Genomic DNA, 288,358 nt, shown 5'->3' with positions numbered 1-288,358 from the left:
ACAGTAAAAGAGCTAGACTTTTTATAAATAAAATAATTCTCTAAGAAATATTGAAATAATTCAAATTAAAATTTGAGAAATGCTCCATTAAAAATTTCAACATTTATTTTAATATTCGAATTGCATTTATTTATTAAATTACCAGAAATTATTTTCAAATTTTGCCCGATGCCGCCCGATGTAAACACTATCTCTTTTGTTTGAATAACAACAATCAGTAATATTCAGTATTACCGAATCTAACATCTATTCAAAATTATTGATAGTTACACAACAGAATATAAAGTAAGGATGCAAGAAAGAAAAGTGTAAATGGTATTAAGAATTAATGGTAGGTTATTGTAAGTTACGAGTACGAGTATATAATTTTAAAAAGATTATTATAAATTTCTATTGAATAGATTCATTTATCATAAATATTTGCACATACAGACATATCGATTATATTACATATACAAAAGAATATAGAGAAATTTCTGTTGTATTATGGTGACTACACTTAGTGTACACATGGTGAGTATGTGGCGTGAGTAAGTATAAAATAGTTTTCGTTTCCTCTGAGAGTACATTAAATTTTGAATCCTTAAAAGATTTTATAATTTTATACACAGTATACTTGTAGCTTAAGGTTTTTGTTGCAAAAATTTTTATGTATTGAAGCTTAAAATGATTTTTAGACAGAATGCATTTCAATTTGGTGTAAGATTTTTTTTTTTTGAATGAAAATTAATAAAAATAGTTTTCTTCCTTTTTTTCCTCTCATCTTCGAAGAGGAAATGTTTTCTAAATAGATTGATTCATCGGTTCATAATTTAAGACATTTAATTGTGTGCGGCATTTATTAACTAAATAATATAGTTTAGGTTCAGAAAATTGAAAATGTATGAAAAAAGGAGTAATATGAAATAAATGTGTTAAATTAAAGTGAATTAGCAATATAAAAAATGCAATAATATTCGTGTAAAGTTAAGAAGTTGCAATGTTAAGCTACGTGGTTCTACATGGATCGAAGAAGTGTATATTATGTAGGTTCTTGATTTCGTATAAGAATTTTAACTGCTGTTAATTCTGTATACGAAAGCGTGCAACATTTTGGTGATTCAGTAAAATAAGAGATTGTAGAGAATAGAGGATATTTTTGCACAATGCTGCAAAGAAGAATAAGAGCCCACCTAGATAGAATGTATATAAAGAGAAAGCGAAAATTTTTAGAAGCTTTATTAGGAAAGCTAAAGGAAAATTATGGAAGACTTACAGTGACTAACTTGCGGTGCCTCAACGAGACTGTAAGATTAATGTATAATGATTTTATCGGGTGACGCGACGGAAACTGATCATTCGGAGCTACTCATATTAATGGAGTTTTGGAAAAATTGAAATATGTTTAAGGACGACATCCAACACTCGCGACAACCAAGGCTTTTTTTGACTAAGAAAGGATAGATTGAGAACAGAAAATCTATTAAATTGGAGCGGGAAGGATTTTATTATTCTGGTCAGAATTTTCACTGGGCATTCTATATTGGGTAGGATGACTAAGAGACTGGATATTGCATCATCTGATGTTAGTAAGGTTTCGTCAATAGAAAACGTACATGATGTGCTAAACGAATGCCCCCTGGTCATGTGAAAGAGATTAGAATATTTGATATGGTTACAGTTTAAGGATTTTGACGGGTTATGGAGGTTGCCTGTGGAAATCTGCTGGAATTCTTGAAAGATGTTTGGTGGTTTAAGTTGGTGAAAACCTCCTTTTATAATTTAGAATTTTTTAAAAAATTTCAATCGTAAATACTTGAACTCATCTCTTAAATAACAATTGTACAAAAATTGAAGAACTTTAACTTCAAATTTATAACATTAAGTAAAAATTAAAAAACTCTTTTGGGAAACGAACAAATCTGCTAACATTGTACAAATGAACGATGTAGTTTTGTACATTTGCTATTATATTAAAATTTTATGATTATAAGAAAATTTTTTATTATATCGGTTTAAAGTACAAAATATTAAAATTTCTATCTGCAGAAATTTAAGAATTTTTATAATACAAGATAAAAATTGTTATTACAATACACGTGTACCATTTTACCATTGTCAATATACCCAAGACATACAAATAATATTATTTTTGCAATTATGATGTATAACAGTATATTGTATACAAATTTTTATTTCATAATATTATACAGAATGCAAAATAGATTCCCGAAAAAGAACTTCATTTTAATATTTTAAAAATAAGGAATCAAAGTCAAGAGAAAATGTTTCTTTTTTTACCTCTTTTCCCAGAATAAAAGTTAAAAATTTTTAAAACTAACACGACATAAATTTGCATATAAATTCAATAACTTTTTTTGACTAACGTTGATAAATTCAAATTTGTATGTGTGTGTGTTGTATTTGTATACATAAAAAACAAGTCCAGAGTTTTTCCCTAGTTTTGTTTTTATTTTTTTCTTATGTCCTACTGCTGATACTTTTTCTATTGCTTTTTTTGGATTTAAAAAAAAAAAAAATTTTTTTTTTATCCTTTTCTTATTTTTTGAAACTAACTTGAAACAACATATTGACCTGTCCCATAAATTTTGTGATAAAATATATAATATGCAAGAGTTTCTTCACTTTATAATTTAAGTTTAAAAAAAATATATTAAATAATGAAATATACAGTGGCGTCTAAAAATTTCTTGTTCCATCTATTTTAGCTACCCGGGCTTATCGAGCCATTGTCTACTAAAACTTCAAGGATTTATCATTCTGGGCTATGACGTATAACAGCTGGAACTTTCTGTTAAATTTCATGCAGCCAGTTCCAGTGATTTTGAAATATTTAATATCGCAGCTAGGAAAACCAGTGAAGCCATTCCATTAAAATGTTCAGAATATATTTAAAATATAATTGGACACATGTTTACAAAATTTTATATTATTATCAATAACATTTTCATATCTCTATTAATTTGTGAAATATTTGAAATCATCATTTTGAGTTGTATAGTATGTATATATCTTAACCCGCTGTCCGAATTATTTCAATTGCAAAAACAGTCGTTCTTAGCAGAAACGAAACAAATTTATGATTGGTGACGTTTTCTTTCTTCGTTTTTGAATTATCGTGCGATCGTATGGATGGACTGAATTGTCTAAATCAATACAGAATCGCCTTCTCAAACCATAGACTACTCCTTCAAGTGTTGTAACCCCAGTCCATACAAAATAATTTAATATACATACAAATGCATACTTCCCGAAGGCGCTCGGGCTAACTAAATAATTATGATTAATTTTGAGGTATTTAAGATTTTTGTGTCACACATTTTATGCTTTCCCCAAAAATTGTTTTGTTCCACTGTATATACTTGCATTTTGCATATATAATATGTATAACATATTTTATAATTCTAGAGGAAAGAGAATATTTTGTATAACTTATTAAATTTAGATTCTAAAAATTTACTATATACAAATAAAAAGAAAATATAACAGAAAAAAAAATAAAAATATTAAAAAACAAAAAAAAAAAAACAATAATATAAAAAAAAAAATTATTATAAATTATGCAAAATATTTTATGTTTAAATTTTCCCTCTGCAACGATGTATAACACAAGATATAAGTGTATTTTTCAGCATCAATGATTCTTAAATCTCTTATACATTAGCATATACACGTATTGAGAGATCGTAATTTTTTCGGGTTCAAATTTTGAATCTAAAAATTCCAACTTCTTTCCAATATTAAAACATGAAATTTTTTAAAAATTAATTCTACTGAAAACATTCTATAAAAATTTATAAAAATTCTTTAATATTTAATATAAAATTTGGAGAGATTTCAAATGCCTCAGTTAATTTTAATATAATTGAACTGCAATTGTTGATATAAATGTCTTAATTGTGGATATTGAATGATATGAATATTAATATTGGAAACGCATGCGTTTGCTATTCTATTGAAGTTTCTATACGAAATGGTTTTATAACTCAAAAATATAAAAAAGAAAATTTTGAGAAACAGTTTTTATTCTCATGAATATTCTTGAAAAGAAAATGAAACTTCTTTAAAACTGGACTCTTCTGAATGATATTAAGTTATTCCGTAAGTAAGGAATATATTCTTTATAATTTTAAAAGAGGAGAAAAAATTTGTTTTTTATTTTTTTATGAATTTTAAAAGAGAAATTATATTGAGTGTATCTATATCTATAGAGTGTCCAACACTAACATCCAACACATAAAATAATTTACCATTATCGTGAAATATTGAATATCGAATATTAATTTCACCAAAAGTGTACCCATTTTTTGCTACAATCTTGTTATATTGCTGCTCAATGTGCTCTAAACTTAATTCCGATTGTAAATTTGAATTGGCTATGGATACTACTCCGAATTCTATGCCCAAATTAATAGTTTCTGAATGATTTCCAGCGGAAATAAGGCAATTTTAGGCAATTCGAATATAATATCATATTATTATTCCTTAATATGGTAATAATTTATTGGAAGCACATTTTCCTCAAAAATTTTGTATTTTAAATTATTTTATATCGAATATAAGCACAAAAGAAAAACAATTTTATTAAAATTTTCATTCAATTCTATAATTTTCTAAAAATATAGGATGTATATATACAAAAAATTACAAATTTTCAATAATACTCAAAAATGCTTGGCTCAATAATGCTCAATGGCCATTCTCGTTATAATCAGAAAGAGTTAAAGTTTATAAAATAATCCCCAGAAAGTATGTGTTGTTTGAAGCCAAATTTTTTTTATAAAAAACTAACAAAAACTTAAATATAGAAACTTAAACACAAAGAACAGGACGGTGCAATGTCTCCAAACGAAACTCCCGAAACAGGACGTTGCAATGCCTCCAAACAAACAAAAAAAAACCTCATAACATTTTGCCTTTTGGGCCCTCATCCTTCTTGAAAGCCGTATAATTTTCAAATTTCTATTAACAATTTTGCATATATGGAAAGTTCAGCCAACCTTTTATACATATTTTGATTTTACACTCGGATTAACTGGATTTCAAAGCCGACTAATTGCAATTTTAAAGATTTTAGAGACGATTAACAAAACTTTTATTTACTAGATTTTCCTTTATTCGACTAGAATTTTTTGAGTTTTTTAAATCTTTAGAACACTTTGTATGTAAGTTTTAAAATTAAATACAAAGAAAGTACTTATAGTTTACAGTGAAATTTTAAAATTTAGAAAAAAAATATTAAATTTTTCTTCGAAAACTTCTGTTGCATATTTTCCTTTTTTTTATGTTTAGTACAAAGAAGTAATTTGAATATTTTTTTGTAAAACCAAATAATACACTTGTGTAGATAGCCATAACAAGATGCTTTTAAATAAAGCTAAGAAAAAAAATTATTAAAATATTGAAATTTTAAAATTACAGTAAGAAATTTATTAATATTGGTAATGAGTATAGCTCCATTTTCTCCCTTATAACTCTTATACTACCACTCTACATTGGAATCAAGCTTAATTTCAGCTCGATCCTAATAAAAATTGAAATTTTTTCGAAATCATTTTAAATTTTAAATTTAGAATGCAAAGCTATAAAAATATTCAACATTTTTTTTGTGTATTATCCTTGTGAACTTTTTCTGGTTCAAATTCAGATTTATTATTTAATTTAAAGGATGACATACTAAAAATTTCCAATATTTTAAATTTTTATATAGCTAGCTTTGGGAACATATAATTCTAATACAAAATTTTACTATCTTTATTAACTAAAATGTTGTATGTTCCAAACAAAATCCATAAAATTTTTAAGAAATTCATTCTAAAATTTTGTTTTCATAGTTAAAGAGCAAAAAAAAAGAAACAAAAGAATTGCATTACTTTTTTTTTTGTTTTACAAAAATTTTCGTCCTGGAGGTCATATTGTGTGCCATGTTATGTCAAACCAATTTTCTAATATTACAGTTTTTCAGTTTTATATTCATTTCATCCTTTCTTTCTGTCTCTCTTTCTCTCTAATATTTTTTATTACTTTGTTGAATTTAGTACTGAAAAATTCTAAAAATTTCAAGGTAAAATTTTATAAATATTTTCGGATATCTTGTTTTTTCTTTTTAACAAAATATGCACTTTCGATGATCACAAAATTTTTTGTATTTTTTGTTTTTTTTTTGTTCTTACTATTTTGTATTTTGAGCTGAAAATTAAAATGGTTCAAATATAGAGGAAAAATGACTCATGTTACACATAGAAAACACATTTGTTGCTCAAAAATTTTTGAAAAAAAAAATTTTCTAAAAAGAGAACGAATTTGAATCCTTGCTGTTCCAATTTTTCTTATTTTCTTATTTTTATTTGTTTTTTGTGTATTTTTGTAAAGTTAATTGCTAATATACATAAATATACAAAACTACATAAGAGTCAAATTGAAGAGTTATCGAAGTACGTAAAAGGCTATGAATTTTTTAAAATTTTTGTAATATACATACTGTATAACAGTTAGAGTACAATAAGTTTGTATGTGAAAATATAACATTGGTGCCTTAAATATGTACGTATAAAGTCTGTGCAATAATATAACTAGCCCTTGCAAACAATATCCGAGAATTAATATTTAAGTACAAAAGAAAATATTATTATATTTTACAAGAACTGACCTCAAATAATTTTATAAACAAAATTTTAATAGTGGTTAATGAATAATGGGTTTTGAGAAAAAGAGGTGGAATGAAGCTCAACTATTATGCCTCGAAATTTTAATTTGATATCGTAAATTTGTGCTTGAATGAAGAAAGAGTCATTGCATTACGGCATGCAATTAACATTAATTTTATTCAATTTATATTTGAAATTTCGATTGAATTTTAGTTAGATAGTTAGCTAGTTCGGAAAGGGTGGTGGAAACCTCAACGCTTCAATCCATTACTTCCATCTATTCACGGCATACTTCTCTTCGCTAAATTCATTTAAATCTCTTCGTGGAGTACAGGAGATCATCTAGAAGTGACCCTAAGAGCTACTCACTAATCTGATCCCCTTCGACAATAGGGCCTTTATCATTGCACAAATTTGCCTGTCATCAACAATTAGACGACCCTGTTTATCACAAACATCTTGGACTGAAATACACTACTATTGTCCGGTAAACTAACAGACATCTCCAGTTCTTATTTTCTCACAGAATATTCCTGAAAAAATTAGATTTATTTGAGAAAAACTTTTCAGGAACTTATTGTTAGAACTAGCTGTATATTAAATTTTCTCAATAATATTTTATATACAGCTAATTGTAATAAATTGTAAACATTTTAATGAAAAATTATTATTGGCATTTTATTCTGATAAAAAAAGAGTACAAAAAATATAACAAAAATTTTCACAAAAGCAAAATTTAAAATGAAAATGAAAACATGAAAAAAATTTTCGATTTTCCTTTTATCATCATTTCTGTGCATTTTAGTTCTACTTCTAAAAAATAGTTTTAAAGCATTACAAATAAAGATTTTCAAAATCTAGTATCTACGATAAATTGAATTCACTTTCAATTACATTTACATTCCAATATATTATTATTGTCCTTTTCAGCATTCAGTCTTACATTACAACACAAAAACTAAAATTTTCTATATACATATAATATACGTGTGTTTGTAAAATAATATAGATATTCGTAAATTATTTGTTCAATGCTAGTGAAAGATGTTAAATTGAAAAAAAATTAAGCAAAATTAATGTTTCAATTGAATATTTGAAAAATATTTATTTTCAAACATTGATTCAGCGCCGGACCTATCATATATGCAAAATAAGCATTTGTCATCTGAATTGGGGCATCGGAAAGCAGGGCCGCCATTGAAAATTTCATAAAATAACTAAATTTTTTTGAATTTAATCAATAGGCTTTAATTCTATGACTAATCTTGTATTCAGCATAATAAAATTATACGAAAGTGATTTGTTGTGTGTTGTTTATTATATGGAGGCGCAAAATTTGAAAAACCGTGTAGGGCGCCAATAAAAGTGAGAACCGGGCTTGTGTATGTTGTATATACATATATGTACATCAATATATCGTAAATTTATACATAATATTATATGGAAATATTTACATATGTGTATGAATGTTATGTGTAAACAATCATTATCATGTTGGACAAAGAATTTCAAGGATAATAATAATATATATTAAAATATTACTCTTGTTCATGTTCGAAAAATTGTCATTTTTTAAAGTAAAACTATTAAAAATCCAAAAAAAAAAAATTTGAAAATATGAAAAATGAATTTATAATCTTGAAAAAGATTTTGATATTAACCCCTTACGGCGCACTCTTATTATTGTGTTTGTGTATTAGATTTGTTTTTTTAATAATTTAAAAGAGAATTTTTTGTGAAGAAAACGCAAGTCGCCATTTTGTGAATAACTGTACTGTTGTAAGTGAACTTGGGTTTTATTATTGAAATTGTAATAGGTCTGCTTTATGAAATTTCGTTATGGTAGCTTGATTTTCAGAGCACTTTTCAACATAAATATTTTAAAAGTTACAGTTAGTTCTTATTTACCTTAATTTTTTCATCACAAAAATTTGCATATTTTAGTGAATCGGAAATTAACACAGTTTATCCAACTGTAAAAGCTTTACAACTCTTCATTCGATTTCTGATCAGTTTTCCATAACAATAATAAATTCGAACGTTCACTAAATAATTTAAACACTCTTGTAATATAAAATATCTTGGAATTTGGCAAAATACATTGAGAAGTCCACTGAAAGCCGGCATATCTTCTAATTAATTTGCCTGGTTAATGGAAAACTTAAACAATAAGAAGGAACTATTTCTTGTAAGAAAAATTCTTGAAGAAAATTTAAAATCTCAAAACCTAAATTACTCTAATTTGCATTAAAAATCTAATCACTCGGTAATTAATTGGTTAAAAGAGAAGAGAAACAAAACAAATTTCTCATTCTTATTTGATCATTTTAACATTTTAAATGAATTTATAGCACACAATAATTTTAACTCCCTTATACATATGTACGTACATATACAAACATACAAAAAATTTTTGTTTTCAATATTGTTTTGTAAAAAATTTTCGAATTCATTGGGAATAAGTTCAGACATCTGCATCATCATATTATCATTCTTACTTAAAGTTTTCCTCTTGCTTGTCAAGAATACCCATAGAGATTTTTCTGAACAACTTACTTATATAGATTTCAATTTGTATACATGTATAATTTTTTTTTTTTCAATATTTCTTCGTGATATTGAAAATTAAAAAGTTTTCTTTAAAAAAATTTTCTTTTCTAGTTCTAAAAGAAATATTTTTACGATTATTCAATTTTTAAAATGAATAAAGGAATGATGGAGAATGTTTGAGGGGCAAAAGGATTTCTTACTGATTCTGTTTTGGATACCAAGAAATAATAGAACAAGTGTAGAGGATAATTGAAATATGTTGTAAGAAAAATTTCAAAATATTGAAATTCTATAGGGAAAATTTCTTTAACATGGCTAGCATTTTATTTTGTTTTTTTATTTTTTTCTTGTTTTTTGTTTTGTTTTCGCTTTTAAATAGAATTAAGATGAAATGAAAATAGATTTGACTTAAAAATTACATATTAAATGAAATTTATATATTTTAAATACATAATATATTATATAATATAAACAGGATATGAGAAATTTATCTTAAAGGACATAAGAAATGGTTAACGTCTTCAAAAATTCTTATGCACCAAATGAAAGAAGCAACAACATTTACGTTATGGTATAGTGTATGGGAAATGGTAATTTTATGGTATGATTTTAAATATTTAGAGAATTTGTTCTTTTACATTTCTTGGCAATTTGCCAGAGAAAGTAAGAGACAGAGAGAGAAAGAATAATTGAAATATAATAGAAATTTATTGTAAAATTTGTTTAAACAGTTACACTTATTTTAAAGATTTATGAAAGAAAAAAAATAATGACCCAAGATATCGTGCATTTCAATCACAATTTTTACGTAATTTTATTATGATCCGGTTGATATGACTTTATTCGACTCATTTAAAATGCAATGACTGGCTTCTTCAAAAACGATACATAAAAGTAGTGGATTTTTTTTTTATTTATGGAAAGGAAAAATGCTCCTTTACAAATCAATGGTTTTAATTGAACTTAATTACTCATCTCATTTTCGTTAATGTTTCGTTATTATTCGGTAATATTCGTTTGTAAAAATATTTTTTTTTTAATCGACGCTTATATTGTGAAAAAATAAATTATAGATTAGGTAGACGCCGCTATTTTAAAGTACACATAGACCAGATAAACCCATTGTGGTCCTGTTGAATACACGAAATCCTCCACATTAAATCCAGGATGAACTTTTCAGAAATAGTTTAACATTCTTGGTATTTGCATTGACAATGTCTAGAGTGAGAAACAAGACATTTTTCGCTATTTATCATCTAAGACATTTTTCGCTATTTCCTGTCGAAGTCAGACATAAGCAAAATGAAATGGGTAACCTTCTCATCTAAACCGTTTTTTTCTTCTTATGGTTACAGCAGTTCGTACAAAGATCATTCACAAGAATGCCACAATGTTACATTATGATACCCTATCAATACTTCAATATCTTCCCAAAATGAATGTTACTTTAATTTATAGGGTAACATTATTTTAAAGGGCTATTCTACCACACGTTAATTGTTGTATGTCCTGTAATTTTATTCCAAAATTTATTTTATTTTGAGTTATAGCGATTATTATAGGATTGAAGTCCTACTGTTTTTTATAAAATTAAATTTATTATTTTTAATTTTATGTCATTTATTGTCCTTACACAATATTTTTTTCTATTATTTTTTTTTTCTTGAATACAATCTTAACTTATTTATCCTTTACTTTATTGTATTTTTGTCTTGTCATATTCCAATTGTATAGAAATTTTGAAATGTTTTACAAAAATCTAGAATAATTTCTATTTTTTTTGTCTTAAATTAAAAAAATTTTTCTTTTTTTTTTTTTTTAAAAAATAAATTTTATTGAGATTCAAACAAATTACTAGGTCATTCTATAGGCTTTTATATTGAATGTCCTTTTTTGTCACCATATTAAAGGATAATTTAAAAAATAGAACAAACAACAAGAGCAACCAATCTGATTAATGAGTTTTAAGGCTTTAAAACTTTTCTCTTTTACTCTATCCTATAGATGGCATAATAAATTTTTTATTTTTGTCTCCAAGGAAAACAAAAAAAACCAAAACGAAAATATCCTTGAAATATTTTTATTTTGTCTTTTTGTTTTACAAATCAAATTGACCTCGTCTAAAATTTTTATTTTTTTTTTTTGTTTTTGAAATTTTATAACAAAATTTTATACATTATTATTTCTTCATTTAGAAGTTGCCGCGCGCCAGACTAATTACTCAATAATTAACAAAAGGATATAGGGAAAAAAAAAACAAAAAACACAAAAAAAAAATATTAAGCAAAAAAAATTTTTTTTTTTAACTTCAGACATTTTAATTGTAGAAGTTTTGTGTGTGTTCTTTTTTTTCCTAAAATAAAAAAAAAAAAAATAGAAAAATTTTAAAAAGTTTTGTAACCAACACTGAGAAAGAAAAAATAATGATAAAATCATAAAGTTTCTGTGAGGCAAGGATATTTTGCTATTTTTTTTTTACTATTTGGTCTTTTCTTTTTCTACAAATTATTAATCGTTAACTCTATAATTAAAAATAGATTTTGTGACTGGGGAATATTAGTTCGTTTTCGAAACAAAAAATTTTCTTAATATACAATAGAAATTTAATGTAGATTTTGTTTTCATATTAATGGCATTTTGTTTTTATTGTTGGTATTATTAAATTTTTTTATTATTCTTAAAAGATTCTAGCGAACAAGCTTTTCCAAAAATTGTTAACAAACATTCGATATTTATATTTAATAAGCTCATAGCCGTAAGAAAAAAGCAATGTCCAAGAAATTATTGTCGTGAGCTTAGCAAGCACCATGTAAGAGAACAGGGAGTGGATTATTGTTTTCTTCTCCCTCTCATCAAAGAAGCCTCTGTGAAAATCGTTTGCGGAACGATTTATCCTTCTGGAATTTTTACTAGTGAGACAATATTTTGTTAGAACTTATATAATTGGTCATTATGAAAATAGCAGAATTTTATTGCTTAAAAAATAATTCATATTTTATAGCTGACCAAAATAGAATCATTAAATGAGATTTTTTAAAAATATTTTAATCCAAGGCTTAAGCCTTAAATATGCTAAAATATTTAACTTTTTGCAATAACTAATTTCCAAATGTCAAGCATTAGTTAGAGTTCCTATTAGTTCCATTTTTTGTTCCATCTTATTACGATAATACCCTATTGGAAATTTCTTAAAATCAATAAATTATATGAGGAGCAGTTGCAAAGCTCGAAACGCATTTAAAGAATTTCGAATTTAATTTAAAAGTATAAGTTGAAAATATTGTAAATTTATTGACTGTGATTCGAATTTTAATTAATAATAGCATTTAATGATTGACTGCCAAAGAAATTTATTCAATTCAAGAACGTTAATTTGGTTTAATCACCAAGGCCTCTAGATGTTTCGCTTCTTAGGCCTCTGAATTTTTTAAATTGTAACAAGAAAAATAAAATATTTATATTAAATTATGTGATTCAAGTTTTAATAAATTAATTTATCACATCATTAAAAATAATTTTGCATAATTTTAGGGGCAATATTGAATATTATTGTAATCATATTATTTTATATAAGAAAGTTTTTGCTTCATCCGCGACAAAATGTAAAACAAGGAGCTGTACTTGACCAATTTCGATAACATTAAAATAAATGACCTCTTAACTATTAAGTCCCTAAAAGTATGCAATTAAATTATTAAAAATTTTACAAATTCTTCATCTAACTTATAAATTTTTCTATACTATTACGAGTATAACAAATTCCACAATTAAAAAATAAATTTTATTGAAATTTTGTTTCATTTATTTTAACAATAATTACTTTTAATTTTGAATAGCTATAGCCTAGCTACCTAGTCCCTAAATTAATTAAAAGTTGTAAAAATATTTTGTTATAAATTTTTGCGTATATGACAAATTTGTCATATTTATTTATTCTTTTTTTTTGTTTTTCTTGAGAAAAAGTTCCCCTTCTTCATTATATTTTCGACTCTCAATATATCTACATGTTTACATATTTATATATAAATAAAAATAATCCTTTTTTATTAGACCATCCTAATCCTTATGAAAAATTTCGAAAATCATTGATGAAAACACAGAAAAAGGAAAAAAAAACAAAAAAATAATTATTACATGGAAGGGAAAAGTTTTCTTGTTGAAAAAAAAAAAACTTTTTCTTGTTCTTTTTAACTTTTATACCCCCCGTAATTATGAAACGACAAAAATTATCAACACATTATACGCATAGTAGTGTGTATGAATATTTTATTGTGAGAAAATTGGGAAAAAAAAAAACAAGAAAGGGGTGAGAAAAATAGAATGAAATGAAAATTCAAGTCGCGACATAATTATTTTTATATTATTAATGAATAATAATGAAAAAGATTTTGAAAAAATTTATTTGTATGATGACAAGAAGAATTTTGTCATATTAAAATGCTCATACCCACACATTATTATTGTAAAAGAGGAACACAATGAAAAATTAAAGTGGTATAAAGTTCTTATTTAAGTAAAACTTTTAAAATTTTGATTTAATTTTTTGATTTATTAAAACATACAAATTAGAAATTTCCACATTGAATTCTAAATCAATTAACGCGTTACTGAATTTTAGTGGTTTTTAGGAAATTTCAATCGGAATATCGTGAAAATGACAATTGTGGTAAGACTCACTTGAACTAAAATCACAAAATACACATAAACAGGTGAATATACCGAGTATGTTACCGAGTTAGTGATTTTATTACTTAACTTTAAATAATGTATAAATTTAAGCAATAAAATTGAGATTCCATAATTTGATTATTTAGTTTGAAGAGCATTTGAGAAATATTTAATATTTTCTGAATATTAAATTAGCAATTAACCCTTTAAGATCCTTGTCCTTATTTCTGTATTTATATCTTGTTGAAGTTATTGGTTCAATTAATTAAGTCAAGTGGCTTGTGTACTCTGAGTTTGTGTGTTTTTTTCTTTTGTAGTTCGACTTGAAGGGGTTGAGAAGGATTTCAACTACTGAAGCTGTAGATATTCCGATATAATTTGAGAAATGATTTTAATTTTTACTTCCTAAGACTTATAGGATATTTATATTGGCCATGGTTTAGTGTCTTTAGGTTCACAGTGCTCACAAGCCGGTAATTGTGAAAGTGCAACACTTTTTTATTTCATTTGAAGAATTTATCGTGTAATCCTTGACGTAGATCAAAATTTTAAATATTCACTCAGCCGACGCTTATAATTCATGTTTTTCTGAGTTACAAGTTCTTGATTTTGAATATTTGTACCTATATTACATATATGCTATTATTATTATAAATTTTGATTTAATTTCTCTTTTGAATAACAAGCAAAAATTATACAATATTATTATTATTTGCTTACATTTACTTGTAAATATCTAATTATAGATTTTAATATTAAAAAATTTAAATCACACACGTAAGTACTTAGCATATTGTATGCTTTACCTTACTATACCGGTAATATACAATGCACAGTCTATTGTTGTAAGGACGGAAAAATACAAAATTCTCAAAATAACTCCTCGTTTCCTATTTTGTATTTTTAACTCTTTTGTATACTTGAACATCTTATTTTCAAAAATTTATTAATAAACAACGGAAAATGAGAAGAAAAAAAAAACAATTTTCCCCTATTTTATTCTATGAAATAAAAAGTTTTAATGATTTTAAAACTTATTGTTAAAAACAATTGCCAACTTTTAGGTTATAAAATTTTATTTTGTCTTTTATTTTTCATTCTTTTTGCAGGAGTACATAAAAAACAATATTTTTATTTTTATATTTAAATTTTACCATGATTCAAAATAAGTACATTTTACTCGAATTAAGCAAAATACAGAATGTGTGTGTGTATGTGTATGAGAGTGTGGGTGAAAGAGATTTTTAATAAAATATGACTTTATTGTGAGTAAAACAATGTAGAATATTCAAATGTTATAGTAGGTGAATTATTCCAATCGTAATACTACTTATTAATAAGGACACTCCATGTAATTCTAGAAAATGGAAGAGCTTATCACTCTCTTGCAATATTTCGAAGTACTTCAATAATTTTTCCAAAAAAAAAAAAAAATTTATGACTTTTAATGCCTACCACTGCCGACCAAGGAGTTTAGATCGAAATAAAAGTCGGAGTGAAATTCGGAGTTCGAAACGAATTCGGAGTCGGAATCGGAATCGCGGTTCGAATCGGCATCAAAATCGGTGTTGAATGCAGTTTCAAATTTTAAATCAAATTCCAATTCGGATTCATAAAATTTAATATAAAGTGTTGGAATTGCTTGAAAAATTGGATTCGGAGTTGAAGTCCAAATCGGAATCGGAGTTAAATTAGGAAACGAAATTGGAGTTGAAATTCTAATCAAATTCGCTTTCGTAATCAGATTCGGATTCAAATTCGGAGTTTGAAGATGCTTTTCAGAGTTCCAAATGTTGGAGTCGTAAATTCGGAATATTAGTTCTTATATGGAGAAGTCTTTATGAATCGAGTCTGAGCAATTTACTTATATTCCCTAAGTTCATTTGGCGCATAATGCATATATTCTTGGAAAATTCGGAATAAAGAATATTCAATAGATGAATATCCTATAATTGTTTTATTTAAAGTTCAAATAAAAATTTTCATTTTTTACCTTAATGAGTATTTACCTACTCTATAATATTCAACTAAAAAATATTGTAAATTTTTTTTTTTAAAGGATAATAATAAAATAATGTAAAGTTCATATGTATAATTCAAACATGATGATGAAAAGTTTAAAGGAATAAGGAAAAAGTTTTATAAAACATTTTTATGTTCATTATAATTTTAAGGATATGTGAGTATTTAGAATAATAAATTTGTTGTTATTTTATGATTGTAATAACAACAAAAATAATTATAGAGTAAATCAAATTTAATGATGTTAATAATTAGTAAAAAAAAAACAGAAACAAAAAATTGAGTGGAATTAAAAATTATAATGTTTATAAAATGAAAATAATTAGTTTTTGGAGAATAAAAACAATAACAAGAAGAAAATTAGGATTTTTTGTTTTTTACAAATCATAAGTTGTTTTTGGTGTAATTTTAATATTAAGGTTATAAGGAGAGATTTTTTATGCTTAAAACAGAAAAAAGATAAATCAGAACTGACTTTGAATGTAGTAATAGGATAAAGAGGAAATGCTTAATAAAATTAGAAGAAATAATTGCAAAAAGGTAAAAATACGGTGTATAAAGTCGTCGAGAACGGATGGCTTATATTACATTAGATTAAATTATTAGGGATGGACTTGAATGAGCAAGAATGAGAAAGAATGAGCAAAGCTATAGCCTAGAAGGCTTATATAAATTTCGCTTAAAAATACAAGATATGTTCTAGATTTGTGGCTATTATGAAATTATTGATTCGATACACACAGTCAATTTCCTCTCATGGAAATTCTGCACAAGATGTCCGTGGTAATTCAGAAATTATGCATGGGAGCATTAAGTGTGCAGTTCGAAAAATAATTACCACAACTTTTTATCTGCTTAGCCTCAGATTTTAGTCTGTGCTCCACCTTCAGAGTAATTAATTATAAAGGCAGCTGAAAAAATCAAATCTTCTGATTTTTTTGGTTTTTTTACTATGGAGAGACTGGCGCCCGAACAACGGCTCTGAATTATAAATGCTGATAAACAGATCATGTGATTTCATATTTCCGAATGAATTGAAAAAATTTCAAATTTAAATGATTTGTTTTCAAGATAAAAGTAAACTGCATGCTATTCACTAGATTTTATGTTATACTTTTTTAATGAAATTAATGATTGAACTCATGATATTCACTGGTTCCACCATTAAATCTCAATACCTGCACTGTTGCATCTCTTTTACAATTTCTCTATTAATATTCTACTCCCACATCAAAATAATGATTCCAATTTTTTATCGCTGTTAGTTTAAAAAAATAAATTCCACTTTAAAACCACTTCATCTTGTCATTTCATTTAATTTCCCTTTATGTCAATCTAAAAATATGATGTATAATATGAAATTGCATTAACCATATACGAGTAAAATTACAATTTTGCAATCAAATCAAGAACATTCCTTAAATATTTACATTGACTTCAATTATAATTTTGATGGGAATATGTTAAGGACATGTTAAGGATATTTTTGAATATAATGTAGGCAAAGTGCACCACCCTTCTTTAATTTTCTTATTTATTATTAATGGCGACTTCTATTCATACACTTAAAACTCTGAGTGCATATAATTTTTTTTTCTATTTTGCTATAAATAAAGTATGGGGGGAAGCTATAACATAGGAGAAGATGAGAAATAAAAAAAGGCGTGCGACAATATTAAAATTTATTCAAATTGTATCAATCTGAAATCTAGATTTACATGAATGTAAACCTAGTGTTCAGGACGTTATTTTATATAAGTAAAGATTTCGAAGATGGTATTGTAATTTTGTGAGTTCTTTTGTAATGCAACGATTAACAGTTTAGTTTTTGAATAATTTTGACCACGAATAATTATGGAATACTTCTATCTATGATTTCGGAACGGAAAGTATACGGTCAATATTATGTCACATACTATGACAGATATTTAAAGCAGTTCCCGATATTTTCGAAAGCTTTGAGAAGTTTAGCTTGAAAAAGTCTGAACATTATCATTTCTGCTTAAAACATTGACCGTAATTAGGGTATCGAAGTGTGATAGAGTAGCCCATGGAGAAATCTTTCGAAGTTAAGTTAGCCATAGTTATTGCTTGTAGTGAAAACATTGAGTTAAACTACAATCTTAATAGCTTTTTTCCAATTTTTCTTGTAGGATTTCTGTGAACAACTTTTATTTAAATTAATTTCAACTTATTGCTGCCTAAGGATGGAAAAATTTCTCTATTTGTAACATGATGACCTATTAGTATAGAAAATTGTTGTTCTGACCCCGTATTATTGCTGTATTAAATATTATTATAGTGATTCAATTGAACTACTGACATTAATTGCAAACCCCTACCACTAAATGCATAACCCTAGGATGAGACATTAAGTCAATTTTATATTTTCTCTTAATTCTTTTTCATTAAATTTAATTTCCTTAAAATATCATTTTCATTATAATCATCACTGCATTATACCAATGCCAACTCTACCATTCCCACTTTAAAATCACCTTTTATCCAGAAATGATTTTTTTTTTTTTTTGTAACTCTCATATATTCAATTGAAAATTCAAAATTGTTTATGTTATATGCAAATATTATGTAAATATTCAATGTACACAGCCATATATAGCTGATAGCATCTATATATAGATATGATAAAATAGGTGTGTTGAATGAAAAAGGTATTATGCAGTTGATTTTTCCGCAATTTTACCCATGTGAAAAAGCATCCGTTTACATTATACTCGGTACTTCTGTGTACATGTGTATATTCGCGTATATTCAACATATCAATTTTGAATATGTTTGTATCCTTTTTTATATTTTATTAAAAAAATGGGATGACAACAACGTAAATAAAATGTAGATGAATATGCATCAAATATAATATACATAGCATAAGAATTTTTTGCTTCCCTTTGCTATGCAAATCAATTACCTCAATATATACACAACACGAATAGCGAATGCATATTATGTTTAGTATGGTGTATTAAGCAAAGCACATATTTTATGTTTTGAAAATTGACACTTCACTTCAATTTCTGTTGAAATTTTTTTTCTTTCCTGATTTTTTACATAATATTTTTATTTTTCTTCTTTACAGTGTGCACACTATTATGTACATATATTTAAAATTTACATTTCGGTAGTTACATAAACCTATACACTAGAATGTCATATTAACCTTAGGAAACACTATTTATCATTCAAAAATTTTTACAAAAGAAAATATAAAAAAATTTCGGAACAATATGCTCCGGCTTTTGTCACTTAAAGAATGAGGAGAACTTGAATTAGGAATCGTGGTTCTAGATTGGTTTAATAATGCAAGAATTCGGAAAAAAATCATTATTATTTCGCTCTGTCTGCCTGCATATACGCCTCTCCATTCGCTTACTCATTCGTTTACTCATTCTCTTCATTTGTTTACTCATTCACTTCATTCATTTACTCATTGTCTCATTCGCTAAAATTATAATATTTCTACAAAGTAATTACATACCTCCACCTAATTTCCAGTTACCGTTTACTAAAATTGTAAAAATAAAAATTTTAGACAACCTAATCTAATGTAGAAAGATACGCAAGTAAAAGTCAAAAAAAAAAACAAATCATCTTTCTAATTGTAAAAAACACCGCAACTCTTTTGAGTCTCAAATTTTAGCGGTTCGAGCATTTAATTTCAATAATAATTATTAAGTGGAATAAATTTGTCTTATACTACCTTAAGTTACCATCCTTCTCTCGCATTACATCCATTTACATAATTTTTCAAGAGTACTATCTAGAATCTTTTCGTTCGTTTGTCTATTCGGTCGCACAATAATTCAAAAACTAATAAAGCAACCACCACCAAAGTTTTAAAAATTTTTTCTTTTCTGCCAATGACAGCTGCTATTGAAATGAAACCAATTCGAAAAACTGGTTCGGTAAGCTGTTATACAAGTCCAAAAGATTATTTTAAGCACCTCAAGAACTAATAAAGTTCGTTGCATTAAATTTGCTAGTACAATCTCCAATTATAACTGTAATATAATAAGCTTTTGACAAAATCCAGTAGCACAACATTCCTAGTTCCCATTCCTTTCCAGAAAATATAAACTCGAGTTCGCCATAAACTTTTCTTGCTCCAAAATCAAAACTTATTCAATTTGCTTTTACCATTTCTTGAAGCGGCTTTGTAAAATGGGTATCTTAATTATTGGTCCACAAATAAAATATTTTAAGGGTTAAAAATATTTTTTTCATATTTATATACTTACATACTTGTATATATTTTATACATGTTTGATATTATCACATTTTCTCTCATATATTTTTTTCTTTTCTAAATATAATGTCCTTTGAAATGCATAAACGAGTTGAGTGGCTTTTGAGTGGATTTTTTTTCCACATATACACACAATTTTTTTTTTCCACTTATATTCTAGTGTTATTACAAGGAAAGGGAAATGAACGATGTTTAAAGAGATAATGTATGGAATAAATGTAAATTTACATGATATATGTGCATACAAGTAGATAGAATATGTATAAACAGTTATACAATTTGCATAGTATAGCGTTTGTATAGTAAAAGGAGCGTGCATGGAAAAGGTGGTTTAAATTGTTTGTGTAAACTTGTTTATAGGCTGAAATAATTTACTTTAAATTGTATATTTTATAGCGTTAAACAAATTTAAACATACATGGACGTTGTGTATTTTTAGTGCTGTAGAAAAGTAAAATTGAAAGGTATTATTAAAATAGTAATGAAATTTTAATTTTTTTTCTGCATATAGATTTAGGGTACTTTACATTCACTCACATATACTTTTGATAATGGGTCATTGTCCTATCGGCTAACAAGCCAGAGAGAAGAATAAGACGCCCTGCGAACGATCTCTGAAGTAGCTGCTTAGGATTACTTTGCACTGACTCATATAACAGGTCATTGTCTTATAGGTGAACAAGTCAGAAGAATAGGCCGCCCTGCGAATGATCTCTGTAGTAGCTGCTGTGACGAGAAGGAGATGATAGTGGCCCATCTCCTTTGCTCATATCGGGTGTGGTATTTGAGTAAATTTTCTTTTTACGGACTATGGGTCTGGCGAATGTAAATGCTGGTAACCTTAGTCGGTTTCTAAAAAGCTAGTGCTGGTTTTCGTGTGAACGGGGGATTTTTGTGGACGATAGAATATTTTGGGAGAATATAGAATCAAGTTCTCTCAAATTAATACTCTCAATCAAAATCAAATAAAATTCCCAATTTTCCACCCTAATTTTAAAAATTGTAAACACTCCTCATCCTGTCATTCACTTCCTCTTTCATTTTTTCAATTTACAAGTGCATACTTAATATAATATCCATTGAAATATCCTCACTGGTTATATATAAATTATAATGTAATTAAGTACCATCTTTTTCTTCCTCATATACCTTTAACAATATACTTAAATGACTTAATAATTTATTGTCCAGATAATTTAAATCTTTCATATTTAAATTGATTAAGGTAATTTTATAAAATGAGTTTTAATATTAACTTATTACAGAAAGAGAGAGAGAGCAGGTATAGTACTTTAACAAATTCTCGTGTTACGAATGACAAGAAAACAATAAAATAATTTTTTTAAATTAAGAATCCTTGAATCCTAATTAAAAATTATATTAAATAATGATGATGCTAATATTACAATCGAAATATTCATAATCATTTTTGTACAAAATAATTTTTTAACTAATATCCTTATTAATGACATAATAATAGCTATAAATTAAAAATGTCAAAAACATATAAGCAAAATATTGAATTCCAAATACAATAGCAATTGAATGTATGTATGGAGTATATATGTGTGTGTAGCGTAATGATAGGATATCAAGGATAATTTTTTTTTTTCGTAATTTCTAACAACTAATTTATTAAGTAATAATTATTGTCAATTGTTAATTATATATGTAAAGGATAAACGATTATAAATGAATAACCTTTCCTACAATTTATAGAATATTTTTTTCTTTTGTTTTTCTGTTAATGACTTAAAGTGGATTTTTAATTGACATTACATAATAATAATAATTATTATTATAATAATTATAATGAATGGGCTAATAATTAAGAGAGAGAGTGTGAAAAAAAAATGTGAAATTTAAAGAGTATGAGATTTTTTATTATTTTATTGAATGCGAGGAAATTAAGGATAATTTATGAATAATAATTCTAAGGTAATTTTTTGATTGAAAACCATTATGAATAATAATATTTTGAGTTAAGTTGGAAAAGAGTTGCCACTCAAAGTTTCCTCTCAAGAAATATCGCAGTATATAATGTGAACAAAATGAGGGTAATCTGAGAAGTGAGTACTTGCAATTAATTCTTTTAAATATCAAGTGACCGCTCAAATCGTAAATATATTAATAATATTGTAAGAGTACTTGTTATTCGTACTTAAGTTGTTGTGAATTTCATGAAAATTTTGTAAAAAATTAGAGTAGAAGTCTATGTGAAATTAAGTGTGAATAAAATCTTTGTAGTCATAAAAATAATTTGCAATCATACTGAGAAATGAATTGGAAATGAAGTGAATTAATTTTGAAAAATCTTAAATATCTGGAAAAATTATCGAAATTCCTAGAATTTTTGAATTATTTTTAATTGGTATAGAATACTAGAAAAATAAATGAGAATAATTTATAAAGAGAATTGTGAAAATATTTTAGCTATTTTTGTGTATTTATGACAAAAATTTCATGTTCTACATCATCTAGAGCCTTGAAAATCGGCCCTATGTAGTACTTAATCATAAGTAACAGGTTTCTTTATTCATCTTAAAATTATTTTGGATTCAACATTCCAAATAATTTAAAAAATGTGAGTAGTTAGAGTAATTCGTCCAATTTATTGAGGCGAAAAAGAAAATGTTCACACAATTTTAAGTTAGAAAAGTAGGAGCGTTCAAGTTTTTAAGAGATAATGAGTGTGAACTCTTAGCTACACTATAAATTGTGAGTCGCATTTGATAGTCAGATAAAATATTTTTAAATAATTTTGAATTAAAGGCCCCATGAATATTTTAAACAACTTACAATAAGTGAAATGTCAACAAAAAGCTCGGCTCATATCATTACATGAGAGTAACATGTCCCTAAAATTATTTTAAGATGCCTTACCAGCTAATTTTAAGCATTCATCTGTAAAGCCACATTTCAAAGGCTTCCAGTTTTGTCAAAGAAGCCTCTGAAAGTGTTCAAGCTTCTGAACCGTAAAAAAGAATAGAAAATATATCCTACATTTTAATATTCGTAATCTTGAGAGTTGTAAGGGTAAACGATGAGAGTAAAATATGTTTCTTATTTTTACGAAAGCTCTTCTAGAATTAGAAATCATAATTTTATGTTCAAATAATCTTAAGATTCAGTAGAATGCGAAGTATTTTTTACGATTCGTGCACCAATTATTGGGCATTATACACAATTAATTATTCATTCTTGAATTATCAAAGTGAAATTATTTATAGGATTTTAAGGATTTTATGACCTACAATAATAATTACTTAAAAATTGAATTCTCTTAACTCATATATAGTTATTGCAGTTTACTTAAGCAACTTTAATAAAAAAACTTTAATCAAAATTTTTATTTTTACAAAAAATTGAATAAAATTTTTTCAACTTAAAAAGTTAAAATCCTTAAAATAGACTAAAAGAGTATTGAGTTTATCTTTCAAATAAACTAAAGAAGATTTTAAGAGAGAAAAATAACAACTGAACTGAATGTATCCTTTTTGAATTCATCAAAAACGCTTTCTATTTTATAATCAGTGAGTGTGTATGTGAGTGATTCGTGGTATTTTCAGTTACAATTTCAATCAATTATTTTGATATTCTTCGATTTTGTGTTCTACTTTTCATTGACTCTGCAGATGATTCTTAAATATTTCGTTTTAACCGCCTTTACAATTATTGTATTCCTATTCTCTTTCTGTTATACTTACTGTGTTCGATGTTCTTGTTTTTGCATTTCAATTTCCCAAACATTACACTAGCTTTCTTCCGTTTTTAGGTCTCTTTTTTACCATTGATTAAAATCTATATATAATCATTGTAATAACACTGAAGTTTTCATTCACTTGAGAAATAGTAATAAACCGGCATCGAAGAACAACAACAATAACAACAGCTATACAACGGCAATAATATCAGCCTAGATATTAAAAAAAACAAAAAAGGAAAGAAAGAATAAAAAATTGGTAAAAAGATTTCATTTTTTTTTTCTAATCATCATAAAAAAAAAAAATCAGGAAAAAAAAAATACAAAATTCTTCATTTTTAATAAACAAAGGATAACAAAAGTGAAGAATAGGAACATTTTTTCTTGTTGTCTTTTTCGTTTTATCTCATTTGTAGTCAAAGTATTCCCAAGCTTAATATTATAAGGATATTTTGAGATAAATCTCAAGTTCTTGAAATTTTATCCTATGTACTTATTGTGGTCGTCTGACAAGAAGTTAAATGCGAGGCTAGTCAGTTAGTTTGATAGCTAGTTAGAAAACTGCCATCCACTACTAAGAGAATAGAAGGCTCATCGTTATGCACCCATGACAAACTCCTTCTTGCTATAGCCGTCTAAGTCTTCCGTCTTGAATCAATTCGGTAGATCACCCATGTACGTCTCCGAGTGCTCCTCCAGTCCATGGAAAGGATATCAACCAAAAAGGTCTCTTTTCCTCTTCATCAGATAGGTAAACGCGCAAAGCGCGTGTTGTATATCTTCCACCACCCCGACTTCCCGGTAACTTCCCCAAACAACCGAAGTGGTAACGTCCAGTTTCTTTGCCATGTTATGTGATAAGTTTTGTCTCGCCAAAATACTAACTGCATAACTGAGACACAGAGCCCATAGAGCTTTTTTTATTCCACATCATCCAAAAACAAATTTCCTTCCTTTTAGTTTTCTCGTCTATATAACTTCCTCATGAATGGAAGCACCAAACAGTCGTGATGCCTCAGCTCCCAATATTGAAAGTTTTCGGCCCGTTCATGTCTTTTATCGTTACTACATTCCGAGAATCACCATAAGGTAATCCAATGTAAATGCACAAGTACTCGCATAAAATTCAACTACTGTCATTATCAATGTAAGCATTTCTGCTATGGTGTTCTCCTTAAAGATTTCCATATTCATTCCTCCTTTAAATGACGCTGTCTTCAAATCATTTACTATTCATTTTAACTTGCACTTTAACAATTTTAATGTTCTCAAAATAGAATGCTAAAATAGAAAAACATAAATATATTATATCTATCTCATTCACTTTAATTTTTAATACTTTAGAAAAAACAAAATGAAAATGAATTTGATTTTCTTGTTTAATTCAACAAAAGGAGCTCATAATTTTAAAGTAGGATAACCAAAAATGGATCATCTAACTGCGCGATAATCATAAATATTTTTATTCATTAATTTATGTACAAAGTGTTCTCATTTTAGACATCAATATTGTATTAACAAATTTTGAGCTCGAGTGGGCGCTTTGCACTTTTCTGTTTTAATTTCCAACTAAATTTTCTATTTTTTTAGAAAGAAATTCGAAAATTTCGTAAAATATGTTCAAAATATTTAGTTAATTTTTAATGGATTTCATCAGAAACTGTTTTAAGGATTAATTTTTAATCACTTAAAATCGCTCTATCTAAAAAAATCGATTCTCTGGTTTCGTTGTTATTATAAATTTTCATTAGAGCACCCAACACTATTCTTACAGCACGCAACTCTACTCTTAGGTTACATAACACACATTAAAATTTCTGAAAGAGTTTAAACAAGTGATTAGTTTGCTAAGTTGAACAAAAATATTTTTATTGCAGATTTTATTCTACGACCAAAATTTCCTATATTTCAAATAATTCAATTCGCAAAAAAAATTTTGTTCTAAAATTTCTGCCTATTTCCAAAATTCAGTACGTCATTCAACTACTGAAATTACTAAAAACATTGAAGTTGTGACACTTCATATCATCCCACGCTCTATTTAAATTTACATATAAAATATTCTAAAGAAGTTATCAATGTTCAATTCAATAAAGATATTTTGATGGAAAGATGAAAATTATTATCATCATCATCATCATCATCATCATCATCATCATCATCACAGCATCATCAACAATATATCATTATCATTATCACTATCAATAATCATCACTATTCATATCAATGGTATTATTAACGTTGTTTATGTTGTGCAAAAAAGAGCAAGAAGAAAATAAAAAAAAAGAGAAAATTCTAAAGTAATGTGCAAGAAGAACAAGAAGAGAAAAATGTCTAAAAGAGAAAGAATACCACATAGACGTCGTCTATTTTCAAAAATATTGAGTCCTGTCTAAATAATGTCCTGATGCCTACAAATTTTTTTTTTTAATTTTGTTTTCTTGTATAAAAGTCTTATAGATAAAACAAAAGAAAAAATAGAAATGAGAATTTTTTGTCCTTGTTCTTTTTATTCTTTTTCTTCTTGTTTTGTTTTTCTTATGTAATTTTGTGTTTTAATGACATTTTTAGAGCCCAGTGATATCCTTCTGATCCTATTGTTTTCTCACTTATTTTTTTAACTTTTATATTGTAACAGAGGATGGGGGCGGGATGGGTTAGTGTTATCGCAATCGCGTTTTATTTTGAAAAAGGATAAAAATAATTTTTATTATCTATCTCTTTTTTTTTCGCGATATTGTTAACTTTATTTATAAATTTTTTTCATTCTGATTTTACTGCCCTAACAAAACAATATATTCTTGTTCGACTAAAGTGAAATGACTCAATTCAAAAAGAGAGAAGAGAAAAAAAGTCAGAGACGCATAACATGAAATTTATTTTTATTTTTTTCTTTTGCTTTTTCTTTTTACTCAATTTTTACACCAAAAGATAATCGATATGGTAAATAAAATCAAAATGGAGTGGGTGATGTTGAAGAAGGAAAGTGAAATTTGTATAGAGTGAATTTTTTTTTTGGCGTGAGGGAATAAGCATTTAAAATATTTTCGGTTGTTACTTTATTAATGAAGATTAAAAAATTTAAGAGAATTAAGAGAAAAGGACATGATTTCTTATTTAAACGAAAAAAAGGCATTTTAGAATCGTGATATTGTGCTGTTTTGAAAAGAAATACTTAAATTCTTTGTTCTTATCGTACTTACGCGTGGCAGTACTCCAGTCAAATAATATTATTTGTACAGTCCGGAGGAATGGAAATATTCTAAATCCGGATTATTGTATATAAGCTTATAAGGACATTTCAACTAACGTTCAACTCACTGAGGAATATTTGCAGGTATTTGCTTGGAACCATGGTAGTTTAAGTGGGATATGGACGGCTCTCTCCGACAAAACACAAAAACGAATTTGGAATTAATATGAAATTTTTATAATTTCATATTATAGAGCAAGAAGCAAAGATTTATCAAATTTAAATGAAAAAGGCGCGATTTAAAGAACGTTTCCTTTATTAAAATATTAAAAAATTTAAAAAGGAATAAAAATTTTATTTTCTTACATTTTTTCTTTTAGTTTTGATTTTAATATCAGAAAATCACGATATACGTTAGTTTTCTTGTTCTTCAATCTTTTTTTTGAAAATTGTTGAATTTCAATTAAAAATCATGAAATTGTAAATTTTGAAATTTTCGCTTCTTTCAAGAATACATGCAAAGTAGTTCTTACATGCAAGTAGTTTCGTCTAATTTTGAAACAATTTTATTATTAATTTCTGAGTAGCATTCAGTTTTGAATATTTTGGTACCGAGTAGGTTTCACAAAAAAAATTAATTGAACTACAAAGTAAAAAATGGCTGCATAATACATTACAATATAGGATAACTGTCCACTGCACTCCAAGAAAGCGATCAATTTGTCTCCCCATAGAGCAATACTTCTGTTGAATTCAATTATCTTACGGGGTTTGATTGTTGATGAATAGGTCTTTTGCTGTGATTAGATGCAGTCGCCCAGACTCCCTCCTCCTCTTGTGAATTTATACTATAAACTCACAATTTATACTATAATCTTTTAGTTGCGTCTCTCTCCATACCCTACTGTATAAGGTGACCCCTGAATTGATAATTTCTTGTCGTTTTTGTTTTCAGACCTCATTTACTAAAATCATCTTATGAGTTTAATTTGGAATATTGAAAATTCCTCAATTTTCTCGTATAGAAAAAGTGCCTTTTTCAATTCTTCATTTCCAAAGTTTTTGAAATGAAAATTTCGTGACTTTATCCACTTTTTTTTTGATTCAAAAATAATTTGTTCTCTAATAAAATGCAAATATGTTTTTTGTTGTAAAACAAATATTAAAATTGTGTTGCATGATTCAAGAAATGTGTTGCTTTTCATTACATTATGCACTTTAGCATTTCAAATGTAATATTGTAGGTTAGTAAGTATAGTATGCAATGCAGTATTTTAGGCTCACTGTGGTAGGAATATAAAATCGTTGAAATGTTTTTTGATTGAAAACTGAAGCAACATTTTCTTTAGTTACTTCCTATATTAAAACTTTTAGGAAACCACTAATAACGGGTAATGAAATTTGAATATTCAATATTCTTGCCGTGTTTTTGGTGAAATTTTTTTCCATATTTCCTTTTTACCGACCGTATTGTGTAAACAATAGGTAGGTTATGTGATGGCAACAAATTTTGCATATCGAGTTTTCGGTGGGAACGTACTTCTCCATAGTAGGGAAGTGTAAATAAACTATTTTTAGCAACCTGTCGGTCTGTCGGTCTGTCGGTCTGTCGGTCTGTCGGTCTGTCGGTCTGTCCGTCTGTCGGTCTGTGTGTGCACGCGTGTATCTCAAGTTCGGCTGAACCGATTTTGATGAAATTTTATATGTAAGTTTGTTTCCACCATGGCACGGATCGATCAACTTTTGGTACATATCAGGCCTCGGGAACTGCACTTTTTAGCGGGCCTGTTTTACATTTTTGAACATTTTGAAGAAAATATTCAACCAATTTACTTGAAATTTCATACATAAGCTTCGCTCGACCGGCCCCAAAACCTCCTAACTTTTGGAAGAAATCAGGCGTCAGCAACTAGACGTTTACTACGGGCCAAATATACATTTTTGCCTATATAAAGAGAAATAATCAACCGATGTCATTGAAATTTAATATATGAATTCCTCGTATTAAAACAATGAACATATAAATTTTTTGGAAACATCAGGGCTCGAAAACTGATCTGCCAGCCGATTTTACATTTTTCACCATATCTACGGAACTAATTGATGGAATTTCTTGAAATTTGATATTTTAGTTCTGGTTGTTACCGAAACTAACTGGCGAGCATTTCAGGGAATTCGGGTAGCACAAAGCGAAACTCTACTAAGAGCCAAATTTACATTTTTCTAAGTATGCTAACTATAAGCTTACTAGTGTCCTAAAAATTGGAAAGAAGTATTTAACAGACATTTTTATAATATTCTGTAACACTTTCACTTAACTAGGCAATATACAATGCGGTCGGTTATGTGCTGACCACATCAGATTTTTTCTATTAAATTAATGCCTTTTCTATAATTTCTTTTTCAAATGTCATACAAAGTTTATAATTTTTCTTAAACTTTTCCAAGTTTTCTTTGAAAATATTGAAAGTTTGCTTTGAAAATTGCTGTATAACTTGAAAAATTCCTTGTGATGACATGAAATCTTGCGACATGAGACGTAAAAATTTTTGATATTAATTTTAAAATTTTCAGTGAAAATTTGTTTTAAATTTAATTATATTGTAGGAATATAGGCCAGGGTAGAAATGGTGAGGAAATGATAACATTTTATAATATAATTGAATATGACATTGGAAAGTTGTGGTCAGGTAAATGGTAATGAAATATAATAATCGATACTATTTATGATTTCGGTTAGAAAACAATTGAAGTTATTCCTGATTTTATAATATAACAGTTACTTTAAGAAATTTTTATTAAAACTATTTATTTACTTAGTAGAGTTGAGGTAATTCCATTGGTTGCCTTCGTATACGAGAGAATTCCTCATCTAAAACTAAACAAGATAAGAGTAAAATCAACTAATTATTAAACAAAGACTTGAATTTTATAGAAAAATTTCTTTCTATTCGAGAATATCCAAACTTACAGTTAGTTACAATTCCCCGGAATCCTACTGTATCTAGGAATTCAAACAAAGTTTATCTCGAATTGTCTCGCCATCTTGTTAAGAGATAACCCACACTCTAGGATAGTTCTGGATGTAGAGACCTCAGATTTTAATGCCTTTATTACGGCCAGGCTGTCCGTGAAGATATTGAGGTTATCTTCACCTAAGACATCTTAAAAGTTGGTCCAAAGTCTTCGAATTTTTCTGCGTATTTTGAATAAAAAACAAATAATATTTTTAAGCAACTTGGGACAGAAAGTAATAGGGAACGAGAATTTTTAAACAATTTCGTGTCGTATACATTTCACATTGAAACCTAAAGAATCAAACCAAAAGACATAGTAACAGGAAAAGTTAAAAGTAATCTTGTTCCCTAAAAATATCACACTCAAAAAGCGATGTCCTTACAATATTTATAAAATAAGTTGTATAATATTCAAGCATTAACAAATGAAAATTGTAACCACATTCCGTTTTCGTAAGCATTCAAGAGGGTAAGCATTTGCAAAAAAAACAAAATATAAAAAATAAAGAAAAACCTCAAAGGGACATCTTTTTCAGATTTTGTATTGCATTTTATTTTAATTTATTTAAGAGAGAGAGAGAGAGCAAAAAAAAAAGAAATATTAATTTTGTTTTTTCCAAGGGATTTTTCTGCTGTTCTCGTTCCGATTGCATTACAAAATAAAAAAAAAATTTTTACTAGGCTATAAAAGGAAGAAATAATTTTATTTCAAGAAAATAATTGAGTGCAGAATAAGCAGTGTTTGGTAGAATTTTTTTTCCCATTTAGATCTTTTTGAATTTTCATTTAAAATTTTCCTTTTATCTTTGTTGCTGAATGAAGTGTTGTTGCATACATTGCAACCTATAAACTGTTTATATAAAGAAAAGTTAAACGAAATTTTATTGCATTTGTTGTATGGTAGAATTTTGCAGTGCATTTTGAAAGTAAATTGGAGAGCATTCGTACGTTAACCTTCAGTTTGTGGTAAAGTGGTGTTTTCTAACAAAAAATTTCTTAGGAAAACTTAAATCTATTCAATTGATATTGCACTTCTATAATTGCATAATTGGGATAATTTAAGTATTTTTCTAGTATACATTCCCTAATACCAGGAAGTCAACATATAAGATATAAAATTTCGACCATGGACCATAATTATAATGAAAATTGTAATAAATTATTTAAAATTCGAAAACATTGTCTTAACTCAATGAAATATTCCAAAAAATGTGCAATAAATTGTAGAATTTTTAACAAATTAATTCAAAAGTGCTGAATAAATCTTCATTCTCTTGAATAAATTACAGCTCCTGAATCAACTTTTAATTCAAAATCCGGATTCAGAACTCAACTATTGGAGGAAAATGTTGGCAAAATATGTTTTGCCTATGAAATATGGCCGCTTAGTTCAAAAAATTTCAATGATTTGTACTAAAGGAAGCTGAAGTAAAAGATTCACTATCAATTCGATAATTTTTCGAAGATTTAATGGAATCCGGTAAGTATTACAAAACTTTTAGCCCTATCAAAAATATCGGTCTAAAAATATATACATTGAGAAAAACTCAATTGCCGAACTATTCTTTCTATTTACTGCAACATTCTAGAGTTGGTCGGAACAACTATCCTCTATATTTCTGTTTTATATGCATTTTTTTACCTACAATTGGACTATAAAGATACTTTCATTGAAAATACAAAAAAAAATTTTATTTTGTGTTTTTTTTTTTATTTAATTTTTTTTTATATTAAGGACATGACTGGCACTTCTGAGTAATACTATAAAGAAGAACGATTTGCCACCAAAACGCCCAAAGGAGTTAAATTTAATGAAAGAATATTCTATATACATGTATATATATCTGTTTATATGCCTATATGCCACAATATTATATTGTACAAAATTATAAAAGTATACTCTTATGTATGGGCTTTTGCATCCTTATAAACAAAGGTGGAAAACAAAAAGGAGTTAAAATCGAAAAAATGAATTCAAATTGGAAGAAATATAAAAATAAAAACAAAAAAAAATAATAATATTTTTATTGCTGATAATATGACCTGGTCCTACAGACTATCAGAAATTTAAAAAGCATGATAATATTTATAACTTTCGGTTAAAATACCCGGTCGAATATTGAAGTGCCCTTGAGAAAAACTTATTAGTTCTTTTTATAAAATTTTTACAAATTGAAAAGATTTACACTAGAGAACCGATACGCAACCTGAACATGTCTTAATACAGCTTTTTCATTTCCATTCCACGTTATTTAAAAATCATGGAATATTTCTCGGTCCTCAACTACAAGATATTGATTGTACGAAAATGTTGTACTTTTCCCGGATTCGCGCTTACAATTTATCTTGTGTTCGGATATCACAAAAACGAAGTTTTTCTTGGCTGGAATGCACATTTTAGTTAATTCCTACTAATTTCTAACAATTCCTACTTTTTTCCTAATAATTCCTATTTTTCCTAAATAATTCCTATTTGGTCCCCATTTAAAGAGTATAGTTTGTTTCCTAGTGTTCGAATAGTATAATGTTTCGGAGTATAGGATAATATTCGTTACTTTAATACTCGTATTATTTTTGTTGCCATAATGATTTTTAATATTAATTTAATTGCTAATATTTTGGATACAAAATGGTTGTTTGTAGAAAACTTCGATTTGCCAATCTCTGTAAAATGTTATTATTTTATTAACTTTAAGTTTTCTATTCGGAAATCAGAAGTAAAACTCTTTATTTGAATAGACAATATAGTTGATTGATTTCTCATCATTTCTTCAACGATATGTCCTCTTACTTATTGAAACGCAAGTCATATGAGACTTTAATTTCGAAAATCACAATTTAAAATTGTTCATTGAAGACGCTAAATAAGTTTCATTATTTCAGAAAACATTTAACCGGGAGCAGTTTTAACTTCTATTAAAATAATTTCGAATATATTGCCTGAATAAAATAGAATAACGGATAAAACAAAAGAGGGTAAAAAAAGTGGTAAAAAAAAAAACGATTCTATTACTTTTTTTTTGGATTTTAAAAGAGAAAACAAAACAAAGCAAAATAACAATACTTCCACCTAAATATGTCACATGAAAAAGAGTTCACTGTTTGAAAAATTGAAAAAACATAAGTAGAAATACAAAAATAAACAAAAAAAAGAAAAAGTATAAGATAAAAGAAAAAAAAAAGAACGAAAAACGAAACAATAAAATAAAAATTAAAAATTTAACAGTAAAAAACAAAGGAATGGAAATGAAACAAATAAATAAGAAAGCAAAAAAAAAACATAATAAAATGAGACAAAACAAAACAAAAGAAATGTGAAACACCACTAACAGTAAAAATGGTAGAAAAACGGTTTTTTTTTTGTTTCACTTTTCACTTACTTTATTTTGTTTTGTTTGCTTTTTTTTCGTGTTCTTGTTTTCTGTCTTCTTTGCTCCTAAGAGCATGATTCTGATATGGTATATTAAAACTGTTATTTTATTTTTAACGGTAATACTATAATAATGTCAAGAGGAATATAAGAATTCAATAATTAAGGAATTTTTTTATGACTTCACTATTGTTGTAATACTATTTTGTTGCAGAATTCACTATTAAGTCATAAGTTGAACTTTTTTATTGAGAACATGTTGCTGCAATTTTTAAGTCTGTGTTGGTCACTTACGGGCAACAGCAATTATTGTCCAAGGAATATTTATCTTTCTAAATTGTAAACTTATTTTAATTTTTTTTAAATTAAAGTACGGAAATTATTAGTACGGTATCTAGTTTTAACAGCACTCAACTGAGGTATAAGAAAAAAAAAGTCTGGGCGCTTGAGATGTTGAGCTCTTTCCCTTTTTTGCACCTACACTCTATAATGGTTTCCTAGCTTAAAATGCTTTATAACGATTTCGGTCATATCATTTTATATTATGTGCTTATCCAGAAATAGTTATGAGCTTTAGGAATTAGGTAGAATATCAATGAGCGTTATGATTTATAATGAAGCAGTACAAAGTTCTTCTTATATAATGCAAGAAAAAGAATACAAGAAAAAGAACTTTTTGTACTCTTCGCGTTATGCGGAGCTTGGTGTGAAGCTGTTCGATTTTTGAAGAATTGTTAGCTTGGTGTGAAGCTGTTCGAATTTTGAATTATATTCGAAATTTGAGCATGCATATTTCGGGTAGTTTAGATCACTAGAGTGTCAAACAATAACCAGTGCCTTAGCATTACGGCCAATCATCCAGTGTTTTGACATATTAAGATTTTTGTCTTCGAATATCTCATAAAAATTTCCCTGCTCTTATTTCCAGTTTTTAAGAAAAATAATTTTTGAATGGTGATTTTAGGTTCGCGTTACCCTATAGTCAAACCAAACAGCTCCAAAATTTTATTCTCTTTCAAATTTTTTTGTTTTACATTTTTTTTTGTTTTCGTTTTTTACTTACAGGATTTTTGAATGATGTGGTAAAAAATTGAAAGAATAATTTATTTCGCAGAAAATGAATTTTTCATGTTTTTTTTTTCTGTATTTTATGAAGAAAATAATCGGAAGGGTAGAAGAAGTACAGATTTTTATTGTCTATTTAAAAAAAAATTAAAGGGAATTCCCATTATCTGAAATCGGATAAAAATGATGTACACGAGATGAGGGTACCAGAAATCGAAAAAAATCTACAAAAAACAGCAAAACTTCCATGATTGTTCCATTTTTGTAATTTTTTCTTATTTTTTTTTTAAATCTTAAATCTCGCAGATTTAATTAATGAGAAAAATATTATTTTTTGACATTTTTTTGATATATTATTTAAAAATATATATTTGTGTATGTGTGAGCCCTCTCATAAGTAAATTAAACTTAAATTAAAATGCGAGTGTGAGTGCAAAGAAGAGAAGAGAGTAATGGAGTAATGAGATTTTGCGTTAATGAGATTTTTTTTTCGGATTTCATTGAGAACGAAATTTTGTCATTTTTATGCTCATATGAAAATTATAATATGAGAAATTTTAATTTTCGTATTTGAACGGGATTATAACGGGAAAATATAATATTAAGGATAATCGGAGATATTAAAAAAGAAAAAAATAAAATTGCATATATTTTTTTAATTATTTTACATATTTTTTTTCCATTTAATTTACTGCATTGCGATTTTAAATGTGTTGGATATTTGCCCGAAGAATTAAAGTTTTACAATAATAATATTTTAAAAAATAATTATTAAAATGTAAAATTTATAAGACATTTTTTGATTAATAATACAAATGAATTTTTAAAATAAATGTGAATATGGTGGGTAAAATACTTGAAAGATTGGGTTGTAAATTCTATGGAATTATCGGAAATTTTTAAATGGAATTTTGAAAAATTTTTAATAATGACAAAAATTGAATTGAAAGCAAACGTTTTCGACGTTTTTTGGCGTTTAAGCTCTGTACAATATGTAAATCAATGACTAAATCTGATATTTCATCTTATATTTCATAGAATTAATTTCAAATTAAGTTCTTTTAGCCTGAATTCTACTCTGAGTGTTAGATAGTAAAGGTTCGATTTAGAAGCATGTAGTTAAATGATGGTTGGTAGTTGCTCGTTATTCCTAAATGGTATGGTATGGTAAGTTTTCTATTAGAAGTGCCACAAATTCACAAGCAATACCAAAAATTATTCAAAAATTTTTAAAATTTTGTAGGTAATCTTAGGCAATTTTAAACGATTCCGGAAAATTACGATATATCAAAGTCTGCTCTGTAAATTTCTCTGCTTGTACAATATTAATCTAAAATTTTCAATTATTTTTTGAGATTTTTCTCCAATTGTATTCAACTGCGTTGGAGTTCCTCGGGATTTTAAACTTTAGAAATTTGAAATATTAAAACTACATTAGTCACAATTTGGAGCCGTTCTAATAAAACGAATGAAAAATTTTAACTGTTTTTTCAATTCTATTCCAATTCAAGGCACAAAATAAAAAATTATTAAAACTGAATTATTAAAAAATTAATAATAACGCGGTAAAAAAGAGAAAACTAGATTTGTTTGTTATTAGAAGCTTTAAATTTGGCATAAATATTTTAAGAGTTGTAACTTAAAAACCGCAACAATTATTACAAGTATACAACATCAAAAATTCACTTTCGCAATAGTCTCACTTTCGGTTGAACAACAATTAACAAGGAAAATTTTAACAAAGGTGAATGTTGTACGTACGTAAATGTGTATGAAAGAGGTGTAATATAACGGAACCAACAAAATAAAACAAAAACAAGAAAGAAGCAATCAAAAATAACAATAAAACAAACCTGAATATAAGAGAAACTCATGAGAGAAAAACTAATTGTCGGTATTATGCTGGTCATTAACTTTATTTTATAACTACTTTTTTTTTACATATTATTATTGTTTTTTTTTCCTTATTTTGTTGTTCTTCTTGTTATTTTCATTTCATATTAAATTCTCGGTCAATTACTACTTACGGTATGCATTACAAGTTATCGTAGAAATAAAAAAATATGAAAATATGAGCCGCAAATGGCGTTTGTACAATTTTTAAATTAAATTTATATTTAATAGAAATTATTGAATTTTAGAAAAATCCCAATTGTAGAATAGAAGCTCGAATTTATGTCTTCTACTGTGTATGCCTAAGATACAATCTTCTATTGTACATACACAGCTAAGTGTGCCTTCTTAACTCAATGAGTAACGAAACTGAATCATTGGTGTATAGCATCTGTTATAACGGCTATATTCTACTAATAGATGAAAATTGAAAATTTACGATAATGACTTTCATTATTTATCGTAAATTTTCCATTTTATTACCGTAATTTTTGAAGTCAAAAGTTCGAATATTTGCAGACACAAAAAAAATTTTGAGATCACAAAAAAAAAATTCAATTTCGAAAAACTGCCAGGAATATTTTCTTCTTCCAATATTTTTTTGTTGATTATTTTTCTTTTTTATATAATAAATGCTTTTATACTATTATATTAGTATTACATAACGTAGACCATTATTAACATTTTATTAAAACTCACATTGGTTATTTCTGTTTATTTGTGTTATTCGAAAAACTAGAGCTGATTATGCATTTCACGTTATTCTACATGTGTACAAATGTACGTATACATAAAGTGTACGGAAACATGCATACAAATAATATAACAGTATAATAAGTGTTATATATGTAGTATTGAAATGTGTGTGCGAGTCATATAAGATTAGAATGTCCTTTTTTATTTAATTTTTGTTTTTTGTTGTTTTTATAGAATGATAAGGTGAACTTTTTATTTCAGTTAATTTCTTTTTCTCTTATGTTTTTCTTTTTTTTATTTGGTTGTTGTTGTTGTCTTTAGGTTTAATTTTAGCTTTTTGCTTTTTAATTTCGCTCTCGTTTTCTTTTTTTATTTATTTTTTTTTTTTTTGTTTTTTGATAAGAAGCGTTAAGCGTGGAGGACATTAGCATATAAATGAGATTCAAAAACAAGTCATTATGTTAATTTCCGTTTATTTTATTTTCTGTTATACGATTTGTAGTTAAATATTTTTTGCTTGTTTTCGTTTTTTATTGTAATTTGACTTTTTTTTTACCGAGTGTTTCAGATATGAAATTGTATGGATATTCTCAAACTTAATAAGGATATGTGAAAGAGAAGAAGGTGGTCAAAAGGGAACAAGATGTATGTATATAATTCGGTATATTGTTGGAAAATTTGGGTGGAATCATCAGAAACGTAGGTCTGAAGGAAATGCTTGGAGGCAATACACTTGGATTTTAGCGAGAAGGGGGCCATAAGTAATCTTTTAGGTTGCGGTGCATTAATGGCTCAATAATCGATTTACAATCGTCGAAAGAGCAGGAAACTTTTCTGAGTATTACATTTTTGCAATGAAGGGGTTGTGTTCTTTTGAGCTGTACATTTTCTATGAGTTTATATGAACGGAATACTAAGACAATACCTTATTCTTAGTAGGGTGAAACAATAGCTTATCAGGGTTCGCAATACACAGTTACCTCATCATATAATCTACAATAAAGCCTACTCCAAATTTAAGGTTTGGTTCTATTTCCACATAAAATAACTTCTTTGCATATTATTTCTCTAAAATATGATGTTTAAATTGAGAAATGAGGCTATTTATAGTGTTTTGAATTAATAATTTTGTTTAAAATTCGAGCCGTTTACTCTACTTCTGTCTCTTCGACTTTCCTTAAGGATTCGATTCTTTTCGTTGTTCTCCTCAAATATTTTAAATAATTTTTTTGTAATTATTACTTTAACAACATTTATTGTTATAATAGTGTAGGTGTACATTGTACTTGTGCAATTTTTAATTTACTTACGATTATTAATATTTCACATAGATATGTGTGTCACAATTTGGAATAATATAGCTCTTATTATGTATAACAAATAACCATATTTGCATATATACGTACACATATATGTTATATTTTGTATATCAATGTATATAAAGCCACCTGCTGAACCACCCTTTTGATCTTAATGATTTTTGAAAATGTTAATGTGTCGGACCATATATACATATATACAATAATAATATTATTACTTAAATAAAACAACATCAAAACATAATATTAACAAAGAAAAGCAATAACAAAAAGAAAACAAGAAACAAAAACAACAATGACAATGGTTTTAAATACAAAATAAGGATAATAATATTAAAAATAAATTTTAATGAAAGGAATAGGTAATATATGAAAATATTCAAAAATAAAATAAAATAAAAATAAATAAAGGACAATGAAAATTTTCCAGCAAATTATTATTAAAAACAAAAAATTCATAAACTAGGTGGTGCGATATTTGTTGCAGGGCAATTTTACAGATTGAGGTTCAAAGTACAATATTTCAGAAACATTATAGTGGTGTTGTGAGTGGTGAGATTTTTAGAAAGTACATTGAAACGTACATACTAACATACATTTTATTTTTATTTGAAAATCATAACTAGATTATTAATAAAATGTAAGAAAAAAAAAAAACACAAAAAATTAACATAGCAAAAATTTGGATAATTAATGTTTAGGTTTTACTCCTACTTCCCTCAGCTCTCTCTCTTCTTCTTCTCGTTTACCATGGTATCTGTGATTTTGTTGTTCGAATGTTGTTATTTGATTGTAATAGCGACTAGCTATTACAAAAATAATCATAAATTAATATTTAATTTTTCTATTATACAAAAATAGAACGATTTTTATATAAGGATAATAAGGATATTAAAGATTTCCTTTTTCATTTTAAAAATTAAGAATAATAAGAAAATTTTGAGGAAAATTAATTAAAGTATAATAATTTTAGGAAAGCTTAATTAATTGAACTTCAAATGTGAGTACAGGTACAATATGTAGTTTAAGAAATTTTCGCAATTATTCCAAATAATAAGCACTATATTCGGAATTTTGATAAATAGAACCCGATAGTTATACAAATATGTGAACCAAATTAAGACGAAATTATTTCGGTCAATAATTGAGATATCAAAATTTCGATTTGAAATTTTAAAAAAGGGAGAACTAAAATTTGAAAAAAATAGACTTGACTGAAAACTTGGTAAAATGGCGTTTAGTACAAACTAGTTGTGAACCGATAAATTAAATACATATTTTATTACACTTATTGCCCTGTATAATTTTCATGCAACTTTTTTTTTAAAAAAAATTTGGAGTGGAAAAGAACGAATAATTTTCATTAACTAGAACAAATTTAAAATTAAGTTGGGCCAAACCAATGGTTTGTATTGTAGCACTTTTCCATTCAATAAGTGAAAATTCTGCTTTTAAATACAGTCTACGCATAACTATCACACTATTAAAATTATTTTCATTCATATATAAAACTATTTCTAGGATTGCATATATTTAGGATGACGCATATATGCAGTCTTTGAAATAAAGCAAAAATTAATATAAAAAGGGGTTAACATAATTCTCGATTTTAAGGGTTAATTGTGTGAGTTAAGAAAAATAATTATATTTTTTAATTTCATGGAATTTAACGTTAGCTTTTTGCGTTTATAAAAATTTGAAAAAGCTTGCGGTTTCGGAAATATAAGGTGTCAAAAATTCAAATTTTACGAATTTCAAGAGGCGATAACTTGAGAGGGGGTGGAGATGGAAAAAAATCTAAAAGCCCCTAAAATTTCAAAGTTCTACAGTATAGGGGTCTAGAAGAAAAACGAGATAAAAAATTTGAAAAAAAAAGGACTTTAAATAACGGTAAATTTGAACGTCCATTTTGTTTTTCTAAAGTTTAACTATAGTATACCGCGCTAAGGGAAGCAAGCCACTGCCTTTCTGAGTTTGAAAAATTTCAAAAATGCTTATGGTTTCATTGCAACAAATATTTAAAAAAGGTCATTTTTAGGGTTTTTTAAGAGTTAAAATTTAAATTTTTGGAATTGCCCGTCTTAACTGTTTAAAACACTGTTCTTTTTCAAGTCCTAATTTTTCTACGGATTTTTAAGGCTTTTCAATAGTATTTCAAAATTTCCCACACAGAAGAATTGCTATACCAAAAGCATTCTTTGCATTTCAGCAAATTGATTATACCAAAAATTAATTTTGAAAAACGTGCTTGTTAGTCAAGCAATAGAAGGCTTGCTATCTGGGCTTTCTGTGTTCAAGATGAAAACTCTTAAATTATTCACAATTTTTATACTTAAAATAAGAAAATAAGACACTTTTGGAATGCAATTCAAGAGCGTAATATTCCACTTTACTCCTGATTATTTCTATAAGGATTTCATTACCAAAACTGATTTTTTTTCGAAAAATTATAAATAAAATTTATACTGAAATATAAAATCCCGGAATTAGCTATGAAATCTCAATTAATTTTAATATTTTTGATTTATAATTAAATAATTATACACGTAATATTGTGTAGAAGCCAAAACAAGATGATAAGCTTAAATAAGTACGTGAAAGAATATTAAATCCTTTAAAATAATCGTTTCAGTTCAAATCCGGAGGATAAGAGTGGTATAAGAAAGCAAAATTGCTATGTTCCTTTTTTCTGTACCTTTCTCGCTCTTCTTTTTTTACTGATTTTTATTTTGTAATTTTTTTTCCCCGTTAAACTGTGAATATAAATCTTCTAGTTCGTATACCCCTTTTCAACATTTTTTTGTCTTTCTTTTTTTTTATCAAGGCACTTTTCATCTCTGATGAAATGAACAAGAATTCTATGTTGTATGCTGCTATTGCTTTTGCCTGAGCCCTAAGCAAATAAATTACGTGCGTTTCGTTTCACATTTTTCTCATTTGTTTGAATTTTTCTCGTGTTTTTTTTTTCCTTATCTTCCACTTTGTTTTCTTACAAAATTATTTCAATTCCTTCGTGAATTGAGCAGAAAAAAACATTAGTTAAAGAAAAAGTACAAGCAAAAGAAAAAAAAAATTGTGTGAAATGAAAAATGGGAAAACGCCAAAATAACTTTTATTCTCATTTAAGTTGAAAAACGCTTGTTTTCGTTTTTTTTTGTTTCACCATTTGACTTTTTCAAAAGCAAATAAAGGCGTAACGTATTGAAATTTTCGAAATAAGAAAAAAATTCGAGATTTCAATATAAGCGTGAAAAAAAATACTCATATTTATAATAATTTTTTGAATTTCTAAAATATGTACAGGGTTATTTTTGTAGGAATTTTGAAATAAAGATGTTGGATAACGCCGAGATATAAATTAGTTTTAAAGTCTTAATAAATAAGGAAGATTTGAGGAAACCCCGTCACAGTTTTGTTTTAACCCTCGCTTTTAATCCATGAGTGTTACACAAATGCAACCACACCTCCTTCCTAGTATAAGGAAAACCGATCGATAGTCTTATACAATCAAAATGACTTGATCTAATAATAATGATCTTGACTTTTAATTCAGTTTAAAATAACAATAAGGATGGCAGAGCGGAGGCTGAGGTTTCCTGTATCTGCCTGAAAGAGGACGAAACGGTGGAGCATTTATTGTGTAAATGTCACGTTGTGACTCGCCTATGACTGAGATGCTTCGGAAGGGCTTTGTGACTCCATTAATAGTGTCGCTATTTGAAGTGGTTGCTATACTGCAATTTATCGGGGACTAGGTTTAGTGCTAATATAGATAGGGATAGGAATCACAAAAGATTTTCTGGGTTGATGTGAGAAGAGGCTAAGAGCCTCGGTTCCCAACGGCAGAAAAAAGCAAAGAAGAACCCTGTACGTATTAAATTAAAGTAATTTAGTTTCGTTTCGCTGGAAAATTTATTTTCTGTTTTTTACATAATTCATATCCTTGAAATCCTTATGAGACATATAGGCATAACAACAGAAATATTTGTATAAATGGTATGTGGGATAACAAAAAATTTGTTATGAATTTTGTTTACATAAAACAATTCAAATGTTTTTGTGATTTATTATCCTTTTTTTTTTGGTTAGCACCTTTTCCAGATGCGAACATTATACTTAGATAAGGATCAAGTTGAAAACTAGTATAAGAAAAATAATAATAGAAAAAAATTTTTCTTCAAGAAAATTTTTTTTTGCAAATAAGTGAAAAGATAATGGAATTCTGAAGAGAAAAGAAGAGTTTTTCGTTTTGTTATTCTTACCTAAAAGTCAACAACAATAACAGCAGAGCCTAACGATTTTTGAAACCTTTGGGAAATTAGAAATTATATTTTTAGTTATTTATATAAGGAAGTAAGTATAATTTAGAATGCCTACTCATAAAAACAAGAAGAAAAACTATAAAATTTTTGATTATAATTTGGTGAATAGGTGCATGTCTATATTGCCATAATGTATAAAGTTATGGTGTATTAAATTATCCTTAAAATAACACTAAACTTGTTAAAAAATTGAATTATTAATAATAATTGTTTATTTTATTAGTAGGTGTTATAGTTGGTAGGTGCAATATACCCAATATTTTTACATGTAATTGATAATTTGACTGAATAATTGAAAACGTGGTCATGAAATCGTGGAATCAGTCAGAACTGAAATTGAAATCTGAAAATTATAAGAGTTAAAACTACGTTCTATAAAATCTTAACAAATTTGTGAATAACGTCAAATGAATAGGATGAAATTAATCGAAGTTGATAGAAATCAACTTAATGTACAATATTTTGTGGTCTAGACTCTGAATTTTATAGCGCACAACAATTACAGTACATGAAATCACAAATTTTTTGCAATTGTTACGCCGTTGTTAGGTTTTCTGTGCTCAACAAGTACGAGCTGACGGTACTTTTCCGGCTGATGCTGTTCTTCGGGGTCCCTCCGATACGTTGACCCGATCACTATTAAAATATCACAATTTTGTTGTGATTATAAGTTCAATAAATTATTTTGCTGTTGAGAAACTCCAGCAAAAAACTTATGATCCAAAATATTCCATGAAAAATGCTCCGAAATGCTACTAATTTTATTTTATAATGTGCAAAATTTTATCTAGTTCAATGAATATGTTGGAATATTTTGATTTGTCCATATATTTTTCAAAAATCTCAATTTATTCATTGAAAATTTTAATTAATCTCGAAAACAATCTATGTTCAATCTAAAAAAACTAATCAAATCTATGTTATTCATTTACGGATGGCAATACTTTTATGTTATTTTCATGAAAATCGCCAACATATCAAAAAATAGTCAATCAGGTGTAAAAAAGAATTGCTTCTCAAATATTCAAAAAAAAAAGAGTTGTAAATAGAATTTATACACACAACAGGATGCAAGATATATTTATTCAACAATAACAGTGGAAAGGTAAGGCAGTCAAAGATTTCTTCAATGGTTCTATAACTGTGTTTTTTTTTCATTTTGTAATTGTATAATTGGCCGAAGGATTTTGCGTAAATTACGGGATTACGGCATTACGAGATTGTTCATTAAATTTACAAGCTGTGACAGTAATTCAAGTAATAGCAAAAATTTTGCTATTAAATCAATACAATCCTAGTTAGTGATTACATCCCAAATTTAGCAATGTACTTTGATACTTTGAAACAGAAATGATAACTTGCATGGTGTTTGAACATTTGGAACAACAACATTTATTCAAGAAGTGACAAAGTAAATTGATTTGGTCGAACGAGTTATTTCTGTATCATTTATGAAAATATAATGTAACTCTAACAATAACTGTGACTTCGTCTCCAAAGATCATCTATAACTTAGAATTTTTGTATTGGAACAATTGCATAGAATTCTGTACATAATTCTTATAATCTATATTACAAGTCTCATAATTCATCAAATGACAAAAAAATACTGAAGAAATGTCCTCTTTTTTAAGATTTTTAAAAAGTTGTTGTTGCCATTTACCAAATTCCTATAGATTATCGTAGAATTTAAGCTATATATTCAATTATTTTTGTATTTAAATATTTTCATTAAGAAGAATTAAACTAATTGTGCTGTTATGGAAGTCGATTATATTTATTGAATGTACAGTAAAACTTATTAGAAGTGGATCGTAAAGGAAACGCAAGAGTTTTCTTCCAGTTACATGAGACGTATAAAGTTTTTTTACGGCTAAGTAACATTTTACGAAATAGACTGTTTTTTTAAATAACGATAAAAATTTTCAAAATTTTGTAACCTCTACAGCATTCAAACTTTTATCCGTGACTTGACAAACCAAAGGAATGATGGCAACTTTCTTTCAATTTTAAAATATTTTGCCACATATTTTTTTTTAAGAATTATCCTAGTTAATTCATTCATTTGCTCAAACAGAACTAGAATACTTTAAACAAAATAAAAAAAAAAATAAAAATAAATATCAAAAATTGCATACATTTAGGATAAGGCGAAAAAAAAAAATTAGAAGAGGTTTTAACATGATGGTCGAATTCAAGTGTCATATTTAAAGGGGTAAATTTTAGTCGAATTCAAGGAAAGGAGCTTTAACATTATGATCGAATTCAAGGGTCATAACTTTTAGACGGTTGAAAATAGGTTCACAGACGGACGTACGGAAGATCAAGGTAAAACTTATAAGCACTTTTTTTTCAAATTTTCTTTTTGAATATGTACTAAATCGTTTCAAAATCAATTTGGCGTTGCCATGTTCAACGTTAGCAACTCAAAATAAAACATTAAATTTAACGATTTTTCTGTCGGTATTAAACCTGTGCCGGGAACTTTAATTTGCCATTTTTTCGACAATTAATTGGTTTTGGTCTCTCAAAGGGTTCGGCTTTCCCAAATTTTACTGGATTTTAATTTTCAATGTAGAATTTATTTTTCCTGTTTTCCTTATTATTGTGAAAAATGTAAAATTAAAAAACAACAAAAAACGAAGTGAAAATAGTAGGTAGACGTAAAAAAATAATGTAAAAATGTATTGTCAATCAAAATAACACCAAAAAAATGAAAAAAAAAAAAAACGAAAACAGGACAACATAATAAATACAACATCAATCCATAATATATACAAACAATGAAGGAGTGAATAACAAGACTGAAGACATGATAAAGGTATTAAAATGATGTTAAAAAAAAAATGAAAAAATAAATTATTGAAATAACAAAAATGGCCGATCCGATTAATGAAAACATCTGATGTTGTAAATTGTTATGTTCCATCAAGGATATTGAGAACAGTTTTCATTAAATTTTATTGAGTTTTTCTTATTTTTTTTTTTTAATATTTTACTCTACATTTTGTTTCTTTTTAATTATTTTTTTTGTGCTCATGTATAAATGATGTACATTCATGTATATGTGAATGGTATTGTAAAGGATGAAGTTATCGAAAGTTTTTTTTTAATTTTTTCTATCCTACACTTCCTTTAGATCATCAAAAATATTAATTTTGAGGAATGAGAGGATTTATAAGATGCGGAATAAAGTGAATAAAAAAAATTTTTTTTTAATTACTTCGAATTGCATTTTTCATGTAGATTCACCCTATAATAAATATTACAAGTATGTAAAATACATTGTCATAAGTGTCCTACATATTGTACTCACATTGTATAACACAAAAAATAATATTTGCAAAATAATGATAAATTATACATACAAAATGAAAATTTCAAAAACACAAAAAAAATAACAACGTGTTGCAAATTAAAATATGAAATTGTTGAATTGGGATTTATTTAGGTTTCAATCACCTCAAGAAATTTGACTAAACTATTGGACATTCTTGTTAAAAATTTAGCAGACATTTCGAACCATAGAAACACTTATATTTGAATTTGAATTTTGCAATGGAGTTATTTTGCAATTTTTTACTGTAACAGCTTTGCCAAAGTATTTCCATCTGATCCACACAATATACATTTGTTTTTTACAATTGAATATTTAATACAACTAAAACTAAATGGGGGCACTCCTTTCGATATCTTGAGCAAACGTGACTCTTATAGTAGCAGTTTGTATTGCACTGGATATTGGACGGTTATAGTAGAGATTTTTTGAATCCATTATTCTGAGGTTGACAAAAAACAATACGAATTTTTATTACCTCTGTGAGTGCCCATTTATGCAGAGAGCGAAGATAGTTTCTTCAACTGGAGTAAGTATGACTGGATTTAACATTGTTTTTAGCAAAATTATTCGCACCACCATTTCACAACATGTAAATTTTGCTGTAGAAGATCAGAAATAGTGCTCTCAAATCTGCCGCGTATGACAAAGGCCACATCGTCGGCGAAATTCCAGACACGTGCTGCGGAACTCCCGAGAGCAACTTTTAGATCATAAACTACAATAGACCACAGGAGGGGCGAAAGAACTCTACCCTATGGACGCCCTTTTGCAGTGGAGATGAAGATTGTATCGTTAGTAATGGTGGACTTAATAATCCTATCCTCTAGCTGCCGAACTAGAAGGGAATGGATCCAATCCCATCCTTGAGGAGTGTTTCGAATTGACTTCAATCTGTGGATTGGGGCACCCGATACATTTCTTCTGCCAAGCTCCTGGAGACCATGATATCAAACCTAATCTGCATATGGACGAGCATGGATGTCTCATTTGAGACATGCCATCAGTGCAAAGAGTGATGTCAAGGACTTCTTTCCTAATTGCATTTATGAATGTCGGTTTATTGCCCTCATACATAATCATTAACTTATTGCTATATATAAATTCAAGTAGGCACTTAACTCTTTTATTTATATCATTGCTTCCCCAGACGGTGAGGTGGGCATTAGCATCACTTCCTATTATCAGTTGGAAGTTCCTTCTTCCACAAAAGTTCACTAGGTCTTTCAGTTGTTTGTCTGGATGGGCAAATTCTCCCGGGAGGTAGGATGAGCACACAATGAACTCTGTCCAGCCCCCGGAGGACTTCACCTTCACCAACGCAGCTACCTGATCCTTGGAGCAGTAATCTGGAATGGGAAGATATGTTAGTCTTTTACTAAACAAAGTACAAGCCCTAGGCCTGCCCCCAATTGTATTATCATACACTAGCTCACCTGTTAGGCCCTTAACCTGATCGTTCACTATGTAAGGCTCTTGGATATGGGCGATATCCAGGTGATCTTTCATAAATTTATGAACCAGAACGTCCGTGGATGACCTAGCACGCTGTAGATTTATTTGGATGCACCTCACAGCCATATCATTTTCTCCGGCTCTTGTTTATGTGGGCTACGGCCCTTTAGACAAAGGTTTTATATGAGCCTTGCTTCTCATTGCCGAATTTTTAAGCATCCGCCACTAGCCCCTAGCAGCAAATACCGAAGAAATTTTAGTAACTCAGCTGCTATGTATTTTTTCAGGAAGTTTTTATGAGAAAAACTATGTTTATTTGTAAACATAGCAACCTTCATTGTTGCTCCTTCTACGATACATCGATTGGTTGTGCACGAATACAATATGTATATTAGTTTTAGTATGCATATTTAGTTGTTGAGTTAACATTAGGAAGGAGTTAGACAAAAATTAATAAATTTGAAAATTGAAAGCAATTTTCGTATTTTCTTCATTTTGTTTTTTATTTTCCTTTTATTTTTTTTTAAAAGGATTAGAAAATAATTTTACAAATTGAATATTTTTCTACGAAATTTATTGAATATTTTCAATATTTAAAAAGGATAATAACCTTCAACATATCCCCTTCTACCTAAATTTCCTAAAAGTACTAAGCTGTCACTCTAATGTAATTTCCTTTTCATTATTACTCATTCATTTATACGTATGCGTGTATATATGTGTTGAATTGTATGTAATACCAGAAGTATTTAATTTCTTAAAAGTAAACAATTTTTTTTTCTTAAAAAAATTTTCGCAATCAAGTAAAATGCAAAAGTAAAAAAAAAATAGGGTAAATAAAAATTTAATTTTGCTTAAATTTTTCAACCGCACAATTCATCGAAAGGGCTTCTTTCTCAACATTTTCGTCAAACTACTTTATATACGAGCATAACATAGAATTGTAGTGAACAAAATTACACGCATTCAATATCTATTATCAATTTACATATACATACCCAGTAGTCTCCCCATTCAATTACTGTCCTTTGAGAATTCCTTTTAAATTAAAAATTGAACGTATCCTGTCTCTTTTGGTTTCATTTCAATTATGTGTTTGAAAAAAAATTTTGCTTCCTTTCCTATTCAATTTTCTAAAGTCTGGCAAAACCAAAATCCCTATACATAATCTACCTATTTGTATAGTTAAAATATTCGAATAATAAATTGAATACAATATTTGGAGCAGGGATTAGGTAATAGTGTAAAACGATAAAGGTAAAGAAATACCGTAAATATACCAAATTACATATAGGAAGCTTCTATATATTAGAAGTTTTTTGCATATTAATTAGAGAGGATTAGAATTTTTTACATTATTGGAAATTTATTTTATTATTTTCTTATGAAAATCTATTTCGGTTTTGCGAATCGAACATCTTAACCGACAATAACCGATAAATCCAATGATAATATTTTCTTTTAGTAAAAAAATCTAAATCTAGAATTTCAAGTTTTGGGTGTGTAGTGAGTTTCTAAAAGAAAAATAAAGCGGACGAGCCCGAGAATTGAAAGCACAAATACTTTAAAAATTGGACAGAGAAATTCCTCAATAATAAGCATTTCAAGGATTTCAAATTTTTCTGGAAACTAATTAAATGAGCCTGTTAGCTAATGTGCTGAAGAAGATGAGCCTGTTAGCTAGTGTACTGATCTATTTTTCCAATATATTTAAGGGATACCCAGCACTGCATCGACTGTTGACGCCTATCTTGATTGTTTATTATTAGAAATAATAAAAAATTTCGGATATTTTTTTAAAGGTAAAACCTATTAAGGTTCCGAGACTGGTCATTTCCTTATCGGATTGGATCGTGGTGGGAGACATCCATTGCGTGCTTTGCGACTGCCCTGCTTTGATACAGAGAAGAAGACGCTCTTTCCGAGGATATTGGCTTGATGGATTGGAGGAGCTCTGAGAGGCTCCTGTGGGTTAACTGCTGAAATTTGTCAAGGGACTTCAAGGGGGAGGTGTGCTGTGGAGGGATATTTTCTATTGGCTTAACTAACCATTAGTTCAAATTATATTTGACCTAATTTTTTTTTTTTTAAACTTTTTAAAACAATTTGAATCTAATTAAGAAAATTTTAAAAATCTGTGGGTAATTATGGTTTAGAACTTAAGGTGAAAAATATTTAAGATTAAACACACACAAAAAATTCTTAATTTAGAACAAAGAAAATAAAATTGTGTACTTACCAGTTTTTTTTCCTTAAGAGAAAAATTTTCACCACAAAATTGTGGTAAAATTTTTTTTTTTACTTTTTTCTACTTCTTTCTTATTGCAGCATACTGCTTTCAAATTTAAAAAGAAGGAGAAAGTTTATGCTTTTATTCTTTGCCGTTTTTCCCTCTATATTTTCTTTTTGCTTTGAAATCAACCTGGTTTGGCATTCAACTTAGTGGTTTGTGTATATTGTAATGGAATGGTTGTTTTCAATCTGTTTCAATATATTGTAATTGACTTTGACAAGTGGTTTCTTTTTAAATACTTTTCTCAATGTTTAAGAAGGCAAAAACAAAAAAAAAAAGAAAGAGGTTAGCTTAACATAGAGTATATGGTTGTGATGAGTAATAGGGTTAAGAAATACTTTTTATTTATATAAAGTGGGTGTTCTTACAGTGTTAAGTGGTAATTTATCTTTAATTCAATGTAAAAATTATAGTTTAAGGGTATAGAGATAGAAGAGAACAAAATTGTTTATAGAATTTACTATAGTTATGTGTTTTATTTCATTAAGTGGTTGCGTCATTTCTAGGAGAATTTGTAAGGATTCAAATATAAGACAGTTGAGCGCGTATTATATTATTCTGTTCCATTTTAAGTAATTGCTACCGTTTTGATAATATATTTAGTTCAAGTTGTTCACTTAGTATACATTATTGGGAGCAAAAAGCTTTAGAAAAATTATTCATTAGTAAAACATTAAAGGTATTGATGAAATTCGAGTGGAATTAATAATTTTTTGTCATTTTCAAAAGAGCAATGTTGCTTAATGTAATTATGTTTTTGGTTTTAAATTTCAACTTTAAGTGATGAATTTATTAGTACTCGTATAACAGATTTTAAAAAAAATTTCAATAAAAATTGATTTGATTGATTGCATTTTGATAATCGATTGTGTGGCAAGTCGGTCACACAATCGGTTGACTGCGTTTTGATGAGTATTCATTGATTACATTATATAAAATGGAAGTGTACTCATCCTTTATTACAAGGGAATTCATTTCCATTATGATGGCGGTTTCCATTAGAAAAAATCAAGTTTTTACTTGGTAAAAACTCCTGTATTTTCGTTTCATCTCAATTCTATTGCTAATTATTATGAATGAGATAGGTTGTTTTCAGTCCCGGCTATTCTTTCAAATTTACATTCAATTCAATATTTTATTAAGAGAATTCTTTCAATAAGACATTGAATTCAAAATAAAACGAACTGAAATTTTGATCCAGTTTTAATATTATCCTAAAAATATGCAATATATAGTTAAAAATTATGCAATATTTATAGTAATTATGTGATGCTGACCGAATTGAATTTTCATCTTTCTATTATTAATTTTAAATTAAAGAGAAACGAAATCATAATAAACTTACTATATTTATATATAGAGAAATGCTATTAAACGCTAAATTTCTTCTCTGAAATTTCCTATTTCTTGTTTACAAATAAAGTAATTATTAAAATATTCTTGAATAGAACCATTAATTCAATTAGTTGATTTATGAGAAAATTTATCCTTTATAATTTACCGAAAACCTTCAAAATAATAATGTGTTGAAGGAATCAGAGAATTTAATGAAATTTTAATGAATGGTGCTATAAATGAAAATTTTATCGAAATGATTTATTTCTGAATACCATAATTAAATCTCTATTCATATACCCGCAATATTATAGGCACCCTATTTGTAAACTATTTTGTAAATTCTGTAAATTCCTAATTTTTTTTTTTTTTTGGTGAAATTATAATGGTTTCAGAATGCAATTGAAAATTAATTTTGTATAATGGTAACAAAATATCCTTATTTTTTTTTTTTTTCTGTGTATACAGTATTAAAATTATACTTGTTTATTACCGTACATTTCTATTATTAACACTTGAATAAATTTAAGCAAAAAGTTTCCACATTTATTAATATAGCTATAGATTATACATAGGTAACAAAATAATATTATTTGATTTTCATTCTAAATTTTATAACCATCATTCAATTGATTTAGATATTTTTATCAAATTGAAAATTTATTGATTCGAATATTATCCTATATACATGGATTATTTTGTGTGTACAAATCTATTAAACCAAAAACCCGCAATATAATTTCCAATATGAGTTTTTGTTTCAATAAAATGCATAAAATGAAATCGAAAATTTCACATGGTATTTTCATCATGAATAAATATTGAAGCCCATATACAAAAAATAAAAAAATAATCTTTTTACCTCAATTTACCTCACATACCTATGCCTGTTACAAAAAAGCAAGAGGGAAAAAATTAAAAAAAAAAGGTTAAAACTACTTTGATAGTTTTGTTTTTTTTTTTTAGATACCATTGAAATTATAAAAAGGTTAGAATATCATTTAATATAGGCTCCTCTGTCTATTATAAATTCCGTATATAGAGGAATAGATTGGTGTTGTATGGTTTTGTTGTAAAGGTTGATAAAACAATAAAGGAATACGCAAAGATAAAAAAAGGAATTTTTTTTTTGTTTTTGCTTTTGATTGTTTTCTTACACCTGATTAGAGATTAAATGATAATAATAAAATCAGAAACACTTTTCTCATGTGAGAATTCGAAAAATAAATAGATTCCTCTATTTTTTTTTCAAAGTGTTTATACGGGCCTACAGAGAATTTTTGAGGGTATGTATGTGGCCAACAAAGGATATTTTAATTGAATTGTTAATATTACTTTATTTTTGTAATTGATTTGGAATCCTATATAATAAATGTTTGGTGTGTGTGTGTGTATAATATTTGTGGTTAACTTGCCATATTTCAGTCTCTGTTTTTTTTTCGGTTTTTGTTCTTTGATAATATAAAAGTGTCCTTTTTTGTTTACAAATAATCAGAAATGAGAATTTTTTAAAATTTTATTCAAGCAAAATATGTAGGTCACCTCACCCCCTATATGATTTGATATTGGTATTATTTAAGTGATAATTAGAATTGATTTTCTTCAAAGAGAATAATTTATTTCGGAAAAGATTGGTTTATTGTCATTAAGTCAATAATTATTATTGAGAAATTTAAAATATTTAATAAAATCAAAAACAAAATTATTAATTTAAAAAAATTAAATTTAATCCAAATAATTTTAAGAATTTAAACGCTATTTCTACCGGGACCGGTCAAATTATGGCCGAAATTTCAAAAATTATTTATGGAGAATGTTTCGCATAAAGTTGCAAATAATTTCAGGAAAGATTTTTTGATATACATATTTGCAGTAAAAAATCGTATGTGTGGGGTAGCAGATGTACTCGCTGTAGAACTGCAGTCTATAAAAAAATTGATCCCAGATATTTCTTTCATGTATAAATAAATGCTGATGACTCCAGAGTTGTGCGACATAGAGTAACCACTATATTTTAAAATTTTTTTTTTAAAAACTCTAAGTTTCTCTAAAATTTTTATTATTATTTCTTTTTTTGGATGCGCTACAGTAAAACATAAGACTCCTCCATGCAATGTTTTCTTCAGTCTCTAATAGTTCTACCTTATATGTACGAAACTGCAAGCTTTTTCAATTTTATATAAAAATGCAGAAAGCAAATAGTAAATGGCATACAATTAAAAAAAAATCATTATTTATTTTAAATCACTTACTTAATCGCCGAATTCGAACACTACTTTAAGACTTCTTGCAATTTGTTTTTATTTTGCTCATCCTAAATGTATGCAATGATTTGATATACATACGAATAAACTTTTAGTTTCATTCACATAATATAATATAAAGTGTCATATTCATCCCCATTATCTTATCCATATTAAAAATTACTTTATTTAACTTAATTAAAAAGGCCGGAAAATTCTTCATGATGATTTTCCGTATCTATAGGTGTTTAAATAAAAAAAAAAATAAAATTGAAATTTTTTCTCTTGTTTCATATTTTGTTGCTGTTGTTATTTTGTTTGCTTGTTTTATTATTTTTTGTTATGAAAAGTTTTCACTATTCATAAAGTCGTAGCGTAAAAAAAGAATGTAAATAAATTTATTGTATTTAGGTGACACATTTTTTTTTCTTCTCTTATATTCCACGTTACAATTTTTAAAAAATTTCCGTATATACATATATGAATAAATCTATTTTTGTTTATTATAAAATGAAATATTCATATGTAAATTTTGACTGTCCGTCTTTTGTTGTGTTCAAAATATGTTGGTATTGGCAATTATTTAAAATTTAGGAAATTAAAAGATCTAATCATTAATTCGATGGTTTTCCAATATCAACTGCATAAAAAAGGGTTCCTGAAAATTATAGAATTGAAGAGTTATCAAAATGTCTGAGTCAAAATTTTGTAACCGAAGGATGGGGTATGGAGCTGAAATTCGGAAGTAAAAAGTCGGAATAGAAGAAACAGAATCAAAGAGTTGAAGTAGAATAATCAAAGTCGAAGTACCGGAATCAAAGTCAAAGAGTCAGAGCCAAAGAGTCAGAGCCAAAGAGTCGGAATAAAAGAGTCACAGTCGAAGTGCTGGAGTCGATTAGAGTTTGGGTAAAATGATCGGATTCGAGGAATTGGATTAAGTCAACTGTGAATGTAAATATAATAAAATAATGTGATAAAATAATGTGAATATAAATATATATTTTACCATACCATGCTTGAACAATGTACATATTTTTTTTATTGCCGCACTCAAAGCCGCAGGTGAAACTTAACGTAATTAATTACTTGTGTACATTACTCTCAATCAACCACTATGTCTTACCAATTAATTATGCTCATTTTTCTTAAATCGCTTATGACATCATTCTTCCTTTTTAGCCTTGGCCTTCTTACGTGTCGCTTTGTAAGTGGTCTAGCTTCAAAAATTCTTTTGGGACCCCTTGTCAAATCCATGCTGTGCAGATCTTCCATCCATCTCAACCTTTGGGATTTAATATAATTGACTACATCCTTGTTTTAAATTATGTCCATCAACTCCCGATTTGATCGTATTTCATGCTAATTATTTTCATTCAATTTTCATTCGAAAATTGGACCAAAAATTCTTTTTAATATTTTCCTTTCGGATATTAGTAAATTTTTCATATCAGACTGTGTTAATGTCCAAGTTTCAGACTTATAGCGCAATATTGGCTGTAAGATCGTTTTATAAAGCTGGACTTTACATGATCTAGTCAGAATTCTGGGAATGAGATCAAACCATGAAGTGACATCATATCTTTAATAATAATTTTAAATTCAAGAGCTGAAAGAATGAATAAATTCAAAAATTGTGATAATAATGTAAAATTGCATATATTTAGGGGCGGTGTACTACGATTTAGTGTTATATTTCATTAATAATAGTAAAAAGAGAGAAAATTGCTGTTATGGCAATCTGAAAAAAGTTTATTTTAAAAAAAATGTTTGTACAACAGTAATTTTGTTTTATTTTTTTCTACGTTTTTTTTTTATAATATTATTTCTCTTCTATTTTGTTGCTAGCAACATTTCAACAATAAATTTTCTATCTTGCAGCTATGTTTATAATTTTATTTCAGTTTTTTTTTTTTTTTTTTTCTGTTTTTTACTGTGTTATTATTATTTTTGTATTCCTTGTCAGGACATTTTTTATTACTTCGTTTTTTTTTTGTCTTGTTTATAATCATTTATTTTTATTTATGATTCATGTGCAAAAGTTTTTCTTTTTATTTTTGTTATTTCGTTTTTATTTGCTATGCTGTACTCTCTTTGTTTCTTCATCCTCTCTGCTATAATATAAAAATGTTGCCGTTTCTACTATACTGGTACATTTTTTTTGTTATGCATATTTTGTATTCTATTATCGTTATAGCTATGCTATGCTTGAATAGTAGCTATATGTAATTTTTTTTTTGCTGTAGCGTCTTAAAATGAGGTGAAATATGTTTAAAAAATGTTCTGTTTTTTTTTTTTGTTTTTTTATATTGTTTCAGTTTTTTTTTTGGTAATTTATATTTTCAATATGTTAACCATATGATGTCGTTTAACACACTCCCAGTTGATGTTTTTTCGTAACTCCCTCCTGTAATTTCTATGCTGTATAAATTGTCATTGTGTTGTTAGAGGGTTTTTTTTTGTTCGGGAGTTTTCTTGTTTTGATGTTCATTTGTTTTGTTTTTTTTCTTTGTTTGGTTCATAAAATGAACTGTAAAGCCCTTTTAAATTTCAAAATTTCACCTTACTTTCCAAAAATAAAAAAAAAAAAATTGGGAGAAGATAAAAAATCATAATAATATGTTTGAATGAATGTAGTAAACGTGTAAAACTACCTACATACTTTTAGATATGTATATAATGTGTGTAATACAAAATAGTCAGAATGTTCTTCGTTTAAGCAGGATGTTTAAAAATAAACCTTATATTTCATGATTTTTTAAAAAAATTAATCGTTGAATAGTTTTATAACGAAATTATTTAAATATTTATAATTTGTAGAAATGGTTGTAGACACGCAGTTTGACACATTCGTTATCCTTCAAACCATTATATGCACTTTACGAAATGTTTGAATCGCATTTGATGTGAAAACACCGGTTGCTTACATTATTGCTTACACTATGTATTTTTTATAACATAAGTACCCAATAATTGATTATAAGAATTTTTATTGAATAATGATGACAATTAAATAAATCAGTCTTGAAACAGAACTCAAACTAAAAATGTGTTTTAGATACGTATAAAATCATACGTTTCCATTTGCTCTTATAATTTTGATTTCGACGTGATTATATTGGTTGCTTACAGTCGTTTAAAACGTTTTGTATTCAAAGTTCAAAATATTTCATTATCACTGTTGTACGCGCCTCATTCGCGAGCTTATTCGTAAAAATTGCAAATATATTTTACTATGCAATGGAATAATTACTTTGTTCCAGTAAAAGTATTGAAATTATATTGGATGACACTAAAAATATCAGATTTTATTAAAGGTTCTAATTTTAGTAAAGGTGGCACAGCTCACCCCTTTTACTATTCAGAAAATCTCAAAAATTTGGCTAGGAATTGCTGAGGAGTTTTCTTTTTAAAGTTTTCTTCAGAGATTAACCATGAACAAAATGACTGTATTTTAGAAAATTTTGATTAGACACTAATTGCAAGAATATTTCTTATAAATTTTATTAAAATTTTTGGATATTAATTGTATTTTTTTTTAACGAACTGTTTTTTTAGTACATACTTACTAAAATTATAGATTTTAAAGAAGTAAGCATGAGTTAGTCATAAAATATGTTAGAAAAATACCGAACAAAAATCTAGATTTTCTTTAATATTGAAACCTTCAGACTTAATATTAATATTTTTCAACATTCACACTTACCCATATTATGAACATAGTTTGCTACATTATAATATTATATATCTATATATAACAAGTTATATACATATTTATTATATATTCAATGCAATATAATAAAATTTTACTTGCTATTCGATGTAGATGCTTGCGATTATGAGGTCACGTAAAACATAAATTGAGAAGCTGATCCATGCAAGAAAAAGGTACTTAAATATCCTTTTTTTTTTTGCATTTTTTTTTCTAAAACGAAAAATATGAAAACAAAAATAAGAAAAAATAATATTAAGGTATATATATGTGTAAGAAATTTTAACAACATCAAGAATAAAATGATTTTATACCATTGAATGGATTCACATATTATAGGGATTCTTAGAGAAACAGAGTGAGTGTAAGGGAGGAAAGAGTGACAGAGTGAGAGAGAGAAAGGAGTTTAGAAGAAAAATTAGAATAAAATGAATCCGTTTTAAGATTTTAAGGATAAACAACACAACAGTATTTTGATGTTGATGGGTTAATGCTGCTGCAAAAAAAATGGCAATAAATGACAGAGAAACCTGAAAAAATCAAAATAAAAAAAAAAATTTTTTTACAATCCTTAATAGTAAATTTCACATTATAGTCTTTGTAAGTCTAACGATATGAGTATATAGTGTTATTTTTAAACATTATTTTGAATATAAAAAGGTACACATAGAGCTAGAATGTGTAGAACTCTTTGAATTCAAATGGAGAAGAGATGATCTTGAAGAGAATATTTTTTTCTTTTTTTCTCTCTTTTAATGCTCTGACACAATTTTTTTTTATTTCTCATATTATTATGCTGGTATTGTGAAGGTGTAGGGGCAAGAGATTTCTTTAAGAACATTTTATTTTCAAAAAATGTAAAAAAACAAGAAAAGAAAAACAATAAAACTAGAGAGACTTAACATTAAGCACTGATTACAATTTTTATAGCATTAAAACGAGAGAGAACGCAAAAAAAAAAAAAAATTGTCATAACAATTTAAAACTCAAAAACAAAAAAAATGAGAGAAAATAAAAACAAAAGCTTGTTTCTTTTGTCTTTATTGTAAATGTGATTGACGTGTTGTACAAAATATAAAAATAACAAATTAAGGTATTTTAGTAAACCACTGTCATCCTCTCTATTCAACTCTCTCCCTTTCTCTATATCTGTCATTTTACACAAAATGTCTCTTTATACTCATATAATATATTTATTATTATAAAAATATATCATAAAAATTTGATATAAAAGCTATTATAAGATTTGAATAAGAAAAATCTTTTGAAAGAAAATTGCTAACTTGTTTATGTACAAGTATGTTTGGATATGTAAAATGATAATGCAGTTAAATAAGGTTAAAAATTTTGTTTTTACTTTTGTTTTTTTATGATTGATATTATATTAAATGGAATATTTTGTTTGGAACTAGCTTATGAGAATAAACTGATTATAAAATTGATGATCATAATAATTTTTATGGTAAATTCGATTTTGTTTACAAAATTCCATTAATTTAATTCATTAATCATATTTATTTAAGATATTCATAAATTTAGCGGAGTTTACACATTATTATCGGCGAGCTTAACAATGTCTTCTTCTAGTATAGCAATTATTAACAATATTTTTTAATTATTGAATGTAATTATTAACTGAGGCTCATTGCAAATTAATATGAACCGAGAAAGAGGCGAGACTCAAAACTAATAATATTTAAGGTTTGTAATTAAATGAGTCATTATGCTTTTTGAACTGCTGTGCAATTGGAACCCATAAAATACAGTAGTGTTACGAACTGTGAATGAAAACAAAAAATCGAATACAACTTAATTTTATTTTTCAAAATTTACAAAATATGTCGAATTTATAGAGAGCAAAAAATTTTCACTTATTTTATTACAAATGAGTATTTTGTTAGTAAATTCTTAAAAAATTTAAAATAATAATTCTATTAAAGTTTTACCTTTATTAATAAACCAATAAATTATCTAGCTCCGACTCTGTTTTTTTTTTCTCAATAATCATATTTGGAATTTCATTGGAAGGAAGGTATCTATATAAAATTCGTGATAATTTTGGAATTTTCATTTAGAATTTTTGATTACGAGCCCATTTTTATACTTTTACATATATATGTGGTGCTATTGCATTATTTGAAGATTAAAATATCCAGTCAAATATTTTACATTTTCACATTGGAAATATTTTTTTTTTTAAATTCCCTTATAGGTGTATTTTTTCTCAATTTAAATGGGAAAAAAAATTTCAAATGAAAATTAATTGAACTGAAAAAAAGTTGACTTTTTTTTTCAATTTGAAATTCAAAAATATTTTTTTTACGTAAATTTTTTCTAAGTCTTGTTAATGCAGTGCTTTCCAATATAACTGAAGTTATTAGTAATATTTTATTTGAAAATTATTTTAATAAATAAAAGCCTTGAGTGTAAAAATTTATTATTTTCCAAGTAAATAATGGGAGATATCCCTCCACGGAATTACACCCGGTTTGTGTGAGTAATATTTCACCGGACAATATCCAATAAAGAAACCAGTAATAGCAGAAATCCGTTTCCAGTTTATCTCATACAGCGCTGAGTTGAGCTTCTCAAGCAGAGCGCAAAGCCTGCCACTAATGGCAGGCATTTACAGTCCACAGAAAGTGACCGGCCGAATGGAAGGGTGAATATAATGAAATATAAAAGCTTGAGAAACACTGTCCGACTGTATAAAAATTTTAAATTGATTTTCATATATCGTACATACAAGTATATGTTCTTACACACTTACATGCACTTAATATATTGTAAAGGAGTCTAGACATAAGAAATGTTTGAAAAAAAAAAATAATAAAAAATTTTTTCACAAATATTAAATATTCTGACAGAAAAATTAGATTTTAATAAAAATTTTAAATGGAAGTGAAAATCAGAAACAAAAAGAATACAAATTGTAAATTTAAAAAGTTTTATCGAAAAATTTATCAAAAACCTACTTTTGTATTTAACATTTAAATTGAGTACTCACACACACACGTTCACATAAAAAGTCTGCAAAAGTTCTTGTATTTGATTTAAAGTCTCGCTTTATTAATTCAAAATTTTTATTTCAATATTGTGGCACTTTGAAAAGGGTCATGACCTTTTGCTTGAATGCTTTTCTACCTTGTCTTATGTACGTCATGTATAGTTTCTCAAAAAATCGATTTCTATTAAAAATTAATTATGATTTTGCGTCTATATGAGAATTTCACAAATATTTGAAATAATTTTAGTTCAAAAAATATTTTTCTACTACTACATATAATGTTAATTTATAGAATAATTCGCAGTATTGTGGCTGCTGGAAAATATTAATTTACTCACACTGTATTACAATTAACAGTAATAATAATTATTATTAGTAACCTAATGATTCAAATCCCTATAACAATTCGACAATAAAGTCAACTAGAACAATTAAACCAATAATACGTTTCAGGTTCATTTCTATACAATAGAAGTGGTGAATTGTGCAGTATTAAAAATAAAATTTAAATTTTTCGAATTTTAATGAATTAATTATTACGTACCTACATTTGAAAAGTGCATGGTAACCGCATGTAGGTAGCATCATTTTAGGGTTTCCCTATAATATATTTTTGATGAAATTGTAATAGTATAGGGTAGCTACTCTTACTTATATTTTATTAAATTACTTTTTGAATTTTAAAAATTCGATGAAAAATGAATTTCAGTGGTATTGCAATTTTGTAAAGGATTATTGTATAAAATAATGTACGTGGTACAAAATTTTTTAGTCAATTACAATGAATTCTTTGTAAAATATTATATAATTAAATTTTAAACTGAGAATATTTAAAATTTTGAAAAATTTACCTTTAAATACATTTTATTTCAACAGAATAGGATTAGTGTAAAAAAATAATTACCAATTTAATTAAAGTGCTATTAAAGTCACAGATTTTTTTCAACCATAGTTAATTAAATACATTTTAGATGACTAAACTAAAAGAGCATTTTTTAGGAGGTTTAGCCAAAATAGTGACGGCGCGTGCAGATTTTGCCGAAATCACAGTACACTTTTTGAGAGTTTGTAGAATGAAGGAAAATATTGAAGAACTAGGCAATCACTCCGGCAGGGCTGCATTCCGCCTTACCTTTCAAGTTACTTAAATTCTTCAGAAGGGTCGGTTTTAAGCGAGTGTTGTAAAAGTGTGCTCTACACCTAGTAGGGGCGCAATAGATCCTTTATTTTAGTCGCGGTACAATCTACACATTAAGTGATATTATAAAGGCGAACTATGGTATTTTAGAATACAAACTCACTAAAGATTTTTATTTGCGTATATTATAATATTTGAAATTGAAATTCTTGGTTAGTTTACAAAAAAAATTTTTCCAATTTCCTTAAAAATTGAAAAAAAAAGTCATAAAAATTTTTACTGTAATTTTTATCGCTCTTTCAAAACTTTTTCATTATTTTTTTTTTTCTTTCTCTATTCCACGATCTCTTCTTCTCCTAAAATCAAGACAATAATGAATCAGTTTTGTTTTCCTTTTCTAAATTTTTCCATAAACATAAAAAAACAGGAAAAAACGAAGCAGCCAAGTATATTTAATCATTTACAGTGAGTGAAACAAAAATTTAGGAAGAAAAATATACAATTTCTCTTTTAGTTTTTGTTTTCTTCCTATTTTTCTTTTTCTGTTTATTTTATTTGTCAAATTAAATCGTCAAAATGCTTTTTGCATGTTTCTTGTCAACAGTTTTAACGTTATTTTTGTTTTCATTTTCTCAACTAAACAAAAAGTGAAATAACGGTTATTACAATAAACAGTTAGTTTAAAACAAAAACAAGAAAAAGTTTTTCAAAAAAAAAAAAAAATGAAACAAAAATATTTAAAACAAAAGTTGGACAAAAATTAAAATTGTCAACATTTAAAATAACTGTAAAATTGTTGAGAAAATTTGAGAGGACATTTTTTTCCTTTAAATTTCAAATTTCTCGGGAAATTGTTTTACCATTAATAAAATGGTTTATTTTGTAATAATTTCATTGAGTTTATTTTAGAAAATATTTTATTAATATCCGATTTAGAAATTAGAAATGGCTCCTATTGACGCAGTCAAATATTTATAATTAAAAAGTTTATATTCTCTCTGTCTCTCTCTCGTTTATCTTATTTTCAGAATACTTTTATTGAAAACTTGTAGAGCTCATCATGATTGCTTCACTCTAGTCCGAATACAAAGTATTGTTTGCGATTTCTCACTCAAAAAGAGAAGTAGAAGAAAAATAATCAGGTCTGATAATCATTTCATTTTGCAAGTATTACGCTACTCGGATGACGTTTTTTTTTTTTATGTATTTGGCGTAGTGCTTTTTAATACATAACATTTTTTGCACGATCAACCGGCATGATCAATCTACATTACAAGCATGCATGAGCAACATGCATGTGAAACTTGTATGACCGACTTGTAGGACCAGCATGTATGACTAGTTTATAGGACGAACCTGCATGACCAACATGTATGACCAACTTGCATGACCGGCTTGTGTGATAAACACGTATGGCTAGCTTACATGACGAACCTGCATGACCAACTTACATGATCGGCTTGTGAGATCAACATGTATGACCAGCTTACATGACGAACCTGCAATATGTATGACCAACCTGCATGACTAACTTGCATGACCGACTTAGATGACCAATATGTATGACCAACATGGTAATAGGATTAATAGCGTAATATTGCACAAAGGACAAACAGATAGACGTTCTTACCTCCATTGTTATGTGGACAATATGTAGTAGATAAAAGATAGAAGATCTGGAGTGTCTCGCTGGAATTCTCTGAAGACACTTAGATTTTACTGAGATATTTCTAACAATACTCTGTATATTTTCCGACTTTTCATATTTAGCATTATAGGGTTTAAAAGAGGTATAAAACGACAGGTAATTTTAATTCTTCGCTATAATTATTGTTCTCATTGGTATGCTGCCATTTGTAATATAATGACTACGAAATTGAGCAATTTTATGTCACTTAATCTTGTCCTTTATTTTAATAATAAATTTAAGATGAAAATACAAGATCAATATACTGAAATATTATTGCAATTATTTTTCCAGTAACAAAACTATGGAGCACTTATTCTATTATATTAAAATTTGATTATCAAATTACATTTGAGAATAAAGCTATAAATATTTTAGGAATGAATATTTTTAAAAAAATTCAAAATAACTAGAAAATTATTATTTGCCCCGACCAATTTCAATTACAAACAATATTTTGAAAATACTTTAAAACTTCTGAATTTCTTTAAACAACAAAAATTTGGCAAATTATTTCTCAAAGGACATTTTACATGCCTATCACATATTTGTATATATTATTGTAATAATATCCTTATTTATTTTAGTTCTTTACAGTTTTTTTTTTGCGATACAAAAAAATCACTTAAAAAATTACGAACAAAAAGAGCATTGTAATAAAAAGTGAAAGTTAAAATGCTAAACGAATATTGGTTTCAACAATTTAATAAAAAATATAAGAGCATAAAAATGGAACAAAACCAAAAAAAAAATTATAAAGAATTTACAACAAAAAAAGAAATTAGAGTGTGAGTAAACGTAAAAGCGGAAAATGTTTAAAATTTTTCGCGACTTTTTTTTAACTACATACAAACACAACGCCTTTAAGTATTTTCCAATAGTATAAGAAAAAAATAATGAAAAGTTGGAGAAAAAATAAAAAGGAAAAGAAATTTATAATAACAACAACAACAAAAACAGTAATAATGACATAAAAAACTCTTACAAAAGAAAAAATCACTCAAATGAAAATGGAAAGTCAAAATCCAACATCCCTTTTCATTCTAAATTTCTTTTTTTGTTTCATTCTAAAAATATCTTCAGAAATATTGAAAAATTTTTTTGTGTTTCCGGGAATGGGATGTTTTACACTGTTCAACCCGTCATTTTACACTGATCTGATCTCATAGAAGTTAAGAGGCTATACGAAATTCGGTGTGAATGTCGATAAATTAATTAGTTTCAGTCTATTCTTATATGGTAAGAAAATAACAGGGTCCTCCCAAAGAAGGTCGAGAAGTGAAAATCTTAAGACATTTTTTTGAATCGACTCAATCCTATTAATATTAATGTTGTAATGAGGTGATTTGTGAACTTGTGAAGCGTGTTCCAGATGAGGACGAATAAGAGATGAATACAGGGGTTTAAAATTTAAGGATCATTAAACTCCTTAGATCAGCGTTTTATAAAACAAAACATTGAACCCGCTTTGCCAATCGTGCATATAGCTATAGCGATTAGCAAAAGTCAATTTACCATCAAAGTATGCACACAGGTCCCTAAGTGAATCAACTCTTTATCAAGATATTGTTTAGTGTATAATCCAACACTATCGCGTGGCTTAGTCTTAAATAATATATCATTTATTCCAGACTTATTCACATTAATTTTCAAGTTGTTACCAGTACAACACTCGTAAAAACTTTTTAAATAATTTTGAAGAGAAACTGTATCACTTACAGAACTGACCCCTTTGAAAATCTTCAGCATAAATTAATAGATGCAACATCATTTACAGCGATAGTCAATAGCAGTGGTTACTATTGACTACATTGAGAAATTCTACAATTTGTCGAAAACTGCAAGGCCACTGACAAACGAAAGGAACGCCGCCTTTATTTAAATATCACCATTATAACATATAATATAAGTGCAAAAGGATTATTGACAAGAATCAAACAGTGATATGTGCTTTTCGGAAGCAAATACTGATTTTAAATAAAATTTTTAAATTTAATACCAAAGTGAGCTCGTTTATATCGTTTATAAGAAAATTATAAATCAAAAGAAGGCACAAAAATTTGTGCCTTAGACCGTTATTAAGAAACCAGAACTTATTCTTATTTAATTTAAATTTTAAAAGAAAGAACCAAAAATAAAAATATGAGAAGAAAATCTTACTAATTTCCTCTTTTCATTTTAGATGTCTTCATTGTTCTTTAATGCATCAAATATTTTCAACAAAATAAAAGTATAAGAAGAACAAAATTTAAAGTACATTTTTGCCTATACCCAAAAATCCATTTATAGTCACTAACTTTTAAATAAAAGAGAAAAATTCGTTATGGCATAAACATTTTAACTAAAAAGAAGAAGTTAAAAGAAGAACTGAAGTGGGAGGTAGAAGGAAAAGGGGCGATTTAAAAAAAAACAAAAACTAAGTAACAAATATGCTTTGGAATTTTTTGTGAAATTTTTGAAAAAAAAGAAATCACAAAAGGTTATGCTTTAAATAGATTTTTCAATTCTTATATGAAGTTTTTCTTTAATATTTCTAATTTATGAAGAATTTATATAAGAAAGATAGCCCTTTATTGCATTTCAATTAGAAATGGATAAAAAATGAATGTTACAAAGCAAAACTTTGATAATTCTTCGAAAGCTTTTCAGAGTCTTCAGAACTCATTCTGAAAATTTGATTTTCAATAAGCTTAAATAACACTTTCAAGGATCTTAACCAGATCAAGTTTGTTAAATAAGAATTTCTTTATATCACTTTTTGATATATGAGAATTCTGCAACATTTACCATTTTAGACAAATTTGAACGTAATTCCCATAATGATAACGTGCCTGTTTAAAATTTCTAAATCCAAAACCATTGAAGAGAAACAAAATTATTAATGGTCTTAATTTTCCGAATTTTTTCACAATTTCAATGTCACAAAACTCTTATCAAATTCTTCTCACTCTCAAAATTTTTCAATAATTGTCAATTTTAACTGGACAAGACCAATTGGATCACACATCAACTACATTATTGATTAGGAAAGAAATTCGTTCCTTACAAAATATTGAAAATCCTTTTACTATCTAATCAATTTCTTGGAATAAAGAATAACTCTCTTAACTAATACTTAATAAAAAAAGAAAAATTATAAAAACTTGAAATGCAAAATGGAAAATTTTCTTAAATTTTCTTCTTTTCATCATCATTGTATCAAAAATTGCAAAGCGTTTGTACGAATGTAATGTGCCGTTTTTACGATTCAATATAAAAATATATAGAAATGAGTTTCAATATAAAAGAACACTGTATTCTTATAATACCTACATACAAGCACAATATTCACAATTTGTATTACATTCATAACACTTTTACAATACTAACGTTAGCCTTACAAAACAAGAAAACAAAAACATAAAGAAAAACTCAATCATATATCCGAATAAGTCGGATGTACGTAATTTCCTTTAACACGAAGTAAAAAAAATAATATTCCGAAGAGATGATAATAAAGAAAGAGTGAATATACCGACAGAAAGAGAGACAGAGAGAGAGAGAGAGAGAGTGATATTTTATTGAAGAAGAGAGCTATAGAGAGTGAGAATCTGTTGAAATAGAATGAAGAAGAACAAATAATATGAAAAGGGGTGGAAATTTGAAAATGATTTTTATATTTTAAAAATAAAGTACTAAAAAAATAAAAAAAAAATGAGAATAACAAAGAGAATAAGATAAAAAAATATAGGAAATAAGGATAATATAAACCGACAATGACGACATTTATTGGATAGAAAAGCTCAATGAACCTCAAAAATGGGTTTCAATTACAATCAAATTGTGGTTATGGTCTGTTAAATTTTTTTTTTTTTTTTTTGCTATTCTTACTGTTATATTTTTTGTTGTTGTTGTTTTTGCTTCTTTTTTTTTTCTTTACTGTGTCGGTCGATACGAATGACTTTTATCCTAGTTTTGTTCAATTTTTTTTTTATTTTATCCTTTCGTCCTTTTTTATTTGTTTTTATTATTTTTATCTATTTCTAATTTTGGTTTAATTTTATTCTTATAGTCTCTACTTTTACTGTTGTTTTTGTTGTTTTTTGTTTTTTTACAAAATTACCGATAAAAGATTTGAAAACCAAAGCTAACAAAAAAAAATTTTTAAAAAAGTTTCATTTGGAATTTATTTTTTTTTTGTTTTTTGCTTGATTTTTTACAATATTATCCTGAGAATAAGGATAATTTTGAAATTATTTCATTTCTTTTAAATAAATTTTTTTTTTTGGATATTTTATTGTGATAAAATTGGTTTTAGTTCGTTTTTGTTTTATTTTTCTGATTCTGGGAGAAAAGAAGAAGAAGAAAAAAATAATAATATAATAATGTGGTTTTATTAGTGTTAATAACATGGGGGACCAAATGGGTTTATATTTTACTTCATTTCAATTCTCTTTATATAGATTAATTTTGACTGTCACATAGAATTAGATTTTTGCAGCTGATCTAAAAATGAATTTATTTTTAATATAAAGAATTTTTGTTGTGAGTTTTAAAAAAATATTTTAAGACTATTACTGTGAAAGTGAATATTAGTTAATTGTAAAACAAGGGGGGAAGGGACGGGATATATCGGGAATGCCACAAATTATTATGACCTACTTTAGGAAAAAAAATTTTTAGATTTCGAAAACTATAAAGAGAAATCGGATTTTGTTGTGGAAAAGGAAATAATTAGGGAAATAAACTTTTAAATTACAATAGATCTAAATTTGGCAGAAGAGTGTCTGAAACCGTATCTGTTTACAAAACGTCTCAATTATTAGCAATAAGGAAGTTATTTTAATTGCTTTGTACTCTTTGTATAATATTCTGATTAAACTGTACAAAAGACAGTCGGGATCTTTATTTGATTTATTTAAAAACATATCCTTTTAGCTTAAATATACCTATATACGCCAGAAGGGCATAGTAAAGTCATGATTGTAATCGTATATTCTATAAACTTCTTTCATTTCAATAACGATCACTTGACTATTCAAACGCTCTTCATTAATTGCATAGGCCAAATATTAATATTGCATGAAAGATCTAAAACAATCATTATTTAGATGCACAAAATGTAGCTATTACATTGCCTAACAAAATCGTCATCATTATTGATGAGGACGGAAAAGCAAATGGTGAAGAATTAGTAAGCGTTAGAATTTATTAGTATGAGAGAATTAGTATTAGTCAAAAAGAATTTGCGTTCCTAGTATAAATCTCAGTATATAGTTCCCTTACCAATATCAAGACCAAAGTCACTAGAGTTAGAATTGGCGACACAAAGCATTCTTGTCATCGACTTATTCCTCCGTAAGTTCCATAAGTCGTATACTGTGATGACAAACATCGGAAAGCTGTACCGAACCCAATTTTATTCGATAAGAATATATTTTCTTTTATAATATTTTTTACCGACCGTATTGTGTAAACAATAGGTAGGTTATGTGATGGCAACAAATTTTGCATATCGAGTTTTCGGTGGGAACGTACTTCTCCATAGTAGGGAAGTGTAAATAAACTATTTTTAGCAACCTGTCGGTCTGTCGGTCTGTCGGTCTGTCGGTCTGTCGGTCTGTCGGTCTGTCGGTCTGTCCGTCTGTCGGTCTGTGTGTGCACGCGTGTATCTCAAGTTCGGCTGAACCGATTTTGATGAAATTTTATATGTAAGTTTGTTTCCACCATGGCACGGATCGATCAACTTTTGGTATATATCAGGCCTCGGGAACTTCACTTTTTAGCGGGCCTGTTTTACATTTTTGAACATTTTGAAGAAAGTATTCAACCGATTTACTTGAAATTTTATATATAAGCTCAGCTCGACCGTCCGCAAAAATTCGTATGTTTTGGAAGAAATCAGGCATCGGCAACTAGACATTTACTACGGGCCAAACATACACTTTTGTGTATATAAAGAGAAATAACCGATTTCATTGAAATTTAATATATGAATTCCTCATATTAAAGCAATGAACATATAACTTTTTTGGAGAGATCAGGGCTCGAGAACTGATTTGCGGGCCGATTTTACATTTTTCACCATATCCACAGAACAAATTGATGGAATTTCTTGAAATTTGATATTTGAGTTCTGGTTGTTACCCAAACTAACTGGCGAGCATTTCAGGGAATTCGGGTAGCACAAAGCGAAACTCTACTAAGAGCCAAATTTACATTTTTCTAAGTATGTTAACTATAAGCTTACTAATGTCCTAAAAATTGGAAAGAAGTATTTAAAAGACATTTTTATAATATTCTGTGACACTTTCATTTAACTAGACAATACACAATGCGGTCGGTTATGTGCTGACCACATCAGATTTTTTTTTTATTGTATTTCAATTAACATTTCTAGTTTATTAAGGAATTTTCCATTACTCACAATTTAAAAATAATTTGAAAATTTAAAAAAAAAGTTGTTTCTCTCTTCCTTGTTCTTCACTTTTATAATTTTTGCATTTTATTCAAATCTAATGAGATGATTTTCAATATTGATGACATTATTTTTATAAAAAATTTTCTAGTTTATAATATTGCTAGACTACATACTTTGTCCTTCAATTTTTAACTCTCCTTCCCTCGGCAACCCCTCGGCAACAGAAACAAAAAGAAATCAAATGGGGAAAAAGTTTTTACTCTTAAAATATTGAATTTATTTTAATTCTATATAAAAAATCGAAAATTGTCAGGGAAGACAAGGATTAACTCACTTCTTGTTGTGTCTATTTCTTTTCCTATCCATTTCGTCATCATTTCCTATTCGGATAGAATAGCAAAATGAACTTTATTTGTGGTTTTAAACTATTATTAGTAGCCACACTTTAAATGTTATAGAAAAACCATAATACTTAAAATAATGATACGGAATATTATTGTGGCTTTTGGCAAAAAAAAAGAATTTCCAAAATTTAATTTAAAGTGAAAATTTTTCCAAAATTCTTTAAAAATTATAATGAGCATTGAGGAAAAAATTATGGGGTGTTAAAATAAATTTCTTTTCTGGTCTGTTTTTTTTTTTTAGAATTTTTAAAAGTTTATCCTTTTCGAAATTGTAGAAAAATTCTCTTTAATGTGATTTTTTTTTTTACATTAGAGATATTGGTGTGTTTATTTTTGAATCCGTTTAGCAACAAAAAAATTGAATAAAAAATTAAACAATTATGGTAATTTTAAAAGTTTTAAATAAATTTGTTAGATACAAAAAATCAAATTGAATATTGAAAAAATTTGAAATTATTTTGCAACTATAATTAAAAAGAGCAGCACTTATCCCCACCACTAAGTATTATAATAATTGATAGTGGTAATTGAAGCAGCCATTTAAAAAATATACAAATTCCTTCCTTCAATTACTATGATATGGAATCATGGTCATAGCTTTCCTCGATGACATTCCTCTTGTAATATTGTTCTTATGAGTTATTTTTAATTTGTGTAGCTATATCCATGATTTTAGAAAATTATTCGAAATATTGGCCAAGTAGATTCTTTAAAAACTCGATGACCAAGGTCTTATTCTTATTTTAGGTACTAAACTGTTCCCCCTTTTTGACACGCAATGCAATTTTTCAATTACGCACTAGTTTTTACTAAAATCCGAAAAAAAAAGAATAAAACAAATGCAACAGAAAACTTATGCTTTAAATATACAAAATTGAATTTGACAGGTGAACAAAACACCAACGCAATTTTAACAATAAAAAAGTAAAACAGCAAAAAACTATAATAACATATTTATTATAGATGTCAATTTTGCTGACATTTGCACAATTATTACGTCATGTAATCTATTAAAAAATGCATTAAAAATGTTTGAAATTTACATCCTGTCTAATTTAATTCAATTTTAGATTGAATGAATTTTAATTAAACTAACTAGTTTTTCTTCCGCTCTGGCTTTGCTTCCCTGTCCCACCATTATTTTTCAAAAAATGTTAATTGAATTGAAATGATTTTGTTTACCGTTATTATAATATGAAAAAAATGTAATTAGTAAAATTAAAAATTTTTTTTTTTGCATAATTTTTAATAATAGAAAAAGCAATTTATAAAAATAATAAATGAGTTTATAATGTGATTTGGTGGGAAAATTCTTATTGGGAGAGATTTGAGTACATACCTACAAATTTAAAATAAAGGTTTTCTGGAAAATCTGCAACAATTCTGTAAACCAAACTATTAATGGAGTAAAAATTAGTGCTGAATGAATTCAGCAACCACCTATTTGGTTTCTCAAATAAAGAATATCACATCGCAATTAACACCCCTCTGATACTCTTGCGTACTACAAGAGTATCAGCAAAGCAAAGAGAAAGTAATTTTGATACGCAGAGTTGCATGATTTTTGTGGCAGCCTAAAAATATATGAACATTAATCGCCCATTACAGCATCCTTAATATTTTTTAGATATCAAAAATTTTAAAGGCTCCTGCTTGGGCGCCATTCCCTTAATGAAAAATGGCAAACTAAATCTAGTCGAATAAACGATGATATTTGAAAAAAAAATTTCGCCCTTATTTTATTATTTTTCACACTTTCTAAGAATAGCTTATATTATTTTAGAGTATTGTTTACTCATGACATAATCCAAGCTGCTCTTTTATAATCTACCTCATATTGTACTCACATTTGTCATTTTCAAATTAATTTTTAAATGTCATACTAATTTTCCTGTTTACGATAAATAAATTTTATTCGATAGGGACGTATAATCCCGTATATTTTTCCGAATCATTATTTTTCACTGACTTACTACCAAAAATCCTAAATATTTCTTATAATTTCAATTAATTCATTTTAATTGTATGGATTTAATTATTTTTTTAAAATCAATTGCAAAATCCTGTTAACTCTTCCATTATTAAAACAGCAACCTTTTTGCACATTTAATTATATTTATATAGCGTAAATTTTTTAATAATTAAAAATCTCATTTCATAAAATAATTGTAATAACAATTTATAGCTTACCATATACAAATTAATATTATTGCTATATCGCAAAAATATTTAAATAATAAAATATAAAAATTAGGGTCATAAAATTAGAATTCCTTCAGGAAATTTTTAATAATCATCGGATATTATGCATCTGTTTACAGTTTAAAATTTTAAGGATACCTCTATTACCTGTATACATCAATTATTACATTCCGAAAAGTAATAAAAATATTTTAGCATACGACCATGTTGGATATGAAAGACCTATAATATAATATTGGAATTTTCTGTAATTAAAACTATCATTGGAATGTCCTTCAATATAAAATAATTACAATGCATATTACAATATCCTTTAATTTCAACACAAAAAATTTCGATTAATAATTATTTCAATCTATATTAATTTGAATATATAAAAATCTATGCAAACTTTTATACAAATTTAATATAGATTAATACTGGTATAATTGGTTGGTGCTTTATTAAATGGAAACTATCAATAAATTTATCCAATTATTTTATTAAAATGTTGGTTAATTTTTCGAAAATTTTAATTCTTAACGCAATATTTTCCATATTAGCTATTCCCGAATTGAATTTCACATTTTACAAGGGTAACATTCAAATTAAAATATTTTAATTGATTTTTTCGAGTAAGAAATTAATATTGAATTTTTCAAATATATTTTTCGTAAAATAATTTCAATATGTAATTTGACATATTCCTGATTTCCTTATATCACGTTTGACTGAAAAACCAGCTTAAATTTTTCACATCGCTTTTATTATTTTTGGCTTGACTTGTAAAAAAGCAGTCCGAATAAGTGCTAAATTCGAATTTTTTAAGATTACATTAATTATTTGATAAGAGTAGTTTGAAAATTGATTCATTGCCAGTTCAATTACAATATTTGGTTTAGTATCAAAAATTAAAAATCTGAGATTGTTAAAGTATTAAAAGTTCCAAATATTTTACGAATCACCAGTTCATATGCACAGAGTTAATTATAAACTAAAAACTACAGAAAATTTATTTTGAATGCTTGCGTTACAATTATGGTAAATGTTATCAGTGTAATTGTGTAGAAATTTTCTTCTACAAGGTTTTCTAAAGCCGTTGCTCTCTGTTCTCCTATAAATGAATTATTTCTGCTGTTAAAGATTCTTGACAAGTTTATTGAGAGCTCTCGTTTAACGTTAGTTTTTCACTTTTTCAAAAAAAAAATTTTTTAATAATAATTTTAAGAAAATAATCTGTATACTGTGTTGATTATTAGGAGTTATACCCTATACATAGTAATAAAATTTTTTCTTAAAATTAATTTCAAATCCAATATATCCGAAACGCTACAGCACTATTAATTAATAATAATCTTATACATATACTGATTTGAAAATCACCTAAAATAATTTCAATATTATTTTTAATATTAAATTAAATTTAAAATTTTTTTAAATAAAATATATATTTTATTATATATATACCAATATTTCTACCTAAATATTATTAAATTTTCATTATTTATATATATAAATTACATTTTAATGTTTCAAAATTTTCCCATTAATTAATATAATAATATACATATGTATGTATGTGTTATAATAAAATAAATTACGAAATCATTGAACTTTTAAACCCAAAAGTAATGATTAAAATTTCCAAAATTATAATAAAATAAAATTTATTATCATTACAAAATAATGTTATACTATATATATATTATAGTATAACAGTACTATTATACATGCAACAATAAAAATAGATAAAACATTATTAAATCTAAAGAGAGGAAGAGTAATTTACAAACAGAATAAGAAGAGAGAGGATAGTAACAAAGAGAAATTAATTTAGAAAATAGAGAAGGCCCTGTACCTTGTAGTATAACAAATATTAATCCGTTTGTTTGCTATTTTACTTACCCCTATCTATATATTACATTATAAAATTATTAATAATAATTTACATAATATGCATTTAATATTTATTAGGATAATAATTTTGAAATTAGTTCAAAAAACCTTAAATAATCATAATATAACAATATACATAATATGTAGGTATTTTGAACACGCTCATTATAACACTATGCAAAAATTAATACGTGTTACATGTTATTTATACATAATCGGTATATATAGGTATACCTATAAATATTATTATAACAGATTACCTATGTATACATGTAAATATTTATTTAAACTATTTATAGAATATTCTTTATTAGAATGTACCTATATATTTGTATATATTATATAATATATATAATGCGAAAAAAATAAACAAATTCCCACGTGACAAAATTAATAAGAGGACATGCGCATTCTATAATATTTTATGAAATTACAAAAACAAGAAAAAAAAAAAAATTTTTTTTTTTTTTAGAAAGCTATAATTCGTATACTCTATAACCTATGTAATCCTGTAAAATATTATGTATGTGTATTTTTAACAAAAAAATTTTATTTTACCAATTTTATTAATAATAATAAAATGTTATACAAATGTATAATTATGTATGTATATTATGTATTACATAAAAAACAAAAAATTTCTAAAAAAAAAATTTTTATTTTTGCAAAAATTTTAAAAATATTTTTTTTTTTTTTTTTTTTTCGCGCTCATTATGAATTTCATATAAAAAGGTTATTTAATGTTATATTGTACATACGTTCTTAAATTCTAAAAAAAAATTTTTATGTTAAATGTTATATGTAATGTTATTTTCATGTTATAATATGTTATATATAAAGAATTTAATGTTATCTGTTAAAATTATTAAAAATGTAATTGCCAAATTTACTAGAAGTTTAAAAAGGCTTTTAAAAATTTTTGAATTTGATTTCAGAAAAACTTTACATTAACTGTAAAGAAATACTTAAATATTGGTTTTAAATGAATCAGAAAATTGAAATAACATATAACATATTCAGATGAGGAGCGGGAGGGAAGAGATCCGACTGTACCACAACGGGCCTAGTTGGCCCATGTGTACCCTTCGGGGAGCCTCGACAACCTAACCTAACCTATAATATGTTAAAATGTTACAGATAATTTTATTTTTCCAAGTGATAAGGTAAAGTAATTTAATCTACTATATTGGAAATTTTATTACAAATTAATGTGTTCTATTAAAATTGATTTAAAATATTATAATCATTTCTAATTAAGAAACTGAGCAGTAATCTTGTTATACAGAATTGCAATATTAAATAATTCAGAAAATATATGAAAAACACTGCTTGAACGTATATTGAAAAATATTGTATTTCAACCAAAATCATAAAAATAAATTATCAACGTTTTTTTACATTCATTAACCCATTTTCTGTTATCTACAACAAAAAAAAAAAATTGAAACGTAACAGATAAATTGTTAAAATTTATGTAGGTCAAATTTTGATAATAATGTTCATTGAAATAGTATCATTGTTTCTGTCTTAATTAATCTCTCGTACATTTAATGTTATAATTTTCATTCCATTAATCAAATATCTTAGAATTATCACATGGGATATAGAGAAATATAAACTAATACCTATTTTTAAAACTTTAACTAAGAAGTTAGCCCTTAGTTGAGGTCATATTTTGTGAGATTCCAAGACTTTTAATGCAAAAATTTTACTATGCCATGCGAAATCTAAAAAAAAACCTATGTCTAAAATCATTTGAGGATACTCAAAATTCCTCAATAGACAATATCTTTTAAAGGCCACACTTTATACCTTAAATAAATCAAATATGATTAATTACGCTATAATTATACTTTTTATGGAGAATTACTATAAAGAACATTTGTCTCTTTCTCTCTAAAATTTTCAATATACATTTCCTTTCTCAACTAATAATCCTTTGATTAACACTAATAATCAGCAAAATATAATGAAACAATAAGAAAAAAACAAGAAATTTAAGTTTATTGTCCTTTAATATCCTTAAAATTTTATACAATATAGATTAATAATCGAAAATTATTTAAGATTTTTGTTTTTTTTTTGTAAAAATTACGAGAAAAATAAACGTTGCGCCTCCTTTTAATATTTTTCTCGTAATTTTTAATTCTCCAATTCTGTTAATCTTACTGTGAGCTGTTAAATGTCAATTGTTACATTTTTAATTTCAAATACGATAATAATTTTATTAATTTACGATAAAATATTATTTTCTCATTTCTCCTTTTAAAAATTTTTAAAATAAACTCTCTTGTATTTTACTCTCATTATAAATTATAAAGTAATGATAAGAAATATTGTATACAACCATTTTTCAACTAATTGATATAATGTTATAAATTTTCTTATCAATAATTTATTATACCGATTCAAAGCTTTCTCAATTAATAATAGATTATTTCAAGTAACCAAGCATCTTGATTAATCATCATCTACAAAATGTTTAAAAATATTTAAAGTAAAATATAGTTTTATTACTATCGTTGTACAACATTCCAAAATATATAAAATATTATTAACAAGTTGTTGTAACAGTAATCATAACTTTATATCGTAAAATTCAAGTCATTTAAATATTATTTAAAAAAATACATCTGATATATCCTGCATATAGTTAAATGCAATTATTGCACAAAAAAAATCATTATTTGTTCTCTTGTAAAATACATTGAGAGAGAGAGAGAGAGAATATTATTTTCAAATGCACTATTATTATGTATATCAATTTATTATTATCGTAAAAGAGATGCACAATTTTAACATTAAAAATTAATATAAAATATCTTTTTCAAAAATACAACCAAAACCATTACAATAAATTGTTGAACAAGAACTTATGAAATTACGATAAAAAATGTTATCGTAAAAAAAATGCAAAAGCACATAATAGTATAACATCAAAAATTAATATTTGTTTTTCAAAAATATAATAAATTTTTGATGAACAAAGCCTTACGATATTACGATATTAGTGCAAAAATTCATTTACAAATTACAATAATTCAAAAATCCACTCGTAAAATTTTCGGAATATTCTCAAACAAAAAATATTGCAATAAAAAAAAAAAAATGGCAAAAAAAAAACAAAAAAATATTGCTTTTACAAATTGAGGAGAGCGAATAAAAAATTTTTTTTTGTGCTCTCTCATACTCTCTTTGCTTAAATCTTAATTTTTGTTCGTATCGTACACAAAACTTCGTAATTCGCATTTATTTTTTATCAATTTTTGTATACCATAGTAAACAGAATAACAAAAACAAAACAGAAAGTGGAAAAAAAAAACATGTGAAGTACAAAAATAAAAGTAACATTTTTTTTTTTTGTTGCTTTTGTTTTTGTTTTTTTCTTACAATTGTTACTCCTGTTAAAGCACTTTTGGAAACCAAAACGATATTTTTATGGTTTGATAAATTTAAAATATTCGAATATGTTTCAGTTTCGTGGTAAAAAGCGCCGGAAATAGACGTGTATATGAGGGAAAAAAATTTTTTTTTTTAATTTTCGTTTTGAAAAAAAACAAAAATAAAAATAATAATAAAAAAATGTTCTTATTTTTTTTGAATTGAAAAAAAAGTATTAAAGAAAATACGATCTAAAAAAAAATTTTATCCATTTTTGTAAAAAATAAAATGTAGCACATGTTTAAAGAAAACAATTTTTAAAAATAAAAAATATTTAATTTAAATTATTTAAAATTTTTGAAATGAATAATAAAAAAAAAATATGTAAAATTAATTCAGGAGCGCCAACATATCCATTAATCTCGTTCGAATTTAAATAAAATTTTTATGAATACAAAAAATAATTATTAAAAAAAATTAAAAATAATTTTAATAAAATGAGAAAATTAATTAAAAATTAAAATGTGAAAATTTGAATATAAAAAATTAATTTTTTTAATATAAAAAAAAATATTAATTGTAATAAAAAAAAAAATTTTTTTTTTGTTCCGTGTTCTCTTTTAAACCAATCGTGTTTCGTTAATTGCCCGGTTAATAATTAATTAAATAATTTAATAATAATTGTGATTAAAATTAAAAATATTTTACTTAAAAATTGCTCATAAAATTTGAAAAAAAAAATATTTGATGGAAATTTGAAAAGAAAATTAAACATAAAAAAAAATATTACTTAAATTATGATTATAATCTAATATATGAATAAATTATAACAGTTACAGAATATATTGTTATATACATATATACATTCAGCAATATAATAATATCAACTATATTATTTTAATTGCATGATAGAAGAAATTATTTATAGAAAATTCAAATGTAAGGAAAATAATAAGTGAAAATTTTTGTTTCTTTTTTTTAAATATTTTACCATTGTTATTATTTAAATATTATTAAATAACTTGTATAATAATATTTATGTTTTAATATATAACAGTTATAATATTATAATTATGTATAAATTTATTGATTTTAATAATATATATGTATAATATTCTTTTCTATAAGATATGTTAGTATATTAAAAATTATTATGATTTAAAAAAATTATATTTAAATGAAATAATTGTGTTATACTTGAAAAATTTTAGTTTGTATAGGTATACGTTAATATTTAATAGGCCCTTTCGAAATCGGCATGAAATTATTAAGATACTATACGAAAAATTGAAATTATTAATTAACAGGAAAGGATATTTTAATAATTTACGAAAATTAACCGGATTTATTTATTTACATTACTTTCTAGCTATGACTTTAACTTATTTTTCGTACTGAGAAGAAACCATTACCTTGACTCTGTAGCGTATAACATTTTTTCTTAAACAAATTAATTTCATATTTGCAATATAAATATTTATTAAAGATCGCTAACTATAAAGAGAGATAAAAATCTTTAATTTTTTTTTTGGTTCTATACTTTGTCAATAAGCCAAAAAAGTCAACAAGTGATAAATAGATTCGAAGTTATATCGGTTCAATTAAGAACTTGTAATTTTACAAATTGGAATTTAATTTTCATTTTTGAAAATACAATTAAATCTTATTAAATTTATTCCTTTAAACATTAGTGCAATTGCATACAATTCAAAAGATCTTGCAAAAGAAGAATATTTTTTTTGAGTGAACAAAAAATTCCTAGAAATATGCAATTTTTAAATAATATTAATAAGTTCGGATATCACATTGAATTCGAATAGCACAGAAACAATTGAAAGTAAAAAATAATTATTAGAAATACAATTACATTTAGTATAACAGAGTTACTATTACAAACAAAAAAAAAAAAAGAAATTTATTATTAACTCCTAAAATTATGCAATTTTTTTTATAAATATATCAATTGTTATATACATCATAGCTATGGTGTATTTAGATTCTGTTAATATTACGTTATTATAAAATTTTAATCAAAAATCGTAAATTTTAAAATTAGAGATGAAACAGCTACCAGTTAGTCACTAGCACTATTTATACGGAAGTTTGCAATAAGATTCACGAAAAATAAAACATTGCTCGTTATATTTAAGGGCTTCTTCAATTCTATTTATAGAATTCCATAAAAATTGATTAAAATTTTGTTATTTTAAAATTCATTCATTTTTAATTTTATTTTATCCATTTGCATTTTATATAAGTTTTCATTGAATATTTTGCAAAACAAAAACTAGCTACGATTAAAAAATATTCTTATCGTAAGTGAACTACAGCTACTGCTATTTCTGTGTTATATTAGGATTTCCATTTTTTTATAAAATTCAACTTTTTAAAAACTTTAAAGAAAAAAAATTAATTTATATTTTTATATTTAATTTACAAATAAAATATTTCACTCTCATCCACTTAATATTAAATATTAAATATAAAGAATATTTGAAATCAGAAAATGCAGAATTATAAAATGAATTAAATTAGATAGATGGCGTTGTCATAGTACTTTAAAAAATGCATACAAAGATTCAAGTACATATTAATATATGTATAAGAGAAAGATAATAAAACAAAAAATTTTATTTAAAGAGAAATTATTTTATAAGTTGTTCTATCTTTGAATTATTCCTAATGTATAACTAACATATATTATAAATTCTGAATTTTGTATAACAATTTTGTATTACAAAATTTTCATTATAAAATGTACTTAAAATATTATAAATAAATGAAGCATAATATATTTATTTTAAAAGAGAAGAGAGACTAAACATAATTACTATGAAAGCAATAATTCTGAATATTATTTTCGGAATTACTTAATGTTATATTAAAATGTAGTAGGAAATTTTAATTAAGTAATATTCAAAAATTTCGAATTTCATATTCATTAATGTATACTTATATATAATATAAAATTATACAAGAATCTACTTATTCAAAATATATAACAAAATTTAATGCAATCTACTTAACAATATAGTAAAGGGTTGAGAAAGCACAGCGTGAAATTAAAATGAAAGTATAGTAGGAAAATAGAAGGGAAAATATTTGTTTTATTTAATGCTAGATATTATAAGAAAACAATAGGGAATATAATAAATGTGTTAAAATGATTAATTATGCCTAAATTTCTAATAAGGCGCAATAAAATAAATTCCGAAAATTTGTAAAAATTTTTTTTGGAGCAACCAAACTGTTATATTAAAAATATTAAAATTTTAACATTTATTAAAGTATAGTATAAAGATTTGGAAAATGAGATGATTATTTTCAATCTGAAATGTGAAATTCATTCATGAGAAAATATTATCAATAGACATAAGCTCATTAATGTTGTTGTCGTGAGCTCATTAATGGCTCATTATTGCTAAAATTCTTATTCAAGAGAAATGAATTCATTAGTGTTGCTGTCGCTATCATTTTCATTCTTATTTAATTAACTACGAATAACGAGTAAAATATATTTCTCATATAAGTCCCATATTATATTCTATACTAGATATATTATGGTTCATAACCATGATGACATAACAGCATAAGCAGTTTTAAACTTAAAAAATACTGAATTTTTTTTAAAAAAAGAAATTTTGTAAAAAAAAATATTTTTATACACTATAATTATTGTAATGTCTGTATATTATGGTTAGCAAGTGGTCTTCATATATTTATACATGCAAGAGTATATACCTACATATATACCCGTTTATATTATTATAATTTTAAAGTGCACTTTTCAAGGATAATAATAACTAATTATGCATGCTCTTGAACATTATATACACATAGATTTTAAGGATTTTTTTTTTTTTTTTACTTTGTTGAAAATATCTTAAATTATAATGCAGGCGAATTTAATTCTCTTTTCTCTCTACACACATAATATTATAATGTTCTCTGTCTCTTTCTAACTTACAAATAATGCATTTAGGATTAACATTTTATTATGATGTGTACATAATATTTACATACATACTTATATTGTACATTATAATTATAATTACATATTTATATACTTACTTTAAAAGTAGAAAATGTTTTTTTTTTGTGCAGTACGTGCTACATTGTATACCATTTAAATATTATATATATATATATATTCCAGAATGGTATTGGGAGAGAAGAAGGTATTGGGACAGAATAGAGAGAATTTTTTTTTTTTTATAATAGAATAAAGGATTTTCATTCTTTTCCTATTTTTTTTTTTGGATTTTATGCAAAGGATAATGAAAGTAGGTATGCAATATAACAGTGTATTGCATATGATCTAAAAAACTGGTATACATTTGAATGAAAATTTAGATTAAAGGAGGACAAAATAAATATAGAATATAGGAGTTATTGTTGAAGAAAATGGCAAAAAAAAAAAAAAATTATAAAATGTTGGTTTTGAAAAAAAAACGTACACATTTTTTTTTCCTTTCCTTAATTCTTTTTTTACTTAGATGAAATTTCATGGAGTCATCAGAGATTTTTTATTGTGTTTTTGTGCATTTTACTGCTAATAATAATGTAAAAAAATATATTTTTTTTTCTTAGCCATAATATGTGAATATGGAAACATGAAACATAATGAAGTGGGTTGAATTTCATTTTCATATAAACTCCAAGTGGGGTAGAAGAAAAACAAAAAGAAAGGGAATAGAAAAATGTAAAAGAATTTCAAATAGGGAAAATAGGAAAATTATGCAGTTGATAATGAATAATTTCTTCTTTTCTAAAGAGTAAAAGTAATCGTAACTTTTTAAATTAAAAAAGAAAAACAGCAAATAAAATAAAACCTAATCAAAATTTTTAATCGGTCTTATGTTTATAATTAAGAAATTTGTCAAATTAAACAAGTCAATTTTTATTTTTAATGATTTCTGCCTTTTGAAAATCAAAAGTGGAAACAATTAAAATCCCAATTGAATTAATGGAAATTTTTTTTGAAACTTACAAAACGAGACTAGAGGCAGTGAGTTTCTTCTACTGTTTAAGGTGAGGATTAAGAGGAATAATAAGTAAAATTACTGACATGAAATAAATAACAACTATATTATAAGGGGTCCTAGTGATATTTAAATCACATTAGTTTATGAATCTTAAATAGTTCTTTTATTCAAAATTGCAGTAATTGCCTCTCAAATACAGTAGAAGTCTCATAAGCATGCACAGACGATCTCATAAGCATGCGTTTTTCTGTGTAAAACCGTAATTTATTTCAAAGGGCATAATTATCCGGCTTCGCTATAGAGGGTCAAATGTATATAGGTTTTACTGTATTTGATTGATTATAGTAATTCGGAATTTTTGCAGTTTATCTTAAGTAATTTAGTTTTAATTAAATATGCTGCGATTAGAATCGTTATTTCCTAATGGAAACCCTATATTTATGCATAAAATTTTAAAATTTTAATAATTTATATCAACATTTTTAGCATATCATCACAGGAACGTAAAGTAACTACAATACACTGCAAAAAATTTGCATGTAAAACTGCTAAAATAAATAAAATAATCTATATTATTCGATTAAAATATTAAAAAACTAAATTTACCCTCGAAGTGCAAAATCCTGGAAAAATCGATTAATATCAAGTCTGTCATAGTAAGAGTTCTTTAATAAATTAAATACCTTGTCTGAATTAGTTTTTTAATTGCAGCAAATTATTTGTTAGCCTTTTTATAGTGCAGCCGAAATAGAACATTTATATCAAATTATTCGCAACCATATAAGTAATAATTTTAATGATTTGAATGTGGGCAATACAGATGAATTCACGAAATTCGTAAGCTGCCTCATATTTCTATCTGAAAATTTCAAAATTTTGATCCATATTATAATTTTTTGTTTTGTTATCCTTTTTCTAAAACCATTAATGAAAAATTAATTTTCCCTTTCCTTTAAATTCCGACTCTGTCATTGTCATTGAATCTTAACCATATAACATTTTACATTTTTTTTATTTTTGATAGTATCCAAGGGTGGCGTTGACCGATAATGCTGTGAATGAATGAAAAATCTCTTTATAAAATATTTAAAATAAAAATTAACTTGCATATTCAATTTTATCCATGAATATATATACGAGTATATAGTTTGTATGCACTATTATTATATTGTAAGGTTATTTTGTATATAACACTATTATTATTGTGTATATAATGTGGTAAAAGTGTATACAAAAGAAAAAGAACATAGAGAATCGAGTTTTATATTGTAATAGCTTTTTGTATTAAAATATTCAATGGTCATATCCTACTTATATATATATATATATATACATGGTATATATACCAAAGTCATGTCCTAATAAAATATTTAACTCTTTTGTTCGTAAAAGTATAATAAAACTTAAAAATAAATGTAACCATAAATAGTGTCCTGACATGAAAACTATAGGAGATTTTGGTTTTCTCACATTTTTATTCTGTCTTTTCTTTTTTTGAAGGAAAATTTAAAAAAAAAAACCAAAAAAAAAACTTTTAAAAGAAAACTTCTTGGAAAAAAAATTTTTAATGGTTTTCTTGAAGTGGCCATTTAGTTTTTGAACCAAATATTTCAACTGCAAAATTTTTTTTCGGAAAAAAAAACTTGTTCTTCTTTGTTTTTATATTGGAATAATAAAAATTTGGTTTTTAAAGTTGGAATGGGTTCCATTTTAAATTTTATTCGTTGCAGTTATATTAATTTTTGGCAACTTCTGTAATACCCTTACAGATGAGGTGTAAATACTATTAAAATCATACTATCAAAAGCAACATACGGATATCATTATTCTACGCCGTTTCTTGCTATAAGAAATATAAGCATCTCTGACTGATTTTAAGTGGTTTATAGATTGAAAATGTTGATCATTGACATGGATTTAGAAATTAATTTATAGTTTGCTATCATTAGAAGAAAATTTTATTTTCCCTCCTTACCTACTACCAAGTTATCGCCTCAAGAAATTTTTGAAATTAGAATTTTCAGTACCTAATATGTCTGCAAATAGAACCATTTCTAAAATTTTATAAAATCAAAGAAGGTAATGGAAAATGCCATGAAATCAACTATATCATAATTATTTATCTTAAATCACTTACTTAATCATCGAATTCAATAATTATTTTAAGGTTTCTGCGAATTTTATTATTTTGCTTATCCTAAATGTATGCAATAAATTAATTGATTTTTGTTATATGAATAAAATTAATTTAAATATGCCGAAAATGATCTTAGTAGTCGTGTGTTATAGTAATGGTAGATTGTTTAATTGCATTATTTATCCAAGAAAAAGTGCTATTTTACAAACCATTTTCGCTGGGCTAACTCATATTATATGTAATTTATTAATAGTATGATTATTTTAGTTAAATTTACATTTTATATTACCTATACCTACTTAAATTAAATCTATAAATTATATTATAATAGTAATGAATATATTAATATTATATTGATTATTAAAATATATTCAGAAAAATTTTATTTTCAAAATAAGCAAAAATAATGAATTTATTATTCAAGAAGGAATACATATTCGAAAATGTAAGCTAACAAAATTAGAATAATTTGCAAGAAAAAAATATTCTCTTATATTCGTTTAGTATAACACACATGTATTAATAATTTGAAGATCAAATAATATTCTTAAATATTTTCTATTGAATCAAAATAGCATATGGAAGCCCTATAACATATAAGAATTTATAAAAATTTTATTTAAGATTAAGTGGTGTCGTATAATAGTTTTATGATAATATTATTAATATTGTTTTATGCCGATTATAGAATTTTTCCTTGAATAATTCTTGCACATTAATAATGTAAAATTTAAAATAATTTATTTATAAAATTTTATACAAAAATTTTATAAATAAATTTATTTTAAATTAATTTATTAAATTTTTAAAAATTTAATTCTAATAATAATTACCCACAATAAATGGTTAATTATTAATAATTACCCACATAATTTTACCCACATTTGTTATGATCAATGAAAATATAAAACTATTGTTTAAATTTCTTAAAATATAAAACTAAATAATAAATTATGATAAATTTAGATAAATTAAAATTACAAAATTGGAAATAGTGTAGGTTTTATCGTAAAGTCTTTAATATTAATTTATAATGTACGTCTTACTATATTAAGAATAATTTTTAAAATTCTAATTATACAATATAGTTAATAATTTAATATTAATAATTTTTTTATTTTTAAATTGAAAGGTTCAAGAAAAGGATTAATTTATTTTTATGAACAATAAGCTATTAAAAAATTTATTACATAAATCTTATATATTATGTTCAAAATAATTATATTTAAATTATATTTCCTTATAAATTTTAAAATATACTCAATATAATTTTAATGTTTTTATGTAATGCATAATTGTGGTTACAAGAAAATGTCTTCTAAATTGAGTTGGTTCAATTTAAAATTTTATATTGTGATAAATTTCTCAGTGGGAATAATAATAATGGAAATTTTTTCACACGACAGTAGAACAGATTTGTCGGTAATTTCTTCATACCTCTGTAATTTAATTGGTAGAGCATCCGCCTAAAAAACTGTAAGTCACTGGTTCAAGTTCAGTTCGGGGAAATTTTTTTTTTTTAATTTTTCTGTTTTAATTTTTTCTTTTAATTAGATTATTTATGTGTTCTGCAGTTGTATTAAGGAATTTTTATTATTTATTCCTACAATAAATTAATAGTAAAGATAAAACAACTAAATATTGGTTTTGTTAATTTGTATATCAGTTTACTGAAATTTAATCTAAATTCTGCTGAGGTTCATAAAAGATCTGTTAAAAGTATAAGGGTTTCAAATAGTTATGATTTTAAAAATTCAATCCAAATAAGTATTAGACTTAATTAACTGAACAATTAAAAATTATTTTAATTTTTAATTTTTTCTATATACCATTGAAATTTAGCAAAATATGTGGCCCACTCCAACAGAAATTAAATTATATGAAATTATTGTAACCTCTCGATTACTATAATTGATATTAATACTTAGTTAATTAGTTAGTTAGTTAAAAAGAGGACCTGACATCTAGAACGCTACTATCCAGTACTAGAACAAAAGAAGGATGATATGGGTACCATCCACAACACACCTCTCTCCGCATCTTCTACCTCGCATTTGAGCTACACAGAACACATGATGCACGTTCTTTACCACCCCGATGTCTCGCCATCTCCGACAAATATCCGATCAGTAAATGTTCAACTTCCTGATTTATATTGATGCTTACACCAAGTGATTCTCTTGTTTAAAATATTTAGTATTTAAAAGCCAAGTGATTCCAATTATTTTAAAAAATTATTTATACTTATTCCGAAATTGTGAATGAATTTGTTAAGCTTCGATTCTCATAACGCCCATATAACTGAATTGAGCTATATCAAAATTAAAATACTGAATTTTATTGTAAAGAAGGCAAATCTTAATAAAATTTTTAAATTTTCAATAGCAGATTTATTGAGTACGCGTACACTCTTTTAAATTTTAAATTTTCAATATTATTAGTACACAATGTCTATATTATATGGCTGTGAGGCCCATCTGTGTGTACAATTCCCAATTATAATATTATTTTATTGTCCTCATTTTCTTATTTTATTAAAATAAATCAATAAATTTTTAATAAATCTTTAATAAAATAAAAAAATTCAAAAAAATAATAACAATGAATTTTTTCCAGCTTATTTGATTTTTCATTTTATTTACGCGTACATTTTGAATGCAATATGCAATTAAATTTGTATACAAAATCCTTTATGTCGTTCTCCTATTGTTTGTTGTTAATTCCATTGATGAAGAAACGAAAAAAAAAATCCAATTTTATAATTTCCAAACGATTACAATATTATTTTAAATGAACACACAATAGGCATTAATTAGTTTTTTTCTTTTAATTTTTTTTTTATATTGTGCAATAAATAAAATAAAACAATACAAAAATTAATACACGAAAAAAGGACATGAAAAAAAAAACAAGGATTTGTACATGTTTTGACCATTGCAGTGTAGATAATTAAACAAACACTAAGCAAGTCATTTGTTTGGAAAAATTATAATGTTTTTTATTTCTTTTTGTTTTGGTTGAACATAACCAAATTTGTATAGTTAGTAGCCGGGATTAATTCAGAGGAATTTAAACATTACGATCACTAATAGGTGAGGGTGAAATAGCTTGATTTAATTTTACATTTCCTGCGTAAGCGGATGTTATAATAAGGGATTCAGGCAAAGGTTTCGATTTAATACAATAATTTACATGTAATAGATAAATCATTTCATGAAAACATGAAAACTACTATCAAGTACTTGTTTGTATACAGTCCCGGATCTTACTTGTTCGGCGCCTTAAACGATTTTCAAAAACTGCGCCCTGTTCTCCGGCTCTAGTTGACAATGCTTACATTATAAACCACAATATTTTGATAATATTTATTTAGGGATGTCTTTTATCGGTTCTTAGGGTCTTCTTTTTGAAAAAGTGAAACTTTATCCATAGTCATACATACGGTTGAAATATAGGTACATATTTAATATATTCATTTGCAATGACTGCTGATTATACCAGGTGTACGTCTATTTTATTCAGTTTGTATACAACTGAATCCATTCAATTGTAAGCAGCAAGATTATTTACCAGGGTCAAACGTTAATAGCTATAATAGAACAGTAAAAATAAAGTTGATTTGCTATTGCTTATAAAATGTGGTTCGAAACTCGTGTGAAATTCCTCACGTATTGATTTCTTGGAGATTTTTTAGGAAAAAAAAACTCTTTAATCTAGTTAAAATCATAACAGATTTGAATTTTTTGGAATTAGAGCAATATTTTAAAGAAAGTACGACATTATATTCTTAATTTTTTCATATTTCGGTAAGTGTGACTTGAAAATTATACTCTTATAGTAATTTAAAATTGAAGGTTTTAGTTATGACTTAGACCACAATTTTAATTCAATAAAGAAATTTCATTTTATACAAGTAAAATTGAAAGGAATCAAATATTTAAATTCAATTTCAAAATTTAGACTCGAGAAGAACTAGTGTTCTGCAGTAGCAAATTGGAAATTAAAATTAAATTTAATTATAATTACTTCCATATCGTAAACCTCAATATATTTTACAGAATTTCCTCAATTTTTTTTGAAAATTTTTTCATATTTTTACTTCAATTCTTGCTACGCTCATGCAATACCCTAAGTATTTTCATTTGCAAAAATTAATTTTCAATAAAATTGTAAGTATTATTTTTAAAATACTTTCCGTTCTTAAATTATTTTTTTTATTTAAATGTTGTTTTAAATGGTATAAAACTGTTCACGAATTTTTTTCACCGTAAAAAAAAAATAATTTGCAAAGTAAAACAATGAAATTTTAAACGAAAATAAAAAAAAAAAAAATTTCATTTACTCAGTTTTGCCTTTTTCACATAAAGTGTTTCTCGTTTTGGGCCGGGACATTAAACTTTAAAATATAAAACCCTTTTCTTATATAATAAGTTTATAAGGGAAGAGGAAGTTGTACATAATTAATTTTGTTTAAGATCATAAATAAGCTAATTTCCTGCGAGAAAACAACAAATTCGAATAAAACAAAGTATAAAAAAGAACGAAAGAAAAATAAGTGAAAAAAAAAGGATTTTTTGATCCTAAAAGTTTTGTTTTTTTTTTTTTTGTAGTCTTCGTTTTTTTCTTATTATTTTTTTAATTACTGTCTGTCATGCATTACAACTGAAGAATATATGTTTTTTTTTCTATTATCCTTTCTGTTTATTTTCCTTGTTATTCTTTGGTTTGGTTTACTGGACTTGTAATTTCTCTTTTTTAATTTTTGTACAATGAAAAAAAGGATATAAGGCTTTTAAATAATTTTCTTGTTATTTTCAATTTTTGTTGTATAACAATATAAAAAATTATAATTACCTTGAGATTGTGTTTATTATTTTCATTACTTTTAAAATAAAAGTAATTTCAATTTTGAAGAAATTTCAAATAATTTTGCATATTAAAAAAATTAAATGGGTTAAACAATATTATTTTAGTATATACAAGATTTCCGAAACCCAATGGAACTCCAAAAGATGATTGAAGGAAAATTAATTTAAAAAATTTTTTTAAATACTTTGATTTTGCACTATTTAATCTCAAAAACTATTGCTAGAAGGAGAGTTTCATTACCTTTAAAATGAGAATACAAAGTTGGTTTTAACTGTTATACTTCCCGAATTATCAGTGAAAAGGTAAAAATCGGACGGCTATCAGAAATTCCACCCCTGAGACTACATAATTCGAGAAGGAGTATCCCAAAAAAGTAAAATGTAACTTCGCTTTTTTTGTTCATCTAAAATCATTTTGCCTTGATTGCTGAATTCCAATGAATCTCGGGCACCTTGTATAATGAAGAAGCTCTTTTCTTTAATATAGTATAAGAATTTGAATTGAAAACAATATTAATTTCTATAAAAAGAAAATATTGTAGTGCAAGGCTTGTTTGCCTTCCTTGAAATATTGTAGGCAAGAATTATAGACACAAGAGTCACGTTATTAAGATTTTATTGGTCAATAAGTGTTAATATCAGTTTGATTTCTTTCATTCTCAGCATTCTCTATAACTCAACATTTAATTATGAAATTTCATGTAATATTGACAAGACCCAAAAGAATTAAAATATATTAATATTAAATTTACCGTTGATAATTGCTATTCCAATTAATTCAGTAGAAAATAAGATTTTATTCTTTGGCTTAATAAAATTTTCTAAATATTTTCAAATAACAAAAAAATTGCATATTTTCAGGCGAACTAATTTTTTTTTTTTTAAACCGCATTATTGCAAAATTTAGGTTAATTTAGCTTTATGCAGCCCTTTAAAGAATACTGTTATACTCGTTGTGGTATCGGCTGACTTCTCACTTTTCCCCCTTTAATTCAAAACCAAGAATTCTAGTATGAATTCATCAAAATTTTCAAATAGATTTTAAAGAATATTCTTAATTAGCGGAAGTTATTTTGTTGAAATTTTGTTGAATTCTCTATTGCACATCATTATTTTATTTAAATTGAATTTTAAATGCGTCTAGTAGCTGTTGCAAGAAAGAATTGTTGAATTGATTTTAAAATATTTTATAAAATTTTGTCTCTTTTATTATAGTGTAATTTATTTATAGACACTTGTATACTCATAGTATCTCGGTTAATTTTTGTATATCCACAATTTTATCTGAATCTGTTATACCTACATTTATATAATGTCATTATATAAAAAGTTTAAATTTGAACTAATTTTAAACATACAAAAGCAGAAATTGTATTTTTCAAGTGCATAAAATATTTGAAATATTATTGAAAATCTTGTTCAAACAAATGTTCTATGCGGTACACAATAGCACAATATATTAATAAAAACTGTTATAATATTTGTAGACACATAAGTAAATAATTATATAATTTTGTTATATTAATTTTTAAGAGAGAAATAATAATAATTTTATTTAAAATAGAAAAAAATTTATTAATCATAAAAAAAAAAAGAATTATTCAATTTGGTTTTTGTTTTTTGTACCCACAAAGCCTATAATGGTGACAATTTTGATTATATTATCTAAAACATTTATTTAAAATAAAATTTAATTTTAATTAAATAAAAATTGTGCTCATATTTTAAAAGTCATATTTGGAGGCTATTATGTATTTGATTATAGAATTAGAACTGAAAATTATAGGATTAGAACTTACTCCTTTATAGTCTGTTTTTCCGAACAACCCCAGAATAATATTGAAATCCGTAATCTTACTAAGTAATTTGCATCTACTATTATTTGAAACCCCAAAGAATTCACAATATTATACGAAATATTTAGTTTTGATTCCATTGAAAACTAATCACAAATAATTATTTTGAGAGTTGTCATGGTGTCTTTGTGTAAAATTATGCTTCATTATTTTTGTGTTCTATACAATTGGTTGGCATATCGCAAATTTACAACTCTCACAATTAAAAAATGTGTAAAATTTCATTTAATCTGACACTAATTAATAAACGATATCATTTTATTTTTTACACGTTAGGTAGGTGACTGAGGGATAATTACAAAATTAATAGATAAATTTACTACATTTTCGTATTTAGCAATTCACTATTTCAAATATGGCGTTAATAGTATATTAGCATAATATTATATCCCACAGTTTTAAGCCTATAATTATGCAAATTCTAATGGTAACATTAAATTTTCAATAGTTAGATCTCAAAATTTATAAAATATTATTTAAACGAAATTTATATAAATTATTAAATAAGTTATTCCTTATTTATACATTTAATTTTATTATTTAGTATCAACTAAAGTATAAGTATGCATGTATTATTGTAATTTTATTTTTCGAAAATGAATCGAAAATATTATTTAAATTTCAATTGAAAATAAAGCATATTTAATTTATTCATTTTATATTTTGTTTTTTTTTCCATATACAATTACAATTTATATATGCGGGAATGTATGAGGTTACAAAATTGAATATTATGTTTTAAAAATACTAAACTTCAATTAAACTTGAATATTTGGGACAAAAATACACCGGTATAGCTGTGATGTTGAACATAAATCAGGGGTTTTCCCTCAAAAATTATATTTTAATTTTATAAATCTTTTGTAGTATGACGATTTTATTTTAATAATATCATAAACCACTGAATTCAAAATGTTTGATTTCTGATTTTTTTTGATATAATAAAATTTCTTAAACATTATCTGATAAATGAAATATTTTCAATTAAATTTTTTTCCATAAAATATTCAAACTCACCGCCATACCATACATTTTTCGAGTAAGATGTCTTAAAAACCTTAAAACCTAAGCCCATCTGACCAAATTTGGTAAAATTTCAAATTACATGAAAAAAATTTTTCACCTACACCTTGTTCGAATAAATTGGCGTGTTTTGGAGTACCATATCAGAATACAATGTTATTTCGAGTCAAATATTACCCGTCTCAGGATACTCGTATATGAGATATAAGAAAATTTCATATTATTCCGAATTCTACTCGTATTATCCGAATAAAATTTTCTATTGCAATATATTATATACGAGGTGTGAGAGAATTAATTTTAATTGAAAATATTGCTCTCATATTTTTGAAATAAAATTAATTTTTCAAGAACTTTATATAATTGCAATAATTACCAAAAGAAAATTATTTAGCATCATATTAAAATTTCTGGTACATCTTGAATTTGTACGGATAATTCGGATAGGCGATTTGGATTCATAGTTTAACCTATAATTATAATTTTATATTTGTTTTCCTAAAATTTCAATTGATTTTATCAGAATGAAACATTAAATTATTCCACTTACATCACATTTATCTAAATTAATTTAGAATTATTCTAAAATAGTTGCAGAAAATTTTACATCAAATTTTCTACATCAAATTTTATGTAATTTTTTATTTTTTAGTTTAAATAAATTTTATCTTTTAATTTAATATAAGGAAATAAAAAACAAAAAATAACCCCAAAAACATGGTCTATTTTCAGAAATTTATGTATTATGTAATTGGCTTTTATCGCTTAAAACCCCGTCATGTATAGCGAATTATGGGGTTGAATATTTTTTTACCAAAAATACAGTCTTTATAGAGTAATTAAAATTTAAAAAACATAATATTAATTCAATAGCCAAATAAATATTATAATAAAATATTTACATACATACAGAATACTTAATTATATATATATAATATTTACTAAATTCTAATATTATAATATTCGCAATTATATTGTTCATTGTTGCATTAAGTACGAATACAGGATGATGTTCTATATTTTATAAAATATAATATTTATTTATCACCATTATAAAATTATGGTATTTGACATTGAGTTATCATTTAATAAAAAGATAAATAGGTTAAAATTGTATACTCATAATATAAAATGAAAATTTATTATTGATTTTATTTATTATTTAATATTTATATACACCTGTACAAACATATTGAATTTATTTTAATGTAGTTATATAATTTTGTTATATAATTAAATATGTATAACAAAATAATTGAAAATTAAATCGAAATTTTTCGAATATTTTCACTTATTTTCTTAATTGTTTGAAATGATAAATTTTTTAATTTATTCAATTGTTAATTTGAATTATAAGATTTTTTGTTTTAATAACACATTCCTATTGATCCAAATATTTTAGTATTTAAATTAAAATACTTGTATAAAAAATCAAAGTAAATAATAAATTAGAATGTAGTAATAATAAAATAATTAATAAGAAAATTTGGGTATTTAATAACATTGTAAAACTTTCTTTAAAAAAATCTGCAGTCATTTTCTTATCCCTAAAAAGAACAGCGAAATTCACAGGTTTATGGTGTGAATCCGCCCAATACTAAGAAATTTCGAACCAATATTATTCTTCTATATGATGAAAATCATTCAGAATTAGAACAAGGTACAATAAAATACCAACAAAACGAATTGTACGAATACTGGCGCTCAAAAGCTACACAAATTAATTTCAACAGAAAAATTGAGAAATCTCAAATTTTTTTCTTACAAAAATTTTATTGTCAGAAAAAAATTTGAGATTTTAAACGTTAAATTTATCAAAACTTGTACTAGTATTCAACGCTATGAATTAGATCAAAATTTCATAAAAGAGCTTCTCAGACTCATGCTATTTATTTACGGATTAAATTAAAAAAAAATTAATTTTAATTTAAACGTAAATTTAGGTATAATCATAATGGAACTTTAACTGCAAGAATATGTGATTCAAATACAAGAGCTTATTTACAATTGTACAATTATCGATTAAAACACAATTGAGAGTAATTTTGATCTCATACTGATAAAATAAATTCAAAAAATTATTGCATAACAATGAGAGTGTGTAACATAACAACATGTCACACACTCTCATATGGTTTTAACAGAAAGAGTAATGTAACAATCCGGATTACATGGTGAATTAAACTAGGAACCGCTATTTGCCATATTTTATAGACTAAACCCCGGCGACATAGTAATAATTTCATATACAAAATTTTGCTTCTTCTTTAATTCTCCAAATTTTGTTAATTTTTTTTTTTTTAATTTTTCTCTTTTCAAGCAGTTTATCTCATATACTACTCTATTACATTGCTTTTGATCAGCATTCTCTATAGCATCTCGCTTCTCTAATATGAAGAAGTGCATTCCCATCGAAAATTCGACATGCAAAATTTGTTGCTATCACATAACCTCCCTTATTTTGTGAAATACGGTCGATAGTAAGGTAATTTATTTCAAAATTTTAGTATAAAAATCCGAAAAATCCGCGTACCAGCCAGCCAGCTACACATTCTTCAAAAGACTCCACATACTTTAATAAACTCTTACATAAAAACACTATCTTATTCGGTCCTCTCAATATTTTCAATTAAATTATCATAATATTAAAATTAAAATTTTATTTTTTAATTCAAAATAAATTAAAATCGTTGCCTTCGAAAAATATGAATTTTTTAAAAAAAAATTTATTTTATTAATAAACACTTATAATTTATTTAAATTTCATAGTAATTAAAAAACAAATTAACAAAAAAAAATTTTAAGAGAGAAGGAATGAGAAAAAAAAAAGGTTTTTCTTTTTCTTCTCTTTTTTCTGTTATACACAATTAAATTGGAAATTTTTTCAGAAATGAAACATAAAAAACTCTTTGTTTCACTGTTTTGTTTGCACTTTCTTATTAGTTTTTTTTATGATTTTAATTCAAAAATAAATAAAATATGAAGAGAACCTCTTTTCTTAATCAAATTTTTATTTATTTTATTTACTAGATTAAATATTTTTGTTATTTTTCTGTTCTCTTTATTTTTTCTTACCTCTTAAATTTTGTTTTTTTTTTTGTTTAAAAATTAATTAACAATTTTTCAAATTTTTTTGTTCTTCTTTTTATTCTTATTGTATAATTAAAACCATAATAATAATAAAATATCCTTTAATGTCCCTATATCCATTTACAAAACAAAAATAAAAAAACCGACAAAAAAAAAATTTTAATTATTTTCATAATATTAAGAAACGATCGGCATAAAATAAAGAACAAAAATTAAGAGAACAAAAGAATTAAAATTAAAATTCACCTTAACTTTTTAATCATAATTCTTTGTTTTTGTTTTATACTTGCTTGTATAACACTTTTTAAATTTAATATAAAACGGTCGTTTACTACTTTGAATTTCCATTTATTTCATTCACCATATTGGGGCATAATGTTATAAAATTTCAATTACTAGGCAATTAATTTAAAAATTAATTTTTTGAATAAAAATTAATAATGCAAATTAGGTTTTAATCTTATATAGTAGGTTTCGAGTAGTTTAATTTTAAAAACGGCATATGCAGTACAGAATTCACAACCACGAATTCCTGTCGGTTTAAAATTTTGTTCTAACTTCCTAATTTGAATTCTCTTTAAAATTTCTCAAACTCTTAATTTCTTAAATCTCTATATGCTCTCATTAGCGATAATTCACTTAAAACCAGAAGCTTTAAAGTTCTGGAATTTTTTGGAAATTCCAAATTTGAGTAGAAATTATTATAAATTTGAATTATTAAAATTTTTGTTTTCCTTGCTGACTCCACTTGGGAGCATGGGGCTTCTATGAAAGAGTTTCCAACGAACTCGGCTCTGAGCCAATTGTTTCATTTTGGCTAGATGTTTTTCCAATTTTTTCCATTTCTTTCAATGCTGTGCATTTTCATGTGTTTCTTGGACGACCTACTCTTGTTACACCTTTTGGGTTCCATTCTAGCGCTTTTTTCGCCACGAAGTTATTGCTTTTACTCAACGTGTGACCATTCCATATCCATTTTCCTCTTCTGATCTATGTTAGAATGGGTTTTTGTGCTGTTATTGCCCACAGTTCTGGTGCAGAACTCAGATGATACGGAGAAACTTGTCACCATACACCTGTATTTTCTCTACACTCTGTTTTGAAGCTCCAAGTTTCACTGCCATATAGAATTACAGGTTTTACACAAGTGTTGAAGATGTTGATTTTTGTTTTTCTGGATAATTGCTGTAATCTCCGTATCTGTAAATTTTCAAATAATTTTTAAAAATAGATTTTATATAGACTCTTTGTTAGCGGAAATAGTTTTAAAATTTTGGAAATTTTAAAACTATCAAATTTTTAAGATAAGCTTAAAGTAAATATGCTAAAAATTAATGAGAAATAAAATTAATTAATCATTTTTGAGGGAAATTAAATGATGCTAATTGTGATTTGAATTTTTAAGCCATATACGATTAATAAATCCAAGAATTTACAAAAATATTGGGATTAAAGAAAACTGTTTTTATTTTGAGTGTTTTTCCGCTCCCCTACCCCCACTCACCCACACTTACCTAATCTCCCAATAATAAATAAAACAGGTATTTTACTCTCTATTAATCAAATTTACAAATTTTCATAAATGTTACTCAAAATTTTTTTGTTGTCAAAATCAAGACTCTGCTGATCACTGAACATGATTCTCTGATTTTTTTATTTTAAAACGGAAATACTCGTATTTTATTATTTTATTGCATAAAAAGGATATCCAATTTAGTTAGCTCTTAAACACCTCTGAAGAACAAATTGGTTTTCTTGAGAATTACTAGCCTCACTGGTTGAGATATTAGACCTTAATATTAAATTTCAATTTCAATTCAAATTCTATATGACCTTGATAATTGTAATTATTAAATGCATTCATTCAATACAGAATGCTCCCAATACAGTTCCGAAAACTTTTCCAACTAAATTATCAATTGCATAAAATGTGCTTTCCTGGAATACCTTCAATATAATACCAACTTGATTTATTTTATCTTTTAACAAATATTTGAATATTTTAATAAAAAAGACTAAACCAAAAACACTTTAAAAACTTGCACAAAAAAAATAAATAAATAAATAAATAAAAATAAATTTTCTAATAATTTTCTCCTGATAATGATGTATCCTTAATTATTTAAACGTTGTAATGTGTATATAAGAAACACAAGAAAAACATAAACGAAAAAAAAAATTATAGAAAACTCTTTAAACTCTTTGATCCTGACATCATGAACCTATTTAAATTTATTTAATTTCCTTTGTACTCCAAAAAAAATTTTCTCTCCTTTTTTTGTTTTTCTCTGCTTTTTTTTTTTTGGTACATAAAAACTTTTCCTTATTTAATTTTTTTTTTTAATTTTAATTTTATTTTTAACTTTCATAGGTCGTAATTTTCTGTACTTTTCTTTTTTTCCCAATTTTTCTTCATTTTTTTTTGCTGTGTTTTTTGATATTTTAATTTGTAACATAAAATATCCTTTATCGTAATTGTTACTTTGTTATTTTGTTATTTTTTTTTGCTCTCTTACCCATATTTTAGTAATTTTTTGGGGCATTTACAAAGTTAAAGAGTTTGGTTGGTTACAAACAGAGTCAGAGTAAAGCAAGAAAAAAATTTTTTGGTTTTTTAATCGTAGATGTATTAAAAATACAAAAACAGGAAAAAACAAGGACCAAAAGAAGGAAAAATAAGAAAAATTCTGATAAATATATTATTTGTTTTTCCTTGTTACTAAAGGCTAAGACTTATTACAAGACTTATTACGTGAACATAGTCAAATAAAAATATTTATTTAGGATTTTGTGTTTCTTGTCCTGTTTTCATCTTCTTCTTCATTTTGGCAAATCTTTACAAAGGAGAATATTGCCCTTTATATAGAAAATATTACTTTAAGAAATATATTAATAATAATTTTTGTAGGATATTTTTATAATCAAAGCATATTTTTATACTAACGTACTTATACATTAAAAGAATTTTAATCTTTTTGACAAGCAAATGCTCATTTTTTTTTGGTCATCCACTTCTATGTTCTCCTATAATATTCTTAATCCATATTTTTTAGATAATATAAAAGAAATAATAAAATACTTAATAAAAAAATATGGGTTATCCTGGTATAAAAATATTGAATGTCCTGGAAATATAATTTTAAAACGAGGACAAAATATTATTTTTTATAATAAATAAATGAAATTAGGGTGAAAAATAAAAATTATAATAATTAAGAAAAATATTGTCGGTCATTTTTCCTCTATAATTTGTGACCTTATTAAGTAAGATAAAATTTAAAAAAAATGTGTTAGAATGCGAAATATTAAGAGATAAACTCGAAAATATAACAGATCCGACTGGTAATTTTTATATAATTTTTAATGAGTTGATTGAGTGTTCCTTGATTATGATTTTTCATAAGAAATTTGCTTAAAATTTATAAGTTGATATTAGGTGATTGGTAAGAAAAATGGAATGGATTTTTAAAATCGAATTTTTTATTAATTATAGACGATAAATAGAGACAAACAGATGAATAAGTAAAACACACCACACCCGTCTACAAACCAGCATTATTTCGTATATAAATATAGATTCTTGAACAGTTTGTTAATAATTCCATCTGCTTTGCATCTAACTTTTAAATTAATTTCCGATTAATTCACAAAGATTTCTTTTAAAAAATCTTATAGTTTTATTTGAATTAAGAAGAGCCTTATTACCCGCACAGTTTTGTTCTTATCCAGACGGAGGATGAAGTAACTGTCTAGTCTGGCAGTCTTTTTATACAGTAGGGCATATATTTATCGACCGTGTCCATTATGAGCATTCCAATTCAATTTTTTTTTATCCGAACTATAAAATTAGTTCAAATATTTAGTTGAATTTCCTCTTTAACATTTATTACTTTTAGACAGCTTAGTTTTATAACTTGTATTACTACCACACTTAAAACTACAAGTGAAATAAAATTTTGTATACAATTTCTGTTATACAAGAATAAAAATTAATTTATATAAATTTATATATGTGGACTGAACACTTCTATTTTGATATAAGAAAAGTAATAAAATAGAGTTGTTGGGAGTATTTTACATAAAGTGTTATACATTTAAAGTGTTATACGTTAAAATTGTTATACGTCTTAATTGTTATACTTCGTAAATCTTATTTATTAAATGTTATACGTTCAAAGTGTTATACGTTTTAACTGTTATATGTTAAGTGTTATACGTTTAAACTGTTATACGTTTTAACTGTTATATTATTATATTCTAAATAGGAAAATATATAATTTTTGCAATAGTTTAACTCACTACAAAATTTCAACTATCTATAATATTAAAAAAAATTTTAATTGGCAACATTTTTTCATAAAAAAATTTTTATTTTCTGTCCTTAATATTTTTAAAGGTTGTCGATGTCTACTTATAATCCCTATTTATATCAAGTACTTATTATTAAATAAAAAAAAAATGGAAAAAAATATATTGTTGTAATTTTTAATCCTTATATAATTTTCTCTTTTACTTCTTCTTCTACTTCTGCACTTATTTTAGATAAAGACATAGAAAATTAGTTGAAAATTAATAATTAAACGTTAAAGTTAATGGCTTTGAAATTTTTTTTTGTTTTCATTATAAAAATAAAATAAAAATTTTTATACGAGTACTTTTTTTGCTTTACTCTTTTGTTTTTTTTGTTTTCTGATTTCAGTTTAAGATGAAGTAAATAAAAAAAAAAGTCCCTGCATTTTATAATCGTCCTTTTGTTTTTTCTTTTACATTTTTTTTTGTATAGTAATTTATATTTGATGAGTAATTAGGTTGAGATAGGTGGTTATATTGCACTGCACTGTGAGCACAATGAATATATGAGAGAAAAGAGAGAGAGAAAGAGAGGAAGGACGAGAGAGAAAAGAGTAAAAAGTGAAGGAAAAGAAAATTAATTTTTTACTTTTATTAAAGGTAAAAAAAAAAATTCATTTTAGAAAAGTTTACGATAAGTACTAGGAATTTTCTTGTTTTTTTTTTTATTTTTCTACTTTTATTATAAATATTAACTTTTCTTAGCAAATTTCTTATATAATTTAATTTTGCATGAAAATTTAAATATTTTATTTTTTTAGTTGAAAGTTGCAGTTAGTGAACTTCTAATGAAAATAATTTTTTTTTTCTTCTTTGATAATTTTTTTTTATACTTTGATATTATTAAAAAAATTTTTAATTCTTTAAGATTTATGAAAAGTTGAATAAGTAGTTAGAATATAGTTAGAAATTATTATGTAAGTAAATTTTATTAAGTATATTAAAAAAAATTCTGTATAGCGCGTATTTGTTGAAGAAAAAAAATATTCGAGATTTTGCAAAATTAAATATTTTATTATTTTCAAAGAAAAATTTAATTTTATATTTTTGATTTGTATATAGATTAATTTTTATTAGCTCTTTTATAGTTTTATAGTTCCTTATAATTAAATAATTGGATTTTTAAAAGGGTTGCTAATAATTAGTAAATATAGACATGCTATTATTGTGGAAAGCTCTAGGAGCTTAAAATTTGAATATTTTTTATTATTCATAAAATTCAATGAAATACTTGAATTTGGAGAGAATCATAAGAGATTTAATATAATTAATTGGGAGACACTTACACAAAATAATGACTCTACTTAATAACTCTTAAAAAGTTATTTAAATAAAATAATAATTATAGCGATTTCTGGTTATACTAGAAGAAATAAAGCAATGTATAAGGTTTTTGTGTAATTTTTCAAAAATTGTAATCATGCAAAGTGAAAGAACTTTAATAAATGAGAAAGAGAAGTTGAGAGTGCATGTTGAATGAATTGGAAATGCTTTAACAGAACATGAAGAACTCATAAAATGATTGATTTGAGACGGAAATAAGAGCAAGGTTTCATGAGAAAAATATTTTAAATGTGTGACTGCCATTTACATATTTTCTGTAGAGCTTTAAGGTTTTATGTGGCACAGAAATAGTTCGTTCACTAAAAATTTTATACCATTTTATGCCTTTGTTCTAGAACATTCTTGCCGCAGTTAAAGAATAATTATACAAAAATGGTTTTCTTATTATCAATCTTCAAATATCGATCCTTCTTATTAATAGTTATTACTAGTAATTTTGTCATGCTATTATTCTGTGACTTTACTAAAAACACTCATACATCGTAATGACATGACCTTAATGCAAATAATCAGCCTCAAGTAATCTTCTTACTGACTGGCGCCCGAGCAGAAATCATGTTCGATATTATACTTTAAACTTTTCGCTATTTTCTAAAATCTTCCCAGTAAAAGTACTTTTGTGCAGAGAATTTCTGCATAAAAAATTATAAGTGATTGTAAGATGCTTTAAAACTGGCTTCGGTCATGAAACAAAAATTTCAAAAGCGTATACGTAATAGAAAAGTAAAGAGAAAAGGCATTACTTACCCAAATTTTTATAAAATCAACTCACATTGTTATTCACAAATGATTAACTTATTTTTAATACTTGCTTCGAAAGTATTATTTTGTTCTGCTAACCTTGAAATTCCCTCAAAAATCATACGTGAAATTAGCCAATTTAAGTCTTAAAAGTAAAATGAATAAAACTTGTGTATGGAATTTTTATTATTTAAAAAATTTTTTATTGATATTTTACTAGAAATCAGAAAAAAAAAATTTTGTTTTTTCCAATCTCATTTTCAATTTCCTTAGCTTACGTCCTTGTCCATTCAAAAATAATTTTTCTTAGAAATATTATTATGTAAATATGAAAATGTGTTTTTAAAGTTAAAAAATTTTCAATCTTTAAGTAAAAGATTTTGAGAACTTTCTTATTTTCGTTTCTAATATTATTATAATCGGTTTGCCGAAAGGATTTTTGTTTTTCCAGAAAACAATCAGAAAACAAAACCAAAAATGTTACATTTTGATTTCTGGATTACTTTCATATATCAGGAAGGAAAGTCACGTCCGGTTTTTCATGCATACTAAATTTTCTCAAAAAACGAAAAAAAAATCCTAAAAAAACATTCAGAAATTGAACTTTTGTGGTAAAAACACAATTTCTTTTTTGTCCTTCTGCGAACTTTCCCCTATCTCTTTCTATTCTTCTATACTTTCTGTTCTCAAGAGCTATAGGTATGTTTTTTTTTATATTTGATTGTATATGACAAAATTTCCCAAAGGCACATTTGTCACAATAATAAAATTTGTCCAGACTTAAAATATATAAATTTTTTGATAAAAAAAGATCATACATACGAAAATTGTAACAGAGAAAAAAAAAAATGACAACGTAACAATAATACACAAAGGATATTAGACAATAAGAAAAATTTGAAAAAAAAGGACATAAGAATGAACATAGCAGCCAATTTAAGGGTAAAATTGATACAAAAAAGAAATAAGAAAACGAATCAAAGCAAAAGAGAGTGAGAGAGAGAGAAAAGAAAAATTACTTTTAAATAAAGGGAAAATACATAAATGACAGTACAAAAGGATAATGGACAAGAGTGTATACTATATGGTGTACTAAGAATAATCAACAAAAATATTGTAAAAAGAATATTGAGAAATTAAAATTTATAGTATTTATTTTACCGTTCTCCTAATTGCATATAATGAGCCATCGTCCGATTAGCTACCATCCTGGTAAGTTGGATGACCCCATTAACTATCTATTTCTGATTAGATTGCTTTGATCAAGATGGTAAGATTAATAAACAATCTCCTTTTTTTATTCCGATGGGGCACAATACGTTCTCGTTTTCCTACGGATTATGAATCTAACTACAGGAAATTTTTACAATTTTAACTCATTCTTGAAAACCTCGGGCTGCTTCATGTTATGGCGGTGATATGAGAATTTAATAGTATAAAACTAGGTAGATTTTCTTTCAGTGTTCTCTTCGGACGCCATCGGTAATCTGATTTATTTTAAAATACTTAATAATGGGATCCTGTAAAGTATAGTCTTAGATATGGATCTGTCATCTCTCCCTTGGCGGTACATTGGCGGAGTGATAGGAGTTAGAACTGGCCATCGCCTGACTGGCGAATATGCTCCGCTAACAGCTTCTGTATGAGGTGCTGTGACGAGTCGAGGAGGCAATGGCCCATTCTCATAATAACAGGATAATCTGAAAAAAACATTTTCTTCATGATTCACTTATTCAATTGAAAAGAGAACACGTTATTTTGACATTTTCTTACAATATTTTTTAAGAAATCCTGGTATTTTTTGATTTTTCTTGGTATTCCGTGATCTAAACCCACAGTTCTTTAGAAATTCGAAAATTGATCACTAATCAGCACGCAACAAATTTACATTACGAGCAGACAAACTATATTCAAAAATTCTATTTTATTTTATTCAGCACTTTTACTGATTGAAAGAACTTGGAAAATTTTCTAAAAGAAAAGGTCCCACTGACAAAGAAAAGGAAAAAAAAAAATAAATGAAAATTATTATTTTCGTTCCTTTATATACAAAAGTTAACCTAGACATATTGTTGTTATTATTTTCTTTCCCTATATTATTTTTATTTACTGATTTTGTTATTTTTGTTATTTGTTAGATGATTTCATGACTTCCGGCAATTTACAAGTTATCTAAGTCTTGATTTTTATGGTGACTTACCATACTCGTCCTCAACATTTTTGCGTGATATTTTATTCCTTTTTTTTCCATTCTATTTTTTCTTATTATTGTTATCCTTCTTTATATTATATAAGGATACTTTGTTATTCATGTTGTTTTCTAGAGAATCGAGAATGAGAAAAATTCCCTCAACTTAATAAAAATTTCCGCATATTTTTTTTTTTCCTCAAGTTTTTTTCTCTTCTGAAAATTCATTCCAATGTTGTTGCTGTTGTTGCTGTTATTGATGTTGCTTTTGATTTGATGAACAAACGAATAATGTTGATAATAAAGAAGTTTCCATTTTCATGGAATGTTTCATCATGTACGGTTAAATAAACAATAAATATTTAGTTTTTGCTTTTCTTTTTTAAAAATATTGATAGCAAAAATCCTTTAAATTTTTTTTTTAAAATAAAAATAGAAAAATTTTTGTTTCATCCTGCCCTCTTGCTTTATCTGTGTGTCTATGCATCAAATACAATATTGAACCAGATGATAGTTGGGTATGAAACTATGCTGACTTTCTTTTTAGGACGATGGAAAAAAAAATCTAGGAAAAAATAAATAAATTTTTTATGATAGAAATGCAGGTTAATAATTTTTTTAAGACATGAGTATGGCAATTTTGATGTCTAAGTAAAAAAAAAAATTTTTAAATATTTTCTTTTCGTTTCCAAGTTATTTAAATTGAAAATATTTAAAATATTTTTATTTATTTTAGTCTTTAGTGTCCTCTTTTCTAAGAATATGATATTCTAAAAATAATTTATGCTTATGGGAACGTTGGAAACTTTCTACAACAATGTTATTTTTTTTTTGAATAAACTGTGACAGAAAATATTTTTTCATATTTATTTTGCTGGCTTGAGAGATTTACGAATTTCACGAGTTTTACTTAGAGAAATTTACTTATTTAAGAAATTGAATAGGAATTAGATGAAAAACAATGAGAATTTACTGAAAAGGTACTAACACTAGGTCAAAAATTTCTTTAAAATCCAATATCAAAACCCGACCCGTTTCGGCCTTATTGCAGGTATTCACGACTATTGGAACTACGACTTTTAACAATTTGACCTATGGTTATTGATTTGGAACTGCTTTAATTGAATTGAGATTTTCTCATTAACTAATTTCAAAAATTCCAAAATCATCTATTTTTTAAAGGAGTGATCGACCATGACCATGAGATCTTTTGTGATTCGCGATCGATTTACATGAGTATAATTTCAAGGCTCACAATTGCATAGCAGATTCTCTGCTGTCTCATTCCTTTCCAAGTACAGACGGCACAGCTCACTCTCCATCTTGTCAATTCTTTTCAGATTAACCATAGTGAGACAAAATCCAACGAGAATTCCAACCACCACTTCCAAGTCGCTGCACGACCGAACAAGATTAGCTCTCTTCTCTGCTCCCTGGCAGGCATAATTTTGTACAAATTTATTGGAATGCGATCCAATAAATACGGATACGGAGGACTTTCATCTTCTGCACCCCAAAGGCTCATGCCCAACAAATAGAAAAGCTGGTCCTTTGCGAGCCGGCCCATCACCTTAGTATTCTAAAAATTGAATAAAATCTCGCCTCTTCAAGAAACACTTAAATTTATCACTGCATAGTAATTTCAATTGAAAAGAATTTAAGAGTTAACAAAAAAAAATTAAAAGAGGTAAAAATAGATTTAAAGTTTAAAATAAGTCAAAAGTTGATTATAATAATTTTAGTCCTTAATTACAGGATAATTACTGCAGGGATTAAAATTAAGAAATTTTAATAAAACTTTTAGATAAAAAAATTTTTCAACTAAATTACAGTAAAAGAAAGTGCAGAAATTCAATATTTTTTTCAAAGTTAAAAACTTTTTTTTTTAATATAGTATTAAATATCTTTTAAGGGTACAAAAAATAGATTTTGTGGGCAGTGTGAAATTTTAATCAAATTGCTTTTTAATAACTTGATTTTAATATTATGCTTTCTTTTTGCTTTAAGAATGAAGGGCGAAAAATTAAATTGAAATATTGAAGGTTGAATTAAAATTATACGATTTATAGGGGGTAATTTCGTATCTAAATAGAATATTTGATATGAAAAGAATTATATTTTAGGTAGGTTTTTAAAAAAAATAATATAGCTTAAGACTTCATATAATCTGTTTGAGATTATTAATATTGCTTCCAGGAAAATATCAGTTCCAGGAAATTGAAGAAAAAAGGTGAGATTAAATTAATGGTTCTCACTGGACACTGCCTCACAAGGATCCACCTGAAAAGAATGGGCAGTGTGGCGGATGATCGCTGCCGTTTATGCCTGGAGGAGGACGAAACCATGGGGCACTTACTGTGTGAGTGCGAGTCGGTTGCTCGCCTGCAACTGAGGTGCTTCGGTGTGGGGGCTTTGTGACCCCGGGGAGGATCTCGCAAGCTTGATGTGGCTGCCATACTGCGGTTTGTCAGTTGCCTAGGAATAGAGTTAATGTAATGGGAATACTGGGATGGGAATCACAAAAGATCCTATGGGACGACGTGAGTGGAGCCTAGGGGCCTCGGTTCCCGTGGAGAAAAAAAATAAAATTAAAGATTTCTATTAATTAAGATTTGTTCAGATCACCATGCATGAAAAATGCTCACGAAAATGAGGTAATCTTCATAATTAAATAAAACAAGATTAAATGTATAACATAGTTTTCCTTTCTAATTTATAATTATCACAATTTTGATAGAAACTATGTTATTAAATTCAAGATCCTAATTTAAAAATTTTGAAAATACGAACATTTTCTATTCAATAAATTTCAAAAATTGTGTAAATTTCCAATATTGAAAAAATTTATTCTCTTCTATTTTAATCCAAGTAACAGGCAATTGTAGTTGGAATGCGTCGCCTATAAGTTTAAATATTGATGATTATTACGGAGCTTGTATGTAGTCATGGAGAATAATATATGGGGGAACATTAGAATTGCCAAATGGCTCAACCAACTCTATAATTTCTGTTTAAGGTACACATTTTCATTGAAAATAAATTTTCATTCCAAATTGTTTATAAATTTACTTCTATTACTCTGTTTTATTGAATTTTCCAAAAACTTCCTTCGAATTAGAAAATATTTCCCTAATAATTACAGAAAGAGTTGAAAATTTTCCTTCATATTGTTCTTTAAAAATATTAAAATCCTTAATATCAAAATTCAGTGATTATCTCAAACCTTCAGACGAAAAAAATCCATTTAAATTTTCTGTTTTGAAATATTTAAAAACTTTTCTTTAGAATATTATAAAATTTTATTACTTATTTTTTTTTATAAAATATAAAAAAAAAATTACTAGGTAGTAAAAAAATCCTATTTTACATTCAAAATGCATATTTTTCGATTTCGATTTTCCGCTTCTCGTATGAAATTCTGTATGGGCAAGAAAATTTTATTCTTAGCACTTTCTTTATAGAATATTATAGTCCAAGAATTGAAAAAAGGACCATTGTGAATTATTTATAAAATTAATTTTAAATAATTTATCTATCTTGACACTGTAATACAAATAAGAGCTGGTAAATTCTAGTCACAGTTTTACAAACAAACACATTAAATGTAGAGGTACGTAAGGTAAGAAATATTCTTTATCCTCAATATTGAATAAAAACTAAATTTTCTATTGTAACATTTTTAATCACTTAAATCTCAAAAATATTGATTTCACAAATTAAGAAATTTATAAGTGTTGTAGAATAGCTGGCGCCCGAACAGACATAAATCAACTGAAACTGAATACCATTCTGACAAACGGTTGTTCGAAAATTTAATACTCTCTCGAATTTGAAATCTTTCGAAATTCAAAAAAAAATTTTGTATTTCGGGTAACAATTAGATTGAACAAACTTTAACTGGCGCCCGAACGTATGCATATCAACTGAAACGGAATAACCTTCACTGTAACTACATCGTTATCTCTTTCCATCTACATTTTTTCTTTTATTTTAATACCCAATCTAACGTATTTGAGTTCAACATGGTTCAACACTTTAGGTACGTTAAAAAATAAAGCAACTCTTACATAAACAAGTAATTTTTTTCATCCATTTTAAGTTACATAATATTATTACTGTCTGTTATTCCCGTTACTTTTGATGAAACAAAAAAAAGAAAAAAAAAACATTCCCAAATGATTTTCTTTTTCACCGTTACTACTTGCTCTTAACACCTTTTTTTTTTTTCTCGTAAAAAATTTGTATTTTAAATTTTATTTATTTATTTTTTTTTCTGCACTATTTTCGTTTCTATATTCATGTTTTCTAAAAAAAAAAAATATAACAAAATAAAAGTAGGGATGATAAGGTTGTACCAGTCTATTTTTGGATGAAAATTCAGAGTGGTAAAAATTACAGAACAATATTCTAACTATAATCCCTCGTCCGATAACTAGAACTACTTTAATTGTTTCAAATAAATTTAAAATTAAGATTTAAATGAATAAGCTTAGTTTATAGACCTATTCGAATTATAGAATTAGAATATTTGGAGTATAACCAGATGATGATACAAAAATATGATGATTTTCTAAAATATCTGCTTCATATAAACTTAAACTGACGCCCGATGAGGGGGTCTTAACTCTTACTTAAAATTAAATAAAAATTATGACTTTGATTTTGAAGAGCAAACTTTTCTGATAAAGAAAACCACAATAATTATAATTTAATTGAAAATAAGAACAACGTTCCTAGTCGGGCGCCACTTAAATCTTTTGAAAAAATAGAGACTTTGTTTTATAGAGATTCTTTTAAAAGAGGCTCTTCTTGAATTCAGAAACTTGTTGAGCAAATCTTTTATCTGAAAATTTACAATATAACAGTTTTATAATACCATTTAAACAATGTATTTATACAACACTCACACATAAACAAAATCATTACATTAATAATGCAAAACAACTCTAGTGTATTTCTCTTCATTCTCAAAATAGAAAAAGAAAATGTGGTGGCGGAAAATTTTAAAACTGCTACATAAAAAGACGAAACAGATTCGTTTTTTTTTTATATTTTTTTTAAATTTTCCTTCTTCTTCCAACTGTATATGAATAAATAAAAAGTTTAGGTAATTTAAGGACAAAAGGAAAAATGAAGAATCAGACGAAGAATTTTCATATTTTTTCTATTTTTGGTATATTTTAGCATGGTGGAAGAGTGTATTGGTGGGGTTAATATGAATTAAGCTGTTTAAGTTTATTGGGTTCTTAAATTTTTAAAATAAAAGAGAAAATGTTGCAGATGTATCATAGAAAAAAAGTGAAAAATATAGAAGAGTAACAAAAAAAACTAGAAACAAATTGTAAAATAAATTTTAGTTATTTTTGTTATTTTTTTTTTTTTTTTTGAAAAATATATTCTAAAATTCAATTAGAGTACATTTAAAGTACCATTTGTTTTAAGAAAGAAATAAATTAAATTGTATATATAAGTAAAATGAAACCTTGATATTTTCCCATAACTCCAAAATGAATTAAAACTTATTTTTCACGAATGTTGTTAGATTGTTTATAAAAATTTGATGTGGAATATTTTTAAATTTCAGTATTGACCGAATAGCCGCTTAAGCAAAATTTGTTTAAAATTTTAAATATTCTCACTTTTTTTAAAATTTAATGTCCAACGTAACTAATCTGGCCAAGCCCAGAGACAAACACTTACAGTAATAATGAAAAATTAATTTTTCTAACTCATTGTGCATCGTTTCTTTCTTGCTTCGGTAACTACAGCTCGTTGTTTTTAAAGGAAATATCATCCTAGTTGCATTCTCCCCAAACGACTAATGCTCCGTGTAGTCTGTCGTCAGGCATTTATGTTTCATAAACAGCAAAATAGTAGTAATTATCTTTTGTTACTCCTATATAGTACGGAAAAAAAAAAGCTATTCAATTTAAACCAGGAAAAGTTCACTTATTTCATATTTTAATTTTTCATTGATAATTATTTACTGTAGCTTCCACAGGAATAGGAAGAATTAAAATTACGTAATAATATTTATGAAAATTTAATATCATTTAAAATTTAAAATGTCATCCACTAAAAATAATTTTTTGGAAAACTATTTAAATTTTTATTATTGTATAACAAAAACTTTTACGTTATTAAATATTTTGTGTTAAAATATCCTTGAAATAATAAATAAATCTTAGCATTTATATTCTATATAAAATAATTATGTTCTATACAGTTAGGGATTTATTTATGCCTTCCTTAATGTTAACAAATGAATTTCCTTTAATTTCTCAGTTAAAAACAAAACAATTAACTTACAAAATACAAAGTTATTTTCTATAAAATAAAAATATTATATAATTAATAATAATTTTTATTTAAAATAAATGAATTAAAGTATTTAGTGTGTGTGTGTGTGTGTGTGTATAATAAATTGAAACATTAATTTCAAATTAATTTTGTGCAAGTCAGTAAGGATTTATTATCATTATCGTATTTTTTATTTGTTTTTTAAGAATTTTCATAATAATTTTTAAAAATGATGAACCAACTATAGCTGTAAAAGAAGTATTATTAAAATAATAGAATAATTTTTTTGTTTCTCTTTCAACAATATTAATTTGTCAACACACTGAAAATGTCAGGAATAAATTGAATACTTCATTTCTTTTTATTATACGTAGTACGTATTTATTCTTAAGTAGGGTTTCTATATAGTTATATTATATAATTTCTTGTCTTGGAGACTCTTAGTCTTAGAGTCATTCAAAATAACATTTCTATTCTCATATTTTATTCATTTATTTTATATCCTTTATTATATTGTACAGTAAGAATAATAATTTGTAAATTTTTTAAAACTTTATCCTGGCAATTAAATTACAATTTATCATAAAGTAACACAAAATATGAGTAAAGAGAAAAATAATATTTAAAGGAAGGATAATCATAAACTGTTAATAATAGAAAGCAAAATTATAATATTGTTAATATAGAGTACACATAGCATTTACAAATGATATAATGAAAATGAGAAAATCTCAAGGTCTTGGGAACAAATGATGATCACATTTTAAAAAAATTACCTCATAATTTAGAGGAATTCAAAATCTAATTATTATTTTAATAGTATTTAATGCCATTATCACTATTTTAAAAAGAGAACATCATAATTATTTCAAATTGATTAGTTCCATATATTAGAATCGAGATAGACTTTTCAGGTTACAAGAATCCGGGATTTCATTAGGAAATTTTTGGAATTTCCTAATGAAATTCCAAATTTTTCATTAGGAATTCCATTTGATTCGGAATATTCATGTGGTTAAGACCAAATTATATTTATTACTAAATTTAAGATTCGCCTTTAGGGGCAACTAAATTTTCACTCAAAATTTAAAGTTAAGTTTCAGCTAATGTTTTTGTATTTCAGAATTCGGTCACAATATAATTATTACCTGCTCTTAATGTTTTCTTTAAAAAGTTATGGCTTTAACACTATTTAATTAGGTGTACTCTTGCAAATTTATTAATACTATTTTTGTCAATAATATTCCTGCAATTTCTGAAAACTAGCCATTTGAAAAATTTGATTCTAGTATAGTTTTGTGTGAAAATCTAGAAATTTAAGGAAAATTGCTCTTAAAAACTTTCAATTTGTGGGATTTCAAGTTTTTATAGTTATTGTTCATTTTAAGGATAATCAAAAAAAAGGTAAAAAATAAAAACCATTTCCCACCTACCCACTTTACTAATAATTTAACTCAATCCATTCATTAAAAATTATTTACAATAGCTTAACTTTGAAACATAAATTATTTAAAATATTACAGAGAACACAAAAAAAAAAAATTACAAAAATTTTCATACATTTATTTCGATTTTTCTTTTATATTTCATAAATTTTCTTATATGTTTATTTTTTTTTTTTACAGAATAATCGGATTAGCTTACGTCTGTAACACATTATTATGGGTATTATCATAGAAATAGAAAAAGAAGAGCTTCTTGTAACATGTATAACGTATATAGAATAAAAACCATTTGAATGGAGAAATATTTTAAGCTTCAGGTAAATCGTGCGGAAAAATTAATCCTGAAAAATACTGAAAACAAAAAAAAAAAATTAAAACAAAATAATAGTTTTAACTATTTCGAAAATCATATCACACTTTTGAATGTATATGCTCATGTTATAATGGTGACGAATAGTGTAAAGAAAATCCTTACAATATAACTATTATGTAATAACCATAACATGATATTATTTAAGTGTATTAAGTATTATAAATACTGAGACTATCTTTTAAAAAATAAAATTCATATACTCTTTTTGTTTTTTAAATTAAATGAAGAATTAAAGAACTTCACAATATTTTAAATACTTTTTATGACAAGAAAGTAAACTTTATTATTTGCAATAAAATAAATTTTAAGTACCTAGGACAAAAAACAAAAATTTAAAAAAAAAATTTTTATAATCTCTGCAAAAATAAAATAAGTAAAAAATATTTGAAAATTACCAATAATTAAGAGCTTAAAAAACCTACATAATGTCCACATAAAATAAGTGTAATTAAAAATAAACAAAATATAAAAGAAATTATTACATATATACAAACATAAGAAACACTTTACAGAAAATATGAAGGATATTTGGAACAAAATAACAACAATCAAAATAAATGATTTAGAAAACCAAAATTTTTATGAATTAAAAAATAAAATTAAATGTAAATACTTAAGTAGACATTATACAAACTGATTTAAAAAAAGTTAATAAATATAAATTGTAGAAAAGTTATTAATTTAACAAAAAAAAATTCTTAATATCTAAAATTTGCCAGGAGAACAAAATAATTTATAACGATTATATCCCAGTAAAAAAAAATTTTTTTTATGTGAATTAACTTAATAAATGTAAAAATAATTTAAAATAGAAAAATATACCGTGTATAACAGTTAAAATTCTGTATAACAGTTTTATGTATAACAGTTAAAAATTTAACCAGAAAGTTGTGAAAAGTTTATATTGTACGGTATAACAGTTTAACATCTTAATTAAAATAAAAACTAAAAAAAATTAAATCTGTATAACAGTTATGATTTATAAATGGCATATATGTAACTTTAGCTAAAAATTAAAAAAAAACTATTAAGTATTTATAACAATAATCGCTTATTAATAACCAATTGTCGTGTATAATCATTATAAATCAATATAACATTTAAAGTGTATAATAATTTTAATTATCAAATTGTTGAATGCTTAGTAATCATAATATATTTATATTATTTTCTTTAAAACCTAATAAAATGGCAATAAAAAATATTTAATACTTCTTTATATTATTACAATAAAATGTAATATTATTATACCTTTAGAATATTTCATAAAACAACAATAAATAATTAAATTAAACCTGTTATATTAATGTATTTAGCTTCCGCATAATTGTTAGATTTCTTATATTTTCATTTAATTTTTCGTTTTTTATATGTGATTATAAAAATAATAATTTAATAATTAAGAAAATAAATATTATTGGTATTTAATAATATAGCAAAAATGTTTTTGCTAACAACAATTAAATTATTATTAATTCTATTAAATATATTACCACATCGTTTTACAAATAGAAAAGTATTATTTGTAATATATATGGCAACATTAGTTACACATGGTAAGTAAAATATTATTAATATATTTTTTTATTGTATTATAAAAATAATTTTTTTTTTCTACTGCGTAGAGCCGAGTATTTACTTACCCTATCAATGATCGGATAGCCACAAAGCAAATCCTTTGCAAGTGCAAGATGAAGCTCACTCACCATGTCCTCAAAGGCAGTTTTTCATGCTAATTTAAAATTTGTAATTTAAAAGTTGTAAATTAAAGAGCGTTCCATGCAACTTATTCATTCTGTTATTCTACATTTAACCTTAACCCTAAAATGACTACTTTTACTATTTTAAACCTTCAATTAAAGTGTTCCCATTCCAATAATTTGAATTTAATACCCAACACTAAAATAATCCTTTAAAAAGGACAATAAAATTACATTTCAATCCTATTTAGTTCCAACGTGTTCTGAGCATTTAATTTTCTCATTTTTTACTTAACTTAATAAAAAGCACAGTTACGATGTAAAAAAATGTATCACCATTTTCAAATTAACAGTTTCTGATGGCTCATATACAATGATGAAGGTGTTTAAATAGTTGTAGTTATATTGCAGAAGATTTCAATTTTCCAAGTATATACAATGAAGTATTTATGCTAGTTAACATTTTACACTATTTTTTTTGTATAAGTTAACAACCAATACAAACTTCAACACGCATTTCTCAAGTACCCACTTCAAAATGCATTTCTTCTAATTAATCAAATGTAAACATATCCACAATAAATATTTCGAAATAAACAAAATCAACACTATCAGCTTAAAAATAAACGTTTTCCATAAAATAACAAAAATCTTAAATTACAATTACGCAATGCACATTATTTGTTTGCCACATTGTAACAAAATTAATTTCTTTAAATTTTTATAATTGCTGATAAGGCATCACGCGTAAACAAAACGGAAACATAATGCAAGCGAGGTTTTCATTCTTTTTCAAATCAGAAAATATTTGAAATTTTGTAAATCATTATTATTCTGAAAGTCAAACAATAAAGCTGAATTTTTTAAGAAAAAATTTTAAATCTTTTTATTTAAAAATCTAACTAACGGTTCGATTAACTGAGTTAGATTAACTGGCGCCCGAGCTAAAAAGGGTCGGTTGTGTTGAATGAGCGAAGTACGTAGTGTTCTCGCTTAAATAAAAAAAATATAAAAAAATAATAAAAAAAAAAAAGAAAAAAAAAAAAACAAAAACTTTGGTTATAAAACTTTTTTTATAAATTTTAATTTATAAAATTTTCACAAAAAAAAAACAGTTCTTACAAAAAATAATATAAAAACATAAAATCTCAAAACAGTTCATATAAAAATAAAAAAAAATATAAAATTATAACAAACATAAAAAAAAAAACAAAAAAAACTCTAAGATATAAACCAGAAAATTTGGAAGAAAACAAAGGAAATTTGAGCGAGGACCTACAAAACACTTTCCTGTCGACACACGTGGAAGCTTGTTCCAGCTGGCTAAAAAGGAGTAGGAAACGAGGCCCCTTAGTAGCGGACAGTAGCAAAAAGGAGTCACCATCCAGAAAATTGCTTTCTAAAAGGAGAAGTGACAGCCGCCTACTCTGCTGGAATTGAGAACCACAGACCGTTCCCATAATGAATTTTATATTCATTGTACTGTAAGTAAAAAACAAAAAAAAAATAATAAAAAAAAAAAAAAAAAAAAAAGAGAAATTATTATTTTTGGTACCGTGATCAAGCCTTTTTCGTCGATAACCTAAGGTGAGGCTGCCTTAGGCACGGTACACACCAAAAAAATATAAAAAAAAAAAAAAAATATAAAAATAAAAATTTTACAAAAAATAAAATATTATTTAAGAATTGTGTTGTAACTGAAAAAAGTACCCTCATCTGTAAGGCGAAAATAAATATCCGTATATCCGTAAAGGAGAACGGGGTTACAATACATTCACATTTATAAAAAAGAAATTTTTTCTATTACAAAAAATTTTACACAAAATATAAGAGCTCGAGTTAAAAGAAAAAATATATGAAACATCAGCGCTGAAAATAAAAAAAAAAATAATAAAAGAAAAGAAAAGAAAAAAAAATAAAAAAAAATTTTTTTATATGCATGCTATTAAAATATCTTTTTTGCATGCTAAATACTGAATATCTACTAAATAAATTCATAACATAGTACCCACTAACTAACTAATATTTTTTTAATAATATTACTAACACTAAAATATTTGAAAATTTTCTTTCTGAAAATATAAATAAAAAACATCTTTTACAGAAATTTATAAAAATATATTAAAGAAAAAACTTTTTAATTTTTAAATCGAATTCACTATAAAATTTTTTTTTTTTGCACATATAAAAATTATTTCCTACACAGAGGAAAATTATCGTTTTAAAGTTGTTACAAAAAAATAAATTTGGATTTTTTAATTATTGATTGATACCCAACTTTTTAAAACCCAATTAGTGAAAATTATAAGAAAAATAATTTTTATTTCATTTATAAAATATAAAAATACAAAAAAATTATTGTCTACCTTAATTGAATTTTGAATTGCCTCAAATTTTTTGATACCATAAAAAAAATATAAGGAAATTATTTGTTATAAAATCTCTATAATATAGTTACATTGAAGAAAAAAATTTACTTTTGAAATAAAAAATAAATAAAAATTTTCTTAAAACATAAAGAAAGCAAAAATTGATAGATCATACGATTTTGACTTGTATGATTTATCCTCGAAAAGATTGTCTACTTTTGCCCAATTTAACTTGAAAATATTTTACTTTGGAAGTTTTATATCACCCTATTTACGGAAGTACAACTCGCTTACAATGTCTACACCACTTTTAAAACCTTCTGTTTTAGATAACCAGATGGCTGAGGGAAACTGCAGTGAAGATTTACATCAACAACCACAACCCACAATTAGAAATATTACTATCGATACATCTCAACTTAAAAATATTGTTAGGGAATTAATGCAGGCTGAGACAATAAATACCCAACCGCAACCTATATTTACTGAACCAACAGAACGACGTCACGAAATTACTGTAGACACTGACAAAATACCTGATATTGTTAATAGTATTAAGGAATTTTCAGGAAAAAATGGAGAGTTCAGCTCTTGGCGAAAAAGTGTTGAACGCGTACTAAAATTTTATGAACACATAAATAAAACATCCAAGTATTATGGCATCCTTAATGTCATAAGAAACAAAGTTGTAGGTGAAGCTAATATTGCATTGGAATCTTATAATACCCCACTTAATTGGGATAACATAGTGGACTGCCTAAATTTACATTACGCAGACAAACGCGATGTTGGTACTTTAGAGTATCAAATGTCAATGTTGACACAAAAAGGAAATTCGGTTGAAGACTTCCATCGGGAAGTCTATCAACATTTATCACTAATTCTTGATAAAATTTCGTCTATGGGGCTAGGTGACGAAGCTTTAGACGCTATGACAAATTCGTATAGGGGAAAAGCATTAGATACCTTCATTAGGGGACTTCGAGGGGACTTGCCAAGATTATTGAGTATGAGGGAACCCCAAGACCTTCCTCAGGCATTGCATTTGTGCCTTAAGGTAAATAACATTAATAGACCAATTTACAATCATACGGCGCCCAAAAGGCCCCAATATCAAATACGCCAACCTATTTCACCTTCTTTTTCTCCAAGAAAACAAAGTTATAATCACAACCAGGGTTATTTTCAAACTCAAAACTACCAATATCCAAAATCATATAACAATAACAAACAATATCAGAATAAAACACAATACAACCCCCAAACTGTTTTCAAAAGAAATCCCTATACTAATCAACAACATGGACTTTTAACAAGTAATAACACTCAAGGAGTCAATAGGACTCAACATTCCCATGCTGTTCAAAACTATAAGAGGCCACGGTCTCAAAGTGATGGTCAGCCCAACAAAATACAAAGAATATTTAATACTGAAACTACACAACTAAATTCAAAATGCGAATGTAATTGTTCGCTAGTGCGGGAAGAACAAATAAGTGAAACTCCTGTAAATTCAAATAATGACAATCAAAATTTTGAAACTTTTTTAGATTAGACGGTTCTTCGCTACCATACATAGAACATCGGGCGAAGAACGGAAAAATTTTGAAATTTTTAATAGATACCGGGTCTAATAAAAACTACGTTCGGTCCTGCCTTATTAAAAACCCTATTCCAAACAAAACCAAATTTTACGCGAATTCCATAGGAGGAAACATTATAATTTCTCATCATGCTCTATTAAATCTTTTTAACGAACAACTTCCAAAATTGAAATGCTTTATTTTGCCCAAAAAAATGACATTTGACGGTATAATAGGTAACGATAGTCTTAGGGAATTAGATGCTGTTATTGATACAAAGAACAGTTGTCTTTTAATACAATCAAAAATTAGAATTCCATTGAAACAATATATCACAAATTCAGTTAACAATATAAACATAAGAAATTCTCATTTACCCACAACCCAAAAAATAAAACTTGGCAATCTTATCAATAATTGCCCAAACCTTTTTGCAGATCCAAACGAAAAACTGACATACACTACTACTGTAAGAGCAGAAATAAGAACCACAACTAATGATCCCGTATACTCAAAATCCTATCCATATCCAACTTGTTTAAAAGACGAAATTGAAGAACAAATACAGGAACTATTGCGGGATGGCATAATTAGACCTTCACGGTCGCCATATAATTCTCCTGTATGGATAGTTCCAAAAAAAGAAGACGCATCAGGGAAAAAAAAACATAGACTCGTTATAGATTACAGAAAACTTAACGCTATTACAATAGCAGACAAATATCCTATTCCGGAAATCAATGAAGTTCTAGCTAATTTAGGACAAAACAAAATTTTCTCAATAATAGATCTTAAATCTGGTTTCCACCAAATTTTACTTAGGGAAAAAGACATAGAAAAAACTGCTTTTTCCGTTAACAATGGAAAGTACGAATTTACTCGCCTTCCTTTTGGACTTAAAAATGCCCCCTCCATATTTCAACGTACCCTTGATGATATTCTTAGAGAACATATTGGCCGACGGTGTTATGTCTACATAGATGACATAATTATCTTTGGCAAAAGTGAAGATGAACATTTCGAAAATTTACAGGCGATCTTTCAGACTCTAGAAAGGGCTAATATGAAAATACAATTAGACAAAAGTGAGTTCCTTAAAACTGAAATAGAATTTTTAGGCTTCATAGTGTCAGTTGATGGAATTAGGACAAATCCGAAGAAAGTCCAGGCGATTTGTGATCTGCCGCTCCCAAAAAATTTAAAAGAATTACGCTCATTTTTAGGAATGTCTTCGTATTATAGGCGATTTATTATAGATTACGCGAAAATCGCCAAACCCTTGACATCCCTTTTGAGAGGGGAGGAGGGTCGCGTTTCGAAAAGTAAATCAAGGAAAACACCTGTTAATTTAAATGAAGAGGCGATAAAGGCATTCGAAAATTTAAAAAATTCACTTGTTTCGAAAGAAGTATTATTAGCACATCCTAATTTTAGTCAAAAATTTGAACTCACTACAGATGCTTCTGATTACGCCATTGGCGCAGTACTTTCTCAAAATAAGAAACCCATAACATTTCTGTCAAGAACATTGACAAAGACTGAAGAGTCGTACGCGACCAATGAGAAAGAGATGCTCGCAATTGTGTGGGCCTTGAAGTCTTTAAGAAATTTCCTGTACGGATCTAAAAGTGTAACAATATTCACGGATCACCAACCGCTTACTTATGCTCTTAGTAATAAGAGCACAAATAGTAAGATGAAGAGGTGGAAAGGTATTTTAGAAGAATACAATTACGAACTCAAGTATAAGCCTGGAAGCACAAATGTTGTTGCAGATGCGCTGTCAAGACTGGTCCCAGAAACTCAAACTAACACACTTACCACGACAGATCATAGCAACGAGAGTTCCTCGCAAGGTTTGATTCCGTTTATAGAAACTCCTATAAACGTTTTTAGAAATCAGATAATATTAAATACGAGTGATACTAATAGTTACAACTTAACTAACCCTTTTCCCAAATATAACAGACATTCTGTTGAACGTACAGAGCTTTCAGAAACTGACCTTATTGATATACTAAACAATTATCTTAATCCAAATTTGATAAACGGAATAATGACAGGGGAAAGTATAATGGGTAAAATTCAACGTATTTATTCATTACATTTTCAAAGTTATAGAATCAGATTCACTAGAATTATGGCACAGGATATCCCTAACGAATTAGAACAAGACGAAATTATAGCTTCAACCCATCGTCGTGCACATAGGAATGCTGAAGAAAATAAACTTCATATTATTCGGTCTTACTATTTTCCAAAAATGACTACAAAACTTAAAAATTTCGTAAAAAAATGCACTATTTGTAAGGAAAACAAATATGAAAGACATCCGACTAATCCGAAAATACAAAACACACCAATACCCAATTACGCAGGACATACTCTTCATATAGACATATTTTCGACTGAGTCAAAATTAGTATTAACCTCAATCGACAAACTGTCAAAATACGCGCAAGCAAAAATAATTAAAAGTCGATCTATAGAGGACGTTAAAATGGCATTGAGGGACATCCTATATTATTATGGTGTTCCGGAATGGATCGTGATTGATAACGAAAAGTCATTGAATTCGGCATCCATTAAATCAATGGTTGAAGATGAGATGAAAATTAAAATTTTTACAACACCCCCCTATAAAAGTGAGGTTAATGGACAAGTAGAAAGATTACACTCGACTCTGACCGAAATTATGAGATGTCTCAAAGCGGAGGGTACAAATAGAAATTTTGACGAACTTTTACAAAGAGCTGTTAACGAATATAACTACACGTTTCACTCGACAACCAAAAAACAACCACATGAATTATTTTTCGGACGAATTCCCAATTTAAGTCCAGCAGATTTCGAAAGAACTAGATTAAGTAATATTGAAAAACTCAAAAATAAACAGATTAAGGATCTCGAATTTCATAATAAAAACAGAAACCCTCTACAAATTTATATGCCAGGACAAGTAATTTATGTTAAACATAATAAACGGTTAGGATCCAAACTTACACACAGATACATTAAAGAAATTGTTAAAGAAGACAAAAATACTGAAATTTTAACCGAAAGTGGAAAAAGAATTCATAAATCTAATATAAGAAACTAATTTTAGGATATTCCCATGTGCTATCCTAGGAAATGTGGAAATATTGGATTACACAAATTCACAAATAATAGCAATTCAAATGGGACAAGCCAAAATTCAAGAAGGAAGCTTCAGAATAATACATATCACGGAACTTGAGGAATTACAACAAGCAACAGAAGAAATTGATCTTGCAGTAAAAACTTATGTCACCGAAAAACATCCCTTATATCCGTATCTCAGTCATGAAATTTCTCAGTTAAAAGAATATTTGAATGAAATAAAACCCAAACGTGAGAGACGAGCAATAAATTTCTTAGGTACTACTTGGAAATGGCTCGCTGGTACTCCCGACCATGACGACTTTGTTATGATAAAGAAGAAAATTAATAACATTCTAGAGAACAATAATCGACAGACAATAATAAATAATCTTTACAATGATAGGCTAAATCTTTTATCAAATATAAGTAATCAAATTTTAGAAACTATAAAAGACAATAATATCCTTAGTGATCAGGTTGCATTTAAGTTACAATATAAAATAAAAATTCTAAAAGAAGAAATAATTAATATTAAATATGGTATTCATTGGGCTAAATTAGGCATAATAAATTCAATTTTAATCTCAAAAATAGAAATCAAAACTATCTCCAAAATATTAGAATCAGAACAGCTCCCTTTTGCAACAGCAGAAGAAGCTTTAGATTTTTCCAAAGTAAAAATAATTACAAATGGTACTTGCTTACTTTATGTTATAGAAATTCCATTAACAAAAATTGAAACTTATAACAAAATTTTAATCAAACCAATAAAAATTCAAAATGTAATAAATCAATTAGAATTCGAACAAATTTTAACTAATAACAAAGAAATGTATGGTATCGCAAAAGATTGTAATGTAATAAGATCTTTAACAATTTGTAATAAAAACAATATTGTAAATTTAGAAAACTCCGCTTGCATAAAACGTTTATTTGAAAGCAAAAACTCCACTTGTAACATTATCAACAATCAACACATACCAACCATTGAAGAAATTGACCAAGGGATAATATTCTTAAATCAGTATAAAGGTGAAGTTTTCATTAATAACGAAGTACGAAATCTTTCCGGTACTTACCTTATCAAGTTTCATAATACAACAATTTCAATAATGGGTAAAAATTTTACTTCCAAAGAAACCAAATCGATACAAATACTACCTCCTATTCTACAACCAAAATCAATCCAAAAGGATATTTATGAACATTTGTCACTTGAACTCTTAAAAGAAATTCATATAAATAATACCAAACAAATAGAACTTTTAAAACAGGAAAACGAATGGAATCAAACAATCAACTTTTGGTCTATATCAGTAATTATTATCATTCTAACTATCATAATCATCAGTGTATTAGTTAAAAAACGACGTACCATCAAAATCAATAACATCTCTAAAAATGAAACAACTAAACCAGTTGGCAACCCAGAAACTGCAATGCATCCGCAAATCATACTTCGATTACAACCTGAAACATCAAATGAGGACATTTGAATTTGAAGGTGGAGGAGTTAACAACCAATACAAACTTCAACACGCATTTCTCAAGTACCCACTTCAAAATGCATTTCTTCTAATTAATCAAATGTAAACATATCCACAATAAATATTTCGAAATAAACAAAATCAACACTATCAGCTTAAAAATAAACGTTTTCCATAAAATAACAAAAATCTTAAATTACAATTACGCAATGCACATTATTTGTTTGCCACATTGTAACAAAATTAATTTCTTTAAATTTTTATAATTGCTGATAAGGCATCACGCGTAAACAAAACGGAAACATAATGCAAGCGAGGTTTTCATTCTTTTTCAAATCAGAAAATATTTGAAATTTTGTAAATCATTATTATTCTGAAAGTCAAACAATAAAGCTGAATTTTTTAAGAAAAAATTTTAAATCTTTTTATTTAAAAATCTAACTAACGGTTCGATTAACTGAGTTAGATTAACTTATATAACAATATTTATTATGGTTTAACATTATTCAGTGTTGTTATGTATAGCTTTGGCTTGTACATAACTTTTTCCCAATTTTTGTTTTTTATATTTTTTTTTAACGTATTTTACATGAGCACCGTAATACATCAACTTGGTTGAATGAATACTATTGTTGGTCTACAAAAATTTTTGTAAAATATTTTACATATAAATAAAACAAGTTAGTAAATAATTAAAGAACAATTAAGAATTACATTTTATTTTTTAATTATTGAGAGAATTGGGTCTAAGTAATTGGGAAAAAATTTTCGAATAATTTTTCTCTCAGTGAAAGTTTATTTGCTTAATTGATATTGTTATATAAGCAACACTAAAAATTTGTTTATTAATAACGAAAACTTCATTTCCAATTAACATTTCCAAATTCATCTTATCTTCAAATTTACTCATAATCTTACTTTGTTGTTCTAATTTCTCTGAGCTTGAATGTTTTCAGTACAGTGGTTAAACTGCCTGAGCCGATTTTGTTATTGCCTTTTACAAATATACCTTGGCTTTAAGGTCACTATTAGATGAAAATTTAAAAGTATATGAGAAAACATCAATACACTGAGAAAAGCTCAATTGTTTAATGCAATAACACAGTGAATGCAATAACGGTACACTGAGAAAAATTCAATTGTTTAATGCAATAACGCTGTCTGTCTTATCCTCGGTACACTAAGAAAAATTCAATTGTTTAATACAATAACGCAGTCTATCGTAACCTCGGTAAACAGAGAAAAATTCAATTCTTTAATGCAATAACGCAGTCTTTCGCAACCTCGGTATACTGAGATAATTTCAATGAATGTCGTGCTTTTTTTTCAATTTGTTTCATCAAAATATTTTAAATTATCCTGACAGGTACATTCAGAATTCTATTATGTTCCCTGATTATTTCATTTTTTATGTAGGTACAATAAAAATATCAATGTTATTATATTCATTTTAAATAAATAAGAGCTGAACAAAAAAAAAAACCAAAAACTTGAAAAATATGTTAGTTAACCCAATTCCATTAGGAATATTTTTTCATAAATGTGCTGAGAAAAAAAATTAAGTTATATAAAAAAACATTTTTAACAATGGCATCTACACAGTAAAAAAAAAAATTTAAAATTTAACATACTATAAAAATGGAAAAAATAACAAAATGGTTGGCATACAAAAATAAAATAAAATGAAAATAAAAAATTAAACAAACTGAAAATCCTTTTAAAATTTAATTAACTATTCTATAGACTTTATGGTCCAATCAAATACAAACTCAACTGTACACTATAGTATAACAAAAAAAAAAAAAAATTATTCGCGTAAATAAAATGTGCAATTGAGAAGGTAAACAGACCGACAAATACACACACACACACACAATTACATAGGATTATAGTGAAAATATAAAACTGGGAAAAATAAATTGCACTAAAAATTAATGTGAATTGAAAATGTCAAAATAATTCTGTCCGGTTCTTAGATTTACACAACTTTATTCACTTTATTTCGCGAAAAATGTTTTTTTTTTTGTTTTCCTCATTTTATTGTTTTTTGTGTACACGTACAAAATATTGGCAGGTGTGTAGTTCATTTTTATTTTTTTATTTTTTTTTTTCTTTTCATCTTCATTTTTATTATTATTTCTAGATTACCGTGTATGTGTTTGTTAGTGGTATTGTGAATAGAAAATTTATGAATGTAATAATGCAGTTAAACAGAATATACAGGTGAATATTGTTTCATAAAATGAAATGGTGGAATATGGAAAGTGTTAAGGAGAAATTTGAAATTCGTGTTGCAGTTTTTTGAATGGCTGTTTATGCAATATCGTAACTTCAATTATTTACCGCCCTTATCGCGCACATGATTTTTTTCTACATTTTAGTATTTGTGTTATACTTATTTGGCTTCGTTTATAACTCAAAAATCTGAAAAGAGATTTCTGAGCTATAAACGAAGAACCTGAAATAATTTATAAGAAATTCTTAGGAACTTTGAATAGCTCCCTTAAAATTTGAAAGCCCTGTTTAAAGGACACTTTCCAAAGGCGTTCAAAAAATTAAAAAAAGCAGAATCTATTTTTTAAATTATTGCATACATTTAGGGGAAATATTTCAATATTGAGTTGTATTGACAATAATATAACAGTTTTCAAGAAATATCTTATAATTTAATTGAATAACGTGAAATTTCTATTAAACTAGACACCGAATGCATCCAAAAAATTAAAATATATTTTTAATTCAATAAGAGTATATGATAAAAGCGAAACAATAAAAAACCCAAAATATGAAAGAAAAATAAAATTCATGTATAAAAGTTAGTTATAAAACAATTTAAATAAAGATAATTTTGCCTTTACATTTTATAAAATTTGAATAAAACAAGGAAAATAGAAAGGCATAATTATATGTATAAAATATAAAAGAGATAGAGAATTTTGTAATATTTAAATCTTATTTATTTTTGGTCGATCTGGTACTCGTATATATACCAGTATAATCGCATATACATGACGTGTTTGTAGATATGCAGTAGTTGAACAAAATAATTTTTTGAAAAATTGTTTATTTAAAACTTAAAATATAGATTTTTAAATACTCTCTGATAATAATCTGTTGGTGTAAATTTACTAGCATTATTTGCTTATTTAAAACTTTTATTGTATTATGGAAATTTTTGGAAAATGAGGATGTTATGGTATATAACAGTATATGTACCACAATAAATTATCATTATTATTGTGTCTAATAAAGTGTAGAGGAGCAAGGATATTTTTTTATCCCCACTATACGTACTTTATATTATACAAATATTATGCAATTTAAATTGAAAATCAGAATTTTTAAAATTGTGATAATAATTGAATTTTAATGATAAAAAAAATAAAATTTTTTTTTTACAAATACATTATTTTATTTGTAAATAATTATATAAATCACATAATATATAAAAGTCCTAAAAATTAATGAATTAGAAATTTAAATTGGTATAAATTCATTGAAATTGAAATATTTTTGAAAAATAAATAAATTTTACAGGGTGAGTTAGTAACTAGTGATATAACATATAGCATCAATTAGGGCATTAAAAATGAGTAAAATTTATGTTAAGAATTTGGTGTCAAATCTCAGCAATTTGCATTGTACAAGGATTTTAAAGAATTTTCACGAAATTTTTATATTTGCATAAGTTTTCTTTGCTAAATAACTTCCCTTACATAAAAGGCAGAAGCTTCATCTAAACAATTTTTGAAAGGGTTAGTATTGAAAGCAATATATTACTTGATTTTATATTTTATTTACTTTTGGAATACCAAGCATTCGAAATTTGGAAAAAAATCTAGTTTTTTTTTATTTTTCTCGAAACCGATAATTTCTTACGAAATTTTTCGAAACTTTAGGCCGCTTTAAAATTTTTGTTTTTACAGAATTTAGACTGTCTTCTCAAGCTTTAATTTAAGTTAACTGAAATGTTAAAAAATCTTTTATAGTACAGGAGATAGAGAGAAAAAAACCATTAAATAGTTCAAGATTTTAAAGTAAGTCTTAATAAAATGCGTAAGATGTTCCAAAACGACGGAAGCCCTAACTTATGCAATATTTTATGTCACTGATTATTGAATCATCCTGTATACATACCATACATGTTTTAAAATATTTTTTATCGTAATTTTTTTTTTTTTAAATATAAAATATAAGCATAAAATATTAATTTTGATTTAATAGTGTAATGTACGTATAACAGTTATATTTTTACTCTACAATAGTTTTAATTAATTTTGAATAAATATTTTCTTTTAATAAATAAGTAAGATGGAATTCAATCAAAATGATATTGACTGGGGTTTAATGGTAATAAAATGTACTCCGATTGTGGTTAATATTTTTTGTAATTTCTAAAAGAAAAAAAGTACAAAAGCGAGTGTATTTGAAAATAGCATTAGATTATTAGTAATTAATAGTATTATTTGACCAAGTAAAATTCTGACTATTGTTGAATTTGTGGCGCAACTTAATCTGTTTAACAAATTTAATTTTAATTCTGTATTATTGATTCTATGCAGGTAAACAGTGCCAGATACACTGTATATATGCAAAGTATAAGCACATCTTTGCAATGAGCACCGGAGGAGACCACTTTTTGGAAATCTCATAGGGTGCCGAATGAAGCAGAACCGGGACTGCATGCACGAAATGTGCTATTATTCTTACAATTTTAAAAATTTTTTAAGAAAATTTTTTTTGAAATATTATCAATTATACTCATTTTAATCAAATTCTTAATCATAATATTAATTTAATAACAAATAAATTAGGTGAATATTTTTCGAGTACAAGAAAAATTTTCAAATTAAAAATTGAAAAATTCTAAAAGACTTTATAAAAATTCCTCAAATTCTTCCTTACATTTCTTAACAACCATAAGCGTTTCCTTCAAATTCAATATGTGGTAATGACGCATTTTATCGGAAGAAAAAAAAAATAAAAATATAAAAGCAAGAGAACAGGATCAGAAAAAAAAAAACGGATGTAATCGTAAAACTATACATAAAAAAAAAGAAAATATTTTGATTTCAAGGATTCTTAAACCATTAAAATAAAATTTATTTTCTGTTTTTTTTTTTACTCTTTTACTGCTTTTTGATTTTTAAATCTTGAAAAAAATAAAAAAAAAAAAAAAATTTTTTGACTAAATTATTCAAATTTTCATTTTGTAATAATACGATCTTTGAAAATGCAAGGATATACTACCAAATCTAATCTGATTTACATAACAAATTTTATCCTTTAAAAAAAAAATTATCTTCTTTTTTTGGTTTTTTTAAGTTTTCCAGATTACGATAAAATTCTGATCAGAAATTTTATGCTATTTTCCTTTCATTTCTCCTTTTTTTTTTTAATTTTTATTTAAAAATTATGCAATGTAGTTATCCTTTTTTCTGTTTAATTCTGTTTTTTTCCTCTTACTATTATAAAATTTGAATATGAAATCGAATCTTAATAAAAAAAGCAAAAAAATAAGAAATAAATTTAGTTTTTTAGCCATTTTGTTTCTCATTGGTAGCCAATCAAATAAATTCACAAAATAAATGAAAGGAGCGAAAAAACAAAAATCAAGGAGCAAAAAAAAAAAAAAAATATTGACATATTTTATTAATGTGATTTGATCCTTACATTATACAATATTCTTAAACCATTCTCTATTACATTATTATTCTAGTATCCTATTTGTTTTTTTTTGCAAAAATAAACAGGAACTACCTACTCCTTTTAAAATTTCAAAGAAAATAAAAAATTCACCATCCTGTTAAAATTTTTAATATAAGTATGTAGGAAAAGGTTAAGTATATCTTAAGAATTTTAAATAAGGATAATGATTAGCTTCTACTTTGAATATTTTGTTTTCCCCTGTTATATTTGTTTTAAAATCGGAAACAAGCTATTCTTTCGCATGAAATATTATCCTTTGATGTTATGTTCTTCAAAATATTACGTTCATATACAAATTAACATAACATTTAAAATATATATATATATATATATGTACATATAAATAAAATGATATTTCCAATAATATGCAAATAAAATAGGAAGAAAAATTAGAAGCAGAACAGAGGAGAAAAACACAAAAACTATATGGTTAGAGTTATCCTTTTTATCTTTCGGTGGAAATTTATTACTTTGACATGAATTTAAATAAAAAAAAAAATTATTATTATTATTAGAAAATTGGAAAATTCATTAACCATAAAACTGGATAGCAATATAGAATATAAATTGAAATTTTCTTCTCATAGAAAAATTAGAAATTGAACACGTAAATCGTGGTATAATTTAACGCTAATAAGGATAATTTGATAATTTCAAAAAAAGAAAAATATGAAAAAAAGTTGCTGTGATTGATGAAGTTTTTAAAATTAACATTAATGAAAATGATGGTTATAAAGATAAAATGGAATAGGTAACCAGTTCACAGATAATATTGGGAATTCATTGAAAGTTTTGAATCCTTTGATATTCTGGTTACTTTAAATCAGTAATAAATGGTTCAGTTATCAGTGGTTATCTGAATTGAATCAGGCCTTTAAGTAGAATAATTTTTAAATCTTGAATTTTTAAAATTAAAATCGGAAAAGTTTATCTTAAAATTTTACAAATTATGTAGACTGAATCGCTTAAAATAATATAGTATTAACAAGTATAACAGTTTGTCAGCTTAAATATGAAATTTTGGAGTTTTCTTTAGTTCTTAAAAAGTATTTTTAACTATAGTCGCTAATTTGATATTGTTCAAATCTTAAGAGCGTATACATATAATTACGGTATTATATAGTATAATACCGTAATTATTAAAACTGCGGTATTACACTCGTACTCTCTGTAGAATAGTGTTATATACATTTTTTTGTTAAAATTATTATTATTTTGCATGCAATTATTGTAAGTGTTTTGCATTAAAATGTCAGTCAAATTATAAATGAAGAATATTAAGGAACTGAAAAAAAAATTCTGAATTACGTTCTTCGAAATTAATTTTCTTATTTCTTTAATTATGACTTCCTCCATTCATCGTTTAAAAATTTATAGAGAAAATTAATTTAACACTCAAGATTTTTAACTCAAACACTGCCTTTTAGTCATACGAGTATAATTTGTACAATTAAAATCATTTTGGATCAAGTACAAGTTAATCAATTCATCTGTGAACTAGTTACGAATTAAATTGTTCAGCAAGTCAGAGCATTTTTAATTTCATTAAAAATATTTTAAAATCATTTCAAATTAGAATTTAAAAGTACACTTTTAAGACAAACACCTAGAACTCCATGTATAGTTAAAATATTTTTTTTTTGTAGAAAAACTTAAAAAACAAACCATGAAATTCAGAAAATTTAAAATAAATTTTACTGAATCCAAAATCTCACCCATATATTTTATTAGTGTTTCATTTTGCAATTTAATGTAATTTCTGTAATTTAAATTCGAACCGTTTCCCTTTTTATTGGTCATTGGTCAACCATGTATACCTTGTAAAACATAAGTGTGTTTAGATTTTTGTATAATACTTAAGAATAGAATTTTAAAAATTCCTTAAATTCCAAAAACCAATTTTTTGTTTTCTTCCTTTTCTTCCTTACATTAATAATCTGGAAAATCTTTTTTATTTCCTTTTCAATTTCTTTCATTTTTTTTTTAACTAGAAAGCATAATATCCTTTGCTAAACATATGTAGATCTTGTAATATTTTTTTTTTTTGTTTGTACTCGTAACTATGGCATATGTGTATAATAAAATTTTTCTTCTTAATTTTGCTTTTTCTTTTATTTCATCCTTTAAAGTGCCTTTCTATTAAATAAAAATTTTTACTTTTGTAAATTTTAAAAAAAAAAATAAAAGAGTACCGTCATTTAAGCCTATATGTATGCAATACATAACAATTATTTTACATAATAATATAATGTATAATATATGGAATGGCCTCAATGGAAAAATCAAGATATTATAATATCGATAATCGGACCCTTGTAATCTGTTTCCACATACATAATATGCTTATCTTAAAAATAAAAAAAAAAAACCTAATACTCGTAAGAAACAAAGAGAGAAAATATGAAAAACGAGTTTTCTTTTTCGTTTTCCTGTCTTTTTTTTTCTGGAAATAACAAGTGAGTGTACGTTTGGAGAGGAAGAAAAAAGAAATATTAAAGGAAACCCTTTTATTTATATATGTATGTAATCTTGATCTGTGTACAAACCTATACATGGAATTCATAATATTCCGAAGAAAATGTGGAAATGAAATATTGACGCATAGAAGAAAAGTATACGTAATACGGTATAAGGCTAAGAATTTGAAAGGATGTTGCCAATATTTTCTTCTATGTATATATATTCAAGTAGCTACCATGTAGATATTAACTAAATAGTTAGAAAATACATCCTGTTAACGAATCGATTTCGTGCCATTCGAATGACAGGATCTTTTTAAATGAATGTATACTTATAAGGAAATTTGAACAAAATAAAATGTAAAATTTAACCCTATTCGGCATTATTTATGAAAAATTGTTTATGAACTCTTTAAGCCTTAGAAAAATATTTTGTACGTTTTTTTTTTGTAAGATGTGGAACCAAGATGCTTGACAGTCGAAGTCATTTTTTGAAAATTTGAATTTTTTTCGGGAGTCATAATTAAAAACTTGTATTAAGATGACAGTTTAAGCAACTTTTCACATTGCAAGTTATATGTACATATGACAAGAGTAATACAATAATATTGATTCTTGAAAAGCTCAATATGAACTGCCTCTTGCAGACCAATTGCGGCCTAGTAGATTAAAAAAGATTTGTAGATTGGCAGCGCTCACTATCAGACCAGGTTAGTGCAGCCGTATATGATAATAAATTGTAATACCACACGTAATTACAGATTCGCCTAGGCGTCAACTACAGCAATGCTGAGGGTACTACCGTATATCTTCACAAGTGAAATAATCACCTCCTAGCCAATTCTTCACAAAAATGGAGAATATGCTAAGTCGTCGTATATTCATTATGGAAAAATCTTTATAAACTGCCCCAATTTCTGCTCAAGTGATAGCACAGTCTGCAATGTCCAGTGAAAATACCGACCACTAGGCCGTTGAAGATGCTCTTTCAACTTTTTTTTCAGTAGGATTAAGGGGAATTTGGAAATAAATACGAGAGAACAAGAATAATTTTTTAACATTATAAAATTACAGAAAAATGAGAACAGAATTCGGCTACATATTTATCGAGAGCTGCAGTTTATCTTACCTTATTCTTTAAAAGGTGGTTAATTCGGTGGATTATTAAAATTTTAAATAATTTTTTAATAACTAATTCGGCAAAAAATGATTTCAATGAGTGTGTCCTAGAAATTGCTACTTATATGTATACAATTTGAATCCAATATAATAAGATGATTCCAAATTTAATAAATTAAAAGGGTTAAAACTATTTCAAGTGTACATTCAAATGTACATAAAATTTATATTGGTTGAAAAGTAAAAAAAAAGAAAATTATTAATCCTTAAAAGTAAACAAGAAATACAAAAACCCGAACAAGTTAAGGATATTTTTTTTTTTTGCAATTTCAAAGGATACTAGTGTTTATAAATTAAACCATATATAAATTTTATAAATGTATGTAAGTGTGTGTTCATTTTTGGTTGTTTATATACTCTTATATTTTTCTGGTTATTATTATTCTTTCGGTTTCCTTTTGATCAATAATACCTTACATACTATGATAGTGTTATTCCATTTATTTTATAAGAGAAAACAAAAATATATCTTAAAGGTCTATTAGCTCCCATGTTTCTTATACAAATTATAAGAGGAATTTTTTTTTTGCACTCATTCTGTTCGATTTTTATTTTATTATTCAAAAAAAAAAAAGGATTTTAAGTTATTTTTTCCCTTCTTGTGTTGGTTTTGTTTGTTATTATGTTTTCTTTATTAAGGTATCCTTTAAGACTTAAACTTCTTAATAATATTGATCTTTGTTTTATATATACAGGGAACTTGATTTTATAGTTAAGGGAGTTAATATTAATGCTAACAATTCAATATTATATAGACATAGTAATGTTATTATATATAACAGAAAAGCATTCAGCCTGATATTGAATGAAAAATACTTAAGGACTAAATTAAAGGAAATTATTTAAATTACTATGTTTTGCTTCTGATATTCTTCTATACCTTAAATATATACGCATCATTCGTATACAATATTAAACATCTATGTACGTATAATATACTATTTCCTCTCTTGTATTATTTTGTTACTTGAATTATATCCTTTTTATTATATTATAATGTATAAGTGTTTGTGTAACACCAGGATAACTTCTTTATAAATTTTTGTTAATTTTTGTTTTCTTTTTCTGGTTCTTTAATGTTTGTTGTCTTGTATATTCCTTAACGATTTATAACAAACAATTATTAATATTAAGTAAAAAAGGAAGTTAAGGAATTCAACTTTTTCAGTGTTTGGGTTGAAGCGGGGAATGAGTAGGGTATATAGAGTAGAATATAAAATTTAAATAATTTCTTTCAATGAAATCCGATCCATATATATATATATATATATATATATATATATATTATATATATATATATATACCAAATTTTCCATATATACCATAATATACCGAAACCAACTGATGTTTTTATACAACAATTTTTTTTTATATCCTGTGTGTTTATTTTAACGCAATGCCTCTATATTTATAACAAAATGAAAAATAACAAGAGAATAATGTAAAAATATTTAAATTATGTACAAACAACACATCGTATAACAGTTTCGGAAAACAAAAAAAAAAAAAATAAAAAAAAAAACAAAGAACGGAAGCGGAATCAACAGGGCATATAAGGTAAATAAAATATTGAAAAATTACAGTACGAAAATTCAATCATTAAAAAAAAAAAGCAACAGGAGTTGAGGAAGAGAAAACAAGAAAAAAAACAAACACAAAATATAACAAAAAAAAAATTGTTAAAAAGTCAAAAATTTAATGTATAACACTTTATTATAATAATAAGGTTTTGTTAAAATGAATGTCTACTAGTACTACAGTAAATTGCTATAAGGAATAAAGAAGACTTTTAACTAATAAAAACTAAAAATTAAGAGTGTATTTTAAAGTAGCGTTCGTACAATTTTCTTAAATAATCTTTATGTACCATGTGTACCAATAAATTTTCCTAGGAAATTTTCTTCTAAATTTCTGTAACAATAAGTTACGTTCTGGTTCAAGCAATTTCAATTAAATATTTCTGATAGTATGCGTTCATACTATTAGTAAAAACAATAAATTTCATATTTAGGATATAACATAATCATAGAACACATGGTACATGTACCACAAGTGTACCATTGTATCCAGGGTAAATTTTACACGAAATTAAATGATAAAATTGTGTTCTATTAGGAACAATTTAAAAGTTTGAAATGCTAGGGCAATAATAGTTTAAATAAATGGTAAGGTAAGGAACAAATTATTTATACACAGTTCCATAACCTTAACTATTTTAAAAGCTGCGTGTATCACTAAACAAAAAATAGAAAATGAAATAAAAAGTGATTAGAAAATTGGCATGGTTTTACCAATGGGTAATATTTTCTGGAAAAGTAATTGAAAAATTTGTGATAGTTCGAAATTGAAAATTATTTTTTTTATTCTGAAAACAGGATTTTTTTTTAAAACGGAGTAATGCAATAAAGTTTAAGACTAGCAAAAGAAAAATTGAGCTGAAAATTTTTCTGGTATCAAACCATTTAGTATTAGGCCATCTGCAAAATATACTGGCCCCAAAGAATAAACAATAATGACCTGTGTGCACTAACTGGTCAAGAAAAAATTGCAGTAACAAATAGGTGTAAAAAAATGGAGCTGGATTAGACATACCGTAAGGCGGCCACCTGAGTCAGTTGCCAGACAAATACTGGAGGTATAAACCGCGAAGGCGCAGAAACTTTAGGTACCTCAAAAACACATGGCAGAGAACAATACATAAATAAATGGGGGCGTGCCGTCATTAGATGACCAGAATTAAAAGTGATGGCCAAAGAGTGCGGTGCAGCAATGTAACGGCCCTATGCTCCCACGCGGATTAGAAAAGGAATAAGAAAAAAAGCGGTAGTATATTATTCCGATCAGTGAATCAATATAAATTTATAACAAAAAATATCAATTCGAAATTACAATATGCATTACAAAATTTCGAACTTTAATTCTAAAGTACAACCCAATAATTTATTTTTAAAATTCATTTTTCTTAAAATTTTATATTAATCTTAATAATGATGATGATGATGACGATGATATTAGCAACCATGATGATAATGATAACTTTTGGATGATAACGTTAAAGATAAGAATATTTATATACAGTGGTGGAATGAGTACATAATACAGAGAATATTAATATACGCATAACAAACACACATATATGGTTTTCGATTAAATATTTATAATTCAATCAACATTTTTTTTTTCCCATCATTTATTTATTTCGTTTTGTTTTTTTTTCGTTCTACTGATTTTCCCGCTATTGCTGATATACATGAAGTGTACTTTGCACTATGGAATATTGTATAATATGGAAAATTTTTAAGCAGAAAAGCCATTATGAGGGAATATAAGAGAATAACAACAAAACAAATTCATATTTTGTATATTATGAGTATTGGAATGGGAATTGTATAAAAAATTTACAATATGTACATAAGGAGCAATAAATAATTTGGTTTAACAAAAAAAAAAATTTTTTTTTATCCTATATGCATAATAAATACTATATTGGTATATATAAAAAATAAATTATATACCTACTTACATTTATAATATGTAAAATATAATAATGTTATAATGAAACCTTTCTCATATCCTATGAGAATTATGGTACAGCTAATAAGTCATTTTTTTTTGTAATTTTTGCTCTTTTTCTGTTCTCTCTCTTGTCTTTATTGTTGTTTTCTCTCTTTTTGCATTACAATAATAATTCGTTCAATTCATTCATATTATACTTACATACACTTTATAATAATATCATTATAAATGGCGGCTACGATATAATATACGATGCGATACGATATGAGGCGATGCAATGATGAATTTTAAAGGCGTTACAATAATTTTGTGTTCTCTTTTTTTTTTTTTTTGTATTTAATGAATAAAGATAATAATAATGATAATGATTACGATGATGATCATGATGATGAAGATGATGAAAATTTTAATAATGATGACTACTTTGTATGCATTATGAATTTACATTATACAATATAATAAGAATTTATAAATAAAGAGAGAGAGAGAGAGAGAGAGATGAATGAAAGCATTTTAAAAAGGGCATTGTGTATAGATGACTGTGAGTGGTACTGACGGTGGTCCGGGAGGATTTTGAAAATTTTTTAAGAAACGGATATAATTAAGGGAATATTTTTATGGTGTTGAGTTTATCACGTTTTCTATATGATTTTTCTTATTATTTTTCTTTAAAATTTTATTTTTTTTTTTTTCAAAATTAAGTTAAAACAAAAATTTATTCTTTTTTAATAACAATAATTTTTTTTTGGGAAAAAAAGAGAAAAATTTGAAATTACTTGAAATTTATTTAAAAAATTAAAAAACAAAAATTGCATTTGGGAAAAAGAATTCTAAAATTTTCATCATTTGTAATGTGGTTTTTGTTAATTTTTTCATTTATAGGTACACTGTTTATTTCCTTTGAGCCTAAGAAGGTCTGCGTGCTTACATATTATTATTTTTAATTTTAAATCTGAATTATTCTTGTTAGTATTTTTCGTCAATTATTTTTTAAAACCTGCTTTCTTGAGTTTTTTAGCTAATTTTTTAGCTAATAGGAAATACCGTCGGAACACAGTTGGAAGCTCGTATGTCTAGAACGCAGTTGGAAACGCATCTGTCTGGAACATTTGGAAAGACGGCTGTCTGGAACACAGTTTATATGAAACAAACAAAACCGGAAGAAAATTTAAATACGCATCTTTAAAAGGCAATTTGTATACTAGAAATCGTAATAATTTAAAAATTCATGGGTCTTGAGCGAAATTTTTATGAAAAACCTTAATAATATGAAAACTCGTTTGTGTGAGTAGCATTTAGTAACTAGAAATGTGCGAATTAGGAATAAAGTTCATATGTGTAAAACGTTTTTATTATGTAATTGAATTTTCTAAGAAATTGAGATTATTTTAAATTATGAAATTATGCTAGAGCTCAAGATATTCTAATACGTTTTAATATTTTGTTTAAATTCATCCTTTTTCTTCAATTCTTAAACTCTTTTCTTCCGTGAATTCATTTTCAAATCTAATATCTTTTAAATTCTTAAAATTCTAACAAAATGTCAATAACGCTTTTCTAAAAATAAAAACCTTCTAATCCTTTATTTCCAAATGTTTTATCTTATTAAAATGGACCATACATTTTCGGGGAAACGTGCATTTTTCTTTTTTATTAAATATTAAATTTTTTTATATTATAATTTTTAAATAGAAAATTCAAGAAAATTTTATATAAAAACTAAAGCGACAGCCGAAATAAAAGTCTTCTTCCCCCTTTTAATAAAAAAATCAAGAAAAAAAAATGAAAACTGTAAAAAAAATTAGATGCAAGACAACCAGAATTATTATTATTCTAAAAATAAAGGCATCGTCGACCATATAAATTCAAAAAACGAAGGTCGACTCAAGCTACATGTACACACAAATAATATTTTTAAAATGGCGAACATATAAAAGAAAGAAAAGACGACAATTTTTATTTACGCCTTCTTCAAAATTCTTTTCTATATATTAGTTTTGTTTTAGGCGTCTTTTAATTTTTGTTATAAAAATTTTATGTGAATTTTTAGAGAATTAAAGTATTCTGGAATAAATTCATACAATATAAAAGTATTGTAAGTATAAAAGTTTAAGAAATCCTATAGAATTTTTGAATTTCTTCCATCATAACTAAAAATACGCTTATTTTGATATTTTAATTTTAAATTACGAAAAATATTTGAATTTTGAGAAATATTTTCTTTATATTTCTACCTTCTAAACGCAGTTTTCAGTCATATTTTATTGTTTTACTTAAAATCATCAAGGACCTTATTATATAGGGTGTTGAAAGCAATGTTACATGTTAATTTTGTTAAAGATTTTATAAATGCCAGTAAAATTCAAGACAAAATATTGAAGGTAAAAACGATCAAATGAAGCCTGGTAGAAGCCCTCTAACGGAAAATGCTTGAATCTTAGAACTTCAATAGTTTATAATTATAAGCGCCTCTTGAAATTCTTTATTAGGTATATAATGAAATGTAAAATTATATGCAGTGTTTCTCACTTTTAAGTTAATTTTGAATAATAAGAGTTGTATTTAACATGATACGGCAGGCCAGTTCCCTGCCTAGTTAAACCTACAGTGACTCACGAAACTGAGACGCTTCTATTTTTGGTATCATGTAACACGGCCATATCGCTCCGCAGAATGAAGATTATTAAAATTTTCATAATATTTTTGCGCTGGGGCATGCTTAACTGAGGCGACATAATCACAGTCGTTTTAATGTGCAAAACATCATCCGGCCGCCTCTCTTATTGCTTAAAGTTTTTCTCCTAAAAAAAGAACTGTCTCAATTTTAAACACCATGTATATTGTGCATCAGTGTATTCCAAGGATTCTGTCATAAGATCTGTAATTTTTTTGTTTTTAAAATTTTAAAGAAAAGGGCGAAATCCACCTTGACACTTCACTATAAAACACAATAATGAATTAAACATAGAATTTAAAATACAAAAGAATAAAAATTTATAAAAGACTGGTACAAAATGCCAACAAAAATATAATAATAACGGTAAAAAAAGAAAAATTAAAGGAAAAACAAAAATAATAATATAACGGAATTAACCGTCAAAAAGTCAACCAAGCAAAATTCAAGCGAATCCAAAAACACAACAAAAAATAAAAAAACTAAAACAAAACACAATAATAAAATAAGAAAGAAAAAAGCAACCGGAAAACGCAAATAAAATTGGAGGAAAAAAACAATGAAAACAATAATGAAAAGAAATACAAAAGAAAAGGAAAACGTTAAAATAAAAATTATTTTTATCCTTTAACACTAGATTGCGTACATTTCGTTCTATTTTTTGTTTGTTTTTTTGTATTCTTGTATTTTTAAGCTGTCATCTATCCTGCTGTATAGCAACTTTTAAGAAAAAAAAAAACATGACAAAATGTGGAAGAAAAAAAAGAAAGGAAAAATTCGTGGTTGGGCGTTTTTTTTATTGTTATGTTTTAATTTTTCTTCAGTTGCTAAAGAAGAGAATTTCTTCACAAAAAAAAAATTCCATCAAAAGAATTACTGTTCGACAATAAACACTGTTTGGTGATTGTGCCAAGAATTTTATTTTACTAATTGCCATTTCGCCATTTAGTTCTTATTCTACGCAATAATTCGCCGAAATGAATGTTATTATAAAAATTATGATAAATGAGTACACTATCGAACTTGTAATAGTTTTCAATATCTACCCACAATTTCCCAAAAATTACCCACAATTACCCACAATTACCCACAAATACCCCACCTTATAGTGCGGCTTTAATATTGTTTTTAAAAAAAAAAAATAAACTAATAAAGAGTTTCTCACTTTATAAATTTTGTGAACCAAAAAGACTAACAGTGTAAGACTTATGTTTCCATTCACCTCGTCAACGAAGCGATTTTAAATTGAACAAGAAATGTTTCTGAAAGACTTTACTTTTTCTGTGTATCCAAAAAATTTAAGAGTATTTTAAAAATACAGGTTCAAATTTTCGAGGTGAATTCCCAACATACTAGAAAAACGCTAGACGTCTCGTAATAGTATATTCAACAATTTCGGTAACAAAGAGAAAATGGCGCTGTTAAATCGATTAGTTATATAATTTGTTCTTACTTGAAAATTATTAATAGATTTATTATGTGTATGGGGAATTCGTCAACTAACTGAATTCGCTAAGTTTTTTTACTTTTTTTAGCAAAACTTAAAAAAATTCTTCGCTTAATATTTTTTCGAATTCGCAAATAAGCCTGAATCCGAATCGATAATAATATCCGAAAATAATAAATAATATCCGAAACTATCCGAACAGGCAAATTCGTAAAATTTCTTACCGAATTCGCCGCATTATATCAAATTTTCAAATTCGCCAAATTTCTTACCTAATTCGCCAATTTTAGTCTTTAAAATTATTTTGCAAGTTTATTTAATGTATACGACCATGTTATGTGATGATTATATCATAAAATAAACATAAAAATGACGAAAACGTTTTTGGCAAATATAACGGTAACTATTTGTGTACCTAATGGTGGTTCAATACTAATATAAATTAGTCTTGCTAACAAGTTATAAATCAGGCTTTTAGTGTTATAAAATATTAAGATTTTTAAATGGAGAATTTTATTCGATAAGAAAATTGTACGAATTTCTGTTCAAAAGTCTATAAAGATAAGTTAATCAAATTTTATTTCTACATTTTTATATAGTATGCCTCAAATAAAATACTTGGAATATTTAAGAATGCTATAAAGTGCCTATATGTTACATACATGCTGATAGAATTTTTTTGAACATAATTTATATATACTTAAATACACATGCACATAATGTATGTAAATTAAAAAAATGAAATGAAACCATATTCAGTTTATATTACGATATACCAACATAGCCATCTTCTTATATCCCCTTCTTTCTCCTCATCCATTGCAAAAAATAAATATAGGATATAAAAATGTTAAATGTCGACTTTTTTTATTTATCATGGTTACATTTAAATTTGTGAAAATCTACCGTATGCGCACCACACTACTATTTTCCGTTCATAAAAATTCTATCGTTTTTTCGGTATTTTTTTCTTATTTGTTGTTGGTTTTTTATTACCATATGGGGTTATTTTTATGATATAGATATATGATACGGTTACCACCGAATAACAGTGTTATCCAAAATTATGTAGATATATGAAAAGATACAGAGCGAGAGAGAGAGACATAGAGAGAGAGAGGAAATAAAGGCTATAAAAGAAAGCAAGGAAAAAAATTTACATTCCTCACAGAATATTTCAAACAAAATTTAAAGAGGAAAATTATGAAAGAAAGAAAGACGCAGAGAGTATATTGCATTATGAAGGTATGTATTGTATATACCTTCATCTCTATTATTATTATAATGGTATTATGCATATTCTTGTCTTTCAAACATTAAAATATTTATAGAGTTCTCAGAAGGTAGAAAACACAAAAATGTTAAAAAGAGAGAAGAAGACTGTCTAAAATTATAAGAATAATAATTTTATGTGCATATGAGCCAAAAAAATAATAATAAAAAATAAATGAAAAAATGAAATATAAAATTTTGATCTTTAAATCAAATTTTTTAAGGAAAACACAAAAAGGAAGTCAATATATTCAGAGTAAATTAAATTTAATATACTGTAGGCTTTGTGTGCGTTGTAATAAACTCATGTTTCATGGAAAATGAAATGAAAATCTCATTACCTCTTTATGATATAGCTTTTATTTCATATTCCTATTTTTCATAAAATTTAAGGAATTCTAAAAAATTCCTTTGCATTTGTTAAAATTTTTAAATTTATCTATAATTCTGGACCCCATTGCGCCAAATATTTCTTATTTTTTATAATCAATTGATCAAAAATTTTCCAAAATTTCTGTGCCATAGGAGCCCTGGTTCTAATTATTAAGACTGATTATTTAATATTATTAAGACATCCGCAAGATGTTTCCCCGTTCCTATTACTTAGGTTCACCTGAAATAATATTCAATTGCGGAATTTTTTTTATTTTTTACCAATATTCTGACTAAAATTTTTTTGATTTTGCTGTTAGTAGAGCCGCTCTTAAATTTGCTTTTAAATTATTTTTAGATTATAATAATAGTATAGGTGCTTGTGGTGCAAATGATTCCTTATAAGTCTTTTTTATCTGTTATACACTTAGTAATATACTCTAATCCGTTTTAATCTACAATAGCACATAATCAATATTTTCTTTATACCTAAATAAATATAATTTGCTTTCGAACAAACAATATGATTTCAAAGTGAAGTCATGCAGTCAAGCTGCATTAATTGACATGATAAAAAAGATTAAGAAATTTAAAAGATAGCAGAAGGCTTATATCGTTGGTTTTCACAGATCTATCAAAACCGTTTGATATGATAAATCATGGCATTTTGATGAGGAAACAATATATATTATGTTTGGAATCAAAGGCACAAAATATAAAATTTACAAAATAGGACAAAATTTACAAAATTTGATCATATTTTTAGCAGAAAAAGTTGTACCAACATGAGAATTTCTCAAGGTTGCATAATACTAAGTCCTTAATATTAGTGATATTATGGATATATATATTTGTACGGTGATGAAATGTGCATGGTATTCGAATCTAATAATTTAAAACAATTAGAAAATAAAATGAATCGTGTAATTTAGACAAAATTTGATGACTGAGCAAAAGCTCATTATTAACTCAAGAAATACTAAATATGGTTATTGGCTCATTAAAATCAGAATTAAATAATATTTTCATAAATAATTAGATATTGAAACTTATAGTGAAGTTTAAATATCTTTGCTTGTAGATTGATTCTTGTTCGAAATTGGACGTCCACACGAGTAAATTAAGTACAAAACCCATAGTGGCAGCTCGGGTATTCAAGAATGATATCTAAATTTGTTCCGGAAAACGTTAACAAATCAGTGTTTCATTCTCTATTTTATTGTCATATAATTTATAGAATCAGAATTAGAGGTGCATCTAACAAAATTATTTGGACTAAATATTAATATCCTAGTTTTTAGGATTTATAATTCTTTTATAATATTGAATTTTAAAAAATTTAAAGCGTTTAAATTTACTATATACAAAGTATATTGATATACTATATTATACTCGTATTTATATATTCAAATTTATAATCTGATCAAATAAGAATATTTATTTTTATATAATATGAGCATATTTCAATTCATAAATATCCTTACTCACATATTTTTTGTTGTATTATAAATGATCCTTGTAAAAGTATATTAAAAAAATTATTTAATATTAAATTCTGACGGACATCTTCCTTATTATTATAAAATACTACATATTTTATAATAATATGACCATAAATGTGTGTGTGTGTGTTTCCTATTTTACTACTTGAACATATATTCATACACATAATATATATGTGAATATTAACTCGTATATATAATTTTTTTTATAAAAGTTATAATATATTGTTTCATTTTAATATTCTTTTATATTTCATAGAAAAAAAAATATAAGTAAATGATAGTGTGTTCCCGTTTTACAATGAAATATTGTTATATGTGACTTGTATCTTATTGTTATCTATATGTATTATATTACATATTCGAGTATATAAATAAATATTATATAAGAACTATAAAACTATAATAAAACATTCAGGGAAAATAAATGATTGAAATAAAAATTTCCTTAAATTATTTTCATGTAAAAACTATTTATCTTCTCTCATAATATGTAAATGTGTATAAGTATATATGTATAAGAATATGGCATGTACATAATATGTGTATTATGATATAAATGAATCTTCATATGTGATACACTATCATTTATATATATTTAAATTTAATACATATGAAGATAAGTGTATATGTATAACATTTTAACGGGGATATAAATTTCGAAAAAAAAAAATTTGGTGAGAATCAACAAGTAATCGACAGGCGATTTCTAAAATGATATCTCCTATACATAATAATTTCCAAAACCTAATAGCTATTAGCTCTGTTGCAATACAGATATATGATTATAGCTGAAAGTGTTATACGAATTGGCCCATACTGAAAATTTTATTATCTTCTTGAACATTCAACTTCCAACAAAAAGTTTATTGGTTCATTTCAAAATTTTTCAGTGTAGGAAGTCATTATACACTATTAGGACTCGATTTCTTTCATATTTCACTAACTAGTTCGACCGTTCGATTGAAAATTTGATTTAAATTCAAAAAAAAAAAATGTTAATTTTTTCCAAAGAAATAATTATCAAAAACTCACAATTATTGTCTCCAACTAAAATCTCATGGTGTTTGACATACCTCAAGAATTTCAAATGAGCTGCAATGAGTTTCAAATGAATTGCAATATTAATCAATAAGTCCAATTGGAAGACAAACGGATATAGCCTGACACATAGATAAGTCGACAGATCTATCATCTTAATGTAGCCACTTAATCATGTTTCTCTAACATAATCATTGGTAGATTTCCGTCACAAAAAAAAAACGACATGTTATTATTATTGATACGATCACTAGACTTTTCATTACTGTAAAGTGAGTGGCTAAGAAAGTAGAGTTATAAGAAAACTTGTTACGTTTAGTATTTCGGGTTTTCTCGTTTTCTTTTCTTGCTGTTTCTTTTCTTTCCTTATATTATATAAGGATAATAAATTTTATAGTGTCATTTTGTCTGGGTTTATTCAGTATGATTACTATTTAGTTTATTTTTGAGGTTATGTTATATTTATCTTTAAATAACATTTTTAATATTTTTTTCATTTTTCTTATATTTCTGTTATATACATACATATATATATGTACTGGGGAAAATTGAAAATTGGTTATAAAGTATTTTAAAACTAAAATTCTATTATTTTCATGAATATATGCACATACACACAAATTGATATTTAACCACATATACGATTAATTTAAACTGTTATACATACATGTACAGCTATATGTGTACCTATAAAATACCCTTATGTGTATTTTAAGTATACATAAATTTTACGTTGTCTGGCAATAATAATAATAGTTAAAAATTAGACTAAACGAATAAATGAATTTAACGAATACCAGTTTAGAAAATAAGAGAATTCCAAACCAAAAAAAAAAAAAATCAGACAAAATATTTATTTTAATTGGTTGAGAAGAGAGTATAGAAGTGTAAAGGAGGAATATTAAACTTAGACTATTAACCATAAATTATGAACATTAAATGACCCGGAAGTTGTTCCATTTTTATTACTCAAAATTCAACAGAAAAAAATTTTTTTTTTATAATTAAATTATATTTAATATTTCGGCCTTCTTTCAAGTTTTATCTTTTAACATAAAATTTATATTATTTAAGCATACTTACACATAAACATATTAAAATTTCTCTATCAAGTTTAGGTTTCTCCGTCTGTACACACTCTTTTACAATAAATAAGTATAAAGTATATATAAGTATAGGATGGTCTCTTACTCTCTTCTAAATATGTTTGGTATATTCATGTTTAATTATTACTACGCTTAATATTATTATGCTTACGGTAGCAACTACTAGTAAGATATTGTGTCCGCTACCCAATTTAAATGACGACAAATATGAAAACAGCAAAAGAAAGTGTCAAAGAGAAATTATGAAAGATTGAGTAATTTATGTTTTTGCAATTTTTTGTTGACAGACAATCGGCCTTACCTAACGCATATGACAATAATAAGTTCTATTTGTTTTTTTATTAAACAATTTTTATGTATAACAATATTCTGAAATGCAATGATTATCTTTTATATTTTAATCTATTTAAACCTATATAGTTTTAGGTGTTTAAGCTTTAGCTACTACACTACATTTGCAGCTACCCTACGTAGTATTTACTTGGGAGGCTATATTTGCTGTTACTCAATGCTCAAAATTTGGCTCAATTAACAATATTACATTTAAATACGACGTTTTAGCTACAAAACGGCGTTAGATTTAAATTCTAAAAAATAGCAAAAAAATTAAAATGCCAGTTCATTCGGAATGATCGCTTTTATTGCCATGAATCCCCTTTTAATGCAAATATTAGCTGATTACATTAATGATATAAAATAAACACCATTATATAGTAGATATAATCATTGCATCAGTTGAGTAATAGGCTTACTCGAATTATATAAAAAAAAATCTGTTAAAAAAATAACATTTATTATCTATGTCGGACAATATATTAAAGACTATGAAATTATTATGCCTCAAGGATTCAAATTTAACGTAATTCCAATATTAATTTTATTTTCAATTACAAATTTTCTACTTGAATAATAATATAGAAGACAGATTACACTCCAACAATATTGACATGGAACATACACATGTACGAGTATATCAATATTATGCAATTATACAAATTGAAACTGTTATATTATACGAAACACTCTAATATTTTATAAAATAACTGAATGTAAGGTGATTTATACAATATTATATTTGTAATTGATTTGACACGCAATTTAAAAAATCTTCAAGATATTGAAAATATTTCGATAAAACGGATTTAAGAATAAACATTTTAGTTTTTCATTTACATAAAATGTGGTTATATAATTATAACAGTGCGTTTTTAATAATGTGTAAAAAACTTTATTTAAACTAAACTATATCGTAAATATTAACTGTGTAATCATGTTTACTTTATTTGTAATAGAAATTTTGTACCCTACTTATAATATAATTGTAAACAAATGGAGAATTAAATTTAGGTAATAATAATAATTGTGTATATGTATAAGTACGTTCACCTTATCTACATAAGTATAACAGTATGTTGAACTCATACGTAACTCATACATATGTCATAACATATTTGATTAGAATAAGTTAGCATAATAAGTGGCTCATAACCCCATAAAATGAAACCGAATAAATTTGCTTGTTGTCTGTTTGTAATGCTTGTTTATTTAATATTATACGTATAACAGTGATAAGATACAATGTTACGTGCGTATATAAACAATTGCTTGCGTGTATATCACATATATTTCTTTGCTTAATATAGAATTTCAATAGTAATTGAATTATAGCAGAGTATATAGTTAAAAAACGAACGCACAATGACAACAGCAACGCAACATCGCCCATTCTAATATAATCACGTCCGCATAATAGTATAATTCTGCATAGATCTTAAACGAATCAAAGGAATTACATGTATAACTTTAACTTAGGATTGCAAAATTTTTGCAAATGACCTGATATTTTTAATGGTTTGTTTGAAGATTCTTACTTTAACACATTTTGCTTTAACCTCTAAGTTATCAACATGATTAGGCTGCAAAAATACACTTCGAAACTTGGCAGCTTCACGCAAAAACTTATCCTTCCACGTAATTAAATTACGGTGCACGGAATAAAGATGTAACTTCAAAGCAGTACTTTAAATTTTGTTTTATTTTACAATTTTGCATCTCTCCTGCTCATCAAAACATACGCATTGATTGACAACAGTTTTAAAGGGCTGCTTTGCATCATAGTTTTATTTCACTTGGGATAATTGTAAAAATTTTTTGCAGTTATCAGATTTTGCATCCTAATTTTGTTTATATAGCTTAATAGTTTCTTCTTAATCAAAGTCGAATTTTTTCGGCGGTACACATGTTGAATTTTCAATACCGAAAATTTTCTTTTTAAGGCAGATTTTTACTTATTTCCCGCATTTTCACGTATTTATCCTTTCAAATTTCTATTGATTCCCCACTCTTTGTAATGCAGCTTGGTAATATTACCATTTAAATATTCTTTTTTAATAAAATGGTTAAAAATTAATTCAAATTTTAGTAATAATTTCAAAGCTTTTCTCTACTATTTTCGTATTACACATTCTAGTGTGCATAATTCTCATAAATTGCTTTATATATTAACACTGTTGAGTAGTTTAATAAGCAGTTATTTTTGGTTAACATTTTTACTCTCTTATTCCATTTTTCTTTTCTTTTTTGTTTTTTATTTATAAAGGAACAATATTTATTTAGAGTATAGGATTTATGAGACATGCTTCTTCTTTATCATATTATATATGGTACATGTATATTATATAAGTGAAATAAAAAAAATCCTAAGATTATTATACTCACAGACATGTGTAAAAGTATAAGATTGCAAAAGTGACATTGATGAATGATTTTGTATACGAATAAAAAGCATTTTAATAAATAAAATATTACAACATTTGAAATACGAGTATATAAGGGCTACACGTTCCTATATACACGTTCAAATATAATATGTTACCTATATATAACTGTTATACATATTATATTTTCTTAAGAAATTCAACCCTACTCATAATACGTATACGTAAGAAATTTATGTTCTTCTTTAATTTACTGTTATAGAGGAAAAGTAGAAAAAAAAAGGAAAACAACCTTTCCTGCTTTGAAATTGTTTTTGTTTTTTTGTTCGTTTGTCGTAAAATAAACCAAAACTGAAGTTTAAATGATTCAGCTATTATACTGTTTGTTTTTTGTATTTATATCAGGATTTTGCTTCTAAGTTTGAATTTTGTTTTCAAAAGTAGAGTGGCAGAATAGTTAAGGAATAGTTGTGAGGAAGTTGAATACATTTTATAGTATTTGCTACATCAAACATAAGAAACTAAAGAGCAATCAGCCGATATTTAACGAAAGGTAATCAGGTCTGCATTAATTAAACATAAAAACACTCGGAATTTGAATTTGTTGTACCAATGCACGACATACTAAATTCGTTTCCTTCAATCCAGATTTTACGAATTATAATTTTTCTCGAAATTCTTGATAAGTATATTGGGATAAACAAAAATACATATTATCCACACTGATCTTTCTTCAACATCTCCTTTGCATTTGAAACTAAAGTCTTTTTTTTAATAATCATTTAAATAAGACTGAATCAAATTGTGTTTCAATAGATTAACCCATTTCAGAACCGAATCTAATTGAGGATTTCAAGAAAATCAAAGCTATCGCACAAAAAATATTTTTGAGTGGGCAAACATTTTTTACACCCAAATATCAGTTAAAGGTTAATTGCAAAATGTAAAATTTAAAGTAAAAATGTTTAATATCATAGAACAATTGATTAATGCCAAATTCAATTCAAGATTCATTCCACTAATCGAAATATTAAATTTCCATTCCAATATAAAAATTTAAGAACTTCAAGAATAAAGGGAACTTCTCAAAATTGCTCATATACATTATGATCCCAAAATTAATGTAGAATAAGAAGAACAAAGAAAATGGGCAAAAAATTTAATATTCTCATACTAACCCCTGGCACTTTTTAAATTTAAAATTTAAATGATTAGAATTCGAAATATTTTATAATTTTTTTTTTTTTTAGAATAATTTTCAAGGATAACGCGCGTTATAACAATAAAAATTCCTTTATAAATAAATTTATTAAAAATTTCATACAATTGATTGTAAATTTAGATTATGAATTTCACATACGCATATGCGTATATGCTTAGGTAATATTCTAGGATTAAGCCAATATTTTCCAATATTTTTAAACACAATTTTCTGTTTTCCTTCTTGTTCTACGGCTTATACGTTTAAAAGGACGTAAACTAGGATTATATTTCAAAGAATGTTTAACAGAAAGGAGAAAAAAAAGCTATACACTGAGAAAAAAAAATTCCATTATTAATAAAATTTTAAATGAAATAAAAAATAAACTGACTAAGATAAAGAAAATGTAACGAAAGAGTGAAGAGATGAAATGGAGGAATGAAGAAAAAAAACAGTTAAAGTAAGAAATAATTTTTTATATTTTATTATGATAAGGAACATATCAAGGATATTGTAAGGGATATCAAGGATAAATGGTATTTTTTTTTTGCTTTGACTTTATTTATGATGGTTTTTCCCTGTTTTGTTTTTCTTTTCTATATTTTTTTATTAAAATATTTTTATTTATTTTTCCATATTTGCCTTCTAGCTAGCACATATAGATTCAAGGTTAACAAATAATTTCTCGGTAAATATAAAAGAAATAATTTTTTTTTTTGCAATTTAATTTTTTTTTTTTGGAAAATGTATTAAAAAGAAATATTGCGGGAGCCGGATGTCATAGGATAATAGAGAAAGTACAACATTAGAGTGCTAAATTTTAATGTAATTCTTAAAGCAAATTGTTAGAGCTAGGTTTAATTCTAAGCAAGAATTAAAAAAATCGAGTCTTTTAATATTCTTTGTATTTACTTACCTATTTTAAAGTGCAGAAGTTGCATTATTTTACTACTCGAGAACAAAACAATTTTCATGAATTTTTTTGAATTTTGCAGCTCACGTTATAACTCTGTTTTGGAATCTGGAATAAACTGTAACATTCTCTTAACTTGATTCGACTACAATGCGGTATTAACTCTATAATAATATACGATTAGTTGTACTATACGGACGTATTTTTTTGAGCTCTTGAAAATAATAATTTTTTTTTTATATATACTAATAAAGTATTATTGATTTTGAATTGAGCAAATTGGTAAATTCAAATATTCTGCTGGAATTTGCCTATTTTTGCTTGATTGTATCACATAGATTGGCGAGTTTTATAATAAATTTTATTAAAAAATTAATCCTACTTGGTGGTAATAGAAAAAATATTAGGAGCCGTTAAGTATCCTGCTATCTTAATGAACATACTTACTTATAAGATTTTGCAAGTAAATAATGGCTGAATGCCGCCAATGTAAAAATCCTATTAGAGGGGAAAGTGGAATTAGATGCGCGGGCGTTTGCGGCAAAATCTACCACGAAAAAAAGTGTGCTGGACTTGATCAGCATACCATTGGTATATTGGATACGAAGAAAAATATCAAGTTTGTATGCGATGACTGTATTCTTTATATCCACAATGTTGATCTGGTGCTCAAAGATATCCAGGATGCTGTTGTTAAAAATAATCAATATTTGATTCAATACAAAAACGAATTTGAATTTTCATTAAAAACCAATGAAATGGAGATAAAAAATTTATTGGAAGCTATTGAAAGTAGATACATAAGCAGAGTCGAAGAAATGAAAAGATCCCAAGATGTGTGTGAAGCTAGTGTCAGAGAAGTTAAAAATATGCTGAAGCTCACTGATAATTTTAAGACCCAGAGCGAGAAGGTCTGTCAAGAATTACAGGCAAGTAAAAATTTAAATGATGAACTTTTAAATAATTTTAAATCCGTGGTTAATGAAAGTATTCGTAATGTAAACAAAGAAGGAAAAAAAACTTATGCCGACATTATAAAAAAAAAAAAACCGGTAGTTGTCATTAAACCTAAAACGTCACAGACTTCAGAAATAACTAAACAGGTTGTCAAAAAACAAATAAACCCAGTAAACTTGAAAGTTGGTGGTTTAGCTAAAAATAGGGATGGGGCAATATCGATTGTTTGTGATAATGCGGAGATGGCTGAAAAGGTTAAAATTGAAGCGGAAAAAAATTTAAAAGAAAATTATGAAATAATGTTACCAAAAGAGAAAAAACCTAAAATCTTAGTAGTAGGAATGTCAGAAGAGCATAGTAAAGAAAAGTTGATTGAATTTATTAATAAGCAAAATGATATAAAGCATACACAAGATGTTAGGTTTATACGATCGTATAAATCAAATAATAGTTTCAAAGCTATAATAGAGTTTCACGTAGATGATTACAAAAATCTGTTAGATATAGGTAAATTAAGAATTAGTTGGGATAGATGTAGGATCTATGAAAATTTTGATGTAAGGAGATGCTTCAAATGTTTAGCATTCGGCCATAATAAACAAAACTGCAAAATACTAGGAGTTGTTTGTTTGAAATGCGGAGGTGATCACTTAGTGACAAATTGTAAGAGTGATACCTATAAATGTATCAATTGTATAAGGACTAGGCAGAATTTAAAAATTGAAGTAGAGGTAGATCACAAGGTTTTTGATAGAAGTTGTCCTACATTATGTAGGAAAATTGAAGTCGAAAGGAAAAGAATGTTTTTATAGCAATCAAAATATAGAGCTGAAGATATGATAAATGGAGTATACTTGAATATCCAGGGATTAACATCTAACTTCGCTGCGTTAGAAGAGCTGGTGTGCAAATGCAAGTCCGATTTCGTAATTTTAAGTGAGACCCATATAACGGAAGATATGAATGTAGGAAGTATGCAAATAAATCAATTCAAAATTAAAGGCTTCAATGATTTGCATTGTTTTTCTAACTCCAGGCACACAGGTGGTGTTTCAATTTATGTATCAAAGAAAATAAAGGCAGTAGAAATTAAAAAAATAGCAATTAATAATAAACTATGGATTCTAAGCATTAAGCTAATAATAGATAGGAAAAGTTTGAATATACTAGCTTTATATAGATCGAATGTAATGTGTTACAATGACTTTATTGTAGAATTAACAAATTACTTAGAAAATAACATGAACTTTGCTGAAAATTATTGTATTGCGGGTGATTTCAATTTGGATTATTTGTGTAATAGTGCTGCAAAAAGACAAATAGAGCAGCTTCTAAAAGATTATGGGCTAAAACAATTAATAAATGAACCCACTAGAGTAACAAACGTATCGGGTACATTGATAGATTATGTTCTAGTTAATCAGTTCCCAAAGATTGAAGCGAGAATTAATAAGGATCTAAATATCACGGACCATGAAACGATAAGCATCAATGTAATTATTGAATCTAATAAGAAAACCCCAGAGCGTATAACATATGTAAAATATGACAAAGAAATATTTTTAAATGCGTTTAATGAAAATAATATAAATATCACAGCAAACATAGAAGATTTAAATAGTTGTGTTCTAAATTTAGAAAATGCAATCAAACACTCAATCCAAAAATTAACAAAATCTATAACGGTAAGGAATAATAAAGCTGAATGGTTCAATGAGGAATTAAATACCATCAAGTTAAATAAGATTCATTTGAGAAGCAGGCACACTATGCTACAAAGTCATGATAGTTGGAAACAATACACAAAAATTAGAAATGAATATAAAAAAAAATGTCAAGAAGCAAAGAACAAATATATTGAAACTAAAATTGAAAGTAAAGTGGGGAATCCCAAAGAAATGTGGAGAACTATAAAGAAATATGTACTCTTGAAAGATGAATATTATATATCTGAATTAGAAATAAATAATAAAAAAATAAGTAACAGATTAGAAATAGTAAATTCTTTAAATGAATATTTTATAGAGAGTATTAAAAAAATTAATAAACAGATTCCTATGATGAACTACACTGATAATATTACTCCGGTAAATAATTGCTTTACTTTCAAGAAAATTAATATTAATGAATTACTCAATATAATAAAAGTAATGAATAATAAAAATGATTTCAATGGCCTCAATTCCAAAATATTATTAGATTGCAAAGAAGTTTTTCTTCCAATTCTTGTACAAATAATTAACAAATCGTTTGAAGATGGTAAATTTCCTGAAGCTTGGAAAGAGTCTGTGGTGGTACCAGTAAACAAAGTTAAAAACGCTAAAAGTGCGGATAATATGCGACCGATAAATATGATGCCACTCTTTGAAAAAGTTTTGGAGAAAGTTGTGTGTAATCAGTTGGAGAATTTTTTGGAGAGAAATGAAATATTATGTAAAGAACAATCTGGTTTTAGAAAAGCGCACTCTACGGAAACTTCTTTGACTTGGGTCTTGAATGAGTGGAGAAAGGAAACTGATGGTGGAAAAATGATAGTAGCTGTTTTTTTAGACTTGAAAAGGGCTTTTGAAACCATCAGCAGAGAAATATTGATTAGTAAATTAAAGTCGTATGGGATTCGAAACAAAGAATTAAGCTGGTTCTCATCATACCTAAGTAGCAGATCTCAAAGAACGAAGTTAAAAGATGTATACTCTGAGGCTAGATTTCTAGACCTAGGAGTTCCTCAAGGAACTATTTTGGGTGTAGTCTTATTTTTATTATACATAAATGACATACAAAATGTGTTAATTCATTCAAAAGTATGTTTGTTTGCAGACGACACATTGACTTATATTGTTGGGAAAAACGCCGATATAATTGAACAGCAAATAAATTCTGATATGGATAATGTACATAAGTGGCTGTGTAGGAATAAATTAATGCTGAACACCAGTAAAACAAAAGTTATGTGTGTAAATGGTGGAAACAGAAACATTGCGTTTAAAGTGGATAATGTAGAAATAGAATCTGTTCAAAGTATAAAGTACTTAGGAGTTTTTGTTGATAACAAATTGAAGTTCGATGAGCATACAGACTACATTCGTGGGAAAATATCCAAGAAAATTGGTTTCCTGGCGAGGATTAGAAAATCGGTATCTGAAAAATGTGCTGTAATGTTGTACAATAGTCTAATTCTTCCACATATAGACTATTGTTCATCTATTCTATTTATATGTAGTGAAGAAAAGAGGAACAAATTACAAAAACTTCAAAACAGAGCAATGAGAATCATTTTAAAAGTTAACAAGAGAACCAGCATTGCAAGTATGCTTTTAAAACTGAAGTGGATGAATATAAACCAAAGGTTAAATTTTAATGCATTGGTGTTCATTTTTAAAATTAAATATGGTCTACTACCTGAATATTTGCAAAGAAATTTGAACTACGTCGGAGGAAATTACAATTTGCGAAACGTTGGTGATTTCAGACTGCCACTTTACAAAAGAACTAGCTCGCAGAACACATTATTATACAAAGCTACTAAATTATTTAACTCTTTACCAGTACTGATGAAAAATGAAAACAATTTTGCCACATTTAAAAAAAGTATTATTAAATTCTGTTGATTTTTGCATTTCTTAACTTTATGTACTTTCTTTGTATTTCTGTAATTAGTAGATCTCTTATGTATATATTAATTCTATATAGTAATTGAATTTTCAAATTTATTATAAAATTTTGAATTGTTAAATTTTTACAGATAGATAATTTTTATTTACAGTTGATTTGATATAGAATAGTATATTGAATGTACATATAACGAATGTTTTATAAAAAGTTATCATAACTAATAAATAAATCTAAAAAAAAAAAAAAAAAAAAAAAAAAAAAAAACTCTCAATTATTACGCTAAGAGAGTACGAAATAACTGAAAATGCAGTCCCATTTCTTTAGTTCATTCATAATACCTGAGATCATAGTTAAAACGATAAAAATTCCAGCAATTTAGTTTCACAACAATTCAAAACAGAATTTTATTTTACTAGAATTCTACTAGCAATCTAGTTGATTTTAAATTACGTCTCTTTCAGTTCTCTTCTTTCGGTATACAGTATTGTGTTCATAATGACAGTAAGGTAAATGGTGTTGGTAGCTGTATTTAAAAGTAAAAAATTTATTTGAAGGAATTCAATTGAAGAATTTGGGTAACATTATAGACAATCCGATAATAAAGCTGTTTGTAACTAACATACATGTTCGATAGGTAAAATGCAGCATAATATTACGGGAATGGTATTGGAATAGAATCGCATTCCTTTCTTACTATTAACTCTTATTAAAAGCATATAATAGAGAAATTTTCCATATTAAAAATATTTATCAAGATTTGTTTATAATTTATCAATTTGACTTTTCTGAAGACACTAAGCAGATAAGTTTTAATAATATACTAATAATATGTGCGGAACAATGATTCCTAACAATTTATTCTACGTCAAGATTAACTTAATTTATGATAACAGTTCCACTTTATTTATTTTAAAACCAAAATATTTATTTCAATCCTTAAGACACATTGACATTTTTTCAAAATCATTAATTTATTTCCCTTAAATTCTTAGAAAAAATTAAGGTAAACGCTATAAGAAGAAAAAGGATATTTAATAAATTTTTTGCTTTTTTTCATAATTTCTGGACCGAAAAAGGGAAAATTTTATTAATCCGGAAATCAATAAACTATTTTGATCTAAGAATTTTTGTTTTTCTTTTTTTTTCTATTTTTTTCTATCTTGAATTTACCTTTGCATCGTTATACATTTGAAATTTAAGGAAAGTCAAAGAATTCAATTGCTATAATAAAGTTAAAAGGATTTTCGTTTCGATTTTTTTTTTCCCATGATTTTTGTATAAAATCAGCAAAAATTAAATTTATTACGGGTCTTCTTTTCTTTTCGTTTAATATCAATAATAAAGGGTTTAATTTATTTGGTTAATTTATGATCTGAGTAGATTAGAAAAAGGTATAAGCCCTTTTCGATTGGAACAAAAAAATATTAAACCACTAAATTAAAAATATAAAGAAAAAATATTAAGAAATTTTCAATAATTTCTAAATTGACTAAAAAATCTTAAAATTAATCGGGTTCAATTTAAATTGAATTTTGGAATTAAGTAGATGAACTGAGAAGAATATTAAATTAGAATTTGTTTAATTCAATTAAATTTTTAGAAATAGAACCAGTCGGAAAGAAACATTCATAACATTCAATAGACTATTTTAATTCATTCTTATTCAATTGTATTTAAGCGAATATCATTTATATTTTCATTTACATTCCACCAAAATTTGTATATTTTTGTAATACATAACTCATACCGGCTGGATTATCAGCTGGTGCCATATGACCAGCCCGATTAATCCAATGCATTGAAAAATTACCAGCTTCTTTAGTATAACCTTCAATAATACCATTAACACTTATGGCTTTACGTGGTGCATTTAAATAATCATTACGATAATTCCAACGCATTTTATCAATCCAATTAACAGTGCCTGAAGTAGCACATATTAAATCTAATTGACCAGAAAATACACCAACTTGAACATCAGTTGAATTCAAAAGTTTTTCAACTAAAATTATATAAGAATAAAAAAAAGGATATTTTGTGTACGAAAAAATTCACTATACCAATATGATAAACTGGTTTCATAAAATCACCAGATAATGCACTAAATGTAACACTACTTTGACTACCCCATCGTACATTTTTAGTAATACCCAAAGTTTCTGAAACTGGTCCTTTCATTAATTCATCTAATGAATATTTTCGATCTCCAATCAAATCATAATCAACCAAGGTCCGATACATTAAATCTATCCAAGACCAAGAATGTTATTGATTAAAAATTTCAACAAAATATATACAAATGTGTGATTGTTTGCTTACCATCATTTCTTAAATTCATTGCATTATAACCACCTTGTATTTTCTTTAAGATATTATAAAAATCAACATAATGACTTTCCCACATTACAACTCTTTGTGTTGCACCCCATTTATTTGTTGCTTCAACCCATCGTTCATTTTTAATTGAATTTGCACAATCAGCTGCAGCTGCTTGAATTTCTTCATAACCATGTTGATCAACCATAGCCTTAACACACACAAAAAACAAATAAAATAAAATTAATAGGCACATTTAAAATTATAAAATTTCATATAATTACAGTTTGTAATAAAAATGGACCCCATGCCCATACTGAATCCATTGGTGATGTCCATGGATCACCTAATGCAACTGATTTTAAATTTGATTCAATTTCACCACGTTTTATTGCTTCATATAATTCTAATGCAAATTCTGGTGCCATTTTACCACCATAACTTTCACAAAATATATGTAATGGAACTTTTTTAAATTCAGGATGTTTTTTATAAAAACCTTTCATTAATGCAACTAAATCCAATGCAATTTCATTATTAGTTCTAGTTAATAAATTTGTATTTTCAACATAACTGAAACCGCTACCAACTGGATTATCAATAAATAAAACATTCATATCCTTAACCCATGTATAATTACGATAATTCAATTCTAAATCCAATGGTCCTAATTCTTCAAAATTACCATAACCAGTTGATGATGCACCTGGACCACCTTGTAACCATATTGCAAGTGGACGTTCAGTATAATTTTTAACATTTGCTGTTGTATAATATAACCAATAGAACATATGAGCACCAGGACGTACTGTTATATGACCCCAATCTTGTTCACCGGGACCAAAACCTTTTTTTGCATCAACTGAAAATATCAGAAAATTATGAAAAGATTTTTAATATAATTGAATTTCTGTATAAGATTTTAAAAAGCCAACGTATAGTCAAGCATTTTGAAGAATTAATTATTCAACAGCAACTTCAACAGCAACTTGGCTGTTTTGGCAACTCTATACACACTAATCAATGCAATTCCATCAATAGTAAAATAAGTTTGTGTGTTAATCTTTAAATTAATCTTTCCCCCTAGTAATTTCTTATCACAATAATAGTGTACTTTTAAATTTACGTGCAAATAATAAAAAAAATCATGTCAAGGCTATGAAGACCTCAATATACGTGTTCTGTTATTTTCAATGATATTTTAAAGAATTTCAATGTTAAACTTAGTTTTAACTAAAATATTTATATGGTTAATTTTAAACTCACATAATTTTAAAAACTTCATGCTGTTACTTAAGATAAACATGGAGTACATAATTACGAAGTCTTAGTATTAAAAAACGACAACAGCACTTTATGCCTTTTAAAAATAATGCAACTGAAGGGATTAGTAAATTTAAAAACAGACGTCCCAAAACATGATTGTGACACTATTGGGGATTTTTTCACTTTAAAAGTTACCAGTTTTGTAACAATTTGTGATATTTTAACAGCGCCGATAATACAACATTCCGATTTCTGGCATTTTCATTAATTAAATATTGTTAACTGTTCCAAATTAATTAGTCACTAAAATTCCCAGATAAATTAGGCGCATTACTGGTTAACAATATCGTAAATTTGCCCTTTATCTTTGATTTTGCCGTCCTGACTGCAAAATTGTTCTTTATTCATTCTCAAAAATTCCCCATGTTTAATTTTATCGATATTATGTACAATAAAACAAATCACATTAGATATAGACACTCTTAATAAATTGACACGTAAAATCACTTAATAATAACGTTCTTATCACTTAACAGATTTAAAAGATAAAGAGCTTGTAATAAAACACTAAACGCAAGAATTTTCAAATCACATACAAATTGATAACACATTCGAATTAGCTGATAACAAATTTCAAATTGATTAGAACAAGTTGTGATTTTGTTTTCCGAGAATTTTGCGATTTCCGTTTCAGTTTTTTTATTTTTCTATTTTTTTTTTTATAATTTTACCTGTTAAAAACAGAAGCGCGACTACTGCTAATAAAACGTTTAACCGAATCATTTTAATTTTAGCTAATAAAAGTTTAAATAATTTAATTCAGCCTTTTATAGCCACGGTAGTTTTGTTGTGCTTGAAAATATTTGAATTGATAACAAATTAATACCTACGATTTTTGAAAATGGATAAAGATAAAATGAGTTTAAAGCGTTTTTAATGTTTATTTTCTCTCCAGCATATTAGTGCTAAAGTTTACCGTCATAAATAACATTATACGATAAGCGTTCGAACATTGCTTTAATGTGTGAATGTATGTTTGATTGTAAATTTTTTTTGTATAATTATATTTTATCAAAATTACGCAATAAAATAGGTTAGAAACTTTTGTTAAGGTTAAAGTCACATCTGACACTTTTTATTTTATCAGGAAAATATTAGAAATATTTTCATTGAATTAGATTTTAAAGTTTTACGAGAATAGCATATTGAACGTATAGAAATTTTAGTAGTTGAAGGTCAGTTTAGCAAACATTTATTTTAAATGCTGTTCTAATAACTAGGAGTGATTTCTTTAAAAAAGATCGTAATAATAGTGCTTGCTTACTCTTATGTTGTAAATTAATAGATTCCAAGGAAATCGGATGGGATGAAAGGATATATCCCCCCAACAACCGGTGCCATTCGCGACTTATTGCAGCCTATAAAATCCCTGTCCGAAGTATAAAACTGGAGATATCCGCAAAAAAATTATAACAGCGGTTCCCGAAAGCTCAGGAAAACCCTGTATAAGAATGTGTGCGGCGGTCACGTCATCCATAAAATTCACATAAGAGGGAGTCCGATTTCCACAGCTAATACAGGTGATACTTTACTGGCAATGTCCAATAAAAATTCGCAATAATGCGAACCTAGTTTATATCCATCCCTAGCATCTCCGCAGTTAACATTGTGGAGCTAAAGAGAAAATCTTTATATTGTAAAAATCATACAGTAAGAAATTTTCTAGACGTGGTTAATAAGAAAATACTAAGTGTTATAGGAATAATCACAGGATTAAAGTGAACCAGTTGCCGAATAACTAATTTTTATATATTACAAAATTCAAATAGCAAAAATTTTTAAATTTAAAATTTTGTTAGAAGGAATATACCAATGAGATTTAAAGTGTTATAGAAATCTCAATAAATTTAATAACGTACAGCAACACAATCCGAACTTTTTGAATGCAAGATTACATTTTCTTCTGTTACAGAAATCAAGGGAATTTCAGGAAAATTCTACAAAGACAATAAAAAAAAATTAATAAAAATATTAAAATTTTTTAAAAAGAAATTCTAAATAAAGCTCCTCCACTCTTGTACGAAAAATCACAAGTGGTTTACATTAAAAATAGAAATTCTTTAGTAGACCACTTGAAAAAATAAATCCACTCTTGAATTGATAAGATCAGAAAGTATAGTGTGTAATAAATTTTGTAATATTATAGCTATATTTAGCTATATTTAAGTTATTAAATTCTTAAGTGGACGGACGTACGTTTGTTTATTTATAGATTTTTGAGATTACAAAAAAGATAAGATTTATATACCATTTAATATTGTGTAGGTACTCATATCATACATAATAATAAACGAATATACTTAAGAATTCTTAAGTATGCTTATTACCCGGTAAATGATCATTTCTTTCTGAAACTTAGCAATGAGAATATTCTGCCGAAAACTGTATTACATACAGGCTTATTTACAGAGTGATAATATACATTCCATATTATATTTTATTAATTTCAACAGTACCACTATAAAATATGTGCGGTACGCTCTGTAGAAATTAATAAAATATGAAAATATGCCTCGTCTGCGAGGGACGCAATTTATACAGTAAAGTACTGAATTAATTTATGAAATGAAAAGGGAAATTACGATACTGGAAACAAGCAATTCTACAGACTCAAATCAATTAAAATTTAATTAAGATTTCAATCTCATTTTAGCAGAATACTTATTGATTTTACAAGTAACCCTTATAATAACTTTGATCTGCTTTAATTTTAGCTTAAAACTACAAAACAATTTAAAAATCCTATTTTTCTTGAGAACAAACATTAAAATTGTTTTTAATTTAAAAAAAAAAACAATAAATTTTTTTATTAAAAATAAAAATAATGTTGAAAATTTGTGACATCGCAGATAAATTTCATTGTTAGATTTATTACTTCAAGGACAATCTAAATTGAATAGAATTTGAAAAAACAAAAAAAATTGCTGATTCGTTTAACGCGTGCTTTTATATAAATTGAGTTAGAATATCCTTCTGCTGTTTTAGAGTTTTTCCCTTTTTATTTTCTTTGGTATTTCCTTGTTAATTTTTAACACGTTCACCTTACAGTCGAGTAAAATTGGAAAGAGAAAGAAATATTTTCTTTGTTTTAAATTTTTATTTTATTTTGCTGTTTTTTTTTTCTCTCTTAAAAATTTTACGAAATAATTTTAATCGAATTTAACACTTCCTTGAATTGAAAAATATTTTTTTATCTTTAACGTAATCTATTATTAAATTTTATTGTTGCCACACTTGAAGAATTTTCAATGCAGTTATTCAATATGCTATAGTTTCAAATATGAAATAGGATTGTGTCAGGAAAATGTTGTCTCGTACAATATAACAAAAGAGACAGAGAATTTGAATTTTTCCATAAATTAGAAAACTAAAATATTAATATGAAAAAGCATATGAAAATATGGATTCTATTTCACGCAAACGCTTCCACATTGTGAATATTGTAGATTTGTAAATCCGAAATGACAGTGCACTGCGACCACTGGTAGGTATCAATTGTGCCTGTAAGTGTGAGATATACCTCGTCATAAGAGCAAATTTCCCCAGTATTTGAATTGTCCCACGAACGACGGTATCAGATTTTCTCAGAAGATAAACTAAAGTCTTCTCATTTTCTCCACATAATCTTTAGGATATTCGCTTTCCAGGCTCAACTTACTATCTTGTCCTTTAAGTCTGCAATACCCCGACAAGGCCTCAGTGAGAATTCTCACCTAATTTTTGCACAAATCTATAATTCCTGACCATAACCTTATCGTTCAGCACTAGAGCAATAAGACGATGATCGACATTACTTAATAACAAATATTCCTCACCATTGTTATTATTGAATATTTTTCGTTAATTCTAATGGGACTTTCATCGGCGCTATTGAAATTTTATTAAACCTTTAATAAGAAATTCCCTGACTCGGATTACATCCTTCACTCTTCCAACATTTGTTCAACATCAACAAATTATTATTACATCATAATATTAATCGTAATGCTAAGATTTTTTCTACCCAATCTTAAAAATACCCAACCTACATGAATTTCCGCATAATATCGTTTGAATCCAGGTTTTTTTTTTTCATTATGGCAACAATATTCTCAATTTTCCAACAATAATGGGCTACATACAAATGTGTAATACCCACGTAATACTATAATAAAGAGCCAAAGTACAACCTATTGTAAACAGATTATACAATTTTTCACTATGTGTGTAAAAAATAAATACGTAGCAGAAGAAATAAGACAAATACAATATTAAAGTTAATATGTCAAGAATTCTTTGTAGTTTTGTATTCTTCCCTTTTATAATATTTTATTGTTTCTTATTTCATTCCAAATTGATACCATTTGTCTACTTGTATCGAATGTTTGTACTGAACATGTACAACTTCTATAATATTACCTTCACCCCTTCCACTTAATATTGTAATCGCATATACCCTTATAACATCTTCTTATTTTCTAACTCTCAATTCTTTTATTTAATTTTCTTTATTTTTACTTCTTTCCCTTTCCTTCGCAGAGTGTGTGTGTATATGGTTGGGTATTTTGACTGTAAAATATTATAGAAAATTAATCTTGTTGTTCAAATCTTTAAAGTATCTTCTCTTTTAGTCTCTTTTCAACTTTTATGTACCAATAACAAAGATCAAATAGTATTTGAGAATATGAGATGATTAAATTTAAGAACAGAATTTTTACAATCTCATTTCTTACATAATTTGTTTAAGATAGCAACAATAATATTTGTAATGTGAAATTTTATATTGAAGGTCGCCTTAAAGAGACGAAAATTGGCTATAGTAAATAAGTATAATCTGTACTACAATTTATGTAATTTACAATGTTCGTGTGTGCATATATTTCGTATGAATGATAAGGCAATAGCAGTCATGGAGTTGAAATTACACCTTCGTGTTTAGAAATTTAGTTCGAATGGTTTACAAATGAAATGTATTCGGAAAATCTGTAAATTTGAGAGTAATATAGTAAATTTGAACACAAAATTCTTCTTGGAAATCACTTAAGCACCCAACGAATTCCTATGCATATAAGAAATTTATTAACAGCTATGGAACGTTCAAACACAATCATATAGAATATCGAATAAAATTTTTGCTGAATACAACAATTTTTCTTTGAACACGTTTTGGAAATGTAATCCAGTAGATTCCAAAAGCTAGATAATCGGTTGTCAAAAAAATTACTTCGGCTCAATTAAATCCCATTTATTAAAAATTCCTAAGTATATTTTCTCCTGATACAAAATTCAATAAATTAATTTGTAATTTTCACTCAAATACAATGTTAAATTTATATAAATTTATATAAAAAATAATCTGTTTATTGAACGATTAACCCTATTATAATTTCTACACTCATAGTTTACCATACATATACTCATTCCATTCACATTCTGTCCAATTAAATTAGATCATCCCTTTTTTGTTTTCTTAAATATCACTGCAATATATTTTCTTCTTATAAACATTACTCAAGAGAAATAGAATCATCCATTGAGCTGAGAGTCAAATAATACAAATATATATATATGTAGATAAAATTAAAGACACGATCTTTTGTAGCTAACATAGAGCCTTTAGATAATACGTGACTTATGTTTATGATATGGATACTTTATAGTATAGTAAACAAAAAAACAGAAAGAAAAAAGAACTCTTAACTGTTCATGTTACAAATTGCTATAAGGAGTTGGGACCAAAAACAAAAAGAACAAGATAATGAAAATGTTTATATATATATATATATATATATATACGTTTGGAGTTAAATATAATTTACCAAAGTGTTTCAATTTTTATTTCGTTATATTTCTCTTATTTTTTTCAATGTTTCTCTTTTACTGATTATAGTATATAGAATTTTTTTTTTAGTTCCTAGTTTACTGCCGGGCCCTATCCAGGGTTATTCCTTTTACTTCTGCCCGTGTCATGTTGTCCGTGCCGATTTCTTTCTTTATTCTTCTCTACTATGTCATACACTTGGGTTGTTCAACGCTCCTTCTCACTCGCCTGTTCCATTCCAATACCTACCTTGCAATATTACCTCGCGTGGCTGCCACAATATATAGCCCATTCCAATGATTGTAATACTACTGAGAAATTCAAAATTATTTGGTTAGTATTTACTTGATATGTTGTCCCTGGATAATATATCTGATCAAGAGAATTATTTAAATTGCTGCAATGATTTTTAATTTCATGCAAAAATTTGGAACTCAAACTGCATTGACCAAGGCCGACTTAATTTATCTTTGTGGAAATCCAATTTTTTTATGCAATTTTATTAAATTTTTTAGGAATTTCGGGTTAGGATGTTAAATTTCCAAACAATCACAAGATTGAACCTGAACAATCCCACCTACAACAATATTATATTTTGATTTCTCTTAAATATTTTCAAAATTAAGAAAATATTCCATTTTCATCATCCTTCATATTTCAAAAATTCATATCCTATAGCTTATACAAGTCACTCCATTCCGTTTATCCTTTGGCATTATGTCATGTCTTCGAATTGTACATTGAATTTTCATTGGTTTTTTTTTTGTTATTCTTTTGTTTTCTAGGTACTTTGCTTTATAGATTAGAAAAATACGTGTTAGTTAAATTAGAAAAATTACTTGAAATTTCCGACCAATACCAAATGGTTGCTCATTTTAAGTGATGGTTCTTTATTCTTCTTTGTCTTTTTGTTTTTATCTCTTATTTTCTTTAAGACTACAAAGGTTACAAATTTCATTTTTTTTTTCTATTTTACGTACATATTTTGTTATGTTTTTTTTTATGATATTTTTTTTACTGCTACGTTAATAAATTGGTGTCCCCAACGGGACCATAAATCCAAAATAGCAAAATAACAAGTACAAGTGAAAAAAAAATTAAACAAGTGAAAAGAAAAATTTTTTCTCCATATTTCACTTGAGAGATGAGATAGAGAATTAAACACAACAAGAGCAGCTACTATAAGAAAAAAAAAATTAAAAAGGACAATTGAACGTTCAAAAATTGAAAAAAAAAAAATAAAACAAATTTCTCATACTTATTCGTGGAATAAGCATAAGTGTTGGGAGAGTATACAGGAGTAGGAGTAGAAATGAAACTAATTTATTTATTTTTTCCCATAATAACCATTTAGAGAGCAAATAAACTTAAGACAAGAGAAGGATAAAAAATTATATTAAGCAATTTGAGCGGAAGAAGATGGAGAAATTTAGATAATAAATATTTTTGCTCTCATACCAGAAGTTTGTATTCAATAAAGCAGTGCGGAATGCGGAAATAGCAAATATATTGAAATTTATAATTCGAATTAAATTCAATTCAACTTAAATTAATTATGATCAATTTAAAAATTGTAAACAAACATGGAGAACAAAATTAATAATTGTAAGAAATGCAACCCAAAATTTTGAGACATATGTACAGTACTTGCACATGATTGGAAATGGGGGATTTCAGGGAAAAAATTGGTTTTGACAAAATAGAAAGGTTATTATTGGAACTCCTACTACCAGCGTTTCAAAAGAAGGCTTACATAAAAAACTAGTGCATGTAATCAATGTTAATGCACTTGATGTTAAACTTGCGGCCCCAAGCCAGTAAGTTCCAGATAATCTTTTCCAGAATTTGTAAAATGAGGTAGCAGAAATCAAAGAATTAAGCTTCAGAGACGAAAAATAAGATATTAAAAAGCGAAATATTGTTCAAGAAAATAGACATAGAAAAATTAAGCCAAGAAGAAATAAGTAAGTAGATTAAAATATGCTGATTGCCTGTTTCAAATTTAAATTATTTGTGTCTGTGCAGTAAACATTCTTTAAAAACATTACTTTAAAATAATAAAGAATAGCAGAGTATTCACTTTGAATTCAATTTGCTCGACATTGTAATGATATTTCGACATACATAAATTTCCTAAAAGCTGCAGATATTTTTAAAATTAATTTCCAATTTTCCATTTTAATAGATAAAAAAAAACGCTGATATCCTATTTAAAACTTAATTAATATTTGCGGTTTCACATTCGAACAAGGAGATTCACAATAAAAACAAGGAGATTATTTCAATTTCTTATTAATTAACAATATCTTATGATCTCATATCAAAAATTCTTACCACATTTAATTTAAATTATACCAAGATTATACCATTAATATTCTCTTCTGTTAAAATTGAAAAAGTTCAATCATTTCCATTTCAAAAGTTTTTCAATGATTCTGGGTCTAAAACCATTATTTATAAAATTAAATTGGATTTTATTTCTTACCCAATTTTATTCTTTTCGCCTCACTCACACCACAAAATATTTACGTTTTATAAAAAAAATCATATGGAAAAAAGTACAATATAAAATATTTAATTTTCATTTTTGGATACATGAAAGGAACAGCGAACCGCCAACTATTTTTAAAATGAATGCATTTTTTTTCTTTCCATTATTTCGAACACAATATTTTCATTAAAAATTTTGATAAAAAGTTGTGGTTATCAAAAATCTATCCGAAAATTCTTATAAAATTTTTGAAATTTTTTTTTCAACATTATTTTACAATTTCTATATATAAAGAAAAGAACTTTTAGTTTTTTGCACATAATTATGACAAAAAGTTTCTTCCTACATTCTTAATTTTAAAAAAACCTCCTCTTAAATTTTAAGTGAAGTGAACATGCCCTCTTTTATATCCTCCTCAGAGGAAAGTTATAATAAGAATGTTTCCATCAAAAACTTAAAAATAAAAATATTTTTTTGATTTTCTGAATATAGTGTTGTCACCCAATTTATTTTTTCATTTATTATTATTACAAATGAATTTGTTCAAATATACACACACGAACAAGTACATTATACAAAACGATGACGGATAAAACACCATCATACCAACTTATACAATAAGTATGAGTGTATATATGAGAAAAACTATGCTGCATGAAAAATTCATTCAACAGATTGCATGATTTGAAAAAGTTTTAATAAAAAAAAACTTTATTTTTTTTCATCTCTCTCTCTCTCTCTCCCTCTCTTTCATTAAATAAAGTATATGAAAACTTTTTATAGTGAAAAAAAAAAATTAAAGAAAAAAAAATAATACTTTTATTCATCCTTTTTCCCCATTTTCATTATTCAAAGTTTTTTTGGACAATTTCTTTTTATTGAATAGCAAAAAAAAAAAAACTTGCAAAAGCAAAACGCTTAATGCGATTAAAAACTATCGATTTTTAACATGTAATAAAATTATTATAAATTTCAATCACTATATAAAACTATACACACATGCACTATTAATATGCGATCAAACATAAGTATAATATTTATAGGTCGTGTTGAATAAGAGGGTTGCAAACTTGTAAATTTTTGTATGAAATAAATTATAAGAAGTTATAAACATCTGTGCCATTAGGCACATTGTGGAAAATATTTCAAAAATTTGATTGAATGTTGAGAATAAACTATCTTATATGATTAATAATTATTTTAGAACGAAACGATTTTTCGTTCAATATTACTCTTGTCATACAAACTATGCTGGGAAAACTGCGACAAGCGGACTAAACTGAACTGAACTGAAACTAAACTGAAATTGTTTTATGAAACTTGAACCCTGTATGCTGCTTGAAGCAAATCCTGACCAGTGATCAGCCTTCAAGTGAAGGGTCTGAGGCTCAAATCCTGAGGTCGTAGTACTAAAACAAAATTATACTTAATATTATTATAATAGAGCCCCAGTATCCATAGAGTGGACAGGGGCTCTATTATAATATAATATATTATAATTCAATTACGTTGGAGATCCGTGGATTCTCCAATGTAGTTGAATTACCACCTGGGGTAATGAATCCTTTTGTTTTGTCCATTGCATAAATAATTAAATTCTGCATTTTATACCTACTGCCAGGATTCAAAAAATGCCGTCCCTCAGGGATCAGACGCAGATCAGGAAGCCGCCTATTCTAGGTCAGACGCTTCTGGATTTACCGCCCGCGCGCTTCCTAACCAACGAAACCCGGATTAAGCACCGAGTACTCGCTTTCACCCGCTCTCGTCAGTCTTACTAAGTAAGTTGCCCAGGGGACACCCGGCAGATAACTATGTTACCTACCTTCCGGGAGGTGAGAGTCGGATTTGTTAGCAGAGCTGATGTTTCCAGAGGGCATTTCCTAGCATTTTCAGCTTCACATGTTAGGAAAATGTGAAACTGACTAGGACCCATGCCAGCTTTTGTCCCTCCAATTATAACAGTAACAATTTTTTTGTATAGAGTAAAAATGAACAATAAACTTCAATATATAATATAAAAGAAAAATTTACGGCAGGCTGCTCACATGTTTAATTAACAAAAATACTTATAAAGCTGAATCTTAACTCTAAAACTTAAAGCGGAAAGACCTAATATTCTACCAATTGGTATAAAGAAAAAAAAAAATGTTATTTTTTAGTCGTACTTTTAACACATTTCTTTTAACAGGTAAGGGTACTTTTAAATCAAGTAAGTCTGTTTCTGTATCATCTATATTATCCAAATCTATTAGCGTCTTTAGCTTTTGCATTCGTTAAATAAATAGCTGGCAAAAGCAACAGTAAAAAGCAGCCGAATTCTAGAAAATATATGCCTGTTGTTCACAAATGTTGGTCATAAGTACAAGAATTAGTTCACTTTTTTCTTTTGCATGTCATCACAGCAACCTCTCCAATCTGCATAGATAATTATTGGAATGAAACATTCTAGTTGCAATAATATTAAATTATGCTGCGCTAGAACTCTAATTACCTTTGATTCCTAACAATTCTTTCTGATCATTGTTATTAATCTCTTCTCAGATTTTGTCACAGAGATTTTCTTTGCGTGTGTCACAATTTTTATATAGTCTGGCAACCTTTATTATTCATTATAATCAATATTTTAATATTAATAAATTTATTTTCAATATGAAATTCTTTTCACCGAACCCCCCCCCCCCCCCCCCCAAAAACTTACGTTTTCATTATTTCATTTCATTTATTTTCTTTTCACAAGTCATAAAATTTATTTTTTAATCTTGATTTCCTTTTTTTTCCTCCGTTTTTCTATATTTTTTTTTTATTGATATTTTATTGACAATATCATTGAAATTATACCGTTATTTATATTTTCTTACAATACCATAATAAGTTTATCTACATCTAAGTATGTAAGAAAAACCAATAACATAAATAAATAAAAATAATATAAGAAAAAATAATAACAATAATAACAATTTAAGTTATTCATTCATATAATAAACAATAAAAATAACAGGCAGTAATAATAATAAACTGTTATGTTATGATTAAAAGAAGATATGGTTAGGTAATGGTGAAAAATTGTTAAAATAAATAAATATTTTTCATCTATTAATAATAATACAAGATATACACGGTATATAATAAGTATGTATACGATTATAAATTATATTTTATTCATTTACATGTTATAAATTACGCAAGTAGCTGTACATAGACATACATAGTATAATAATGATAAAATTTTAACGGAAAATGTCGCGTCAGTTAACATAAAACTAAAAATAATTGTACGATAACAAATAATAAAAATGTAATAATATTAAAAATAAAAATTAAAATATATTTTATACCTACATATGTATATCCATTCCACCACATTATAATATTTATACGTATGTATGTAAAGTATATTCACCACCCGATGTTCTTACCGTAATTAATGTGCTCGTCGTTTATATTATATATACAAAGGATACGATTACAATACAAACAAACAAAAATTAAAAAATTATTGAATCGATGATATTTTTTTTTTTGTTTTCTTTTTCTGTTCTAACGATCACTTGACATGCGAAATCGTTTTAATTTCGTTCTGCTTGAAAAGAGAAAAGAGAATAACCGAATAACAGTATATATAATAAAAATAATAATACAGGGTGTTTCAAAACTAAATGCATTGCTATATACTATTGTATAGGTCCTCTTGAGTAGACAAAATTTTTGTTGTGAAGACGATATTCTCAGCTAAACAAGTTCCGAGTTACAGAGATTTAAAGTCAGTTTCGAGTTAATTTTTTACATTTTGAGATTTTGAACATAACTCTGTATCTGTGCCAAAAAGGTACATGCACTGTTGTATACCATTGTATAGGCTCTCTTGAGTAGATAAATTTTTATATAGAAGCAATTTTTACAGCTCAACAGGTTCCAAGCGCTCAATAGGCTCTAAGCATTGGCCCAAATTCAATTTCGACTGAGTTTTTTAGTTTTGGAAATTTTATAAGTATAACTGCCTGCCTGTGTCATATAGTCACATTATTAAATATATGATTTGGGAACTTTAGAACAATGGCTTTCTCATGAATATATACGTTTGTATTATAATCTTTCCAAATTTCGGAATCACATGACTTTTCAGAATGAATAAAAAATTTGTCCAAATTGATTTTGAGCCTCTGTAACTCGTAATCTGTTGAGCTATGAATATTGTTTCCATACAAAAGTTTTGTCTACTCATGAGATGCCATACAATGGTATATAACTGTATATAAATTTCAGACACCCTGTATAAATGAATATTTTAAATATAAGTTGAGAGAAGAGAAAAGAGAACTGAAAATTATTATAAATTTATAACGGTATTGGTAATATTATATTCAATTTTTTTTTCTGCTTCTTCTTCTTCTTTGACATTTCAAAGAACTTCAAAGCTATTCAATTTAAATGAGTTTTATTTATTTTATTATTATTTTTTTTTCATTTTAATAAAAATAAATGAATTTTTATTTTTAATATTTTTATTATTATTATTGAATTGTAAATTAAATTGCTAGAAAAGTTAAAGTTGATTTATGTAAAAAAAAAAAAAAAACATTGTATTGAATCTGAACTTGAAAATATTGTCATTTAATAATATTTTTAGAAATTATTGTTAGTAAATGACTTTATTTACTCTTTTACTTTAATAAAAAAAAAACAAAAATGTCTTCATTTTTGAAATTTATTTGACAGATGTCATTGACACATGAATGCAATTAAAATGATTAATTCTCTGAGGTTTTTCTTCGGCAGAAAATAAATATTATAGCATTAGTTTCTTATTATATAATGTGACCATAGAAATTTTTTTGAAAATTTTTCCAATAATTTGACTAATAATAAATTTTCGAATAAAAAAAGGTAAATAAATTCAATTTTAATTGATTCTGACTAAAAATGTATTGAAATTATATTTGGATAAAGGGTAAATATGATTATTATCCTATGATTATTACCCTACACCCTATTTTATTAAAGAAGAATAAGAATAGCTATCAGAAAAATTAAAGAGATCTTAATGCACGTGGAAATATTTTGGAGTGGACGTCAATCAAATATAAAATGACAGTTTTAAAACTGTCGATTGTATACAGTAAATTATGTCAAAATGTCATTCAAAGTAAAAATACAGTATTGCCTAATACGATAGATTGATGTGTGTAGACAAATATTAAAGAAGATGAAAATAAACATAGAAAAGACTTTAAAATAAAATCTAAACCATAAACAATGAATTTTCTGGAAATAGGAAGGGTACAGGGAGCAAACCCGAAATAATGCAAGTTGAAATTTTTAATATCTAACGCAGAAAACAAAAAAACATTTTTTTTTGACGAAACGCATTCTGATTTTCCAATTCCGGATCACTTTTTTCCTCAGTAGACGGGTCGTATATAAATTTGAATCGTCTTCTATCTACTTTCTTATTGATTAGAGCGATATTACTTTCAAAACGCACACTCCTTCGACGTTTTGCTGCTATTACATTCTATAGAAAGTGTTAGACGCAACCTACCTACAGTCGTAAATGATTTCCTCAAACCAACGATTATCAGCAATCAAAAATTTTGCACTTTCGTAGCTTAATCCAAGCTTATGATAATTTTCCATTGTCATTATAGGTCATCAATATTAGAAAATGAGTGCATTTCGCTTCATAATTAAACCTGTTGGAGATTTTGCCCAAAATAAAAAAATAAAGTTCTTCCCCGTTTTAAATTTTTCTTCTTAAATTTTATAACTTGCCTATTTTTCTTAAAATATAAATCCAAAGTTAGTAATTTACAATTTTGTTTCGAAAATTTGTTCATATCTAGTAATTATAATAATTCTCTACTATCAGATATTCAAACTAGTTAGCCGTAAATTCATATATATATATATAAATTTATATCACAATTAACACTAAAATATTTAGTCTAGGCTTGTCTTAGATAACCAGAGTTTCACACAATTGTGGTAAAGAAGGAATAAAATGCGTTTATACCACATATTATGCCAGGAATCATACTCGTATACCATTCTTACATGACGTTTCTATTAATAAAAATTTACATTTTAACTTGCGTTCAGGTATATCGATTAAAACAGAGCATGTATGTGTGTAATAATATTGTAATAAATAATTTACATATTTGTAATATTTTCACGTATGTTTGTAAGAAAAAATAAAATATTTATGCCCGTAAGAATGCATGTTCGAAGGGTATACTAAATTTACCTTACCGTTTGAAACGCTAAGAAATAATGGTCTTAGATATAGACTCAAGTATATGATTTTGATTAGTGTCGAATTCTGAGTTGATTTAGCGTTGTTTGTTCGGCTGTCGGTCCGTCCTAACAATAACTCAAAAACTAATTGAGCTAAGTTCACGAAATTTTCACAAATGATTTGTTATAGTAAGTTCCAGAACCCTATTTAAATTGGTTACGATCGGGGTACCATACAACTTCCAAATTTATTTGACTATATCTCAGAAACTATAAAAGCTATGGTATTTAAATTTCAGACAAACTAATATAGTAGGGGTATGTGTTTCATAAAAATCGTTAAACTGCTTAGCTCCTTCTGGTAGCTGCCATACAACAATTTCTTGAAAGCAAGTTTCGTGATAGGATAGCAAATTCGTACGCGTATCACAGACTTAACACGGTCAACTCTATTTTTTCTCGTTTACATAATAAATCTGTGTATATGATTGTATTTAAAAAGATAAATTTATCTATTATTTATCTGTAGCTTTTTGATATTTTGTCTATTCTTTAATTTTGTGTTTCTTGTTTTTGGTGTTTTGTTCATTGTCTTCCTCTCATTTTGATATATTTTCGCTATAACCATTGTATTTTTTAAAATTATCTACCACCACAATACAGTATAACATATGAGACCTCGACGTTCATAAATATCTTTGTTTTTTTTCTTGTTTTTCAGGAAAAACGACACACTCACACACATAAGCAATAACAATATTGTATGAGTTTGTGTTCATTATAGTTTGTAGAGGAATTTCATATATGAATAATAACTTATATAATAATTTTTTTTGTTGTAAATAGAAATTGCGTGACTTTTTTCCATATTCACTGCTATTTTTGAAAATTTTGGTTTTTGTTTTTCCTTTTTACTTTTACCATTATTTTAAGATTGTTTTTCCGTTTCAGATAGTTTTTTTTTCTTTTCTTAGTTTGCTTGTTTTCCTCGTAAGTGTACATATGTACATGCGAGACACATTCTTCAAACGCACACAAAAATACACTTAAATTTTTTTTTCTGTCATTTTGTGATTGTATTTTTCGTTTTCAACATTTTTATGTTCATGTGCCGACAACAAGTCAAAAGAATTTTTCATGAAAAATCTGATTGTTATTTCAATGTTGTTGCTGTTGTTAACTTCAAGTTATTTTTATATGACTTGAGTCAAATATTTTTCACAAATTTTTTTTCTTTATTTTTGGAAGAAACAAATAGAATTCAGGCAGACATTATTGCAAACCCGCATACAAACATATTTCTTATGGAATCAAATGGGTAAATGGGTAAAAATAATGTGAATTTAATGAATTGCGAAGGTAAGGTGAAGTACTTTACAAAATAATTTGTACGCTTTAAATTTACTTGGAACAGAAGGTATTAGATTGAGTTTAGATGGTGACTAGGGCCCCAGAAAATATAAGAAAATATAGAAATCATCACAAAAATATTGGAATATCACTGAATGCATTCAAATCTCTTTGCAGAGTGTAGATAAGAAGAAATGTGAGATTTAATTACGCGCACCAAGACAAGTTACAGATTTTTCGGACAATAGTGAAATTTATACGTGGAAAGAGTAAAAAAAGTAAGAGGGGGTAATTAGACTAGTTCATAAGAAATGCGGACACAAAAAAGTTAAATTGTAAATGTGCATGCGGGTAATTTCTCTGAATAATATTCCTTATTGGCATTTCCCTAGTATAAATTAGAACCACTAATAATAGAGAATTATAATATTTACATTAGACCTTTAAGATTTGTAGTTGAATTAAGTTAAGAATATTCTGAAATCAATCATATTGTGTAACACAAAATTACATAATAAAAGTATTTTTGTCCAGCCATTCACAATTGTACAAGCACCTAAAAAAATTAAAACTCAATAAGATCAGGTCGATCTTCTCAGATTCAAATCGATCTTTGCAAAATAGTTGCAAAATTACACAGTAAAATAGTTTTGCCTAGGCATTCACAATTGAACAAGCACCTAACAAAATTAAAATAATCAATAAGATCAGGTCGATCTTCTCAATCTCAAATCGATCTTTGCAAAATAGTTGAACTTATCATGAGGTATATCTCGACATAAAGCATCTTACTTGAACTATAATAGTTAAAGTTCTTGACAGCTACTTACGTGGATGGCATAAAAAATCCTCTCGAGTAATTTAAGGAGAACTCATCAATTTAATAAATACGATAATCATTAAGACCGATCAAATAAATTTTTCATTACCTACATGTTTTTCTTAAATGTGAGAATTTTTATATAGATTTTACTCTTTTGTTTCCCATATTGCCTTAATTTAATAAACCGGTTTTTTTTTTTTTTTGGTTATATTTTTGTGTTATAGTTTTCAAAACAAAACAATTATATGTAATACGCCTACTTATGTATATGTGTTATACTAAAAATATGTGTTATATTGTGTTATATTTATGAATGTGTTATACTATGTATGTGTTATACTATATATGTGTTATACTATATATGTGTTATACTATATATGTGTTATACTATATATGTGTTATACTAAAAAATTTCGATATTAAATATACTGTATATAAAATTTTTCTATTACACGCATAACATTTATTTGCTTTGTTTTTCCTTAATTACTTGTAAATTCGATTCTATTAACATTGAGGAAGGTTCTTAATTTTAATTCTTATATACTCATATTATTTACTATAGGTATAGGCATAATATATTTAAATTGTATAAGAAAAATGTATCAATAACAAATTATCAAAGGACCTGTTCTCCCTTTCTCTTTTCATTCCTCTTCCATTTTCTTTATTTACATAGGAAAGAAAAAAATTTAAAAAAAAAAAGGATGTCTTATCTTTATTATAATTGTTATATTCTTATGCTATTAACCTTATGTCAAATAAAGGAGCAAGAATAAGAAAACATAGTATAACAGTAATAATACCGTTTAATAATTAGATGACTTTATTTTGAATTAGTTTTTGTAAAATTAAATTAATCGCTTGTAATTAACTGAAAATAGGCACAAAAAAACAAAAAAGAAATTCAAAAAAGGATAAATAGAATGAATATTGTAGACCTAGAGAAGATTATAATTATAATATTATGCATGTGTATAATTAAATTAATTTGAAAATATTAGGAAACAAAAGAAAAATTATAAAATTCCGAAATAATAATTTGGAAAATAAACTCGAATTTCGAAATAATATTTCCAAAAAATTGAAACAATTGAAAATTAGCATAAAAATAATTTTATTTTGAATTGGAATTTTTTTTTTAGTTTTGTTATAACAAAAAAAATTAATTAGAAGATTTTGTAATGAGAATAGAGTCACCGGGATGTGCAAGTTACTGAAATAAAATAATTGATTTTTGTATAACAATAATTATAATTTGAGGAATTTGAGATTTGTAAATTAATATTTCCACTGAATAGTCCCGCACATAGCTACTTGGATATGAAACAAGTTTTAATACTTTAATATTCATGGTTATTGCTGAAATAACAATACTGTCGCGGCAACTTTTCTAAAAATTTATACAACTACTAATAAATTTTTGTTTAGAATAGTGATCCAAGTGGTATCGGACTAATTTCAGCAACAATTCAATACAGCTTTATAGTTCCCGAGATAATTTATATCTGTAGTTATGAGACAGTTATTTTCCAAACTGTAAAGGAGTCATCCTAGCTTGCAGCTGTTCCAAGAACCGTCTGGGCGTGCAAGACCAGAAAAGATACAAGAGGATCATGGGAATATCAAGGATACAAGAGGATCATGGGAACTTGGTGAGAATACTCCTAAGAGTCTTCCAAGCCAGTATTGCCGGTTCAATGAACATCTTTGAAAGTTGGTTCTGGAGGATGATTGCACCTGTAGATTTTCTAGGGAGGAGGATTTAATGGAAAAATAGGGGTAGGGCAGGCCTCTACTTATTCAGAGGGCAAAAAATAGATTCAACTAATGATGGGTCGAGGTACACTGCTAACCTGTTCTTGCAATCTAGCTGCTATCCAAAATCTACATTGTACCTACTCGAATCACTTTTTCAATCGAATACAAATTAAATAGGGTAAATCCGGTAACAGCAGTTAGTAAATTTTAAAAGGTTTTGGTTAGCGACAAAGAAAATTTCAACATAATCCTGCACACTAATTCAACACCCAACGTACCTTGCAAATCTCAACAATACTTAGCTAAAGAAAAGCCTGATTATTCTTCGGGAAACCTATAGTAGAACCTTTCTAACATATATGCATTTTCTTTCCCATCAAAACCGATCAAAATTTTCCTTATAATTATTTTGTGCCAATGGTAGGGCCTCTTCAAGAAATTAATTAGCAAGCCAAAATCATCTTCAATACACATTAGTAAGTCCCGAGTCATTATTTTATTTCTGAAAGTAAAATAATTAGTTATTAATTAGTTTTTAATTTAACTTAAAAAATTTATTAATCAAAATAACATAAAACATTTTGGATCATTGTTAAAAAATATACTCACACAATATCTTGTACTCTATCCAGTATATGACCACCACATTATATTGTGCTAGGCAACAATAACAAGACAATAATAAATTAACATTGTGAAATGTAAATTCCATGATAAATATACAACAATCTTGGTATGTGTACGAATATACAAAATATGCCCATGCAAAATAATTTCAGTAGATCTTTTATTCTTTTCGTATATGAAAGGAAAATAGTTTAACATGCTAAAAACATATGTTTTTGAGCCCCAAAATCTGAAATGAAAAAAAGCTATTCAACATACCAAATCAACATTTTATATTATGCTTGTACATATGTTTGTACATATATGAAAGGATATTTATCCTTGTTTTTTGTTATAAGATTATTATCAACATCAATGACAAGTGCAATAATAACAATAAACTTATATTTATACAATATTGTATATGTATAACAATTTCATATTGTATATATAGCCTAAAGAAATCATTATTTATAAATTCACATAATAAATAAGATCTGAAATAACGTGCAAAACTTTAGGGTGCCCCATCGGAAATAATTTATTTTGGAAAATTTGAATCTTCTGGTTTGTATTATTATGATTTTATTTTATATATGTACATAATGTTTATGGTAATGTTATTGGTTAAATTATATTCGGATATTTTGAATAATTGTATTTAAATAATTTCCTTTAGTTTTTGATTATGTTTGAAATTATTTAGGCTAATAGATTATGACAAAAATTAAAAAATTGTTGATTTGATGCATAGGACGTTGTTTCTATCCGAAAAATTCTCTCTGAACAAAATATATTTTCAAGCATATAAAATTCAGAAGTTTTGTTATCGAAAATCGCAATATTTTTTTTGGAATTCAAAAACGATTTAGAAAATTCGTAGCTCATAGCATATTAGCAATGATTATACGAATTAATTGGCCAAATTGTTGTTTGATTGCAATTGATTGCAAACCATTCACAATCGTTCAAAAAGTTGAGGTTATCATTTCTTGCTAATAAATTGGTGGAAATTTGCGAAAATTTTCGAATCAAATTTCGAATTACAAATAAAATATGAGCATTGTATTTAAGACCAGAAGCGCTATATTTAATTTTTACGTATAAGCCTTCTAAAATTTATCGGTTTCTGCTCCAATATAAGAATTTAAAAATAATATTTAACTACCCCTAAAAATATGCAATTTTTCCTTGGTTATACTATTAGTTATAATAATAGGATTCTTTCTCGTACTACAAACTCTCAGTGTAACACTTTGTTTATTCACTAAATTTTCACTAAATTTTCTTTCCGAAAATTCTTTAACTTCTTTTCCGTATGATTTTATTTTTTTTTTTTCAATTCTTCAACTATTCACTTCCCATAACAGTTTTTTACTATCATCATTTCAATTTTATATTACAAAACCATATGTTTCGAAAACGATCCATCACTCTTTTTTTTTTTTTGTTGTTCTCTATATAATTTCCAATATGTTCCGGTTCATATTTTTGGTGAATTTTTGTTCATGAGTATAGAGTATTAAATAATGTGTGTGAGTGTGTATTAAGAACGGAATTGAAAAGAAAATTTCCTTAAATTTATAACATTGCCGAATTAATAGATGAAAAGGAAAAAAAAAAATTCGAATTTTTTCAATAGAAATTTTCCCTCCATTATTTTCTTCAATATTTTCAATATGTGAGGATTTGTTAAGATATTTCACTTCATATAAGTGTTATACGTAATCAGATTCTAAATTTTCAACAAAATTTTATAATATAAAATACACAATTAGTCAAAAAATTATAAGTTATGGCAAGGAAAATTTGTGAAAACGAAAAACTGAAATTCGAGGAATTTATTAAAAATTCGACAATCGAAATTGGATTTAAATCTTGAAGCAGATTCCAAAATCGTAGTATAAGGACGAAATTGTATAGCAGAATTTTTAGAGTCTAGAACGTATTGTTTACAAGAGGCCAAGTTATCGGTCTCGGAAATTGGTAATTTGAAATAATTTTTAATATATTAAAATTTTGTAGGAAAACTATAATAGGAATTTTAATTGTAGTTACAATATTTGTCGGACTAAATTTGAAATCTTTGGAAATCGTTATCGTGTTTCAGATTGTAAGAAAATCGGCGTATGATTTCAGCAGACTCAAAACAATAATTCGAAATAATACTTTTCTACTTTTTAATCGAAATTTTTTTTTGAAAATTCAATCTAGGAATGCCTCAAATCTTTTGTCATGCACTGTATACCACTTTATAAAAAATTGCTTGCAACACATAACCATGCTGATTATACTCCATTTTGAGTAATATTTATTCAATAAAATATTCTTTATATTATTTACTCCTTTAAAATATCCTTTTTATTTTTCCTTATTTTTTTTTTTTACCACTTTTATAATGTATGAGGCATCATCAATAAAATTGTATAATAATATGGAAAATCTTCTTCATTTAAGAAAGAAAAATAAAAATTTTCCGATAAAATTCCAAAGTGGAAATTCTTTAACTAAAAAAGAAGCAGAGGACCAAATAAGAAAAAAATTTTTCGTTAAATTGAACATTAACAAAATAACATAAGAAAAATCAAGGATTCAAGGTCTTTAAGGATATATTTATCCGATTCGTATATTTATGTATATAAATTACTCTTCCCAAAAATCGGTCTCTCATTTCTTCCCTAATGTTTTTCATTTATTTATTTTATACTCTTTTGGGAAATTATTACAATTGTTTTGTGTATTGTTATTGCTATTTTTTTTAACTATTCAAAAAATCTTGGTTAAAGGTTTTTTTTTTTCTGGAAAATACTTCATTCCTTAATAATAAATGTGTAGCCCATATTTGGTATTCAAATAAAAATACAAATCCATTTTTATATTCTTATTATTATTATTAATAGAATACCTACTTACATTAATATAGATATGGATAAGAATAGAAAATTTCATATAGTCCTACACCATAATAATAGAGAGTAAAAATATTGAATAGCTGCTATAAGATATCCTTGTATATTATTATATTATTTATACAATAATATGTACCTATACACATTTTAATATTTTATTATATTTTATAAGCTTGTTAAATATTATAATAAAAATAAATAATAACAATGAGTACAAAAAGGATATACGTATATAATATACAGGGTTAATACAAATATGTGCTAGAAATATGCATTCCTCGCATGTTTTCTAAACACATTTAACACGTTTTATTGACAATGAGAGATAGAAGAAGGTGTTATTATGATTTCACTTAAGGATTTCATTGTATCAGATTGAAAAAAAAATAATACAAAATTTCAAGTTTTTTAAAAAAAATTTCAACAAAAAAAATAAAATTTCTGAATTTTTCGAGCTCTATCTCGAAAACTATAGTCGAGATAAAATTGGCTACAAGTCTGAAAATGAAGAGCAATAAATTGCCTGTAAAACGAGCGTCCAATAGTTACACTATGATAGATAGTTCCGAAGCTATAAGCATTTATTTATATTCAAGAAAAATCTGATAGCTTATTTTTAAAACAGGCTGTAGCTCGAAAACGAGTATTTCCAAAATTTTTTTGGAAATTGATTAAAGAATTATAACTGAAGGTATTTAGCAAGTACAAAATAATTTCAGGCATTATTCTTACATACCTTAACAGGGTATTTTTTCGAAACACCCTGTATAAGTATGTATGAATTTTAACAAAGCAATGAGATCTTAATATAGCGTGTTAACCTTAGGAAATAAGCTTATATATAAAAGAAAAAAATATTTTATTCATAAAACGTTGTAAAGCATGTAAATATTATGTTTATATATTTAAGGATAATAAAGTGGAGAGAGAGAAAAAAAAAAAAAGCAAAACAAAAATAATGATTTAAAGTGAAAATTTTTAAATTTTTGTGATTTTTCATAATGATTGTCTAAAAACCCGTAAAAATATTTTAAATAATTTATTTATAATGGTAAATTAAACATAAACACTTAATATTTTTAAGTAGGCATAAAGAAAATTGCTAAAAAGCTATTTTTTAAAAGGACAATAGTGTTTAAATTTTGATTTGAAAATTTTGTGAATTCTAGGTCTATGATGTGCTTGTTTAAATGAGAATTTTTAATCAATTCTCTTTCATCGGTTAAGGGTTTTTAAGAAATATAATATGCTCTCAAATGCCTGAAGAAAATATTCAAGTAAAAATAATTAGATAACACGTAATAAATGAGAAATTAGAAACAAAAAAAGAGGGAAGGATTGACCACACATTAAAGCAGCCACCTGAAGCAATTGTATCTGCTTTACATTGGAGTGGAACCCGTCAGGAAGGAGAACCGTTGGACGATCATAGAATACGTAGCAAAGAACAATAAAGAAAGAAATCACCACAACAAACATGACATGGGCAGAAATAAAACGAATTGCCTCTAAACAAACATTTGTTGAAGAAATTTTGCAAAAGTTCTATGCTTCTATAGAGAGTAAAGTAGTAACAGAAGAAAATGTACCAAATATTGAATTCAAAATGAACAATTTTTATAATAATCAACTATTATTTCTTGTCTGATAGGTTTATCAAAATGTCCTTTATAAACTTTCAATCCCTCAGTATTCATTCTGCTTTAAAATAACCATTCTATTCAAAAGACAGTGGCCGCAATACTTCAATATATTTAAAAAAAATTATTAATTCAGGAAATTATTCTAAATTCAATTGGAAAATTTTATTCCAAAAATTAAATATTCAAAATTTAAAAATTAATTAAATAAATAATTAAATTACAAAATGTTACGAAATTATTAGGAATTTATTCGATTATTAAAGCAACAATCTTTACCAGTATTGAATCAAGAAAATACACTGAGAAAAATAATGTACTTGAAAAATTTTCTTTAAAACTATATAAAATATAATATTCTTCGCCCTCCAATATATGATACCTATATGGTACATATACACAAATATACGAGTATATTTACAAAGGACAAACTTTAAAAATGATAAAAGAAGTGCTAAAATTTTATACACTCTTTTTGAATGGTTCTGAAACAAAATTATTCTGAAAATAAAATCAAAGCAATTTATAAAGACTAAGAAGAATAAAGTTGGGTCAAGCCAATGGTTTGTATTGTAGCACTTTTCCCTTTAACAAGTGAAAATTCTGCTTTTAAATACAGTCTATGTATACCTATCAAACTATTAAAATTATTTTCATTCATATACAAAACTATTTCTAGAATTGCATATATTTAGGATGACGCATATATGCAGTCTTTGAAATAAAGCAAAAATTAATATAAAAAGGGGTTAACATAATGCTCGATTTTAAGGTTTAATTATGTGAGTTAAGAAAAATAATTATATTTTTTAATTTCATGGAATTTACCGTTAGCTTTTTATGTTTATAGAAATTTGAAAAAGCTTGCGGTTTCGGAAATATAAGGTGTCAAAAATTCAAATTTTACAAATTTCAAGAGGCCATAACTTGAGAGGGGAAGGAGATGGAAAAAAATTTCTTCTAACGAAATGAACTATTTGTTAATGTCTAAAAGCCCATAAAATTTCAAGCTTCTACAGGCTGGGGTCTAGAAAATAAACGACATCAAAAATTTGGAAAAAACGGACTTTAGATAACGGTAAATTTGAGCGGCCATTTTGTTTTTCTAAAGTTAACCTTTAGTATACCCCGCTAGGGGAAGTAAGCCACTGCCTTTCTGCGTTTGCAAAATTTGAAAAATCCTTATGGTTTCATTGCACTAAATAGTTAAAGAATGGCATTTTTAGGGTTTTGGGGGGGTATAACTTCTAAAGGGGGGGAGATAGGTAAAAATTTTGTTCCACGAAAATAAGTTTCTAGTAAAGATCTATGTACGTATGAAATTTAAGCTTTCTATCTTAAAGGGTGTAGAAGTTTTGTAAACAAAAATAGTGTCCACGGACGGACGGACGGACGGACGGACGGACGGACGGACGGACGGACGGACGGACGGACAGAGTGAAACTAATAAGCACTTTTTTCAAAAAATTTTTGGGAAAAGTGCTAAAAACAAACCAACGAAAAAACTGTTGAACATACTTACATATTATCTTGTAATGTGAATTCGATTTTGTCCCCAATTTTTCATTGCATGTCCTTTTTATCAATATACTCTCAGTATATTTTCATTCCATATTCTAACTATTTCAATTTTATGAGTTTTTTTTGTTTGTTTTCATGGTCTACGGAAAAAGTTTCATAGTTTTTATTTTTTCGCTTTGGTTATTTTAAATCTCAATACCCACGTACATACATACATATGTAGATACATGAAACTGGTCTATTGAATGGTTCGTTTGATTCTCGTTTTAACTTTTATACTCACATAATATAGCAGTATAATATTCGAATGTATATTAGCCTCCCCAAAACAAAACTCTTTATACTAGCCAGTTTAAATTTAGTCTCATTGCAATTATATACATACACAAACACATATATTTAAGGTATAAACTATAAGAATATTCTATATTATAAGAAATTTTAAAATATAAAATAAAAAATAATGAAAAAAGAGAAAAAAAAAGTGCTGAATCATAAGGAATTTACATATAGGACTAAAAGAATAGAACAGACACACACGCTTTATTATATGAACGGCATAATATTCCATGTTCTATATAGGAACAAAAAAAAAAATAAAATAAAATAAAAAATTGTTGGGATTGCGATTGTCGAATAAATTTGAATTGGATAAATAATTTATAAAAGTTTTCCCTTTTGAGTTTTATACACATACAATGAATTTCTACAGCAATGAGGAAAAGAAAAAAAAAATGACTTTTATATTCATATTACACGGTACTTTAGAGATTGTTCTCTGTTTTCTGACCCGTAGCCTCTTCCCCCTTTAATATTACTAAAATCCCGTTTAATTCTCTAATACTATCTTTTATATTTTTTGCCGTTTTTATTGTCCTTTTCCTCTATATCCGTGTTCGATATTTTTAAATCGTTATACGTATGATATACGATTTCGTGTAGTCAGTAATTGTTAACATCCTAATGAAGTTCCGTTCCAATTGACAAAATCGAGATGCAGAATTCAATCAAAGATCTCATTCTGCATTTTATTATTGTTCTAAAAAAAAAGTAAAGATTTAGGTAGATTGTATGTAAATTACAAAATGAATTTTCCATGCCAATTGTTTTCATACTATTTCTAATTATGAGAAATCTGTCATTGTAGGAGAGATTCCCTTCTTTGAAGAATGAGCAATGAGACACTATAATTTTGAGAATTAATCAGATTCTGTAGGTATTAAATATTACTCGTATTTTCCACAATTAATTAATTCTATATTTAGGTCTACTTTGGAATTAATTAGTTATCAAAGCTGTGTACAAAGTGTATGAGACTTTACAAATGTATAGAAATCGCTTGTGCGTATTGAATAATAATTCTGTTATTATTTTAGGGTAGTACATGGGATAATTATTTTAAAATAGAGAGCAATTCTATATGAAAATTTTTAGAAGTTAATAACCATTTAAATTACAATTCTTTGAAAATTTTCACCAAACACTCGGGGGTTATCTCCAATTTTCGGCCAAATACATCACAAGTAAACATCACAAGAATGCAAGTAAACATCACAAATAATGGAATAGAAAATTTTCAAACCTGATCTGATTCATTTTAATGTATCATGGGCTAAACGCAGGGTTCATGTACTAGGTATAAGAAATATATAAAAAATTTTGCAATTAATAAAAAAAACCACAGAAAATTTTGCAATATTTTTGAAAATAAAGTGTCTTTCATATAATTGACGGTTTGCATATTTGTAATGATAATAGTAGTGGAATAGTATTTTTCGAATATTTTCTAAATAATTATAAAATTTTTAAATTTTTCGATAAGCATTTGACATTGCAGTCTGTAAAAGTGGTCACAAATGTTAGTTTAGAATTTGAGAAAATTTTCACATAAAAAAAAATTATATTGCAATTCTGATATCATATCGAATCTTAATTCATAAATTCAAAATATTACTGGCAAATACAAAAGGTTTACTATCACTATTTTACACAAGATTTACTTCAACCATCATTTCTTTTAGCCTATACATAAAAATATTATAAAATGATATGAAAATGAACGATCCAATCCAATATTACATATTATTATGTACAAATGTATGTAATTCAGAATATTTTGGAAAAATAGAGAAACATACATGTAGGGCTATAGAAAAATGGCAGTTGTTACACAATATTGGAAATAAAAAAATTGTAATATACGGATGAATGAAGATAATAAAGCCATATGTTAAAAGGATATATAGTATCCTTTAAGTTATTATTCACAAAACTGTATAATATGAAAATAATAATAATAATAATAACAATAATAATAAAAAAAAAAGGATACACAAGCTCATATATGTAAAAAGAAAGACTCGAGTAGCAGCGCGTATTAAAAAACAAAAAAAAAAAATTTTACAGTTAACTTTTATTTTCGTTTTTTGGTTTTCTCACTGTTGGAGCCTATAAAAATTATAATAAATGAATGAAAATCGGAAAGTAATATGTAATAAAAAAAAAAAGAAAAAAAAAATATGCAAAATATAGAAATTTTTTGGCAATATAAAAATAAACTTGAACAGAAAAAAAAAGGACGTTTGGTGGGGAGAGGATAATAAAGTTTGAATAAATTTTCAAAAATGGACTTTTAAATAGTTTCTTTTTTGAGGTTTTTTGGTGTTTATAATGTGATATATGTATATTATTTGTGGGTATTTGTGCCTATGTATATGTGTATATGAATATTATTATGAAAAGCAAATAAACAACACAACAAGTTTCATTTATATTGGTTTTGTCTATAACAAAAGGATTCAATTCTATTTACATTTTGTGTAAGCATGGTCAATAATGGTGGTAATGAAAATTTAAATCATCAAATTTATATCATATAAACTATAATTAAGATTACCGAAATGATTATGGAATGAATTGGAATATCTTAATATTTTCGAATTTTATACTGTGAGTCGTCGTTTTGCTGCAAAGCCCCGATTGTATTCTATTCTATTAGAATAGAGTCGACTTTTTTCTTATACATAATTTAATCAGCAATAAAACAGAATCTCTTTTTCTCCTATTTCAATAAGTTTCAATTAATGATCCGATATACTGCTTTCAAAAAGAGCCAAATCGGGAACATCTTGTATTAAATGTTGAAGGATATTAATATTTTCTCCTTCCTCTATTTTCTTCTTGTTTTTTTTTTTAATTCAAATTTTATTTAACTATTTGGATAAATAACAAACCAGCAAAAAGGGATGCTTATATTTCCAATTATTTTGATTCTATTTTTTTTTTCTATTTTATTTTGTTAAGTTAGAAAATTCGATTGAAAATAAAAATTTGAAATTTTAAATTGAATTAGGCTTTAATATTTTCTGTAAAATAAGTGCACAAAAAATTTAAATTTTCCATAGATTCCATTAATCTTTGTGTATTACTCTCGTTTCATACAGTAAGTGATTCATTGGTGTTTTAATAAGTTACATAGCAGACTGGTAGCAGAGAGAGAAAGAGAGCATATCACCAGTCCGACATACAAACGAAAACAAAAACGTGTGGTCAGAGTAGAGAGTACTTTTAATTTACAATTGTTACAATGCTATAAATATTTCTTTAAAATACTTACACTGTCATCTAGTATTATCGCGGATTCCAGCTGATATTTGAATCTAATAAAATATTAAACAATATTCAACATTAACAATTTGCTGAAAACTAATGAAATTTTTAAATTGGTAACCAATTTTTTAAAATTTAGTGTAAACTCTGTTTAAATACTTAATAAATAAACAAACATAAGTCAAATCTTTCTCTTCTCAATTAATTCTAATATTGATTGATGCACCTAAATTTACGCAATTTTATATTTCTTAATTTAAAATGAACAACTTAATTAAATCATTAAAGAAAAAAAAATTTTAAATTTCAAATAAATAAAAAAATTTCCATTTTATTCTTATATTTTTTGTTTTTGTTTTAATTCAATTCAATTTAATGTCAAAGAAAAAATTATTAATAATCAACAAGTTGTTTAAAATTCAAAACCACTGTCTGTAGACATACGTAGGTATCGCATATAAATCGTAATGAACAGCTCGCTAGAGGAAATAAAATTTAAAATAAAAATATGATGTGATCGGTACATTGTCGACTACAAAGTGTTATTTTTTGGTTTGGCGAATGGAAATGCAGAAGGTGATGAAGATATTGTTTAACTGCTTAATTTCACATTTGAAACACGCGAGTAAACTTTTAGTCAACATAAATAGAGAAATAAAAACTTGGCTCTCAGTTGAGATTCATTTTAAAGGTCGAAATTACAATGGAAAACACAGATGAAATATCAGAAGGTGTGGTCTTCATAGCAAGTGTCTTTACGGAAGAGATGAGAAAGCGATAATGAAAAAACCTAACCGATACTCATAGTGTGCAAAGCCTGGTTATTAGATCGTTATATACCATAAATGATGGCGTCACTCCTGCCGTATTGGATATTGAATTGGAGAAGGGTAACACTTGATATAACTAACATGCATATGCATTATTGAATTTATGATAGCTTGTCCATTCGCGTCAATGGAAGTGATTTTTTAGTTACTTACACTACATGTCGTTGTCGAGATGGCGACATAAAGTGACAATTTTGAGAGTGGGAAAGAATAGTGGAAAATTATCGAGGCGGGAAGTGGGAATATTCACACAAGTAAGGACAATCCAAGACATTGTTAAATTATACTCAAAAATAAACTTCCGCCAAAAAATCAACATGCAAAATTCGATACTATCACATCATCTCCCTTACTTTATGTAATGCTATCGGTAAAAAAGGATATAAGGTTGAGAAAAGAACAAAAGAATAAAAAAAAATTAAATAAAATAAAATTAAAATAAAAATAATAATAATTTTGTAATTCTCTAACTTAGTAACAAATTTGTTAACATGCTTAAAAGAATTAACATTATCCTGCCTTACTGTTATACCTACAAACGTACCCATATATCCCTACAATATTTAACCACTGCACATTATAATATACATACAAATAAAATATAATCGTTTACACCCTAGTTAATCTGTAATTTTACATTAAAGAAAAGGAGAGATAGCGAGAGCGGTAGAGAGAGGAAAGAGAGAAATAAGGGTGGAAGGTTTTCAACATTCTCATAATTATAATAATATACGTACATCATAAAGATACCACCACATATACTTATGTACCCACATATATACATATATTAATTCTAAATATCTTTTATGCCATATATAATTAATTTGCAAGCGTTTAAGGATATAATGAAAGTCGCAAGCTGACAGTAATACAAGCATATACATACATACAATAATAATTATAAATTTTCTCTTAAATATTATAAAGTACATAAATTAGGGTTAGGGGTTGCAAAATTTAGTCATAATAATTATATGAATGTAAACGTGTGTGTATATAATTAACCAATAAGAATATCACGAGTTTAACGTCTAGAGTAATTAAACTTTTAATAACCTTTGAGGGTTTATCAAAAAAAAAAGTTGATTTTATATTTTAACTTATTCGTTTTTTGAAAAATATTTTAGTGATAGCAAATTTTTTTCTAAAAATACAGTCACTTAAAAATATTGTGACTCATAGTACGTCATTACCATTCCGTTTCAGTTTATGGCTCTTTCTTTTCAATTTATTGCGTCCGGTCCTTAAATTCTATTTATTTAAGTGTCTATGATCTTCCAGAATGTACAATATCAATGCCCAGTGTAAATTTCTACTGATTTGCCATATGTCAAGAATAAATATCTAAAATTGTCCATATAATCTGTTCCTAGTATCAGATGGGTACTGTTCCTAGTATCAGATTAATTTCAGTTGTAAGCATAAATTATGAATATTACTTCAATCAATCGCCATTTATATTTGTAGTACATTAGTATTGCTCAAAAAGTTTTCGGTATTGTTAAAATTCATAAAGAAAATTTATTTGCAACCCCTATAAATATGCAATTTTTAACATTATTGTAATTTTAATTTAAATCAATAAAAAATGGCTGTATTGTACAGCTAGCTAAATACATACACACCCATTGAAATATTTACAGTACAAGGTTAAAGTATTTTTATTATGTGGTGAATCAATGCAGGAAGAGAAAAAAAGAAAGGGAAGTAAGAAAGTAGAATAATTGAGAAAGTGAATGTTTATAAATTAACACTTGTGTACAAAAATGTAAATATGAAATTGTTTTTTTTTGAAATTTTTGCTCTTTTGCATCAGCACAAAGGATCATCTGGGAAATTTTTATAGCAATTTTGAATACAACAAAATAAAAATAAATAAATAAATAAAATTTCTTTCACCCTTTCAGTTTGGCTTGGTTTTGTTTGGTTTTGTTTGGTTTGGTAGCGTTTATTACTTGCCTACCTCCACCACTTTTCTGTTTTTTTCTGTTTTTTTTTTTGGTATATAGAACAAAATTTTCATTTTAAAGAAAATTCTAAAAATCTAAAGAATTAAAACAAATTTCTAAATTGGGAATACTTTGCCGAAATACCACAAATAATTTAAGTATAAAAAAAAATTTTTTTTTTTGATTTCATTTTTACAAATTGTATACACATACAAACGAGTAAACATATAAATATGGTAATATTAAATTATTAATGTAATGGTGAACTGTGGAAACTGGTGAATATTATTGCTACTGCCTAGCATCAAGGATATTTTCTTTATTTACATTACTGTATAACAGTAAGGCATATAGTAGAGATTCGTAAGCGTATATGTATGTGCATGTGCATATAGTAATGAGCATTATTATTTTAGGGGGCATTTTTGATTTTTTGTTTTTGAATATTTTTGAATTTTTATTCAGAGAAGAATATTTTGGTTTTGGTTTGCATATGCAATTGAAATTATGGTGATGATAGTGTTGCTGGTGAGGTGACGACGACGATGATGATGATGTAGTCTTTGTTTTACGATACAGAAAATTATGAAAATTATTTTAAGAAGGTGATGATAGTGATATAATTTTTCTTTTTGAACAAAATTTTATTAAAATAAAGAAAATTTTTCACAAACTAAAATTTTAAAGGGTTTTGTTAAGGATATAAATGTAATTTTGTTATATATTTATAAAATATTATTAACGACGTGTGGCATGGCATAAAATTAAGAAAAAAATAAAAATATTATTATTTTTTCAATGTTATTATTTAAAGGTGAAAATGGCAAAATAATTTTTCTTTTATACATTTAATTTAAAAATTAAAGTGTTGGCAAACATTGAAATTATAGAACAGCGTAATTCTTAAAATAAATTTTTAAATTTTTAATGGAAATGGAAAAAGAAAGTTCATTGACATTGAAATTGTTAAATTGTAATTAAGTTTTGTAGGAACTTAGAGACAAGTCTTAAATTCTTATATTATGAAGCAAAAATTCTGTCATATGACTAAATTTTGATTAAGACTTCTGTGTCTTATACAGAAGAGATGTTAAAGGCTATCTTATACGAAAAAAATGCTTAAATATCTAATATTTCTCTATATTTTCAATTCATTACATTAAAATCAGAAATAATACCCTTAAATCTGCTTCCAATTTGGCAAATATTATAAGATAAACTTCTCTTACAGGAAAATCTCTTATAGTATGTTTCGCTTAACTTTTATAATGAAATTTGTTTGCTTCTATTTGTATTTTAATCTCTTTAACACAAGATTTCTTTAACATTTTAATACGAACGATTTCTTATATAGATATTTAAGGAGATTTCGTTCTATAAGAGCTTCACTGCATTGCTATACCAAAATTTTGCATATGTAACGAAAATATTTCATTTTCGGATTACAGCTACACAATTTTTCAAAAAACCTCATGGGGTCATCAAATTTTAAATTTCAATAAAAGACAATATTATAAAAACATACACACAATTGCTTAATATTAAATTTGTATTAAAATTAAGGGCGAAAACCAATTTATTATATTTAACACGTTTTTCTTTTTAAAATAAAATTATTCTCTTTCTCCCATTCTCACTCTCTACCCTACAAAATTTCTCTTTTTAAATTAAGAAATTGTAAAAATTTAATTAGCTTTAAAAGTCATAAATTTTTTGACACTAAGTAATTTTCATTTTTATAGAATAAAGAGAAAAATTATTAATTTTGTTCATACTTATTCAAAACACAAAAAAAAAAATTATTAATATGCATAATGATGAAAAAATATAAAGAAAACATTAAATAAAAGTATGTGAAAAGAAAAATAGAAAAAAAATTTATCATTATTCTCATAACTTCATTAGTAATTCATTAAAATTATGACACAAAAAAGAGCTTCAAGTTACCAAAACAAATACAAAAATAAAATGAAAAGCAATATGAAAATTTTCAAAGTAATTATTAAAGGTTACCATCATGTCATTATTATTTAAAGAAGTTGTATTTCAAATGCGCTATTTTCTACTCGGTTTTGCACACGATACTCAAGAAGAATAGTTTCTTCTTTTATTACCATAAAAGCCTAATATCCAGAATGCGGTAATCAACTATAATTTCAAAATATTAAATGTTATATTAAAGTTGAATTGTTGCAAAACTATAATAGCTACACCGTTTTACAACATTCATATTGTATTAAAATTTTACTAGTTAATATGTTGTGTGGGTAATTACCCACACTGTGGGTAATTACTTTTTTTCGACTATAATAGAACAATAACACTTTAGAGTAGTAATTACACGTCGAGAGCGATATTAAATGTTATAAAAGTATTTACTCTCTAGAGGGTAATTACTTATTTAGAGGGTATTTAAGGAAAAATAGTGGTTTGATTAAAAAAAAGACGTGTAATATTATGATAAATGTGATATAGATAGGAAAATGGGAACATTGGGTATCTACAATATTGTTATTAATTGTTTAGGATAAATGTCAACGGCCATGAAAACTGACTTTGCACAAAATATAACGAAAACTCGATATTTAGAAGCAAATTCAAATTATTTTCATTGAGTACTTGCTTTAAGTAACCAGCTTAAACTTTTATCATATAAATGTTATAATTATCAAACTTTATACCAATTGCATAGTCTCCCAGCATAGTCTCTAAAATTATTCATCATCAGGCAATTCATTCAACTCACATATATCGCTGCACAAATTAAAATTTTTCTCTGAATAAAACTTGTTAATAAAATTATTTTCATATCCAAAGTGCTGGCAACCCAAAATATATTAATAAATTAACAAGATGTTGAGTTTATTAAATGTATTCCACGCAATTTTATAACTTTATTTTCATTTTTTATTTATCTTTTATAAAAAACAAAAAATGCTTTGAAAATAATTTTAAATAAAAAAAAAAAAAATTGTCTAAAAACAAATTAAACTTTTCTTTTAGAAATTCAAATTTAGGCAAAAAAAAAAACACACAAGAAAATTAAAAACCAAAAGGAAACCAATAAAATTAGAACAAGAAAAAAAAAAACATGAGTCTTAAAAAACATGCGGAAAATTTTTCCATTTAATTCAAATTCAAATTAAAAAAAAAAAAACAAGAATATTTTCCCACATAAAACTGACCATGAAATGCTCTTCATTTTTCTATTTTTCCACTTTTCAATATTATTTTCTATTTTCTTTATTATTTTGAATGATTCCAGACTTTCATAGTCCTTCAACCCCTATAAATAATTTTTCGTTCTTTTTGTTTTTCTTCTTTACATCACCATCACTTCTTTTCTTTCTGATATTCTTTCTTTTTCCTCTATTTATGGAATATAGGATGGCAGAAAAAATATTTTAAAAATTTTCTTCAAGTCTCCCCCCCCCCCCCCCTAAAACTCGAAATTTGAACGAAAACTTAGTCTATTGTAAAAGAAGAAGAAGAAGAAAATGTATTTGTGTGGAAGGAAGATGATAGATGGAAAAAAATATTGAATTCTTTGAAAAAAAAAATTCTTGTTATACTTTCCCTTTAACTTTAAATTAATGAAACGAAAATATATTGTTGTAATATTCAATTATGCTTAAATGGAAGAAACAACACACATAACTAATATTAAAAACATGAGAACAAAAATTAAATAAAGTGAATTTTTTCAAAAAAAAAAAAAACCAGAAAAGGACATCGAAATTTTTGTATTTTTTTGGATAAAAGAGCGTTAAAAAGTAACAAAATTTTTTCATCTTCTTTTATTCTCTCCTTCCCATTCTCTCTTCTTCCAATTTATTTTTCTTTCTTACTTTCTTTGTAAGTTCCTCTTCTTCCTTTTTCTATTCTGATATTTTTTTTTTGTATTTTTCTATTAATAAAAAATTTCATTCACGTTTCAGTAATGATGGACGAACCAAGATTCGCTCAACCAATACCAAATGTTACAGTTGCTGTGGGTCGAGATGCCAATTTGCCTTGTGTTGTTGAACATCTAGGAACATATAAGGTGAGTAAATTGTGATTTTCTTTTATAAAATTTGTTCACGTATAAATTTTAGACCTTTATTTGATTATTTTGTTTAATTTTTTTTTTTTTTGCATTTTTGTTTCGACTTTTTTTTTTTTTTGTATTTTAATTTTATAAAATAAAGAATATGAAGGCATGCTAAATTAAATTATAATGAAAATATTTTCATATGTACATTTTGTTATGAATTATTTATATGTACAAAAAATGTAAATATAAAAAAAGAAATGTTCATACTCAAAATATTCAAATTCATTTAGAATTTAATTGTAAATCAAATTTTTGATTTTTTTGTAGAAATTTGTCAAATTCAATTGAAATTTGAAATTTATATTAAAATTAAAATAGAATTATGAACTAAAATTACGAAATTTATTTCAGCCACGTTTTAACCTTCTATGTCAATCATTAATGCTGGACTAGAATTTCATATATTCATTGAAATTTTCATAATAAAATGCCGTGTTGTCAAAATTTAAATTTCTTGACCACTTAGTATCATCCTACAGATAATACTAATTTCAATTCAATCAAAATTTTAATATTTTTCTTTCTATTCTATGTTACTCAACTCAACAAGAAATAATATCACAAGGTTCGACTCTATTTTACGATTTTTCTTTATTTGCCAAAATAGCACCGAAATTTTATTAAAATACCTTAAGGAGATAGTGGATGAACGATGGTATTGTGTGAAATTTCTAAAAATTACGTGTCTTAGTATGTTAATCGTATATTCTAGCAAAATTTATTCGTTATATTAATAACAATCTAGAACACTTTCGATGAAAAATTTTAAAGTAATTGAAATACATAACTATAAAATTTACTGGTTTTAAAAAAATTAGCGGTAATTAAGTATTCATATAGAATATTTTTAAAAAAATTTCTTAATTTAAAAGAATTGCCTGCCAAATTTAAGAATAAATTTAACTTTAAAAATTGCGAGCTATATTCTTGTAATGAATCTGTACAAATTATGTAAGAAAAAATTGCATACTTTTCGGGGCGAAATTTTGTAAATCAATACAATGCCTTATTCTTTGATAAAAATAAAGTTGTAAAAGGTTTTATCGTAAATTTATTCACTTCCAACTGCTTTTCTAGCTCATTTTTAACTTTTTTCATTTATTCAAGCAAGTATCGTCTTTTTATTTGGAACACTTTAGAATTTGAATTGGAAAATTTCATAAAATAAAAATATTGGCTAATGGCTGTAGCGAATTTGTTCTATATAGATTCGATTCAGAATATTTTATCGTAAATGTCGTGGAAAACCATCACACCATTTGAGGTTTAAAAAAAATTCTTTATTATTTTCCATTTTTTGATTTGTTTTTCCTCTTGTGCAGTTTTATTATTCGGATAAATTATTCACCACCTAAACACATACACATATTATTTAGTAAAAGTACAAAGATGGAAAACAAAAACAAAATTTTTCAGTATTTTACGACATTTTAATGAAAAAATAAAAAAACAAAGTATACAAAAATAACTGTTGGTTTATTATGCTAGCGGCTAACCAAATTCAAAAGCATATTTTCAATGGTTTTTCTCTTAATTTTTTTCTTTTTTTTTTCCTTTTGTTTCTCTTTCAGTTTTTATTGTGTAATTGTTTTCATTTTAGTCCTTTTACACCTAAATTTTCACACCAAAATAATGGATGAGGGAAAAAAGGCACAAAAAAAAACACATTTTTAATTTGAATGTACACAAAAACCATTCAAATATTATGGTGTGTACGGTGTATGGCTTTTAGTATTGAAAAGTTTGATTTTATAAGCATTTTCATAGTTTATGTACCCCTAAAGAAAATACTCTGGTTTAGTAACCCAAACATACAAAATAAACGCTGAAGTACAGAAAAAAAAACACAAAACCATTTCAAGTGAATTATTTTTGTGCATATCGGGGCACAAGTAAATTATAGTTGACAGATTGATTTGTAGATGGCATACATTAAATATGTATCGTGTTGCAAGTGAATGACGTCTATGTAAAAAAAAAATTGATTAAAAATAGAGAATTTGAACAAATAAAAATTGAAAAGCATTTTCAGAAAATTTAGAGAATTTAGAAAATGTTTAGATTATTTGTTTTTTAAGAGGAAAAAGGAAGTTTTTAAGTGTTTGAAAAATTTTCTGATATGAAAAATTCTTCATTATAAAAAAAATTTACCATAAAATTTCAAATGTACTGATAAAATTGTTTTGGAATCTAACAAGGTTGCATAATATTGTGTACTTCAAGCGAAAAAAAAATTCATACAAAAAATTACATTAAGGTAAGTCTTATATTTTCAGAGAAAAAGGAGGCAAATTCCTTAATTAAATAAAAATTTTTAAAGCAGTTTTGTTGTGCCCCAAACTACAATCTGCGAAAGGAATTTCAATATTCTTAATCATACAGTTGTGCCCTAAATTACAATCGACAATCATAATATTCAACACCCTTTTTAATATAATAATGTTAAATATTGAATTTATTTAAATATAAGAACTTGGACAAGAATAAGTGTAGTATTAGCAAAGATATTCAATAAGAGAAAAAAAAAATCATGATGAGAAAACTCGAAATGTCCCCAAAATTATTCCGCTTTTCGACAATATACAAAGGCCTTCGGCAAAATTAAAATTTTCATAGCAAAGCCAAAAAAAATGATGTACTCACGCTTGTGAAAGAAAAAAAAGGAAAGCATTTCATAGTAGCTTCAAATTTGAAAAGCCTTGAGAAATTATAAAATTTATTTGGTTCCAGTCTTTAAAAATCTTTAAAAATTCGGAAATTAAAATAGATGCCGTTTCACAAACATGCAAAGTGTTAGGCGTTATTAAATTACCTTTGAAAACTTCTTCTCTTATGTTCTAAATGCAAGAGTTTTTCTTCCAAACGGTAACTCTCTTAAAATTGTGGGTATAAACCAATATTTTCATTTTGTCACCATATTTTCTTCCGTTTTAGTTTTTGGCTCAAAATGCCGATTCAAAATGAAGTGTTATGCTACTTAACAGTCAAATACGAACATAAACGTACATACATGCATACAACAATTAATAAAAATTAAAATTTAATAACAAAATTTTTACATTATTACTAAAATTACTCTATTTAAATTAAAAATTTTTTTGACCTTTAATTTAATTAAATGTTTTGGAAAATACTAAAATAATATTTTTCATTTACTTAACAAAATTACAATGAAAAATTTATTTTATTATTTTTTTTTTTAGTTTTAAAATTAATTAAGCTGATTAAAATTGTTTTCATTTTTGAATAGTTTATTATTTTACAAATTCCTGTAAATACTCGTATATACATACTTATAATAAATAATATTATGTAAGTACGTAAAACTTATTAGAAAATATAATTAAAGCATTAAAGAAGTTGGGAATTCAAGGTAATTTTTATTATGTATAACGTTGAAATTGAAAATTCTATTGCAAAAACAAAAACTATTCTGAATTTAATACATGGAGATTTTGTTGAAGGGTCAGAAAATTGGAAATTCAAATTCGAATAAGTGTTAACGATAAACCCTCGGTATATTATGGAACCTTGAAATCGAAAGGCACTGAAAGGATTTTATTTAAGTTTTTTAATAATTTTTTATAAATAGAATTTTAATAACAATATTTTCCTATTTCCAAAGGTTTTCCAACATATTTTAATCATTTCTGTGTTAATGCTAAAATAAATAATAAATTAAAAGCAGCTCTTAACTAAATTAATTATAAATAATGTTGCTAACAATACAGAAAATTTCATAGAAATAAAATTTTAACAATCTAAACGTACTTAATTATTCCCTAAAAGTATGCAATTTTTTATTATAATTTTATTTTTATGAACAATTATGTTTTCATATGGTTATTGCTTTGGTATTCTTTCTATAGTATAAAATGAATTTTCTTATATTACGTAATACTTAATTAAACTGCTCATTTAATTAATTTCTTTCCTAAATTTCACATTTTCTTTCTGCGATATTATTAATTTTAAACTCTCGTCTCTGTGTTTTCTTTAATAAAATTCCAATAGGTGCCGTTAATGTCGCTAATATCTGAACAGAGTCACCAAAAATTCCAACACTAACTATATTTTTTAAATTCTTTTCTGAACACACTCACTATATTATTTTTATAAGTACAATTTTAAACAATGTACCTACCTATATGAATTAAGGGTCATGTAATTGTGATATAATTGTACAATCTTTCTTATATTATTATGTAAATTCACTTAGAAATGGAATAATTGTAATGCATAATGCTTTAATTATTTTTTGAGGAGACTTTTATAATATTACACACTCATATTTTTATATGTATTTGCTTTTCAAACTTAGACCTACCACACCATTTTCAAATACTAACCAAAGAAAATTTTATGGTACGAAAAAAAAAAAATTGAAGAATTTAAAACAAACACTTCTCTCACATTTTCTTCCATATTTTCCATTTTCTTTCAACTTTTTTACTGACCTATTTAATTACATGAGCATGTAATCTCCATTAAGTTCAATTATTATGGTATGTAAACTTTCATATAATTTTGCCTCTCTCCCTTCCTCTTTCTCTTCCTCTTTTGGTATTTTTCCTTATCCGCAGACTTGTGTTTTATAAATAATATGGTTGTTAGCATCTCTAGACATATTTTGGTCTTTTTATTCCTCTCTCATATTATTTTAATGGGTAAAATATACTTTGTACATATTTTATACCATTATTTTCTCGTTATATTTCATACTTACACTAACACAATTATTTCCTTGGTTTTTTTTTTTGCATAATATGAAAAATTTTCTATACAATTTGTTCTTTTTTATTTAAAAATGATTTTTTTTTTCTTCTTTAAATGAGAGAATCAAAGTAATGATGAGAAATTAAGTATAAAAGAAAATATAGGAAATTGTGTAGGAAATGGTAAGAATTTTTGGTTGCAACAAGTGCGCTAATTTAAAGCCTCGTTAAGGAAATATTATTTAAGGTAAAGATATAAAAGTCGAAACATTAAAGAAAATCAGAAAATAAGAGAATGAGAGAAAAAATATTTTTTTAATCACATGAGTGATTCTTTTCTAGCACATATTGTGTTATAAGAAAAAAAACTTACGGTTCTTTAATTCTGTATTATGATTGTCCTTTTGTGTATTAAAGATAAATGGAATAAATTTTTCAGCAGAAATATTACATGTGTTACGGCCTATAGTATCAGAGAACAATAAAAATTACAAAATTATTAACAGAACTGACGAGATTAATGTCAGAGAAGAGTATACTACCGCATACTTTGAGCCCCACATTACGAAAATTCAATTCATTATATTGAATTCAATGAATGTTTGAGATTAATTCAGAAATTTATATCTAAGATTATAATTCGCAGTTAAAGACTTTATTATTACAATATGGAAGGCAAGATTTTGTATTCAAACTATTTATTGCACTACCAATGGTAGATAGTTTGATTAATCCCGAAGATGTGATCGAAATGCTGTCTACGTTCAATGAACACAAAATTAAACCATTAGCGATTTCAAATGGGGTACCGAAAATTTACTATAAAAATTTTTTAAAATTAAATTTTAAATTTTTCCGAAATTTTTCGAAAATTTTTACAAAAGTAATAATTGTAGCATTGCTAATCCTAGAATTCACTGCTATATTAAGACGAAAATAGTCACTTTAAATTATGTAATGTCTATATGTGACCTATTTGATTCAGATGTATTTTCGAAAATAACGCGAAAACTATTCATAATTAAATTGAATCACATGAAAAAAAACACGAGTAAATGAACAAAAATCAATAAACTAAGCATTGGTCTCAATGTTATATAAGAAGAAATAGGAGAAATTCAGTTTCCAGACCGTATTATTAAAAAACCAACCATAATGCAATTATTTTCAATTCATATTCAATATTTTTTTAAAAATGTTACAGCTCCATGTTCATTTCTCTTCAAATAAACAAGCTCAAATATAACAGAATAGGTAAATCCATTTTGATGGCACTGATATTGATATAAGATGATGGTGATAATATTGATAATAGTGTTACAATATAGATAAGAATTTTAATGGTTTCGAAAGTGCTATAACACTATAGTACAATCATTCCTGATGATCACCACAATTATACCAAAAAGATGATGTTGACGATGATGATGACGATGATTTCAAATATTAAAGAAAGTTGACTGAAGAGTGTGTGTTACTTTTAATTTGTTGTAATTTTTACACCATAATTGTATATACAAGGATACTTTGTTCTTCATAATTTCACTTAGTTAAAAGTTCTCGTTCATTATAATTTACTTGTGTGTTTTCTTTGCATTTATGCCTATGTGAGAGTTTTGTTTTTCAATTCATGTTCCAGTCATTATTCTTGTTTTGATTTACTCGTATATTTGCAAAAAAAATGAGGAAAAAAAATTCATTTCATTTCTTTCATTTCTACATGGTTGGGCTGGGCTTGGCTAGTATTTTGCTTATACTTTCATTTTTTCTTTTCTTTCTTTCTTAAATTAAACGTGACTATGTTATAGATGGTTATGATATTGATATTTTATGATTGTGATGGCGATGATGATGACGGTGATTTAAAACTGATTTAGTACACAATAAATGAGTGTGTAATACAAAATGAATGTTACCACAAAAAAAAAAAAAAAGAGAATAATAAACACAATTAAAGAATGAATATTGTATACGAGATGAAATGAAGAGCAACGGCGACGACAACGACAACAGCGACGATTTTTTTATTGTAATTTTGTTGCTTTTAAAACACTCTTGAAAATATTCAAAAGAATAAAAAGAAAAAAAAAATATTTTTGTTTTTGATAAAGAACTTGTTGAAAAAAAAATAATGAACAGTTATGAAAACATAAATGAGAGAGAGAAAAAAAAAAAGGAAATATTAAGGTTAAGGAGAATAGAAGAGAGACTGTTTGGTATATCTAATGATTACTGAATACTGAACAGTTATTGCTCTTTTCATACTGTTATTACTTTGCTATTCTTTCTTGTTAATTTTTACTTCATCTGGTTATTAGAATGATGCTTTAAAGCTCCTGAATTTAAGTATTGGGAAATTTTAAAAGTATTCTGCTCTTTTAAGTAATTAAGAGAGAAAATTTACTTAATTAAAATATAAATTTGCTCAGAATAAAAAATTTTGACTCAGCTTGAACAATTAGAATAATTACGATCGTTTGTTATTGCAACGAGAATTATTAATATTAGAGACGAACGATATTTTTATGGAGCTAAAAGAGAGCGTTAATTATTTTGAGAACTGATCCCATTGAATATGTGGAATCTTTGAGTATTTTCTAAATAAAGTGTGAGTAAAGCGAAGGAATATGTGAATATAAATTCTCTTCCACACACACCATATCGTAAATTAAAATCCGTGCAAAATTCTTTATTTTTTTTTTCAAAAATATTTTCTTCATTTAATGTTACAGGCTATCGTTGCCGTCATATATTGAATGCAGTTTTGATTTTTCAGCTGGACGTCCTGTTATACGTCAGACTATATAAACTACTTTCTTTTATTTAATTATTTTCAAATGTTTGCCTTAATTTTTTTTTTAGTATCAAACTAATTAGGATTTTTTCTTTCATTTAATTTCTCGGAATATATGAGCACATTATAAAAGATATTAAAGAGAAAAATTGTCACATAATCATAACTTAGATTTTAATGACATTTTTTTCTATTCTATGTTCTAACATACCTTAGGTATGCGTGTGTACGTATATCAAAATTTAAGTGTTTATATTAATATTGTGAAAGTTCAAAATAAAGTAGTAAAGTTCTGAAACTCAATTTGTTTTCTCATTCATTTTGGTTTTTTAATGATTTTTGTTTGATTTAATGACTTTCTCATAATTATTATTAAAGCCATTAAAATATTTCTACATATAGTATAAGTACCTAAATTATACTCGAACAAAGAATCACTTTAAGTCCAATATTCTCGAAAGAAAACATTAAAAATTTCTTAAATTAAATCGAAAATCTATAATTGAGTCAGTATCAACTTTAACTCCAAAAGAATGTGAAATGGAATTTCATTCAGTATACAAATTTAATTTAAATTTTAGCTCATAGATGTCTCCTTAAATTTTATTATATTATGATAGTTTTACGGCATAATTTAAAATTTTTGAGCTGCAATAATTATTTTAATAAAATAATTTTAGAATTTAAATACTAGCCCTCGTACCATAAAATTTGAAGGATTTCCTCAACGGACATCTACGTAATTCCTTGCAGAAGGCGCAGCATGATTTATAGAAAGCATTGTAATTCACGAAAATGTTCAGAACAGCAAAAGGGATTTCCCCGGTAAATTATGGGGTATTAAAGCTTTTCAAGCGAATAATTGAATTTCTCTTAAAGTAGTTCTTTACTATCACTTTAAACTTGGCAAGTATGCAAAAAAATCTTATTAGTTCTAGTTTTCTGCGCATATTTTGCCATTGTTCAATACTTTTAATGTCTTCTAAATATTATAAAAATTCAATATAACAATAAAAATCGAATTTCATTCAATTAAATTTAAAAATGTCTAAAATATCTAAAAATAAAATTTTGCTTGTTTTTTTTTTTTTTTGTAAATTGAAATAATTGAGTTACACACAATATACTTTAAAAAATTCATAAATTTAAACACTTTTGTGCGTTATGGTAGGTAACCAATGTATAAATTTCGGTCGGAAGTGAATGAAACCTCACAATTGTCTGCTAAATAATGTAAAGCCAACATGAAAAAACAGAAAAAATAAGAAAGCAAAAAACCGGCAAAAATTATTTTTATTTTCCCGCGAGGCAACAAAAAAAAAATGATTTTCATTTTTCTCTCCACGGTTTAAAACCTTTTTTTTTTTCTTTTTGCTATTTTTGTTATGTTGTACACTACACGGCTTTGAATATTAAAATTCTGTAACTTTATATTGACATCATTAAAGTATGTGTATTTTTTTTTTAATTTGCCGAAAAATTGATGTACAAAATTTTTTGCTAACTAAAAAATTCGTAATTTAAAACTGTAAAATTATATGACAATTTTTTTTTTGTTTTTTTTTTTCTTCTGGATTGCATTTATGGTCATAATCAATGATTTGTTTTTGTACCGTAAAGAACTGGGAATTGAATGGTAGCTTTTGGTTTATTTATTAAAATTAAAAGCACTTGTATATCGCATGACTTTAATAATCAAAAATTTTCTCCATAAACCGTAAATATTTTAAATTATATTAAATTTAAAATGATTCGTTTATAATTAAAAATAATAGCTCTTCCACAAGACACCAAGTACCAAACAAAAATAATACCCATATTTAACAAACCCTCATAAATCAACAAACTTCCGGTAAAATGGGCAAAAAGTCTCCCTGTCGGGGCCCAATTCCGGTAACGTAATAAATCTCAAGAACTTTGTCTTCTTGATATGATAATTCCTACAGTCTACTGAAGAAACAGCCCCAGATCCTAACAGACATCGCAAGACTTTTAGAATTTATTGTTTGATTTGTTAAACATAACAGATTAAAACCAAATTTGTTATTTTCTCGAGTTTTGGTTTGAAAATTTTCGAAATGTTCATAGTGAATGTAGAAGTACAGTAGAAATTACAATGGCAATCAGGGGATTAAAAGTTTAACAGGAGTTTTCTCTTTAAAGTGTACAGTTTTATGGATTTGATTTTGAAATACTTAACACTAATAGTAGTCGTCTATCCTAAAGTTTCTCAACTCAATAATAATTTTTTTCTTTAATTTAATTTTAAAGTTATTTTTACAAATATTTAATTGGAAATTTGATTTTATGCTTTAATTTTATTTTTATGCAAATGTGTATTTTATTTTTTATTATTCTTTAAAAAAAAAAATTAATGATTAATAATAATAAGTTTTATTTTATATAACCATTAACGTCATCATATTTGGTTTTATTTACATTAATAAATTGTGATATTATTTTTTTGTTTTTGTACTTTAAATTTTAATTGAATTATAAATTATAAAACATTCTGAAAACACATTAGTGAAAAAATATACAAAATAAAAAGAATCTGATAGGGTCAGTGCATAACCGGTCGCGACAGGAATTGTCTAGCTAGTAAGATGAAAGTGCCGTTAGTGAACATCTATGTGTATATACTGGTGGAATTCAAAGTAATAATTTTTTAAGAAGAAGTCATGTGAGATTATTGATAAATTCTCTGTCAATTATAATTAATTCTCATAATAAAAATCAACTTATAATAATTATGACAGTAATAATGCTTTCGAAGAAAACGTGATTATAAACCAAACAACATTTACTACACAATTATAATGTTAAAATAAAACTATACACAATGTATGTATATATTTTAAATACTAATTGTATCACGAGTAATAATATTATAGGCTCAACAATAAATTAACTAAATTATTCTTAATAGTACTAATGAGACAATATACAGTAAATGTCGCTGCGACTGTATAATTTTTAATTTGAATGAAATTAAATGATTTACTGTCATGACAATTACTGTTATGACAATTACTATTACGACAGTTACTGTCGCAATAAATTTTCTTACAACAATTACCGTCACGACAGTTACTGTTACGACAATTACTGTCACGACAGTAACGACAATTACATTTGCAATCATTGCAATAACTGTCACAACACTAACTATCACAATAATTACTTTCGCGAAAGTTACATTTACTGTTACGACATTTACTCTGGATTTATAATATTGTTGAAATATTTGTTGTTGAGACATTTACTGTATTATATTGTCTACACAGTACTATTAAGCACAATTTAGTTTGTTAATTTATTGTTAAGCTTGTAATATTAATTTTCTAATCATATGATATAATCAGCATGTAAAATATGTAAATTGAGTATAGTTTTGTATTATCATTGTAATTATTGTATTAGGATATTTTTTGTTCGTGAACTGGTGCAAAAAAAATTCTATTGGTGTTGTTAGATAGATTAGGTTTCACAATAAATCAGGAAAAATTATGAAAATGCCTATTAAAGATAACTGTCCAATTTTAAGGATGCAAGTAAGCTTCTAGTTAATATACCTAGAAAAACATAAATTTGGCTCTTAAGAGAGTTTCACCTTGTGTCGTTCGAGTTCTCTGAAAAGTTTGAAAATTTGATGCCATCACATAACCATGCTTTATGTAATGCAATGTGGTCAGTAAAAAGCGGTCAGAATGTGTACGTGTGTATTTTATAGTAATTTTAAATGGTTGAAATATTTTTCCGAATAATATAAATCATTTTATTTAAATAATATAATAAAAAATTGAATTATAACAATAATGTTATAGTCATAATCATTTTAAATCATAAATAAAAAACATATGCGACTGTTATAATAAAAATATTTTCAATATTATTAATATAGGGAAAAATATTAATTTCAATTTAAATATAGAGGGAAACTTGATAATTAAAATATTTTGTGAAAATATTGTTGACATTATTTTGTTTGAATTCCGAAATTTATAATGAGACATATCAATGTAATTTAGTGTTATATAGAATTGTTATTGAAATTTTTTGGCTTTTCACCATTTGCAGAAGTATAAAAAATACTCTAGCCCCAGTAAATTGCAAAAGAAGCTAGTTTCGATCCATAATTTGAACTAGTCTTCCAGGAAAGTCAAAAAATTGCCACATTTCAATGTAAATTAAAACTAGCTTGAACCCAAATTTCGAACCAGTCTTGAAGAACGCCTTACCGAAATATATTTTATATAAGGCAATCAGAAAACTAAAAGAAAATCTGATTATATTGCCAGGTTTTAGGAGCTGAAACTTAAATTTCACTATTTTGCATCCACACAAATTGCAGACTGTATCCACTTTCACATCAACTCAATTTTCACTTCCAAAAGTACACTTTTAACCAAAGCTATTCGTTGTTGGTCTATTGTTTATAATCAGCAATTTAAAGAAAATCTTCAAAAATTATTCACCTTCCTCACAAGTCCTTCAGAAAACAAATCAAATAAATAGTTTTGGTTTAAAAAAACATAAGCACTATTCTTTTTTTTTTAAATTCAAAATCCGAAAACTTAAAATTATTTTTTTTAAAAAAAAATTTTAATTTTAAGAGAAAAGAGAAATGTAGAAAATAAAAAATATTTTTTTTCTAAAAATGAATCCTTACAAAAAGCACACAGACAGCATTAGAAAACTGGAAAAAAAGAGAAAAACCAAAAATTCATAAAACATTTTAAAGTACCATTAAAATTACATTGGCCTAAGAAGAGATTGCAATACTAATGTTCTCATGTCATTTTACAAGCAGAACTGTTTAAAAAAAAAAATAAGCACTAGAAAAGCTACACACTTCTACAAAATGTACACCAATACGCTAACTATGAAATTTTCTTTTAGAAATTTAAACTACACATTCACATTTCCATACATTTAGCAATGATTTGAAAAGAAAATCAAGTCACGTTCTTTAAACAAATAAAAATTTTAAAAATTTTTTCTTATTTTCTCTGATAACTATAAAAATATTGCAATCCACCAGTTTCTCGATATTCTCTCACTCTCTATCTCTCTTACTCTTTCTCTCTTTCATACCCATCAAAAATCTTTTATATTTTAAAATAAATTTTGAATACATACAAAATGACTACCCTACTTCTACACATCTATGTGAAATATAGAAACCATATTGCAGCATGTTGATTCAATATTGAAAATGATGGTAATATTTTTTACTCACTTTCCCTCCCCAATCTCCTCTAATTTCATAATACTTCTTCTCATTATTATTATTGAAGAGAGAGAAATAAAAGTGCATGGTTTTGTAAAACACGTACGTAAATATTTTCTGTATGACTTCAAGATGATGCAAAACAAGTGTGCATACAAAACTCTAATGGTAAAAAAAAAAAAATAAAATCAAGAGAAATGGTAATGGTATAAGCGGGTAATAGAGAAATTATAAAAAAAAAAATTACAAAATTTTTGGTATAAGAACAAATTTATCTTGGTATTTTGGAAAGTCCTTATCCTTTTTTCCTTCGATATTTGGTTTATAGTTTATAAATAGTTATAGTTATAATATGTTGTTATGCATTTTAGTTATGGTAAAATGAGTCTAGTACAAATCATACATCCATATTTACCTAATCGTACATAACTACAATATTATTTTCATCTCTATATTCATTGTTAAACAAAAGTAATAAGTCTTTTGCCATTTATACTGATTTTCATATGCATACTAATGCATAATGTAGATTTGATTCTAAAAATATTCGATTTTATTAAAATTAAACTTGAAAATAAAATTATAAACAGGCAAAAGTACATGATAATTACCGAAATGTAAGGTATTATAAAAGGTTTTATTATCAAATTTTATATTCTAGAGTAAGTCATTCAAAATTAGACGTAAAATGGTATCCTATAGAAGCACGGAAGACTTATTCATGCGGTGACTCAAGTAACAGTGATAGTAAAGTTGTGATAATAAGTAGTGATAGCAGCAGTAGGAAGGGCCAACGAACCCCTTAGAAGAAACAAGAATATCTAAGCCATCTATTATTATAAATCAATCCCATTAACGGTAAATTTCAACTACAATTCCAAACTGTACGTAGAAGAAAGCTTCCGAAATGCGTCTCCTTCGCCTCAACATCACAGAGGCGCATGAACAGAAAACATGTTCCATGTCCTCCATTCCCAACAAACATCAACAATTTTACAAATGTGCTCAGATAAGCCCTGCTTAAATTACTTAAGCAAAAATTTGCCGAAAAATGTATTATATAATATCTAAGCCAGCTTATGTGAATCTTTGCAAATTTTAATTTAATAATAAACTTTATTTTCAAGTTATCTTACTCATAACAATTTACAGTAACTGAACATCAATAGCATTTTAAAATTTAATGATACATATATAGTGTAAATGTGTATTCAATAAGGGTATAGATACGGAATTCTTAAAATAAAATTTCAGATTCTTCTCTTCCACAAAGAAAATAACTAAAACTCGATACAACCATACAAAATCGTAAAGAAATTCTTTCACTTAGTTTTATACACTCTTGTTAAAATGAAATTTTAATGCAAGTTTATCGGTATAGCTATAGGTTAGTAATAAGAGCGTATTGATTTTGTGCATGATTGCAACTCTGGAACAAAATTTTTTTCACTTTACATGCACATGTGCAAATGATAGGGACTAGAGAATGTGTACGGAGTATAGGTATAAGGATGTATACATTTTGTGAAGAAAAGTTTGCTGATAAAACTTAAATATTTTCCATACATTTTCTGTAAATGTATTCCCTCTTTGTGAGAAGAAGAAAATCATTTATTTAAAAGTTGTTTATCCTTGCTCTTTATATCCTTATTATTTGCTTTATTTTTTCTATAGATATTTATTTTTTATTAACATTGTAATATGCAAGTGAAGTATAAGTAAATATTTGCACGTTTTTAAATATTACTTATCTAAACAAAGTGTTCCAGGTAGACGATGACAATAAGATCTTAAGGTTTTATTAAAAAATTTAGAACCACCACCTTCATGGTTAAGATTATTCATTCCACTCGTAAGGTTCAAAGCTTTTGATTTCACTTTATAACTGTTCAAGTCCACAATTTTAAAGAACCCGCTGCCTACTAATTAATACAAAAATTTATCACTGATTAACATCGCATGACTTTAAGTTGTCCATTTAGTCACAAGCAATTGGGTATGCTTTGGAAGTTTTCTGTACTAAATCGAAACATAAATTTTGAAAATCTAATCAAAGCATTGTAAAATTTCTTTTAAAAGGCAACGGAGAGAAAAGTATAGGATTGCTCTCGTGAATTCTGCTTTAACAATACGTTTGAATCTGTGAGTATCGTAAAAGTTCTCTTATGAATACAAATAGTATCAACTTCAGTTTGAATGTTCTCTCACATATAATTGAATTATCATTGAATTTATTAGGCATTTAATCCAAGAATACAAATTTGTACATAATGTTGACTATATTGCAGAAGTTGCTCGTTTAAAATTTAAGGCCGAACTTAATAATTTCCGAGAAAGAATACTGTTAAGTATAAGATTGTATTAATATTAGTTTATGGGAATAAGATTGTACAAAAAACCCTTCAACTCCATGTTTTTATTCCAGTTTTCCATCAAGATTGCACTAAGAAAACAAATGTTACATCTTGTATGAAAATAGTTTGTACAGACATTTACTAGTTCCTCAAAATTAATACTCAAAAGAACAATGTTAAACTATAAAATGTTGCAAGTAAAGCTTTACAATATACCTTGAATTCTTGTTACACAATATTGAATTTTTCAAGAAATTAAGCAAGTAACTCTTTTTAAATTTTAATATTATTGGTTTGGAAAAATTTTTTTACATATTTTGTAAAAAAAAATTCATAGAATATTGCATTTATACCGATCCATCTTGTAAACAATATTGGAGGTATTGTTTTCATACCAAGCATCAGAGAAAAAATCATTTTTTGTGGGATGTTTGACAATCTGTGCCCCTGAGTACTCTAAGAAGTTCAACTGAACCACATGAAATATTTATGCCTGAATTAATTTTTGATATTGTAGTGGTTTGATAAACAAATATGTGATGATTGATTGATTTAAGACAAGCAAGGTTTCAGTTACAGTATTTCTATCATAGTATTCAGTAGATTTAATAATCAACTGATAGCGAAAGGGTGTCGCAATGATTTATTAGCTTTTTTCATGGCAACAAACACTAGAACAAAAATAAGATTTATTGATGTTCCTAGATTTCGACGACCAATTGGCAAAAACAATCACCGGAACCCAGAAAAACCGGATTATTTTAAAATAGTTCAAAAAAGAAAAATTGAGCCAGTACGTGTCTCTTCCTTTCCATCAAGCAATGTTTGTAGAGAACCTGATGCACATCCTCCATCACCACGATATCCTGACATCTTCAGCAGACCTCCAAAGGTCCACAATGAAAGCTGAACCCCAGAATGAATTTCAATGTTGTGTTTAATGCCACAAATAGTGAATACTGTCGATTAAGGGTTGGCCACATCAGATTTTCTTTGTTCTTTTTCCAATGTATTGTCTTTTTCCATCTTTAACATACAGTATATTGAGCATCTGCTTCTTTAGCAATAATAAATTTTTACTTCTCACCAATTTTACTCTAAATTTATTTAAAAAAAGAAAAATCAAATTCAAGTCAAGTAACATGTCAGTAGCCAACCAAATAAAAGTCGATTTATTTCATAAGAATATTGCAAAGTAAAAGTTAAAATTTACCATTTTTTTTTTTCTTGTTAAAATTATTGTACATAAAAACGTGTCTAGAATACTATGAACAGTTTGATGCATTTTCGAAAACGTGAATATAAAAATTTTTAAAATTTATTTAAAGAATTCCTCCCTTTTTATAAAAATAGATTTTAGAAAATTATTCAAATTCATGATTCGAAAATTATCATTACCCGAATACCATTAGAAAAAATTTTATAAATAAAGTTGGGTCAAACCAATGGTTTGTATTATAGCACTTTTCCCTTCAACAAGTGAAAATTCTGCTTTTAAATACAGTCTATGTATAGCTATCACACTATTAAAATTATTTTCATTCATATACAAAACTATTTCTAGGATTACATATATTTAGGATGACGCATATATGCAGTCTTTGAAATGAAGCAAAAATTAATATAAAAAGGGGTTAACATAATGCTCGATTTTAAGGGTTAATTGTGTGAGTTAAGAAAAATAATTATATTTTTTAATTTCATGGAATTTACCGTTAGCTTTTTGCGTTTATAAAAATTTGGAAAAGCTAGCGGTTTCGGAAATATAAGGTGTCAAAAATTCAAATTTTACGAATTTCAAGAGGTGATAACTTGAGAGGGGGTGGAGATGGAAAAAAATTTTCTTCTAACGAAATGAACTATTTGTTAATGTCTAAAAGCTCCTAAAATTTCAAGCTTCTACAGGCTGGGGTCTAGAAGAAAAATGACATCAAAAATTTGGAAAAAAAAGGACTTTAGATAACGGTAAATTTGAACGGCCATTTTGTTTTTCTAAAGTTTAACTATAGTATATCGCGCTAGGGGAAGCAAGCCACTGCCTTTCTGCGTTTGCAAAATTTCAAAAATGCTTATGGTTTCATTGTAACAAATATTTAAAAAAGGCCATTTTTAGGGTTTTGGGGGGGTATAACTTCTAGACGGGGGGAGATAGGTAAAAATTTTGTTCTACGGTAATAAGTTTCTAGTGAAGATCTATGTACGTATGAAATTTCAGCTTTCTATCTTAAAGGGTGTAGAAGTTTTGTAAACAAAAAAAGTGTCCACGGACGGACGGACGGACGGACGGACGGACGGACAGAGTGAAACTAATAAGCACTTTTTTCAAAAAATTTTTTGGAAAAGTGCTAAAAAACTATGGAAAAATTTATTCTAAATTTTTGGAATGTATAGAATATGAATTGTGCGGAAAATCAATGGCATTGCCAACATTTTAATGTAATCCTGTTGTAGAGATTGGAGTAGATAAAATAAAAATGTTTTTATAATTTTTATTCAAAAATCTGCAAGAAAACCAATCTTAATTAAAATCTTAACAAATTTCCATACTAAATTCTAAAAATCTGACCATATTATTTGCTAAAAGACACAATATTGAATGGAAAGAATCGATTTATTCCAGATAGCCACCAAAAATATTTGCATATACAATGAAAATCAATGAAAATCCTGAATATGAAATATGAACTCCCTATATATTTTTCATTATTTTAAACAATACCCCTATTCTATTTCTCGCTGGATAATAAAACAGTAAAATTTCAACTCCCTTATAATATCAATGACAAATATAATCGATTTTTTTTTTTTTTTTTTGATTTTTTTACCATTTTACAATTTACATACAAAATGTGCATATAAAACGAAAATTTTGAATGGGTATTGTAATAATTTGACATAATTACATAAATCTCCCTCTATATTCAAATTTGTATTTCTCCCGCAGCTTAAAAATGTAATTTATACATTCTAATTCAATTTGTAAAAGGACGATTATTGAATCCTCTTTAGTGTTAGTTTTTATTGAAAAAAAAAAATTTTTTTATTTTGTAAATTAATTTTTATGTCAAAATCTTTTCACTTTATTCATTTTATACCATATAGTATAAATTTATTATTTTATTCAAATTGTACGAGACCAATAAAAATAATTTGTACAAGTGGTTTCATATTTCTGATTATCGGGAATGATTTTATTGACAAAGGTGAATAATTATACAGAATTAACAATGCAATAGTTTAAAATGATGACTCAAAAGCAATTAATATTTAAACAAGTAAAAACGTTTCCAATTACTATTGTATACCAATTACTGGAGCCTATTAAACCACTCCATATAGAAACTTATGAATATGTTTGGCCTATAAGTGTGGTAGCTATCTAAACCAGTCATGCCATTCCATTAGCATTTTAAGAACACATAGTTTCGCAAAATTTGATATTAATGTCTCTATGAGATATGAGCCATCTTTGCCCGAAAAGAAACAGCTTATAAAATTTTGTCGTCGATTTCATTATTTATTTTTGAGTTATCTTGCAGTCGGACGGACATATCTAAATCAACACAGAATTTTACGTTGAGCACGAATATATAAATGTCCGTACCGGAAACGACTCCTTCATGGGCTTACAAACTCCATACCAAAGTGAATATACCCTTTGCTTTTGCGAATAAGAATAATAAAAAAAAATACTTATTGGTTGTTTTAAAAAAAATCTACACGAATCCTTTGCGTATGTAAAAATGTACGGCCGAATTTTTGCGAAACTATTTGTAGCCTTTATTCCTAGTAGGAAAAAGAGAGTAGACACTGTCTGTATACGAACGATAAAAGGTCTACTTAATATGCGAAGGGTAAAAGTTTTGCACATATAGATTATTTAAAAGAATTGAATTTCTTAATCTTTTGAATAAGAGGCGACCTATTCCCGATAATGTAATGGTTATCGAAGATTTTTTAAACTAGAGAATTTAAACTTTCAATTTACACATTTCAATATTACGAATATTTTGTATTATTAAAAGTGGAATTATTTAATTTAAAAACCATTCATTTGATTTAAGAAAAAATATTTTTGATTCAAATAAAAAATCTTTTGATTTTAAAAAATGCGTATTGTGTGACTTGGTGCACAAAAGAAAAATTCTATAAAGGGTGACTAAAACTTTCATTTTCAGTCACCCTTTTCAATTATATTACTTTAAAAGTATTTACATAAAATTGTTATACTTTTGATCGTCTCCAGGATTCTACAAACATACAGACATTCGATATTCCATATGCATACATTTATGATGAACTTCTTTATTTACAAATCATAAAACAAAAAAAAATTAATTTTTATATTATAATTTTTTTTCTTGTTCATTTTTCTCTTTTTACTTATTTTACAGGTTGCATGGATTCATATTGATAGACAAATGATTTTAACAATACATCGTCATGTTATATCAAGGATACCACGTTATAGTATAACATATGATAATGCAAATACATGGCTATTGCATGTAAATCAAGTACAACAGGAGGATCGAGGATATTATATGTGTCAAGTAAATACAAATCCAATGATTAGCACAGTTGGATATCTTCAAGTTGTTGGTAAAATTTTTCAATTTTCAATTTTTTTATATTTTTTGAATACTTTCATTGTTAATTCAACAAATTTTATTATCTACAATAATTTTTTTATTTTGTTTCCAATCCCCCTCCGTTCCTCGACTTTCTGAATTCTAAATATTTTGAATTTAAAATTATTTTATATTCAGGGAGCAATATTGTACCTGAAAACAAAGGTCTTATGTACATATATACATTTAAATAGTGCATTTTAGGAACGGTGAATGGAATAATATTAAAAAATTTATTGAATATAGAAAAAGTCGAGCTGGAATGACATGAAATGTAAAACAAAAGAAAAAAAAAACTCCAACTTTTTTTGGATTTCTGAACAAAATTTTTTTTTTTTAGTAAAATTTGGAACATTTTCGTTTACTTCAACAAAATCATAAGAAAGTCAAATAAAACGCGTATTTTAACATCATCTGGTGTCCTTTCATATATTTTTTTTTTTATTAAAATCCTTATAGTTCCTCACGTTTAGTTTTATACCAAAGACTTATAAAAATAGAAATAGAAAATTTTAAAATTCTATCATAAAACTAAAAAATTTTTTCCTTTCCATTATTTTACTTGACATCTGTCATAAGTAACGATTTAATATTTAACATTTTCAGGATTATCCTTTTTTATTTTTGTTTTTTATATTTTTTTACTAGGTTCTTTTGTTTCTACATTATTTTATCCTCTTCTCATGACTGCTTGTATATTTCTAGTATTTGTCTATTACATTCTGGAGAAGATAATCACATATACACATGCACTTATGTATATTTGTATGAAATAAAAGAATTTTCATTCTTGTTTGTGTGTATGTCAAAAATAACTAGATATAGAACTTTTTGACTATCACAGTTTTAATGATTGTCATCGAATGTTTTTAGAAAAGTCGAATTTTCCGCTAATTTCAAAACTAGCAATTCCATTTGAAATTTTTATTTAAAATCTCTATGGTCGGATAATTTCATACATTCGGCTGCGATTCAATCCATCATCTATAGTAGATGATTACCATACCAACTCTATAAATGAAGCCAAGACCATACCAACACTATAAATAAAGCCAAGATATTTACTCTCTTTTCGTAGAATTGATATGGTGCGGTTATTTGAGGCAACTGAATTTGATATTCTTCAATTTAGATTAATTTCTTAAAAGAATTATTCGAAACTAGGAAACCATCACCCGATACACAGTTCAGAGCCGATTTATTTAAGACAATTCCGAACAGGGAGTCTAAACTATAGTGAAAATTCAATTCTCTTGAAGCAGTTAACATTCAGACGCCTAAATTCTCAATAAATTTAGGGTATAGAATACAAACTAGCCATAATGAAATCTTTCAGAATTACTCGAAATTCATGAATATTAAAATAAAAGTAATGGCAACCAAATATTTGAGTCTTCTTTAAATCTACACATAAATATGGGTATAATATTGTGGTTTTACCTGAATTTCTCTTGTAGCCATTGTCACATTGTCAAATATTTTAAAATTCCAAATTTATATTTCTCTATACAAACGTGATCAAATTATTTTAATCATAAATTTATTTATTTTTTTTTTAAATTATTCCATAGATAACTTGCATTGCAGGTGACATATTTTACTGTCATATTAAATAAATAATAAATTTCTGTTTTTCCTTTTCAATTTATACTATGAAAAAATAGTTTGAAAAACAATTAAATTTGTTCAATAACACAATTTTTAATAAAGAAAGAAAATTATTATCATAAGGAAATATGAAAGGATAAGTGACAGCAACTGGCAAATAATTAAGTAAGAATTGAAAATATAAGTTGCTGGCTCAGTTTAAGGCGATGTTTTTTTAACTTGGCAGAAAACAAAGCTCAAATCATAGGTTCATGATTTTCAATACTATAGCTTTAATCAGCATTAAAGATTGTCTTCTTTTTCTGCCAAATACATGGCAAGTGCTGTTAAGTTTCATCTTCTCTTAGTGTGTTTTAATTCTTTCATAGCTCATTATTTGTAAGATTCCAGGGCACATTTTCCTGTGTATTACAAAATGGTGCTGGTAAATGCTCTTCAGCTTCGCGTTCTACTATAGTTTGTTGTAATTTCAGTAGAGTTCGTTATTCGAAAGGCTCCAGGGTCATATCTTTTGTGTATTCAAAAATTATTCCATATTCCTATGTGTGCCCTTTGTATGACATATCATCTGTTTTCCTACAATGTTGTCGAAATCTCTAACAATTATGACTTCTTTATGAATATTTAAGTAGTTAGAGTTATAATATTTATGCCTAAACTGTCTGACCTCCAAATCTATTAGTAATACAGAAAAATCATAATTTAAATTTTTCATTTATCCATAAACTTCATTTTCTTTTTTATCCTTGAAATGAATTTGACGATATCTGAGACTACTTCGCCAAAAATTTTAATAAAATTTCATTAAAAAATTTCCATTTTAACATTAAATTCATATTAACTAAAACAAAATATGAAGAGAAAATTCAAGGTAAAAACCAATAAATTACAAAATAATTTGACCACGTTATTTTTAATGAAATTTTGACTAGTCATAAAAGTAAATAAAATTAAAATTTAAAATTAGGAAGAGGTAACAGCAAAAAATACAACAAATATTATCCTTATTAAAAGATTCAAGGGAAATTAAATCTGTGCGCACTCAATCTGCCTCTCGTATTGAATATAAATAAGTAAGAATATGCAAACACGTGCTGTTTTAAAAATAAATAGTTTGAAGTTAAAAATATGACATGAAAATAGTTTTTTGTCGCACTTGGCACTATTATAATGAATTAAGAAAAATAATATTTTAAAACTAATTGTTGATTAGTTCAGGAGCCTTCGATTATATTCTGAATGAGTTTTACTTCAAATCTAATAACCTATATGACAATGCTCTTTGATAATAATTACAGTTTTGACTACTCTCAGACAAACTACTCTCAGGTGACGCTCTTGTTTAACCTCCCATTCTCTTTTATACATTTTTATCTTTTCTGCAAATTTAACATTATAACATTATAATATTTGTATATTTTGTTTTACAGTGCCACCAAATATTTTAGATATGGAAAGTACCCCATCATCAGTAGCTGTTAGAGAAAATCTTAGTATTAATATGACATGTAGAGCAGATGGTTTTCCAAAGCCAAGAATTATATGGCGACGGGAAGATGGTGAAGGAATTGATGTTGATAAAAAGAAAAAATCAAAAGGTAATAAAATAAAAGAAAAATTTAAATTATGCCTTCCCACTCCCCACTGACAATTTTTTTTCTCTAGTTTTACAATATTAAAATATTTTTGATGAGTAAAAGACCTGCTTTTAAACTTAACAAATAGACAGTTTAACAAGAATGTTGTGCGTTATTATTATGCAATAGAAATTTATCTTACTAAACTTAATACTTAAGGATAAAATTTCATATATAGTAATCCTATTTTTAAAATAGGATCATTTTTTTCTTTTTTGTGTTTATTTTTGTATTGTAGATGAAAAAGGATCTGTCAAAAAGACAAGAATAAAAAAAAAATCCGCTCCACGTCAACCTTAAAACGAAATGAAATGGGAAAAATAATAAAAAAAAAAACGCTTAAAAAACGTTTCTATATTCCAATGGTCCTCTTGTATATTTCTAGTGCATATTAAATTGATGTTGGATTTTCTTGTAATAACATTCATATAATTTTTTTTTAAAGTCCATTGTGTCGCACAAAACCCCGTCATTTTATCGTAATTTCTCTACGATGTGCAAAAGAACGAACACTGAAAAAAATTCATATTTTTGGTATACCTGTATACAAATAAAATTTTATCCCCACTATAATATTTGAGCAGGTGGTATAGATAGAGTGAAAGTGTTTTCTGACTAATTTTTTTTTCCTCTTCTGTAATTTCCAATTCAACGAAAAAAAAAAAATCATTGACCTTATTTAAATCAAAAATGTCATTCACTTTAATCTCACTTTCTTTTAAGTTTAAATTTAAAATTTCTATTTTTTTTGTATTTGTTATTTAAGAAAATTTACTTGTGTCAGAACAGAAAGTCGTACTTGCTTTACGATATTATAAAATAAATCATTGTACAATAATTAAAAATGTCAATCAAGAAAATAGGGTTAAATATTTTTTTTTATTTTAAAATTAAAAAGAGCAAAGCACTTTTATATTTATCTAAAAATATCAAAATTTTTAAAGCATAGCTGATAAAAATTTAAATATTAAAATCTATATTTACTTCTCTTTCTTCACTTTAATACTAGAGTCGGTAGAGACATACATTTGCACGAATAATTATAAATGATGAATAATTTCATGAAATGTCGATATATTCGTGGAAATTTTATTAATACAATTCTTTTTTTTTTTTTGAAAATAAAATCAACATCCTTTTAAAATATATACCTCTCTGTCAATATAGCTATAAAATTGTGAACATCGTGTAAAAAAAATTGGTAAAAGGATCCTTAATTATTCAAATCTAATATTCGAAAATAAAAACAGTAATAAAAGGCTTAATATTAAATTTAATAGTAAATTTCAGTACAACATAAAAAAAAAACAAGATTTTACCTAAAATATTGTTAATATTGTTTTCTAATAATTCAAAATATTGTTTTATAATTATAAAATTTTTAAGAAAATCTTTTAAATTATGTGTTTATGATTTTTCAAAGTAGTAGAGACTTTTTTGAACAGTGGAGACTTATTTTGGAGAGTGGAGACTTTTTTGGAGACTTCAATATTTTGATGAAATTCACTAAATACAATAATAAAAAACTCTAAAAACTTATAATTTATCATTTTCTTGTCATTTAATATGAAAAAAAAAAATAAAAGTATTATTATTTTTACTCTGGATAAGAATACCAAATTGCTATAACATTAAAATTACAAAATATTTTATTTAATATTATATTACAACTTACAAGAATTTAATCCACATAATACTCACACAAAAATTATAAGAATAAATTTCAAAATAAAAAAATAATTTTAAATGATAGAACAATTTCTTAAATTTTATTCACCACACTTTTATTATTGTTATAATATAAAATTGGAATAAAATTTTTTTTTTATTTTTTATCTAATACTTACACAAAACTTGTAAAAAAATTTTGAATTTGCAAAAAAAAAAAATTTTTTTTTTATTCCATTCATTTTTTTTTAAATCCTTCTGTACAGGTCTTTTTACTATTTAGAAAACTTAACTCTATTTTAAAACCATCTATACAATATAACATTATAATATCGTATATATAAAATGGTATAACACTATAACATAACAGTATATATGAATATACTTTAGATAATCGAAAGGAATCCTTGAACGTACACACACAATATATACTTCAAATTTTTTTCTTTTTTATATTATAAAATCATAAAAAGTGCGGTAGAGAGGGGATGACGGAGAGTAGTACAAAAAATCTCAATTTTTAGGGAAAAACAAAAAAAAATTTATTTTTAAAAATATAATGAACATACAGAGAAACAAAAAAAAATACAAAACTTAATATCACTTTTAGGACATAAATCCTGTCTTAATCCCACTTACAACATATATGAAAAATAAAAAGAAAGAACGAACAAAACCGAGCAAAAATATGTGAATAAAGAGAAAAGTTTTGAAAAAAAAAAATTTCAAATTTCTTATATTTTTTTTTGCTCTACACTTACACATTCATTTACCTTTTGTAAACGTAACATAAACTCTTTTTAATACTTTTGACCATTACATCAACAGAATTATGATAGATGCATCATAAAAGGTGAAGTCCTTTTTCATTTTTTTTCCTTCTTACTTCTTCATTACTTTTGTGGGAAAATATGAGGAAAAAAGAGTAAAAATAGAACTTGAAAGGTCATAATTTCTCTCTTGATATATTTTCTTCTTCTTCTAAATTTTATTCTCTATATTATTATTTTTTTTTTTTTAGTTGCGGGTTCTCAACCAAAAATATAAAACTAAATTTCATAAAAATAGGTATACCTTAAATACTTAAAATAAAAATTTTTGTTTTTTTTTGTATAAAAAATATTCTCTTCATCATTGACTAACCATATGATGGTTGGCTATGGTTTATAAATCTTTAATATTTTCCACAGAAACTTTTTATATTTATTTTACTCTACTTCTGGTTTCTACTATGAAAAAACTATGATATTTTTTTCGCTAAATTTCACATTTTTTTTTTATAAAATGTTAGCCATATCCTTTTACATAAAAATTTTGTTTTCATGTGTTCCAAATATTATACAAAAATAAATCATAGTAGAATGTGGTCTTCTTAAAGTAAAAAATAAATCATAATGGTATATAAAATGTGGAGAAATATTTTTAATTTTATAGTATTATAAAAAAAATTTTTAGTTGAACTCAATTTAATGGAATTTCTGAGGAGAATAAGAATATTGAAAATTTTATACATATAAAATGTTGTTATTTAAATAATTGTGGTTTTAATTTTTGGAGAGATTTTCGAGTGTAGTGTAGAAATTCAATGCCAATATAATAGTTTGTTATTTCTAAATTCTGTTATTTCTAATAAAGTTTGTAAAATTAAGTTTTGTAATACACAAAATGAAATTTTTTTAATTTATCACATAAAATAAGAGTTATACTTAGGTAACAGCATGTAGAGTTTATAATGATATAAGAGAATAAATAATAAGATGTGCAATAATTGTTCTCTCATTAAAAAGAATTTATTTTTTCTCAAATATTCAAATATGTGAGTAATTTTTGTGTTCAGACTGCTATTTGAAGAACTGAAAAATATTATTTGTTTAGTGAGATATATGTAATGTCCTCAAACTGCGAGAATATCTCAGATTCCACAATACTCTCGGACCAGGTTGTTAGATCCAGATGAATAGATTTACCACCTTGCAGACAATGGGTGACTTTTTTGTAATAAAAGATTTAGCTTAATGTGTTCAATTGTATTTTCTTATTTTTTCTCACGATATTGAAAAGTGATCGAAATTCTGGTTTAAAAATATTGCTAACTTTCACTTAATATTACATTTAATCTCACTTGAAAATATTGAGTCTATGACAATTAATCACTTTTTTTTCATTCATCACTTTGAATAAAGACGTGAGATATGAAATAAGGTTCTCAGATCAACAGTTATACACTCAAAATCGACAAATTATTCAACCATAACTGCGTTTCGCTGGTTGGAGAGTACAAAAAATCAATGAAAATTTGTTCATTTTGCAAGGTTTGTCATTGTTGTAGCGGAAAAAGTAACTTTTGTGATTTACTTCCGGAAAAAGTCACTCTTAGTTTGGGACGTCAGAAACTGAAAGCAAATTACACACTAATTTGTTGTTTAACATTTAATTCAGAGCAAACACTGAGTGCTATGAAAAGTAGCCCCTAAATTTGATTTGAAAACTGAAACATATGAAAGCTAAGATAATTTTTCGCTAACAATAGGTAAAGTAAGTGAGCCAATGAATTGTTATGTTCAGATCGATCTAAATGCTACTTTATCTTGTTCCGCCTACACCATCACACTAGCAAATATGAATACATATATAGCTACATAAAATTTTTTCTAAACTCACTTCATATTCTTAAAATGAGTTCTTTAAAAAAAAAAACTTTTGTTTTTTGTACTCTCATACTAATGCCCTTTTTTTTGTTTCTTTGTTTTTTTCTCGTTCTCATTTTTTTTTTTTTTCAAAATCAGTTCAAGTATGGGATGGTGAAGTTTTACCATTAACTAAAGTTAGCCGTAATGAAATGGGAGCATACCTTTGTATAGCAACTAATAGTGTACCGCCATCTGTGTCCAAAAGGATAATCCTAGATGTTGAATGTAAGTATGAAATTTAGTCGTAATTCTAGTTTTTTTTTCTATTTTTTTTCTTTGGTTCTCTTTTTTTGTAATTTTAGAAAAAAAAAGAATCCTCGTTTAATGTAGTCCTTTTTTGTATACTTTTTTATACAGGGTGATTCAGTAATTAGTGCCTTAAAATATACTAGTAGATTAAATTAGTTACTAAATTTTAAAGGTTTTCTATCAAATTATCACAAAATTTCTACTTGCCTCAAATTTGTTTCCTTAAAATTTCTGCTCCAAAAAACGTAAAATCTTCGTGCAATTAATTTTGGAAAGCTTAATTAAGTCTCAAATCATGGCACATTTGAAAGTATTGATATTACTGAATCACCCTCTATAATGTAAGTTAACAGAGTATGATAGTCGTTTGCATTATCAAATAAAGAAAAAAAAAACCAAACTTGTATGTATGAGAAAAGGATAAAATAATCCTTCTCTTCAATTTCGGTATTCTACGAAATTATAAATTTTAATTTTTTTTCTTTTTTTGGTTAAGGAATAAAAATTGAAAATTTTTCCATATTTTTTTTTTTGGGAAAAAACTAAAGATTAAAGAGATGAAAAGTAATGTGAAAGGAATATTAATAACAATAAGAAAAAGGAATAGAGGAGTAAGAAAAAAAATATAGGAAAAATCCTTAACGTAAAAAAATCCTTAAATTAGGTCCTGTGTGTCCATTTTTTTTTTTTTTTGTGTTCTTTTCGGTCTTCATAATATTCATTCCTTGTTCTAAATTACATTTTTGTACTATATTCAACTACCTCTATGTAATTTTCTTATTATCCTTTTATTTTTTATTTTATTTTTCTATTTTGTGTGTATGTGAACTCCAAAAAATTAAAATGAATTCTTTTGTACTAGCGATGATCCTGATTTTCGGTTATTATTTTCCTTATAATTTCATTTTCATTCTGTTCCTATTTACTGCAATTTCTGATTATTTCCATGTCCTGTTTTAACATTTTTAGCTTAAAAGTAAAAATTCTTTTTTCTTCTGTTTTTTAGTTTTGTTAATTATAATTTGGTTTTTATACAATATTTTCTCATTTTACATACGTGCATAATATTGTACATGGATTTTTTTTTTTTCATTTATTATCCTTTGGATTATGGTTACTCAAAAAATATTGTACATTTATATGAAGAAATGAAAATAAGAAATAAAAAATTAAAGAGTATACATATTATGTATCCTTTATTACAGTTAAGAAGTAAATCCTTAAGTATGTCATGTTATAATAGAGGAGAGAAAGAATTCATTACTAATCGTTATGACTAAAGTAGGACTAAAAAATTTTGTTTTAACATTAATTTCCAATGTTAAATTGGAATTTTTTTTTTCTCTGATTTTTCACTTCTTCTACTTCTTTTTCTTCAGAAAAAATTCGTGTTTTTAGGACAATATTAATATTTTATAATAAATTATATTTAATTATTGCAGATAAAAAAAAATTAAATGTTAAAAAATGAAAAAGGTCACGAATGAAATGACTGCATTTGTATTACTCGGTTTAAAAAATTATTGGGAAAAAATGAGCATTTTTTTTGATAACTTCTGCATGTATGCCTAAGTTTATGGGAAAACAATCACTGTTATACAAGAATATTGAAAATAAGGTTAAATACCGAGCATAATACCAAAATATTTTCATTTATTTTGATGACCATATTAGATAAGATAGTTATTTTAAAATTGATATCATTAACATTGTTAAAAAATATTGGTCTCAATAGTATAGAATAGTAGGTACTTAGATGCTAAAAATTTAAAAATATTTTAATGCTATTTAAAAATTTCATTAAACAATGATTACCATATTCACTATTGGAGGTTTTAAAGGTCTTCCTATTTTCGTTTTTCAAAAGTATATGGGGGAACGTGCTTTCATTACAAAAAATGTTATGAAGAACGGTGACCGTAATGAAGGGAGAACAGTAATTATATCATGCATGAAGTCTGAATAGATGTTCTTAGTTTTGGAATTCTGTTTAATAATACTTCAATATACAAGTTAAGCAAATATGTTCGCAATTTCAAAGTATAATGAAAAATTGAACCCAAACGAATGCCAATAAATAGAAAAGATTCGAAATTGTTCCGCAATTTCGAGTTATGTAATGCTTTTTAAGGAAATATTTTCTGAGGTTTAACTATTACTTAAGAGGTAAGGCAAAAAAACTTATCTCTCATATCATTTCTAGTTCATCTGAGGTTAAATAATCAACTTACTTCGAGAATATCATCGGTTGTAGTAAAGATTCAAATCGAACGTCTTGAAATTCATAAAAAAGAGTCACGATATCAAGTAATTTGGAAAAAACAGGCTTAACTATTTTGAAACATTTTTAGTTTCTTGACTTCATTTATTGCAACAGCAACTTTATGAATAATATAGGTAGTTACCCGTTCATGCGATGTCTATATTACTAATTTATAAAATCAAACACTCAATACTGCAAAATTTAAAAAATGGGGTATTAATATTGGAACTATGAAAATAATGGAAAATTTTAAATTGAGTATAAAAATTAAAACTCCAAAGTTCTCCACCTCATTTCAAAATTATTCAAAAAACAAAAAAAAAATCATTTTCATGAACAAGGCCAAAAACCAAAGCAAATTTTCAACTTAAGTATTTCATACTAAAAAAGCATTTTAAAACTTATATTTCTGCTGGCTTCATTGTTTTATTAGCTAATACCGAAAAAAAAAATTACAGTTTATTATTATACCGTTGCAGTCGGTAGACAAAAAAAAAGCAAACAAATTTCTTTTCCCTCTTTAGTTTTATTTTTCCAACAAAAATAAAAAAAAAGTACTTATTATATTCACTCTGTCCGTCTGTGTCCTAGTTTACAAAACTTCTTCACACTTTAACATACAAATTTGTGAGAACTCTATTTTTCAAGAAGAAATTTTTTTGCTATCTCCTTTACATGTAATAGTTATAACCCCTCAGAAGTGTCAGAATTTCCAGACCTTTTATTGTATCGAAATCACAAACATATTTTAGCGCAGAAAAGCAGTGACTTCCCCTATCTGGGACTAATATAGTCAAATATTACAATTCAAATGGCCGTTTATAATAAATATAATTATTTGAAACTTGCTCTTTTACAAATTTTGATCGTCGTTTTTTGTCTTAGATGGTAAGTCGTAGGACTCTGGACGGAGGCCGTCTCGAGGGCGAGGCCGCCCATTTTTACACGAATGGATCTAAACTTGCCAATAGGGTAGGTGGGGGAGTCCATTCTGTTCGGCACTCTTTCCGTGTACTGGATCACTGCAATGTCTTTCAGACAGAGATGGTCGTGATTCAGGAGGCTCTGCACTAGCTTGACGGCAGCGTGATATCTGCACGATAAGGGCTTTGGAATCTGAGGTCTCTACATTCACAACGGTCTTGAAGTGCAGGTCGTCTCTCAACGAGATGACGAGACACTTCGAGATAAACTTGGTTTGAGTTCCCGGACACAGTGCTGTTCCAGAGAATTGTAAGGCAGATGAGCTTACGAGACATGGTACAACCCTCGGGATTCTACCTGAAAGGGAGAACCTGGACATGGCTCCAAGCACCCATAAGCTCATGCTACACAAGGCTGCAGTGGAGCGCACCAATCTCAGATGGGCAAATGGAACAACGTGTAACGCGACGAGGAAGTAGTGGCCAAAGCTAGACTTCTGTCGCACGGGGGATATCTCTTAGGCGGGGGATATCAGTGCTGTGATAGGGGTTCTGACGGATCATTGTCTGATTGGCGAACATGTGAGAAGGATTGGCTGCCCCGCGAACGATCTCTGTAGGAACTACTTCGACGAGAGAGAGGAGGAAACGGTGACTCGCCTCCTGCGCTCATGTCTGGCACTGGCGAACTCCAGGCAGAGATTTCTTGGGTCTAACTTCTTCGGATGCACTGCGGATCTAGCTGATATAAATATTAGAGATCTTAGCCGATTTCTAAGGATTTCCGGTTGGTTCGGATGAGGCGCCGAAAAGGAGAGATCCGGCAGTGCCACAACTACTCTGAAGGGCGTATATGTACCCTTAGGATGGCTGCGTTAACCTAACCGATCCTACTTAACCATTGAATATTACCATTCTGTTAACAGTTTTCCTAATTTCCCCCTAAACTATGCAATTTTTTCATAATGTGTTTATTTTAGTACACGATTGTTTCTTGAGCAATTGAACACTTGTTCAACAGAAAAGTGCTATTTTAAAAGCTCCTGATTTGATCAAACTTTTTTTTTTTTTAATTTTCCAAAAATTTTTCCCATGTAAATTTTTTTCGACAACTTTCTGTATCTATTCTTTTCCCATAGTTTTTTTAATGTTTCGTTGTCTATGTTTGCATTTTTTTTTTTAATGTCCATATGGTGGTTTTGCATGTTCGATTTTAAAAACTCGGAAAATTTAATTTTCCCTTTTATGTCTTTTCTTTTCATGTTCAAATTTTCTCCCATATTTTTTTTTTTTTGGTTTTTCATTAAAAATTTTATATTTTTGGCTTATTGTTCTCATCCTTTTATTATCATATGTTTATATGCTTGTCATATATGAAATCGATGTCATATTTTTTAAGGATTTTTAGATAAAATTTATTAAAAAACAAAAAAAAAATGTCCATTCGTTTTTTTTTTGGTTTTTATTAGTTTGTTTTACCTGTGCAAGTTGTATAATACTTTATTGATTCAATTTGATATTTCAATGAAGAGAAAATGACAAGGAAAAAAAGAATATGACAATATCTGCATGGATAACAATGTGTTAATGAATAAAAAGCAAGAGAGATTATAATAGCCAAGAGAGTGTCCTAGGTTGTTGATTGTATACAGAAATGTCAGTAAAATGCGAGCGTCACAATATTTTAGATTTCAATAAGAAAATGTGAAATTACTAAAAAATTTTCTGATTCGAAACAATCTCCATTATTAGAACCATAATAAGGATAGGAACAAAGTTTAAATTTTTGAAATTACAAATACAACGAGTAAAATTGAATGTTCGGAAATTTTAACTTAATAAAATATCGCCAGCATTAAGATTTTTTCGATTAAAGAACGAACACTAATTACAAAACTAAAAAAAACAAACCTAGCATTAATATATTCAGGTAATTTCGATTTCAGTCGAAGTTCTCTTAATTATAATGCTAAATCAAGCACATAGTTTTTATCTTTTAATAGGTAATTAGGTTAGAATACACCCGCAGAATACGTTTTAAAGTTTATAATGCCACCTATTTGCCATGCAATTATTAAAAGCATTTTTATTTAACAGATCAAATATTACGAGGTGGACACCTTGTCTTTTTTTAGAAAAATGATTCTAATTTAAATTTCTTTTTGGCTATAACAAAAACAATTCTTTTTTTTTTCATCATCTTTTTTCAAGATTTGTAATTCGAAATATAGCTTGAATCATCCGCTTTGCCGTATGTGCCATATGTGCCATATTATATTTTGAAAAATTATTTTAGCATAAAAAGTTATGAGTGTATTGTACTCAAATTTAAAATATAAGAGATACAGAACTTTAAAAAAATCAAACAAAATATCAAAATTTTTTTGAATGAATTGAGTGCAAACACGATGACGGGACTCCAATATCGATTATTTTTAATTTGAAATTTGATTAAATGAAAATTTCGTGGTTGTAGATACTGTATTTTTTGCTTAACATAATCTTCAATGAAAATACAACTCTTCTAAAAATTTACTGCTGGTTAGTAGTTGTCAAACATACAATATTCATTGCTGGGTTGAAATTATTTTAATCTTTACTTGTTAATTGAAACTTTAAGGCAGAATACGGAATAAACTGATCGCATTCTCATGACACTGATGTTTTAAATTATTGTACAATATTAAAAATCATAAGGATAAAATCCTTGTAAAAATTACAATCTTGTTAAAGGGAAATTTCTTTGAAATTCTTTAAGAAATTAAAAAAAATACGAAATCCCCAGAAGGTATTTTTAAAAATAATATTTAAATTACTTTTATAAAATGAAAATTTCTCGAATCCAATCAATAAAAAATTATTATTATTTACTAAACCGTATATACAAGGTTACAAATTATGCAATTTATATTATGGTTAATATTTAATGAAATTCTAAATTACATTGATTTTTCATTAAAACTTAATAAGTACACACATTAAGTGTTATACACAGAGAAACAAAAAAAATTTAGCGAATATTATTCTCAATATGACGTATATATATTGCATTAACAATACAGTGCTTGCGACTTTTCAGTAAATACTGTTTTTAGAGTGTGTAATAGAGCATTCAACAATTAAGTTTTGTAGGACTAGATTTTTCATATCTTTCAGCCGGAAATTAACACGAATCCCTCAGGAGAATATGATTTTTCTGTATCTATCAGGATGCTTTAAGTACTATAAGAAATATTTTGTAAATCTAAAGCATTTTAACACCAACTTGTCATTATAAATCATGATAATAATCAAAATATTATAATCATACATTCGTTTCATACAAAGTGTTCGATCGAACTAATCAAATAATGATTGCAACCATTCAAAATGTTTGATCATATTTTTTTTTTATAAGACTCTCTACAATAAAGCTCTTTAATAGAAGTAAGACAAATATGATTGAAAAATGGGCAATTCTAGATTTTACCGCAGAACTCAAATATAATAAAGTAAATATGAAAATTACAGTGCCTCGCCAACAATGTAGAGTCAAAAACAGTATTATATATGGTGTCTTTTTCTGTGATTTTTTAAGATCTCTTTTTGTATTTTCAGCTTCCATTGACTTGATAATTAAATAACTTGTTAATTCAAAACTGTATTTAGTTTAATCGGATGAATTATAAATTTTGTATGATTGCTCAGTGGCTAATCAAACATGATCATACCATTTAGAAAACTTTTGATTATGTTGCCATTAGAGTCGATTTAATGTTTGACATTTTTATAGCATTTCTGGTTTGTATACTCTTTCTGTTCCAGCAATCCAATTTGAAAAATGAAGAAATAAAATCTTTGAATGGTTATTGTTGAAAATAATGAAATTTGAGTTGCCATCGTGTTCTAGCAAATAATAGAGAGCGACATAGTCTAATTATCTTCTAAATCAAACTAAAAATTTCATTATGTAGAGAATTTAAAATTAATTTGAAATTAGTTTTTCACATCTATACTTAATTTTCTTGCATTTATTATTAGATGACATTCTAAATACATACTAATCAATTTTTTATAATCTAGAAAATTTTTATACACGAGGCTACTATATTATTCTACAGCCTTGTATATGAAAAAAGTCATTTTGAATATTTTTGTAATTCAAAAATTCATTTAATTTATTTTTAAAAAAATATTTTTGTCTTTCCAATTGAATGCTTCTTTTCCCTCGAAAACTTACTCTCATATAATGGATCTAAAAACAAAATAGAGAAAAAAATCCAAAAAAAAAAACTCATTTTTAATTAAATTTAATGAATAGAGAAAAAATCAACAATTTCTCTACAATATGAAGTGCAATAAAACAAAGAGCATTAAAAAAAAAACTCCATGTTTGGAGGATACCTTTGTTAGGTCCATTTCAAATTCAATGCAGGCGGTACTTTCTAATTTCAAAGTGAATGAATTTTTTCTCTTTAATATTTTTATAAAATGATTATTTTTATTTAAACATTAATTTATTTTGTAAAAAAAAAATAATGTAAAATTTTATAAAATAAATTAAATAAATTTTTTTTTTACTATTTCCCACCCCACCATTACAACATTTTTGTTTTTGAAAATTTTTTTCTCTTTCTAACCTAAATAATATTATGTAATTTGCATTTAATTTTTAATCTATTCATTTAATCGTAAAACATTGCTTTCACACCTCTTTTAATAGGAATTTTCTATTTTAGTATAACAGTTTTTTTTTTCCTTTGAATAGAATTTTGAATAGAAAAATCTTCTTCGTCTAAAGAAAATAGGAGTTTTGAATACCGCAAGTGTTCTATACAATTTCTAAATCATGTTCAATCTAGAGATTACCTTAAGTACTACCTTGAGTACTACCCTGTACACAAATATCCAACATTAGATTTAGCATGTAATGTTACTTAAACTTTTTTTGTTTTCGGACTTGTAATGAGAGTTGATAATCTTACAAATCGTTCCAATCAATGATGCTTACATCCAATCTCGAAGAATTTTTCGCCGTACTGCAATAATAGTAAATAATAGCAAATTATTCCATCTAATTCTAAGCATTCCATTTATTACTAACCATGTACGTGTCTATCTAATTATACTAATTTTGCGTATTCCTTACGTCTATTCTATTCATAAATTTTCCAATTTTTTTTTTCCAATGGAATACAAAATTTTTCGATTGAAAATAATAAATGGAAACCGGCAAGTCATTTTGTTGGAAATTCGAAACTGCTACAAAAACCAATTTGTGGAAGAATGTAAATGATGGGAGAATTCAGAAAAATAGAATTCTTTATAATAAATGATATCAAATAGTACTTAATTGGTCATTTAACAGATTCGAGTAGTTTTCTTCGAAGAGGCTCTTCTAGTATTTGAGCAAATTCTTCTAGTATTCGAGTAGAATTTTTTCAAATAGTTTCAACACTTCTCACCAATTAAAAAAATTCCAATACTGTTTCTTATTTGTAGCCAATGGCAAATAAATACCATTAAAACATGGTATTTATTTGCCATTGGCTGCCAGAATTGCATATAACCCTTATGCAAGATCACTTTTCACATTTCTTTTTAACTCCTAAACACGAAATTTATGAATTATTAATTTACTCTTATTTAATAAGAGTATATAGGAAAAATTAAATCATAAAAAATTTCCAAAAAATATCTGTTTTATTACCATATCCATAAATATTTAACTATGAGTCTAGGCCAATTAACCCACATACAATTCTCCACTATCACATCAATTGCATTCAAGAGTGTAATAAATTAAAAAAAAAAATTTTCAAACTCTATTGAAAACAGTCAGTGTATACCAACCATAATTTTTTTTTTAAATTTCGAAAAAAAAAAAAATTTTTATTGTTTCTGGAAATCACTGAATTTAAATTAGATTTCATTTTATGACATACACAATCTCATGCACAATTCATGCATTTTACAATTTTATTTCATCTCTTTAATATCAGTTCAGTTAATAATTATTATACATATAAGTATATGTATATATTATTATAGTGCATATAGGAGTCATACAATTTTAGTATGTACTACTTATATAGAATATGGAGTGCATCTGTTTTTATGACTACACATTATTATGGAACTGTATATTTTAAAATTACAAAAAAAAAATATGTGAAAAAAAATCTTTAATAAATTTTAATATAAAAATATTTTTTATATACACACACAAACATATATTATCTATTATATATTTAGTTTCACCAATGATTTGGGTACCAAATCAACTAGTTGGAGCACCAGCTGGAACTGATGTCACCATTGATTGTCATACAGAAGCACATCCAAAGTAAGTATTTTAATTTATATAAGAGAGAATTCTTCAGGAAATCACCAATTCATAAGAAAATAATAGAGTATAACATTATGTGTATAATACTATATACTACATAGTATAACAAAAAATATACTTTTAATCATGTACAAAAATAACGAGATATTAAATACATACATACAGGCATATTATATATAACGAATATTTTTAATATGCATAGACAGCGGCGGATCTACCATATATGTAAAGTAAGCATTATGCAATGAGCGCTGGAGCACAGGGGCGCAATTATTATGCGCAATATGTAATAATTATTGTATATTCTTCATTTCTTTTCACGCGTAGAGCGTCGAACAAATCAGATACGGGCCTGTGCATAGATAGTTTGAATTTATAAAATATTTGATTTTCATATTATTAAAATACGATCCTTTATAATATGTAGTTTAAAATTTTATGCTAGCTATATACAATAACATAATGTATATAATGTCTAATTCTAGTATAGCAGATGCATTATTATCTGGTATTAGGTTTTTAATATTAAATACAAGAAATTTTCATTATTTAATGTCATAATTGTATAAAGAAATATTTTGAATTTTTTCAAATTTTCAGCATTAATATTAAAGAAATTATTTAATGTTAATTTTTCGTTATTAAAAAATAATTTTGTTAAAATAACAATTTTTTTTTTTTTAAATTAACAACTTAAGTTTTTAATTTAACAATTTATTTTTTTAAAGTAACAAATTTTTTACTTTAAATTAATATGATTAAATCATAGTTTTATCTCTACTAAAGAAAGACAAGAATCAAGAAGGTGTAGAAAAAATATGATAGAATAATGCATAGGTCACTGATTACGGACCGTAAACATAGGATAGCCGTAGGTCACTGCTTAGAATCCAGTTCGAGAATTTTTTTTTTAAATTTTCGGCTTTAACTCGTTCCTTTTCCTATAACATTCATCTGTTCTGGGTCATCAATTTTCTATAGGAAAATTGTTCTATAGGAATATATTTAAAATTTCTTAAAATTTAAAAAAAAAAGAATTCTTTATGAAATTTAAAAAAATTTAAAATAGGTAATTTACGGTAATGAAGAAGGTTGGAAGCCATTTTTTAAATACAATTAAAATAATTTAAAAGAGCACCATGACTTCCTATATTTCGGCAGAGATGCTCTTTAAATGTGCAATATTTGTATCCCATAGTTGATTGGTTTGCATATTTTCCTATAATATTGCGATTTCAGTATCTATACATCAACATACTCTTTTTGTATAATAATGCTCTTTTTATTAGATTATGTTGATAGTAAAATATTATGGTAGACGATGACAGTGAATCTATCGTATAATCTATTTTGTTTGCTTTATAAAAGCTATAAGTTGTATACTTATGAATAAAATGTTCGCTCAGTCCTTTAATATAATATTATTATCCTTTTCTATATAACTAGTATCTATCTTTTTTTTTTTCAATTTTATTTTATAGAAAACATTAAAAGTAAATTTGAATACTAGCTATATACTCCTTTTTCCTTTTTTTTTATCTCAAACAATATCTTAAAATGTTATATCTTATATGAATAGTGAGCCCTAGAGTGAAATGTGATAAAGAAGAGTAGTAAAATGTATGTATGTAGAGATAAGATTTTTATATAATTATGGATTTATGTATGTAGATATATAAATTTTCATATGTATAAGAATACAAACATTTAGTAACTTTATTATTATTATCTGAATAGAAAGAATTTAGAAAAAGAAAAATTTTAATTTTTAAAACGGGCTGCTGCTCTATGGAAATTATGGCTCATTTTTGGAAAAAATTTCGTTCCTAAGAAAAGAGACTTACACGAATTACTGGAAAGAAAGCCTATATAGAAAATTTAGTTATACAGGATTTAGTTGCATAAGCATTCGGTCAATCACAAGAAAATTACGATTCTGGAAACCCATTCAAATATCAATATATGGCAAAAAAGCGTTTCAGTTAAAATTGAGCATAGACATTCACATATTATACGGCAATTTCTTCAATTATTGCTCAATTATCTGAATAAAACTATTGATACCTAAACAAATGTCACAAATTCTGTATGGTATTTTTGTCGTCACAATGAGTTCGCAAGCAAATGTCCTTAATCATACTTCCCAATTTAATACAATAATCTTAAAGGAATCCTTATTCTTGTTCATGAATAAAGAATCAATAACCTTGTCTTAAGATTTCCCTCTAAATTTAACAAAATTATGAATTTACGATGAAATTTTTGCATACTTCAAAGACAATAATAATATTATGTATTGAGCCGGCTCACTGTTTTATAAAATCTTCGGGAAATCTGCAAAATTTTTCACTTGTATCCCGTGTAATAGCTGCTTTATATAAAAGGTAGCGTGCCCCCTTTCTTCTTTTATGCATAATTTTTAACGATTTAATTTTATTATGTAGAGCAGCAATTTTTTCGTAAATATTTCATAGAATCAAGGATAGGAGAAAACAAGGAAATTTTTCAGGGAAAAACTTTAAAATTTAATTTTTCTCTTTTTTTTTTTTAACTTAATTTTCCAGTATAGACAAGAAGTTTTTAAAGCAGTTTGAATTTTTCATAATTTTTTTTTCTTGTTCTCTCAAAGTTTTTCCTTAAACAAATGCAGATTTTTTTTTTTTTTTGATTAATATAGAAGTAAAAACAAATCATATTTGAAATTTTTTAATTTCTCTATAGTTATAACATTTAGGAATTTATAACACTTTTAGATCTACTAAATGAAAACTTTAAATTGAGTAGTTTAATTGATGAACAAGAAAATTAAACTTTTTTTTTTATTAATCGTTGTCTGTTCGAGTAGTTTTCCCTTAGTTTTTTCTGCATTTTTTTGTTAAACTATAGTGAAAGTTTTAAATTTGTAATTTGATATAGTTTTAAGTGAATATAGTTAATTTTTTTTTTAATTCACAGTAATGAAATTTAATTGAATTTTAGTTGTATTTCATATTTACTTTAACTTTAAGACTAAGTTAATAAAAAAACATGCAAAAACACAGATTATGGGATATAAAATTGAGTCTAATTTAGTATAATGGCATAAATATATATGGTATAAAGCACAGTAGACGTTGTCAAAATGCGGTTCATGAGAAACATGCCGCTGATTCAGCTCTAAAATGCGGCCCACTATTCTTACTTAACTCAATCATATAGATAATTGAAATACGTTAGGCACATAAATTTCTCTAAAAATTTACGTGGTACAGGGTTAAATTTTGTTGGCATTTTCATTCAAAATTTTTTACATAACATCAGTTAACATTGTTCAATAACAAATTATAATTAATTTTATTAAAAATATTTTCATAAATTATTTTATTATTAAAAAATTTCACTTATTCTTTTATTATTTTCATTTCAGAGCTATCATTTATTGGGTTTATAATTCAGTGATGGTACTTCCTAGTAAAAAATATAAGACAGAGTATACGGAAAATTCTTACAGGTAAATTGAATTTTTTCCTTTTTTTTCTTAAATTAGTTCTCTATTTGAAACACAACATAAAAATTTACACAATTTAATCTTTAAGAAAGAATATTTAGTTTACAAGAAGACACAACCTTTTTAGAATTTTTTAGTTTACAACTAAATAACTCATCACATTTTGATAGAGATTACCCAAGTATAAAGAATTTAATAGTTCTTATTTCCTAGTATTTTGAGTCTACCAAAATAGCTTTTTAAATGGTTGATTGGTTGGTTGGTTAATGTGGCAGGTGCAGCACAAATGTACCATTTTGCTACTACTATCCTATAATCACCAGGCTGTCATTGAGCGTGCAATTACAGCTACCCGACTTTCTTGAGGAATCTATCTTTAATACACAATGCAAATCTTCGGTATCTCAAATCTGATAATCAAATATTATAACTTTCTATGAAAAGATGTAATTTGAGCCACTCAACACGACAATAAGGGCTCAAAAAGCAAAATATCATTAAATCACCTTTAAGTATCACTTTCAAGAGTGCAATTCAATCTCGAACATCTTGTATAACAATAATTACTGAATATAATAGCGTTAACTGTACTCAATAATAAATATTGGAAAGTATATTAATTTTTGGTTTATAGCTCAAATTTAATTAAAATCAAATTAAACAGAAATTTTAAGGAAAATCAAGAATAATAACAGAATTTTTACTATTTTGAATAAATTTTCATAAAATAGAAATAAATAATTTTTTTTTCCTATTAGATGAATAAATCTCGAAAGACGAAGAAGGACGGCGCTCTCTGCCTTTTTACTCCGACAGTGTGGGAGCGGTACTCCTACTCTAAAAAATCACCAAAACTCTGAACGAATAAAATTGGTCGTACAGACCAACTATTACTTCTGCACTAACTTGGTTTTTCCGTACAGGAATTAAATACCTTCCATAAGGAAATTGGTATTTCGTATTAAATCGAAAGGTCCTTTTTCGTTTAAGTCTTCTTCCATATTTACATGCTGTTCTAGATGAGCCCTATGCTTTGTAGCACAACTCTTAATTTAATCTATAACCAAAGGAACCCCTAGGTCCCTATGGATCTTAAGCTCTTATAAAAACAGAGGGTGTAATGCACAAAATCATAAAGTGCATTTGCTATTATTTTTAATAGTTTCAACTGTTGCATAATTGAAAAATATGAGTTCCTTTACCATCGTTTTTATTACAATGTCGATTTCAATAAATAAAATAGTACACAATTCTTCTATATAGCTCTTAAAAATAATTAATTTATTTTATTCAACAAAAATAATATAGAATTTTTTTTTTCAAATAAAATACAAAACAATTTCCTATTTTTCCTATTTTTGTTCCATTCAATTTCTTTGTATACTTTTTCCCAAAATAATAGGAAAACAAAATAGAAATCTAAAACAGAAGAACAATAATAGAAAACAAAGCTTGCAAATATCCGTTTTTTAAAAAGCAAAGGGATTCTTTAAAAATACACAAAGAATAATATGAGATGCAGAAAATAAAAAAAGAAAAAACAACAGCTAGTTAGTGAAAATTTCAATAAAAAGTATGTTAGTTTAGTAACTGTTTTATTCCTTTTTGCAATAAATTCTAAAATAACTAAAAAGTTTTGTCTTTGAATTACTTATGAGATCAACATTATTATTATATCCTTTTCTTAATAAAAAAAAAACACAGAACCGAAAGGATTTTTTCTCTTCTTTTTCTTTGTTAAATTTTCTTTCTACAGAGCACTTTCTTGAGTGTGTGTGTGTGCTTTAAACATAAAATTTTCATATATGTTTTTAACAAGTACAATTTAAGAAAAAAATAATAAAATCTTATTTTCTACTGATCATCTCATTACGCAGGATAATTGAAAAGTTAATGAATATTTTGTAAATTTTAAAATAAAAATGAAAAAACTGAAAACTTTTTATAATTAAAAAGAAAAGATTTGTCCGATTCAAGTTCTTAAACAAAATTTTATTAAAAAATTATTCTTAAGCTCACTTTAACAAGTCTAGTTATCTGAATTTACTGATTCTTATTAGAACCGATTAGTAAAATATTCAAAAATACCGAGAGAGAACTTTGGAAAGCAATTAAATTTGATTTTAGCAGTAGACCACATAAAATTCTAAAAAAATAAAATGAAAATTATTAGTGAAATGCTTGAATAATAATTAAGCTGTAATCTCGGAAAACATTATCAAATTTATAATTTAATTTCATTCTATTTAAATAAAATATTACTCGTATATCTTGAATAGTTTTCTAAAATTATTGAAAATTTTGAATGGACCTCCATACTACTTTATAGGTTTTCTTTTTCTCTGATTCTTTAATTTAAATCAAAATAACCATCACTTCCTTTCTAGTTTGGTTCATATAAACATTCCAAATAGATAACCTAGTTAATCAAGCACCTTGAATCCAAATATCATTAGAATTTTCTCATAAGCATTGCCATATATTGGCATATATTTAAATCATACTTCCAAATTAAACAGTGTCTGTTGGAGCAAGCGTAACATTTTTATGAGCTATGACCATATATTCTACGATGTGAATAGCAAAAATTTGCAAAACCCATGTTCAATTTTCCTAAATTAAACGAAAAAGTCCAAAAAAAGTCAGAGTCCGGCCTTTTTTTTCCCCATACCGAAAAATGTACCCCGATTTTTTAATTTTCCTTTCTTTAAGAGAAAATTTCGGCACAAATTCGATCCCATTCTGATTTTATGAAAAAAATGTTCAGTCATTTTCATTTTTCGGAACAAAAATTTTTCAAATTTCCTTCGTATTTCAGTTTCCTTTTACAATTATCCTGTAATTTATTTGCTTTTGTATGCCCCAATTGAAATGTAAAATGCAAAAATTCTTTCACAAAAAAAAAAATTTTTAAATTTTAATGTTCTTTCGGTTTTTTTTTTTTTTTCTTATTATTATTAAAATTTGTTAAACAAGAGAACAACATACAATCTTCATTGTATTTAGAATTAGGGAATTAAAATATAAAAATACAAATATCAAAATAGAATGCACACAGACACACACATATATATATATATATATATATTAATACACACACACACACAAATAAATGTATTAAATTTTATAGAGATTTTGAATAATAGTGCCCTTAAACCAAAATATTAATATTTATATTTTATTGCATACTTATAGGGCGCATATGAAACTAACCATAAGAAATTTACAATATGGTGATTTTGGTAACTATCGATGCATTTCAAAAAATTCACTTGGTGAAACTGAAGGATCCATTAGAGTTTATGGTAATTTTTATTAAATATAGAAAAAATAGCTATGCTTTTATAATAAATTTTTTTTATTTAAAAAATGTGTTTTTAAAAATTAATCAAATATGTAAGAAAAATGAATGAAAACATTTTAATATACAATATGTGCATAAGTATTATTAATAATGCGGTTACTCTTATATTATACTATTAAGAATTATTAGTTATAGAGGTAGAATTAATTGGGAACAAATTTCAAATAGAAATTACTCAAAATTTATTAAAGATTTTTCAATTGAAAGGAATTTTTTGCCAGGAAATCAGACGTATTTTCATATTTTTTTACGAATTTTCAAATAAATTGCATTTTAAGTTTTTGCAAAATCCAATTTAGTTCACCAAATTTTACACATAATTTATATTGAAATTAATGCCAGAATAATGCCTATTACAATTAGATGTGATGTTTTGGCAGTTGTACAAGTAGCTTCAATATAATTTAAAAAGTTATTTAAATTTTATAATCAAAAATTGTTGGAGCCATAGCATTAAAATTTTTCACCGATAAATATGATAATATAGCCTTTATTTTTTATAAACATCGATGATCCATCTGAAGAGGACATGCAAAGCGGTATACCGAGATCTACCGCATTTTTGCGGAAGAATGCGAGGCGGTAGAGTACTTATTGCACGAATACGAGATGGTTCGGGGAACAGTTTTTGACGATTGAATAAATTTCAAGTGATTAGTTTTAGATGGCTGCAATAATGAAATTTTTCAAAGATCTAAGCACAGCACTAATGTAGATATGAGAGTAACCGTCATAAAATATATTGTTAGTTGACATGAGAAAGGTTAAAGTAATCTTGCTCCAGTAAGCTGATATTGAGAATGATACGATTAGTTGAACGCAAAATATATCAATAAAAAAAAGTGGGTTGACAAATATTTTTATTCTTACGGCTATTACAGAGTACGATCAACTCCACCAATTCTTCCTTTTATATAAAAAAACACTGAAAAATCAATTGAAAACCATTTAAGAAATAAATTTAAGAAATAAATAAGAAAAATTAGCACAGTTGGTAGATCGTTCAACTAGAAAGCGGTAGATCATTGGATCGATTCTAGTTCGGGGTTAAAAATTTTACAATTTTTGTGCCTTTAGCTCGTTCCTTTAATTACGTTATCAATTTGCTCTGCAGTTGAATGGAAAAATTTCCATTAGTTGTTCTTATAGGAATTAATAATAAAGTATAAAGAACAACGCTTTGCTCTCAAATATCATTTTTAAGTTCAATATTTCTTAAATTGTTTCATATATAGAAATTTTTTTATAAAAAATTAAAGCAAATTTCTCTTTAAATAATAAATTATAATTTCTGTTTTTAGGTTATACAATATAAACCATATTAATAATCTTGAAATTTAAAATTAAATTAAATACGTAAAAAACGAGAAAAAAAGTAGAGTTGACCTTGTCAACTCTGTGATATCCGTACGAATTTGTTATCCTATATGCGAATAACTAATGTACCATAACTAACTATGGGGCAGACTATGAATTTAAGTTGCCTTATTACCATATTAATTTATGCAAAATTTCAGTACTATGTGTTTTTCAAAATACTGGTTGTGCCAAACTACTATTGAAGTTGTATGGCAGCTACCAGAAAGAGCCAAGAAATTTTAACGAATTTAATCAAGCACATCGGCCTTACTAATATATTCGATTGTGTCAAATTTCAATACCACAACTTTTATAGTTTCTGAGATATAGCCAAATAAATTTTGAAGTTGTATGGCAGCTACCCGAACCGGTACCCCGATCACGTCCAATTTAAATAGGGTTCTGGCACTTACTACAATAAATCATTTGTGAAAATTTGGTGTACTTAGCTCAATTAGTTTTTGAGTTATCGTTCGGACGGACGGACGGATGAACGGATGGACAGACAAAGCTAAATCAACTCAGAATTTGACGCTGATCAAAAACATACACTTGAGTCTATATCTAGCACTTGAGTCTATATCTAGCGTTACAAACGGTAAGACAAATTTAGTATACCCTTCGAACATACGTTCGTACGGGTATAAAAATTCATATTAAATACAAACTAAAAAATTAATTTATTTTGATTGCATAATTTTTGGATTTAGAAAACTATTATAATAATAACATTTTCTTCAAGGTTATACACAAAAGGAAACAACAAACAAAACTCATTTAAAATGACAAACAAATATTGTCATTATTGTCATCTTCATCTTCATCATCATATACACTCATACAATTATCTCATAGGATCATAATATTATTCTCTTATATCGTATTTTGTGGAATTAAAAATTGCTTTTTTTTATTTTATAAGACATTTTTGAAGAATTTCGCTGCTCTTGTTAAGAAAAAAAACCTAAAAGAATTGCTAAGAACCTTGGAATTTTAATAATATCTACATAATATGTGAATTTCCTAAAAAAAAAAAATATCACGCTCCAATTTACAATTTTTTTTTTTCCTTAAAACATAGAAAAACGTAGATCTTCTACGTTAAAAATATTAAAGAATAAAAAAAAAATTTTTTTTTTTTAATATTCTTTGTCAAGTTTATCTCAAGAGATTTGATTATAACGGGGTTAAAAATAGAAAATTTATCAGAAAATATATATATATATGCACATACATAAACACTTATATGTATACCTTTAATTCCTACGTGTGCATCACATATACATACATATATGCACATGCAAAACATATTTTGCACTTTTATTTAAAATGCACTTGCAACAAATGTCTTATTATCATAGAATCTATAATATTGAAACTCAATTTTAAAATAGAGATGAGTAAAAGAGACGAATATATAAATTTAGTGTAGAAAAAGAAAGAAGTGTTCAGTGAAGTGAAAATAAAAAAAATAATAATTTTTTCTCTGCCTTTTTCTTGTTGATTTGAATAGCAAAATTCTTCAAGGATAATTTTTGATTTTGCTGTTCTTTTTTGCTTCTGTTATTAAAAGATTTTTCTTCCTTGTTCTTTTTGTTTTCGATTTTTAATAATTTGCATGTATAAGAATGTATTTGCAAGATTACGATTTGTGCTCTGATGTCAGATTAAATCCGAATTTTTGCAACTGAATCCATTAAATTTCTCGGAATAATCAAAAAATTTTTGGAAAATTTAAAAAATTTTCATTTCAGGAGTTTGAAAATGCCAAGAACTTAATCGTTATTCGGAGTATATCCACTTTAAATGTACCTTTTTAATGGTGAATTTTGAGCATATTGAAAATATAAGACGAAGAACACTGCTTCGAACCTAATAGTGCCTTCTCAAACCCAATTAATATATCGGGCAATTGATGACTCACAATATAATGTTAATTTGCAATTTGCTCAAGTAGTTCAATGCAATCATTTTCTTTTTTGTGGAATACCTCAAAATATCTTCGCAAACGAGATATTAGAGTATTATAAGATGTCTTACATGAGACCAGGTGTTTTCTATCTAATTTTCTGTGCTATTTTGTATTGTAAATAAACTTCTATAATCAGTTACACGCTATTCGTTCTAGCGATTCTAAAAAAAATCATAAAATTTCTTCTACACTAATAATTTTCAAGATTTTCCTACTAATTCAATTCCAAGATCCGGCCCTGTTTACATTTGATATGCTTAATTATATAAGTTTTTCTTATATTGATAATTTGAAATATTAATTAATAAGTGAAGATGCTGCACTCACAACCCTATTTTCAATTATAATTGAAGACTTCGCGATTTCGTGTTTAATTTTTAATATTCTACTGTTTGTTTTTTGAATCTGTTGAGATTCTAGATAGCGAAGAATGTATATTAAGATATCAACTTCAATATTATCCACATTCTTCATATTACCATTAAATATAGAAAACTTTCACTATGTATACACGGCACAAAATTCAAATTTTTGCATAAAATTTAAAATTTTTTAAAATTTATTTTATGCAAAAATAAAAGTTTTTTTTTTTTTGTGAAATTTTTAATTTTGTTATATTTGTATAACAATAAATCAACATTTTTATTAAAGTATATCTATAGAATAGAAAAAATTTATATACAAAATATTAAAAAGTTCATAAAAAATAATTGTTCTGTCTATAATGAAACAAAAGTTTCCTTAATGTTGAAGTCAAAATACTTGACATCATTTTATAACTTTCTAATTCTCTTCTCCGACAAAATTTTTTTCTCTTCTCTGACTTTTCCTTGATCTCACTTTTAAAAATTAAATCTATTTAAATATGTGATCTGTTCCTCTTTAAAAAAAAAATAGAGCAATTTTTAATTAAAATTAGAATATAGTTTGCGGTATTTTTAAATTTTTTTTCGAAATTTTGAGGTTTGATTTGATGAGTTGATGCTTAACTAAATTAAAAAAAAATTTATCAAATTTGTGAATTTGCATGTGAAAAATAATTTTATTAAGAGTGACACCTGTATTCAATTAATTCATGTTCAAAATGTCGAAATTTCGAAATTTATGAAATTTTTAGATTTCTTACTGCATTAAATAATCTAGTTGATCGCTTAAAAACTCACTAACTTTGCTTAATAAATAAAGATTGAGTTAATGTTATCTACAAACCTTAGTCTAAAACTCGAAAATTCTCATCTAATTAATTTCGTACATTCAACAACCTTATTGAAGCGAAGAATTAAAACTTAAAAGATAAGCTCATTATTCTTGAGCTACTCATTGTCTAAAATTATAAAACAAAAATTTACAGCTGAAGAAAATAAACAAAACCGAAAATCATGAATGCAATCTTTAGTCTATTTTCAACGTATTCTTTGATCCCTCCGGTTGTCTATACTATACTGCCGAGGTACTTGAATTGTTCAACATCTTGTATCGTGGCTGTATTTATGACGAAGAGGATAGTGTTTGCTACACGTTGATTCGGAGTGATCTGGTGATTTTTCTTGTATTTATTTTCAGACCGACCACTGCTGCTTTTATATGCAGCTCATTCAATTTTGCTTGCATGTCTGAATGTGTGTGGGACAGCAGAGCGATATCATCTGCGTATTCCAAATACTCCAGGCGGCTCGTTAAAGTCCATTTTATGCGTCCATTGGAGTGGCTCTTGACTTCAGCATTATTTCGTATAGGGCTATGTTGAATAGTAGCGGAGAGAGTGGACATCCCTGTCTTATACCTGCTTCGATGCTTACCCAATTTACCATTATGGAGGACTCTAGCTTCGGCATCTTTGTATAGAGCTCGTATGAGGTTCGTTATTTTTTGTGGTATTCTTTTACTAGTTAATACTCTCTATATGGCATCTCGCTTTACTGTGTCGAATGCTCTCTAAAATTCGAAGAATGTTATGTATAGTAGGGATTTCCATTCAATCGATTGCTCCACAATTAATCTCAGGGTGTTTGAGTGATCTATGTCACTATGCTATTCTGCGGTAATGTAGGTTTATATATTATATATAAAACCAACATATAAACCGACATTATACAAAATCTACAGTTTAAATCATAAAAATTTCTATGAGCAGAAAATTATTGCTTTTGATGAGTTCCCATATATTTACTGACCAGGAACGCTTGTAAAAATTCTCACTATAATATTCAAATAGCAATCAAGATCTAAATTAAATATTGTTGATCAACAACCGAAATTCAATAATTTAATCTTGAATTATTTAAGATCTTAACCAAAACTACATATAAGAAACTTTTGTTTTCCCAATTAACTTTCAAATATGCATTCCTGACTTGTTTTTCTTAAACGAAACATTCAAATAATATTTACGTAATACTACTTATTTCTTAAGGATTCATAGTAAGGGTATTGAATCTTTAAAATTTTATTCTTTACGTATTGAACCACAGAATTATGATACAAATACACCTTTGGCTTCCCAAAATTTTCCTTAGTTATTTCACTCAAGTGAATGAAAACAAAATAAATGAAAGTGAAAAGTTGGAAAATATTTTTAAATAACAATTTTGTTAGTGATTTTAGAACTCAAAACTTTTTTTCATTCCGGATAAATAAAACAATTTATCGAATGATTTATTTGAAAAATACACACAAGACTCTTATCCCAATTCCACCGCACCAATAATTCTTTTTTGGTATTTTGTGTTTCTGAATTGGAAAAGGCAAAAATAAAAACAATACAGTTTTTTCTCTCTCTATATTTCTCTTGCAAACAAAAACAAAAAATTGATTGCAAATCAAAATCGAAAACTTTTTCATGTTTTCCTTTTATCGGGGAAAATTACAATTACAGTTCTTATAGCATAAGAGCTGTGTAGAGCATATAAGAAAAATTAAACAGTATTTTGCATTTTCTACTTTTACTATTTTTTTTCTTTATTTTTTCTGTTCTCGCTTTTTTTACTCTCTTTTATTGTAGTTTTTTATCAAAAAAATTTTCCAAATTAAACTTTTACAAAGTTTTCGTTTTCGTTTGTTTTGTTTTATTTATGGCAATCCGAGAAGATGAAATGAAATAAGTAAAAAAAAAAATTGTTCATTCTTTTAACTGTTATTAAACTATATATGAATTTATTCATCCATTCTGATTTCTGATAAACATTTTTGATTTGGTTTTTATATTGGTGAATAAAAGATACAAAATTTCTAGGTACAGTAAAACCCTGATAATTATGTACATGAGAATTAAACGAAATTTTTTCATACAACACTGTAGAACAGTTTGGGTGCGGCAGAAACAAGTCATATTTTAAATTAAAAAAATTTCTCCTCAAACTGGATTTCAACTACTAATGTTTTCTGCATGAACGCTTTGTCAACTGAGAAACTACATGATAGCTCTTCTAGGGATTTAGAGAAAACTTATAGTTCGAAATTTTTCTATACGATTGTATAGGTTTTTCACATTATTATTATTGAATTATTGGAAAAATATGTCTAGAGTAAGAAATCTCCTTCCTTATACCTAAAATAATTCACTAAAATTATGGCAATTACGTATATTATGTTTCACAAGTGATGCTCATTTGTATACTTATACATTGTATTTAAATTATAAAGAAATTTTTGTTACACCCGGTCTTCCTAATGTGATTTTACTTAACGAAAATCGGAATTAACTGTTTTAAGTTTGATTTTATAACTAATTCTCAATAATTTGGTATTTATTCTGGCAAAACTTCATCGGAATATCTCATTAAGCTCTCGTGATAACAAGGTGATAACAATATTTTGGTAAATAGAATTTCGGAGTAATTGTATATGCAATGCAAAATTGCCCAAATATCCGAGTTGGACTGTATTATTTTTATATTATTATTTATTTATTTATTTTTTTTCTTTGAAATTTTTTAAGAAGTTTTTTACTGAAACAATTGCAATCGGAACTTAATCCTTAAATATTTAAAAACAAAACATGAGAATAGAAAAAACTGTTTTTCTCTCTATATGAGTATGTAAGTAGGTTTGCAAGGATTTCTGTATCAATATATTTGATTTTGTATAATATGGTGTTTGTAGATCGTTAAAATAAAGGAAAACTTTTAATTTTCTTATTTATTTTTCTATTTATAAATCAAAAGTTACATTTTGTGCAATTCTGTATACTTATTTTTTAAAAAGTTATTTCTAAGTTTTATTTTTAAGTTTGAATTATTTAAAATTAAAGTGTTAAATAAATATTATTTTTATAAGCGAATATTGTCGTATACATGTTTTTTGTAGGTGAATTTAGTTTGAAAATTTTTGATTTTAGATTATTAATATTAGATTTAAGGATTATATAATTAAATTCCTAAAATATCAAATAAGTCTGTGATTCGATTACTGAATTTGCGGAATATTTTATGCAATATCACAATAATTGTTGCATTTTTTTAAAAAGAATGTAATAACACATGTATCTCATCGAAAAAACTGCTTTCTATCAGACACACAATCCTATGCAAAAAAAATTTAGTTAAGCAGGAATCGATAAACAATTCAGTGAAACCAAATACCCTCTGCCTTATACAAGTTTATTAAAATATGTTCTCTTGTTACCTAATCAATTGATAGTTTTAACATTACAATAGAACGAAAATTTCTACGAATATACAGAAAAATTCGCACAGTATCCAAAATTTTAATCATATTGGGACAAAATTTGGTTTTAATGAATGTAAAATACCTGGATTTGGGTGCAATATACAAAATATTACGCAAAGTTAATATTTTTAAACAAAATCGCCTAAAAATATGCAATTTTTTCAATTAAATAAAATTTTACTAAATTTTAGCTAAATAAAATTTATTAAATCTAATTAATTGCAATTCAAACACATTTTTAATAATATAAAATTTTTCTAATATTTTTCAGAAATTCCAATGCCATCATCTCCATCAAAAGTAGTGCATACAACAGAACCAAAAGAAAGTAAGTTGAAATTATTTCAATAAATCAAATTAAAGATTTTATTTTAATTTGAATTAAATTTAATTAAAAGATTTTATTTTATTTTTTTTTTTTGGAATAGAAGATTATTATAAATCTTCTAAATCCTTGATTATGATTTTTATGATTTCCTTATGATTTTTGACCTATTTCGAGTTAATTTCGAATTTGACTTATTTATTATACACCATCCTTTAATATTATTTACGTCAATAATTTTTTACTAAAACCAAATAATAATTAAATTAAATCCTCAACCTATGACCAACATAATATTTTTATGTAGTTGTATAAATTTCATGTGGAAGATGATATCAGTCAAAATCAATCAATAAAAGAATTTGATAGAATCGAATCTCAATGCTATATATTCCTATATTTTTGCTTATATATTATACTTACATGGAATAGGCTCATAGATCAAAAATATTCCAACTCCTTTGTGGTATAAACCTATTTTTTTTTCAAGTTTACACTTTCTGTCTGGTCTAATTTCCTATTTACAATATTTTAGTATATTTTTCTCTTTTATTTTTCCTTCCGATTTTTATAGCCTATACATTTTTATACAAATTTGTTACCTATTGTTATTTACTGTTTTTGAGTTTATTGATCTAAACATAATATTGTATAACACATGCTTATCGATAAAAATCAAAATGTTTTAATAGAATTTAACAACAGATTAGATGAGGTAAAACACTATAAAGGTTATGTTCTATAAGTCATAAAAGGATCTAAAAAAAAAAAATCAAATCTTTGGTATAAATCTTGAAAAGTTGAAAAACAACATTTTATATATACCTACGCACTCATGTCCCTCTTTATCCCCTCAATATTAAGACTTGTATTTTAACTTTGAAATATAAAAAAAAAACAAGAAGTTTAATAGATATTTAATATTGAAGGACTTTGATTAATGGTACTTGATTGACTGTAATTTCTTCCTTTATTCCTCAGAGAGGGCAAAAAAGCCAAAAAGAACAAGAAAAATAAGAACTTCAGAAGAAATAAATGATTCTAAAATTCAACAAAAAAAAAATATTTACAAAAGATTAGAAAAGTATTAAGAATGTTGGTAAGGAAAGAAAAACAATGAAACAAAACAGCAACATCCTTTTCGGATCAACCAAGTTTACGTACAATTTTTTTTTCGTTCTATAGGAGTTCCTGTTTCCAAGTTTTGTGAAACTTACGAATTTTTACATTTTACATAAGAAATATCGGTTTTCCAATTTTAAACGTGCTCCCTCCGTTTTATTAAAGAACAGGTTGTTTACGTCGTTCTAAAGTCAATAAGTAATTTCATGCGTTTTTATCGAAAATAGCGGTATTTTTTATATTTTACATGGTAAATATTGGGTTTTTTTAGATTTTATACGTTTTTTACATTAAGTAATAGACATACGAGTTTTTTACGTTTTTTACACTTTTACGGTTTTTACGTTTTTTACGTTTCTTACGTTTTTTAAGTTTTTTTTCACGTTTCTTTACGTTTTTTTTACGTTTCTTACGTTTTTACATTTTTTACGTTCTTTACGATTTTTGAAAAAAGTAAATTATTAATTTTTTTACGTTTCCTGCAGACAATAGAGCGTTTCTCTACTTTTTAAATGAAAAACACTTATTTTCTAACATTCTAGCTGCACAAGAAGGTTTTTTACTTATTATTTAGAAAATAGGGAATCCTTTAAGTTTGGTATGAAACATGTTGAATTTGTTACGCTATAGCAAATTGTGGCATTCAATAATGAAAGTAGTGATTGCTTTAGATTTGATAGCAAAAAATAACACAGAGCTCAACCAAGAATGCGGGGGAAAAAATTTTTTTGTACAAAATAATCTGACATCCTTTCGCAAATCAAATAAAAGAAGATATATAGCCTTGAACTAAAAGTATTCAAGCCACTGCAGTTGGTAATCTAAATAACCAAAAAAAAAAACCAAAGAAAAAAAAATTTCTTAATAATATAAAAATAGTTTCTTATATTTTAGAGGGGATAGTTCTAAAATTGTGCACGTGATATATTTTAATATTGTATACAAAAAAAAAATAATACCTACTAAAACTACAAGGATTCTTTAATAAAACCGGCATTAAAACTCAGTCGTTCATGTTTTTTTTGTGTTAGAGAAAATTTAAAAATTTATATTTTACGTTTTTGGTCGTATAACAAAATGTCCTTTTTCTTTTTCATTTAACATTTAATAATATCCTTTTGTTCAACAAAATACTCTTGAATAAGTAAAATTTTTTTTTTACCGCAAAAGGATCTGCTGCTTTTATTTTTTGATTTGCTTTTTTTATTTTTGGTATGAAGAATGAATTTTTTATAAGCCATTTACGATATCCTTTATACTTATTTTTTTTTTTTTTTGATTTTGTTATCCTTTTCTCCTGTCTATAAAATTTTCATTTTTCTTTGTTTTGTTTGAATTTGATAGATTTTCTTTAGCTATTTTTAATTCTAGAATATTTAATGAGGAAACTTTTACTTTCTTTTACTGTTAATAATTTATTTAAGAACAAAAAAAGAAAAAAACAAAATAAAGTTCGTCACAAAATCGATAAATTTTTCCTATCCTTAAATTTTTTAAGGTGTTTTCTTTTTTAATAATGTGTCATATACAAGAAAAAAAAAACTTTAATAATATCTGAGATTTTCATTTTATTCCGGTTTTTCTCTTGAAACGGATTCTCTTATTATATGGACTGGCATATTGTACTTGTCAAAACATTTTATTAAAATTTTTTTCTTACCATTTTTTACTGATAATTTTTGATTTATTTTGAAAACAAAATATTCAAAATAATCGAAAAATTTTTTTAATTTATTACTTTTTTTTTTGTTATTATTTTGCAGGTAATTTTATAACACCTAGAAATGAAACACCACGTACAATGCAACCAGAAGTTTTATTTCCAATACGATCAGAGAGTCATGGTACATCATCACAAATAAATGGTAATGGTTTAGGTACTGCTGCTAGTGGTACACAAGATCGTAAAGGTGGTACAGTACCACTTGGACAAAGTATATTATATACGGATTATCCACCAAAAGAATATGGTCGTAATAGTGGTAAGAATATTTTTATAATTTTTATTGTTAAATTTTATTAATATAGAAGTAGTCAAATTTTTATAATGAAATTTTAATACTCCATATTTCAAAAAAAAAAATTCAATTTTATTAATTATATTTTTATATTTATTTTTCAATCTCTTTTATTATAGGTTCTTCTTCGATAGGGTATTGTAATTCACCAATTTTTATTAGTAATTTGAATAGTTTTATAATTTTATTAGTTTTATTAAGATTAACTGCTTCAATAAGATCATAAAATTTAATAAAATTCTATATATAACATAATAATATAAATAATATAATATTTATTTATAATTAAATTAAAAAAAAAATCCTTTAATAAAATAACAAAAAAAAATATTTATATGAAATTATGGATTAAAATTAAAATTGAAACAAAAAAAAAACATCACATTATACATATATATATATATATATATATATATTCGTTATATTATCATATATTTATAATTAATATTATTTAATTTTCAAAAAAAAAAAAACAAAAAAAAATACAGAAAATGAACGATTATGTTATTTATAACAATATAAAAATCAAATACGTTATTGTTGAGATTCATTCAAAGGTTTATAGACTCTAAACATATAACATTTGAAATGTAAGTACATATTAAGTATGTAACTAGTAGTACAATACTTCAAATACGTAACCCTTCAATTGTATAACAGTTTGGGTGTATAACAATTTGGGTGTATAACAGTTTGGGTGTATAACAGTTTGAGTGTATAACAGTTTGGGTGTATAACAGTTTGGATGTATAACAGTTTGGGTGTATAACAGTTTGAGTGTATAACAGTTATTTTATATAACAGTTAAAATGTATAACAATCAACATGTTTGACGTTTCAGGTGTATAACACTTTAATTGTATAAAAGTTTGAATGTATAACAGTTAAGATGTTTGTATAACACTCAACAAAGTGATTAATGCTTCAGGAGTATTGCACTTAAGGAGTATAAACTTCTGAGTATATAGCACTTTAAGTGTATAGTACTTTATGTGTATAACACTTTTATCTCATAACACTGCACATATACAAATTCTAAACCATACTTGCTAATGCAAAAGAGTATACAAAATGAATACTTACTCATACTAATTCCAACTTCGGTAAATAACTACTTCCGACCGAAGCGAAGGCTTCATATTTCGAGTTTCCAGACGAGTTTTTACTCCTGCTGTACTCCTGCAGAATAGTTCTGATTACCATATTCCTTTGAATGAAACGCAATTAATAATTCGCTCAATATTCAATAGAACGGAAACACAAAAGGAAAACAGAAGCAAAATGGAGAAGAAAAAATAAATTTACATTTAATAATTAAAAAGCAAAAAAAAAAATATTGAAAATTAATTAACAATAAAAAAAAATGTGCAAAAATATGAAAAATAATTTTTTTTTTTTTTTGAATTTTTAATTTTTTTATTTTCTTCTGTTTTTTTTTTTTCTCATATTAAATTAAAATGGAAGGATAATAATAAAATTTTAGAAAATATGCAAAAGAAGTTATACGTACAATACTGATATGATTAACTATTTTTTTAGATAAAAAAAAAAACAAAAAATCACAAAAAAAAAATATTTTCAATGTATTTATAAAAAATCAAATTTAATGCTTAAGGATATACTAAAGGATTTCATTTAATATTTTTTTATTAAGTTGATCAGATTTTTAAACAATAAATTTCAAATTTTTATAAAATAAAATAAAAACTTTTAATATTTTCAGCTTTTAATAAAAAACAAATATTGCAATTATTAAATTAAATTTTAAATGAAATTCAATAATTTCCAAAAATTAATTGAAGACTTTTCCATTAATGGCTATATTTCAAAAAAATTGATAATTTGAGAATATAGCCAATATATTATAGGTAGTTTGCTTGAAAGGACGAAAAATATTGTTTGGAAAAAATGTCTTCAAAATTGATTTTTTTCTTATTCTAGTAGATTTTGTTAATTATTAGAATTAATTCATAAATTTACAAATAAAATAATTATAGTTTAATTTGTCTATTTTAAAAAGCCAGGAACTTAAAAAATTCTATATAAATTTTCTCCACCATACAAAATTTTATGTTAATATAGAACTAGTTTTTCATTAAAAAAAATATTTAAAAGCACCTACAATAAATAATTATTTGAAATTTTTGAAATAATTATATTTAGAAAAAAATTGCATATCCACAGGAGTAGTTGATTTATTTTCCCTTTAAAAACTTTTCACTTTAAATGATATTTGAGAAAATTAAAAGAATTTTTCATAGAAAATTTTGTCAGAAAAAAATTTATACAAAATTTTTTTTATTACAGGATATTTTTATTAAGGACAATATTATTATTTTCAATAATATTTGAAAGTCTGATATTTTGTTATTTTAATATTTATCGTATTGTTATGTTGTTTATTATAGTTTCACTCAATATTTAAGGAAATTTTTTAAGAAAATATTATGAAAAGAATTTTGCTCAATAGTTTATAAGAGTATCCTTTTCTGTTCTTCCTGTTCTCTCATTTACCTACCCTCTGCCAATATTATGCTTAATTTGACAAAATTTTAATTAAAATGTAGGCTCTCTTCTCTAGTTAATTTGATTTTTTTTTTGCTAATAAAATTCCAATAAAATTTGTAATATAAAACGCTATAAAATTTGTATAAAAAAAATCTTAAAGAATAAAAAGTAAATTTTTTTTTTTGTGCTATTAAAGGAATACAAAATTTATAAAATTACAGACTGGTTATATTTTAAGGATTATAAAAAGAAAAAAAAAATTAAGAGATCAAAGAGAATATTTTTTTTTTGTTCAATTAAAAAAAAAAATTTGAAAAAGTATACAGAGTTGAAATAAAAAAAATTGAATGCAAACCATTTTTCATATAAAAATTGTTATTCATTAAAAAAATATAAAATTGTTTTAAAAATAATATCAAAATCCTGTAATTATAATGGGTTTTTCCCATAGACCATTTCAATATTAATTATAATGGTTTTAAAGACCTTCAGTTCAAAGGAGGACATTAATAGGTCAGAAAAATCGTATATATTATATTTTAATTGATTTAAATTAAAATTTGAAAAAAAATTCTCCGTCATAACAATTTTAAGTATAACATGTACATTATACGCTCCCAATACCCTAAAAATTTTTTGTAAATATTTGAAAAAATTTTAAAGAGAAGTTCATTCAACCAAAATTTTAGAACTTAAAGAATATTATATAATATTTAAGATATTTATTTAATTTTTTAGCAAACAATCCTCTAGTCCGAATCTTTATTAAAATATTATTAATATTTTACGATAAATACAAATTATGCAATAATATCTAAAGAAGATTATTATATTAAAGAATTTAAAAGCAAATACCTAAGGTTATTTTGTTTAATAAGAAAATTTTTAAGGCTATATTAATTTTATTTTCTTAAGATTGTTATTTATATAGAAATAATAATTAAAAACGCCAAAAAGTATATTATAGTTATGCAATATATTAAACATATAATCTAGCCAAGAAATTCCATTATAATATTAAAATATTCAAGGATTAATTTTATTAATAATTTTAATTTTTTTCAAATTAATAAAATATTTTAATTTAGTTCATTTAAAAATTTTAGTTTCCTTTAAGAAATATACGATATATAGCATGTACTAGGTTAAATATTAAAAATTTAAATTCTTTCAGTCCAACAGAAAACCAAATATTATCGTCGTGACCAAACAGCAAACTAAACCTGCCTCATGGTACTTTCAAATAGCTTTCGCACTCACTATTGTTACTATTCATAATTTCTTAAAATTTTGAAATATTTCAAAGAAATCCATCTTAAATAAGTTTCTCACAATTAAAATTAACAACATAGTTGATACCGTAAATTAATATTTAACTTTAATATTTAGAAATTTTGTTTTCTAGGGTCTTACTAACTGTTTCGATTTTCGTATTTACAGAAATGGAATGGTAGTACTACACAAATTAATTGGTTTGTAAATTATCATTTTTCCAAATATGGAAAACCAATTATATAGTAAAGACCCTGAATTTATTCAATATTGTTGATAAAAATTAAAAACTATCTAGATTTTATAAAAACTTAATGATACAGGAAAAAATAACTGAAATACGGGAAAGCTTAAAACAAGAATAAAAAAAAAGAATAATAATTTTTATATGAATTTTTTCGCCCAATTTATTAATCGTAAATTAATAAATTGTAAGATTTCTAATTGGATTCCGGAGAAAATTTTCCATATAGGAGAGAAAATGTTGCGAATTCCATGTTGGATTTCCAAACTTTCTTATATGAAAGTGGTAAAATTTTTTTTTTTTGGTACCAAAATTTCTCTGATTTTTCAAATCAGAAATTGCTTCAATTTTTTCGGAACATGGTACACATTTTTTAGGAAAACCTATAAAAAAACATCCGAGAAAAATTCTTTGTTAAATTTTGGATTGTTTTGAAAATAATTTCGTACAATTTCAAATTTAGACAACTTGGACGGTACTTCAAATTACTTTTATTACAACATTCTTTACAAATTTAATTTAAATAAATATTTGCATATCGAATATTTCATTATTATTCTACAATAAAAAATTACTATTTTTAAAAATAAAACTATTAATATATTATTATATTCAAAATGTCAAGAGAGATTAACCGAAAAGAGAAAGAGAAAATAATAAACGGTAAAAAAGAGAACAACAGTTATGAGAGCTAAAAACAGTATTGTATAATTTATAAATAAAAACAACAAAAAAGAAAAATCAAATAAAAATTATTTAATAGGTGATGTTTGTAAATAAATAAAATAGTTTGGAAAGCATAAAATGTAAAAACAACAAAAACAAAAAAATAATAAATAAATAATAAAGAAAAAAAATATTATGTAACCAAAAACTTTAGAAAATTTTAGAAATAAATAAATTAATTAATTAATTATTAAATAATAATAAAAAATGTATAACAAAAAACAGAATTATTTTTAGGATAAAAATTTATTAAAAAAAAAGAAAAAAAAACAAATTATTATTAAAATTATTATTAAAAATTTATAATTAAAAAAAAAAATATTAAAATTATTGATTATTGCTTTTAATATTTTTTTTTATTATTATTTTTATTATTTATTGTTATACTATTGTTATATTCATTATTAATAATGTTCTTTGTTTCAAATAAATATTCTTTTTTATTAAATATTGTTCGTTTGAGGCCATCATTTTAACCTTTAACTAGTAGAACTAGATGTATCGTACTCAGAATTTTTTATTATTATAAATCTTATACCGTTACTTACTCAAAATTCGAAAAATTTCTAATCTATATTCGGCTCATATTATTATTATAAATGTATTATGATGAAAGTTAGAATTAATTGTCTTATGATAAGGTTAAGAAAGTCTAATCCGTAAATCCGTAAATATTATATGGGTACGAAATACCTAACGAGATCTTTTTTGTTAATTTTCCAAAGTGACAATATTATTTTGATATATAAAGATGTTAATAAATCTAATTTAGAATCTGCTTTCCAAAATAATTTCTTCGGGAACAGGCTCTAAGAGGGATTTCTTAGAAAATATTAAGCTTTCACTAATTGTGCATCAAATGCAATAAATTTACGCAGGTACTTGCACGTAATGAGAAGTGTGTGCATCTTTTATGTAATGAGAAGTGTGTGCATCTTGTACGTAATGAAAGGCCATAAAATTAAGATTATAATGCTTGCAAAAAATCAGTTTTCCAGAGCACACAGGCCGAATTTTTAAAGCTTGTTTGGAAAATTTTATAAATTTCTAAAAAGTCATAGATTTACAACCTTTATTATTTATTACAACCTTCATTTTTGTAAGAAAAGAACAAAAATTTAGAAACTGTACGACAAAAAAAAACAAATTTTTATTATATTTTTTATTAATGAACTAATAATTTCATTAATTAATCTTAACTGTGACGATAAATGAAATATAAAATAATTATTATGGGTATGAGGTACGCATTTATATCAATTGTGTATTAAAAATTAACCATTCCAGCAAAAGGTTAATTACTTATATTTTTATTAAAATAAATTTTAACCTTCATATTTCAAAAATCATTAATAATTTCCATTAAGCTAAAATCAATAAATTTAATAATATTCTTATTTCTTAAAATTTGTTACCAAAATAATAAACGATAAGGGGATTAACTTTTAGAGATTTTCAAATTAATATTTGAAATTTATTAGAAATTGAGAAATGTATTATAATAAAATTATTGCTCATAATGTTCAATTACCATAATTAGTATAAATCTTATACCAAAAACACCATATCTCACATTTGAAATGTTTTGAGTTTTTTTCCGAAAACTAGTAGCCAAAAAATATTTAATTTCTAATTTGTGATTTTCAATTTTAATTTTTGATTTTGTTTAACATTAAATTGTTAACATTCTTTTCCATATCTTTGTTTAGAATTGTTGTTTCTCAATTTGAAACCCCAAAATAGTGATTTTTTCTCAAAATTATTATATCCTTTCTTAATTATTGCTTAAAGAATCTTAAATCCTAATTAATATAACATTGTGTATGATTCTTTGTTTTATTAAACAATCAAAAATTTCGGCATACTCCTAAAACAATGCAATGTAGTATAATACAAAAATTACTTGTATCTCCAGAACTTTTTCTTATGGGCTGACTTTACCAAGTCCTAAGTTCTCCTATAAATTTACATAATTTTGTCAACTGTTGAATGACGAATTGAATGAATTTATCAACTGCATATACTTAATAATTAAACAGCAAATCCGCGGGATTGCTCTACAGCAAATCAACTGGATGTCAGTATAATAATAACAACTTTTTTTAATAGATAGCTTTCTAGGTACCTCTGCGAATCTGAGAATAATGCTTTCGTAGCAGGTGAATAAAATATTCTTAAAAATTCCTAAACAATCATCATAATATTGTTTTTTATGATTATTAACCTCTTTCAATCTAATTGAAATGTAAAATTCCTGATTCTTCCTCTTCTTTCAATATTAAATTCCTGAATGAAGGTATGAAGACCTTAATAATTACAATAATATGAGGACAATATCAATATATAAAATCACTTTGTTCTCATATTTGATGTAGAGCTTTAAGGGCCAAATTTAAAATTTTATTGAGAACTACAAATAATACAAAATATTTAATTTTTGTTTTAATACCTCAGTTAATTAATTATGTAGAAAAAATTAAAAATTTAAAATCAAAAAAAATTTAATATTAAAAAAAAACCATAGATAAGGCAAATTATGGTTTTCATTTCGCGGTTTTTTTTTTGCTATTTTTGTTTTTTAGCTATAATAATTGATAATTACAGTAAATTCCTAATAATCCAATACTTTTTCAAAAAAAAAAAATAAATAAATTTATATAATTAAATCAACGTTATTATCAAGGATTATTCTAATTTTTTTTTTTTCATTTTCTACAATATTTTATTTAAAATTTTTTAATTTTAAACACCAAATTATCCTTATTAGTATTCTATTATGTTATCCTTTTTTATTGATGAAATTATTATGATTATAATAATAATATCGATTAATTTTACATTTATAATACCTACAAAAAAAAAATTATTATTATTAAACAAAAGTAGCTTTTAATCTACTTGATTCCCTCCTCCACTTTCCCATTCCACCACTGCTTCCTTTTTTGCTGTAGTTTTTTTTGTTCACTTGAAAATACTCATTAATTTTCTGTTTGCTCAATCAATATTATTAAAATCAGCTCTTACACATGGCCTTCTCTTTAAAAGTATACACGCATACAGACAACGCAACGTAAAAAAAAAAATTCATTTAATTTTTTGATCCTTTATGGAAAAATAGGAAAAAAAAATCCTTAACAAAAATGTTGTTTTAAATAATTCCAATTTTTTTCATGTTTTACGCTTTTTTTTTCGATTTCTCATTCTATTTTTTTTTTTGATTTAACACTTTAATACTTTTGATGCAGTAATGAGATTATGAAGTTCAAACTAAAGCTATGAATAACTCGGACTGTATACCAAAAAAAAAAAAAAAAAGAAAATTAACCACCATAAAACACATCAATATTTTATTGTTAATCAAAAAAAAATCCGAGGCAATAAAACATAAAAATTATGCATCAATGTAAAAAAAAAAAAAAAATGCAGGATATTCAAAAAATATGCATATCCTTAAAAAATATGCAAACGTACATGTTTCACTGCAAAACTGGAGAAAAAAAATGACTGAAAAAATGATTATATGTGAATTTTTTTTCTCCCTTAATTTATGGTTAAATTGGTTATTATATATGGTAAAGGACGTGTTATGAATCCCGAATTTAAAACCTTATATGTATAGTAGAAAACAAATTAATGGATACGAGATGAAAATGTTGTATTCAATTCTATACCTACAAAATAGTGTCTATCCTTTGATATTATCCAAGTTGATTATCACTCTATACTAAACCATAAAATTTTATCCAGTCATATTGATTAATCCCTAATAATAAATTTTTATTTAATTAATCTTTGCTGATATTTTAATTAGTTTTTCCTTTTTTTACAAAAAATCTGTTAATAATTCGGGTAATTTTTGTTTGTGTTTTGTTGAATTCGGGTAATTTTGTGAAAAACTCAAATAATTTTAAAATTTAGTGAGCTTAACACTTTTATAATAATGTAGAAATTATAAATTTAATAGGAATTGTTGTTAATTTTTAAGGAAAATTTGTATTATAAACGAATTAATAACAAAAAAAATTTCAGTATCATTTATGATTTTAGTTCCCAAATTTATTCATTTCGAAGCGAAATTACTCAAATTTTAAGGAATTATCGTTCTTAAATCACATTATTTCACAAATATCTGATCAAGATCTGTTATTATACTTTTAATTTGTAGTACGGGAGAACTATATTATTATTTACATTGTATGTATATGTATAATTTATGTAATATTGTACTCATAAATTGCATTTGACTCCGCTTGTTGTTATCATCAAAAAAAATTAACAACATATTGGGAATATAATTTTTCCATCTTATTTTCTCATATAATTTTAATGTGATAAAATATTCAAATATTAAAGTAAAACTATGATGAATAGTAAAGCACCAACAATAATTTTAAATTTTTACTGTGTTAATGGTATTTATCATCTTCATATAGGAGACTACTTACTGAACCAATATAATGGGTGTATTGAAATTATATGGATATACTTTTAACAATATAAAGAAGATGAACACTGTTCATTTTGCATTTAGAACAAATTATGTGAGACCCAAATTAAATTTAATTATATGAGTATATATAGCTTCTACAACTGATACTGATCTCATGGATGAGAAACATCAGGAATTCAACTGGCATTTTAAACATAGGCGACTTAATGCATGTGGCGACAAACCGTGCAGAGTACAATAACATCGTTCCAAAAATATAACAACAACAGCAATCGCCAACGACATATGACCGCTAACATCCAGAAGTGGATAGGCACATTAGAGAGAGAGATATATGAGTATGTAAACGATTCTCATGATCTTCACAAAATCCAGAAAATCTCTCTATTTTAATGAATAACTGAAAATAATTGAACACAAAAGCGTTCATGGCGTTCATACAATATTTTTTTTTGGGATTTTATGAGGATATTATTAATACAGGTCCTTTGTTACGCAACATGACTTCGAAAATAATTTGATTGTCTTCAATTCTAAGTAATAAAGAGAGCGTTTTATGACAAATCTCATCTAAATTCTCATATCTCAATTCTAAACCGGTTGACTTTACTAACTTTTCGGCAGTGCAAAATTTTCAGATTTCGAAATTTCACTTCTAAAAATTTGAAGCCCATCTGTAAATTGAGGTACCCTTTCATTTTATAAAATTCTACCAATTTTCTCTTAAAATATAAATAATATTTCTCTTGATTTCTTGTTCCTCATATTTTTATTAATTTTTAATTTCCTTGTGTACAAAATGATAAAAATTGATAAAAAAAAAATATTATAAAATCATTCCCAGCCAATAATAATAAATAACGAAATCAAAAAACCGTGACAAGAAAAATTAAATCGATATCCGCAAAAAAAAAAAAAAAATTAATATGAAAATAAGAAAAAATATGAAAAAAATTTTTCTTACATAAAAAATTGTTATTAATGCGACATCAGTCGCGCTTTCATAAGCAAAATTAACGCCACTTCATTTATTGGTCTACATTATTATGCACGCACATATTTATATGCATTTTTTTATTATTATGAATTCTTGTCTACTATATACCATAATTTTTATAGACTTATTATCATAATTAATGTATTTAAATCATAAATATGTTAAAATAATATTGGAGATAAATTTAAAAAAAAATTTAAAAATAATTTATAAATTATGTGATGAATTTCATTATTGCTATATAATTTTTGAGTATAAAAGATGTTTTGTTTATTATCTAGGGGTCAAACAACTCTTCTTGGAACGGCAAATACTTCAAAAATATCAAATTCCAATAGGAGTAGAATTGGATATTTTTGGATTATGTAGTTAGTTGAGCATTAATATATTATTGTTTACCATTCCAAGAAGATCTGTTTGATATTTATTTATCGCAAAATTATTTGATATAGTTGCATTACTTCTATTTAAATTTTAATTCTGCCATCGATTCAGTCTATTTTCCTAACTAAAATTTAATTACCATGTTCCGGTAATTTACAAATCCAAAAAATCTAATACATTTACCCCATTTTTTAACATATAGTAAAAAATTAGATTCACTAGGGCCACATCACCAAAAAATTTAAAAAAGGGTAATTTAAGTCGTTGTTGTGGGTAATTACCCACGACTGTGGGTAATTTTCAAATCACCCACGACGATGGGAGATTTTCAAATTACTCTCGGATAATTGCCCATTAAGCGTTATTACTCTATTAAAAATAATTACCCTCGATATTTTCACGTTCAATTTCTCTTTTAATTAATGAAATTAAACCCCGTTCAACTGGCAGGCTGAGCTAATTAGCAATTGAGCGAAATTCGACTTAAAAAATAAGGTTTTAAATTTTCTTTCAATTTTAATCTTATAAAATTCATTCCAATATACCAATAAATTAACCTCATTATTTAGACTTTTCATGCATATAATTTATTATTTAAGGTCTTTCAATAAAACTCTTATAGGAAATAATCGGGAAAAAAAATAATAAGAATGAAATCAATAAAAATTAATAATTTTCTTTAATATACTTCAAATATTCAATAATAAATTAATATAATTCCAATTAATATTAAAATATAACCAACAAAAAAAAATGAATGAGAAAAACTATTGAAGGAGAAATATCCTTTGTTTCTTTTATTACTCTCAATTATTTATTCAACTTTTCATGATATTATAAATTTTCAATTGATCAAAATCTTCTCCCGACATAGCATGAATACATTAACCTTGTCATCTTTGAAGGAAAATGCTGCCATACACAGAGAGAAAAAAAAAAGTAAAATAATATGAAAATCGAATTTACGATGGCCTCATTTTTATCATTAAAAAAAATTTTTTTTTTTCATTACCCTTAGCCATTTTTATACCCGTACGAACGTATGTTCGAAGGGTATACTAAATTTGCCTTACCGTTTGTAACGCTAAGAAATAACGGTGTTAGATATAGACTCAAGTGTATGTTTTTGATCAGCGTCAAATTCTGAGTTGATTTAGCTTTGTCTGTCCGTCCGTCCGTCCGTCCGTCCGTCCGTCCGTCCGTCCGTCCGAACGATAACTCAAAAACTAATTGAGCTAAGTTCACCAAATTTTCACAAATGATTTATTGTAGTAAGTGCCAGAACCCTATTTAAATTGGACGTGATCGGGGTACCGGTTCGGGTAGCTGCCATACAACTTCAAAATTTATTTGGCTATATCTCAGAAACTATAAAAGTTGTGGTATTGAAATTTCACACAAACGAATATATTAATAGGGCCAATGTGTCTCATAAAAGTCGTTGAAATCACTTGGCTCCTTCTGGTACCTGCCATACAACTTCAAAAGTTATTTGACTATATTTCAGAAACTATTAAAGCTATGGTATTGAAATTTCACACAAATGAATATATTAATAGGGCCAATGTGTTTCATAAAAGTCGTTGAAATTACTTGGCTCCTTCTGGTACCTGCCATACAACTTCAAAAGTTATTTGACTATATTTCAGAAACTATTAAAGCTATGGTATTGAAATTTCACACGAACGAATATATTAGTAGGGCCAATGTGTCTCATAAAAGTCGTTGAAATTACTTGGCTCCTTCTGGTACCTGCCATACAACTTCAAAAGTTATTTGGCTATATCTCAGAAACTATAAAAGCTGTGATATTGAGATTTCACACAAGTGAATATATTAGTAGGGCCGATGTGCTTGATAAAATTCGCTAAAATTTCTTGGCTCTTTCTGGTAGCTGCCATACAACTTCAATAGTAGTTTGGCACAACCAGTATTTTGAAAAACACATAGTACTGAAATTTTGCATAAATTAATATGGTAATACGGCAACTTAAAGTCATAGTCTGCCCCATAGTTAGTTATGGCACATTAGTTATTCGCACATAGGACAACAAATTCGTACGGGTATCACAGAGTTGACAAAGTCAACTCTACTATTTTTCTCGTTCTTAATAAATTTTAAAAAATCCTCTTACATAATGTTTTCCATCTTAAATTAAAAGTATGAATTTTTTCCATATTTGAATTTGTGTGTTGTTGTGTATGACTACGTACATACACTACATATGTGTACAACTTCAATATTATTTATTTAATTCTTTTATTGAAGCTTCCAATATTTGACTTGGTACTTGTATATGGCCAGTTTATCGATACCAAATGAATAATTATTATTACTTTGTTCATTTAAATTTATTTTATTGGGTTTTTTTTGATTATATTTTAACAAAATAAAATTCTTTTTGCTATTTTTGAATGTTTTATGAATGAATGGAGAGAAAAAAAAATTTTTTATTTAAAAAACAAGGATTGTTTTTTTTTGTAATATTTGAACAAGGCATTTTTACTTCTTGGTATTCTTGTTTCAATAGTGTGTACATTTTATTATGTGTGTATATTATGCTCTTAAATTCTTTTTAAAATTTATTATGCTTCAATGTTATTTGGAATTATTGTTCATATTATTATTAATTTACAATCAGATTCAGAATATAATAATTTAAAAAATTTAATTTTAAAAATTGATGAAAAGAATATGAACGAAAATAATATGAAATTAAAGTTTTAATTCTGGCCACAAACCCGAAATTGGTAGGTTATTGCTAATCAGAAAAAAAACCTGTATAATATTATGTACACTTAGACCTACAAGAGGCAGAATCATCCTAGTTTAATGTACGAGCTCTCATTCTACTTGAAAATCATTAATACTTCATATTGTTTTATAGAAGTTACTATTATTCAATACGAACTTTGAAAACCATAATCATCTGAAATGAAAATTCAATTAATAACAAAGTCTATATTAAATTTTAAGGTGTACGAAATGAATCAACTGCATTTCTTAACTAAAAATCATTTCAATTAACGCAATATCGCAAACGTTATTTTAGTGAGTGTTATTTTAAAAAGTAAATCACTAATATTTATAGACAATATTCATTGGTTTAAAATGGTTTGTGTCTATAATAAAAATTTTAATTAGTCTAATTTTAATATCTTCAATGTAGAGACAAATGACTTAAATGAATTGGTTTGTATCTATAAAATAACAATATAAATTACACACATATTTAATATTTTACGATAAAATATTATAATGATTCATTTCTCAGAATAAATCTATTCATCCTGTTGTTCATATCATAGTAGCCATTGACTCTTATTATGGAAATCCACCAAAAAGTAGCGAACTTTCACCAGGGTGCAACCCCCTGACCGCCGTTATGTTAATGATCGTATTCTCTATGCAAATGGTCATAGGTGTATTAAAGTACTTCCAATTTTCGTGTAAGTAAAGAAACACAGCATATATTTCTGCCTGAAATATAGTAGAGACCACAACCATAATGTTAAATAGAACTCTATATCCTACAACTATTCTCATTTTCAAAACAATTCGTATACCATTCCAGAATTACCTTACTAATCCTTACCAATCTGAAATCCTATTTTAAAAAAAAAAGAATTTATGATAATTTCGTACTCTAATTGTAACTTAATAATAATAATATAAAATTTTCATTTAACACTATCATTTTTATTATTATTATAATGCTCTCACAATTATTATTTTTATTATTCATTATTTATTTTCTTACTACTCGTATTTATAATATTATATAAATTGTTATTCATAATCTTTATACTATATTATATTATATTATACAATATATTTAAAATATAACAAAAAAAAAACATAAATTAATTCAGATGCCAAAATATTAACATAATAATATTAAAATAAGTAAAACAAAAGAAAAAAAAATATGTATTAAAAATGAAAAATATAAATTTAAAAAAACGTTGATAATATTATGTAAAATAAATAAAAAGAAATAAAAAATAGTTATGTATTACAAATAAAAATAATAAAAAAAAAACAAAATAAAAGTAAACAAACACAAACACTCATACGAATAAAAAAGAAATATATTGCTTTATATATATTAACTTACAATTTATAATAATTGTACATATATATACAAAAATTATATACATAATGTATGTATAAATATTAACATTATTATATGTGTACATACATACATAAAGAAAAATAATATACTATAAATTACAGAAAACAGAGAGTTAATTATATAAAACAAAAACAAAAAAGAGAGAGAGAGAGAAAAAAAAAATTAATAAAAGTAATATGAGCAAAAGTAAAACAAAAGAGAAAGAAAAAAAAACATGTAAATTATTAAAAAATAAATAAATAAATAATAATTTGTAAAAAAAAGAGGAAAAAAAAAACAAAATAAAAAATATTAAATTTAAATGAAAAAAAAAAACCAAAAAAAAAAAAATTATAAAAAAAAAAACGCATAAATCATTAAATTTATGGACAAATAATACAAAAACGAAAAATTTATAGTGTTTTATTTAAAATATTCGAAATTAATTTTACAAGAATATTCGTAGGAACCATTGAATTTTAAGAATCACTCTTTAAAAAATCAATCTCTTTCGAAAATCATTAAGAATTTATGAACGATTTCCTAAGCTATTGCATTATTTCTTATTATACTAAATGTACTGGGTTAGAGTAGGTAAGTTTGACCCGACTATCAAAGGATACACGTACACAGGAAGGGCCATTGTGATACCAGTTGTTATCCATATGAACAAACAATGAAGTGAACAAGTTCCATTTCTTTATGAACCCATTTAAATTCCCCGAATTTAGATTTTCCAAATTCAAAGTTTCAAAGAAATGCGACTCAAGAAATCTTGGTCTTCCCCGTTGACAAAGCGAGACATTTTATATACGAAGAAGAGCGAAAAAAAAATGGTCAATAGTTTCTTAAAATTTTTCTGTTTTGTGAAAGTCTTTTTATTTTTGTCCATCTTTTATTGGTCAACTCCAACTGCTTTTTTTCATACTTTTTCTCCATGTCTGCCTTTTTTCAGTCCGACATTTCTTCGCTTTTAAGGGTTCTATTCCAGGGTTTGATGCGTCTTAAGATATGACAATATTGATTAAAAAATTCAATTAAATTTCGGTCAAAATATTTTATGCAACCAAAGAAATCTTTGAAGTACCAAAGTTTTTTGGTAATAAAAATTCTAGTTTTTGTTCCAGCTAGTCGATATGGTCGATAAAATTCGAAATTTGAAAATAAAAACTTGCTGCATACATTCTTGGATAAGTTGAAAATTTCTTGAATTAGTACAGAAAATGTTGAAGAATAGGCGAACTAAAATAAAATTTGTGATAAAAATAAGAATTCAAAACTCAATTGTTGGTATTTTCGTAAATTACGTTATCGTTATATATTTTTGAAGGCCACGTCACTCTTAATGTCATCAAACATAAGTTTTAAAAATTTTTTCACAAAAGAACTATTTCGTGGGATTATTTTGTCTAAATGTTAGTTCCTACTAATAGAGACATTTCATACTTGGAAAACATAGAGTTTTTAATTCCTCAAAGACTTATACATTTGACATCTGGTTTAACAACCATTTTATTTTTAATTGAAAACTAATTTCTTATATTTTCAAATCAACAATTCAGTTTTTTTCAAAAATTTCTGCTCGACTTACGAGTATAATAAAACTTCCATACCTAAAGAAACTTTCAGTTTTTCTCGAGAAAAACTAATTTATAAAATTCCAAAATTATAGCCCAAGACTTCCAAAAGAATGGAAGGCCAAATTAAATTGCCAAAATTAAAATGATCATAAATAAGTAAAAATTATTTGTTAAAGTTAAAGAAAAAATATTCACAAGAAAACCTACTATCTGCCAAATAGTTCTCTAATTGCTATTGTTGGCTAGTACAACCATTATTAATCATTATTATTATGGCAAAAGTGGGTCATTTTAAAAATTTTTCTTTCTGATTTTCACAATAAATTTTATAACATAAGAAAACTTTTGAAAGAGAACTGGTTTATAATTGAAATTGTTATACAAAAAAAAAAAAATTAATTTTTTGTCCCCATCCAAATATTTTATGTAAAATTAGTTGAGTCCCTTAAAAAAACCGCAACAATAAATGGAATTTCTAAATCTTGCAAAACAAATGCATTTAAAATACACAATAATTTTCATTTCTTCAAGGACTCTATATACAAAGATAAGAAAAAGAGGAAAAACAAGACAATTTTTCATTTAAATATCAACTACTTTTCTCTCTTTTAAACTTTAGACAGCACTTAAAGGAAAAACTTTGTTCAGTAGGCCTATAAAAATTATGTTTATTATAGGATTTTCGTAACTACATAAAAATTTTAATTATGTGAGATTTAAAAACTTGAAATTTTAAATTATTACGTACCTTGCTTTTGTTATTGTGCCATATTGTAATTTTTGTAAGTAGGCCACGAATATTTTCTGTTGCATATGTTTTTGGCCAAACTATAAGAATATACAGGATTTTTTAAAATTTTTGTGAATAAACAATATAGCAAGTATTCACAATAGTAAGTCAATACTTTATATGAAAAATTTTGAGAATGTTTCGCCAAAACTCTCTTTTACATTAATTGAAGTCAAACACTTTATTGTAGAGAAGAAAATATAAAATGTCATATAAAACGTTTCTCATTACAATTACAGCGTTCATTCCATTGGACTGTAAACGTGAGTTACCCAATTTAAGCCCTATAAAAGAATAAAATTATTAAAGCGTGAAATATTTTAGTTTTGCATTATTTCCAGAGGTCTACTTACAATTTTTTTGTATTCACAGGACTCCAGCTCATTATATTCCTGTATTCTATACTACTAAATCCTGTAACTGACTGTATTCAGCTAACTTTTGTATATAAAAACATTTAAAAGAACAATAAATATAAACAACAAACAAGCCAAGAAAGGAAAAAAAAGAATTTTTATTCTTTAAGAAACAAAGCCAAGCAAATAGACAAAAAAAAACCATTCACCAAACAATGGTAATCACTTAAAAACAAAATATTAAACAAAACCCAAAACAATTTTACCGCATTAAAAATCACATATAACAAAGCTAAAGCAAACTATGTATAACAAATACGTACACAATTAAAGCATCTTAATTTTAACAACAACAGCTAGAGAAGTAGAGATAAGCACAATATAAACTATGATACGATTAAGGCATATCGCCTTGCCCTAAATTTCTTTCAAAATTCTTAAAAGAAATCATTAAGAAGAACAAAACTGGAAAGGAACAATGTGTTTTCTAATTTTCTATCTCTCTCTCCCTCTCTCAAGAAAATTAAATACCATAACACTTTACAAAAATTCTAATTTCTCCTTGTTTTTTTTTTCTTCTAATTCTGATGCCGTAACGTGTTGTATTTGAGCGTAGAATTCATGTAAGCATTTTATATTACAACAATAATATAGAATATAACACTTTTCTTTCGGTTAAAAGTTGTCATTGTTTTACGTTTACTGAGCGCAAACATTACAAAAGGAACAAAAACAAAACATTAGCTTTTTTGTTTGTTTGTTCCGCAAACGACACCTCAAAGAGCAGCAATCTATGTAATTTTTATAATAATTAATTGTACTGGAATATTATAGCGTATGTATGTATGGTCTAAATAAAATATAACATTGAAATTCTTTCCGCTCTAGAAAAAAATAAAATTGGATTAAATCAATGGTTTGTAAAGTACAACTTTGTCTTTAAACAAGTGGAAGCGTTTACAAAAGCAATCTACTATATTCTTTAAATTACTTTTATTAAAAACAATAATATTTAATAATAAATTGTATAACAATAATTAGTTATTTGCTATACATATTTTAATATTATTCTCAATACAGAAGACTGAGAGAAAAATGGGAAACTTATATTTTAATTTCTGGCGTAAGGATCTTATGCCTGATTGGTAGTCTGAATTTGTGAAGTTTTTGCTTTTATTCAAATACAAAAATATATCAATTTATTGCATACATTTAGGAGGAGCAAAAAAACCACAATTGATGGAATTTTTTGATGAACAGTCAGACGGTTCAAAAATATGTAAGCAATTAGAAATTGTCTATTATAAAATTTTTTTGTGTATTAAGACTAACAAGAGTTTCTGAAAATAATAACAAATTTTTAGTCAACACAAAGCAACCTTTCAATCGTTCTAGTGTAGAACTGCCCGCCATCCTCTCCCTTCACGCCCTCTCAACAAGAATAATAATACTTTTTAACAAAATGCGTTATCATATCTTGGGGGTATGTGGAACCATAATTTTATAGTATATACTGTTATATAATACGTGGCTACGTAAAACAGTGAGTCTTAACGCAAAATTAATTTTTTCCATTTGTATATGTTGATATTTTCTTATATTGGAAACATTAAAATAAAACTCTTAAAAGAGAATTTTATTACGTCACATTTTATAATTAAATACTCTCAACTGCAATAACAAAAACACGAGAGCAAAATTTTATTGTTTTTGATTGATTGATTATGTTTATGTCCAAAAATATCAATTTATTAAAATTGCATTTTATAGAATTACAATAATGTTATTTAAGCCTCGTAACATAGTTGAAATTCACTGCCCTTTATTGATATTGGCTACATTTATTAAATTAAAATGATATTAATTCAAGATTTTTGAAATTATAAAACAAAAATCCAAACTGAATAATCCGAATAACCCTTTCCATTCCCCCATAATTCTTCTTGTATTTTCTTCCTATGATTTTCTCAATATTTCAAGTGTTTTTTTCCAATAAAAAGTGACATAATTTCCTTATTCCTTTCAAGAAAAAAAAAAAAGGAAGAATAAAAATGAAAAATGTTGAGGACATAAAATTTGTCTTCTGTTTTAAATACCATCAGCCACAAGAGACCATGGTTGATTGATTTCTAGGGATTTTCATTTATTTTTTTTTTTTAATATTTTTTAAAAACTTTATTTTTTTTTCATAAAAAATTAAAATATTCTTTTTATAATAATATTTTAATAATTTTTTTTTCGTTATTTCCACGAGAAAAATCGGCAGGGTATTTATAATTTAAAAAATATTTTGTGATGGGGGTTTACTCTTATTTTTAAATATAACAAAATACACCATAGATACAAAACCGGGGTGACAATGCATCGCAACCAGCGCATTAAGATCTATTGTGTTAGAATATACCGTAGAACACAATATAATTATATAGGTGCAATTTGAAGTGGAACAAGTTGAATATTGTTCGCGGAACAAGATGAATATTACTTGTCGATGCCTGCAGGCAAAATCACAAGTTTAGTTAATAAATTTTATATTAATTCATATATACAGTTGAACAAACTTATTTGAAACACTCATATAAGCGAAACTGCATTAGTCACATTAAATTTTCAGGAGACATGTGATTTTCTTAATGAAATTGAAAACAGATAACAACTCAATGGTGATAGTATACAGAAAAAATGCAGCTTGGCATGGTATACATATAAACGTATTCGACTGTACATGCGATAAAGTCATTTTATTTTTATTAGAAAATGAATATGAAAGACTAGAAAACATCGTAAAGCAGAAAATTTCATACTAGTTTATAATTATTATTGAATACTACTGAGGTCAATGCCTTATAAATATAAGGTATTGACCTTATACAATGATAAAACAATTATACAGATTCGCTAATATTAAGCTTCAACAATTGCAATTAATTAATTCAATCCTTGTTGTAAAACAGCTTGTCCTTTTTTCCAAGGTTTTTTTAAATTCGAGCATTTTAAAGCAATATTTTACATTTTTTTTAAAGCACAAATTTCGGCTATCCCATACTTCTGCCACAGTATTAATCCGAACACAATTAATACTCAGGTGTCCTACTGTAGTCAAAATCAACTTAAATAAAATTTTGTTTTTTTCTCTACTCCTAATTAGTCATTTTGTGAGCTTTTCCTTCTTTTCTATTTTTCTTCTGATAAACCGCGCTCTAGTATACTTGAAATTTTTTGATTAACTTTTATTAAACTTTTTTTTTTTTTTGTGATATTTTTATAATTGAATTTTGATTAATTGGTTTTGTTACAAAAAAAAAAAAAAATTGAAAAAAAAAATGACAAAGACAAGAAGTTTTTTTTCTTTTTGTGTGTAATCCTGAAGTTTTTAATTTGCGGCTGCCTTCTTTTCTTCTATATTCGAATTTTATATATTCCAAGTGTCCTTAACTGAAAATGTCGAGAGGTAATATAAAAATAAAAAAAAAAAAAATTGGAAAAAATTATTATTTTGCAGATGCGAATGCTTTCTAGCAGAAATTATTAGAAAAAATGAAAAAAAAAAAAAAAGGAGGAACATTAAAATGACAAATGAAGGAGAAAATAAAATTTTTTTTTCTCTTTTTTTTTTATTTAATTGGATATTTTTTTTAATTTTTTTTAGCAATAAAGGTTTTTAAGGACATTTTGAATACTATATACCAGTTTGAAAGGAATTATAAAGAGTTTTTCTATTTTGAGAGTTGTTAAGAGTCCAAAAACAAAAAAAGAGAGAAAGTGGAACTTGAAATTTTAAGAAGATTTGAAAAATTTATAATATCTACGTAGTAGAATTAATTAATATTTATTATTTTAGCTGCATTTGGAATTCGAACTTGAAAATATTTAATTGTTTCTGGAATAATTGGAGTCAATTTAGTACTCCGAATTAAATTTTGTTAAAATTTTGAAATAGTTGAGCTTTCCTATTACAAATCGTTCTTTATCTCATGGGACAATTAATGTTCTAAGAGTAGTTTCAAATACAAAAATTCGATAACCTCTAACCTAAATCAAAATCACTAATGAATAAAGCAATTGCGCGGATATCTCAATCATTTCATCAAAATTTTCCAAAAATTCTATTACAAAATTCTTATGGTTTTCTGGAAGCTCGACCAGAAAATGTATTTAAAGAATTTAAAAAATTTTTCTATATTTCGTGATGATTTGTGATTTAAAGTTCCAGAATAAGGTTTTACGGAATAAGGTGGATGCCCCTTGGTATGTTCGAAATGGAGATTTGCACAGAGATCTAAAAATTCCATATATAGTTGATGAAATTAACGAAGAAAGGGCGGTAAGACATAAAGCTCGTCTAGAGCAACATGTCAATATATAGAGCTCTCTTGGCTTCTTGTTACCGTGAATTCTTCTTGAAATGAAGAGAATTTTGCCTTCTGATTTAACGCAAAATGCGCTTTACCAAATCGGGCAGCATTGAATCTATTTCAATCTATACTAAAGAAAATTTGATGGTTGGTCTAAGGAGACTAGTATATCAGAATATATGGAGGAGGTTTTGGTGGCAAAACACATAATTAACTATGGGTTGCCAGGGAATAGCATGTTAGTAGCTTTCATGCTTCCCTCTTTCCTTCGATTAAAAAGAAAAATTGTGATTCCATAATGTGATTTACCTTCTTATTAAAAACGCTGTGCTCAATTTAATGAAATTTTAAAAAAATTGTCTTAAAAGGTAAAAGCCAGAAACAGCCCTTAAAGTTTTTCAAAAATTCTTATAATTTAAGAGATGTATTTTCATAATGCTTACACTGCTTGAGAGTGCCAAAAAAATATTCTTTTAAAGACCGACCAAAGAAAACAAAATTTTGTCCAAATTCAAAATTTTTATGAAAATTAATTTCAAATTAGAAAAATTTTTTAAATTTAAATTTTTCAATTTTTTGCATCGCCCTCCCCTCCCCTCCCCCTCCCGCCATATTTCTATTTTAAAATACCATTTAGAAAAGCAGAGCTAACCGCACACTCACAATCATTTACAAATTAAAATTAAAGCAGAATCTTTATAGGCCAAAAAGCAATAAATTAAATTTTGAGAAAATTTAATTTTCAAAAAAATAAGAAGAAGAAGCAAACATTTTCTAACCACAAAAAAAAAACCAAAATTTTATTAACCAAAAATGAAAAATTTGTAATAAATTATTGGATTAAATATCAAACTTTTAACAGTGTTATAACCACTATATGTAGGTCTATATAGAGTAGGCAAAACAAAAAATATAATTACCGAAAAATACCTATTTAACCTCATTCCTTTCAAACTCAAAAAAAAACTCTTATTACTCAGACACCACAAAGAAGACACACAGAAACCCAATTCTATAAATGGAAAATTTTCGACTATACAAAAATCCTTGAATATTCACCACATTCCTGACTATGTATACCCCAAAAATTCATTATTCTTCAAAAAAAAAAAAAAAAGAATGCCTAAATTTATAATAAAGTGAAAGAAAACCTTCTTGACTTTTAAAGATAATTTAATATTATACATGTCCTTCCTTTCTTAACATTAAAATATACTTGAATAAAAGAAATAGCAGCCTCCAAATTCCTATGCAAATAAATAATAATAATTGTATGACTCTACGTATCCAAGGTGAATCTTATAAATCTTATACACTTAAATACGCGCGACTACTAAATGAACCATTAGCCATTTTTTCTTCTCATGATTACCTTTTTTTTTTTTCTCTTCTACAATAATATTTCATTTTATAAATTCCAAGTTTTTCTACTCACCTTGTTTGCTCCCGCAAAACCCCACTTCACAAAAAATAAATAACAAAAAAAAAAAAAATTTCATTTAATTTACATAACTGCCTGCCTTACAGGATTGGTTTTTGATAAAAAACAAAAATAAAATATTTTATTCTACGTTTTTTTTTTTTGGTGTGCTCCTTTTTTCCTAAAGGAAATGATTTTAAGTGCTGATCCTTATGTTAACAGCTCTTCAACTAACACGAAAAGAAAATAATAAAAATATCAGCATGAAATTTTTCATCGTCCTTATGTGCTCTTCTCATTGTGCTCATCTTATTTTGCTCTTAAGGACTTTTATTTATTTTTTCTTTTACAATTGAATTTTAAATACCAATTTAAAGATTTTATGTATTCTTTTCTACAATATACATTTATAGATATGTGAAAGATCCCTAAAGAAAATAAAAATTTTTATTTTAATAGAATTATTTAGAAATTTCAAGGTTATTGAAAAGGTACTCCTGCATCATGTAACCATGCACAAAAAATTCAATTTAAAAATCTTGTTTTTAAGTTTTTTTCTTTAATTGTTAGTAAAAATAACGAGCAATTATTATTACTATTCACCCTACTATAATAGTTTTCCAAGAGCACTCAATACTCTCCAAAATAATGTGTGCTTAACCTTGTAAATTTAAAAGATTAATAGTTTATATAGGAACGCGTAAGACTATAGACTTGTCAGCCCTCAGTCAGTTGAAAATCTTAACAAATTGATTTAATGTTCTGTAACAACTAAAAAGTGTTCTCAATCTCAAATTATCATTATAATTATTAGGATTATCAAAAGTGTTTCAAATCTAAAATAATTCGGAAAGCTTAAAGAATTATTCTTATTCATAATTAGTACAAGTTTGTGAATCGAACTATTTTAAATATTTCTAAATTACTTGCAAAAATTTACTACTATTTTATACGCTTCTTCATTGTTGTAGTACACTTTTCCACACATTAATCGTATACCAATGATTCTGAATTAAATTTTTGGTCAAATTTTAAAACTAGAGTAATTTCAAATTAGATCAAAAATATTTAGTATATTGTATTTAATTTAAAATCTTGTAAAATTACCTTACAATATTTGCCATTCCCAGTACGTGAAACAGAGATTTAGGAAGCCAACACGTGCAGGGTGGCCAGAACGACATTACCTTAGTAGGGACAAGAAGTGGACGAGGGAATTGTTGGAATATAGTAAGGCTGATTTCAGCTTTATCTCTGTAATGGAAAATGGCCAAGAAGCTTGGAGTTGTTACAATGAATGTCTGTCATGGATGTCAGGATATTGCGGAGGTTGAGGATAAGGGACATGTTCGGCTCTTATTTGGAAAATGAAACGCTTCCTAGGGGTTTTCTTTTATGATACCCTGGTAGACCTGTAGTAGGATTTTTTGGCGTGGTATTGAAAATCGCCCAGGAGATTAATTGGTGGGGGTTGTTAGATGTTAATTAGTGAGGTGTTAATTTGGTCCTCATATTGGCTTAGTGCGTGAGTGACAGGTTGAGGCTTCCTCTTTCTTACTGTTACTACTATCTCAGCTTATTATTGAAAATACAAGCGCTTCAAAAGATTCAGAAAAAAAAACAAGATGAATAATAAAGAACTTAAAAATAGTTGCAATATTTTGCCAAAAAAAATTTTTTCAATGTGCACTACACACATACATTCATGCATATGCACATAACAATACACAATAACAAATTCAATTCAAGGATTTTTAATAACACAATAATAAAAAATTTTTTTGTCGCAGAACAAAAATTTTAAAAAAATAAGAGAAAAAAAACAGGAAAACTCTAAATGAATTTTTAAAAAGTTTTTTAGCCTTTCTTTCACAAAATAATTAAAAGATTTTTTTTTATCTGTACCCAACGTTTTTAATAGTTTTCTTCAACAATTTTTCATTTTTTTTTCTTCTATCCTGGTTTCATTTCCTGTCTTTTTATTATTTTTAGTCTCCGATAAAAATTCTATTATATGAGAGATGCTGACATTGTCTATTATTTAAAAAATATTTTAAAAAGAAAACTTTCATTTTTTTCTTTCTACATTTTTTTTTTTATTGTATTTTATTGCAATAAAATAAGGAAAAATATGATAACTATACGAATGAACTATGGGATACCAGTATGACGAATTGAACTCTGATATCTAATAATATTGTTTGTGCTCAAGATTGCCGCTGTTGGAAGCTTGTATATTACGTTTTCGGCCTTCCTACTATACGATTTCCTACAATTTCACTCTATAGCTCGACTCGTAATGGCAATCTGTGGTGTACCTTTTCTATAGTCCATTTCAGAATCATTTTCTTGTTTTTACTTTCATCGACAGAGATTTTTCATTTGTAAGCTGTTCGCAAAGTCTTTTATCGAAAACTTTTGTTTTCATGGGCAGAATATCGTTCGTGCTCGTCGTGCTTACTTATTTATGACTTGCATACAGAATTCGTTCAGTACAACCGTATCAGTTTAGTTGATATGCGTTGATTATTCTTAGTTTTATTATTCTGTCCAAATTGTACCATCTGCCTGTTGATTATTTTTTTTTTCAAATGCTACCATACTTCTTGAATAAGCAATTGGTTGCAAATTTGGCAATATTTTGACATGAATTAGGTTAAAAATTTTTGCAGATCGTTAATTGAAGATTCGAATTCAAACATTAAAAGAAGAATTCATCTTCTTCCTACGATTCATTGGATACACTCCAAAAAATATGATACCTAGGCTACTATCTCGTAAATAAAATCAAAGAGTATACAAAGAAATTGCATTCAAGGATTCGAACAATAATTTTTTCCTTCATGTTTTTTACGATCTTATTTTAGTACATTTTTTTTTTTTTTTTTTTTTTTTTTTGAATTTTTTGGTACTTTCGTTAAGATTGAAAAAATTTTTTTAATTTAATTTATTCAAGGTTTTTTCTTTTCTTATTTTTTATCATAAATTATTTTTATTTTTTCATTTTATTTTTTCATTTTATTTTATTTTTTATTTTTTTTTTTTTTTTTTTTTGGTTAGTATTTCAAGGATAACTTAATTGAAAATTGTTTTATATGATTTTCAATATTGATTGAGTATGTTATAACTGTATAGTATTGTGTTATACACCATACTGTTATATAATATAACAATATTATAATATTATAACAATATGTAAAATTTGGGCACATTAAAAATCATCAAGATCAAATTTATCAATATAAGGCGTGGTGAAGTTGAAATATTTGTAGTATGAATTCTTTAAGATGATGAAACTGCTGGGCCTTACTATATTATATTGCAAAATAAGAAGGAACCACAAATAACGTTTAATAGATTTATTGAATGAATTATTAAAAGAAGAATATATCAACTGTGTTTTAGCCATTACAACACCACTTTATTAGTGCTATACAAAATATCGCTAGAATTAGTGTCAAAACTACATAATTCAAATTTTTGATACCAAAATCCTTCTATTCCATTTAACACTATTTATTATATTAATTATAATTTAATTTATAATTTTAAATTTTAGTGAATATCACACCGGAAACAAATTTTCTCAAATAATCCAAAATTGTGAACCCCTAAAACTATGCAATTTCCTTACTATATTCAAAAAATGCTCACTGACTTTTATCATTAAATTCCTTTTTTAAATCGAATCAAATTTAATTATTTGAATTTATTTTTTCAATATTAAAAGATTTTGTGATTGAAAATTTTATTTATTTTCTCAAGTAAACACCAAAAATAAAACAAAAAACAACAAAACAAATGAAAACAAATAAAACATTAAAGTAAAAAGTGTTTTTTACCGCTAGTACTTCATACAATAAGCGAGGTTATGTGACTTTATCAAATTTTGCATGTTGAATACATTTCAGGATTCAGTACTCGAACTTTCATTAGAGGGTCAATTCTACATTTTTTGCGAATATCTAAGTAATTGATATTTTTGGAATATCTTGCACTTTAATATTTGAGTTCAATTTGTAAACGAAATCAATTCAAAAACATATCAAGAAATTCGAACCACAGAAACCTGAACTCTTTTGAGAGCTAAATTCACATTTTTGAAGGTATACATTACCTATAATGTAAAACTCGTTTTCATAAAATTTTAAATACGTTTTCAGAGAAAATTTTCCACTATTATGTGCAATTACTCTTTCGTCCAACTAGTCAAAAGCAAATTATGAGCAATTTCTGTATATTATTCAGAAAATACAAAATTTTATTGGTTATTATGCCGCCCACATCACATTTCGTATTTCTTTGAAAATTAATTTTCCTTTTATTGGTTTCTCTTTGGTTTTTTTACTCAATATTTCGTACATTTTTGATATCCTGAATTGATAAAATGAATTCCGATCTCTAGAGACAATTAATCAAAAGAAAATAAAGGAAAGTGAGATAAATGCTCTTGCTTCCAAAAAAAAAAAAAAACTTTAATTTACACTCCAAATATACCGTTTAGGTGGCATCTATACCATACTTCTTCGATTTTTAATAATATCACTCCATACACTTTCTCAATTTTTTTTTCAAAATGGAAGGCAATTTAAGTATTTTTGATATTCGAAAATGAAATTTATATGTAGGTATTGATTATTGATATTCTCAAGGTAAGCTGTGTCTGGCATTCTTACATCACTCTAACACTACATTATCATTTGTCAAAAAACACTGTGTTTCCAGTAAAATGTTGAATATGAACCGAGAAACAATAGAGATAATTTAAATAATCACAAAACACAACTCATTGTTTTGTATAATGAATCACACAGTAGTAATTCATGAAAAACCACCATGTTTTTGAATGTAAAACATTAAGATTAAAATTTAGAATAACATGCCTTTTAAATTTGTTAAAATTTAATCCATTACACGCAACCATAGAGTAGCAAGGCAGCCCTTTTTTCGTAAATTTAGAAGTCATCTGAAACATACTCCTTTTGAAGAAAATATGTTGAATTTCACGTTCAAAACTAATTTCAATCTTATATACATTTTATTTTGCAATTTGTACAAATTGCACTAACATTTGGTAGAATTTTCAATACGGAAGTATTTGTATTTTGAGAATATTCTCCGAAGGATATAATATTTAACATTTTAATGATCAAGTAATTGTAATATTTTTTTTTCCTCTTTTCCGTATCTAATGGTTAAAAACATTTTTCTCTTATTTAATTTGTTAAACATGATAAAATTAAATATTAAAAAAAAAATTTTTCTACCTTAAAATGAAATTCGCATCCTTGCCATTTTTTTTAAGTGAAATATAAATGTATAATAGTTAAAATTTAAAACTATTAAAATGTTAAATACTTAAATAAATTTTTTTGAATTGAGAACATGAGTATGTATAACATTAAACATTAAATGGTATAATATACACGTTTTATATTCTAAACTGTTATAATAATATTATTATCCTTCATGTTAAATTGTCTTTTACAAATTGATATTGCATAGTAAAAATGCTTGTAGTAGGATAAAATGTTCTTGTACATAAACATACAATGTGTTTATGTGTTTAAATATATTTAAGTATTTGAAATGTACATGTTCATATACATATGTATATATATATAAGAAAATTAAAATTTCTACCTGAATTTTAAATTTCCAAAAATATTCACTATATTCCCATTTCATTTCTCTAATTTTATAAATAATTTAAAAAAAAATTATGTATAGAGAATGTTCGAAATTTAGACCAGGAATATGCAACCCATTTATTCGACTGATGTTATTATATAGGTGTTGTTATCAAAGATCTGTTCAGCATCAAATTGTCTGATAATTTTTCAATTGTTGTTAATTAATAAAGATCAAATAGCTTGGGCTTAGTTGATTACTCATAACTGACTCATTAATTTTATTTGAAATTATTGAAGTTCTAAATTGTCTCTATTTATCCAAAATTTTGTTGACAGTGTAACATTTCATTCCAAATAGTAATAGTGAATACTATTTGGAATTCTGTGCATAAAAATTTAAAATTTATGTAATATATAAGAAATTTTAAATAATTACTCGTAATAGTAGCCATTGAAGTAGATTTTTTGCACAGCACCTATAAATATGCAATAATTTTAAAACTGTTATATAAAATTCTCGATTTTGAATATAGTGGTTTTCCCATATCCTATTGCAATACTTATATTATGCTTACTTAATGTAGTTTTCATTTTAAACGTATTTCAAGAAATTATAATAAATATTATACGAAATATACGGAAGAGCATTTACATACACTTGAAATTTGTACAACTGTGTAAAACACAATTTTAAAGTAATAAATCGCCTTGTCAGTTTCTACTATCCAGAGATAACCATATGCATTTACAAGAAAGATATATTAGAAAATTTATTTATTTTTATTAGAAATAAAACAAAAAAAAAACTAAATATTCTGATTTAAAGGATTTTGATTCCATATTAGTTTTGATTCGACTGATATTCCTTAATATAATCAACCTATATTTCAATATTCTTGAAAATTATAGTATTTAATGGAGTCGTTATACTATTATATGTATATCAATTACTGAGCAAAGCATACAAAAAGATTTTTAATTTTAAGCGGATCAACTGCTATTAAAAATTATTTTAAATTTAGCCTAAAGCTAAAATGATAAGAAATTTTTCATTATATTCTTATATACCAATATAAAAGTATGAATTCAAACCCAAAAATTACCATCATAACCACTGTAATATTAATTAATTATTTATAATATTGCTCTGCGGTATAACAGTAATGTTCTTTTGCAAATCCTTTAAACTACATATATAATTTTTATTCATTAGAATCTTTTAATGTTAAACTATCAAAAACTCTTACGACGACTCTACACCAGAAAAAACAGATAAAAAACTTAATCCAATTACTGAAGTCATCAGCACTGCATCTATAACACGGTGTAACAAATTAAATTTTATTCGATTTGAAAGGAAGGTTGCCGTCTAGGGTAGCGTTATAGTAAAATAGATTTGATTAAAGCGATATAAGTTGAATTCGTGTTGCGCCAATGTCCCACGAAACTGTTGCTTTTCAAGTGTCAGCCTGATTTCAAACAGATAATAAGAGCTAATGTCAGCTAACAACAAGCGTGCCTATTCGAGGTAGAATAGCATATACCGAGAATTATGTATGCCGGCTGAGTGGCAACATAGTCGTTAATATAAGAAATCTGGATACCAAGCCACCCTTCACTTTGAATTATCAACACTAGATGAGATCGTATTTTCCCCTACTACTAGACATCTTTGAAATTGTGTAAAATTTTAGCCTGATTTCCATACATCAGCTAACGACGAGCATCCCCATTCGAGATGAAACATTATAAACCGAAGAGTGCATGGATAAAGGAGAGCTTAGTCGTCAATATAAGGACTCTGGACACCAAATCCCCCAAAACTGTACATTAATTATACTATATGTGACCATATTTTCTCCCTCTACTAGACAATATCATTATAAAATTTATTTTAAAACGAGACTATTAGGGTCAAAGCCTCAGTTTTTAAACTTTGTAAAAGATAAATCGTACCATATTTATGCCGATTTTAGATATTAATTAATTGAATATTAATTTATTGATTACCGAGTTTCCATAGAGAACTTCATTTATTTTACAGATTTCTCGAAGGCTCTCTGATTTGTCTCTGAGATATTCTGCTAGTGTACATGATTTGAAAGAGAAATAAGATGTATATCGAATTCTATTGCATAAAATATTAGAAAAACATGCAGAGTTCGGTATTTTAACTATTCTACTAGCATGTCTACATTAAATTTCATAAGTATTAAAGGAACTAGTTGTAACATTTTATACGATATTAAAAGTGAAAACAGACGATTAAATACAATATATTATTAATTCATTTAATCTATTATATTTTTTTCTATTTTACTGTTAAAGTGTTATACTAAACCTAATATTAATAAAACAAGAATATGCACGTTCACACGTACGTGGAAATTATTTTAGTAGGCACTCGTAAAATTTAAAATTTTTTAAAAATGGTTTGCATGTACGTTACATATTTGAGTACATATTTATTAATTTTATCATAATTTCCAGTTTCCTGAGCTTTTTAACTATATCCTTTTTCTTGTTTTTTTCTTTTCCAGCTTTATTTTTGGAGAGCAAATTTTTAATGACTATGCTGATTTAAAATATCTTTTCTCCTTTTTTTTTTGAAATTATGTCATTATGATTTTATCATTTGTAAAAATGATATTAAATTTATGAATGTATACAAAATATAAGCCATAAAGGATATCAGGACATGGTATCTATTAAAAAGTAAATAAGACTGAATGGAAAGAGAAAGAGAAATGAAGGGAAATGAAGAGAAGAGAAAGTCATAAAAATTATGTTCATTTTTTTTTTGTGCCTAATCATTTTAAAAAGAATTGCAAATGAATGACTTTAAAGGATACCCAATACCATAATACTATAATAAAAGGACCAAAAAAAAGAACGAAATAAATAAATATAACAATAACGGTTGTAGTAAAGTGTCATAATAAATTCAAGTTTGTATATCTCAATTTTACAAGATGCTGTCAATTAAGAAATAAGAAGAAAAAAAACACAAAATTTCGTATCAAAATCGCTTTTGTACTACTTAAATACAATTTGCCTCTCATGTTGTTATTCTTAAAGAATTTTGACAACAAACTCTTAAGTGAAGGACATTGAAACATAGAATGAAAGAACAGAGACGGGAATGGGTGATTATTTTAATGTATAAGGATAAAATGTATTGCTTATGATCAGAAAATATTACAACATCTTACGTCATAACATCACCCATACCACTCAGAAATATTTCATCATATACCATTTCATATTTTATATTAATTTTCTCTTGACTCATTTCATTTCTTTCGTATCATACAAAACGTTAACCATTTATGCCATCGTTTCTTGAAAAATTTTTAAATTTTTGCATAGAAGAATATTAACAGAGTGTCGAATTTAAAGAGTTCTATCAAAATCATTTATGCGCATGGGGAGAAGCGTTGTCTTCAACTCTTACACAGAGATGCTCTTCCACTTACTGCCAGTTGATATTCTGGGGAAGAAATTAGCAGATAAGTGGCGTACAGGGTTGATTATGCCTTTTCTGTGCTTTCGTTTCCTAAGTATTTTAAGACTTCGGTCCCGTCAAGTAAACCTAAGAGAATAAGGGTTAGAATATGGGATGGTTTTATTCACTTCTACACGGATCTATCCAAAGTAAATCATAAGGCTGTGGTAGGAGTCTACTCCGAATAACTTGGTGTGGAGATATCTTTTCGTCTTTCAGAAATGGCGCAATCGTTCGCAGTTGACCTGATTGTGTTTAAAACTGACTGTAAAGTAGATGAGCTCCCGCAACATAAAAACAACTATTAGATCCTCCCTGAAAAGAAGGACTTAGAAATGCCTTTGAGTACATGCAATCTGTTGCTACCCAATGTGGCAATTGAGCAAACCAAGACCAGTTGGGTCCACAGAACAACATGCGGCGTTACCAGACAATTTTTCCTTAAGCTAGATCTACGTCGCCCTGTGAATCTGATGTCTTTGCCTCGAGGTGACATTGGAACCGTGCAGGGGTTGTAACGTCCCACTAACGTTCTCTGCAGGAGTTGCTGTGATGAGGAGAAGGAAAAGACAATGGTTCATTTTCATAGGTCATAAGTGGCGCAACCCATTGGGCCAGACAGTGAAGGTAGCATGCAAATATGGTTTCAGTAAGGTTTATTTCTATTTTCTTTCATAACTTATTAGTTCTGACGGAATTTATTAAGCATTTTTTTAATAAATTGTACTTTAGCGCATGGAATATAAGCTTGAATTAGAATAACTTTAACGACGAGATAAGATTTTTGTCTTACGTTGAGTCCTAAGGCATTACATCCTTATTGATACTCCATGTTTCTTGATACTCTATATTTCCATCATTCAACTATATTTTATATTTCAATTTCATAGCATATGATTGTATTCTCAATTTTAAATGGCTAAGAATAATTTTTGCGTTTATATTGGGAGACTTTTAAATTCTAAAAAGGTTATTGAGTAAAATCAACCGAAATCATTTTTCTTTCTTACTTTTTTGTTTTGTGCTTTCACTCCATACATAACGATAAAATTTTTAAAGATAAATATTTATGTTAATGTTATATAATCATTGTTATTAGTTAATGTACTACTTACAATATACAAGGCCCTTTTTTAGAAATATTAAAATGCACTAAGTAAACGGAACTGAAATCATGAGTATAGAAAGGGAAGGAAATTGTGACGAAAATACAAAATATCGAATAAATTTCTGTTATGTTTATTTGGCCTTTTAATAAAATAGGAGTGGGTAGGTTTAATAAAATATTAAATGTAAAGCGACTGAACAAATTTTTACATATTGATGAATAATATTGGATTAAAGAGAAAACAGTGGTAAAGGTGAGCTAAACAATCTCATAATCATACCGAGTAGGTACAAGTCCTTTCAAAAAATGATTGAAAAACTAAAATGAGTGGAATTATGCGAAAAAGAATGAAAGCGTTAGTAACGCATGTCGAGACAGATCTTAAAATACTAGAAAACAAGTGGTGAGACTTTTACCATTTGTTCAGGAAAGCTAATCTAGACTAACGGTTAAATTCATATAGATGTTCATGCGGAAGGCTAATACATTAATGCAGATAAAACGTAAAGAAAAGTCTCCGCAAGCTCACGTTTTTTAAGGGAAATTTTGGAAGAATTTGATTTTTCTAGTCTGAAAGAAATTTTGCAAAATTGCTTACTTTGTCTGGATCACATACTATTGTATTCTGGATCGTCATTGTTACTCATTATTAATCCGAAAATTCCCGAATAATGCCGATATATCCTCTGCTTGCAAAACACAGAGTGATATTCTCTTCAGACAAAATTCTCTCTCTGATAAATACATAAACTAACAGTACACCAATATCCGCCATTCCACGGCAATAAATATCGGCAATTTATGATTATTTTATTTAAAGATCGTCCAGTGTAATCAAATTTATTTTGGATATTATTATAAAATCGCTTAGAATGAGTATTAATCGTAAAACTGGAAGGAAATTAACCTAAAAAATTAAATAAAATTTTAATAAATTATTTAAAAAGGATGAGAATTTTTTTAAAATAAACTTAATAATTCTATGAATATGAAAAAAAAATTAAATTCTTAAGTAACGTATTGATCGTACGTCAAAGAATATTAAAATTTTTTAAATAGCTTGAATTAAGTATTTAAAAATATTTGAGAAAATTATAAATTTACGCGGAGTATTGCATAAGTATAGATTATTATTGATGAAGAAATAAATTTAGTTTTAATTGCAATTACTGTTGAGGAAACAATAAGATTATTAAAAAGAAATTTAATGGAATTTCAGGAAAATATTGATTAAATTGAATACAAAAAGTAAAATTCCAGCTCCTCCTTAACCTAAACTAGAAGCAAGAAAAGTTCTTGATCTTGAACTCCAAGAAGTATTATCGTTCTATTGAAGTATAGGTAATATTTCTTGGTAATTATTAACAATGTCAAAACCTTTACAAAGATTATTTTGAAATTATTCCAGCGGCTGCTAAGCACTATAAATATTACAGTTTATTTTCAAATAACACTTAAAATTCATCATAAAATCAAAGATTTAGAAGTACTCAAGCAATTTTCTAAATCTAACCAGTCTCTGGAATGAGGAAGCAATATTAGTTTCTCATAAGAAAACGGCGAAGTTAATCGGTGATTTAGTTTTGAAAATATTGAATCCTAAAACAAACACTGAGACAATCTTAAATTACTACTAAAGTACAATAAAAATTGCCTTCTTGACCTATACCATCGCTATTCATACATCATTACCTGCACTAGACTATTCCAAATCATAATCGGAAACTAAAATATCATTAAATCCAAGCAGCTCTTCTTTATTCTCTTTAACAAATAAAATAATAATCTAGTAAAGTAGATGAGGAATAACCACAAAGAAAATCACCTCTGACAACAAGATTACCACAACGTTAAAAAACTAAAGAATATAGAATTCGACTTCATAAGTTCAAACGATAAAAAATAGCAGTACTTTAATAAAAATCTTTGTTTTTTCTTATTATTATAGTAAGAATGTCCTTCTTATCATCATTTCTTTTAATTTCTGTTTAAAATATTGGAATAGAATAAAGGGGGAAAAAAATACACTTCTTTTCATCTTTTATACACTTCTTATTCAAAAGAGATTAAGATGAATGATTGTGCATTAAATAACTTCATTTTAAAGATCTACCGGTATCTTCACCTTTTTATCCAGACATTTACGCTTTATTTCTTCCCTTCATCATTTTCTTTCATTTTCTTTTCTTCTCTCAATATTTTTTCTTCTTTATAAAGATTAAGTGCTAGAGTGCTTATTCCAGGATATATTTGTATAGCAATAGGTTTACATTAAGTAGATATAGGTAGTATGGCGTTAGAGTTTAAACGCATGTGTATTATACGTCATATGTATAACATAAACCACGGATTTATATCCTTTTTCTTCTGCTCTTGTATAAAGCACCTCTAAAATATTAAAAATGTATTCAAACATATGTACTTATATATTTATGATTATAATAAAATGTGGGGAAAACGCGAAAAGTGGAACAAAAAAGAAAAATATCTTGGAGTTAGGAATGCGAAAAGGATGTTATGTTTGGTATGAAGAAGAATTACTGCAGTAGATATTCAAACTCCATCAAGTTTTTAATACCAATTTATCCTTTATTTTCTTCATTTTTTTTTTTTATTATCCGTTTGTATTAATTTTGATCTACTTGAAATTTGATATATTAGTATGGAGTGTTCCGGCCTCTACAATTAGGGGGAAAAAGTACAGGATCATAAAGCTACTCAATTATCGAACTAAAATTGTATACCTAATAGAAATTTCCTGAAACTCCTCAGAAAAATCTTAAGAAAGATGCATTCTTCTCTTTAGAAAGAGCGGTTCTCTTACCTTCAGAGTCCTAAATGGAAATTACTAGGCTTTCATTGAAATTCTCGAAATGGAAAAAAACCATTGGTTTAAAATACCAAATTAAATAGTCAACACAGCCGTTTCAGTCGATATCTTCCACACAGTCGATCGAACCCATACAATTTCTTTGAACGACTATATTTTATTCTTGTTTTTGTTAGTTCCCAATTACTGGAACACTTAATGGAACAATAATAAAATTGTAATAATTTTTTATTATAAAAAAAAAGTGAAAATACAACATAATAAACTTACAGTACTACATCATTAACAGTAACTTCCATAACCATCTTGTATGTACCACAACAAATTGTCAGCAAAAAAGAAGAAGAAAACTAAACAGAAATATCCATTTACACAATATATACATACAATAAAAAACTAAAAGATGAATGAAAACCTTCACATACTCCAGTATTCCAGTACAGAATCAAAAATAAATTCTTCAGAGGGAGAAAAGAAAGCGATAAAAATGTAAAATGATAGCATTATAAGTGTAAAATAGGATATTGCTTTATACAAAGCTTAAAATATGCTACTATAAATGTAGAATACGAACCGGAATACTACATAATCATAAAGATGAAAATAAAATTACAGAAATAAAATAAAATTTAATTCTGGTCTTTACCAGAATTGAATACCCGCCTATTTTAAGTTTAGATAGAGCGACCTTTTTTGTCAAGTTCTTTGGAAGGATATGCTGCATGATATTTTCACCAAATACTACATGGTTTCACCAAATTTCCGAGTTGCAGTGAATTAATCTTACTCATCTCTATCCAATATTGATTCATGTGCTATGTTAAATTATCAAACATCTAATTCTTTGCTTTCTCAAAATTAATATTTCAATAACAGACGGACGGACTTTCCGTCCCGATTTCTTCTAGGTGTTACATACGTCATAACAAAATGAATATACCGCCCTCTATAAAACACAAAAATTTTATAGAACATATAATAGACCTTACATATTTACACCACCGCCATATTATATTTTTATGGTAACACCATGAATGAGAAATCCTATTAACAGAAAAAAAAACGTGGAGAAAAACCAGAAAAATAGCTTGTACAAATAAGAGGAACCCAAGCAATTTCCTCTTATTTTTATATTATAATTTTACATTATTATTAGATCTACTGAAATTCTTCCTCCATCAATAATATTAGAATATTCTTGAAAGAAAAGTCCAATAAAATTTCAATATAAACAGGATTAGGAAACCAAAATATTTCATTCCATAATTTCTCAAGTTTAATCAACAAGAAAATGAACCTGAAACAGATGTTAGTACCTCCTATCCTAGTACAATCATACATTTTAGAATTACTTAATCAGGATAGCGTACATTTTATAATGGTTACAAGACCGATACTACTAAATTTTTGTGACATTATTTAAGAATGTAAGCCAAGGAGAAAGAATTTTTTGACTTTATAATTGACTGCTCTCCAAGCACCATATACAAAAGTAACCCTGAAATATTCTTATTGCGAAAAAAAAAACGGATTTCATCACAAATCTGAATTTCATATTTCATACATTTCCCACGGAAAGATGTTTTAGGTTAAATTCTGCCAACGGAATAACAGATAATTCCAGTTAAATAATAAACTGTAACAAATTTAAGCGCTAAAATAGGGTAAAATTTATTGAAACTTACCCTCCAATATAATAGTTATCATTCAAACAACTGGCAACACAAAATTATTCATTGTGCCCCTATAACTATGCAATTTTTTAATTCTAGAATGTAATCCTACAGTTGAAAACCTAATTTCTTCCTGTTTTTTACTCGTTTTTATTTTCATATTTCTTTGCTGTTATATTCGTTTTTTTCGTTTCGATCCAAACTTTTATATTTATTACAATCATAAATTTGTAAAAGCGTATACCAGTAAAAGTAGATTGAAGTATAAATATTTAATTGTGAATACTTTCCATCATCATGAACATTTTCCATTCAATTTTATTATATTCTTTTTTTACTTTTGTAAAGGATATTATGAAAGAATAAGGAAACAAGAGAAAAAAAAGGATATTTTTCCTCTTATTTTCTTTTCTTATAAAATTTAGAAAAGTGTTATATACAACACATTTTAGAAGCATATTCTTTGTCCCTTCTTTGACTTAAGTGTATTAGGAGCAAAAAAAAAAAACAAAAACTTCCTTTTTTTAAGGTGTTAGACGTACATAATCTTTAACCAATGATCTGGGATTAATAGAAGACCATCATATTGAAATAAGAAAAGAAAATGAACATCACTTGTGTAGTCTTGTGTCCGTGAATTAAATTTAATGGAATAATGAATAATTTTGTTCTTCCATTTTATTCTGAATAGCGTCCCTCTTCACTAACATTATTGTATAACGAGTGTTGAATTAAGAAGATTTCGATATATACAATTTTATGAAGAGGATTAATCTGAATTTTCTCTTTCAGAAGAAAACTGAATATGAATGAATTGATCTGAAAAATCATGAAGTAAAAGTAAATTAAAGTATGATGAAAATTATAATAAGAACCAAAACAAAAAATATTATTACAGGAAAAATTTTGTAAGTCCCATGTGTTTTGTTAATATTTCAACTTAAAAGACTTTTGAGAGGTCAGGCACGTTTTTTCAATGTTTTGCAATTACTGCTGTTAAATTTTTTTTTTTTTTTTGCCTTTTTACATTTATGTATAAAATTAAAATTAAGTGTTTTTGTTCAAAATTTATTTGGGTTTGCGTTATTTTTGTGTTGAGAAACGCTCAATTTGTAATATTGAATTTGAATTTTAAATTTTCGAAAAATAAAAGGATTTTTTATTCAAATGTGCACGAAATTTGCACGAAATTTGCACGAAAATTAATAATATTGCGAATAAAATAACAATTTTCAAAATTTAATAATGGAGAAGTGTTCTTCGTGGAATTGATGAATGAAAATTTTCAGATTGTTTTAATTATTACACGACAAGAAACTAAGATCTCAATGATTTTCAAGATTTTCCCATATATTAGCACTGTATTGTATTTTATCGCAGAAATATTGTGCTTTCATTAATAAAATTTAACAAAAATTTACTTGAAAACACTCTATCTCTTATAGTCTAGTTAGAATTCGTATTAAGAGATTTTCATATTAAGGAAAAATTTGAAAAATTCCCTTACAAGGCCCCCAAAATTTTGTGTTAGTATTCGATACACTTCTCAAAGAATATTATTATTGAATAATGAAAAGAAATTTACAAAAAAAAATTTATTTTATTAAAATCAAACAATTTCCAATCTAGAAACTTATAATAATTTTTTATTAGATATTGTTATACAACGACTATTCTTCTCCTTATATACAAAATATTTTGATATTTTAAATTCAAAAATTGTTCCTTGTTTAATATATATATAATTTAATTAAATGTAACAATTACTTTCTAAATATCAATTCATAATATCATACATTGTATTGTAATATTATTCTAGACAAAATAATAATTAAATATAATATTTAGAATAAAGGATATTTAAACAATATACTGAAAATTTATTAAAATATTATACAAATACAAA

The 288,358-nt window shown here is 25.9% G+C and overlaps 2 protein-coding genes across 2 annotated transcripts; one reads left to right on the top strand and one right to left on the bottom strand.

Moving 5' to 3' along the window:
- Positions 1-113,251: 113,251 nt before the first annotated feature.
- LOC129616428 (lachesin) lies at positions 113,252-248,859 on the top strand. The gene is made up of 11 exons (XM_055532054.1): positions 113,252-113,451; positions 192,941-193,047; positions 212,589-212,796; positions 215,864-216,031; positions 220,525-220,653; positions 230,098-230,188; positions 233,598-233,681; positions 236,874-236,983; positions 245,313-245,369; positions 248,252-248,470; positions 248,626-248,859. Exons 1-11 carry the CDS (start codon positions 113,337-113,339, stop codon positions 248,730-248,732), a joined length of 1,395 nt encoding a protein of 464 aa, XP_055388029.1. The 5' UTR covers positions 113,252-113,336; the 3' UTR covers positions 248,733-248,859.
- LOC129616429 (retinoid-inducible serine carboxypeptidase-like) lies at positions 155,478-158,199 on the bottom strand. The gene is made up of 5 exons (XM_055532055.1): positions 158,148-158,199; positions 156,435-157,012; positions 156,154-156,361; positions 155,895-156,080; positions 155,478-155,836 (listed from the first exon to the last, which is right to left on the bottom strand). Exons 1-5 carry the CDS (start codon positions 158,197-158,199, stop codon positions 155,535-155,537), a joined length of 1,326 nt encoding a protein of 441 aa, XP_055388030.1. The 3' UTR covers positions 155,478-155,534.
- Positions 248,860-288,358: the final 39,499 nt, after the last annotated feature.

This window comes from Condylostylus longicornis, unplaced genomic scaffold, assembly GCF_029603195.1.
Source record: "Condylostylus longicornis isolate FDR11 unplaced genomic scaffold, ASM2960319v2 ptg000203l, whole genome shotgun sequence".
In the NCBI taxonomy this organism is placed as follows: Eukaryota; Metazoa; Arthropoda; class Insecta; order Diptera; family Dolichopodidae; genus Condylostylus; species Condylostylus longicornis.
The sequence above is the reverse complement of the archived record's forward strand: the minus strand, read 5'-3'. Positions and strand labels throughout refer to the sequence as shown.

Bases quoted from the DNA above. Each gene is read 5' to 3' on its own strand.
- LOC129616429 (XM_055532055.1), bottom strand. From the start codon at position 158,199: ATGATTCGGTTAAACGTTTTATTAGCAGTAGTCGCGCTTCTGTTTTTA. The intron at 157,013-158,147 runs GTAAAATTATAA...TGATATTTTCAG, and splicing joins CGCGCTTCTGTTTTTAACAG to TTGATGCAAAAAAAGGTTTT. The intron at 156,362-156,434 runs GTAATTATATGA...GTGTGTGTTAAG, and splicing joins GTCCATTTTTATTACAAACT to GCTATGGTTGATCAACATGG.
- LOC129616428 (XM_055532054.1), top strand. From the start codon at position 113,337: ATGTTTTTGCTAACAACAATTAAATTATTATTAATTCTATTAAATATA. The intron at 113,452-192,940 runs GTAAGTAAAATA...TTCACGTTTCAG, and splicing joins GGCAACATTAGTTACACATG to TAATGATGGACGAACCAAGA. The intron at 193,048-212,588 runs GTGAGTAAATTG...CTTATTTTACAG, and splicing joins AACATCTAGGAACATATAAG to GTTGCATGGATTCATATTGA.